At 39.9% G+C, this 288,358-nt stretch overlaps 1 protein-coding gene across 5 annotated transcripts; it reads right to left on the minus strand.

Moving 5' to 3' along the window:
- Positions 1-231: 231 nt before the first annotated feature.
- Positions 232-122,722, minus strand: ARHGEF26 (Rho guanine nucleotide exchange factor 26). Of its 5 annotated transcripts, none has more exons than XM_054504352.2 (15): positions 122,596-122,722; positions 121,040-122,171; positions 119,618-119,657; positions 116,028-116,173; positions 95,163-95,219; positions 91,771-91,931; positions 56,068-56,220; positions 52,577-52,706; positions 48,623-48,697; positions 40,062-40,151; positions 33,817-33,971; positions 16,411-16,620; positions 4,614-4,681; positions 3,006-3,134; positions 232-2,416 (listed from the first exon to the last, which is right to left on the minus strand). In XM_054504352.2, the coding sequence occupies exons 2-15, from the start codon at positions 122,117-122,119 to the stop codon at positions 2,274-2,276; spliced, it is 2,637 nt and encodes an 878-aa protein (XP_054360327.1). In that variant the 5' UTR covers positions 122,120-122,171; positions 122,596-122,722; the 3' UTR covers positions 232-2,273. The 5 variants fall into 5 exon arrangements, with proteins under 5 accessions (XP_054360327.1, XP_064442185.1, XP_045759469.1 ...); XM_064586115.1 differs by having other exon boundaries at positions 121,040-121,705; positions 121,922-122,706; XM_045903513.3 differs by having other exon boundaries at positions 3,006-3,110; positions 121,040-122,706.
- Between the last annotated feature and the right edge of the window lie 165,636 nt (positions 122,723-288,358).

Consider the following 288,358-nt stretch of genomic DNA (forward strand, 5'->3'; position numbering starts at 1 on the left):
CGTGCAGTTCTGTGGAAACTATAAGAAACATCAGGGCCCAGCTCTTAAAATTGCTCCAGCTCTCTAGGGCAGCTGATGCCAGCATGTACCCAACAAGGAAAGATCAGCGCCCTTTAACATTAGCTGTAGATCCCTTCTGAGGAGAACTCCGAGTTGACCAAAAATTCAGCAAATTATATACTTAAATGAATACACGCTATAGTGAATTAAATCACACAAATACAAAAGAGCAAGTATATACAAAAATCTTTATAAATTCACTTCACCAAAAGTATACAAGCAGTATCAATTTGTTGGGACAAAAAGGAGTATTTTTGTTCTCCACAGGTCACTGAAGTCATTACACAGTTCTGAGAAGCTATTCGTAGAAACTGTCCTATAAAAATGAAAATGCACGGTGGAAATGAAACTATGTTACACACCCGCTGTATAACAACATGACCCGCTAACAGTACTAACCTGCTTGCTAAACGAGGCTTTGATTTATAAAATGCATGTATTTCCCAGACTTTAACGTCTCTACTTATAAATTAATTCACAGGATTCATACAATTGCTTTTTAGCTTCAAATGGATATTAGCAAAAATAACACAAAATGATCCCTTTGCAAGCAACACATTTATGTTCCTTCCTAAATGCAAACATCACATGAGATTAGATTACAATTTCTTAACCTCTCCTCTAAAAGGCCTGTGACATGAAAGAGGAGATCAACGCCTTGTTTTACCAACCTGGAGAAATCTCCTGCTGCGTCCACTGCTATTACTTCATTGACTGGCCCAAAGCTCAAGGAATTCAGGGCCTGGCATGTCTTTGACACCCAGAAATGTCTGCCTAAGTCAAGGGGAGTGAGCCAGGGACGAGAAGGCCCCGGGTGTACCACAGTGGCTCACAGCTGAGTTGGCAGGATGCAGGGTGTGTGAGGTAAGCATACTTAGCTCCCACCCTGGGCTTCGGCTTTGCTCACTTCGCTCAGGATTTGGTACCTGGTTGGCAGGCAGTAGGTGGGACATGTCACACACAGATCTGAGTCCTTGAATAATGCACGCTTTGCCAGGTCTTACCCCTCTATCGAAGAAGACGGAATAGAGAGGAACCTAGCTGCCAGTACAAATCATTTCCCCCCCTCTGTCTTCCAAACCCACATTCCCTCTCTATGAAACGAACTACTTAAAATCCTTTCTCCTTGCCCCAGGGGAAGAAATGAAGTTCTGCAGGCACCCAGGGTTAAGAGATCCTCCAAATCCAGCAAGCAAGACCTTCAGTATATATCAAATGGATTCCCGCTAAGACCAAAATGTTATGTTTCGGTTAGGTGCCATGCTGGCATCTTGATACCAAGGCAGGGCCTAATTTTACCTTGAGAGTGTGTTTCAGCCAATTTCCTGTTTAGAAACAGGAGTAGGAATAGTCGAAAATCTTTATTAAAGAAATTATAAGAGGCGAGATTATTAAAGGCAAAGCAGCCTCATGTCAGTTTATCAGCTCATTTGGGAACATTAATCCTATGTTCAGGATGTTTTCACTTATGTGAACCACCTAAATTCCATCTTATTTGAGTAGCCTGAGTAGGGTTTTATTAGGCTCTACTTATCGGAGACCAATATCGGGTCAGTTGGGTTTAAAAAGAAAATCTCTGAAGTAAGTGTCTCTCCTACTAATGAGGAAAGAGGTGGCAAAAATTCAAGTGTCAATTTCCCTTTCCTGGGAAGAGGTTTAGAATAACTCAGCAGCTCCCCTTTTGAGCTCTACCAGTTCCTTGTGAAATGCTCAAAGCATTAGAATCAGACCTAAAATGTAAGAGGCAGAAAAAATATTTACAAAACCGGGCATTCCTTAAACACAGAGACTCTTGCCAAGACCGGGGGAACCATACAGAGGAGAGGTTAAAAGGAGGGACAGTAAGATTCTTGGCGAAGTAGGAAAGAGAAAACCAGGGTACAGGCCCCAACATCCATTTTCCGTGCCCGAAAAGGGTGAGCCTGGCCGGCGCTTCGGCAGACTCTCCGCGGGCCTCAAGAAGGCTGCAGGGGGACCGTGTGCTCACACTGAGCCTTTCGAACTCGCTGTACCCGGTAGCTGTTCTGCCGAGAGAGCAGAACCAGCTGGCAAGCGTAAGGGCAAAGCGCTGTCACTCTGCCGATGAATCAGGCTGTGTTAAAATGAACAACAAACCCGGCCCAGAACCAACCAGCCGGCCAGGATGTCGTGCAAATCTCGCGGTCGTGGAAGGCCATTGGGGCCGGGGGGGGGGGGGCGGGGCGGGGGGGCGGCTACACGTTGGTTTCCAGTCCTAGCAAGCGTCCCATTCTCTCCACGTTCTTGTCAATTGTAGCCTGACAGGTTATCTCCTTGGCACATTCCATAGGAAACCAGCCCCTCTCTCCGTCTCGCAGCCGTTCCCCCTCATACCAGCCTGCAAACGAGAGCAGAGTCCTCCTGAGGCAACAGGGGTGTGGAGGAACCGGGACCCTGCCTGGCTCCGGGGAGGATGTCAGCGAGCTTCAGAGGCAGCATCCCACCCCAGCTTGTGCGTGACGGATGAGGGAAGGCAAGGAGACACGGGAACAGCAGGAAGGGCCTCAAGAAGGAATGGATGACACAGAGGAGGTGGGACACCAACTGGGGCCCTGAAGGGAGAAGGCTCAAAAGAGCCCGGGCGTTGGGCCAGGCTGGGGGAGGGGATGCTGTGCACAGACAGAGGCATCAGGAAACTGATTTTTTTTTTTTTAAGTAAAGAAGGAAGAACCTCTGAAGATTAGCACTAAGTCACTGGGGCACTAGGAAGGAAGGGAAACTATTCAAGGTTGTTTTTGAATAATATACCATCTGATTGCATTCTTATTCAAAAACATTAAAAGCAATAGTGTTGACAGAGGAAAGGCAGGTGCATATGAAAAAACCAAAGGGATATGGAGGATGAGCACTAAAAACAAAATGAAGCTCCTCCGTTCTATGGCGCCCCGAAGGCTGCACCGGGCGCGCCCCTGAAAACCCCCACTCACCATCGCTGACCCGCTGATAGATGAGAACCACATCCGCCACCTGCAGGGACAGTTCATCTGGCTGCTTGGCAGTGAACGATCTAATGATTTCCACCTGGGTCAGTGCTGCGAGGGACAGGGGGGCACACACTGAGCTCCCGGTAGCAGAGGAGAACAGAACAGGTACAAATCAAATACATTTACTCGGTCTTTCTGTGCAATTCAAGGCCGGCATTGACAGAAACAAGTTAAGCGTCTATCAAGCAGAAACTCTGTTCCAGGAACTGTCTTATTTGGCTAAGAGCTTTAGAACTTTAGAAGCTCAGGATCCAGAGAGGCCTTTTGTGATGCACGAATCCCCTCAAAAACAGCCGTGACAAGCTATACACAATAGAGCAAACAACAGCCATTGTGCATTGGGGAAACTGAGGCCAGACAGAGCGGGTAACATCCTCAGTGCACCCATTCTCCCCACTCCCATCCAGGGGGCCTCCCCAGCCCGCTGGCACACGAAAGCTGCCAAAGACGTTCAGAAATAAAAGGAGCTCCAACCAAAAGTTAGACAACATTTTAGAGTTGCCCCAAAATGCTGAATCATAACAAAAGGATTATAACTTCAGTGACTTGGTACTGACTGACTTGAGTTCCTAATTTGTTTTTTAATAATATAGAACTTGATTCTAGGAAACTTTCAAACCAATCACTTTAGCTTTGGCTCCAAGCTTAAAGCTATGATTTTTGAGTACTCCAAGATAACCAATTTTGCTGCCCTGGTTCTTTCGATTTGACCTTCCAGCTAGAAATACCCAGAGAAGCCTAACATCAAAGTTAAGGGGCTAATAAGCACAGGACACCACCCTTTACTGCACCATTCCTAATGCCCTAGGAGAATAAAATACATTTTCTTCATATTATCATTTTAATAAATAAGGTCAAAAGGAATGGTAAAGTAATCTTCTTTAAGGTTAAAAAATAACATTTCAGGGGCGCCTGGGTGGCTCAGTCATTGGGCGTCTGTCTGCCTTAGGCTCAGGTCATGGTCCCGGGGTCCTGGGATCGAGCCCCACATCGGGCTCCCTGCTCCGCGGGAAGCCTGCTTCTCCCTCTCCCACTCCCCCTGCTTGTGTTCCCTCTCTCGCTGTGTCTCTCTCTGTCAAATCAATAAATGAAATCTTTTTAAAAAAAAATAACATTTCAGCTGAGATTCACACTGTCCGTATGGAAAAGGTTTAAACATGCAACTCTTGCCCATTAGCAACAGCTGAAAATCTAAGAGCTTTACAGGACAAGCAGGGCTTTCAACACAGGCTGTTTAAGTTAATCCTGACAATAACCCCATATTGTATATAATGATGCAGCTGACTTACAGATGATTAAACAGGCTCAGGAAGGCTTTGCAATGATTTGCCACGTTTACACGACAAAGAACTGCACCTTGGATTTGAATCCAGAGCCCCTGGCTTCCAAAGCAGGGATCACAGGGTTCTGTGATGCAGGGCGACGGGAACGAACGCTTGGACAAGAAACACACGGAGCAGGGATTGTGGTGGATAACCATTAACAACCTAGCATCCAGCAGGGGGCATAGCCCCTCCACGGTCCAGCGCCGGCCGCCCTCCAGGTACTTACAGGTTCGGTCCAGAGGTTGCTTCCCACTGCTGTGTCCCAGGGCGGTTATCCAGCGGGCCCGTTCACTCCTAAACACAGAGGGCAAATCCAACTGAGAGATTCAAGGTGCTGGGACAAAGCATGCAAAGCCGTTCCCAGAAAATGGACGAGATTCCCTGGAGAGTTAGGGGGCTGGCCTTTTAGAAGAGGGGGGTATGAGTTATTTGAAAAAGATAATCTGGGGAATCTACGCTGAACGCTAAATTATTCCCAGATGGGAATGAATTTGGCTAATTATTGATTAAATGGAATTTCTCACAGGACAGTTTAACCTTTAATAAAGAGCTGATTACACCAACACATAATCACATAAAGATATTTAGTATACTCAATCTGATTTAACATTTCAAAAAAGCAAATTTCATTTTAAAAAATTCGAGTACAGGGGCGCCTGGGTGGCTCAGTTGGTTAAGCGACTGCCTTCGGCTCAGGTCATGATCCTGGAGTCCCGGGATCGAGTCCCGCATCGGGCTCCCCGCTCAGCGGGGAGTCTGCTTCTCCCTCTGACCCTCCCCCATCTCATGCTCTCTCTCTCATTCTCTCTCTCAAATAAATAAAATCTTTGAAAAAAAAAAATTCGAGTACATCAGTCTCTCTACATTCTCTCTTCCTCCCCCTACACTCAAACCATTTCAGAAAAGATGAATCTAGACATATTTCAAGTTGTTTAGTTCCTCTTACAGCTGAGATTGCCAAACATGAGCCTTACTGAAATAAACAGAAATTCTTTGAACTTTCTCAGACTGTTCCCAAATGATTAAAAGGACTTAATGAACAGAGCCAAAAAATATTTTAAGGAAAAACACAACTGAGACTTTTTAAATAATATTAAGCTATAATTACATGAAACAGAATAATTATTTAACTAAAGGATCAGAAGTCTCAGATAAGCATTATTCCATAATACAGTTATCCCCAGTTTTTGATTTGGAAAGTCAAGTATCAGGATTGCAATTAATTAAATAAGGCACACACACACACACACACACACACTTTAAAATCTCCTAAGGAGCACTGATTAAGCCCAGACTACAGGGGCGCCTTCAGCTCAGGTCATGATCCCAGAGTCCTGGGATGGAGTCCCACATCGGGCTCTCTGCTCAGCAAGGAGTCTGTTTCACCCTCTCCCTCTGCCCTACCCTCGCTCATATTCTAATAAATAAAATCTTAAAAATAAATAAATAAATCCATACTACATGGCAGATACAAGCACTTGACATCCATTATTTCATGTCATTCTCCAAAAGCCCATTTAAAGGATGAGAAGGTTGCATGGAGGTCCTGAGGCAAGCTATCCAAACCAAGGTAAGTTTTGACTCTGCACTCCGCCTACTTAGGAAGGGACACCTTTATGCCCAGTGCTTGAAAAAAATTTTTCTTCTCCTGTAACAGCCTTTACCTAAAGGTGCTTCTCGCTGTTGCCCCATCTTCACCACCCCTCAGGTATCCTTCCATCTGGGCAAAGCAGACTGCTTGCCGGCCTGGGGCATGCCACGCTGTTCCACACCCTTCCCCGCCTGCTCTTCTCGCTCTCAAGTAGGACCTTCCCTCTGTTTCTACCCATTATGCTCGCTCACTCATCAACGAAGAACATACATAAAACACTGCGCTGATCTTAAGGGTATACAGAGGTGTGAGTGGTTTCATAGGTACACCCAACACCTTCCGTCCCTTTCCCGTCAATAACCGCCCACAAAGGGAACCACCACCACCTGTCTTATGCTTTATGAAAATGGAATCCTATGGTATGTCCACTTTTGTTCAGCACGTCCACTCAATTCTGAAAACACAAGCCTCACCTCCTCCAGGGGGCCTCCCCGGATGTGGGAGCCCACACCCCCATCCCCAACCAGTCTGACGGTCCTGCTCCCATGCACCCCTCTGCACAGCACTATCCCATTGCTGGCCGGCTGTAAGCCTGTGTTATCTCCAACACTGCCCGGCACGTAACGGAGGCCTGCAACCATGTGTCAACCTAAGGAATCGCACTGCCCCTCATGTCCTCACTCGTCTGTTTCTCCCACTAGGCCATAAACTTCAGGAGCGCGGGACCTGGGTCTTGTTCTAAATAGTTATGGAGCACTTACGCGCCAGCTACGGTGCTTTTTTGTATTTTTCAAGTGCCATCGAATTTAATCTTTACAACAATCTTGGAAATTAAATAGTAACATTATTATTTCCATTGTTTTGTTCAGGGAACGAAGCTGAAGTTTGGAGGGTTAATTAAGCAGCTGCTCCCGGTGGCAGGGCTAAGTGGTGGAGTCAGCAGATAAGCCAGGTAGTCTGCGGCCTAAAAGGCGGCGCTCCCTAGCAGGTGCTCACAAAATAACGAGGGAGGTCAGGGAGGGCGGAAACCGCAGTGTGCGGAAAGACAGACTTACTTCGGAAATCGAGGCTGGGCCCCAGGCACGCGGAGTGTCAAGGAGTAAGTCGTGTGCACAGCTGACGTACACACGGATGGCACTGCCTGCTTTTAAAAACTCGACTACAGGGGCGCCTGGGTGGCTCAGTCGTTAAGCGTCTGCCTTCAGCTCAGGTCATGGTCCCAGGGTCCTGGGATCGAGCCCCGCATCGGGCTCCCTGCTCCGCGGGAAGCCTGCTTCTCCCTCTCCCACTCCCCCTGCTTGTGTTCCCTCTCTCGCTGTATCTCTCTCTGTCAAAAAAAAAAAAAAAAAAAAAAACTCGACTACAGGACACAGGGCTGTAGGGCGGTTTATAAGGAGCGAGTACTTTATACAAAGCACAGCCTCCTTTAAATGATCCTAAGCGAACACTTAAATCTTTTTTTTTTTTTTTTTAGATTTTATTTATTTATTTGACAGAGAGAGACACAGCGAGAGAGGGAACACAAGCAGGGGGAGTGGGAGAGGGAGAAGCAGGCTCCCCGCGGAGCAGGGAGCCCGACTCGGGGCTCGATCCCAGGACCGTGGGATCATGACCTGAGCCGAAGGCAGACACTTAACAACGGAGCCACCCAGGCGCCCCACACTTAAATCTTTGACATCATCTCTTCATCGGATAAGATCTATTTTTTTCTCGGGCTCACGTGGCATTTCCAAAGCACGAAGGCAGCTGAGCACTAAGTAAGACCTGACAGATGGAAGCACCGCTCTGCAAGAGAAACCCACGAGGCCCGTGTGCGCCCCCATGCGCCACAGCCAACCACGGCGGACTCCCCCTCGCCTCCCCGCGCATCTCCGCGGGGCCCTCACCGCCATCCGCCGCCCTTCGCGTCACTTCTCAGGCACAGCCCGCCTCTGGCATCCGGTGGCCCGTTTCAGGGACGGCCTGACCCTGCAGCCAGCTTCCAGAAGTCCGGATGAAACCTCTCACCCCCGACGCCCGCTGCCTGGATGCTAATGGCGTCCCTTGGACACGGCGGCCCCTCACGGAGCCTCAAGAGGACAGAACAAGACACTCCTTGCTGCCCTCACGGAAAGGAGCCGCTTCTTGAAATGGCTCCACTGAGCCGGTCCCCCGCCCGCGTCAAAACCGCACAACTCCACCCACCACCACCCCGGGGGGCCTCCGAGAGCCCTGCCAAGGAGCTCCTTCCCACTATGAAGCAGAAGGCACTGCATCCATCCCCGAAGCAGGGAGGAGACTCCCTCAACAGAAGAGGGAATTCTAAGAACAAGAAAAACCCGGGCATAGACATACCCGTTATTAAACTGCGCTAGCAAGTGCGGGACTCCCTGGAAGACAGCGCTTTTCTCCGGGGACAGCAGGAAACAACCGACGTGAATTCACAGTCCGCCCCACCCCAGTTCATAGACTTTTCCCTTTGCCCAAATAAAGCGAGAGAATGAGGAACAGTGCCGCTTCCGTGGACCACCGTCCACCGAGCACCCCCTGCCTCTGCACGAGCCCTGTGTTAGGACGGGGTTGCAAAGTGAATAGAACAGGGTCTCTTGCTCTCTGCAGCCTCCAGCGTGAAGGAGCAGAGAGGGGAGAAAACAAACACAAAATCCAACACAGCATGCAACGGGCTACCTGCGGTAGAACATTCTACTTAAAACACCTGGCACCCGGGGAGAGCCAGAGGACTGAGACATTTAACATAAGTATCTGCACGTGAGCCCTCTCCTGAGCCCCACGTTCTCCACTCACGACATAAAATTACGCACCCCCAGTTCCCTCCTCAGGAGTCAACTGCGGTCGCACCAGGGCTTGCCTCTTATGCAATTAAGCACAGTAGGCTTAAGCTTAATTGCACAAAAAAGACACAAAGCTGGACTTCTCACTGAATACCAGGCATCTGCTAGAAAAGAAATGCGTACTGAGAGGGCGGAGAGTGGGCTCTGAAACGAAGATGCAGGGCCACAGACAGACTGGATACTGAAGAGCCTGGGGAGCATCCATGGAGGACTTCACCACCCAAGCGGTCTTCCTGAGCTTTCAACAGGAGCCAGCAGACGGCGACTCTTTTTTTTTTTATTTTCCCAAGATTTTATTTATTTATTTGAGAGAGAGCGAAAGCGATCACAGAGGGAGAGGGATGACAAAGGAAGAGGGTGAAGGGAGAAGCAGACTTGCTGCTGAGCAGGGAGCCCGATGAGGGACTCGATCCCAGGACCCCAGGATCATGACCTGAGCCGAAGGCAGACGCCCAACAACTGAGCCACCCAGGTGCCCCAGATGGTGGCTCTCTAACCTCCCTTGCAGCTCCCTTCCAGTGGCAGCCGGCCAACTACCTTCTGTGTTCCTTCCCACAGTCTACAAATTTACCTACGGTTCCTTTTTGAAACTTCTGTACCCATGGCCTTTGGGCAAAAGTCCTTCGAGCCTCTGTGAAGCCTGGGATTGTGAGCATGGTGGTGATTTGGGTTCGTTCCCTCACACATTCAGTTCAACCAGATGAGCTGAATGAACAGATCCATGAAAGAAAACCCAAAGGGTGAAAATGATGCTATGCAACAATATTTAACAAAGCTGGACACACACTCAACTCAACGAATTAAAAAAAAAAAAATCGAACCAAAGCAAAATAATTCCTGAGGCCCATGACAAGAGTTCTAAGATTAAGATTTTATGACGTGTTACATAATTAAAGCGACCATTTCTTGTGTGTCATATAAAATAGCTGACAAGACAGAGTCTGGCCTGGAATCTTGGAGTAACCGAAAGTGGGTCAATTCCCTTTTTCTTTGATGATAAAAGACCCACACCATCGCCTGCCCTCCTGTTTCATCGGAGTTGGTGATGAGCATCACAAAAGACCAAGTACCCTGACGGGCACTATACGATGTAAGAGATCATGCTTGGATGTGGATTCCAGATGCATCAAAGGGGACTACTACAGCCTATAATAAACACATTTCTTTTCCATATAAATTACCCTCGCTTGTGGATTTTTGCTAGAGGATGAAGGATAACAGTATGTCAGACATACGATTTACAATTTTATTCCATCCCATTTACTTCCTGTTGTTAATTAAATCATTAACAGAAGCAAGAAGGCCACAAAAGACTCCCTGCAAACAATGCCCCTTTATCAGGAGGCCCAGGAACTGGTTGTCTGGACGGCTGACAAGGACCAACCACATCCGTAGGGCTTCTAGTTCTTTCAGTGAGGGAGAAATTGTGTGAATGATCTCAATTTTGATTATGGTTTGAGGTGATTATATGCTATAGCTAAACATAAAGGGTAAAGAAAATGTGCGTTCATCCCTGTACACATCCGGATGTCTCCCCACCCGCACACACTGGGCCCAAATGCCACGCAAATTCCACCGCAGAACCCAGGAAGCCGGGCCCCCCACGCCCGTATCAGCGGCAGCTGCCCCTGCTTCGTCTTCATGAAGGCAGACCAAGGCGGCTCTCGGGCTCCCACATTCCTCTGGAAAGGCCCAGAGGGAGAAGAATGACAGGGGTAAAACATTCATCCTCTGTCCTTTTATAGAGGATACGCCTTGGTATTTTTCACAGACTACTGTCTCGTGAACAACGTGACTTAAGATCTTTCACGGGTGGGCGCCTGGGTGGCTCAGTTGGTTAAGCGACTGCCTTCGGCTCGGGTCATGATCCCGGAGTCCTGGGATCGAGTCCCGCATCGGGCTCCCTGCTTGGCGGGGAGTCTGCTTCTCCCTCTGACCCTATCCCCTCTCATGCTGTTTCTCTCTCTCTCTCTCTCTCTCAAATAAATAAATAAATAAATAAAATCTTTAAAAAAAAAAAATTAAAAAAAAAAAAAAAGGTCTTTCACGGGCACACGGAGAGAGCACAGTATACGTGGCTTAGATGTACATCCAACAGAAATGTTAACCATGATAGCAAATGTGGAAAAACAAGTGGAATTTAGAGAAAACTGGCTCGAGCAGCACAAAAGGGACAGTGAATATCCGGACAGAGAGCTTCAGGGAAGCAGGATTTTCCTCCATGTGGCCACTATTCTACCTTGCCTGAGATGTAGGAGAGCTCACTACATTCACTGGGGGTCCATTCCAGAAATATGTACGGGGAACCTGCTATGTGCAAAGTGAGAAAAAGACACAGCTGAGCGTAGGGATTAGTCATAAAACCATGCAAAACTGAGAGAAGGGGAATGGTTAGGAGGACACTACAGGGTGGCTCAAAAGGTAAGTGACACAGAGGCTCCTGGGTGGCTCAGTCGGTTACGCGTCTGACTCGATCTCGGCTCAGGTCATGATCTCAGGGTGGTGGGATCGAGCCTCGTGTCAGGCTCCACGCTCATCAGGGAGTCTGCCGGAGAGTCTCTCTCTCCCTCTCCCTCCACCCCTCCCCCTGCTAGCCTGCTCACTCTCTCCCTCATATAAATAAATCAGTCTTTAAAAAAAAAGGTAAGTGATACATGGGTTGTCCTCGGAAGGAGGTGGTGGCACGGAAATGAGGAGAGATGCAATGCACTTTTTGTACAAAAAGAACTGGCAGATGATAGATTTGTTCCGACCGGGAGCATCACAAATGACACCAAGTGGTGCCAGTGGTACCTACCAGTTACAGAAATGTGCATTTAGGGAAAGCACTGGGTAGCTGACTGGTTCGGGAAAGCGAAGAGAAATGGTTAGAAATAGAAGGAAAGCTCCCCCCGCTTGTGCGTGCTCTCTCTCTCAAATAAATAAATAAAATATTTTTTTTAAAAAAGAGATGGAAGGAAAGCTAAGAGAACACAGATAACAGGTTAAGAGAATTTCAAAAAGGGGGTCACAGTGAGAGAGCTGAACGGACAACAAAACAAAATGAGATGAAAGGTAAGGAAAGGATGACTGCCGGATGGGGTAACCAGGAAGCCACTGCTCATCTTTCGACCGAGCAGCCTTGTCAGGGCAGCAGAGGAAGAAGCCACACTGAAGACCGAGGAGGAGCAACTTAACATACGGTGTTAGCTGCTCAAGCCTAAAATCCAAAGCACCATCCTTTCCTCTCTTTCACGCATGGCCACGCCAACTCATCCAACCCGTAAGTCCATCGCGTTGTCTCTGCCTCCAAAATAGCACGTTTCTATCTCCTCTCTCAGACCACGGCCCAGGCTGCACTCAGGACTCCCCGTGACTACTGCAACAGGACCCTGTTTGCTCTCCCTGCTGAAACTTCTGCCTTCATCCCAGTCTTCCCGGGAACTCCCTGCTATAGCTTACGAAGCTCTAGATGGTGGCTTCTCAAATATGTGTGGTGAAGAACCAGTCCTCACCCCCCAGCCCCCCGCCCCATCCATTGTGGACCAAGTGTTCTTAGAAATACAACGAAAGTGAGTTGCTGTTAATCACATGCTTTGATGCTGCCGACATGTCAAAATGCTGTAAGTTCTCAACTGCTTCCCCTGGGCCCAGGCGGAGATGGCGTGAGGACTGACAGCCCACACACCGCACTGGAACCGCTCTGCTCTGAAATGCTCCGGCCTCCGCTGGCCTCTTGACCGCCCACTCTCTCTCTGCTGCATTCTGATCTAGCCATCTTCATCATGTTCAAGCCAAGTTTGACAACATCAGACTTGTTTCCCTAGAAGTTCTGCACCTGCTGTTGCCTTCGCCTGGAACATTCTGGCGCTGTGTTTTCCCATGGGTTGACTCCTTGTCGCTCAGGGTTCGGTCCAAATGTCACCTCAGAGGAGTCTTCCTGCACCATCTATTCAGGATCTTATTATAAAATATTTCAAACAATGGGATGCCCTAAATTAACCAGCTGGGTTTCCACAAATTTTTTTTTTTCCCCTTTTTAGAGTCTATGAACTGAAGAAAACAATCCACGTTTTAGTAGTTTTTCACATTTCATAGCAACTGGCTTCCTGGAGTTTTCCTTCCAGATAGATGTACAACAGGGCCAAATGGCAAGGGAGGGGTGAGCAGTCTTCTGAATGGCGGCTTAGTAAGATGATTAAAACTTGTGACCAGGAAGGACACTAGCTTCAGGAGGGTCAGGGTCTGGTCCTGGCTTTGGCAATAACTCACTTCCTGTGTGACTTTAAGCAAATCACGTCACCTTTGTCTCATTTTACATCTGGGAGAAAAAATGAGGCAAGTAGAGCACAGACTAATAATCAGAGTCATCACAGATTTTGCTGCCTAAGCAAGACACTTTTGAGAGTCAAAGAGGGTGCTATTCTTAATTCTGCCAGAACCAAAGACGTAATGCTGATCCTGGGGAAACCAAGACGGGAAACCAGGATGTCACCTTACTTCGGCTCACAAGTGTATCCTTCTCTAGGAACATCTATGGGTGTTCACCTTCCTCATGTTCTATGGCTGACTCCATCTGGCGCATCCTAGGTGCTCCTTAAATGCTCACCCCATTTCCTTTTTGGGGAGCTTTTCTGAATTCTTTATGTAATCAAAACTATTGAGCTGTTCTACCATTTCACCACCTTATAATGACTGAACTGTCCTCATGTCAAACAGCAATACCCCTCCTACTGACAACAGTTTTTCCAAGAAGGTAAAAATTTAGGTATGAACCTCCTCCTTTTTCAAACCAAAGAATAAGTAGCCAAAAGACCTATGTGACTAAAGTTCTGCCATGTTATTAAAAGGCCAGAATGGGGTGAAAACCTTGTTTGCCCAACCAGTTTGCTAACAGACCATCGCAACCACATATAACATAAAAGAGAGGAAAACTTAAAACACACACATTCACCTATACATTTTGCAAATCTTAGAAGCAAAGACAACAGTCTACCTAGACCAAAACTCTGATTGCCTGCCCAAAACCAGGTAAGCCCAAGGCTGACCTGCACTTACCCAAACATGGCATATAACAATTTGCTAGGTTTTTAAACAGTCAGTTGTTTTTTCCTAAGGAAAGCACATCTTGGCTGTAATAGATTTTCTTTCAGCACCAGTGCGATTCTATGCCTTAGGTGCTTAAAAGGGTCCATTTATTTACTTTTCAACTGTAACGGAGCTGGTGTTGGATGGGAGGGCAGTGGGGGAGTGAGTCCTGTACACAAGAAGACCTCTGCCCCTTACGGAATGTTCTTTTGCCATTCATTAAAGAACTATAAATCTGAGTCAGACCCATGGCTCATACCATTTATGGGTGACACAACTCAATATTCTGAGAACATTTCTGATTGAGGAAATGAATATCCATTCAGCCCATGGCAAGATCAAAAGGAAAGGCGGTGAACAAATGCTACAGAACATCCCAGGAAAGGATCTAGCCTTGGTATACAAAGAACTGGACATGTTCGTTTACTTCCTATTCTCCGGGAACAATCTCAGGAACAAGTGGTGGAGGTTACATAAATTACAAAAGAGACAGGAAAAGCTCTGCTGAGATGTTGGCAGGACCTGAATAAAGAACAAACAATCCTTATAAACAGAGAGAAAAGGAAAACACAAAGCAAAACCAGTAACACTTTCACCATTACGAACAAAAACTGATGAGTGAAAATCTGTTTTGGAGATTTCTCTAGAATGTCTGCACAAGCACTCATCCCCAAAGCCTTTAAGACTCTTTCATCCTTAAAGTCATATAAGGGGGCGCCTGGGTGGCTCAGTCGGGTCAGCGTCCGACTCTTGATCTCTGCTCAGGTTTTGATCTCGGGGTCCTGAGTTCAAGCCCTACATTGGACTCCATGCTGGGCATGAAGCCTACTTTAAAAAAAAAAAGGTCATATAAGATCCAAAGCTCAGACATGAAATTCTCTTTTTAAGAGAAGCTTCCCCAAACAGAGGAAGGCTAGATCTGCCTTCACTGGCCGAGGGGTTTAATCACTTTCAGAGTTGAAGAAATGCCTTCCTGAGTCGGGGTCTTGGATATGTCTCCTGCAGGTCACCTGCACAGACCAGCTAGTACCACACCCACCCAGAGGAGCAAACACAGAGGAGCATGCCTGGAATGTGGCTGGGCTCTTTAGCAATCTCATGGAAGAGCTCTGGGACCTTAGAAAAAAGCATTTCTTTGTTTTATAAACAAACACATAGGATGATGCTCCTTTTCTTATTCCCTCTGCTAACTTCTCAAGTTCATTTGGAATACTCCACTTTGGCTATTTTCAAATCTCAAATGGATTTTACATCAACCTGTCCCTCTTGGTCTTCTTTTTTTTTTTTTAATGAGAGAGAGAGAGAGAGAGAGTACATGAGAGTGGGGAGGGTTAGAAGGAGAAGCAGGCTCCTCGCCGAGCAGGGAGCCCGATGCGGGACTCGATCCCGGGACTCCAGGATCATGACCTGAGCCGAAGGCAGTCGCTTAACCAACTGAGCCACCCAGGCGCCCCTGGTCTTCTTTAAGAGCCTTTGAGAAGTTACTTCTTAGGCCAAAAGATAGGAAATGATCATTTAAAATGTTTTATGTGGACACTTGATCATTTTAATCTTTTTCTGATGTCTCTCTTTAATGACCCAGGAAGCACTGTTAAAATACTCTTAAGAAGGAGAGATACCTCCCTGGGTTTACTTTCGCTAAGCTTCTGATACAGTCTTAGGGCTGTTATTCACCAGCTGCCAGTCCATTTTAATCGCACCACGTGGGATCCCTGGCAGACTCCAGTGGAAGGGATGTGGAGGATCCCTGAGGACAAAGACTGAGGGGTTTCCCCTCTTCCTCTCCTGCTCCGCCCAACAGAACACCTGCCTGTGATGACTGTTTCAAGAGGATGCTTCCAGTTTCTGAACAAATAAATAGGTCAACGACCTCTAAATGGACCAAATCACGGGGGGTAGACTCGGAGGTGAAGCCCCCTTGTCGTCATCCACTGTGAGGCTGGCTGGCCCCTTAGCCATCGGGGCTCCAGCAGCCACAAACAGCAGGGCTGTTTATTTAATTTAGCCTCTGCGTCAACTCTGACGGGAAAGTAGATTCGTGAATGTTTCCCCAAACTGAGTATGTCTTTGGATAGAAATCATCAGGCTTTTTGCGGTCTCGTTGACGGTAAGTGATTGCAAAATGGCCTCAGCTCCCTCATCTAGGAAAACTTATGGCCTAGACTCAAACTACCAGGTGTCACCTACCCAGGGCTCATGGGTCATATCTTTATCAATGATTAAAATAAAGAGATTGTGAAACCACTCTCTAAATATAAAAGCACACCACCTAAAGCACAATGCATCCATTAGGAGTCATGAAAATGAAAATAATAATGTGCATCTCTCGAGACGTTGAGGGGATCACAGTGAAAAGATGAGCTTGAGCGAAGCACCTAGACCCAGTGCTTGGTGCATAGGAGGTCCTCAGCAAAAAATACAGTGTTTATTCTGTGTTCTACTGTTCACTGTTTTTAGGGAGTCTTAGATCAGGGCAATGACGTAGGGAAGACTGGGAGCAGACATTCTGAAACCCCGTCCCCGCACACACTTACTGCGTCTCAGCCCCGAGCAGCATCTCCACTTTCTCACTCGCGTGGTTACTGAGGACCGTCAGAGTAAAGAGGTGGCTGGCAGAGCTCTGTCTTGAATAAAGCATTGTGGCACTGTTCTTCCCTGGAGAAGAATTAAGCTCTTCGTTGTCACAAGATTCCACCAATAGCTGATCTCTTAAGGAATAATCATTGACGTTGTAACTTTCTTCACTAAAAGGAAAAGGGAAAAGAACATGTCAACAATTCAGTGGCTAGGACTGTGACACTGTCAGTTTTCACGTCACCTTTGGGGAGAAGATGATGGGGAGGAAGGAAGGAAAGGGAGAGGATGATTTATTTTAAAACATGAGCTGGAATCTGAATTACATATATACTGATTATGAATCAATATACACTTCCCAAATTAGACCTGTTAATGGTTATTTCTCTGTAATATGCTAAATTGTATCTCAGGTTTAAAAGCAGTATTAAGCATAATTGTAAACGCTCTAGCTTTCATCTTACATTATCCTGGAACTGTTATCACAAGTGAGACACACATACATAGCGGTAATGCTCAGATGGGTACGCTTCCCCGGTCTTCCCTCTGTCCACAGAATAAAGAGGGAGTCCCAAACCTACCCTGGCTCTGGGTAACAAGGGCTCACTCCCAGCCTCCAAACCACTAGGCACAGGACAGAAGAAGAGCCTCAGAGGTCTGCCTGAGCCGTCCTTCTCTCCCAACACACACAGCGTCACCACCTGCTTCAGAAACCACCAGCACTGATTTCTCTATCCCCACTTCTGCCCCAGATCCCCAGTATTCCTCATTCCCCTGACTCTCATCCCCGTAGCACTGTGAACACGCCTAATTTGGCTCTACCCTCTGAGCTCCTCAGCTGGTCTCTGAACCCCTTCTACTGGGTCCTCCGGAAATAGGCCTCATGTAGGGAATCCAGCAAGATCTTATAAATCCTCAGCCTTGTCCCTGAACCCTCCTTTTACCTTCTTGCCTTAACAGAAATTTGGCTCTCCCTAGAAAATGTGGTCTCCCCGAAGGCTCTCTGCCGCCTTGCTTCTCGTTGCTGCTGCTAGAAAGTGATCACTTCCACCTCCTAAAAAGTCTTTAGCTTTGAAGCTCATGCTGTCCAGCTCTATGTCATAATCAACGTCAGGGACAGACTCCTGGACGCGTTAGGAGTCATCTGCCCTTACGAGTTTAGTTGCTGGCTCACGGTCTCTCCCCAACATGACTTTCCTGAATTTCCATGGAGGGGAGCCTTCCATTACCCTGGCTTCTCAGTTCCTTGACTTCCCCTTCCTCAACCATCTTATTCTCTCTCCTTCAGCTACCCCAACCATCGTCAGACCCTAGACCTTGTCATTGCCATCAACTGTAACCTCTCTGTAATCCCAATGTCAATCACCCTCTCCAACCACCTATCTCTCCAACTCCCTTCTTCTTCTAATCCTCAACCCCAATGATTCTTTAGCCCACCGACTCTACCACCTTTCCCCTGTCCTTAAACCCTTCGTGTCCTCTCGTTCATGCTTATTAAATGACCCAGCTTGGGTTTCTTGGTATGTAGTTTTAATCACTCCGTGCATACATGCTCATCTCCTTGGCAAATCCCAACCCTGGTTAGATCCGGCTCTCCCTCTACTCTGCCTGCATCTATAACCCTTGCAGCTGAACATGGAAGAGCTCAAGAAAGAACTGCTGAATAAATGGATGATTATGCAATATATTCTAGGAACAAAATGGGCTATTTACCTAATTTAAAAATAAATGCAAATGTATGAACTCAGAGAAACTAAGAGAAAAGGAAACTCCTTGTGCCCAGTCAACTATACTAGGAATTTCAGGATAGGCCATTTTGCTTAAGATTTCTTAGAATTTCTTTCATTCAGTGGTGGACACATCTACCTATCAACCACTTCCTTGTAACTCTCCTTGGACAACTTTATAAAATCTTTTCCAAAATTTCATTTGATAGATACCCCCCTCAAAAAACAGCAAATACAATTATCTATAAAAGCAAAATACTTCCTTCTGATCAGGTCTAACTTGTTGCTAAGGCAATAATCTGTATTAACTGAAAGTTCACATGGCAAGATCGTTTCCAAAACTCTCCTGAAACTGCCTACAGACCAAGACAGCCATAGTCAGGATAAATAAAATATTTCTCACATCAAAATAAGGTTTATCAAAGTTCACACAACTTTTATAAAAAGAGAAAACAGGGTAATACACGGATAATACACTTTACAAATAAGGTTATTTAGATATATAATATATATATATATTTAATTTATATGAGGATGAGAGAGAAAGCAGGAGGTGAGGGGCAGAGGGAAAATCTCAGGCAGACTCTCCGCTGAGCACAGGGTCCGACGTGGACTTAATCCCACGACCCCGAGATCATGATCTGAGCTGAAATCAGGAGTTGGCCGCTTAATCGACTGAGCTACCCAGGCTCTCCAGGTTGTATTTTTTAAAGGCCAGATTTACCAGAAACAAAGCAGTCAATTTTTGGCAGAGCAGGAAAAGTTTATATTGTTGTCTAGATATCTTAAACATCGATTTAACAGCTCAGGACTCAGGATAAACACCAAACCACAAAACACAAAAGCAAAAAACCAAAAGCAAAACCTCGACAACATCAAAAACAAGAGAAGGAACAAGATGAATGAGGGCTTCTTTGTTACCATGCTCCTTCTGTTCCTCTGAATCTTTTGGTCCAACTCACAAGTTAAACAAGATGACCTGTCAGTCAAAGACACCCATTTCCAGTTAAAAATCATTCTGTTTGCTCAAACAGAGAAATCCAAGCATCCTAACGTAGTGTACATGGGTATTTAGGTAGTGCCCTAACCAATGACATTGCACACGTATTCTTCATAGTTCCAAAGAAATAAAAGGCAAAGGAATGTTTATGCCATAAAGCCATCATTCAAGATGACTCAAGTTCCAGCATAACATGGTTCTACCTATTTGGTAGTCCCCACTAGAATCCAAGACCAAGAGGCCACAGGAAGGCTACGTGAACTAGCAGGAATAAACTAGTTCAGGCTTTCTTTTCCTCTTGACTTTCTGAGTTCCTCTTTTCCCCAGTGTTTGTAAAACAATATCCGCCAGTGTGTTTCATTAATGCTCTGAATCTTTGTCTCCTGGGGGCAATTAAGGCCAGAAGAAGTAGAAAAATTAAGAGTGGTTTTTTTTTTTTTTCCATTGTTCTCTTAAGCAATGACAACCACAACACCATTAAGAGCTGGGGTGACTGTGGGTGACCCCATTTCTGCCTGTTGTCCTCTCAAATGTCCAGTGGGGAAGACGAACTGTAGCCACTTTATTTATAGCTCTGTGAGTTCACCTCAAGGTATCCGCTTCTATGCATCTGCACATCTGTGTCATTGACTATGGCCAAACAGGGAACTTGTCCCACTGTTTGGATTTCTGCATCCAAAACAGGACACAGGAAACATGTCTTTGTTGTTGTTTGTTTGTTTGTTTAACTGATTCAATAATAATCATCCAATACCATTATTTCATCTAGACCTGCAAACCTGTTCATTACACAATAACGTTTACAACTTCTTCACTTCTCTTTATTTTTTTAAAGATTTTATTTATTTATTTGAGAGAGAGAGAGTGAGAGACAGAGAACATGAGAGGGAGGAGGGTCAGAGGGAGAAGCAGACTCCCCGCCGAGCAGGGAGCCCGATGCGGGACTCGATCCCGGGACTCCAGGATCATGACCTGAGCCGAAGGCAGTCGCTTAACCAACTGAGCCACCCAGGCGCCCTTCACTTCTCTTTAAATAAACACCTTAATTTCATTTAACAGTAGTGAAATAAATTGATTATTTATCCTCACCCTCTACTGTTCAAACCCAACGGGACAAAAATGAAAAAGCAACTCCCTCTTTGCTAGCATGTTCGTCCTCTCCCACACACACACACTCACACACTCACCCTCATAAAGGTTCAAAATCATCCTATTTTCTCCTCTCCGAATCTGCGAAATACTGGATGAAATTCATTCTGCTGATGTCAGGCAGCACCTACTTGCTCATGTTAAAACCAAAGGATAACTCTGGGTTAAAATAGGTGCCTCAGCAGAAGGAAGAGGGGAGAATCCAGAGCCAGATGCAGCTACTTACAAACTATCCCCCTCCTCTGCCTTCTCAGCCACGTCCCATAAGGATAACGCAGCCTCAGCCGGGCTTGGGAAAGCAACCCCTTTCCCGAGGGAAGCTGATGCTAATCAGACTTCCCCGTGTTTGTCTCTAGCATTTAACAAACATATGGTTTACACAGTCTCTGGAACAATTTGGACCATGTAATTAGGAAGTTAAACTGCCCAGAAAAAGGCAAATGGAAAAACCACCTTTCCTTGCATGGAGAAGTTTATACGTAGACTTCCTCTGATTGTCTTACATGTGTTCCAAGTTTGGCAGCTGGGCGTCCAGGCCGCCTGCTTTGTGCAGGCCGCGGGCCCTGTCAGGTGCAGCAATCAAATCTATAGAAGCCTGTTGTTCTGTGGCGTAAACAGTGATGCTGCTGAAACCTACCTAAAGTCCTCGTAACCTCTGCTGAGATTCTTGTCTTCCTTTTTTTTTTTTAACTGAGCTCGAGAACTCTCTGTAGAGAACAGGATATGGTGGTAAACACATACCTCAACTATTCTTCCCTGAGGAAGGCAGTCTTTCGTTAGGCACTTCAGATAGCGTTCGATCCTACTCTAGGCCACCTCACGGCGTGGGTTAAAACATCATATACCTTACTGTGAATAGTGGCTTTCTTTTTTTTTTTTAAAGATTTATTTATTTATTTATTTATTTGACAGAGAAGGAGAGAGAGAGCAAACAAGCAGAGGCAGAAGGAGAGGGAGAAGCAGACTCCCCACCGAGCAGGGAGCCTGATGCGGGACTCGATCCCAGGACCCTGGGATCATGACCTGAGCCGAAGGCAGACGCTTAACGACTGAGCCACCCAGGTGCCCCGAATAGTGGCTTTCTTAAAAAGATTCTTATGGATCACTTTTAACTTTCTGTCCCATCGATTTCTCTAAAGGTTGGAATTTTTCATAATGGGCAGATATTTATTACTTTGCGATCAGGACAGCACGTTACAACTGCGGACAACATGCACACATTTTTAAAACACCACAACCACATACATCCACGTGCATTAGTGAGTGCAGGATGTCAGACTCCAGCCTCAGCGCGGGACTTACTCTGGGGAGGAGGAGGAGGAAGATGGGATGGAGACACCGTCGATGTGTCTGCAGTACCACAGCAGGCTTTTTTGTTTAAGGGGGAATGATCTGACAGTAACATGCAAAAAGTTAGTATCTGTTCAATCTGGATGATAGGTATCTTAGTGTTTGATAATTTTCTATATGTTTGAAGTACTTTACAAGCCAAGCCTGTAAAGAAAAACTTAAAGAATAATAAATGCATCGTGTGTGTGGATATGTGAGGGTACAGCTGAAGTGACTATTGCACAGTGGAATTTTTTTCACCCTACAAACAACTGGTTATTTGCAGATGACATCATTGTTTGAAAAGATATTACAAAGTGAGAGTGAATTCAACAAAGTGTTTGGGTTAAAAAAAAAAAAGCTTTCCTATATATGAATGACACTTGGTTAGAAAATGTAATAGACGAAGTCATCTTATTTATAATAGCCACAAGACCCATACAATATTTAGGATTAAACCTAACAGGTTTCTGCAATATGAAAACAGCCTCCAGGTACTTCAGAAGAAGGCCTGAATGGATAGGAAAGTTTGATACTATAGAGGTATCAATTCTTACTGAATCAAAATCTAATTTTATCACAATCCCAAAGAAGTACACACAGGGTTTTTTGGGATGTGGTGAAGAGGGGGAATAGTCAATTTGATTCTAAACCAGACAAAAAATAAACATGTAAGCACAGTCAGAAGGATTATGAAAAAGAACAGAGTGATCCAGCCTTAGGCCATATTAAAAGCATACTGTAAAACTACAGTAATTCCAAGACTGCGTCTGGGGCATGAGCTGACAGATGGATTAGTGAAACGAAACAGTGGGCTCACAGATTGGCCCAAACACATTTGGGAATTTAGGACATAGTATGGGTGACATTTCAAATCTGTGGGGAATGAACAGGTCAGTCACCAAATAATATTGGAACATCTGAAGAAGCATTTGAAAAATAAAGAAGTTTGGATCCCAATCTCATTCAGTAACCAGGATGTTTCCTTGGATCCAAGCTCTGGGTACATTAAGAGTCATAAAGAAGAGGTGGTGACAGAGCAGGTCTTTCTCCTGGGCACAGACCCATCAGGGCTTGCCTTGTGACTTGCGGGGGGGCGGGGGGTACTTTGAAACATGCAAATACCTTCGGGAGAGTCCACCCTAACCCTCATTAGCAAACATATTACTTTAAGTACATAATAAGGACGACGACCAGGAATGGGAAATAGGCTGGTTGACCAAGATGGAGCCAGACATGGGAAAGGAAAGATGTGATGGGGGAGGTGAGGGGAAGGCTTGGATTGTGAAGGCCGGTCTTCCCACAACCCATGGCTCCTCAGCCTTCACTGTGAGTCGTCTCACATTCGACCATGGCGTTGTTCTGGAATTTTCTTTTATGGCCCAAATCCGACAGGTGGAAACCCAACCAGCACCTCCAATTCTTCCTTTCATAAAGAGTTAAATTTAGAAGAAAAGATGCTATCAAGAATTATCCAGGGGGCGCCTGGGTGGCTCAGTTGGTTAAGCGACTGCCTTCGGCTCAGGTCATGATCCTGGAGTCCCGGGATCGAGTCCCGCATCGGGCTCCCTGCTCAGCAGGGAGTCTGCTTTTCCCTCTGATCCTCCCCCTCTCATGCTCTCTGTCTCCCATTCTCTCTCTCAGATAAATAAATAAAAAATCTTAAAAAAAAAAAAAGAATTATCCAAAACAACATGATTTTCTGAATATATCAAAATAGTGATGTTTATTTTTTTACCTGTGCAGTAACACCCTTTCCAGAGACTTTGTTTAAAACGTGAACTCAGGTTCCCGGTTCTGAAAAACATTTACTTGGCCGGTGCCAAGACAAATGTCTCTTGAGCTAGCAGCTGCCTGCATTTTTTGTTTTTTTCAGACCCTGTCCCTACATGCTGGTGAAACTCATCCCCAAGGCCATCACGGCCCAGCACCCCACCAAATCCAATGACCTGAATTTCAGCACTGTTCTCCTTAACATCTACAAAATTTGATGATGTTGAGCCCCTGTGACATCCTGAAACTCTATCTTCCTCTTCTAATGTCTCTGTGACATTTCCAAGTCATCCTTCTTTTGGATCACTCTCCAAGATCCTCTCCCAGCCCCTTGCTTTTCCCTGAGGGATTTTTAATGGCTCCGCCATTCTCCCAGTATGCTGATCCACAGGACCTGAGGAGGTTTTATAAGATCAAAGGAGATTCTTTCTACTTTCCTTCAAGACATGTGTAAGAATTCTTCCTGTGCAGATTTCAATTTCTCTTCCCCTTCTGAAAACATGATTTTTAAATCCCCACATTTGATCTTGTGCTTAACGAGAATAAAGATACTCTAGTTAACATTTCTGGGATAAAGACTATTGGTCTGTATTGAAATTGATTTTGAGTTAAGAGGTTGAAACACCGTGTCACACGACAGATGTTGATTTCAATTTCAAAGGTTGGTTTCAGAATAATACAAACAAGTTTTTATTGAAGTGCTGTACAATCTTAAAGTAATGAAGTACAGTATAATACGTAGGAGTAGAGACTTGATTTAGAATGTCTGGTAAGAATCCCAATTTTATCACTTACTCACTGTGATCTTGAGCAAGTTACTGACCCTGTCTGTGTTTTCTCATCTGTAAAATGGGAATAAAAATACCAATCTCCTTGGATTGTTGGGAGGGTTAAGTAAGATAACATATTTATTATTTTGTTGCACGGAAAGCTCTTATAATCATGCCTGGCTCACAACCAGTAAATGCTAGCTGTTATTTTTAATTTTCCTGACAGATCATGCATTCTGATTGCCTGACATGTTGTTAAAGGCTTGATAATTATAGGCACTTTGCAAATGGGCAAGTGGACTAAGCATGACTTAAACTAAATACCTAGGTCAAGAAATTCATAGTTTGGCAAGCACTCCAACAAAACAAAGCAAGATATTTATCCAGAAACTGATTTCAAACAGACTTACTTGTTCAGTTCCTCAAAATAATTCTGAAGCTAACACACACGCCGCAGGCTTCCTATTTCATTGTCAACAATATAACAAATAGTTATAAGGACCCCATTTGTTGGTAAGATAAGGATCTGATGTGATTCACTGTCACCAAAAAATACGGCTAGTGACCCATCACAGGACTAGAAAGGCCTCCTTCCTCTCATCAGATCTCCAGATTCTGCAACCCGGGACCCGGGCTGCGCGCAGGATGCCCTGAACCCGTGGCCCTTGAAAAGAGGAGATGGGCAAGGCCGAGAGGCTGTTAGCACCTTACTGAGGCTTTCTCTCTGGCATAACCAGAACTAAACAAGCTCTGAAGAACAGGTAGGCAGCTTCTTAGGTTGGTAACAGGATTACTACAAATTACTAAGTAAACCTCACATTCAGGTCTCCTTCCACTGACTTCCTTGAATGAAAGGGAAAAATATGCTGAATTCCCTTTTTTCAGCCACAAAGTCATACTGTCTCCTAATCAGTTGTAAGGGATGTTGCAAGAGAATCGCTACTACAAAAGCGTACACGTGATTCCCACCAACTTATAAAAGAACAAAAGTAGATCAATGGTTATCGCTCACTCACTTGCCATCTGATAATGGACGGAGAGGGAGAGGCATTGAGTTAAACACATTTATTCCTAAGGTCATATATCAGGGGCCATAAATCAGGTCTGACCCCAGAGTGCACCACAACCTTCAGATGTGTAGCGCTGACCAAAGGTTTCAAACCATTTTTTAAAACTATAAAATAAGCTAGAAGCAGAAGGGCAATAACTTGATTTGTGCCAAGATCTTTAAAGACAGAGAGATAATACCAGGAATAATACTGATACTCAGCATGTATCAGTCACTTAGCAGGGACCATTCATTGTCTTAAGAGGTTTATGTGCATTATTTCATTTAATTCTCACAGAAATTCCATGAGGAAGATGAACTGTTAAACCCACTTTACAGATGAGACTACCGACGCTCTAAAAGATTAACAGTAACTTGCCCAAGATGACATGGTCAGGATTTGAGCCCAGTTCTACCTGACCCCAGACACAATATTGTGCGTCTCAGCCACCACAGCTTTCGGCGTTGAAAAGCAAGGTCAACTCTTCCTACAGACTAGAGGAACGGATCCCCAAACTGCTCATGACATTAGAGGAATCAAGGGTATGTGCGGCAGCCAGAGAAAAAGAGGATGAGAAGAAAAGCAGTGGGGTTCTCATGGCTCTCCTACCCTATCTCACCATCTTGAATTTAGAAACCGATAACCACCAGTGGTCAGAAATAACCAAGGTTTATGTTCCAGGAATACAAGTGCTTTGAGTAAGAGAATCTTATGGCCTTTCCAAGATTCTCTTAAAGTTAATTTCCCAAGGAAGAAGTTTACCTTGCAGAGGAAGAGAGACAGTGTCAGGTGACTTCAGCTTTCTATAGTAGGAAAACCTTCAAAATGGAAAAACTCTAAATGGGATCAAGCCAGGCCATGACCCTTTCCAAAGAGCTTGTGCAGTTTTAAGCCACTGGGCATTCAAACTACTTGAGAAAACTCAAGTTCTAACTTAAGTTCCTGAACTTATGATAATGATCCGGCAGTAATCTATTATAGAAAATCCTTTTTTAAAACCCTGAGGATTTGTAATGTGTCTTAGAGTTCAAGTTATGTCAGTCTATATAACATTTATGGAACGAGGAATCAGGAAGTGGCAATCTACGGCCTTAAATGTCTTCAGGAAGGAACTGTTATGATAAGGAAACTCTTCCCTACCCTCTGACGCTAGATTATCCAAAGGCAGAGGAAAGCTCGCAAGTGCAATTTGGTACTGGTTCTAATTTTCTCCTACAATCAGTAAAGGTGTTTATCAAAACAAACAAAAAAGGTGCAAGTTTCTAGGCTATTTTTCCCAATGATATTACACGGTGGGGGAAAGTTGAAAACAGTCTAAAAAAATGAAGTTAAAAAAGAACGAGCTTAGGGGCGCCTGAGTGGCTCAGTCGTTAAGTGCCTGCCTTCGGCTCAGGTCACGATCTCAGGGTCCTGGGATCGAGTCCCACATGGGGCTCCCTGCTCTGCAGGAAGCCTGCTTCTCCCCCTCCCACTCCCCCTGCTTGTGTTCCCTCTCCCGCTGTGTCTCTCTCTGTCAAATAAATAAAATCTTAAAAAAAAAAAAGAACAAGCATAAAGATATTGTTTAGAGAGAGGGCTGTGGAGTCAGAAACTCAGATTAGAATCCTGGCTTTGCTGTGAGACCTCGAAAAAGAGACTCTCTCTGCCTCAGGGTCCTCAGCCATTAAATGGAAATACTACGAATCCTAGGTTGCTATGACAACTCGATGGTATGTTGCATATGCACTCTGAGCACTGTTAATGGCACACTGTACATGCTCCGTAATATGGGTTCTTATCATCACCATTACTATTCCTGCTCATCTGCAGGGAATACCTGAAAACATCACGGTTACATTGTTTGTGGGTGGAGAATTCAGCAGAAGGACGGAAAAAAACAAACCAGAACACGATACACTCACTGTTGCAGACAAGACTAGACCAGATTTCTGCATTCTTTCGGTATGATGCCCAACCCCCAGGCCAGGCCCATGAATCTGGGTGCTCCAAACGTGCGGAAGGACACGTCTCGGCCGGCGGGCACAACAAGGCGCTACCGACGAGACTCGCAGGTGAACCACAGCTGGGCGACTAGCGCCAGCCAAGCACAAGGAGGGTCTAAATCTCCAGTCACTTCCTGCTTCTTTGAAACGAAGGCCCCACCCCCTTCCCCGCGGTCATCCTAGAGGCAAGCACGAGCTCTTTTAGCGAGTTCTTTTGGTCTACAACTACTTGTATGTTAATTAGTGCTCTGTGGAAAAGATGATTTCCTGGTCGTGGCAGCAACTGTCTGCAATCTAATCAGCTGTCAGCCTCCCCTGCTTCTGGTCTACCACGTCCCATTGTGTCCAGCCTCAGGGGATGCATCCCGGCTCAACCCAAACAATCCCGGCTCTCCTGTTCCCCTTGGTCGCAAGCCAGCGCTCCCAGCCTCCCCTATAATGACAAGTCTTGGGACCCATGACTGACCTATGAGACATAAGAAGTCTTCAGGGGATTGTCTGGGAAAGGCTCTCCTCTGCTGATAAAAAAAAAAAACAAAAAAAAAAAGAAAGAAAGAAAAGCCGCTTGCAGGAAGAGCCCCTTTGTCAGCCTCTGTTTCTCAGCCTTGCCTCCCTATGTCTTTGAATGAAATCATGATGCTTGGATCTGCAGAAGCCATCTGCGACCATGAAGCTATCTGCATGGGGGCAAAAAGCCGACAGAGCACACTGCAGCTGAAGAATGGACAAGGGCTGGGCTACTTGTGACCACGGGGCCCAGACTGCCCCCGCATCGTCACATCTTTGCAGAGAGAAGTAACTATCTGGAGGATTTGAGTCACTGTTATTTGGGAACTGTTACATACAGCCAAAAGCTTTCCTAAGTGATCCAACAGTGAATCTACCAGAGAGAAATGGAGATGGAGAGTTTCCCAAGCTCACCTGACTTCTTGTTTTGTGTGTGTGTGATGATTCACCAGTTTTATTGCTTAAACCCTTTCGTATGATGAGACTTTTACTTGCAGCTCAAAACATTAGTTGACAACAATAGGACAAAATAAAAGCAGGCCTAAAAATACTTCCTCTGTAGAGCAGAGTTTTTGCAAATATGGTCCTAAATGTTTTTGAAATTGAGGTTATGTGGCACTTATGGATAACTTTATAGGTAAAAGTCCGGAGATATGATAAGCCACATGATGAACAAAGGTCCAGATTTGTTTTTGCCAAAATGAATCCAAAATTAATATATAATGGAGCAGAATACAAAAATCACATCCTTTAAAAATAAAGGAGAATTCTAAGAAATTTTAGCTTGGGAGTAGAAGGAGGGGGTCTGCCCTTTGAGTAATGCATTCACTCAAACTGTTTATATTTCCACAATTGGTTCAAATTCAACAGACATTTATAAATGATCATTATGGGCCAGATCGCTGGGCTATGCACTAAGGATACAAAGGTCAACAAGACAGACATGAACACATAGTAACACAAATGTTATGGCAGAGAAAGTACAGGGTTTTATGGGACCATAAAGCAACAGAAATGAACCCACTACCGAGGACTGGATTAAGAACTCCCAGTGGGTGTGCCAATTCATCTAAGACCTCAAGAATAAAAAGGACTTTCGCTAGAAAAGGCTTGGGTGGACTGGGTCAGTGGCGAAGTGAGAGAATTCAGGCAAAGAATGATGTGTCGGGTCCTGGTGGCTAGAAAGGTGGTTCAGTGAGGCTAAGTACAAGGTAGGACCACGGAAGGGCCATTTGCAAGAGATGGCCTGAGTAAATGTGTCTTTTATTTATTTATTTAGATTTTTAAATTTATTTTTCGACAGAGACAGAGACAGTGAGAGAGGGAACATAACCAGGGGGAGTGGGAGAGGGAGAAGCAGAATTCCCGCTGAGCTGGGAGCCTGTCACCAGGCTCGATCCCTGGACCCTGGGATCATGAACTGAGCCGAAGGCAGACGCTTAACAACTAAGCCACCGAGGCGCCCCTAAATGTGTCCTTTAAAAAGCATATTTTTACATTCTGCTGTGTAATGTCAAGTGGATGGAGGGATGGTGGTATGACTCCAGTTAGGTGTCTCACAGGTAAATTCAAGGTGGCTCCACAAGCGCCCTGGCAATGTAAGAGGAGAGAAGCAATTTCAGGGGCTGCCTAAGAGACCCGTGATTGGCTGGACAGGGGAGCGCAACGAGTACACAGAGCCAAAGTAGTCTTTCGGGTTTATTGGGGAACAACCGGATGCATGGAGGTGGCTTTAACAAAGGAGGGGAGAGACACTGGAGAAGGAACAGGTCTGAAGGAGAAGATACAGATGAAGGTAACCTATGAGCCCTCCAAATAGAGGTGTTCAAGTCACATGACCAAGATGACATTCCAAAATTAGGAAGAACGGCATCAGTCAATGTTGATTAAAAAATGGTGTGTTCTACAACTGGCTTAAGACATTTTTCTTAAACACATTTATTCATTATGTGATCATAATCATACTTCAACAGTGGTGATGGGTTGGGGGAGGGTAGTGAGTTGAACTGTGTCCTCCAAAAGTCTGCGAAAGTCCTAACCCCTGGTACCTGTACATGTGACCTTATTTAGAAATATGGTCTTTGCAGATGTAATCAAGTTAGGGTGAGATCATCCTGGGGTAGAGTAGGCCCTAAATCCAGTAACTGGTGTCCTTATAAGGAGAGAGAGATTTCGAGACACACTGAGACACGGAGAGAAGAATGCCATATGAAGACAGGCAGAGATTGGAGTTATGCTCCTTGAAGCCAAGGAATTCCAGGGGCCACAAGGAGCTGGAAGGAGTGAGGCAGGATTCTCTCCAGAGACTTCAGAGGGAGCATGGCCCTGCGAATACTTTTATTCTGGACCACTGCCTCCAGAACTGGGGCACAATCCGTTCCTATTGTCTTGAGCCACCCAGTTTGTGAGACTTTGCTATAGCAGCTGAAAAAAACTAACAGAGGGGGAACTGCTTTTTGCTTCAGAAGAAATTGGGAGGGAAGACTTAAGCCAGATCGAAGGCACTAAAGGAGAATAGGCGGTTGACTACCTTACAAAATAAGGCTTTTGAGAGTCTGAACCTATTTAGGTCTTGAATTCAGTTTTCACCTTTCAGAACTGGACACAACAGTACTTGGTCCCTAAGGTTGGACATGGGGTATGGTCTGTGCACTGTAATGGATAATTATAAATAAGTTATTACTAGGCATAAATAAGTTACTATTCATTAATCTAGGAGTATAACGTGGCAGTCTGTTCCCCTCTTACAATATTACTGTTAGTGCTGTGTCAGGTCTGATACATTTGCACATCCCCCCTATTCTGAAGGCAGTACTCATTAACAGTCTGACATCACTGTTGTGCAGTGGTTCTCAAATGGGGGCAATCTGCTCCTCCCCAAGGGACATACAACAATGTCTGGAGACATTGTTGTTTGTCCCAACTGAGAAGGAGAGCCTACTGGCAAATAGCAGGTAGAGACCAGGGATGCTGCTAAAACACCCTACAAAGCACAGGGCAGCCCCCACAACAAAGAACTGTCAGGCCTCAAGAGTGCCAAGGCGAGGGGGCCCTGGGTGGCTCAGTCGTTAAGCGTCTGCCTTCGGCTCAGGTCATGATCCCGGGGTCCTGGGATCGAGCCCCGAGTCGGGCTCCCTGTTCTGCGGGAAGCCTGCTTCTCCCTCTGCCTCTTCCCCTCCCTCCCCCTCCCCTGGCACTTGCTCTCTCTCTCTCAAATAAATAAATAAAATCTTAAAAAAAAAAAAGAGTGCCAAGGAGAGAACTCTGCTCTAGAAGTACCCACCCAACCTGCTGTCAAAGCTTCAACTACGAAAGAATTCACTTTCTCATCCAGAAGAGTCCTTCAGAAATTTGATAGAAGAGACTATTAATGCAGCGACCCGAAACCAGCTCAGAGCTAATGGAGACTTGAAACTTCTTCTAATATTCTAAAAAAAGGGGGGAAATCCCTGTCCTAGGAGACAGCCCCACGGTCCCCACCAGCTCCATAAGCACTTGCACTAACAGACGCAGTGCAGATCCGAGGTGGCCACACACCCAGCCATCTGTGGAACGTGCTCAGCATAAACCAGCTGCCAGACTGGGTCGGAGGAGGAAGAGTAACTGCCCTCCCGAGCAGTCTCCCCCAGTAGCCAGGAGCCTCCCTGAAGCTGAAACCCACCGCAGACCCAGGAGCTAAGCCCCTTGGCTGAACCCTGGAATTACAATTAGGCAGTGGGTGGCTGGATCGGCCCTCCAGAGTTGGCACAGGTAATTATCCTTTATCTGCACCTCGCAGCCAAGCCTAAATTACTGCCTTCTTCAAAGCTGGTGTATCTCCTTCGCTGCTGCCTCTGGCATGCGAAGCATTCGCAGTTGCCTCCTTGAAGCTACAGTGTAAATACGGCTGCGCATACTATACATTTTTAACCGAGCCTGTTTATCCAGTCTCTGTGGTCTGCTTGTCACCCTCACCATGTATTCAGGTCATAAACGACTTGAGCCTTCAAGGCTATTCTCCTAGTCAAGAGCACCTTAGAAATACGATGAGCTCATTGGTAAGGGCAAAAAAAAAAAAAAATCCCAGTTTTGGTAAAGGCAAAGATAGGTACCCAGGTTGCCGTCTTCGTTGGAGATGTATATTTTCTTTTCTTTCATTTACTAATAATACAAGTTCAAACACAGCCTGAGCAAATAAAAGTGGGAGAGCTAGGAAAGTAACACACATATAATGACAAAATCTGCTGTGGAGGGCAAAGTACACGGCTAAATAGAATAGCATATACCTTAATTCTCAAGTTGAAAAAGTCTGTAGTTACTGGGTAGTTCTATGCAAGTTCAAGGATAAAAGTTGTACTATACTGGTTTAAATACCCTTAATGTTTTCATGAACTCACTGAAGACATCCTAATCAAAGCTAGATTTATATTTAAAATTGGCTTCATCCTGTCAACATGTATTTTATCACGAAAATGAAAAGTTTAGTTACAGCCTTTGGTCCATTGAGACAGAACAAATATTTCAACAGCTGGAAGATGTTAAAAGTCCAGAGTAATGGCATTTGAAGAGTCATATATAATTACTTTCTCCTGAAACAAAACATCTCAAAGAAAGCCAAAGAAACATACTATCTCATAGGAAACCAAATAAATATAAAAATACAAAATTATAATCCCTCTCCAATTTTTATTTATCAAATTTACTTAGCTATTGGAACTACTGAAACTGTCTCAGGTAAGAGAAATAATTTCTTCTTGAAGTTATGACAACACTATTTTCCTAAGTATGAAAAACAGTAATCAGCATCTTTATGTATTTATCACAGTCGTATTATGGCTTTTCAGGGTAGACCATACATAATTTTCATTTCAGCTGGACAGCCAAGCAGCTGAAATAATTCATAATACAGTCTGATTAAAAGGAGCAAAAAGAAAAGTTCATACTCTGTTTCAATTTAGCTTGAATTGTCAAGCTAAAATGTCAGCAACTCAGAAGTAGAATTTAAACTATCTCATGATAAATTTGTACATTTATTTTATACATTCATGAAGTCCTGTTACCTTGATTCTCTTCACCTTGTCTATCTAAACTGTACCCCATGAACTACCCTTACACCTATTTTATGCCAGCAATTCAGCCCACCATCATTGCCTTCCTATGTGGAAAAAAAACCAGATTTATGTTGTTTCTCTAAGTTCATATTCTAGAAAAGATTTGGAATATTTATGAAGGGCCAGTAAAAAAAATACTCTGCAATCCTACAAGCCACTGAGTACACTTGATGAAGAATGTTCCCTAAGGAAAGACAGAGCTGGGGCGCCTGGGTGGCTCAGATGGTTAAGGGTCTGCCTTCGGCTCAGGTCATGATCTTGGGGTCCTGGGATCGAGCCCCACATCAGGCTCCCTGCTCAGTGGGGGGCCTGCTTCCCCCTCTCCCTCTGCCTGCCGATCCCCCCTCCTGTGCTCTCTCTCTCTGTCTCAAATGAATAAATAAAATCTTTAAAAAAAAAAAGAAAGAGCTGAGGGGAGCGTGTGTGTGGGCGCGCTCATGTGTGCACGCACGTCTGTGTATGAAACACTCTGCCAGATGATTGACTTTATCCTCTTCAGAAGGAAGTACTGGTATACCGCTCTCATTCTGCAGTCACAGGGAGACTTTCAAGACCAGCAACCATTAAGAGCAGTGGGTTTTAAATTAAGTTACAAACACTCGAGTTGCATCCCAGCTTGTTCTCAACTGGAGCAACTTTTATCTGTTTTATACAAAAATTCTTTGGCAGAAGTGTGAAAAATGCTGATGGGGAATAATACGAGCACTACCTCCCCAGGGACGTCATGAGAATCCAATGATATACATGTGTAAAATGCTCAGAAGGGTGGCTTGTGCACTTTTAAGCTTGACAGAGGTTGGCTGGAATGATTTGAGTCTCAACTGGCTATGTAATTTAAAGAAAGTGAAACATGGATGCTACTATGATTCCACATGTGGAAACTACACATCTAACATCACAAGCTTTTAGAGGATAATCAACCGTAAAAGACATCTGAATTACAGAGCTTTAAAACTGGATGTACAACCAGCATATCACAAAATGGCTTACCTCTTCTTCTTGGTGATAATGAGCACGTCGTTAAAGAGAAAGAAGTAGACCTGCTGTTTAGATGTCCTTCTTGAGAAAAGCACGGTGTCTTCCACATAGGCTGTCAACTCACCTCTTTTTACCAACCACCGGGAAGAGGAGACTAGAGGAAAAGGCTATCGAAGGAGAAAAACTCAGTGTACGAAGCCAAATGAAAGTCCTCTTAAGAGTATTGAAGGGAAAATTAAAACTCACATCTAAACGAACAACACATGTCATGGTATACATCATTATTTTATAAGTATATAACAGTGAAATATAGAGTACATTCTCCAAGAGAAAATGAAAAAAGAACAATTATTTTCCAATATAATAAACTATTAACTTGCCTATATGACAACGAAAACTCAGTGAGAAAATATTATCGGGTCAGCCCAAAATTATTATCCTTCTGTAACTCTCAAAAGATGGACAGGGAGTCACTTAAAAAAGAAAAGCCTCAAAAGGAAATCTATCGGTATCAATGGCTGCTATTTTAAATATCACAAGATAGAACCCGATAATTGTAGTTAACAAGAAACAGAAAAGTCTGCATCCACTTTATCAACTAAAAAGATTTTATTCAACAGGAAAAACTCCCCACAAACTATGTTTTGTCTACTGATTATTTACTTAGCCATATTCTGGAGAACACCTGTTCTTAAGTTTGAAGCAGATTTTCCTCATGGAAATTCATCCCTGAAAGCATCAGGCCACTTTCTGGCTGTGCAAACAACGCTCTTTCAAAATAATCCATCTTAACCTCATAGAAAAGGCTGTATCCAAGGAATTACATAGTGTTTTTTCTTTATTCAGTGCCCAGTTTCCAACTGAAAAACTCTCAAAACCACAGAATAATCCTTATCCTTAGGAGTTCTTTTTTTTTTTAAGTTATCAGAAATGCTATTGCCAAAAATCTGATTTTAAAAACTGTATCCACAGAAAAAGCAAAAGGTCTTGGGCACACAAAAAATAGCTGTAATAGTACCAAAGGCCATCCTTTTCAGGGAACAGTGATTTAAAAATAGCTAGAGGAAACTGAGAATACTAGAGAGGAAATAAGAAAGCTAAGAAAGGATTTCACACACATATATATATTTTTTTTAATTTTATAAAGTGACTTTTATTAGGAGGTTGCTCATCAGTTATAGACTATTTTCCTGAAGGTTTAAAAAGGAAGATGAAAGATTACGGCTGACCTCAAACTTTCAAAGCTGGCTATTAAGGGAGTTCATGGAGTTTCCAGCCCCCAAATCTCAAATCAAACGATTGTCCAACTGGGATGGCTGAGACTTAAAAGGCAGATGACAGAGAGAGAGATGCTGAGATAAGTCGGGAGGGCCCTACCATCCCACCCCGGAGGTCACCACAAGGGATTATGTGTCCGGTTTGGTTCTGTGGAAGGGCGACAATTAGAGAACACAGTGCTATCTTGCTAGTGCTTGTCAGCCTAGGATAAACCAAGGGCAGTCTTGTGGCTAAGGTCCAGTAGACATGCCTACAACTGTTCTTGGTTTAGGAGATGGGGGGAAGAAGTCTTTTAAGCTTTTTTTTTTTTTAACTAGATCAATTTTTATGGATTCCTCATATTCCACAAGGCAAAAATAAATTTCTAATAGAAGATCTAAAATCGACAGCAGTTTTCAAGATGTCAATGCTTTTTTGGAAAGCAAAAATCTGGTATTCTAAATGTTTGTTGTTTCCAAATTTAGTATTAGGTGATTAAACTCATTTCAATAGTGTTTGTTTGTTTGTTTTTTAAGAAGAAACTATTAAAATGACCAAAGAAAAGAATCCAAACAATCCACGGTGGAATAAATGAACTCCCCTAGTTATGAAACTCTGAATAGAACCAACACTAGAAAAGAAATACATAAATAAAAATATATCCTTAAAAGTCCTGAAATAAGTCCTATGGAGAAAAGACTTTTCGTTCTTTTTTGTGTTAAGTAGCATCCTAGAAAACTAGTTGCAGCATAAAACTTAACTAATATTATAGGCCAGTGAGACAAAGAAGAGCTGCTGGAGAATAATTTTTTTAGTCAAGATAAAATTAATCATTTAACCATTTTAAAGTGTACATGTAATTTGGTAACTTTTAGTACATTCACAGTGCAGTGCAATGATCATCTCCACCTAACTCCAGGACATTTTCATTACCTGAACAGGAAGTCATCAGAGAGGGAAACAAACCAAGAGAGACTGTTAACTCTAGGAAACAAAGTGAGAGTTGCTGGAGGGGAGGTGGGTGGGGGGAGGGGGTAACTGAGTGATAGGCATTAAGGAGGGCATGTGATGTGATGAGCACTGGGTGTTATAGGCAACTGATGAATTACTGAACTCTACATCTGAAACTAATGATGTACTATATGTTGGCTAATTGAATTTAAATAAATAAATAAATAAATAAATAAATAAATAAAAGAAACCCCATAAGCAGTAAGCAGTCACTCTCCATTCTGCCCTCCCCTCCCCCACCCAGGCCCTGGCAGCCAGTAATCTACCTTCTAACCCCATTAATCTGCCTATTCTGGACATTTCATATCAACAGAATTATATAATACAGGCCCCTCAAATGGTGGCATGTATCAGAACTTCAATCCTTTTTTATGGCTAAACACTACTTTACTGTATGAATGTAGCACGTTTTATTTATCAATTCACCTATTTTCTTGATGAACATTGGGGTCGTTTCCACTTTTTTGGCAATTATGAATAATGCTGCCATGAACACTCACATACAACTTTTATTTGAATGACCATCTTCAATTCTCTTGAGTATATACCTAGAAGTGGAGTTGCTGGGTCATATGGTAATCCTATTAATTTTCTGAGAAGCCATTAAATTGTGTTCTACAATGCACAGACTTTTTAATACCTCAGAGTTCTGCATTTTGTCTGCTATATCTTAGACTTCTACTTATTAGCAAGGTCCCCAAATAATGACCAGGAAACCCATCCACCCACCAATACACCACCCCACTCCATTACACTTAATTTATGGCTCATGGTATAGCCCGGCAATCCTCAATTTCCCCATGTGCTTATTCATAAGGCCAAACTTTCCATTATAAGACAAAAAAAAAATAATCCTCCCCAACTTTGTGCAGGCAACTTTTAGAGAAAGCTGGGGTCTAGTGGAAAAAACACTTGGATTTGAGGCACAAACTGGTGTCTGATCTTAGTTTGGTGACCAACTTTTTCTCCACAGCCCTCACTTCCTTCTTCCTGCCAAGGTTCTTGGATGAAAAGTCTAATCTGTTTAAACAGTTTCACATCCTATTAGCTCTTCATCCCTCTGCAACATGCCTAGCAGGCCTATGAAACTATTCTGACAAAGAATCTGAAAGATATTTACTACTTGCTTACTATCAATCAGATCTGTTCCAAGTCCCTTAGGTCTAGTAATTAATTTAATCCTCACAATAACTCCCTGAGGGAAAGTACTATTATCAGTCCCATTTTAAGATTCAGAAAACTAAGACATAAAGTAATGGCCAAGCTCATACAGCTAGTAGATGGTGGAGTTGATTTCTAATTTGCAATTTGGTAATGGTTTTTTTTCCTTAACTTTTTCTTATCTCTTTGAGCTTACACATTGAAGATATTAACCTCTTGTCTATATGTGAGGTGCAAATACTTTCCCAGTTTGCTATTTCTCTTTTTACTTTTTTATGTCTTATTTTTCCCTTCTATAGAGAAATTTTTAAAATTTTTCATATAAATGAACTTACACTATTTTTTTAATGACTTCTGGATTTGGAATAAGTTCAAAAGGCCTTTCCCATTGCTAAAGTGTTGCTTCCCTGCTTAGAACTTTTCAGTGGCTCCCAATTGACCTTGCTCAGCGGCTCCTCTAGGACACCAGGCCCCCCACGTGAGCTGTTGTTTACTGCTTGGCTCTGCCTTGCTCCCCCTGCACCTCATGCCCGTCCACACTGGACACATACAGTTGCTGGGCTACAGCAGCTGAAGCCATGCCCTGTGCATTTGTTCCTACCTTTTACTTCTAGAAGACCCTTCCTAACTCACCTTTCAAGATTCAACTCAAACATACCTCTGGTATGAAGCCTTACCTGACTGCTACGAGCTCCCCACCCCTGTATGCCTCACAGGTAGGGCTGACCACCCCTTCCCATGGAGAATGTTCTCAAAAAAAAAAAAAAAAAAAAAAAAAGAGGAGGGTAGGAGGCAAACCATAAAATGGACTCTTAACTATAGAGAACAAACTGAGGGTTCCTGGAGCGGATGTGGGTAGGGGATGGGGTAAATGGGGGACGGGCATTAAGGAGGGCACGTGTCGTGATGAGCACTGGGTGTTGTATATAAGTGATGATGAATCACTAAATTCTAAAAAAAAAATTGAAAAAAAAGGAGAGAGTGTTCTCAATTGTCTTCCATCTACAGCGACAGCTGCAGAGGCTGCCAACTCCTCTGTACTTCCTGGTCTCCTATTAGACTGTAAGTTCCCTGAGGGCAGGGATTAGGTTTTGGTTTTCTGGCTGCCTTCCACAGAGAAAGTGCTCACAAAATTAGTTGACACAACACATGTGCTAGGACAAAACATTTGACTTCTTCGGACATCTATCTTCTCGTCTTTAAAATGAACTGCATAAAAATGTCTACTGTTGTCCATAAAGTGTTATGGAAATGAGATCCTCAGATTTTATTAGTATTCCTAAGTAGTCTGAATTAAGTGCCTCATTGTAAATCTAAACATAAAATATCTTCCTTTAGGCTTGCAAATATTTTAATCATTGAACCAAAAGAAAACAAAGAACCCGAAATTCATGAACCCAATTGATGTTAATCGTTTCTTTTTAAGGACCCTTGGGGTAAGCATTTTTCAATTACAAATTAATTTGGGGTTCTAGAGAAATAGAGCTTAAAGATAGCTTAAGCCAACTGATTTTCAGTGAAGAAAAAAAAAGAAAAATGGTTAGGGAAGGGATTTATCATCTTTAAAAATCAAAGTGGTTAGGAATTTATAATCTTTAAAAAGGAGGAGATAAAAAACTTTTGATGTCTAGATATATTTTCTAAAATACTTAGAATCAAATTACAGACAAGGACAAGTTTCTTTTTGAGGGATGGAGGAAAGATGGGTTTGGAAATTGCAATAAATTTCTGTAGAAAGCCGTTATAACAAAGTGCATGTGTGTTTTTCACAAGTACACATCATCTTCTGTTCTAAGAATTATCTGTCACATTCCTGCATCTAAACTGTTGTAGTCAGGATGTTCTGGTGAAAGAGCTGACGCTGATCTGCAAGTCAGGACATACGGGCCCTCGGCTTGATTCTACCACCACTAGCCCAGTGACCCCGTTAACAATTAAGTATTCTCTGGGCTTTATTTTCCTCATTTATAAAATAAAAGCACACAGCTATACTATACCAGTGGTCTTCCAACTGCAACGGCAAGGCAAAGAATCTCCTCTCTGCATAAGACCATGAAATGCTGATCCACCACCGCACTGCATATCCACCACACAATTTAGGAGCACTTTTACTATGAAAAAAATACAACTAGTCCTTTAAGTTGCTTAATTAAATTTACAAGTTACAAAATAAAATACAAGCACAATCGTGAGCGCTCACTTCCATTAAGAACTCAGTTGTGAGCCAACGAAAGACTATGACCTAGATTTGCCATTCAGGGTCATTTTCTTCTTTATACATCCCGTCATCCACTCCTAAGCAGTATCATACAAGCAGTAAGAGGGAGCACATATCCAAAAGAGAATTATGGAAGAAAAACAAATTTGAAAAGAAAACTCCACTAACAATCTTTTTTTTTGCAAACTGGAAGAGGAGTGTCTTTACCTAATTTAGGAGAACATGTGCTACAATTCATGGGCTTTTGTTTCTGTTTTGCAGGACAATCTGAGAATAGTAAAGAAATCACCTTTCCATTCTAAAAGTTCTTTTTTTTTTTTTTATCCTTTTCTCTAAATTTGGGGGTGGGGTGGGGGAATGTGCTAGTTACATAAATCTAACCTTGTGGCCTGGAGAAAGGCAACTTTATCTGGTGACCATAAGCAAGAGCAGAGCTGCCTGGAACTTCTGCGACTGCCTCAGCAAGTCCAGTCCCCCTCCAATCAATTTATGGCCCTTCTCTGAAAAGCAAATTCCTATCTTCTTTGTTGCCCTCAACTATCTCTCTCTATTTACATAAGATTTAAGCACGAGCGGTAATAAATCTGTTCATGAAGAAATAAGAGAATACCTTAATTTTAAATTCCAACTGGGAATTAATGGTGTACATCATTTCAGTCCTTTCCATCTTCCGAGCTCCTTCATTGCATAGTCGAACCAGCTGAGAACACAGAATAATAAGGAGGGTTAAGAGGTCAAGGAGAGAAACCTCAATTTCAAATGCAGATCTCTCGCAGGAAATAATCTGCACTTGGGAAGCTCCAGAGACTCATTTCTGACAGCTAAAGAACTCACAGTTTTACACAGTTAAGACATTGTACCCAGCTGAAGATGGTGTCATTAAGATGTAAAGACAGAGGGGAAAAAAAGTCCTGAAAAGCCTCCGGGACACATGTCCTCTGAGGGCTCTCCCACAGTCTGGCCTCAGGCCTTTGGTTCTGTCCTCTGCCCCTCCTCCTCTGCTTCACCAGGGAAACCTCAGCCAGCCTCAGGGCAAGCTGCTCCTCTCTCCCCACCTCCAAATCCCCGTGGCTGGGGCCGACTACCAACTGCAAAGGCAAATTTTAAACCCTGTGCTACCTGTAGGCATATGACCAAAACACAGGATGCCAAAAGGGGGAAGCCTTTGGGTGGAACCTAATGGTCAATGATTTTTCAAGGATGGCCAAACTAAGGGAAACTCAGTTTAACTAGAACTACTGAATTATCTACGAACTGAATGGATTCAAAGTCCCTTGATGAGGGCCTGTGATTTATAATAAAAAAAGATCTATTTGGTCTTGGTCCATAGTTCCCAGCACATAGTCCCTTCAGCCCTTGTAATTTCCTATATAAGAGCCATGGGGGCATCTTTAGTTATAATATTTAGTTTTGTTCCCAGTTCCTAGAAGCTCCAGAGTGTTAACGCCGAAATGGGTGTCTTCTTATTCCTAACAAGCCCCTTTCAATCACATCTGAGTTTATGTTAGTGAGGTAGCTTTTAGAAAGTGCCTAAGGATAGGGCTGGTTGCCAGGGGAGCCAATCAAGTGATTAGAGAGAGGGTTGTAACTTTCAGCCCCATTAGACCCTCCCCCACCAGACTTTTGGGGAGAGGAGAGGGCTGGCGACTGACTTGACCACTTACGGCCAATCTCACCATGCCAATCAATATTGCCTACGGAATGAAGCCTCCGTAAAAATCCCCAGACTATGAAGTTCCGAGAGCTTCCAGGTTGGTGAACAAGAACACACCTATGTGCTGGGAGGGTGGTGAACCCCACACTCCATGCAGACAGAAGCTCCTGTGCTCGAGACCCTTTCAGACCACGTCTGGGCAGAGTGAACACCATGAGCAAAGGGCCTATGATAGCAAAGCGGCTGCAGTGCCTGAGAAAGCAAAAGATCCCGATACAAGGAAGATGGCACAAGATGAAGTGACAGAGGCCAGGGTCAAAGCACACAAGTTCTTAAAGCATATGAATTGTATTCCAAGTGCAAAGAGAAAGCCTTACTAGCAGGCTTTCAGGAGGGGAATGATAGGATGCAATTTATGCTATGATCAGATGCTTTCCCCAATGTATTTATTCAATCCCCTATTGATGGACGCTTAAATGATTTCTGACTGCTTAATAGATTTCTAGATTTGGAGGGTACCCCCATCTTCAGTTACAGCTTATCTTTCAGTCTGAACCTAAAGAGTTCACCGATGCAGGGACTGATGACTATACTTGATCACAACGAGGGGCAGAAAACACCCCGGCTAGGGTTAGGGGCAATCTGAAACTGCAATATCCTGAAAGGATTAAGACATCTCAGAGTGAAATCTAAGGAGGCAGCCATTGCTCCAGACATTTTTACAAAGTCTCTTGAGGAGTATATTCACAGCTCCCAAATCTATGTTCCCGGATGTGGTCTGTCCCGGACGTAGTCATCCCAGACCTGGGTCTACCTCCAACTACCTATATCGCCCACAGGCAGCTCAAACTCTAAAATGAGAATGACCAAACCTGAGCATCATCTTCATGACCCACTCCCTGCGGCTCCATGTCCTCTGCATCATCAGTGACTAGTTCCAGCATCATCCACCTTCTCAATCTGAAAACCTTGGCCCTCACTGCTCTCAGACGCCTCCCTCTCCTTTGTCCTCCATATCCAAGCAGTCATAACATTTCCTTAATGTTGCCAGTCCACGTCCCTCCCTTTGCCTTGTGCCCGGAACTCAGGCTCAAACCCCCTCTCTCCCCTGGACTGACGAACCAATTCTCTGCCATCCACTGCTTCTATCCTACCCTTACACATCCTGGAGATAATGCTGTCAATCTTTGTAAGTTCAAACCTGATCATGAAACACCTCGGCATAAAATCCTTAGAAGGCTCCCCTGAGCTTTCAGAATTAGGTCTTGGCAAGACCATGATCTGGCAACTGCTCTTATCCTGGGCCTCAGTCCTACAAAATTTCTGGCCAAAGCACCATGTTCCATCTTGCCTTTGCCCTTCTGCATGTGTGTTTCCCTCTGCCCGAACACCCTTCAGCCCACTCTGACTTCTTCAGATCATCTTCTTCTTCTAGATTTATAACCCCTTACCTGTCTTTCAGGACTTATCTGGGGCATTTCCTCTCTAAAGAGAATGGAAAGCAGAGATTGTGAAATTTTCATATTTGTCAGCCCAAATGCCCACAGCCCAGCACGTAAAAACACAAGAACACTCAGCGAATGTTTGTGTGTAAACTGCCTTCAGAGACTTTATAAGTCACTTAAAAAGAAAAGGCGGGGGGAGTGGGGGGGGGGCAGTTCCTTTATAGTTACCCTGTTTTAAAATAAGAGGGGAAAATGGCATTATTAAGTCTGGGTTATCATCTTCTTTCCTAAACTTCCAAATATTGACTCAATCAGCAAAAGTCCGCAGAGTCAGCCACCACATCAGAAGACAATGTTTCAGAGAGCACATTAAAAACAAAAAAGTTCTCCAGATGTCTTAAGCAATGGTCTCATCAGTGGAGCCCATTTTAAAGACTATTTCAAAGGGACAAGCACTAATTAGCATATGTGTGCTCTGGTGTTTTTATTAAAATCAGGCTCAGTATATTAAAATAATGCCTTCCTTCAGCAGGTGTCAAAGCTTTATTAAATTCAACTCGCTAACTTTTTCTAGGCCAAATTTATTTAAAAAAAAAAGCTCAAACCCTCTAACAAAGAAATATAAATTAAAAATAAAATATTTCTGGGGCACCTGGGTGGCTCAGTCATTAAGCGTCTGCCTTCGGCTCAGGTCGTGATGCCAGGGTCCTGGGATCGAGCCCCACATCGGGCTCCCTGCTCAGCGGGAAGCCTGCTTCTCCTTCTCCTTCTGCCCCTCCCCCCCACCCGCACTCTTGCTCTCTCACACTTTCTCTCTCTCAAATAAATAAGTAAAATCTTTAAAAAATAAAAAAATAAAATAAAATATTTTCAATCTACCAAATTCACAAAGGTTAAAAGAATATTTGAAGCTGGGAAGTGTGCAGTAAGACAGACATTTACATTTCTTCTGGTGGCCAAGGACTTGGGAACAACCTTTTTTGAAGGCACTTGGGCCTTTAAAAAATACCTACATTTTTGTTCCAATAAACCCACTTCTGGAAATTTATCTTTAGAAATAATCAGATGAGCACAATCATTTATGCAAGACAATGTTCCAGGCAGTACTAGTGGAATAGTAAGTGCAATGGGTACCATACGAATCCATTTTTCAGTGTATCTTTATACCATACATTGGTATTGGATTAGACATCCCACTGGAAGGATATGTAGTAGAATGACAACAGTCATTACTTTTTTCTTTAAAGATTTTACTTACTTGAGAAAGAAAGAGAGAGAGAGCACAAGCAGGGGGAGCTGCAGATAGAGGGAGAAGCAGGCTCCCCGCAGAGCAAGGAGCTGGATGTGGGGCTCCATCCCAGGACCCTGGGATCATGACCCGAGCCAAAGGCAGACGCTTAACTGACTGAGACACCTAGGTGCCCCAACAGTCATTACTTTTGATAAAATTACTGATACATTTTATTTTCTGTCTCTTACCTAAATTTTCCAAATTTTCTATAATGTACACTTATTAGTTTATTTTCAGAATATACCTTTGTAAACCTTAAATGCGTTCTTACAAAGCAGTACTTAGAGTGAAAACAGAAACCTTGTGAATCCTTCCCTTCCACACAGTTCCAAGTTTGATGTGCATGATTCTGGGACTATTTCTCTATACCGATAACATACATATGAGCATCAACACACTTTATTAGCTAGATGTCATTACACCATTTGTATTGCTCTGCAACTTAATGTTCCTCATGTAACAATATAGCTTAGGGGTCTTTCCAAGGTAATAGATATGTATGTCTACCTTTCTGCAAATGGCAGGAGCAATAAGTTATAGAAGAAGATTAAAGAGACTTGGCTATTTCGCTACCGGGAGAAAGACTTGTAACTTAACAGTATCTCCAAATAGGAGTAGCATTGTTATGAGGTGCGAGTGAAAGCAGTTATTCTCCTCAGGAGAGTAAATGCAAGAGAAGGGCAGGAAAGACTTCACTGGCATAAGAAACCACCTTCTGACCTCCACTCCTTGAACCCCAGACATCACTCTGCACCAGCTGAACTTTAAATTCCCTGGAAATTGCCCTCCCTGAAGCTCTAACCCACCATGCAAACAGAAAATCAGGAAGTAAACACATTTTTGTTTAAGAGAAGCATCTTTCTTGTTTTTGAGTTGTTCGATGAGGTCGATAAGTCTTTCCAAGGCCCCAAATTCAGTAAGCACTTACACTCATTTCAGCAACATGTATGAGGAATTTCAGTGACATATTATTCACACTATGCAAATAAATTTCATTAGCATTTTAATTACCAGAAAAGATATTACTCATTTTGTCCAAGAATGAATAACTATCTAGAGACACTTGCCCAAGGGCCTTAGGTAGAGTCTGCTTCTAAAAACTTGGACCATGATATACCAAGTTTCACTCTCTAGAATAAATATTGGAAACTCTACTTTCTTTTCTTTTCAGATAAAGCAAACAAGTGAAATTCTGCTTTTAATTTCGAACAATAAATGCTCTATTTACACACTGTTTTTGTTGAAAATACTGATACTGTCTCCCAGAATCTGTAAACCCCAACAGCAACCTTGACAAATGAAAAAGAAGTTAATTCCTGAGCTGGCTGTATTTAGTGGCCTTAGTTACCATATTACCACTAGGAGACTCGGGAAATAATTCTGACATTCATAACCTGTGCTCAAGGGAGAGAAGGAAATGCAGAGAAAACAAGTCACTAGAATGGCATTTCTTCACAGAGAGCCTTTTATATGCTTATAGTATCAGATTAAGGCAATTCACTGATCCATTACATTTTTGCCTGTCTTTCCTACAAGTACCAGTGTCAAATCCAGTGAACAAGAGATGTCTGAAGGAATGTAGTGGTTTACTGCAACTGGGGTGTGATTCTTGAAAAACACTAAATATCATTCCTAGCTCAATTCATCAATAACTACAGCCTTCCTCTTTCCTCTTCTGTGTGAATTCTTCAACTTCTCAGTAACAACCAAATAAAATTTGACAAAATTTCTTGCAAGTCCAATGCTAGACCTTCATTAGTAGCTTCTCCTAAAGGCCCTCCCCACCACTGTCTCCAGGAAGACAGCACAGGATGCGGGGTCCTGGAGGAGAGACCCACTGCTAGTGGGACCTTTGGTAACCTCACATTTCTCAGTCTGTTTCTTCACTTAGTGTTCCCCAAAGTGGGATGTGCAGACCACTGATGGGTCAAGTTGTGAATTTAAGTGGTTGACAGATTACTATGGTTTAATTTTTGTATCCTTCCAAATTCATATGATGAAATCCTAAACCCCAAAGATGATGGTATTGAGAAGTGGGGTTTTGGGGAGGTGCTTAAAAGTCATGAGGGTAGAGCCCTCACGAGGGGATTAGTGCTCTTACAAAAGAGGCTCTACCAACCCCTTAGCCCCTTTTACTGTGTAAGGCTACGAGGAGAAACCTGCCACCCAGAAGAGGACCCTCACCCGACCTGATCTTGGACTCTTCAACTCCAGGACTAGGAAAAATAAACTTCTGTTGTTTATAAGCCTCCCAGTCTGTGGTATTTTGTTACAGCAGCCTGAATGAACTAAGAAACAGCTAAACTTATTATTTTTTTTTTAAGATTTTATTTATTTATTTGACAGAGAGATAGCGAGAGCAGGAACATAAGCAGGGGGAGTGGGAGAGGGAGAAGCAGGCTTCCCGCCGAGCAGGGAGCCCGACGCGGGGCTCGATCCCAGGACCCCGGGATCATGACCTGAGCCGAAGGCAGACGCTTAAGGACTGAGCCACCCAGGTGCCCCTAAACTTACTTTTAATATAAAAATGTATATTAGAATAATAAACAACTAGCTCACAAAACCCATGATTTTGCAGGTACTATTGGCAAGGATGAGGATATGTAAAATAGAGTCAACTTAAAGTTGATTAAAAGAAACAGTACAGGGCGCCTTGTAGGGAGTCTGCTTCTCCCTCTGACCCTCCTCCCTCTCATGCTCTCTGTCTCTCACTCTCTCTCTCTCAAATAAATAAATAAAATCTTTAAAAAAAAAAAAAAAGAAACAGTACAGGGGCACCTGGGTGGCTCACTCGGTTAAGCAGCCAGCTCTTGATTTCAGCTCGTGTCATGATCTCAGGGTCCTAGGGTTGAGCCCCGTGTCGGGGCGCCATGCTCAGCAGGGAGTCTGCATGAGGATTCCCTCTCTCCCGCTACTCTGCCCCTCCCGCTCACTTTCTCTCTCTGTCTCTCTAAAATAAATAAATAAATCTTAAAAAAAAAAAAAAAAAAAGGAAAGAAACCACCTCACAGTAAAGTGATGCAAAAATGTACCGAACTCAAAGGCGGTGTGATAGCTGCACGTGGTTTGGGAAGCTTCTGGCGCTCCCATTGTCTCTGTCCCCCTCTGCCTCGCTCATCAGTATCTTGACTGACTCCCCACACCTTCTACTGCTTTCTCTCAGCTCGATATTCCTATCGGCATTTAAATGTACCCACGTTTTTCTAATCTTTAAACAAACAAAGAGATGTTCCCACACGTCCCTTTTAAGCTACAGCTCGCTCTCTCTCCATGGACCGCCCCAGAGTTGAAACAACCAGCTACACCTGCTGGCTCGCTGCAGCTCCACGCCTCCTGCTCACTCCTCAACACACTGCAATCCAGCTTCCCTGCCCACCACTGCGAGGACACAACCCACCTGTGATAAACCCCCGACTGCTTCACTCATTAGTCACTCTATCTTTCAGGAGCACTCAACCGGGCTCACTGACCTTCCACCAAATCATCTGACGTCTGCCAGGTCATTATGGTTTTCCTCCTTCTTTCGTATGTTTTGTTTTTTTAAAAAAGTCTTCTCTATGGGTACCTTTTCCCTAAACAAGATGAATGGTGGTGGTGTTCTTCACGGTCGTGTCCCAGACTCACTACTCTTCTTACTCTACACGCTCTTTCTGGGTCATCTCATCCACTCTCCCAGCTTCAGAAATCATCATATGTCCATGATCCCCCAGTCTCTCCAGTGAGTTCCTGACCTGTTTATTCAGCCAACTTGAATATTCTGTAAGAACATCTAGTATCACATATCCAAAATGCAGCTCATCAGCTTCTCCCTATGTTTCTATTGTAAAGGTAAATAAGAGCATCCATCTAGTTGCCAAACCCAGAGACCATATTCCTTGACTTTGATCTTAAACACACTCTCCCAATCAATCTCTGTGCCTACCTCTCCAATATTATATATTGCTTCTCTACATCTTACTATACATCCATAAAGGCCACTGTCACCTCTAGCCTAATCAACTACAAAACCCTTACAACTGGTCCCATCCTCATTGTCACCTTTACAACACATTTTTTTTAAAAGATTTTATTTATTTATTTGACAGAGAGAGAGACAGCGAGAGAGGGAACACAAGCAGCAGGAGTGGAAGAGGGAGAAGCAGGCTTCCCGCAGAGCAGGGAGCCTGATGTGGGGCTCGATCCCAGGACGCTGGGATCATGACCTGAGCCGAAGGCAGACGCTTAACGACTGAGCCACCCAGGCACCCCGCCTTTGGGTTTCTACACGTACCTGAGACACTCTTTTCCCCCCCGCCCCCAAGCTCTGGTTCAGAGCTCAGCTTGCTTTAGGTTTCAGCTTAAACATCACTATGTTCTTCACTCCCCAACCTTTATTGTAATTCTTGCCTAACACCTGCCTTCCCCTTTACACAGCATGTTGCATGATGGCATTAACCACAACTGTCTTATGTCTGCATCATCATATTTTCAGGGGTTGGCATCATGCCTGGCACAGTTGTTGATACTCAGTAAATAGCTATTTAATGAAAGAATGAATAAACAACTATCCAGACACCAAGAGAAAATGAGATCTCTATTGGCCCTTACAGCAAGACTGCATAAAACAATAAAAACACTAATTTCATTTTAGTGCAGCAAACATTATTTTGTTTCTCAGCTACCTAAAGAATGCTGTGCGAATGGCTTTGAGCACTCCCAGTGTTTAGCATCAAACCCAGATGTGTACTCTCCCAAGATGCTGAACAGTTTACTGTGTGATGAGCTAGCTATTCAACAGTTACCTTGCTCACTTCCTTTAGCGCTCTTTTGCAGACCTCATACTTCGGAGAGTCCTTCGGTGTTTTCTGACAGATAGTCTGCAGTGAAGTAAAAGAAAAACAAAAATCAATCAGTTTATTTATTTAGTAAAATAAAACCAAGGCCCAGCCCCATCCTCTTGCTCATAGCAAACTTAACAATGCTGAACACAACATTATGGATGAGTATGAAGATTACATTAAAATCCAATGACAAAACTAGGAAACAGTCTTTAAATGCACAGGATCCAAGTAAATCCAGGGAATGATTAAATAAGAGAATGGACTTCAGGGGTGAAGGAACCTGGTTTCAAATCCAAGTTCTGTCCCTTACTAGCTATTTGTCTGTGGGCAAGTCACCTACCCTGTCTCTATAAGCCTCAGTTTCCTCATCTGTAAAATGGGGATAAAGCCAACTATGTCACAAGGCTATTGTCAGGATTAAATGATAATACATGTACAGTTCTTTATGAGTGCCTGTCATACAGTACGCCCTCAATGAATGATAAAACTAATTATGACCATCATCATCATTACTCAAGGTAACTATGTTTGTAGATAATACCAGTGAATAAAAAGATCAAGAAAAACAGGGGCGCCTGGGTGGTTCAGTCGTTAAGCGTCTGCCTTCTGCTCAGGTCATGATCCCAGGGTCCTGGGATCGAGCCCCGCATCGGGCTCACTGCTCGGCGGGAAGCCCGCTTCTCCCCCTCCCACTCCCCCTGCTTGTGTTCCCTCTCTCACTGTGTCTCTGTCAAATAAATAAATAAAATCTTTAAAAAAAGAAAAACAGTCTGCCAGATTTTCTCTTGATATAGTTACACCGCAATTTTTGTGATGCTAAAATTGACTTCAAAGAGGGTCAATTCAAGGTAAATGGGGATACAAATAATTTTTAAACCATATCCATTCAAGGCCAATGGAATCATTTTAATTGTTAAAAATGTTCATCTCAATTGACAAATTTAACTAGCTCTCCAAATGAAGTAAAATTGAAGAGACTATGCTTTAAGTACATTTAGATTCTGCCCAGGCGGCCAGATTCTCACATTTGGGAAACTGATTATGGCAACAGGCATCAAACAGAAGTGGAAGGTAAGCTGGGAACTGGTATCCTGAATGTAAGTGAGTACTAGGCCTACAAATCTGAAAGTCAGGTGTCAAGATTGTTGTATGTGCTCTGTGAGAAGCAGAGTGTGTACCATCTGTGGGCTTTTGTTAATGGTTCTCAAATCTTTTACTATGGCCCACTGTAAGAAATCCATTTACGTTAGCAACCAGTACATGTGTATATAAAAATGAAAAAAGGATTTAAAAAATAATAACTAATCATATTATGAACTGTTTACATATCACATTCCACACATTCTATTTTATTTCACTTTTTTAAAAAAATATTTTATTTATTTATTTGAGAGAGAGAGACACAGATAGCAACAGAGATAGTGAGGGAGCTGAGCAGGGAGGAGAGGGAGAAGCAGGCTCCCTGCTGAGCCGAAGGCAGACGCTTAACCGACTGAGCCACCCGGGCACCCTTGTGTTTCACTTTTTTAATAAACACTGCTTAGGATTCAAAAATAATTTCATGACCCACTAATGTGTACAGAAGCAGTATGAAAAATACTGGTTTACGTCCCTGAAAGCAGACATCCTGAGTCCTGAGCTGTCTTTGCACACTTCAATTTTATGTAAAATTTTATGCATACCGCATTTTCTAGAGAGAATGACTCTAGCTTTACTCAGAATCTCAAAAGGGTCTCTGACCCAAAAAAGTTTTGAGTCCACTGGCCATTCATGGCATTAACTCTCCAACATGGTACAACACAGTATGTTAGATTCTTTGAGTCCCAATGCATTCAAGCAATTTTCCCAAAATTAAACAGAGAAAATATAGAAGGCTGAGAGATCACAGCATATACAGAATCTAAAGAAATATGCCTAAAATACATTTTCAAATGAAAAAGAACCCTGAAAATTCTTAACATTGCAAGAAATGTTGTATTTAGAAAGTACCCATTTCTTATTTTAAAAATATCAAAACTTGAAATATTTCTCTAGATCAAAGTTTCATATTTTTATGGAAGTGTTAGTAATCTTATAAACTTTTTTTAAATGACTTTTTACTATGGATAAAATCTTATGGAAGAAAGTACAGTAGCTGCTCCTCAGTATCTGTGAAAAATTCACAATGTTTACATAACTCAGGACAAGCCCGTATACTATATACACGAATTTAGTGAAAAAAACACTGAGTGCCTATTATTGTCAGGCTTAACATTTACTACTTCATTCGTTTTCATGCCAATCCTTCAAGTACATACTATACTTATGCTTCAGATGAAATTAGGCAATTTGTCCGGGATCATATTGTAAGTGGGAGAACCAGCATTTGTGCCCAGATCTTACTCCAAAAGGCACAAGGCTCCAAGGACACCAAGTTTACCTATCAGAGTCCCTTCTCTCAAAGTGCTGTGGGTGTTCAGATGGGGAGGAAGATGTATCTGTTCAGGAGGGCACTGAGTAAGGCTTCATGAACGAAGGAGCATTAGAGCTAGTGCCTGAAAGACGTGCTTGTTTTAGTTGTAAAGCTGAGAAGTGACAGCCAACGACAATGTGAACAAAGATGCAGAGTAGGAGAGTCAGGGAAGAAGTGTGGATGGAACCTACAAATAAACCTTTTTTAAGCCATAATTTGGTTTTGATAACCTGGCTGCATTCTATCCTTAGACATGAGAAATGTTGATCTCAAAAAAAAAAATCAGAGTGCTGAAGTTTCAAAATTCTGCAAGTTTTCCAATATTCACAAGGAGAGAATCACAAGGGAAGCATATGAAGGTAGTAAATTGAGGTGAAGCTGGAGAGCAGCAGGGTGTTAGGAATTCTGAAACAATGACCAACCCCCTACGCCCCCAAACCAGGCAGCAGAGCCAACAAAGTGACTATGATCACATGCTTTTACTCATTGCAAAATGTCAGTGCTTTTAGAAAATCTCTGTGAATTTATAATGGAATATGGAAAATGGGATTTGTTTTGTAACCTTACTCAATCATAATTTTTTGCTGTATTTTTATCCTGTGTTTTGACATGCAAAAATCAAGTATGTTGCAACTGACATTTACATTACGATCCAGTTTTAAAGTAAAACTACAGCAAAATATTTTAACTTGATCAAAAAGATACTATTTGGCCCACTAGCCGGTTGGGAGCTGTACTGGGCCACCTGGTTCTTCTCTCGTAGTTGCTGCTGTGGTTCCAGCCCAGCTGATGAGCAGGGTCCCCCCCCCCCCCCCCGGCCCCTGCCCACCCCCACCCACCTGCCTCACTGTCCTCCCAGCTGCACTTCAGACCAGACAGTCTCTGCTCACCACCCCCAGTCATGGCCACCGTTCAAAATCAAAATCCTTGTTTTCTTCGTGAATGTTCCCTGAAACAATAAGGACGCTGGCCTTTGTGCAATAGAAAATAAGGGCAAGCTCATGCCTTCTAATGCTGAAGAGTATCTCATCCCCATGTGCAGTAGAAGCACCACAGCCTCTTGGAACCCTCCAGGGAAGGGATCTTGGTGATTAGTCTGAGGAAACTGAGGCTGAAGACATTAAGTGACCTGCCCAAGGTCACATGCCTAGTGGCTCAGCTGGAAATGGAATCCAAGCCTCTTGTCTTCAATAAGCCAATATTTTTCCCATTTCAAAAAATGTTAAGCAAGTGATATAATCTGAAATCTTCGGAGTGCCCACACAAGCCTAAGTTGAAGGTAATTTCCAAAGATATTAAACACAGTGAGACTTCCCAACTGAATAGCACCTTTTCACTTAGTTGGAGGATTTTAAAGAAGAGATATAGCACATTGATTTAAGTGAAATAAGAATAATTTTCTTAACCAGATTGATAGCAACACAGCTACCCAAAGAGGAAAGAGCCATTAGATCATGTCTTACGTCCATTAGCAGGGGCAGGCGAGTCACCCTCTGCATGGGGAGAATGAGGAAAGAGATCATGGGTAAGTTCCTACAGTCTTCATGGGACTCAATTCGTGATAGTACTTCCTTAAAAGATGGGTTGGTGGCTCTGAGAAGAAATAAAGAAAGAAGAAATTCAAAATACGTCCTCCTCAAATTAAGAAGTAAAAACATATCACAGGCATACCTCAGAGATATTGTGGGTTTGGTTCCAGACCACTACACTAAAGCAAATATTGCAGTAAAGTGAATCAAAGGAATTTTTGGTTTCCCAGTGTGTATAAAAGTCACGTTTACATCACACTGTAGTCTACTAAGTGTGCGAGAGCATTATGTCTTAAAAAAAAAAAATGATGTACATACCTTAATTAAAACACACTTCGTGGCTAAAAAATGCTAACCATCATCTGAGCTCTCTGTGAGCCATAATCACTGACCACAGATCACCGTAACAAATAAAATAATAATGAAAATGTTTGAAATACTGTGAGAATTACTAAAATGTGACAGAGACACCAAGTGAGCAAACGCTGTTGGAAAAATGGCGACAGACTAGCTCAATGCAGCGTTGCCACCAACCTTCTGTTAAAAGTGCGATAAAGTAAAGCACAATAAAACTAGGTATGCCTGTATAAAATGTTCTTTAAAATTCATATGATTTTTAATTTATAAAATGACAAAAATTACATAGACACAGATGGCTTGTCTGCCTTTTATAGTAAAAACTGAATATAAGATAGGCGTTTAAGATAATATGAGCACTAAGAAATGTATGAGCTAGAAATTTATAGAAGTGGGAAGTAAACAAATGAAGAGACAATGGTACCAGAATGGTGAACGTTATCTGTGAACGGATCAATTATTAACTAGCGTACAGACTAGATCTCCTATCTGATAATCTATATGCATTCCATTAAAAAGATAACAAATGATGTTTTAAGTCACTTCTCTAGCCCCAGATGATAATCTAAGAAAGAAATATCAGACTGGATTTATTTACTAGGAGGCTTCTGGCCTTTTTCAAAGCTTCTGAGACAGAAAACTTTCTGACCATGCCAGCCAGAATATTTCTCCCCTCCCAGTGACATAAGAACAGTGGTAATATTGCCACAACATTTTTATGGAACTTAGCAAGATGCACCCACAGATATGACCTCACATGGAAACATCCATACAACTTTTAATGAGGGCCAAGAGGGGATTCCCATAAGAATGGAGTCTCAGAAGGATGTTCCACTTGCCAAGTAACAGACCTGGTATTTGGTGAAGACAGAGTCAAACCAAGGTCTTCTGACTTTCAGTGGGTGCCCTTACCCCCAGATCTCTTTCTCTCTCACCTCACTTCACCCACGAGGAGCTCTGAGGAGTTCCTTATAACTTACAATAGGGAGGGGACAGAGGGATGGGACTGGATACTGTCATCCCATGACAGGGGGGCTGGATACTGTAATCCCATGTTGGGGAGCAGGGCAAGGGGACTGGATACTGTAACCTCAAGCTGGAGAGCAGGGGGAGCCGGAGAAGCAGGGAAGTGGAAATTGGGACCTTTTTAAAAAAATGTATTTTGAAAATTAAATGTTTTGGTTCATAAATCAGTAAATACCTAGAATAGCAAATTAAAAGAAATGACACAGAAATGTTTTATTTTCATTTTCTCAAATTGAGGAACTTTAAGTTTCCTTACTTGCTAGCTTTCAAAGGATTTTTAGTAGGTTAAAAAAAAAAAATCAAACTCCAAACCAGTTGCATATTTAAATCACTCAGGTCCTGGGACCCTCACCCCCAAAGATTCTGATTAAATAGTCTGGGATGGACCCTGGGCATCTATGGCATGTTTGCTTGTGTTCAAAGATGCTCAAGCATTTCCAGTGTGCAGCCAGTCACTGCCCTAAATGTAAATTCACAATACTTGCAACAAAACCCCTGAAAACACAACTACCATTTTCCATATGAAAGCTCAAATGATGGTATCATTAAGCTAATTAAGATAGAATTTTTATTTCTTTTCTAAAGATTTTATTTTTAAGTAATCTCTACACCCAACATGGGGCTCAAACTACAACCCTGAGATCAAGAGTCCCATGCTCTACAGACTGAGCCAGCCAGGTGCCCCTAGAACCTTTATTTTTTGAGTTACAGGAGTACCTATTCACCTTTTATAAATCCTGCAAAATAAAATAAAACAAAATGAAATTTAGCTCTAATTCAAGGCTTTGCTTTCAAACATGTAACTTGCATCTTCTATCAGTTATCTGGGGTCCCAGGGCAGGTGGGGGATTAAGAAAAGCAAGGGGTGAGATTATGCCTCCAAGAACATTTGGCAGTGTCTAGAAACATTTTTGGTTGTCACAACTGGAGTGAGGGGCATCTAGTGCACAGAGGCCAGGGATGCTCTAAAAACATGCCACAATGCATAGGACAGCACCCGCAGCAAAGACTTATCTAGACCAAAATGTCAACAGTACCAACAAACCCGGCTCTGTACTTCAAAACCTCATCTGGGGTTGGTTTCCCACCCAGCCCACACAAGCGTTTCATGAGGGTGTGGAGGGAGAAGGGGCACAGTCAGCCCTTCCCAGCGACTTGGGAGCTTCAGTGGACTGTTCCTCTCAGCACCAACCCCAATTCCTCCACAGGGGCTCACATATTGCACAGCAGCTGACCAGAGCTCCACGCTGTGGTCATAAATGCCACAACCCATGGAGGGGGTATGAGTGATAATAGCCCTCAGCCCCCAAACGGAGTTCATGGCAATTCACACTGCGCTGGAAAACAGATAGCTGCGTGAGATAAACAGGGTCCCCCAACATAAAACAAGACATTACTGAACAATCGCTGACGTTTAAGGTTAAAGCCATACACATCGCATCAAAACTCTAAGTAACCTAAATAGGACAAAGGGAAAAAGGTGAGGAGGGAAATTTAAAGCTTCATTCTTTTTTGTTACACAATTAAAGCCTTTAAGAACATTTTTCTCTATTGCTTTCCTTCAGACTTGCCCTTCTCTCCTCACTTCTAACTACCCAGAAGGGAAAAATCAGCAATTCCTATAAAAAACTTAATAGAGTTGTCACCTGAAAGGAGGAAGATTAGAAGAGTAGAATCTGGATCCTAGGACTAGTTCAACTCAAATACTCGCGTGGCCTCAGGCAAACTACTCAATGGCCAGTTAATGGCTTAGAAAAATGGGAGTTTTAGAATGATGATCACTCCTCTGTGTCTTGCAGCAATTTAAAACAACAACAAGGAAAACAGTAACAGAAACCTGTAATTTCATAATTGCTTTAGAGAGAGAGTTGTCCACAGACTAGATTTTCTATTCAAACACCCTCACCCTGAAAGCAGTCCTGGGAAACAGCCCATAAGGAGGCATTTCTAAACATGATGTAAGAGATCAATTAATTTCAATCAGTGTAACCTAATTAAAGTGCGGTTAGGCTATTCACTTAACATTCAACAACATCTCTTACAACAATTTCTGTAGTGTGCGTTGTTGGTAGACTTCGTTTGTGCAGTATTTCACATACGGGTCAAATGTGGACGCTGTGTGCTTTTCCACAATGTCACTTATATCATCTATGAAGATATTATTCTGATGTCTTGCTTCCAACTCTGTAAAGAATCTGGAAAAACAAAGAAAAGCATTCACATTTTCTTACATACACTTGAAAAAAATCAAAGATTATTCTCATGTAATGTTACTATATACAGGATTTGGAAATATCAACAGTGCACAATACCAACTCAAAGAGATACAAGACAAAACTATAAAGATTGTCTAAATTCAAATCTATCATATTAACATCTTATTACTTCGAGTGTTCAACACTGATAACACAGGGCACTTCTGTGCATTCAGGTATATTGTAGAATGTACAGATTTCACTATTTTTCCACGAATTCCCTAGATATTGGAGGGGGTGCAGTCATGTTTCCATATTTTATTGTATTGAAAAGCCTATGAGCAAAACATCTAAATAAGTACTTAAAAAACAAGTCTGAGGGGTGCCTGGGGGGCTCAGTCATTTAAGCGTCCAGTTTCGGTTCAGATCATGATCTCAGGGTCGTTAGATAGAGCCCTGTGTTTTAGAAACACAGCAAGTGATGGTCTTAAAAACAGGACTGCTTTTATAAATTATAAAAAGCGAGGAGCCTGCTTAAGATTCTTTCCCTCCCTCTCCTGCTTCCCCTCCCCCACTTGCGCGCGCGCGCGCGCGCGCGCTCTCTCTCTCTCAAAAAAAGAAAGTCTGAAATAAACCTAATTCTGAGTCCTTTTTCTGAAAATAATCATATTATTTTCAATCTAATAATATGCATGACATTTAAATGTATTCAGAAATTATTAAAATTGCATTTTAGGGTTGTGATTTGGGGTGTGTTTGTATGTATCTATCTATATGGTGTCCAGTCCAGTGAAAATTAAATTTCAGATAAATGAGTTATTTTGTAGTATAGGTAATGTGCAAAAATAGTGAATGGGACGTCTTGAGCATCCTGTATTTTATCTGGCAAACCTAGAGGGCAGCCAGTATTAACAGCACATCAAAATCAGGTATTTGAAACAGGTTTCTACCCAGAGCACTGCTGCTCAAAATGCAGTCCATAGACCAGGCATCTAAGAGCTTACTAGAAATGCAGAATCTCATCATCCACGTCTGTCCCCCCAATCCGAACCTGCATTTTATCAAGATCTTCAGATGATTCGAATACACAGTAAAAGTTGAGACAAACCTCCCCGAGAGCACACTTACTGTCCGTGTTTGGAGGGATAGGAAAATCTGCTAGAAAGAACTGTCACTGTTTGGCCAAAGCATCTTCCAAAAAAAGTGTAATGAAGGTGAAATTAACAGTAATTTCTAATGTTGACCTCTGGAACAATCATACAAGAGAAATTTAGTTTTCTTTTAAAGATTTTTCTTTATTTATCTGAGAGAGAGAGAGAGACTGCGTGCACACAAGCAGGGGGAGGGGCAGAGGGAGAAGCAGACTCCGCTGAGCAGGGAGCCTAATGCAGGGCTCAATCCCAGGACCCCGGGATCATGACCTGAGCAGAAGGCAGACGCTTAACCAACAGAGCCACCCAGGCGCCCCATGAGAAATTTAGTTTTCTTTTTTTTAAAAAAGATTTTATTTATTTATTTGACAGAGAGAGACAGCGAGAGAGGGAACACAAGCAGGGGGAGTGGGAGAGGGAGAAGCAGGCTTCCCGCCGAGCAGGGAGCCCGATGTGGGGCTCGATCCCAGGACCCTGGGATCATGACCCGAGCCGAAGACAGGCGCTTAACGACTGAGCCACCCAGGCGCCCCAGAAATTTAGTTTTCAATAACCTCTTTAACATTCATCACATCATCACTCCTAACTAGTTTACTGGGTGGACTCCAAATACAAAATTCAAGGCTGACAGTGAATGAGACAACAGAAATCTACGCAAGATGATTATAAAGCTTAACATTTTCTCACATTTGCATCTCAGTTATTTTCAAAGAATACTCTGGCACTCAGCAATAAAACAATCCAGATTTTAAGAGGTTTTGGCTTTACACATTTACATGTACTTTAAGTGCATTGTACTATATACTGTATTCGTTTGTCATCATTTACCGATTTTATTTTAAACGTTTCCATAGGACCTTAAAAGATGAAGAAACATACCTTAACTCCTAGAAGACTAAAATTGCTTATGCTCAGAGAAAGCATAGAAAAATTTTTATTTCCTTTTAAGGAGGATTTAGGGAAAATAATCAGTAGGATTCCCATCCATAGATGTAACTGGCCTAGTTATCCAAGCCTTTTGTTTAAAACAGCAAAGAAAAAACTTAAAGCACACTTGGCTGGGCTATTTGCCTTTCCTTCCAAAAGTATCAGGGTTAATATGCACAATTTTTAAACAGTAGGTTAGAAATACCAAATTATGTTCCAAACTAGCTTCATATCACTTTGTCAAGACTGAGTCTATTAACATTTAAGTACAATATCAAACACCCTCCTAAAAGTTTCAGCAATTGCAAAAACAACCTACTCCAAACCCCTATGTTTGCTAAAGGATATTTAAAAGCCATTTCTTAAAAGATATTTTCTATATAGACTGGTCGCTGTATTCAAGAAATCCATGTTATATTGGGAAGGTAAGGCTGATAAACACAGATGATACAGAAAGAACATGTATGCATACAACCACATGTTGGAACATATGTGCCTAAGGGTGCGGTGTCAGTATCTTTTTTTAAAATTATATGAACTATGTATGTTTTTAATTGGGGTAAAATACATGTAACATAAAATTTGCCATTTTAATCATTTTTAAGTGTACAATTCAACAGCATTAATTACATTCACAATATTGTAAAATTTTCACCACTATTTCCAAAATATTTTCATCACCTCCAACAGAAATGTTATATGCATCACCTAATAATGCTCCATTCCCCTCTCCCCAGCCCCTAATCACTTCTTGGTGGGGGAGGGGGGTCTGAGGGGGAGGGAGAATGAGAATCTCAAGCAGGCTCCACACCCAGTGCAGAGCCCAACATGGGGCTCAATCTCACAACCCTGAAATCACGACCTGAGCTGAAATCAAGAGTCAGATGCTTAACCAACTGAGCTACCCAGGCATCCCCTTCTGATCACTCCTAATCTACTTTCAATCTCTATGAATTTGCCTATTTTTTTTTTAAGATTTTATTTATTTATTTGCGAGAGAGAATGAGAGACAGAGAGCACGAGAGGGAGGAGGGTCAGAGGGAGAAGCAGACTCCCTGCTGAGCAGGGAGCCCGATGCGGGACTCGATCCCGGGACTCCAGGATCATGACCTGAGCCGAAGGCAGTCGCTTAACCGACTGAGCCACCCAGGCGCCCATGAATTTGCCTATTTTTAATCTCATATAGGTGGAATCAAAATATTTGTGCTTTTTGTCTGGCTTATTACACTTAGTGTAATGTTTTCTAGGTTAATCTATGCTGACACATGTAATAGAACTTTATTCCTCTTTATGGCTAAATGATATTCTATTGCATATATATATATCATATTACGCTTATCCATTCATCTGTTGATGGACACTTAGGCTGTTTCTACCCTTTGGCTATTGTGAATAAACAATACTGCTATGAACATTTGTGCACAAGCATCTGTCTGAGTCCTTGTTTTCAAGTCTTTGGTGCTATATACCTAGGGATGGAACTTTAACCTCACTGACTCTGCCAAAAATAGTATATATCAAGAAGTCACAGTATAATACCAAGAACCAGTACAGAAGAAGCTGAGTTATATGCCAAGGAGAGATGACTTCATTAAATGAAAGCTGAACAGGAAATGATCCTTTCCTTCCCAACACCCACAGATGAGTAACCCATGGGAAGCATGGAACCCATGAATACAAGACCTCTAACAGAGGCATGCAGTGAAAAGTCCAGAGGGCCAGTGACTGATAAGTGAGGAAAGGCATGAGGAGAATGGCATTAGTGGGAGCAGGGGGGCAGGGGAAACAACACAGCTATAGGCACAAATCGGGAAACTGGCATTCAGTGGGGCTGAGGTGTTGACCACAGGAGGACCAATGGCAGAGAATGAGGGTTGAAAAGCAGGTCAGGGCCAGACTGCAAAGGCTTGACTGTATGCTGAGGAGCTTGAGCTTCATCTGTGGATGATGAGAACCACTGGAGGTGATGAAGACAACCAATCATCCGATCAGAGAAAACTGGGGTAGAGAAGGGGTGGAGTACAAGTGGGGAGAGGACAGACCGCAAGCAGGCCAGCGAAATGGCTAATGTGGGCATCAAGCCTGGCAGTGGGAAATCAAAAAGAGAGGACACAGAGTAGGGTAACAATTTGAAGGAAAAGTTCACAGAAAGAAAAAAAAAACTCATCAGATGGGAAGTCAAGGAAGATGCTGGGATGTCTATTCAAGATTTCCACCTGGGCGGCAAGGAGGGGGTCACTGACTTATTCACAAAGATAGGGATTTAGGAGAAGCAAGGGGAAGCAAGAAGGAGCAGTTTAATTTTGCCTTAGACATGTCAAAAGGACAGCTAAAAATACACGTCTGTGAGAATTCAGAGCCACAGGAGTTCTAGGTAGTATGTAGTCAGGACTAGTTCACTTTTAGCTGGTTTTCATATAAATGCAAAATATTTGTTCATTATTTTAACTCCACGTGTCTTTCAGGAAAATGTTCAAAGAAAACTGAAAAAATAAGAAACCATTCATAAGGTCATTATCATGTAAATCTAAGAAATAAATGTCTCAGAGGCACATAGTCCTTACCAGTTCTTGTCTTTAACTATTATAGTCTGAAGGAATGCAAGTACATAACCAAAAACAACAGTAACTTGGCTTTTCCCAATGAAAAGGAAAATTCATTTATTACAGTAAAAGCCTTGCCAAAGTACAAGATTAAAAACAAAGCACTAATGAAATACGTGTTTATGCTACTTACTTTAATATACTATAAACCAAGCCACCCATCTTTTATTTTGACATTAGCATAATTAAGACATAATTTAAAGCTTCCTATGTTAAGGGACGCCTGGGTGGCTCAGTCGGTTAAGCGTCTGCCTTCGGCTCAGGTCATGATCCCAGGGTCCTGGGATCAAGTCCCGCATCGGGCTCCCTGCTCCACGGGGAGCCTGCTTCTCCCTCTGCCTCTGTCTCTCTGTCTCTCATGAATAAATAAATAAAATCTTTAAAAAAAAAAAAAAGCTTCCTATGTTAAATTATCTATTGGTTATTTTGGTAAATTTGCGTATTTTACTAAGTGAGCTGAGCTACAGAAAAACAAGACAGTTAAAACTGAAGAATGAGATATTATTTCAATAACCAGAGATGTTGGAGATCCAAATCAAACCTGAAGCCAAACTAAAAGCATTCTGGTTCCCCCAATGAAATTTAAATGAGTTTGTGAAGTAATTGGGCTTATTTGAAGGACAACATTTTAATGGAAATGTATTTCAGCCCTGTGAATTTTTTCAAATCCGTAGTATTACCAAGATGATCATGTCTTATAAACAATCATGTTACACAACCTTTCTCTCTTTCTTTTTGCCACTAAAATTCTAATCTCATCGCTAAAGTCTAGATTTTGAGAAACCTCTGATGGACCAGAAAAGGATTCCTGGAAACAGTGCCTCCTACCAGAAACCCAAGTGAGCCCTGTTTGACTGTTGACTCACGGGCACTGGCACCATCACGGCCATGCTTCAAATGATTGTGACCTGCCCAGGTGAGCTCCCCAGTTGTGCAGAGAATGGTCAGACCCCCAAGGACATCACGGCGGCCTCTCAGGAGTTGGGACTTCAAGATGACTTAAAGACAAGTCTATGGTAGAAAAGCTTAATCATGGCCTGTATCCTTTTCCCTCTAATACTTCCTAGAACTGTAAGAACTACATATTCTCTAGGCTTTTAGTGGCTGCTTTAGCAAGTGACGGTCTTAAAAGCAGGACTGTATTGTGGGGTAAAAACAAAGTCAACAACGAGGTAGCTGTTTTTGATATACTCGGCACATGTCCTTTGTTAGCTTCCCCTTCTCCCTTCTGTGATGGGTAGAAAAGACACAAATGTGAGCTATAAATATACCCACACCATACTAACAGCCTTCTTAATAGTCAATTGGTAATGTGACTGGCGTGTCAGATAGGAGTGTTCCTCATAGCTCTTGAGGACTGTAGGGTAAATCGACCATCTATAGGGGAGATTAAAATGTATTTAATGTAGACAACAAAGGTGATTCAATCAGTCAACCAGCAAAATCTCCTCCCACGTGTCTAGCCCAAGGTGACAGGCTTTGGTAGATGTCAAGGAGCAAACAACTGACATGCATGACTACCAAGCCCAGTGCTACGTGCTTCCCATATACACTGCCTCATTTAATTTAATCTCCAAGCCTACTTCTTGAGATGGCTATTAGACCCATTTTAGAGATGACAAAACCAAGGCTAAGCGAGCTCAAGCCAAAACTCAAAAACAACTGAGCCTCAGTGTGAACCAGAGTCATGGCTTTTCTGAGTCCAGCATCCGTGCTCAAAGCACCCCTACTGCTTCTGCCCACAGATGCCCGCTCAGCTTGCCTGTGAACAACAGCCGTCCTTCAATCTAGACATCCAGCAAAAAGACTAACAGCTGGAGCTGAGAAAGAACCGTAGTATTTTCCAAGAAGACCAGCTGTCGAATCATCTCAGCACGTAAATCACACATATCAACATAGTAAAGCCTCTCACCGTGGATTTATGCTGTGGCAAGATCCGCAGGGCAGCGGAAAAGCTGTCAGCCACCCCAGGGGCCGCCTCCAGGGGAGTCAGTCAGGAAGGCCACAGCTAGTGATGTGTTCTGGTCCTGGCTGATGCACCAGAAGCAAATGCTGGTTTACAGGTGCCCTGCGAAACTCAGTCATTCATTTTTTGCCCTCCTTGTACCCTGCTGCCCTCCACTTTGCCTACCAAACCCTGGCTCATCTCGGATTAAATTTCATCTCCTTCAAGAAGCTTTCCCTGACCCTCTGGGCTGGGTCATTTCATGTCTTTATAAACCCCTTATACTTCTCCTTTGGTTTCCCTACTATGGTCGTAACTAATTATATTATTATTGTGTTTACGTTTGTCTTTTTTAGCAAGATCTAGAGGACAGGGACCATGTCTCCTTTGTTCAAGTACCTGATCCTAACCATAGTATGACCAAAAAACCTGGCCATAGTACCTGAAACAGATTAATCAAATATCTGATGTGAATAAATCAATTTGTGTTTGAAATAGAAAATTAAAGATGAAACATGTTCAAGTAATTTTTTTTTTTTACTGGTATTTTACCAAACATGTAATACCCACAAATTGGTCAGTCTCTACTTTGCTTTACTCACTGATAAATCAAGTGAACATGTATTACTTTTTTTTACCACAGACTGGGTTCCCAGAACTATGCTAGGCACAGTGAGGGTCACCAACCGATAAAGGCATAAAAGCCTTTTACAATCCTGTCAAGTAGGGTCACCAAAATGAGACCCAGTCCAGCCCAAGTCTCTTCAGTGCCAGCCACACTCTCTGAAAAACCTACCGGCCTGGCCCCTCCCCTACCCAATTTAGGGAGGATTCCAGCTGGGCTAAGAAGCATTCAGCGCTCTAGCTGGAGAAGCCCAGAAAGTAGGGCTCTGGTTATAATCACTGCTGTCCTGTGCCCTTCCTGGAATGGCATTCTTTCAAGGTACGTTTCCTTCATTAATATCCATCTGCCGAAAGCAAACTCAAATCATTCTTGGACTTCTTCCTCACTTGAATGAGCGGTCAATCGAAATAGCTGCAGCATCCCACCAGAGAGAGTCATATTCACTTAACGCTGGAGAAATGCAACATACCAGGCAGGTTTCACATGCCTAAGTTGCTGTTATATAATAAAATATCTTCACTAAACAAAGAAATATTCCAGATAAGTGGCAGCAAACTATTTGCTGCTAGAAATACTTTCCTAACAGAGCATCAACAGAACATTCTGTACCCTACCAGAAATGAATTTATATTCTGCTGTAGATAAGTGAGATCTAGGGCTTGTTTGTTTGGGGCTTTGTGTTGGTGGTCATGTCGACACTAAAGATCAGCATCGATTTCTTTTAAGACGACTCTGGATTGGGGAAAGCAGTGCAGGACAAGAGTACGCCCACTAACCCATGGCAGGCATCGCTAACCAACCGTGGCCCTCTGCCCAGATGCACAATCTGCTCTCCAAGCAGACATTCGAGATCAATCAAAATAGATGAATAAGATGAAGTTTCCCTATGAGTCCTTCAACAGACTTGCAATGATGGAAAATGTGTTAATCTGACAAAAATGGAGGGCTGTTGCTTCTCAGTCAGACTGCCCTACATCGTGACCGGGTAAAGGTCTCACAAGGTTTCCTCCTTAGCAGACTATATATCTTGTCATGCTCTATTTTAGCTTTTCCTTCTGAAATTTTATCTCTGAATGGAGAAGGGATAAGGGTTGAAATTAAGAGTGGTTGGGAATGTGAGATTAAAAAAAAAATTCTAACCAAAAAATTTTCTGGTAGCCCTAACTCCCATTCTGATATGATACCTCCTGCTTGATCCTTAAAATCTCTAGGATGGTTTTTGTGAAGAGATTCTTATCATCCTATGAAAATCTCAAAGATCAGCCTAGGCATAGGACAGAAGAGACTGGGGTGAAAGAGAGAAACTAAGGGTTTTCTTACCCTCAATGCCACACAACACAGAGCTTGCTTGGGTTTAAATCCTGCTCCCCCGGGTACCTTCAGTTCAAGTCGCCTAGCAAATCCCAAAAAAGGAGGGTGGAGCTGGGGGCCAGGTAAGAGAAAGGCAAAGAGAGACTAGAGAGCTAAGTGCCCCCAAGACCCCTCCATATCACTTAAGGCTCCCCTTTAATTAGTTCTTCCTCTCACTGATAATGTGCATGTTTGAAGGAACAGAAACTGGACCATATCAAGATAGGAAAACCGTATTTTAAAAGTTCTTGCAATTTTAATGCCATTAGACTATTTTCACTTAAAAATGAGAATTTAAAGTATTTACCATCTGAATCTGCTTCACAAAAATATATTGGAGGAAAAGGGGCTTGTTCCCATGGTAACTTACTGCGTGCTAGATTCTCTTGTTTCAGTGCTACTCTCGTGCATTCAAGCATATTGTAATTCTCCCAGAATGAGGGTCACATGCTAATGAATGACAGAAAGCATGAGCCAATCTTCTTATCAAAATGTCCTTAGAAGAGACGAATGCTGCTGTATGAATGAATGGGCCTGTGATGCCCTGGGTTATTATGGACAGTTTTACAGTTTTTAATTTTTGTTTTATTTGAGCACAACTATTAATTTCCACACAATGGAAAATCACTCCCCAATTTTATATATGACCATGGAGATGGAGACCAAGATGGAGACCAAGTATATATGACCATGGAGATGGAGACGGAGACCAAGATGGTTCATCACTTGATCTCCAGGACCTAGCAAAGAATAAGCACTCAATAAATGTGCTGAACGAATCAATACTAGATGCCTGTTCTTCCCCCTTGCCCCTCTGTTAAAGTGCCATCTTCCAAGGAGAGCAGCAGAGAGTGATAATACGGAGCAAGTATCCACCAGGTGTGATTTAATAACTACATTAGATTACCAGGGTCCTCATGGCATGAGTGGGCTGGGGCCAGGTGGCTCTGAATACCTCTGCTGGTTGGCAAATACCGCACATGCGTGTTTATGCTCTTTACGCGGCATCTGAGATACTGGGTTTGTAACCTCAAGAATAATTCCGCTAATCCATTGCCTGGCAGAAATCTTCTGAAAACTCAAAACCTAGGCAAGATTTATGACTTCAGAGGAACTGCTTCTTTTTATTAGATGATAGTTACATAACCAATTCTCTGACCCGTTTACCTTGGCTACCTAGAAGAATACTACTGTGCTTAACCCTCACTCCTAGTAACACGAGCAGGAGAGGTAGCTGAGCACATGGGCTTTCCTCATCACTACCCAGTTTTCTATTTCCCACTTAAATGGCCACACTCATTTCCCACTCAAACATGTCATTTACCGTAAGTTGCCTTGAGCCTTTTGTGGATGCAGTTGGGAATATAAATTATCAATTATAAACAAACCAGGAAAATGTGGATTCTTGGTGACTGCTGGGAAACAACACCAAGAATGAATTTATAGAATACTGGAACAAAGTCAAGTAAAACAAAACAAAAATGCTGAAGCCCCCTTTCCTATTGTGGGTTGGTCATTCTGGAATAAAATCAGTACACAAAAGAACACGCTTCTCTTCAGGCACTATTTCCAGATCCTTTTAGGTGGTGCCCACAGTATTTCAATCAGAATTCAATCCACAAAGAAGAATGACATTTAAAGTAAGCCCCAAATCTTTGCATCTCCATTTTTCTTTCTTAATCATGCCCCCAAAAGTTGTCTTCCTAAAGAAAGAAATGCTTCCTATGGCTCCCATCAATTTCATCAAAAAGAAAAAGGGACCAGGACACAATTTAGAAAAACTATAAAGGTCAGTTTCCTAAGGCATAACACTCTAGGAAAAATGATGCTTGTCTATGCAAGGGAAATAGAATTTCATACCCTCTCTGACATTTTTCAAACCCGCTCCAGTTTACGCAGCAGCTGGCTCCAGTCCCCACCCCACCCCACCCCACCCCCTTCGGACAGCCCTCTCCAGTTCTCGTCAAGGACTTCTAAAATGCTTTCCTTTTAGAAGGTTATTAGCACTGGTTAGCAAAGTATCCAAAGAATAGGATCTATGGGATAAACAAATTTCAGTGGATCTGAGATAATGATAAATTTCTGTTTCTTCATTTAGTAAAACAAAACGAACAACTGAATGGAGAAGAAGACTGGGTCAACCTTCGGTCCTGCCACACACAGTCATCAGCCCCAAAAAGACCACCAGCATCACAGCAAAGAAGGAAACACTCCGGGAAGAATGGAATAGAGCCCACAAGGCCAATGGGAGGGGAGCATGAAGGAACAAAAAGAGGGAAAGTGAGATCATTAGCCTCCAAATCACCTCCTCAATACCAAAGACCAGGGTTCCTGCTTCTTCTCTTTCTCTGTATTAGGGAAATGTAATCTTTTATCTCACAAGTAAATTCTATTATATAATAACAGCTGTAAGTGAATACACTTCCAGATATAGTCAATTTCACATATACCGTAGCAAGGCCAAGTGTGTACCGTTACAATGCACCTCTGGAAAATGTGTGCAGGCTCAGGAGCCAAATGGCCTAGGTTCAAATGCCGGTCCTCTCTTTTATTAGCGGTGTAACCTTAGGCAACTTGCCCAACATCAGCAAGACCTATTTCCTCATTTGTAAAATGGGAATACTAATGGTATGACCTCATGTGGTTCTCATGATGACTGAATGAATTAAAACGTTAAGTGGTACGAACCATGAGAGACGATGGACTCTGAAAAACAAACAGGGTTCTAGAGGGGAGGGGGGTGGGAGGATGGGTTAGCCTGGTGGTGGGTATTTAGGAGGGCACATTCTGCATGGAGCACTGGGTGTTGTGCACAAACAATGAATCATGGAACACTTCATCTAAAACTAATGTTGTAATGTAAGGGGATTAACATAAGAATAAAAAAATTAAAAAAAAAAAAAAAAAAAAAAAAAAAACGTTAAGTGGTTAGAACATGGTCTGGCACATGGTACACGTTCATTAACATTAATTATCATTTAAAGTCCAACAAAAGCCTTTCTCTCCTATAGGAATTCACAGAATTCACAGATCTTGTAAATAATGCCAGTAAGCAGTCTTGCTTTTCCAGTCCACTCTGTTCAAGGACAGCAAGCCTAGTTCCTATATTTCCGTCAGTTAAGTCTGGGTGGGCGGGTATAATATAATCCTGCCATCCACCAAAAAGGCTCAGAATCTCAGGGATGCACGTTCTCAACAACTTTTTAAATTTCTTAATAGGTACTTATCAATGACAAAATTAGAGGAGGATCTAATCGGACCTTTTGAGGTCCTAGGCTTTGGTACCTCTTCATTGAGTTGCAAAGGGGAAAGCAACAAACTAGGGCAAACTAACCATTTTCTGCCGAGAAGTGGTAGAACATTACTTTACACTGTAAGAACTCATGTCACAATGAAGAGGCTTTAAGCTAAGCAAGGCATAGACACACTTGGCAAAAACACAAAAGGCACCGTGTTTCTGTGTAGGGCTCCCTGTGGCAGGCTGAATGAATCATGGCCCCCAAAGATGTCCATGTGCTGTGAATATGTTCTGTTACATGGTAAAAGTGACTTTGCAGATGTAATTAAGGATCTTGAGATGGGGAGGTCATCCTGGATTTATCCAGGCCCAGTGCAATGATAAGGGTCCCTCTAAGCAGAAGGGTCAGAGAGAAGAGGTAAGGATGGAAGCAGAAATCAGAAAGAAAAGAAAAAACGATACAGTTGGCTTTAGAGATGGAAGAGAGGGTCATACGCCAAGGAATGGGAATGCAGGGGACCTCGAGGAGCTGGGAAAGGCTCAGAAGCAGGTCACCGTCTAGGGCCTCCAGAAGGAACTAGCCCTGGTGATACCTCGGGTTCAGCCCAATGAAACGGACTTCAGACTTCTGACCTTCAGAATTGTAAGAGAAAAAAATGAGCTGTTGTTTTAAACCACTAAGTTTGGGGCGCCTGGGTGGCTCAGTCATTAAGCGTCTGCTTTTGGCTCAGGTCATGATCCCAGAGTCCTGGGATCGAGCCCCACATCGGGCTCTCTGCTCGGCGGGAAGCCTGCTTCTCCCTCTCCCACTCCCCCTGCTTGTGTTCCCTTTCTCGCTGTCTCTCTGTCTCTGTCAAATAAGTAAATAAAATCTTAAAAAAAAAAATCTTTAAACCACTAAGTTTGCAGTAATTTGTTACAGCAGCAATCGGAAACTAGTAGATCCCCTTAATCCATTTTGGAATCTCTGTCTTCGAACCCCTGTTCCTTCTCCAATAGCTCATATCCAGTCTCTGCTTGGAGGCCCCTCCATTACTCATGGGCCTGACTTCAGAGCTTCATCAATTCCAGAAAGCGAAGGTCCGAGACTCAGCTCCCTCTCCTGCTCATTCACTCAGTGACTGTTCACTGAACACCTACTATGTACCAGGCTCTATTTTAGGCACATAGCACACACTGCCCAGGGCAATTCCCATAAAAATCCCCTAGCTCCTAGGGAGATGAGCTCTCCTTGCTCTACTCCTTCAGGGCCTACAGGAGGACTGTACAAAAAAGTGTTAGCACCACTGATGAAAAACTGATGAAGTGATGAACAAAACACTTTCTCTTTCAGGTCCCCCAAAAGACACTTCAAAAGGTAAGAGACTTTAGTATTAGGTAACTGCCGGAAAGGAGGAGGGAGATGGGAATGTGAGGGAATGGATGGTATGAGCAAAGATGGGAACCCACAGCTCGTGCCCAGGGAAGGGGGTGGTGGGCCCGAGGGTTTGCGAATGGTAGACTTTTAAAGGAGTCCATGACGCAGAAAAGTTTAGGACCACTGCCTTTGTATGATGCAGAAAGATCCTCAGAAACTGGAAAATTACTGGAAGATGAAATTATAAATGTAGCCCGGGCCTAGACTGGGAAGAACCTGGAGTTCCCATGGTAAGCAGTTTCAGTGCCTTCCTTAAGTAATAGAGGACGACAGAGATTTCTTCTATTTTAGGAAAGTAAGCAGGAGGTAGCCGGGGAAGGAAGAGGGTGTAGGGTTGAAGACTGAACTGTGGTGTAAAGAAGAAAGCAAGGAGGCCAGTCACAGTCTACACCCATAATCCACATAGGACAAGAGGAGTCTGGCAGTTCCTCAAAATGTCAGAGTTACCGTAAGACCCAGCAACCCCCCGCCTAGGTATATACCCAAGAGAAATGAAAACATGTTCACACAAAAACCTGCACGCAGATGTCCATGGCAGCATAATCTATAATGGCAAACAGAAGAAACAGTCCAACATCCACCAACAATGAATGGATCAATAAAATGTGGTCTCTCCATATGATGGAATATTACTCCGCAACAGAAAGTTCTGGCACGTGCTACAACACGGATGACCCCAGGATGACCCCAGGATGAACATGTTACATGAGGTGAAAGAAGCCAGTCACAGAAGACCATATATTATAGGATTCCCTTAATATGCAGTATCCAGAAGAGTCAGATCCATAGAAACAGAAAGTGGACTGATGGTTGTCTAAAGCTGGGAGGTTTGGGGGAAAAATGGGTGTTGGGAGCTAATGGATACAGCTTTCTTCCTGAGGCGATGAAAATGTAAAACTGATGGTGGTGATCTCTGTTCAGCCTGTGAATGTACTAAAACCCACCAAATTATACAACTTAAACAGATTATTTGTATGGTATGTGAATTATTCTCTCAATAAAGCTCTTTAATAAAGAGTGCAACAGCTGGGAAATGGACAGAAGGGGTAAGAGCTATATCCATTAATTTCCTTCATGTATAAAGCACTGCCTTTTCCTACTTTCCCAGAGAGGGCTTGTGTTATGTGTTTGGTCTCTTTTCAAGTGACTCTTCTGAAAAGTTCCGGGATTGAAACAATATAAGCGAGCTGTCCTGGTTGAGGCAGGTCAGGAGGCCCAGAGTCCAGTTGTTTGGCCTCCCTGACACCCCAACTGGCCAACCCTAACACGCCTTCAAGGAATTCCAGGCCCATGGAACACAATCTGAAACCACTCCACAGATCCAAAGGGCTGAGAGATGTGGGAATGTTAAGCTCTCTGTAGGGTCACTGAGAGGGAATCTAGCCAAAATCTCCCTAGCCACACCAGGCCATCGGGCACAGTATAGCCCCAGTATATCCACACCAAAGCAGCCCCGCCCCACTGCACAGGCCTTTGACCCAAGTAACAACTGTTAGCCTTCTGCTCCCTCACCAGACAGGATTCCTCAGTGAGAGGGGACAATGGTTTCATTTATGGAAAGCTAAGAAAGGTTTGCTTTTACACCCTCCCATAAGACTTTCAGAGAGGCCCAGTGATGGCAGTTTAGTCCAGAAGAGTCCAAATGTTCCAAAAATTTTACCTAGTATTTGACCACAACCAAGATGCTTACTCTCTTTAATAATGCTAAATTGAGGATCGTAAGGCACATTATCTATTCCTTTAGAGAAATTTCTATACTATATGTACTTCTTAAATCTACATGTGCTGCTGCCAGGCAATAATTTATAAACTGTGAGCAGTCACATTTCACCAGTGTTTGTGTTCTCTTTTATGCATGCATCCCCTCCTCTTATTTCCCTACCTTAACATTGGCCCCAAAACACACTTCTGCAATGGTATTTTCCTCTTCATGATACCTCCCTACCCCCCCCTCTTTTTTTCCCCCCTGCTTCAATCCACTTTTAAGAACCTACCAAAATTCCTTCTAAAAACTCTGGTCCCGTCCTCCCCTTCTTCTAAACCATTGACGGAACTCAGCCGTCCAAACCAAATTTCTAACTGTTGGCTTCTAACCACACAACTCCCTCTAAGAAAGGCCCATGGATGCATACCTCTTCTTGGTTCCTTCCCAACCAGCTCTCTGAGCCACTTCTACAAAGCCAGTCTACATGCCTGCACCCACCTACATACTGTGGAAGGACAAGGTCACTGCAAAATCTTGCATTGCTTGTGAAGGACGTTCACACAAGATCACCACAACTAGGTCATTTGCCAGCATACACAATGGCCGGACTATAGAGAGCTAACCCCTTACAGTTTGCAGGCAGTTTGTCATCCTCTAGCCTTCTTTCTTTTTTATTGACATCTTAATAGGTGTCGTGGAAACTCCTGCATAAAGCTTAATCTGGACTTTGGCCAATATACACGTACACTTGCATTTGGTCACTTGTCCATCAAAGAGGAGCCCCCAACCACGCTCTCCATCCCCCTTCCTGCCACAGAAGCAGAGCCCGCTCTCAGCTAGTTGTAGGAATTTGAGAAAGACTAAAGAAACTGCCTCTCTATAATTTACTCAAGGGAAAGCTGCACTGTGATCCCTTTGTAGGGGGATGGTCTCCACTTCAAAGGAATGCAAGAGGCTACCCCCGTGGGAGGGATGGGACGTGCTACTGCACAGTGGGATGGCAGGACCCAGGTCCTGCTGTGGCACGCGCGGACCCACCGCTCAAGTTGTCAGCAGCTTCTCTAGTTTCCGTAATGCAGCCGAAACTGACGATGCCTTGGCACCTGTGTTAACAACGTGAATTTCAACTACAGAATTATCATCTGAGAGCTTAACTAGACCTTGTAAGACCTTCCAAGTGGTCTTATTCTGTTAAGCAGTTGTCTTTTTTTTCTAGGGGCTTTCCTTAGAACTCCTTATAGTTATGCAAAATAAATACCCACCAGCTTCTTTCTAAAACAAAACTAAACAAAACATACGGTAGAAAAAAAAATTATTTTTGGCAAACTAAAAAACCATAATTCGCCTATAGAGCATTGCTCCATGAGAAGTGGTCTCTGAAACAAAAAATCATTTGGAGGCTTTATTATTATTATCAATGGGCAATATATTCAATAAACCACACCAATTTACTATGTTATCTCCAGGAATTTTAAAAGAACTCATGACTTTGGAAAAATATCATTTCATGAAGGCTTGCTTTTCTTTTACAAATGTTCAGGTTTCTGTATATTAATTCCTTCCATGTTTTTGTTCTTGTTGTTGTTTAAGGTCAGCTTGAAGATAAACAACAGAAAAAGAAGACGGAAGTATTTTCTTGCCCGGGACCATGAATGAATGCCTGTCCTCCCTCTCTAACAGGCGACATGGCCTTATGATCCACCGCTTTCCTACCCCAAGCTCTACATGCTGGGCCAAGTCAGACTGGAATGGTTTGATTTAAGTGTAGATGCAGGTGCAAGGACAGAGGTCAAAAATCTAGCCATCACCTTTTCTAGAAACCTTTAAACCAAGGTGAAAGGGATGCCATCATGGTTTCTTAGACTTTCAAAACCTGAACTTTACCCTCTACTCTGTGATACGGGTAGTAAAATTCAATTCTTGAAAAAGTAGAGGCTGAAAGCATTCTAGGTAGGAGACACTTCACTGGTAGGTCGTGACTTGCATGCCGTGGGTATCTGCACTACATCTAGGACCTCCAGGGATTCAACACAACAACAGTCCCCATTACCCTTCTTCTCTGGGCTCACACAAGGTCTATGTCTCTTATCTATGTATTTTCTAATTTTAAGCATTTCTCAGTTTTCTGTAGTTGCCTTACCTTCTTATCAGACTAACACCTGGGAATCAACTCAAGTTTAACTTTTTAAATCAGACAAACAAACAAGACTCAACTGTGTGTGTTTGTGTGTGTGCACATACACATTTCCCTGTTCTTTTAAAAAGATGGGCGATGGGCAAAAAGAAGTAAACGTGTTTACTTCTACGTTGATACCATAAAAAAGGCAAGTCTACCTGATCCGTTAGTCGTTCTGTTATCAAAAGTTTGACAAAGTTGTATTATTTAACCAAGCGTCCCTCTAATTTTAACAGATTGAAAAATAAAGATAAGCATGTGTGACTGAAAGTAATATAAGTGTATCTTCTTAATGCCTCAACTTACATACTATTAGACAGAAACGTACTTGAAATTCTTTATGCTTAATCTCCGTAAGTCCTGGTGACAGCATGTACCCTAACACAGTAAAACATATTTCCCTTTCCTCTGTCCTCCAATGCTGCTAAATTTATAGAGAAGGTCTCTGGGGAACTCCAGGAGTGTCACTTTGTGCACGGGCACAAGGCCAGTTGATTTTACCAGGCTAATTTAGACCAACAAAACGTGTATCAGAGCTCTCAGACGGGTGGCCGATGGGCTGAAACTGCCCCACGCATGTGCATTTAAAAAATCAGAATTAGCTCCCAACATTTAAAACTCAACAGACTGCACCCACACATCCAGATTTTGCACTCTTCTTGAAATACCAGGTCACAACACTGAGCTTAAATGCCCACAGCAGCCTCAGTGGCTGGGGCTGCACTCACACCCCTGTTTACGGACTCCACCACCGAGAACCATCTCACACCCATCCTGCTGTACTCAGCTCTGCGATCTGGCTGCCAAGGCAGGGATTTGAATTTCCCCCCTGTAGAGAGGGCTCTGGAATCAGATTTTGGTCTGAATTCTGGCTTACCACTTAGTATCTGAGTACTTACAACTCTAGCAATTTACGTAACCTCTTTGTCATCTGCTAAAAAGGCTATAATACTACCTGCCGCACAGAGGTAGTATACAGAAAGGACTTAGCACAGCACCTGGCATATGGGGTTGAATAAATGGTGGTTAGTGTTATCATCACCAAAGGACAAAGCATCCAAAGGATACTTGAGAAGATGCTAATTTCTATCCAGGTCAAAAAGGTTTCTGAAATCACTATTTCTATCTCCTCAAATTTATGTATGATTAGAAGTTGAGTTTTTAGGGACTTATTAAACTTCTCTTTCCATTTGTCAGGAACCTGCAGGTCCACATATGTAGAAAAAATAAAAACCTCTGCAACCTCTGGTTTTCATTCAATTCCTAAGAAAAGCAACATATTGTTCATCAGAAATAGTTTTATAGGGGGCACCTGGGTGGCTCAGTCAGTTCAGTGTCTGCCTTCTGCTCAGGTCATGATCCCGGCATCCTGGGATCAAGAGGCATCCTGGGATCGAGCCCTCGTGGGGCTCCCTGTTGGGCTCCCTGCTTCTCCCTCTGCCCCTCCCCGATTCATTCTCTCCTTCCCTCTCTCTCTCTCTTTTTCTCTCTCAAATAAATAAGTAAAATCTTGAAAAAATTAGTTTTATACATGTATGGATTATTCCCTATACCTGAAAAGTTTCTCCTGTGAACATGAAAAGAAAGAAAACAAGCTTTTATTAACCCATAAAATGTTATTTAAACTATGAGGAAGAATTAATTGTTGCAATTAGCATCAAATTTTAACAAATATGTGGTTGTAAAATGTTTGTCCCTCATTATCAAAGCTTTGGAGTTTGCAAATTGCAGTAACTGTTATCGCTATAAGAACTACAGTTAATTGGGAACTTTTACACTTCAATTACAGAAGGAAGAAAGGAAGAAAAATTATACTCAGCCATCTCTTCATAAGCTTAATGCAATCGTGGTGAGCAAAAATCAGTAGAAAAGTCTTGCCAACTTAGATTCATAATCTGAGCCAGAAGAATGTAGATGAGAAGCTAAATCCAATTATTTATAGCATGCTGGCAAAAGTCCAAGGCAGGACCATAATGAATTTTTAGAGGGTCTGGGGAAGGAGGGAAAAGGAATCCATGGAAACTTTACTAATAAATTCTCTTGCAGTGCCATATTTAGGTATTAATACCACCTGGCTGAACATATGACATTCTGAGGGTAAGTAAACTGTGTTGCAAAGCCTTAACAATTTCTCAAATGTTGATTTTGGCTACTGTGTATGTGAAAATTGGTACAAACAAGGGCTAAACTATGATCCTTATGAGCACTTTACTTCAAAGTCAATAGGAGTAAAGCAGAGGCTATCCCTTACACAACAACACCTGAAGTTATAAAAACAGGTACCTTATTTCTGCAATAGATGTTTTTATAAAGCTAAGATTTTTTTGTAAATCAAATCACTAACAAATGACCAAACACACAAAAAACCCTGGATGGCTTATTTTGTAAAAAGGCAATTTTGGGATAGAAATGCTCCCACTTAGAAGATCTCTGTTCTCTATGTCCAGATCTTAGCTCAGCCTGTCTTTAAACACCTGTCTTTGCATTTAGAAAACAAATGAAACCCAGGCAAAACACCTATGTCCGACTGTCCCAGTGAAACGTAGACGGCATCTTGCCATTTTGAATGAAGGGCTCAATTCCTCCTTTCTCCATTTGGCAGGAATGCCAATTACTTTGATAATCCTCCGAAGGCACAAAAGCCATGCTGAGACTAATGGGTTCTGAAGGTGCATCCTTTACACACTGCTCATACAGTGAAGTGACCTTATAGCAAGTGCTTCTGGTGCAGAACTTGGCAACTCACAGACACAGTACAAAATAGGGATCCTCAAAAGGATGCCACAGGATTGAAGTCATTCTTAAGGTATGTTGATTTGTTTCCTTTATAAATATAGAAAGAAAGAAAAAAAAAAAACAAGCTAGGTGCCACTTGGCTTCAGAGCACACCATTCCCCTGGATCTCCTTCTACCCCCACTGGCTGCTTCTTCTCGGTCTCCTTTGCTGGCTCCTCTCCCATCTTCCCAGACTCTTAGTTGGAAGGTCCCAGGGCTTGGTGCTCAGCATTCACCTGTCTATCTCTATCCTTTCCCCAGTAACGTCACCCAGCCACCCTCGCCTGAAATTCCATCTAAATGCCAACCACTCCCAAATATGTTTCCAAGCATCAAACTGCCAAATCCAGACTTACACACCTCACCGCCCATTCAGCAGTGCCTCTCCAGGTCTTACAGCCATTTCAAAAGGTACAGGGCATGTGGGACAAATAACCACTTAAAAACTCAACACTGGGGCGCCTGGGTGGCTCAGTTGGTTAAGCGACTGCCTTCGGCTCAGGTCATGATCCTGGAGTCCCGGGATCGAGTCCCGCGTCGGGCTCCCTGCTCGGCGGGGGGTCTGCTTCTCCCTCTGACCCTCCTCCCTCTCGTGCTCTCTGTCTCTCATTCTCTCTCTCTCAAATAAATAAATAAAATCTTTAAAAAAAAAAAAAACAAAACTCAACACTATGGTGAAAGGCAAACTATGGAGACAGTGAAAAGATCAGTGGTTGCCCGGGGCTTGGGGAGAGGGAGGGATGAACAGATAGAACACAGGGGATTTCTGGGGCAGTGAAACTAACCTGTATGATATTATAATGGTGGATGCGTGTCCTTACACATTTGTCAAAACACACAGATTGTGCAACACCAAGAATGAACCCGAACGTAAACTACAATTTGGGGTGAAATGATGGGTCAGCAAGGGTTGGATGGTCACAAGCGTACCACTCTAGAGGAAGGTGCTGACGGTGAGGGAGGCTGGGCTTGTGGGAGGTCAGGGAGTACCGGGGAAATCTCTGTCCTTTCCACTCAATTTTGCTGTAACCAAAAATTGTTCTAAAAAATAAAGTATATTAAAACAATAGCAGTGAATGAGCCAAGTGAAAAGGGATATCTAAAAGCTTACCACTCAATCTCTGTTCCTGTGTATTGGTGTGTATTTACAGCATCCTAGCTAGAAAGGTATATAATGCTTTTTCTAAAGATCTCCAGAGGAAGGAGGGCCCTTGTCATCCTTCAGGAGCAGTGACATCAGCCATCAGTTTATACTTACTTCCATCAGTGGAGTCCATAGGCACCCTAATTCTTCTCATGTGGTTAAAAGTTAAGACGAGTTTTACGGGAGCTTCTTAACCAACGCTGATCTCTTAGATCCCTTGACTGGTAGTGTTTCCCACATGTCCTTCCTGGCTACCGGGGAAATAGCTGACCAGTAGGAAAGACATCACTCTTTAACCAGAACTAGACTCCAGGCCACTCTTTTTCATAGAGCAGGAAGCAAAATGAGTAAAAGTCACACACGTTCCTGCCACACCTGAATACTCAACCTGTTCATCTTCAATTCCTCTCCCCCCAGCCGCCCTCCAAAACTAGGAGAAGGGAGTTTTCACCCTAGTTCTTGAAGAGAAAAAAAGAAAATCATCATCCCAGCTTGTATGTATAGAAGTAGCCGCTGATTAGGTATTATCTGATAATGTAGAATCACCCTCACAGCTGGCTGGCATCAATGCATAATTTATCCTCCAAATTGAGATACCTTTTGAGAGTGAAATGGGGCAATTGATAATTACACCTGAACAACTGAAATTATCCTGGGCAGATGAGAATGTGCAATTATCCTAATAATTTAAAGAGCACTTAACTGAATACCAGCGACTATTCTAACTGCTTTTCATGTACTGACTAATTTAATTTCCCTAACAACCCAAGGAAGCAAGTATCATTATCATCTCCATTTTATGTACGTGGTTCCTGAGGCACAATGATGTTAAAACGCTTGCACAAGGTCACACAGGACAAGAGGTAGAACAGGGATTGGAACCCCGGGCCAATGGATGACACTCTTGGTTAGTTACCATGCCATACTGTACAACAACTTTAGCGACGTTCTAGAAGTCTCAATCTTTACAGTGTTTTAGAACAAGCAATTAAATCTTAATCACAGGGTGCCTGGGTGGCTCAGTTGGTTAAGCGACTGCCTTCGGCTCAGGTCATGATCCTGGAGTCCCAGGATCGAGTCCCAGGATCGAGTCCCAGGATCGAGTCCCACATCGGGCTCCCTGCTCGGCAGGGAGCCTGCTTCTCCCTCTGACCCTCCCCCCTCTCATGTGTTCTCTCTCATTCTCTCTCTCTCAAATAAATAAATAAAATCTTAAAAAAAAAAAAAGAATCTGTTTCTTGGTTTGCCCGTTTAAAAAAAAAAAATCTTAATCACAGTTTTTCACAGTCCTGAATTACTTCATTACTGTGTAATTTCCTTTCTTTTACATCCAACTGAAATTACTCCTGATGTACCTTAGGGTAGAATGAGAAAAGATAAACTCAACTAGTGCTAGCAAGGAGCTGGACACTTGAGTTTCGCACTTACAGTCGATTCTCATTATTCATGGTAGTTATGTCCTATAGAGTTACTGTGAACACTGGATTAGTGGAAACGGAACCATTGCTCCTAGTGCAAATACAGGGTTAGCTTCCTCTAAGCCTCTGGTCACCACATTTTCATCAATTGATCAATACCTAACCTTGTTTTACGTATGTCTCTGTTTAAAGACATTTCATTTAGTATTATTAATTCCCTAGCATTGAACTTGTGGCCAACAGCACCATAACTCACGCCTGACGAAGCTTATCTACCCTACCACATGCATCTTCTCCATGAGGCGCAGGAAGGCTTCCTGAACCTAGAAACTCCAGATAGCAATTCCGCACTATATCTCTAGTGCTGGGGGCTGGGGGGGTGCTCTTAAACAGCAAGATCACCAATCAAAAGGCCCACAAAAATGTGGAAACTGTGACATTAAATAGACTGCATGTCTGAATGACTGCAGAAGCACAGCAAGTATTAACTCTGGGTTACAAATACATTTTAGTGAGTAGTAGGCCACTTGCCAATATGGAATCCACAAACAGTGAGTATCAACTGTACATGTCACTAACAAGGCTATCGAGCTCCTGTAGCAGCAAGAGTACAGAGATTTCGATACTAACAGGCAGATCTGAGTGCAAGTCCCCACTCCGACACCCACTGGTTGGGTGACTGCGGTAACCTACCTCCCTCTAAGCCTTCTTTTCTTATCTATAAAGTACTCATGCCCAAACTTTCTCTTCCTTGGGCCAGATAACAGTAATTTTAGTAACTTTTCATCTTGAGGTTTTTTTTTTTAAAGATTTTATTTATTTATTCATGGGAGACAGAGAGAGAGAGAGAGAGAGGCAGAGGGAGAAGCAGGCTCCCAAGGAGCAGGGAGCCCGATGCGGGACTCGATCCCGGGACTCCAGGATCATGACCTGAGCCGAAGGCAGTCGCCCAACCAACTGAGCCACCCAGGCGCCCTATTTTTATTTTTTTAAGATTTTATTTATTTATCTGAGAGAGAGAATGGAAGACAGAGAGCATGAGAGGGGAAGGGTCAGAGGGAGAAGCAGACCCCCCGCTGAGCAGGGAGCCCGATGCGGGACTCGATCCCGGGACTCCAGGATCATGACCTGAGCCGAAGGCAGTCGCCCAACCAACTGAGCCACCCAGGCGCCCCTCACCTCTGGGCTTCTTGTGTTGGCTAAAACCTTGCATGAAATAGAAGTGATAATACTGGAAAATCCTTGAGTTTTTCTTGATTGTGAGGAAATGCTTCTAATATTTCATTCTTTTTTTTTTTTTTTTTAAAGATTTATTTATTTATTCATGAGAGACAGAGAGAGAGAAGCAGAGGGAGAAGCAGGCTCCCAAGGAGCAGGGAGCCCGATGCGGGACTCGATCCCAGGATGCCGGGATCATGACCTGAGCCGAAGGCAGACGCTTAACCGTCTGAGCCACCCAGGCGCCCTTCATCTTGAGTTTTATTTTCCGTTTCTAATAATTTTTCACTACATGGTCTTTACAGAGCTAAGCCCCCATATTTCTCATATGCTACAGAGTCAGGCTAAATATAGGAACCTGGTTCTGATCTAACTGTAGCAAATGTAGTGGGATTGGTAGGTACACTGACTCTTCTCAGGGAGCCTAAATTTAAACCCCAATGAGAGAAAATAGGGTGCAGAACAGTATATACTGTCAATATGCTACCTCTTAGGAAAAGAGGGACAGCGAGAAACCATTTGTATTTGCCTATACTTGCATGAAGAAATGCTGGCAGGAGAAACAAGACATCTTTCACGGCAAAAGAGGGGGAGAGGTAACAGGACAGGGGATAGGAGGGTGTGGAGGGCATCTCAGTACATAAATCTAAACCACTGACATTGCACTTTTAAGCCATGTACATATAGAACTTATTAAAAACACAATGAAATATCCTCTCCTGTAAAAAAATGAGTCAAGCAAGGGTCAGAAGTCTGGGTTCTAGACTTAGCTCTGATTCTTATCAGCTGTGAGGCCTGGGAAACTGTAAGTTACAGACTGGGATAGATGGCCTCTAAGCTCTCCCTCAATCCTCAAAGACCATGGAAATCGTTTATGAATCACAAAATAAAGTAAAAGTGTTGATCGAGCTCAGTGGTACCACAGCATTTACTATGAGACATAGATTAATCGCAAGTGGGCTAGCTCTTAGTCAAGCTAATTATCTAACATGATTGGTAGGTTTTACAATTTCTATTTCCTATTTCAAATAAGTCATCTGGAAGCTTAAAAAACAAAACTCTAATCAGAATTAGAGAAATTTTAACAAAACTAAACGTTATCTAAGAACATGATATAAAAAGAGTTTCTAGTAAAGCATAAATCAGATGAATTTTCCTTAAGCTAGATAAACTCACAGTATCCAAATCCCCCAGATTTATAAATCACTCAGAAGTAAGGAAATTGAAGAATTATGTATTCAAACTAGGAGCATATTTAGTATTTTGAACTGTGACAGATACAACCCAGGCTCTGTTTTTCTTTAAATAAAAATCTTCATACTGTAGTTAAATGATCAGTTTATAACATTACAGAAATGTTGGTTTACTAAGACCCGTTCCATATATACCAGTTGCCCATTTAATGAAGTTACTTGCAAATACAAAATAATTAACAACATATAACTAGTATGGTATTTCTACATATAAAGACAAAATGGAATTATATGTGAATTAAAACATCTATTAAAGATTATTAATCTTATGAGATTAATCTAATAAGGGAACATGAGGAAGGAAGAGTAACTAAGGGTTAGAAAAGTCACTTCCCTGGTTCCTGGGCCATCCTAAGTCCTGCTTTGAGGGGTTCTCAGGTTTCTATTTCTCAAGTACCTGTTGCATGTGTGTTTACCCCATCAGATCACCAGGACAGGAATTGTGCCTATCCTATCCACTGTTACATTTCCAATGCCTAGCACAATGCCTGCTACATAGTAGGCGCTTTATAAATTATGCTGGGGGGGGGGAACCTCATCCTAAATACTTTTTTTTTTTAAAGATTTTTATTTATTTATTTGACGTCGAGAGAGGGAACACAAGCAAGGGGAGTGTGAGAGGGAGAAGCAGGCTTCCCGCGGAGCAGGGAGCCCGATGCGGGGCTCGATCCCAGGACCCTGGGATCATGACCTGAGCTGAAGGCAGACGCTTAATGACTGAGCCACCCAGGCGCCCCCATCCTAAATACTTTGATAGAATATTTTATTAAAGAGGAAGGTATAATGCCTAAAAATCTCATATTCACAGAAATGACTATTTCCCCAAGAAAATAAATTCCATAACTTATGGGGAACCATTCACTTAAAGTAGGAAAAAAAACAGAGGTAGCCCTGGCTTATTTGAGGAGTACAGGAAGAAAAAAAAAAAAAAAACATACCTAGTGCTAGTCTTCATTTAAGACTGGCTGTTTGACAAACTAAAAGAAAAGTAAATAGGTACTGGTGCATAATGGTGTGTGCAGTAAGCTATCATCCAATTAAAAAAATCATACTTGTACGTGCAAAGAACATTTCTGGAAGATACACAACAAACCCATTGGCAGAATTTGAATTTTTCACCATATATACATATTATTTTGGGTAGTGGTGGGTGGGACCTCTCACCCACTCTTTCTTGGATTATAACATCCTCCAAATGGATCCACATCTAGCCAGCCCTTCTCAAGGGCATACACAGCTCACAGGGAAAAAACAGTCATTTCAAATGGATCTAAGCAGTTCTAGACAAATTAAACTTTCACCTCATCACACTTTGCCTACAGTTGAATTCCAGACTTGCTAAAAAGAAATACATCCACTAAGATAATCAAAATGTTATGCACGTTTTCTTCAAATATGGTGTTCAACATTTTGCAGAGGAAAGGAAAGGCAGTTAGGCTTTGAGAGCCCTCTGCCCCATCTGTTTTTCATAGCTTGGATGTTGACTCTCAGAAAACCGTTTTCACACATTATCTTATTAGCAGGTTATTCACATCTTTACTTCTTCTAGCCAATCTTTCCCACATTAAAAAACAGAATACTGGCGATGTGTACAGCTACATTTTTTCATACCATCCCCAAAAGGCTTTTACCACATCCAGGCCCTAATGTAAGTCAGACTTCTGAGCCTAAGGGAATGTTTGCAAAGCCCACCCTCTTGAGACCAACTTTTCTGAATTCATACCATGAGGAAAATATACTGTCTAGCAAAAGCACTGTAGGAATAAATAATTCTCCAAGTGTGAGTTGGTGATAACAGACTCCCAAGCGGCCGAGGACCTCAGGGCCCCAGTTTTAGATTCCTTTGTTAGTCTGATAAACATGAGCTCCATGCTGATGGAAAACTCACTTAGCAGCTGACATGTGGAAGGATGAAGTGATCTGCCTACAGATGAGATTAGCATTCCTTGCTCCGGTCTCAGGAGAGAGAAGTGTGATCAATAAGAACTGGTCTTCAAAATTAGGTATCAGTTCATGCCAAGAAAGTCTGCAATAAAACAGACAAAGGCAAGCCAAAATTTCTCCAGTTTGAACATCTGAGCTTCCAAACATAGGGGTCTTCAAAGAGTCCAGAGGAATATGTTTTATTCAAAAACATGCAGGGGAAGAGTGTTTTGAGTTTAAATAATTATACTTCCTCAGTTGGAAAGGATACTTAATAAGCAAAAAAGCAGAACCACCCCAGTGTATACCACTCAGAAATGTTAATAAAATGACATCCTGATCTCTGAATTTATTAATAAATTGGTTAACTGATATTCTGATATTCTAAATTAATCAAACTATATTCTGATAACAAAAATAGTTTTGTGTTAGTAAACTGGATATTGGCCAGGAAGACTGAAAAAAGAAAAATAAAGGGATGGGCAAGGGTTCAACTAAAGGCATTTTAATACAGTGATCCCCACAGATGGCACAAACATAAACAAAGCAACCCAAACTCTTCACTGATATTTAATATGGTCTAAAACCTGCAAAACATGGGGTGCCTGGGTGGCTCAGTTGGTTAAGCGACTGCCTTCGGCTCAGGTCATGATCCTGGAGTCCCTGGATCGAGTCCCGCATCGGGCTCCCTGCTCAGCAGGGGGTCTGCTTCTCCCTCTGACCCTCCCCCCTCTCATGTACTCGCTCTCTCTCATTCTCTCTCAAATAAATAAATAAAATCTTTAAAAAAAAAAAAAAAGAAGTAGGAGCTCCAAAACAGGACAACTCCAGCAGATAAACACAAACACTGCTACACTGCTACTGTGCCCTGTTCTGGTCATTCGCATCACTCTTCTCTGCTAGAAAAGAAATTCCAATGCGCTCCTGATACAGAGACAGTTTTCTTGCTACAAAGGGACCTTTGTTTGAAACCCCCACAAGTGACGAGGTCGATCTTAGCCAATCTTGACATTTCCATGGAACCTTTCCACCAAATTTTTTCTAAACTCAAATCATTTCCTGAAACCTTTTTGAAATCCAAAGAAAACACTGTATAGATAAAGTTATCAGTTAGGTCTTTTAACAAATGCCATTCATGATACACATTTTCCTCAAGATATTTTTCTATAAATACACTTGTAAAATCTAAAATCGCAAGGGTTGTATGATTTAATCCACATCCTTCAAAAAAAACAGGCTAAGAGGATGGTAATAATATACTGAATTAATATTTAAAACACTATTCACCTGTCTTCTTAGTATATAGAAAGCGATTTCAGATTTTTTTAATAAAATCCTATTTTCACAGCTTTTACACAAAGTTGACATTTTAAAAATTAAAATATTTTCCTGCAAGGTTGCTCAGTATTTATATTACCACCTAAGGGACAAAGAATTCTTTCATTTAAGTGTTAAGAAGGACTTGCAAACTCATTTTCTATGAAAGTCTACTTTGAAAACATTAGACTTTTCACAAAGCAGCAACTAATCTGAATTTATTTAGTTCTTTTCTTTAATCTCAATTTAGACAACACTTTCCAAACATGCATTTCATTTTCTTCCCCAAATCATTGCGAAAGTAGTTTAATGATATAAAAAATTTGGATGTCTTTTTAATTTTATTGTATAGTTGCATGTTAGGGCTTCTGATAAGATATAAATTATAGGACACTTTCATAATCAATTAGCTTATACTGTCAACACTTCAACCATGGAGCCACATTCAGAGACTGTCTGTGGTAAAGATACTGGACAGTATCTTTACTGGAACGATGACCACAGGGAAATGACAAGATGATGTCTATGATGTGCCATGCACTGAGCAGTGTCAGAAAACGAGGTGTTCTTTGTTTTTAAAGTCTCTGCATTCTAAAAGGTCAAAGACATTCAAATATTAGATAAGAGTCTAATCACGTTCTATGACTAGCTCCAAAGGTGATATACACCAAAAAGAGTAAATCCTAATTATTTTCCAGAAAGGCAATCCCTAGCAGAGGCTAAACTGAAATTTAGTTCTTTAGGCTGAAACCTCAACTGCTCTTAAAGTATATGTGTAGTTTTGGAAAAGTGGTCTTGGGGAATGCATTCTGAAGAATCAAAAAAAAAAAAATCACTAGTTTCAATTCCATTTAAAAACGTGAATGACCTTAAACCAATTCACATAATTTGGGTCTCAATCTCCTTACCTGCTGCAGAGAAATGACAGTACTCCCCAGGACACTATAAAGGATTAAATCAGCTGAAATAAGAAAAGCCCTGGAAAAACATAAAATTGATGCCCAGGTGCTAATAATTAATATTGCATTTAGGAGAAACATCCCACAATAAATGAGCAATCAGCAAGCTTAAAGGAGCTTGCTTTTGAAATTTAATTCATCAACCATCTTCCTCATGCTTAAATCAAGTGCTAGATTTAACTTGGCTAGGTCACAAAGTTTACATTAAAATCTTTTCCATCGGCCAGGAAAACTGTGTGGTCCTGCTTGTTTAACTCACAACTGGCAGAGTCAAAAACCCATGTAATGGTTCAAAATCTCCAGCTGTAAATGCAATGCAGATGAAATACTGCAACTAAACCCCAGCCATTGTTTCTTTTTCCAAAGTTCTACCCTCATTTAAGATTGATAACAGCTAATGACTAAGCTTGGTAACACTTTCATCTGTCCCAACCAGGAGCATTGTCCAAGCTTAAATCTCCATGTGACAACTCAGAATCCACAGACTCTTGGAGCTTGCAAAAGCAATGCAAGAAGGCATAAAAGCATGTAGTAGCCCCAAACATCTGCAAAAACTAACTAGGAGAATGGCCTAATTGGCAGCTGGAGCATGTCAGGGCCTGTTTGGAAGTACTGGTCCAAGGAATCTACTGTTTGCCAGGCAAACACCAGGCTGAGAGGAAGCAAACAGCTCAGATTTTAGTCCTAACCTAAGTCAGGACTAACATGCTTTATGATTAGGAAAGAATCCGTTTATCTGGACTTCATTCAATGTCAAAATGAAGGTGATTGTTAGAATGTTGTAAGACATGCCACAACCACCTTTAAAAACAAACCCATGCAAAACACTGTGCTAGAGTCTATAAGACAAGACCTGTCCTTTAAACTCGTCCTAGAACAATGCCAGCAGAGACAAATATAGAGAGGACATCATTCAAAAGTCATTACAGGGCGCCTGGGTGGCTCAGTCGGTTAAGCAACTGCCTTCGGCTCAGGTCATGATCCCAGGGTCCTGGGATCGAGTCCCACGTCGGGCTCCCTGCTCTGCAGGGAGCCTGCTTCTCCCTCTCCCACTCCCCCTGCTTGTGTTCCCTCTCTCGCTGTGTCTCTCTGTCAAATAAATAATAAAAATAAAATCCTTAAAAAAAAAAAAGTCATTACATAAAAAATCCAGACACATTTCAGAGTACCAGGCAGAGGTGATCAAAATCGCAGGATATTATTATCAACAAAACCACTGCCGCTTGAAAGCTCACCTAGTGTGGTGCTAAGTATTATCTCCTTTAATTCTCATACCAACCCTATGAGGCTAGATAAGCTATGGTCCCTATTAGAGAGAGGGAGAACTAAGATTGAGAGATAGTATTTGCCTACCACGATGCTAAAACGATATGTTTTTCAAAGTTTGAGGCTTTACGTATTTGTGCTGTCATCTTCAACTTGTTGCTTCCTACAACACTTAATAATGGTAATTATAGTAATAATGTATTTAAACACAAATATTGTTGATAAAAATTGTAAAACATTACTTAGCTCGAACTAACGCCAATTGCCATTTGACAAAAACAAAGTGAAGGGTACACATGCACCTGGTGACCAGTGTCCCAAAAGAAGAGTGGGGTTTCAGGGTATCAGCTGTCACCGTACCTGGTTTCCTGCGCTACAGTGCCTCCCTTACTTGGGCCTGGCTCTCTCAGTCCGGAGTCCATCTATTTTGCCCTGCTGCTGGGTGAAGCAGGGTATCATCCAGCTGTGTAGAGCTGAAGGGGGTGTGGGAGGGAGGGTCTGGGCTCTACTTCTCAAACTGGCTTTCACAAAAATCCCATTTTTAGTCACGCCTTTACTCCAACTTCATCAATTCCTGCACCTTCCAGAGGTTCTAGAGTTTAAAACTAGTTCTTTCTTGACTTTCCTCACTACCGGCTTAGAGTTAACCTTCCCAGATTGCCTGAAATAGTTACTAAGAGTCCATCTGTTTTCAGGTTCCAAAATATGGCAGCTCTTGTCTCTTTTCTTGTTGTTGTTGTTGTTATTGTTGTTGTTGTTGTTTAATCCTTGGTTTGTGCTTTGACTATCCTATCATTTTTCATGGGATTTCAGAAGGGAATGAACTGAAGGGCATGTGTCTCAGCAGTCATCTTTAAATGGGTAGCATCAGTTACAAAGACTTTTTATAACAACTTCAGACCCACTGCTTTTCCACAGTCTTACCTGAAAGGACTGGGACTGTTATTCAGACACCTGTAGTCTTTCTTCCCCTACTTGAAAGGATACATAAATAATAACTACTTATTTCTTTTACTATTACTTCAGACACCGAATATTGATAAAAGCTGAACAATGTGGACTAAAATATATTCATGAATTTCAAATCAACTTCTTCACTTATTTATCTCAGGACAAAGAAAAAGCCAAAGCATGTCATAAAAAGTGGCTTCTGAGTGTCACTGACTTTCAACTATCAGCTGAAGAAGTTTGGTTTTAAAAAAGTTTTTCTGTTACAAGAAGAGAAATTGGGCAGTGAGGAAAAAGAATCTTCTGGGGGAACAAGTACTGGGTATTATTTTGCATGTTTATTATTTTTATAATTTACTCTTCCACACAAGGCAGAAACTGAAAAGTTTGGCATTAGCTGCTCATTATAGGTTGGGAATCAATTCAGTTCCTTAGGACACAAAACCACATTGATGGGTATTTTTATTTTACTCTGCAGAAACTGAAGCCAGCAGAGTTTTAGCTTTAAAATTACTTCCTAAAGAAATACCAATGTTTTAACTTTGCACTGGGAAAAAGAAAAGCAAGCATATTGCAAAGTTCTTTAGCACTGTCTACAGTCGACCAGGCAGACACCTGAGAGGCAAACAAAACTCCTCTTTCTCACCAAGTCCTCAAGACTCCATGTTCCAAATGTCCCTCAAGTCCTTGCTCTTAGGCTCTCTCCCGGCTTCCCAACATGTGTGGCTATGTTACTGTCATGGCGTCAAATCTTTCACCACCTTCACCTCCTCTCTAATGCGAACAGCATGCTGTCGTGTCCCCGACCACCATGGCCATCCGCTACTGGATTGCTCAAGGTTTCCACACAGCCTTCAGGAAACCGTGAAAACGCCTCAGCAGAGCACAGAAAGGCCAACGCCATCTGTTCTCACCCTCGCCTTCGATGATTCTCACCGGGCTCCAGTGCGACCCATATCTGTGCATTTCAGTGACCCATACCTGCTCTAGGATTCCTCCGAGCACACACTGTGGATGGTTCACCAGCCGCCACTGACCCCTGAAGACCAACAGCCACCAAATGCTCTAGAACCCAGGCATCTTGCAGAATAGGAGGCTCCACAAGTGTGGACTGAAGTGAGCAATTCTTTATAAAGAAAAGAACTTAGTAGGGACACACCACTGATAAGCACTCACACCCAGGATCAGAATGATCTCGTCCCTGCCTGCTTTCCTATAATGTCTTCTTAGTGTTATTCATCAGCCTGAGTCACTATAAAGGGGACCAGATGTTGCACTGTTCAATCCACAAAGCTGAATATTGAGCATGTTCTGACCTCACCCTACCCTAAATATCCCATCAACTCTGGCTACAGTTTTTCATTAGGGAAAAGTACAATGAAGGCAGTCTTCATTATGCCACACAGAGCAATGTCATGCTTCGTCAGTAATCACTGAGTTAAACACCAGTCATTTGCTTTATTCAACATTTAGCATTTTCTTACAACTGGAAACTCTTTCTGGGGGCAGCACATTAAGTAGTTATCACTTTAGAGTCACTTGGAGACCAAATGCTAGAAGCTCAGCAAAGGGGCATTACATAATGAAATGAGCTCTGCAAATCTGAGCACTCTGAATTTTTATAAAACGCTATATCTAAAATGAGTGTTTCAAACTAAATTGAATAAACTTTTGTAATATGTTTCTATGATACAGACATTGAATTATCATGGAGAAGCTGAACATTCCTAGTTGAAATACATTATAACAGAGATCAAGTATCCCATAGGTAGCTATCCAGATTACAACACTGCCTTTTAAGGCACCTGGGTGGCTCAGTCAGTCAAGCATCTGACTCTTGATTTCAGCTCAGGTCATGATCTCAGGATTGTGAGATTAAGCCCTGTGTTGGGCTCCCTTCCTCTCCCTCTGCTCCTCCAACCACCCGCTCTCTCTCTCTCTCTGAAATAAATAACATTTTGAAAAAGAAAAAGCACTGCCTTTTAAGTAAAAACAAAGTAAAAATATAAAAAATGTTTCTTTCTTTATCTTTTAATGGAGGTTAAGAATTTTGAGTTTTGTTTTAAAAATAAGAAATAAACAAAAATGTCCAGAATAGTGTCTTACTATAAGCCAGTATAGAAATGAAAACTTTTTAATAAAATCATAAAAGACTTAAATTTTGTAAAAGATCGAAATTAAAATCATAAAATTTTAATCTATAAATAAAATGAGTTATTCCAGGGTTAACCAGATACAGATTTTTTTCAATCCCCATTTAATAAATAAATAATTGAAGGGGTGAGTTTTAGCAACCTGCTCAAGGTTAACCAACTACCAAAAGGAGAATCATCTGTTCGAGCCCAGGCCCCTTGTGAACCACGCTGATACACAAGTCGTGCTGTCAGGGCTCAAAGACCATAAGGACCCAAAGCACATGCTTTGTGCATAAAAACACGCCACTGTGGTTTTCAGAAAACATATCCTCATTAAAATCATGGCTTACATTTTATAGTTATCAAAACAGTAATAATTCTTGATAGCTGTGTATCTAATACAGAGCTTTGTTTTTGTAGATCAACCCAAGTACAAGTTAAAATGAAAGAGACTCATTCTGAAATCTGAATACCTTTCAAAGAGGGACCCATCATTGAAGGCTCTTGTTCTGAGCTCTTCACCGAAGGAGAAAAGAGGTTTTCATTTATCTTACCGAAACTGGCAAGAGTGGTACCAAAAGGACCAGTAGGCTGAACACAAGCAACAACCCAGCTTCGAAACAAGGATTTCCGTGTGGTGGTGCATGCCACCACCCACACACCATGGGCCCAGTGTTCCCGAAGGCCCTGTGGGTCCTCTGAACATGTATTTTTAAGTATCCATTCCAGTCTCAAGATGGACAGGATCTCTTCCTGAGGCAGATTCTGGCTTCTGAAGTTGTGCCACTATCAAGGAAATTTGAAGATCTCATTGATCTGACCACAAACTCCAGCTCTCGGAAGTAGCCCCAACTCACATGCTAACCTGTTCAGCATGAATGTTCCATCTTGAGTTCAAAAGGAAGATCTACCTGCACACGGTGATGGAGCCAGCAGGCATGAACATGTTATCATTCCTGGCTGCCTGGCTCTGCCCTCATGTGACAAGTAAGCAAGGTCCAGATTTGCAAGATACATCCAGATACTCCCCCCTAGGACAGATCCAATTCTTGTGGGCCCTAGAGCTTGTACAGTATGCAGGCCCACCAAGAAAGAAATTAGGCACAAAAGCAAACATTTAAGAGGTACCTTTGCAAGTGAGAAGCCTTGAAGCTCAGGCTTCACTAATTATATGGTAAAGCCGCCTTTGACCCAACTGTATAAAATTGCCGAAATTCAACCATTTTGATCTAGCAAGACAGCAACTTAGGATGGCTCAATGTATCACACAGGGCTCCTGCACAGGCTCTGTAGCTGACTCAGAAGAATGTAACAGCTCACTACTGGTGTACGCTTATTAAAACTAATAAGGAAAATTCCCCTCTAATAGTGCTTATGAAATGTTAAGTAGGGAAAACCTAAGGAAACCGTTATGGTCACTATGACTACATTTTCAAAATAATATTTACGTAGATGAACAAAAAATATGAAAATGTAAACAAAAATAATTTTTGTATTTGAATAGTACCACCATGAGTTACTTTCCCTCGCAACTAAAGGTTGTTCTATTAACTGTATAATTTCTTTTTTTAAGATTTTATTTATTTGCGAGAGAGAGAATGAGAGACAGAGAGCATGAGAGGGAGGAGGGTCAGAGGGAGAAGCAGGCTCCCTGCCGAGCAGGGAGCCCGATGTGGGACTCGATCCCGGGACTCCAGGATCATGACCTGAGCCGAAGGCAGTCGCTTAACCAACTGAGCCACCCAGGCGACCCTAACCGTATAATTTAAAAGGAAGAAGAGGACAAGCGTGAGGAGAGGAAGAGGCAGTGACACACAAGGGAGTGACAGACCTCAGATGTGACTGTCTGTGGTGACAATTTATTACACACTTGCCATCCGTCTAATACATCAACAACCCGAAACGTATCTTAAAATTTATTTCAAGGGATCAAGATAAAAGCCAACTGAATCAATGAGAGACCTCATACTTCTAAAGGTCTTCCCTTTGAGATAACATAGATGTTTGTTAGTAAGGAAGGTCTTGGCATGACCAAAGGCCAACTAAGGTGAACTTACTTTTTGCTTGCCTCACAGACATCTGTAATGTTGGAGAAAAGATGGTGACTCTCTGTTTTGGTCATTGTATCACTCAGTTCTTTAGAATTTTTAAACATTCGTATCAAGATCTCCAAACTGAGCAAATAGGAATGTTCAGAGGATATGACTTCAAAGATAGCCTGGTATGAAGGAAAAAGAAATGTATTATTAATTATGGTAACTGAAGAACTAAATAAAGTTTTCATAATTCTCCTATAAAAACAACGTATCTTAAAAAGCACAGAAAGATAAGCATGAAGAAAAATGCATCACCAAACTACTGTCTTTTTTTTATAAGGCACATACACCCAAACCTCAGGAAGTAGAGTCAGTCACTGCCCACAGTGTAAAAATGAAAAAGTGAAAGCATTTAGATGACTTGAGATTCCATCCTGAGGTCATGCTTTGTTAAGGGGTAGAATCTACGGAAGGAAAGCTTAGGGCATGTCATAAAGTCTCAGTGTGACATTAATTAACCTTTGGGGTCATCTCCTCCAGGCCTGTTTTCAAAGTCGGCTGCTCTGGGACACTAAGGATTTATAGACACCACTTGGGATTCCAAGAAAATTTCTTACAAATACATTTCTTTGCTCTCCTCTTACGCAGGCTCCTTCTCTCCCCATATTTTAATCCAACAAATTTGCAGTCAATTACAGCAAAGAGTCAGGGTATACTAGAAGACCATGACTGTATCTACCCTCAAAAGGTTCTCATCAGCCACAGGAATTCTTTTATATTAAACTCATACAACTGAAAGTAATTCTGTTCATTCCACAAGACACCCTTTCTGCTCCCGTCAGTTTCTCAAGAAGGAGTGAATCAGGACCCTCTGCAGAAATGCTTGGTGTCAAGGCACACAGCCGTTGACCTGATAAGTGTTCATTAATGATAAAAAGCCAACCCACATATGTGGGTAGGCACCATTGCCCTGTGTAAAGAATTCATCTAGCTCCTTAACAAAATCACCTTCAGATCCTCCAAGAATGGCAACACAGGGATTCCTCCTCAGGTCGGGGTGGTAAATATCCTCGCAGGCCTGAGATTCAGATCCTTCCTAGGGATCTCCCTGGTAACACTGCCATCATCACCTTGGCCTCCAGGCACGTCTCCTTAAGCCCTTGGCCCAAAAGGCCCAGAAGATTCTTGCTGTAAGTCCCTGTGCTATGGCTGAAGCTGGTGAGAGCAGGCAGACACAGGCAAGTGGACGTCCAGTTGCTGGTAAGTGGACCATATTTTGTAGGTCAGGTTAATGGGGCTGGTCTCAATGTTCATCTCCCTTTTCAGCATCTATGAGCTTTAAAGGAAGTCTTACTTAAAGGTGCTGGTCTAGCCTCAGTTGTGTTCCAGGGACTTAAGTGATATAACCATCTAATGAGTATGCAGTAAGAACATGAAGAGTCTCACTTGACCTGTATCTTGTATAATTCTATTCAATCGATACAATTATCCCTGGGAAATGTAGTGTAAACTGAAGAAAACTGTCGCTTCCTGACCAAAAATAGTGGATGTCATGTTGTTAATAGATATGGTACCCTGAATGACAAAATATTTTCAAAAGCAAAGGCTTTTGTAATCACATGCAAAATACTAAGATTTAAACAAAAAGATCACATGAACTATACAGAATAGATCACAGGAAAAGATGATTAAGTGGTAGTTTAATATAATAGGTTTAATGTAATAACTGTTAAAACATCCTACAATAGAGCCGTCAACTACTTAAAAGCAAACTGGGTTAAACTTTCTAAAAATAGCTATATAGGAATCGAAAGGAACCATAAAGTTAGATTTGCTGCTGTCATTAGTTTTTTTTATATCACAAATCTGAATATTTTCAAAATATAAAGGAAATAAATAGGTTCAAACAGAAAAGGTTTAAAAGAACACATATGTTCAAATGGGGTTAGGACCCTGGAGTAGCTCTTGAATTTGTCCACAAACATTATTTATGCTGCAATGTTAATAATAAAGAAAAAAAACATAGCACTTACTGTCCAAAATTTGGACAACAGATTTTTTTAAGGTGGTATTTATACAGTGGAATACTATATAGTGGTTTGAATGAATAATCTAGATTAATATACATTAACATGGATAAATCCCAAAAATAGTGCTGAATATCAAAAGTAAACAAAAAATATGTTCAGAATCATCACACTCACATATGCACACAAATATATGTACATAAATATATGTAATACATGATTTAAAAACACAGATTGAGGGGCGCCTGGGTGGCTCAGTCAGTTAAGTGTCTGCCTTCGGCTCAGGTCATGATCCCAGGGTCCTGGGATCAAGTCCCGCATCATGGTCCCTGCTTAGCAGAGAGTCTGCTTCTCCCTCTGCTCCCCTCCCACCACTTGTGCATTCTTTCTCTGCGCACTATCTCTCTCTCTCTCTCGCTCTCAAATAAATAAATAAATAAATAAAATCTTAAGAAAAAAAACACAGATTGGATAGGTACACATCAATTCATAATTATAGCTGACTCTGGGGAGGAGAGGAAGGAAATGGCACCACGGAGAGTGTAGGGATTCTACTTTATTGAAAGTCTTGTTTTCTTTAAAAAATATAAGGAAAAAATTATAAATGTAATACATTTGTTAATTCTCAGTGATGGGTACACCAATGTTATATACTATTCTGGTTTTTTTAAACTTAAAAAAAATGACACTATAATGTCCCCTTGTATTTTTGTGTTAGTTCATGCCAATAAAATAAAAATACAGTGCATATCCTTTGTGCAGTTTATATGCATGTATATACATAAACATAGTAACATGCATATAACAGGAGAAAAGTGTTGAGAACTTCACTATATTATTACAATGAGTAATTTCCTTAAACTGCATTTATTTAAATTTCAAGTTGTAAAATCCTATTACTATCTGTTTTATTTTTTATTAAGTAAACCTTTATTTTGGTATAATTTTAGATTTATAGGAATCTTGCAAAGAGGGTTTGGAGCTCCTGTGTTTCCTTCATCCAGCTTCCCCTAACCAGGGCACACGACATAACCACGGTCCATTACATTTTATCTGCAGACACATGCACGTACTTTACTCAGATTACACCAGTTTTCCCACTAATATCCTGTTTCAATCCAGGATCTAATATCTCTTTCATTTTTCAACATATTTCTTCCAGTTTAAATACCTCGACTAGGTGTTGTTTAAGCTAAAATGACATTAAGGTATTTTAAGTTTTCTTTCCTGGGTTCTTATGTGTAGTTTTATTTGACAATGAACACATACCTCTTATGCAAAAAGAACAAAATGAATACGTTTTCAAAGGAAAACACTGAACACACAGTAGGTGAAAGCACACACTCTCTTCAGAGCTCTAAAGTATCTGCTCAGTAGAAAACATACCTCCTGTCTCTTTCTTTCCTCCTGGCTAACTGTCTGTGATAATCCATTTCTTTTCACCTAGAGGAAAAAGCAAAATAAAATTGAGCTCATTTACTTCAACAATTTATTATGTAAGGCATAACTCCATGCTCTTTGAGAAATGAATTTTAGGAAATTATGCAAAATGTGTGAATTCAGCACATATTAATTTTTGGGTCCCTCATAGAGTATTTACTCACATTATTAAATTAGCATCAACACAAAAGAACTGCAAAGTGTGTGAATTCAGCACATATTAATTTTTGGGTCCCTCATAGAATATTTACTCACATTAATAAATTAGCATCCACACAAAAGAACTGCAAAGTGTCTAGAACACTATCCCATCAGGTTGTGCTAATCTATTCTAGTCTTAGGTGTAGATATTCCTAAAATGCTTATCAAATTAATTTCCCAAATCATAAATGAAGAAATCTAACAATAAAGAAAGTGAAGCCACCCATCTGAGAGTTTACTGCCCAGGATCCCACACTGAAAAAATAACTTTAATACTATTTTTCACCAACATTCCATGGAATACCCATGCTCTTCATAGAAACCCAATCAAGAAACAAAGAAAACAAAGTCTCCCCTGCCCCAATTTCAGCATTATTTTCAGCACATTGAAATTTGACAAAGAAGGGAATGCCTGGGTGGCTCAGTCCATTGAGCACTGGAAGGACCCTTGATTTCTGCTCAGGTCACGATCTCAGGGTCCTGAGATAGAGCCCTGCACCAGACTCTGTGCTCAGCCAGGAGTCTACTTGAGATTCTCCCTCTCCCTTTCCCTCTGCCTCCCACCCTGGCTCACATGCTCTCTCTCGCTCTCTAAAAATTAATTAATTAATTAATTAATTAATTAATTAATTAGACAAAGAAGGCTATTAACCTGATATTCTTTGGAGAAGCAACAGTACCCACAAGAACCAAAGCACCAGTACTGTACTTGGAGTAATGCAGCTGCATTGTTAGCTAAATCACTGCGATCTCTACCTAAATTACCATGTACTTTTTATTTGATTACTGCAGTTTCTACCATGATTCAGCTTCTTTTTTTTTCTTAAGATTTTATTTATTTATTTGACAGAGAGAGAGAGACAGCGAGAGAGGGGACACAAGCAGGGGGAGTGGGAGAGGGAGAAGCAGGCTCCCCGCGGAGCAGGGAGCCCGATGCGGGGCTCGATCCCAGGACCCTGGGATGAGGACCTGAGCCAAGGCAGACGTCCAATCAACTGAGCCACCCAGGCGTCCCACAGGATTCAGCTTCTAACCCAGCTGAACCATGAACTCCGTGAACTCAGGGCCCCGTGGTGGCTTCTGGTATACCTGGCACTGAGTCTGGCACGTGAAAGATACTCATGTTTTTCAGCTAATTAAATTAGCAAAAGGTAAGGCATACATAAAATATTGACCAATTAAATTCTGTGCTTAACAGAAAGAACAGCAAGAAAGGAGAGTGTTCTCCCTTTTTGTGAGAAACTAACAGCAATAAAATATAACACAGGTCTTCAAACATTTATAAAAAGCACAACGATTTGATATCCACCATCCTCCATTTAAAAATAAATATGCTTCCCATAACAGCTGGAGATTATTCTTCTTTATCCTTAAAAATCACATTTCTATGTCAATTTTCCCCCAAAATTTCCTAACGTAATTCTGTGTGGTAGGGTATCTTATTAATCACCCTAGCACCCAAATCACCTAATGCAAAAATACATTTTTCAATTTAAGTTTCTAAAATTTCCTGTGACCATTGAGCTTTAAGTATAAAAGAGACTCTTCTGGATTATATAATCACCACAAATATCATTAATAACCTACGATCAAAATAACACAATAACTGCCAATTTTAATGCATTAGGCCCTAAAAGTAAATTTTACTGAGAATGCAATTCTTAGTAAGGTGGGAGGGTGGGGGGGGTTATAGTGGCTTCATTAAAAGAGGCTTCACTGAAACCAATATTTTAAATTGACCCTCCGTATCTTGTACCCCAGTGGAATGACACCTTGGAACAAGGCACCACACTAAGATTTGAGATGGGTAAGGGGAACACCTTTCTTTAGTAAAATTGCAAAAAGGGCAACTGTGAGAGAGAAGATTGGAAAAAACCCTGGGGTAACACTTAGCACACGTAGTCTCAATTTTAGAAAGGGGAGGATACCTGGAACATAAAGATCTAAAAAAATGGATCCTTAAAAGATCTAAAAAAAATGGATCCCTGTCCACTTTGCATGGTCTTCATGAATCCCCGGTGGTGTAAACCTTAGTGTGAAAACTGTGGGTGCACAGTGCCCTACATTGTGCTGTCACGGAAATGAAAACACATGTTATGGTCTCTAACCTGACTTTTGGAAAAGGACAGAAAGCAGTAGAGTAGTGTAGAAAGAGTCCTAAATCAGTGGTAAAATCAGCGATCACTTACGGAACATTCACTGTGTGCCTGGATGTGTCATAAGCATTTTATACCCCCTTTCCCATTGAATCCTCCTAAAAACTCAAGAAAGTCGATAATACTATCCTTATCTCCAATTCAGGTGGGGATAACAAGTGAGGCTTAACATCTAAGAGCACACAGCTAACAGGTAGCGAGGGCATAATCTGCATCCATGCCTGTCTAACTCCAGAGCTCATACTCTCTCTCTCTTTTTAAAGATTTATTTATTTATTTTAGAGAGAGAGAGCGGAGGCAGGGACAGAGGGAGAGGGAGAGAGAGTCCTAAGCAGACTCCACACTGAGCGCAGAACCCCATGCAGGGCCCAATCCCATGACCCCGAGACTATGACCTGAGCTGAAACCAGGAGTCGGACCCCCAACCAGCTGCACCACTCAGGCGCCCCAGGTGACTGAGGGACCCCTGCTTTCTGTGAGAGGCAGTCCATTTCTAGGGTTGGGCAATCATCACTAAACTCCTTCTAATGCCAGGCCCGTATCAAGTCTCCATATGTTCTTTTTCATCCACCCATATTGTGGAATGTTCTTAGCCTTACCCACCATCCTGACCCGGGGTCAGCCTGTCAGCAAGAATTCATGGCTAAAAGGGCTTCTTCATCCATTTTAATAAGGGGGGAGACCGGCCAGAAGAATGAAACTGTTCAGCACTACTCCCGTATGGTTAACCCTGAGCAGGAATTTCACAGGATTTCCTTCCTGACACATAGTCCTGGCAGATCGATATCCAGGCGCCATGCCCACAATCTCCACAGGTGAGATCACCAGCAAGAATTTCCACGCACTGGCCTTGTCATCCAGAATTACTAGTAAGTTCAGACCCAGAAATCTTCAGGGAAAGAGAATGAACCATTTGGACTTAGAGACCTACACATGTGACAGCTAGTTTACTGAGGGATTAAGATTACTTTATCCCATTAAGAAGGAAAAAAAAAAAATCCCCAGACAAAACAGTTTCTCTTTTGAGGGGGGAAAAAAATGTAGTTTTGAAAAAGGCAAAGTGCTAGCTCCCAGAATTATCATATTTCATTAATACTAGTACAAACAATGATAAAATACTCCTTTAACCAAAAAGTCATCAGTAAGAAACCAGCAACCCATACAAAACTACTGAGACAGAAAAGAAAAAGATTCCAGGGAACATTCTTGGGTCATAACTAAGAAACCTGAAGTGCAGCACACTGGAGGAGGCTGCAAGTTTGCTGCGGAGAGTTATGACAGATCAGCCCCTCCTGGCTGACTGCCAGGCCACGGCTCCAGGGCCTGTCCTTCTCTCTTGGCCCTTCTGTCCCCTGTACAGGGCAGGCTGGACAGCTTCTCCCTCCTGAGTCAAGAGGAATCATTATGTCCCCCTGAGACTTCTTTCCACATTCAGCTCGAAATTAAGTAGTACCTGAGAGCAGGTGCCTGGATGGAGAAGGTCATGAACAGGCCAGATGCTTTCAGAGACTGAGCAGTTTGGAGGAATGAAACCAGAGAAAGAGAGGGCGAGAAGGATATCAAAGGAGGCCCCCATGGAGACTGGTGACAAGGCAGAGAACAGACTATTAGGGTAGAATGAACACACTGGAGCAAAATATCAAGCAGAAAGAAACGAGGAAGGAAAGGAGGGATGGAGGATGGGAAAGGAAGGAAAAAAGGAGAATGTGCGCCAAGTTTTAAATAGCAAATACCTCTAAGGGCACCTGGGTGGCTTAGTTGGTTAAGCATCCGGCTCTTGATTTCGGCTCAGGTTGTGATCTCAGGGTCGTGAGATCCAGCTCCATGTTGGGCTACATGCTGAACTTGAAGCCTGCTTAAGATTCTCTCTCTGCCCCTCCTTCTCTCCCCCCGCCCACCCTCATCCCTGCTTGCAGGCTCACTCTCTCTCTCAAAAAAAATAAATAAATAAAGTAAATACCTCTAGAAATTTTCTAATTCAAAAACAGCAAACCTTATCAGTAAACTTAACTCATTGGAAGAATCAGGCTTCCCCCCCCGCCAAGAAAAAAAATGTGTGAAAAGCATATGTTTACACCTACAGTTTTAAAATTGACCTGCTTTTTGCAGTTTGCACATTTTTGCTAAGAGAATCTGAAAGATTATCAAGTTTATCATGCTTCTTCAAGTGTTCCTCTTGTTTCTATGTGTGAAAAAGAAAAAAAAATAGTACAGCAGCTTCTAACACCTGATTCCTATTGCTACCCTAAATGAAAAAAATTAAAATTGTGTAGGCTCCTTCTGTATTTTGATAACCTCTATTTCATATTGGAAGTTCTGGCTGAGTACAACTGGGAACAGACAGCCAAAGCAGCATGCCTCTAACGTTCTCTTCTGACTTCACTTGAGCTTTCTTATTCCTCACTGATTTAAATTTTTTATTTAACTATGTCATCAGTAAATAGAACTGCAAAAGAAGTTTAATGAAACACTAAGAGCTGGATTATATTTGGGGTTCTTGATTTTGTATAATCTAACCAGTTCACAAAAGTGTTCAAATCCTACCATGGCAGATTCTAGCCTCTAAGGAGAAAGTACGATGCATGTCATTATCTTCAACATTTTAAGTGGATAAAAATTAATTCAAATAAAACAACAAAACTGAGCCCATATCTATAGTTTTAACATAAGTTAAAAATATAAACATATGTGGCTTATCAAGACAGTGAATGCAGAGAACTCGCTAATGTTACAATAGTTTTACATTCATCATTATAGATTATGTGTGTGTGTATATATATATATATATATATACACATGTATATGTATACTGCTGTAATCAGTATTGAAACTCTTCACTCACGATCTTTGTAATGGATATATTTTGCATATTCAAATAGGATGGAAATTGACAACTGGCTAAAACTAATAAAGAACAGTACAAGATACTTCATCTATGGGTGTGATATTGTCTAGTTAGACCTAAAATTTTTTAAATTGCTAAAAGGGTAAACTCCCTAAAATATAAAGCCAAAAGTTAATTATTAGCTACTCCATCTACAATTCATGAGTGGCTCCTCCTTGATACCTTGCAAGGCTGAGCTTCTTAGATGACTACCCTATGAGGGAACAAGCAGGCTTTTGGCACTGAATTCCATTCCTGCATTCAGCGCAGTTACAGGATTTTTCACCTTGCAGAGAATTGTGTTAGGAGATCCATAAACTTTGCACAGTTATTCCTTGGCCTTTGACTTCACTGACTGGAATAGGTTATGAGCCAGTCGGATTCCCTAGGCCCAAACAGAGCCCCAGTACTGACATTTCTACAGAACCTATCTACAGAATAAAGCCAGTCCTATATCTGTGAAGGGAGGTGACATTAATAACACCGTCTCTTGGCCGACCAGATGATCATTTTCCATGGGATATATTCTCAGGCCCTCTGTGAGTTGATACTGTTTCTAGATCAGATGGGTGGCACATTCCTTCCATGTTTCTGAACCACCAGCCAGGGAAACCAAAAAGGGAGGGCCCCGAAAGACTGACCGTCCGAAAAGGCTCAGAAATATAGCTAGTTAAAAATTAGATCAGATATTTGTAACCCAAGATCACTCTGGCTCCATAAAGCACTAATGTACATGGAATACTCAATTTGAGCTAAGACCTTTAAACTTGCTGGAGTTTACCCACTTGCTGAAAATCAGCTGGTTATTCATGCTTTTTGGTGATTCCCTATTCACAGGCTTTTGTTCTCAAGAGTTCAAAAGTGGTAAAGGAATGAACTGCCAAGTAAAATTATACCATGGGACACAATCACTCCCAGGTCCTTTCTATAGACTTAACACAACTCACATAGCCCCTGAATTACAAATAAGCTAGAGTTCTTTCACTGTAAATAACATGGGAACAGCTGCTCTCCAAGAGTATGTTTGAAGTCCCTAAAATGAAAAATCTGCCAGGATCCAGAAACAGTGTCCTTGTAACCAGGCCTGTAGGCTCTCTCCGGGCCCACTCATCCACGGCGAAAGATCCTGAGAGATCACTCCATCTAAGCTATGAGCTGCCATAGGACAAGACTCTAAAGGATCAGAGATTTGTGTAACCAATGATCAGATGAATGAGATCAAGAGGACAGTGTCACACTTTCAGGAAGGGGTGGGTAAATAGATAAAATACTGTTAAAAAAATGGGAGAGGTAGAACACAATGGCCCCTTTAATAAAATCATTTAAAAATATGTCAACTAATGTGCCAGGGACCTCCTAATTTGTTCAAAAAACTGATCTCCTCTTTGATCTACAGTAATAATAATTCTGCAATCCTCGCCAAAGTTCTTGGATCTTAAGAAGCAGCCAGCCCTCTCGGCCTCCTGGAGGTAACCTCAGGTCTGCGAAATCAATGGCAACCTCAGATAAGGCAGGCAGGGGCTTGAGGTTTTTGCTCCTCACTGCCCTGCCATCACCTTCTACAGACAGAGCCAGGATTCCTGAATGAGCCCAAATTATTTCAATACAGATATGAGGCTGAAAGTACAAACCACAAGCAGATAGGTAATTAAAAGTACAAGAATAAACTGTTGTCCTTTGTACAATTTAGGAGATAAGCATGCATTACTTCATCGCAACCAGCTCTCACTAGCTAGCTATTCATATTACTAGCCGATTCCTGATTCAAAGTTCTTGTCGGTTCTTTAATTCTTTCTCAAACTACCGCTGTATCAAATGCTTACCATGCAGCAGAACCTTTTAACAACCCCACAAGGAAGATGGCACTATCCCTGTTTTACAAATAAAACACAGAACCACAGAAAAGTTAAATCACATTAGCCCTACTAAGTAGTAAAACTGGGATTCAAACCCAGGCCTGCCTTCTCACCCACACCCCCCCCCCTCCAGGCCAGAGGCTGTGAGCTCTTAACCATCCCAGCAGGACTGCCTTCTAACACTTTTGAATCCCTGGGAGTTGTGATCTGTAGCTATTCCCCCCCTAAACTGCAGTCCTCCTCCTGAATGCCCCAAACACTTCTCCCACTGGGTTCCCAGCTTCTGAGGCAGTGAAAGCTAAGCTATCAGCAGGGTGCCCTCGCAATTTAACCCGTTCATTAGCCCTGACATTACTCCTGCTAAACACATTCCTCCCTTTCACTTCTGGCTCTTACGGGCCTCGTTCCCCTGTAGGGCTACCGAGCCCAGACTCCAATGTACTCATCCTCTTGCTCCCAGATAAGCAAGAGAAACAGCTCTCTTTTATCTATCAACAATTAAGAGAAGAAAATGAAGTTAGCAAAGGCATGAAAAGCTAATGACACAGAGTAGAAAGGATGAAAAGGATGAAAAGGAAACTGGTTTTAGAAGAGACGGACAATCTCTACAAGTATTTAATAAAAGATGAGAAGTTTTAAAAAGTGAACACTTAATAAAATACTGAGGAGCAGTGGTTAATAGTGGTTAATAGGGGAAGGGATTGAGAATGGTGGTAAAATCAAAGCAGATTTCAGTCTTAACTGGTGTGTTTAGTGTTATAATAAGGAGAACCTATCTGTAATTCAAAAATATTGTTTTAAAGAACTTAATCACCTTTAAATTTTGAATTTTAAATTGGAAACTGAAGAACACACTAATGACTAACAATAGGGAGTTGGGTAAAAGAACCAAACATCCACTTATTTGATGAAATACAATTTGGGCTTTAGAAAGGTTCTTATGGAAGAAAGTTTAATGACATGAAAAGTCATTTCACAACATGGTAAGAGAAAAAAAAATGTACCACAAAACAGGTTTAATGACATGAAAAGATATTCACAACATTGTTAAGAGGAAAATATGGATAACAAGATAATATTATTGAATTTTTGCTTAAAAAAAAAACTCCATATGTACACACACTTGGAGAAAATGTCTGAAAAGTTCTACACCAAAATGTCAACAGTGATGGGGAGAGGGAGGGATTTCAACTTTTATTGTTTAAGGATGCCAGTAATACCAGCATTTCAAGGAAAGCTAGAGACATGGCAGGTGACCAGCAGCAGATAAAAGAAGTAAAGTAGCTAAGGAAAGGGAGGCAAGGAGAAAGCAAGATTTCAGTCAAGCCCAAACCACACAGTGGCTTCTGAGGCAGTGAGGAAAATGAGTGTGAGCCGGACAGGTGTGCAGATGTGACAGCGATGAGGACTGGGCTAGAGTTGGGGTGACTGAGCATGGCACCCCTGACTCATAGTGAAGGCCTGAGTCCACAAGGGCTGACAAGGGCAGAACAGGGCTGAGGTGCCCCTCTTGCAGGAGAGGAGAACTCTTGTTTGTGAAGCTGGTGCCAACACCTCAGTGGCTATTTCATCTTCATTTCTTGTTTTTGTCAAGTGGCAGATGGAAAGGAACGATCAACTCCAAACCAGTCAGTTACTTAAAACAACACTGACAATAAAGTTAATTTCCTAGATTTGCAATAAAGAGCTAACCTGAGGGCGCCTGGGTGGCTCAGTTGGTTAAGCGACTGCCTTTGGCTCAGGTCATGATCCTGGAGTCCCGGGATCGAGTCCCGCATCAGGCTCCCTGCTTGGCGGAGAGTCTGCTTCTCCCTCTGCCCTCTTCCCTCTCGTGCTCTCTGTCTCATTCTCTCTCTCTCTCAAATAAATAAATAAAAAATCTTTAAAAAAAAAAAAAAAGAGCTAACCTGAGCAAGACCTCTTCTGGAAAATTGGGTAAGAAAGCGAACTGATGTTTTCCACTAGATGTACAAAGCATGCAATGGTTTCATCGGACAGGGATTATCTTATCGTATGGAGGAGATCCGAGACACTGGCAAGACTTACCACGGTTGTTCTTCCATTGACCTATACATCAAACTTCACTCAAGCCATATTTCATACTTTCCCTGCTTTTATTTCCTACTCTTCTGCCCACCTAGTTTTAGTCATCCTCTCTAGAGAAAGCTTCCCTGACTTCACGGCTCTGTGATTTCTGTCTATGTCATTCATTTTGGCACCGTGCCCTACATTCTTGGAGAAACACCATTTAGCTGTTTCATTTCTATTGTCTTCTGAACCAGCTTCTAAGTTCCTGCAGTGCAGATACTGGGATTTAGACTTGCTTTGTTTGCCACACCCACTACGATGCATGTAATACCAATGAAGTTTCAAATCAGACACCAGCATTTTCCAAACTACAAGTGAATGACACAAAAAAGTCCATGGATTTCTGGCCAACACCTATTTAAATGTAACAAAACAGAAAAGACAGAAATACCACCGTGTAATGCAAGTATTAAGGGTAACTTCTAACTTTTGTTTGAGATACACACACACACACACACACAAAGATTACAAGGTAAAATGTATTTTTCATTTGCTAAGCTTCTGATCTACACCGTGTTTGCAACATTGACTCCACCATGTGTAATTTTTTTTTATTTTTTAAAGATTTTATTTATTTATTTATTTATTTGAGGGAAAGAGAGAGAGAGCATGAGTTCGGAGAACAGCAGAGGGAGAGGGAGAAGTAGGCTCCCCGCTGAGCAGGGAGCCCGATGCGGGGCTCGATCCCAGGACCCTGGGATCATGACCTGAGCCGAAGGCAGACGCTTAACCCACTGAGCCACACAGGTGCTCCAACCATCATGTGTAAATTTACATTAGATATGTCAGTCATGTTGCTAAACAGTCTCACAGACCCCTACAAGGAAAGTTGTTCTACTCAGGCCTCCACAAAATAAACAACCCAAGGTGGCCACATTTCGCACCATAATGCATCACGGAGGCCAAAACCGATTGGAATAGAGCTAGTCAGGCACCTGGCCAAACAACAAAAAATGGTTAAGTGGCCTATTAAGTGGGGGTAAAGTGCTGAGCTGCTCTGATTGGTTGGATTCTCTCTCAAGAAACTGAACTGGGTAGTTATATATGGAAGCTGACAGGAAAACAGGAGGTGGGGTAGGACCATGCTAGGTAACTGTCCCATAAGTCTAAGTTACAACTCAGAAACGGAGTGTGCAGGAGCTCTCCAGAGAAAAGACAGACACAGCAGAGAGGGAAAATAAGTTCATGACAAGAAAAGAGCCACCAGGACGCCTGGGTGGCTCAGTTGGTTAAGCAACTGCCTTCGGCTCAGGTCATGATCCTGGAGTCCCTGGATCGAGTCCCGCATCGGGCTCCCTGCTCGGCAGGGAGTCTGCTTCTCCCTCTGACCTTCCTCCCTCTCATGCTCTCTCTCATTCTCTCTCTCAAATAAATAAATAAAATCTTTAAAAAAAAAAGAAAAGAGCCACCAGGCAGATAGTTGCTGAGACACATTTTCAGTCAAGTACCAGAGAGAAATATCGTTCCTGCTTTTCCAGAGCCCAAGGCTCCGTTCTAGGTAATCTCAAAACCCTAACAGAAATAGTTGGAGAGTAGCCATATTTAACATCTCATCGTCTCAGCTGCCTTGATACAAGGTAGAAAAATAGTACTGCTGTCGTGCTATTGTCCTGAGGACTACGTAAATTGTGGTGAACTCACCTAGTACAACCCCTGTGCACAGTAAGTCCTCTGCAAATATTTGGTCAATACTTTAACTGCATGTCAACAAATTAATATCATAATGATCCAATGGCAGGTCCCTGAGCTACAGCTATCCTGCAAGTCAGCCACTGCACTGTCTGCTCCTACTGAGACCTTGAACCCATGAGGATACAGGGGCTCCCTGTTGCACAGTGGAGCGAACAACAATCCCACTCCTTTGCATACCACTACCCGAAGTAGTTTCCTGCCACTTCAAAATGGGAACCGCTCCATTTCTGTGTTATTTCAGTTGGATGGGTGGCAAACCCATCACACCAAAAGGGAAAATAATCTGCAATTTCCTTTCACTGGCAACACTACTTCTTCTACAAGAACCATCCGTTGGCTCTATAGTCTTTACCTCTTCAAATAATAGATATTCAGATAATGAATACCGTAATAATCTTAAGACATTAGAGCGCAGACTAAAGGAGAAAATTGAGGCTATCAGTACTCTGGATAAATCAACAAAATTTGAGAAACAAATTTTTAAACACAAGTCCAGCATTTAAAGATTCAATAATAATTTTTACAGTGACAACTTCTCAAATCATCATGGAGACAAATCAGTCTGTGGATGTGGCCTTGAGGAACAGTCCTATCATTGGACTAAAGGAGGAGATGCCACAAGGGCACATCTTAAGATCGAGAGAGTAAATACAAGAATCTGATAGATGATTTCCACAATCCAAAGCTCAGTATTATCATTCAGAACTCCTCAAAGTAACTGAGCCTTCCCTCCTTTTACCTAATTGCTCTGTATTCCTACAGAATGCTATCATTCTCAAATGCTGTCCCATTTACCTCCCCAAAAGAAATACCAAGTGAAAAATTAGGTTGCCATTGAATTTGATTTCATAGTAGCCAATACCTACCACAGGCTAACATAGTTTTAAACTATCACGATGCCAAGTTCTCCAATGTATCAAAGATGTGTATTAAATCCAGGAGGTAGCCAACCAATGATCAAAAAAAATTTTTTTTAATAAAAATTTAAAACAGCCTCCAAATGGTCCCTAAATAGGAAACTTCCTCGCTGTTTTCACTGCTGAGTAACTTCCTACTATTTTCACTTATGGGATTAGATTTCTGCATGTATTCATTTATTTATACATTCATTAATAAACTCATCCAATAGTTCCTGCAAGTCTACTATGAGCCAAGCACTATTTCATGTGCTAGGGAAACAGCAGGAAACAAAATGGACAAAAACCTCCGCCTTTATGCAGCTTTTATTTCAGCAGAGTAGATGGACAATTAACCAAAAAAGTAAATCACACAGTATGGGAGAGAGGTAAATGCCATGAAGAGGATAAGAAATGTTAAAGGCGGGGCACCTGGGTGGCTCAGTCATTAAACATCTGCCTTTGGCTCAGGTCATGATCCCAGGGTCCTGGGATCGAGCCCTACCTCAGGCTCCCTGCTCAGCGGGAAGCCTGCTTCTCCCTCTCCCACTCCCTCTGCTTGTGTTCCCTCTCTCGCTGTGTCTCTCTCTCTGTCAAATAAATAAATAAAATCTTTTAAAAAAATGCTAAAGGGGTGCTAGGGAGAAGGTGAGGGAGAAAACCATGTGGTTCTCTGGAGGAAGAGCTACTATAAGCTGGGCAGACCACAAATGCAAAGGCCCTGGGGCAGAGTACACCTTGTATTCTGGGAACATCAGTGTGACTGAGCAATGAGGAAGATGGAGGAGGAAGCAGGAGATGAGTCCAGAAAGGGAATCAGGCCAGATCACACAGCCTCACTGGCCACTGTAAGGCCTGGCCTTTAGTCTAAGTGGAGGTAAGAACACCAGAAGGACCAGAACAAAGAGTACCTCAGCATGTTTTAACAGCGTCACAGATAATATAATTATATGCTGCTACATAGAGAGGAGATGTAAAGGGAACCCAGGAGATACAGGAGTTGAGCTGGGAAGCAGTGGGGATAATCCACTTCTGGAGGTAAAGGAAACAAACAGGCTTTACACCAAACTGGAATAGGTTATGGGAGAAAGAGAAGAGTGAGGAATGACTCCAAGGTTTTTGACCTTGGCAACTAGAAAGATGGAGTTGTTATTTGCTTAGAAAAAATATATATATATTGTGGGAAAAGCAGGTCTGGGTGGGAGAGAAGAGAATTAGCAGAAGTAAACTTTTGGACAGGTTAACTTTGAGATGCCAATTATATCAGAAAAGAATCTGGATATCCTTGTCTGAAAACTCAGGGAAAGGTCTAGTCTAGAGGTAGAAACTTGGAAGTCATCAGAGTATATGATGCATTTAAATCCACAAGATTCGATGAGATCACCAAACGAGAACAGAGAAGAGGCCCAGAGTCGGAGCCTAGGGAGCCTCCAGCATTTAGAGATGGGAGGAGTGCGGAAGTGCCCACCAAACAGAGCAAGAAGCTTCAGCTGAACCAATTTTATTTTAACTCTTGTTACCCACCATTACCCCAGAGGGTCTACATACAGGACAGTTTCTCCGCCTGGGACTCCTCAATTCTGTCCCTGTCTCCCACCACCAATGTTGCCCGGACACCTGTCTTGACACGCCATTGACGGCGGCTCTTGTCTCTTCCTTTGCCACCATCTATCAGTTGACAGCACCTTGCCCAGACAGTTGCCCTCCCCCGTAGGATCTCAGAGCAGCACGAACATGTCCTTCATGGCATTCATACGGTTGTAATTCTGTCATCTATCTGTGGAATTATTTGATATTTGTCTCCCGATGCAAGGTGTCTGTAAGGAAATGAAAGCAAGGTGGAGTCTGTTTGGCTCTATCTCCGAGTGTCTAGCACAGAGCAGGCTGCCATAAGGACTAGATGAATGAAGGAATCATTCATCAATCTCTCTTGCTGGTTTTCTGCTCAATGAACTAATAAGACCCTCTTTGTATTGGGTCCCAAGTCTAGGTTTCTGATTGAAATATCTTTTTGTAGTCATGCCAATCAAAATTTAATGTCCCCGTGCTCATCTTCTCCCACTTTCTTGGAGCACCTGTCTCTTGTGCTCTGCCTCCCTAGGGGTATGGTGCACACATACCCACATTTCATACCCTATTGTTCTCTCGGGAGAATTAAGAACATAAACATTGGCATATCTATTATTCAGTTGCCCTTTCATTACTCAGCTCCAGCTGGAACAGTTTTTTCTTATATATGTATATATAAGAAATATATATATACATATATATGTATATGTAGATATATGTATATAAATTAAGAATATAAGAATAGGGGCGCCTGGGTGGCTCAGTTGGTTAAGCGACTGCCTTCGGCTCAGGTCATGATCCTGGAGTCCCGGGATCGAGTCCCACGTCGGGCTCCCTGCTCAGCAGGGAGTCTGCCTCTCTCTCTGACCCTCCCCCCTCTCATGCTCTCTATCTCATTCTGTCTCTCAAATAAATAAATAAAATCTTTAAAAAAAAAAAAAAGAATATAAGAATATATATATGTATATATATTCTTCAGAAAGGGTTATATAGCTCAAGTTCCAAGTCTGCTATAATTCAGAAAAAGGAAAACTTCTAAAGGTGATATGAACAACATGGAAACTATACTTAATACATAGATAGCTCCAAGGGCACCTGGGTGGCTCAGTCGGTTGAGCATCCGGCTCTTGATTTCAGCTCAGGTCAGGATCTCAGGATCATGGGATATAGCCCTGTGTCAGGCTCTGCGCTCAGCGAGGAGTCTGCTTGTCCTTCTCCCTCTGCTCCTCCCCCCACCCTCTCTTTCTCCCTAATAAGTAAATAAAATCTTAAAAAAAAAATACATAGAGAGCTCCAGTAAGGTATTCCCAGTATTTGGAGATAAAGTCAAGAAAAAAAAAAAAAAAATATCCTCAAACTGAAATTAAAAAAAAAAAAAACAGAAAAACTTATAAACAAATATTTACATATATACTCGTGTGTGCATTTTTCTAAAGATCCATGCCTCAAAGTTTTTATTATATTCTCAAAGCATGCATAACCTTTCAAAGGGAAAGAGGCAAAACAGATATCCATCCTACAGAATAATGCAGAAGCTAGAAAGAGCACTGAAGATCATCATGTATAGACATGAAATGATTTATAAGACACATGGTTCAGAAAAAAAGCCAACTGTAAAACCTGCAGAATATATATTTAAATAACACATGTAATCTTTATATTTCCCTTAAATGTATATATGTGGATTTTGAGAAGAACGTTACCAAATTGAGAACAGCATTTCTATAAAGAAGAGGAAAGAGATGGGATTGCAGATATGACAAAAGAGATTTTAGTCTTACCTGAAATGCTCATTTTTTTTTTTTACATGGAGAACGTATTAGGTGTTGCTTATATAAATCAAAATTAATTTTCAAAAATGTTAAAAGAACACCATAATCTAATTGTACTGAAATGGCAGGAACATACAGAGGCCAGTCTCTGGCTCAGTTCAGCAGGCTCCCAGTTCCAGCCCTCTTGGCTAGAATAGAATCTCTGGTGCATCTCAGGTGTAGGCACATGGATCTCTATTTCTGTTTATAAAGATACAAACATTCCAGGAGACCTACTGTCCAATTTAAAAGTGTAGACAAGTATATATCCAAAACCCTGACTGTTTCCACTATGAGTGCTAAAAGCAAACCAGGCAAAGGGGCGCCTGGGTGGCTCAGTTGGTTGAGAGTCTGCCTTCGGCTCAGGTCATGATCCCAGGGTCCTGGGATGGAGCCCCGCATTGGGCTCTCCGCTCCGCGGGAAGCCTGCTTCTCCCTCTCCCACTCCCCCTGCTTGTGTTCCCCCTCTCTCTGTGTCTCTCTCTGTCAAATAAATAAATCTTAAAAAAAAAAAAAAAAAAGCAAACCAGGCATGAAAAATGAGCATTTTTTTTTTCTATTTTTTAAACACAAAAGATAGATACGGTAAAAGGCATTAATCACCAACTAAGGTAAAAAATAATTTATGAGACTGCAATGTTGCAAAACATGAATGGAAAATTATATGACTGAAGAGATTATTTTAAGGAGCAAGTCACTGAACAACTGAAAATTAATTCAGACACGTGTGAAAATTTAAGGAAAGATAATGCATTTTTCTATGACCTCTAAATGCATTAGACATTTTTCTGCAAACAGGATAATATTCAGGTTTATTACATCTGTTGAGCTCTAGTTTTTAGTAGAAAACAGAAGATCTTTCACAATAACCACGGTGTAAATTCTAAAAGAATAAGTCCCGTCAGATCCAACTGCTAAGTCTCCAAAGTGTTTGTTATATAGTCAACTGGATGAAATTACATTTCTATAAAATCACCATTTTTCAAATCGCCCCTTCTCATTTGGCAGTTCCAGAAAGTCGTCCAGAGGCAAACGGTGTGAGCTTGAAGAGCGGAGCCAGGACTCAGAGACTGAGGTCCTAACATCGGATCTCCCGTTAAACCCTTAGCCCCACTCTGCACAGCTGAAGGAATGCTCTGATGGAAATAGAAAAACCCATTCCTAACTAGAGAGTTTAAACTTTTTGAACAAACCGAAGAGATACTCAAAATGATTTAAGATGACTGATAAAGCCCCCTGTCAGCGAGTGCAAAGGAAGAGCACAGCAGAGCAGAGGATGACTATATTAGGTGCTCAATTCCAGTGGGAAGTTTGCGGGCATGCTTGTTTTTGCCTCTGGAGCCTAAACACCCTTTTCAAAGGTACCTGGCATGTGAAGGTGGTGGAAATTACACAAACACACCCCATGGCAAATAAATGGGGTCAGGCCATGGCTGGTGAGTATGGCTTCGGTGCTGTCACTGATCTTGACAAAACAAACACTGGTTTCACAACCATCATTTTTCAGTACATGCTCAGTGCGTCAACACAGGACAGGCAGGCGTGGTTATGAGGAAAAACAAAACGACTCCAGTCAAGATTTATCTTTTATTTTCTGTAATACTGCAAATGCTTCCAGAATCCCACTAAAGGATCAACTTTAGGGAATCCTGAAGCTCCCTTTGCATCCCGCACTCAACTGGCCACACACCTGGCAGTCACTGTAACAAGGACTTGGATGTTCTATCCCCAACTAATAGTATCGATATTTTTCTTCAAATCCACAAGCTCGTCCCAGAGGTCCAAGAACTGTTGGCTTCGTCCTCACGCTGCCATTTTAGGTGAGTCACTGGGCAACTGACCTGTGTGTGGCAGGTTCTTCGTCTCTGGGCACAGATCTCTAGAAGTCAAAAATGACTTTCCAAGCTCAAAGCCTCAAATCCGGGAACCATAATAATTTTAAATTATTTCTCGTATATTAGGGTTCTCCCAGGACTGAAAAGCAGCACAAAGTTATATTCCTTGGAATGAAGCCATCCTACACCTACCTACCTACCTACTTTGTACTGACTCAAAGAGATCTACCTCCTTTGAAGTTCAAGGGAATGAAGAGTAAACCTGTCACTATCTTATGATATACTAAGGAGCCCAGGTTGTGTTTCTGACTATGGGAGAACAGCCACCGCTGCATGGAGAACCCGCTGGCAGAGTCACCAGTGCTAAGTACATCCCCCATTCCCTTACTTCAATCTGACTAGAGAAGTCTGTGGCAGCTAGATTCTCCCTGCTATTGAGGCCCAATTAAATGTCTCTCACACAGTTCTAATTCTCCCTTAATTGTTAGATAACCACAGCACTACAGTTAAACCTGTCCCCGACAATGTAAGTGGGGACGATTGTCACCCATGTGATTGTCCAATGGAACCAAAGGAGACATATAAACAAGCACGCTAACACATTCTATGTCAGACTGAAGCCTTAAAGACCCATGCAACCCCCATACATTACTGCAAACAGCCGCACTACTCAAGAGCCTTTTGCATACTGAATGTTTCCTACAGTCAACTGATAAGAAAAGTTTCATCATCACAGGAGGCAGGCAGGTGTTTGCAACAAGGAGATTTTAAGAAAATAAAACAACAGCTAATGCGCATGTGTGCTCACACAAACCCTCACACTCAGAAAACCTCCTGTCCTACTCTCTTTCTGGGATGAAGGCCATACCCAAAGAAGAGTTTTCTGTTAAAGTGATATATGCACGATTAGATGGGGGCTACCCTATTAATTTGGCACACTAAAGGCAAGCATGGAAAGAGCACATGTTTCTGAGACCCGCACTAACCACTGCAGCCCCTCGACAAGGAAGGATTGGGGCATGAGGTCAGACAGAGAAATGGAGGTGCTGATCCCTATGGAGACATCCTGACATTGTTCAAAATTCACAAAGTTTCCTCTCTTTAGCGTCCTAACTGAAACTTGGACCTAACAACTGCTAGGCTTCTAAAAAAGCAATGACCACTTTTTGCGTTGAAATATCTACTTTCTTAAAAGCCAGAGCTGCTTACATCGTTTTAGTGGATAGAAAACCCACGTGGGAAGTCCAGAAGAGAACTTCAGGACAGTGATTATTTTGGGAAAGCAGAAAGGAGAGAAGTACTAGAGAGGAGGGTTGTTCACTGGATCTGCCTAAAAAGAGAGATCGGCAGTAAAGATGTTAAAATGTTAACATTTGTTCAACGTGGGTGGCAGGTACCCAGAAATCTCTTACACATACTTATTTTTGAGTTTTTTGGCATATTTGCAGTACTTTATAAAAAAAAAGGGGGGGGGCGCCTGGGTAGCTCAGTCAGTTAAGCGGCTACCTTCGGCTCAGGTCATGATCCCAGGGTCCTGGGATGGAGCCCCGCGTCAGGCTCCCTGCTCAGTGGAGAGTCTGCTTCTCCCTCTCTCTCTGCCTACTTGTGCTCTCTCTCTATCTCTCTGTCAAATAAATAAATAAAATCTTTAAAAATTAAAAAAAAAGTATAAAAAAAAACTAAAGTAAACTGTCTTAAATGTGAAAAGGAGACACAAAATGCAAAAAAGAAAATGCAGGCTGGTGTCTAAAATTGGGAGGTAGCAAAGTCCAATGCTGCTTTGATTAAATGTAATTGCCAAGCAACACAATACATACACACAAGCCTCCTGGGAGCACTAAAACCCAAGATAACACACACTGAAGTTAGAACCCACTTTATAGTTTTACATTTTATCACCAGTCTTTTGATAGCAATCTTGTTAACAAAAGGCACATGGGTACATGTATCCTTTGCCAAATGAAATGCATGCCCATATTTGCAGTTGTACTGAAGGATGTGTAGTATTATCTTGATGTGCATTTGTTAATCTAGCTGAACGCCAAACTTTAGGAGGCCTAAGTATGGCAGCTTGCTTTTCAGCTCTCAAGCTAGGTAAGATCAGAGTGTAAGGGACACGGTAGTACACGTTGCTGTTTAGCGTGCAGAGAATAGCAGCACGATTCAGGCCGGGGCTAACAAATGCAGCTGTTGCCACGGAGGAAGAACTCAAAAAATCCACAGTTCTTTTCAAGGATCCTCTACCAAATGGTCCACACCAACAACGGAATGACAGCCATTTAGAGCCAACATGGCCTCCATGGGCCTTGTCACCAGTTTTTCCACATATGTGCTTAGGGATATACTATCATGAGATCATTAGATTAGGGTAGAAGGCTACCAATATGTCACTTCTTTGGGTAGGTATTACCACCTGACCACATGTACAAATCATAGAAATATCCCAGAAGTTCCAAACTGTCAGCACAGGAGACAAGACTGGCCCATAAATACTTTGTTGGCCTCACACATCATTTTCTAACACTTGAATTGGGATAATATTCATAAAAATCTGGACTGCTCCATTCTCTTTTCTAAATGTCAGAAGATCTGGCAACACTGGGCTGGTGTGAGCTAAGTGGCGGCTGCTGAGGTTATATCAGGCCTGTTCACCATAATCCCCACCAGGCCTCCACCTCCACACTCACCAGCATCCCCTTAACGCTGCTTGCCCTGCCCCTATAGGCATTTCAGCCTGTGGCATATACTAAGGATGCCACACCTTGGAGGCACTGGAAATGAATAAATCCTCCTTAGAATACAATTAAGGGCTGGGAGGGATACAGGGAGAAAGGGCTTGGTTTCTAGAATTCTGAATTCCAACACAGGGTAGAAGAAGGGAGGAAGAACCTGACCAGAAGTCATTCCCATCATCACCATACATCCATTCCCATGGCCTGTTTATGAGCTCCAACATACACAACTCCTTTTCTTATGCCGGCGTGTCCCCTGAATACATGAGATTCTAGACTCTGAACAATGCCCATTTCAGCTTAAGAAGGAATCGCTTCTGCTCCCATGTTGCCTAAGGGACTCACAGAGGTGCACTGGCTTGTTTTTGATGCAATGCTCCCACCACCCAAGCCATCCATGGGAATTCCTTTCTGCTTGGTAATGCATCGGATGCCCACAGATGCTGTCCCCAAACTCATATCAAGTAAACTAAGCAGCACACTGTGACATTTGTTAAGCCAGGAGGAAGAGAAATTACAGCTATAAACAAAAGATGTTTGATGCAGAGAGGAGAAATTACTCATCAATACAACGTAAGTGTCAGACACGCTCACACAAAAGATGCACAGAAGGAAATGGAACAGAATGTCACTCATTAATCAACTGCAAGAACATACAAATGTGTCTATATCAAATGAAATTTCCAAGGAAGAACTGTCATAAACTCCCTATTATGCACAGACACACACACACATTTGTATATATAGCCATAATCATGATAAAGTTCTGGATAGATTAGGTTACCTCTGCATATACACGATCTAAAAAATAAGAAAAGATACCGAGCAGGAAAAGCTTCCAGAGTATACTGTATAGTGTCAAGGTACCTTATTTTATCGAAACCTAATTTTCCTGATCAGAAGTATCAAAATCAACATTCTCACTGGTGTCTAAAGAGTTTCAAGAAACATTCCACAATCTAAAAAGAAGAGTCTTTCTCTTTCAGGTTACAGGATCATTGGCAGAAAAAATTAAAACCATATCTAAACCTAACTTCCACAACTTGGTTTTTTCATGCCCACAGATCGGAAAGAAAAAGGTAAACACTTACCGCAGAGAGCTGGCTCCATGTGGACCTCAGTGGCTTGTGGTGAATCACAATTTTTTCATCTGACTTCTGTTCTTTGGGCTCCGACTCTTCATCAGAGTCAATATCAAGAGCCTTTTCTTTGTAGTTCTGATACAGGACGGCATTTTCTGCAAGAAATACAAACCCTATATGTCACTAATTGCCCCCATCATTATGCTACTTGCTCCAAACAAACATCCAGATTTATACGATGTTTGGTCTCCAGTTTAATAAACAACAAAGAAGCAAATGGATTTTGTCACTGAAGAATAATTACCAAAAAGTGATTTTCTCACTCACACAGCTCTGTCCCAAATTCATGCAGGGGAAGGCGAGGGATCCATGCATGAAATACCCACTGAAGCAGTTTCCACATCTCTGTCCACCACTCATGCAGGATAGCCATGCCTGTTCAATCACTGGTTTTGTTTTTTTTGGGGGGGGGAGTTTAAACCGAATTCATATCCTTCTTTTCCTTCAAAGACCATCACCATTCATTTACCTATTTAACAAACATTTATTGTATATTTACAATATGCCAAGGGCTGGGAGTGAGCGGAAAATAAAAGATACTTCCTGTGTCCTCACGGTCTAAAAATAGGAAGAGAAAATAGTCCAAGTCACTCATTCATTTATTCATTCAACTTATATTTGGAAAATGCCTACTAGATGCCAACAACTGCTAGGCACTAGGATATAATGATGAACAAAAAGGATAAAAATCTGAATCTTCATAGAGTGGACATCAGAGTGAGCAGAGAATGGTAATAAATAAACAAGTAACTTTTAGGGTATGTCAGATGCTGGTAAGTGTCATGGAGAAAAATAAAACAGGGGAGCGTTACAAGGGGGGTATGTATATTTTTAAATAGGGTGGTTTGGGGAGGCCTCACCAAGATGACATTTAAGCAAAGACCTAAAAGCGGTGAGAAAGCAAGCCACCTTACAGCTGGGGAAAGAACATACCATCAGAAGGAAGAGCAAGTACAAAGGTCCTGGGACAGGAGTCTGTTTTGTACATCTACATGTAAAAAGATGAGCAAGAAGGCCTGTATGCCTGAAATGGGGTGAGGAAAGGGAGAAAGCTTAAGAGAGGGGGGTTGGGGATGAATAGAAGGCAGATTATGTAGGCCCTTGACTCAGTGCCATTGAAAGTACTCTGGTTTTCACTCCAAGTGAGAAGGCAAGTCATTAGTGGGTTGAGGACACAATAATCTTGTACATAAACATACCTATAAGCTGAACAATTTATATACAGGTGTTCTGAGAACAGACTCTCAGCAGGCGTGACCCAGTCTGGAGGTCAGATGGGCGTTACTAAGAAAAATCTAAGATCTGAAAGCTGAGAAGCTACAGAGATAAAGGAGAAAGCATATACAAAAGCCCCAAGGCAAGAAGAAACGTAATACCTTAGAAGAAGAAAGGAAAAGTCCACCTGTAGAGCACGGGTGTCTAGTGGACAAAGGTGCAAGGTGAGTTTAGGGAGATGAGCCAGACAGTCCCAATCAAGCAGAGGTTTGCAGGCAACGTTAAAGAACTAGATTTTTATCCCAAGTACAAAACGACTGAATTTCTTTCACACTGCGAAGACTGTATTTTATCCTGATTGTAGTGGGAATCCACGGAAAGGAAAGATTTGATTCTATTGTAGCAAATCACTGAGTGCGTAGGGGACTCAGTAGGATGCTATGGGAGAATGGACACTTGGGCTCCTGGGGACGGACTGAAGATGGGGGTCAGAGAAAGGGAGGCGGTAAGGATGTTTCCTGGGTCGGCAGGTCCCAACAACGGCACAGGACGAGATAGCAACACCCGAAGAGATTCAGCTTCAGAGGGAAAGACTTGGCATTTGGTATGGGACACACTGAGCTTGCCATGCCTTTCCCACCTACCGAAGGGGGCAAACATCTGCCTCCTCTCTCATCAACTGCTGCATGTTCTGTAGGCACCATGACTAAAATAATCCCAGACTCAGTGCAAGATTTTACTGCTCTCTCATATGCATACACTGTTGATAAGATTCCTCATTCATTCTCACAACAAACCCAGGCAATAATAGTATTATTAGCCTCCTTTCATACACGATGAAACTAAGGCTTGCTCAGTGTCACTCAAATGATGAACAGAAGCAGTAGGAGAAGAACAAGGTCCCTGACTCCACCATGAGAGGTTCTCACCACTCTACCGCATCTCATCCTGAGTTACAATTCTTGTTAGTCATTAACTGTAAGAATTCTGTACTCCCCATGTACATATATGTGAGAACAATTTCTAGGTCATCATATTTGAGAAGACACAAGAGAGTGCAAAGAAACAGCTCCATATAAGAGGAAACAACATAGAACTATAAAAAAGTTGTGTCCTCTGACTTGAAAAAAAAAGCTCAACAATTTCTAACCCTTTGAGACAGAGATCCCGGAATCAATGTCATATCTGAGAAGATACAAAACATCTCTAAATACATATCAGGTAGACGCTCTGTTCACTTCATGGTCATAAAGTGATACAAAGGAAGCAAACTGAACTAAGAACCAGTTATCTGTACTACTGCTGTGTGACAATGCAGTGGGCAAAGCACTAAACCTCTCCGAGCTCCCAGTTTCCTCAATTATAAAACCAGGGACATGAATTTATCCAAACCAGCTAAAATACTGTATCTGGGTTTCTTCTCCATACAGAGCAGTTTCCTAAGATTGGTGCAATGAAAACGTTTTTTTAAACTGGTCATGTTGAAATACTCCAAGGGAACTGATTTTTATAAGAAGTATATAGGGAAATAGTTTATAATCCCCTAAGATTATGTATTTTATAACTCTGGGTGATTTTACATTAGATTTACTTATAGAGAGGCATACCCTTCCTCATGACTCTTTAAAGGTCAGAAAATCTTAACAGTTCAAAGTATGACAGCAAGTAACTACCTCCACCATGCTCCCCAGACCTGCAAGGGCTGCAGGTGGGGCTGCTCACTCGCTCTGTGCCCTTCCAGTTGGTTGACACTTGACCCATCTGTTTACCAACGTCCACTAATCTGATTAGGGTTTGAACACCTGGCGGAAGCAGCTTTTCTATACGGGTTACAGATTCTTAGGAATATGTTTCTAGCAGCCAGGAGCGTTAGATTTCCCCAAAATTGAAACTTGATAAGCAAACAGGAAATCAGAAGTGACACTAAAATGTGGAAAAGTGGGGGAAAGAATATTAAGTCAAAGGAAATATGACTGCAGATCTAAATGCCAAACTCAGGATTTTTAACTAAAAAGCCAGACTAGCTCTTACTCTTTCTCCATTTTTTGAGGGAGGTGAGGCTAGAGCCAGAGTAGATAAGAATTAAAAATCCAGGACATTGGCTGACAAAGTTATCAGCTTACAAAGAATGCCATTAATTCCATTCACTGCTGGTATTACTGGATGAAAATTTAGCTTAGTGCAGAGCTTTGTACTGTACAATTTGGGAAGAAGTTGGACATTTTTCTCATCTTAAGTGTTTTTGTTACTGCAGTTGGATTTCAACTTATAATTGATATTCCACATTGAAACAGCAATAAAAGTCTGGAAAATCAAATGCTTACCTTCCCCATCAAATGTTCCTTGTCCTTTCAGCATTTTTTTCTAAGAAACAAGAAAAGCAAAAAAGGAAAAAGCAAAGCAAACTATGTATGAATGAGCCAAATACAAAATACAGCTATTTTAAGAAAAAGTACTACTTCTTGTTGTTACACTCATTACATTTCCAAAAGCATACAGCAGATGATCGATCCCCTGAGTAGTTCACTCATCTGACTACCACAATCCACTAAAATGGTGAAATAAAATGTACAATGTCCCACACACCCCAGCAAAACAGCTTGAGAATCCTCAAATGACCAGTAGTTCAGCTCATTTCACTACTCATTATTCACCATCACTGTTAAATTGAGCTTTGCTATACTTGTAGAGTTGGGGGGGGTACCTAAAATGTTAGGTAATTTCTTTAAGGCCATGAGATCAAAAATAAAATAACCTTCCTTGTATATTACATATTGACATTTATATAAACTGGTTCCAGTTCTCTGATTAATCAAGAAAAGTTGTGACTGCCGAAATGAATTTCTGCTGAGATCTGTCTTGTTCCCAGAGAAAGCAGCATTTGTACACTCCAAAATATCCTTCTTTAGTTTTCCCCTATCTCTTTATGTCACGTTTGGCAATATTTTAACACATGCAACTCCCAGGCCTTTATCAGGGAGCAATACACACAATTCACTTGAACCTGAAGTTCTGGGCTACTCATTTGTTAGATGCATTCAAGTTCAAGAATAAATGGGCACAACATGGGAATAAAATACAACCACAGACAGTGGTGACAGAAACAAGCAACAACAAAGATGACAAACTATTTGTATCTTCTGTAATTCTGACAATTATTTTTAAAATTCACATTTTACCTGAATGGTATTTAGTGTGTTATCACCACTCAAAAAAAAAAATTCTATAATTAATTAATGTAATTAAATTACTTCCAGTAACTAAAATAATCAATATGCTCAAAAGAAATCAGGAGTTTCCTGTATCAGCAGTGATGAATCAGCAACCCCTAACTGAGACCTCCAGACAAGCTCGAGACAGTTTGACCATATAGTCAAGAGTACCACGCCTGCTCTCCACCCCTCTGTTCAGCTTCCTGTATTAAAAGTGTTCAGGACCCAGCCAATATCCAGTTTGCTGCATTTCTTTTTCACATTAGGTCCCCACATTTTGCCTGAGATGAAAAAGTTAAAACCGTGGTAAGAGTTTTACTTCCTCCCACGAAGTTGCATTAACCTGGCTGTGACGGCCTGTGACGGCCAGCAACGGCATGGCCAAGAGATAGATGTGCACAGGTCTGATCAACAAGGGAATTAAAAGAGAGTAATTTCTGGTTTCCTCTGTGCCCCTCCTCCCCACCCCCAACACCTTCGCTTTTGGCTCGGTGAATGCCTGGTTTCGTGAGTGACACTCCTGCCCACTCTTACCTTCATCCTTCCCAGACTGGAAAACTTCTCCTTGTCTTCCATCACCGCTTTCAGGACGGGCTGGGACATTCTGTTCTTCTTCTTTGAAGCGGTAGGGCTGTCAAAATCAAAGCCACTGACCACCGCCCTGCGATAGGACGTGGATCGCAAGCCTCTCCGCAGAGACCCTGGGCTGTCCACGTCGTTCTCCGCCTCGCCCTCATCCTCTGCGGGGCCCAGAGACGCTCCGAGGCCCTCCACCATGCTGCGCACCTTGAGCAGTCTCCTGTGGGGCTCCACATTCTGACTGTTGGATTTACTTATTTTAATTTCCGAGGCCAGGCTCTTCGGAATGATTTGCTGCTTCCCCACTTTGAGGGCGGCGGGGCTGTTTGTGCTCAAAACCACTGAAGGATTCTCTGGGAGCTCGTTCTCCTGTGAGGGCAGCCTTTGGAGGGGGAGTTTGTGCTCCAAAGACCTTTTCTGGGGCGCAGGAGAGAGTTTCGAGGGTCCCGGCTCAGGGTCCTTAGTCGTCTGGCCAGATCGCGAACCAGAGCCTGGGGTGTCGATTTTAGGGAAAAGCCCATTTGCAGCGGGTGAAGACAGGGGGCTGGTGGTCAGTCCGGTCAGGTCTACCTCCCGGCTGCAGCAGGCGGGCGAGTTGGGAGTCCGCTGCGGGCGCAGAGGCTGCGGTAGGGGGGACATCACAGTGCCATTCGCTGGGGATTTCGGGGAGCCCCCTAACACCGCTTTGGGAGCCTGGGGAGACTTGGGCCGTCGGAGCCGAGGAGAGACAGCTCTATATTCCGGGGAGATCGTCCTCCCATTGGTCACCACCCTCCTATGGGCACACAGAAGCAGGGGGTTCCCCTGGACGGTCCTGCCCTCAGAAGCGGTGGGTACCTGGGTGGGAGTCTGCACAGTGGGGAGCGTCCCTCGGTCTTCCACTGGGAAATCCGTGATCAGCAACCCGCTGGGGCTCTGGTAGGACTGGGGCCTCGGCTTGCTCCGGCCCAGCAACTGAGGCTGAGGAGTTGACCGCCTCCGCCACAAAGGGGTTAAGCTGTTGCTAGAAAAATCCACTTCACTCTCGCTGTCCATAGCGGAGACTCGGAGGTCAGCCCGGGAGGGAAGAGCACCCAGTTAGTCTTGCCTAAAGAGGAAAGAAATCATGGAACTTTGCCTCCGGACAAACAGGCACGCCTTGCAGACGCGCGCTCCGAGTGTGGCGGTCACCCGACTGCTGTGCGCGACACAACTGCGTGTCGACTACCCACCCCTTCTAGGGCAAAATCTGCGCCCACCGCAACGCGTGGTCCGGGACAGAAATCTGGGCTGTGCCCAGGCGGAATAATCCAATTACCTCCGTGTCCCTGCAGCGCCCAAAGACCACCCGCACGGAAAAAGCCCGCCACCAGTACGCAGGGTGCAAGCTGATGCACAGGAAACTTTGCGACGAGTTCAGCTTTCTGGAGAAACAACTTGCCGCGCGACGCTCCCCTCCGCCGCCATCCAGCTGCCCGGCCCCGTCGTTGGTCCCCTCTCGCTCAAGCCGCCCGGCTCCTAGGCGGATTTACCTTCGGGGCTTTACAGAGCCCAGGGTCAGCAAGCGCCCACCGCCCCTTGGGTGGCCCGGGTCTCAGACGGAATCGCAGCAGCCGGGGAGCTCTGGAGAGCACGGCGGCCGACCCGAGCCGTCGGCTCCGCCCTCAAGCTTGGGACGGCCCTCAGCCCTGGCCCCGCCCCAGTCTTAGCCACTCTCTGACCCGCCTGTGTCGCAGCGAGAGCTGAGCCTCCCTTCCCGCCTTGGCGTGCGTTCGATCCGCTCCCGTCTCGCTCGAAAACACTGGAGCACACGTGGGCTGGGTGCGGAACTCCAGGGTTCCGTGCCGGGAGCTGTGGGCGCGCTAGGTGGTTGCCAGGAACCAGCGTGAGAACGAGCGTGGGAGCCATGCAGAGCTGCAATTTAGAAAGCCCTGGGGCAGGGTTGGGGGCGGGGGGATGGCGTGGTTTGGGGGGGTAGTCGGGGCGAGGAGGGTTTGTGAAATGCGTGAGCCGGGATGCGTAGCTCTAAACGCTGAGAGCCAGTGCCTTCTCAGCGCTCGGGTGGAATTAAAACACAAATCTGATGGCCTCGCTCCCCTGTTTAAAATATCTTATACATACAGAGACTGTTAGATACGCTTGCTTGTGCTTAGAGTATTTCCGGAGGGTTGCGTGCAGGCAGCTGGTCGGGGGGAGGGTGGGGAGGAGTTTTCTTTAAAAGATCTTGGATCTTTCGTGCTTTGTGTTTTTTTGGGTTTTGTTGTTGTTGTTGTTGTTAGAGAGGGGGAGGGGCAGAGAGAGAGAAAGAAAATCTTAAGCGGACTCCGCCCCCAGCGCCAGCCGCTGTGGGGCTGGATCTCAGGACCCTGAGGCCGTGACCTCTGAGGAAATCCTGAGTCCCAACCAACTGAACCACACAGGTGCCCAGAACGTTTTATGCTTTGAATCCTGAATTTTACCAATTAAAAAAATAAATGTAATTTAAATTACAAATATATATATATATAGGTTTCTAAGCATACATAAAATAAAATTCAAATTCCGTAATTTACGAGGCCTTGCAGGACCTGCTTACCTCTGCAGCGGTCTTTTCTCCCAACATTTTTTCCGTCATTATTCTTAGGCCACAGCCACTTCAAGTTTGACCACCCCAGAACCTGCCCTTTTGTTCCTCCTGGACCTTCTGACTTGTTACTCCATCAGAAAAGACTTCCCTGACCCTTCCTGAATCAGACCATGCCTCTGCTTATTTTCCCAGCCACCTGTTCTCTTCCTTTTCTACATTTAATGACAGTTTACATATATACATTTATTTTTGTGTTTATGTTTATCATCTGTTTTGTCGTGTTTAGACTGTAAACTTCAAGAGGGCCGGAGCCATGTTGATGTATTGCCCCTCTGTATTCCAGGCACACAGTGGGCACTTAATGAGTATTTGTTGAATGAATTTGTGAGAGGAATGAAGTAACGACAGTGACCATCCTTCCAGAGTGCTCCTTTGCCAAATAGTAGAAAGTCCGCAGCACCCTGGCCAAGTTCCTGCTATGTGAGACGAATAAGGCAAACTTGAGAGGACAAATGACCGTAAGATCTATGTAATTAATTCTGTCAGCAAGACACGTGGGCTGTTCTCCAAGTTCTCGTTCAGCAGTCAGGCATTCATTCAGCAGAGATACAGTGCATATCCACTGTGTGCAAGTTAAGCTACTCGTTTTTGCCCTACATACATTGAATGTAATGGCCAAAAATATTGAGAGGCAAGCTCTGGGTTGTGAGATGAAGCATGAGGTTTTTCATGTTTTATACTTTTCTGTATTACCAAATGCTATACATTGAATATATATTACTTTGATTGGAGATACTTCTGTAAGGAAGAAATGGCATCAAGAAATTTTTTTTTTAAATTTTCAGAAATTTAAAGAAAAAATACAGCCGATTACATACTCATACATACCGACTTTTTAACACAGAACCTTTTCCATACTAACATATATTACTTGTATATTGGAAAATATAATTTAAATATATTTTTATAATTTAAAAATGCTTAACTAATGATAAATTTAAAAATGCTGAACTAATGATAAATTATATGCTTGATTCAGAATGCAACCTGTGACTTATGTTAAGAAGTTAAAATGGGGGCACCTGGGTGGCTCAGTTGGTTAAGGGACTGCCTTCGGCTCAGGTCATGATCCTGGAGTCCCGGGATCGAGTCCCGCATCGGGCTCCCGGCTCAGCGGGGAGCCTGCTTCTCCCTCTGAGCCTCTCCCCTCTCATGCTATTTCTCTCTCTCTCTCTCTTTCTCTCTCAAATAAATAAATAAATAAAATCTTTTTAAAAAAAGTTATAAATGGTGATAAGCGAAGCTAGCTTCTCTTCAACCTCTGTTGGGTCTGCAAACAAGTGTAGCAGAGGACTGTCAAAGAAATCACAGGATCTTCCTACCTCATTCCTAGGCAACTGCATCAGATCCACCAAAACAACAACAGCAAGACACCAAGCTCTGTTCCTTCACTAGGGGAGGTCTGGAAATTCACAGACTTCCTGCTGAGTTTAGCCTCCATTCAATTTATCATATCCAAATTGCAGCCGTCTTCAACTGAATGTGCCACCAAGATAGGAAAGAGTTGCCAATTAAACTACGACACAACATGTTGTCATACAGGATTTTTGTTTTCTACTTAATTAAAGAGCACTTTTAGACTTAGATTTTTTACAGTGATGTGCACTTAGGGCAAAGGGAAATATAAGCAAAATAAATTGAGTAAAGAATTTCTAAAAATTCTGTACACTAAATCTAACTCTTCTGAATCCCTTTTCATACAAAGCATCACTACGTGTGTTTTTCTGCACAATATCGTTGATAGGGCAGCATTTCTTAAAAGAATATGCTAGTCTTATCTCTGGAATTTGCTTCCTAGCCACTAACAGTCATGGTGCAAGTTTGATGCTGGTGCTGTCCTATCTGATCAAAAGCATAAATTTCTTGTTCAGCTGAATCATCTGCCACTATAAGCCCTGCACTTCTCTGTTAATGACCACAAAGAAGTTTCTGACAAATTAAATTCCATGCCTTGACTATAGTTATACATAACTATAACTATACATAACTACAGTTATGACCATGTTCACAAATACAGAGGCAATGCCAACAATATCATGATTTCATTTGGCCAATGTCTATTTCTTAAGTAAGACATATCCCAGTTTCAGGTACATTAAAATGTGGGGCCAAAATACTTCTTAGAATTGGAGAAATGTGTATATTGAGTTAGTGAGGAATGACATATTCCAATAGTACATACATATTTTTTTCTAATTTTTAAAAATTAATATCTTTCCAGTTCTATTGAGTTATAATTGACATCCACTGTACTAGTTTAAGGTGTATAGCATAATGATTTGATATATGTATATGTATACATAAATATATGTATATATTTCAAAATGATTACAAGTAAGTTAACACACGTTACCTCAGTTATAATTTTTGTGTGTGATGAGAACTTTCTCGATTTGCTCTTAGCAACTTTCAAATATACAATAAAGTATTAACTATAATCACCATGCTATACTTTAGATCCTCAGAATAACTCCCAAATTTGCACCTTTGGCCACCTTCACTCCTTTCCCCCAATGCTATTAAAATATTCAATGGTATAAGATACCAGAGGCTGAGATAACAATTATTGCTATATTTATTAAACCAATTTTCATTGATCCCTAATTATATGCTTGGCATAATAATTAGGCTATTTTTGGGCACCTGGGTGGCTCAGTCGTTGAGTGTCTGCCTTCAGCTCAGGTGACGATCCCAGGGTCCTGGGATCGAGCCCCACGTCGGGCTCCCTGCTCCGCGGGAAGCCTGCTGCTCCCTCTCCCACTCCCCCTGCTTGTGTTCCCCCTCTTGCTGTGTCTCTCTCTGTCAAATAAATAAATAAAATCATAAAAAAAAAAAAAAGAAGTCTGGATAAAACTAGGCCAGAAGACTAGGGAAAATATTGTGCGGTGGAGAATAAGAGAAGTGTATCCCAGAAACATATTTTGCATGCATGAGCAAAAACATGGGGGGATGACTGGAAAATACATTTATTTAGTGCCAACTATATGTCAAACATTGTCATTCATTACATATAATTCAAACTCTCATTAATCCTGTCTCCACTTAAATATGAAGTGCTGAGGTTCAAAAAGCTCTTCTCATACTGTTGGTGAGTGGTTGAGTCAGAATCCTAACTCAGGTCTGTCAGACTCAGACTTCAGAGCCCCCAAGCACCACACACCACAAACTAAACTCACAAGAACTGAGAGTTTGTAGTTAGAAGTTGTGGGAGATTCATGTGGCTAAATATGGTGAGAACAGAATGTGGTGTGTGACATAAACTGAGGGACCTACGGGGCGTCTGGGTGGCTCAGTTGGTTAAGCCGCTGCCTTCAGCTCAGGTCATGATCCCAGGATCCTGGGATCAAGCCCCGCATCAGGCTCCCTGCTCAGCAGGGAGTCTGCTTCTCCCTCTCCCTCTCCCTCTGCCTGCCGCTCTCCTTGCTTGTGCTCTCTCTGTGTCAAATACACAAATAAAATCTTAAAAAAAAAAAAACTGAGGGACCTGGATTTTACCTGGATAGTATCTGACATTTTCTGAAAGTATGTAAGCTTCACTATTGTTTAAAACAATAAATCTGTCAACACCATTCTCAGAAATAAAAATAAAAAGATTTGTTTGTGGATTTTTAAAAAATCCACCTAAGCCCATAAAATCTGAGAGAAATCTTAGACAAAAATTAGAGAAAAATATTGATATATATGTACAGAATAGACAAAGCATTAATATCTGTATCACTCACAAATCAATAAGAAAAAGGTAACAATGGAAAAATTAGCAGAGCGAGAATGCAGGATTTAGAGAAGACACAAATGCCCACTACACATGAAAATACACTCAGCCTCAACAGTAAAAATACAATTAAAACACTAATGAGATCAGAGGTCAACAAAGATTTTTTTTTTTTAAACCCACTGTTGGTAAACGTGCAGGCAAAAGAGAAAGTTCTGACTCATTGATGGTAAGAATGTAAACTGGTACAACCTTTCTGGAGGGCAGTCAGATGATACATACTCAAAACCTTGAAAACAGACAAATGTTTGATATGTTAATTCCATTATGCAGGATAAAATCCTGAGGAGATAATCCTCGAGGTGTGCAAAGAAGTATGTTCAAAGATGTTCATCAAAGCATTTCTTACCATGGCAAAAAATTAGAAGTATACTAAGTGTTAATCGATAGGAGACTCATTAATAAATCATGATGTACAATGCAACCACCAAAAATAATGGTGCAGATATAGAATTATTCATAAAAAATTCAAAATATGTAGGAAAAAATGCTTTTAAACACATCATATGGAATGTCCTACTTTGCGTTTTTAGAAATGCAAATAGCTATTTATATAGACCACATCTGGATTTGGAATATTTAAAATATTGGCATGTCCACCTCTGGACAGCAAAATTTCTGTTATGCTTTGCTGTGAAACAAACCATCTTAGTAGCTTAAAAAGCAACTGTTATTATTTATGGTTTCTCACCATCCTGTGGGCTGGTTCTTGGTTCTTCTGCTGGTCTCCCTGGGCTCTTGCATATTCCTGCAGCCAGCTGTGGGATGAGCTGGATCAGAAGGACACAGACAGCCTCACTCACATGCCTTCTGGTTGGTGCAGGCTGTTATCTGGGGCTCCTCAAGTCTCCCTTTCTTGGACCTTAAAACATCCTGGCTTGGCTTAGTGGCTGGTACAATGAAAAAATAAAGTCAAAATGACAAAGAAAAGTCTGGGAAGGATATGTGAAAAGGAAGTTTTGAGAAGTAATTAGTTCTCACTGGGAAAAAAGTTCTTAAAAGGAGACTTTCTACAGCACTTACTACAATGATTTATATATTACCCTATGTGTTTTTTAAAACATTTTTTGAGCACTTAGGATACACCAGACCCTCTTTGAAGTGCTTCAAATTATTAAATAACTTAATCCTCACAATAACTTTATGAATTAGAAAGTGTCACCATCTCCATTTTATAAATGAGGTAACTAGAGCACAGAGAGGCTAAGCACCCCTGGAGTCTGGCTCAAATCCGGTTCATAACTATTACACCATTGTCGTACTGTTTGTGACTCCATTATTCATTTATATCCACATTTTTCACAAGTGTAAGCACTCCCAACATCAGACTGGTTCTCTCTCTATCTCCTATTGTTCTTCAGTAATGGACAGATTGATCAAGTGATGATAACATCCAGAGAAAGAGGAGGTAGAGCAAGAGGGCTGTTAGAAGGTGGAGGAGGATCAGAAAAGTATTCTCCAGACTGAGAAATGAAGTTTGGGGCTGAAAAACGAAGCAAGCCACTCCATACCATGTACAGAGTACTCAGGGTAACTTACCGACAGAAGGATCAAACAGACGGGGAATCCACGGCGCTACGCCCCCATTCTCCACCCCCATTCAGACTTTAATCTACAGGTTTTATAGAGCAAGGGGCATGGTGGTGAGGTCAAAGCATAGTTACCTAAAGTGGCACCATCCGTGCACCAGCGAGTCTCTACCAGTTAGCTAAAGGGGAGCTTTCTGTGTACCAGTCCTGTCTGCTCATCATCTAAAGTGGTACCTTTAGTGCGCCCCTTTAGGGAAGATCAGAACAAGCCTTCCTGCATTCCAATCAGGACACACATCAATCTCCACGGAGCCTGGAACACATAGCCCTGAGGGAGGTCATTGCGCACTCATGGACAAGATGGAGGGCCCAAGATGGAGTCAGTGTGGTCAGCACACCGTCAAGGGATCGTCCAATTAGGAAGACAAACACAAAAGCTTTAGAAAGGGAGAGTTTCAGCAACGGAAGTCAGATCAGCAGTCCTGGTCATTAACTAATATTTACTTGGCTCCTTGTTGATGCCAAGCCCTGGGCTGGCTATAGATACATACTATAAAGAAAGTCCCTGCCGTAGTCCTGCTAACAGCCTACCAGGAAAGACCACAGGCACATAACTGCAAGTGTGGGAATTTTGACAGTAAAAGGGAGGAGGAAAAAAAGGGCAGTCACGTGGGGGAAAAGGAGAAATAAGGTTTTATTTCACGACTGGGGACACTGGGTCGGGAAGCTGGGTTTCAGTTTGTGCCTGCCACTTTCTTATTGTGGGAATAAGTACAAGTCACTTAATCTCTAAGCTCACAGTTTCTTCAACTATAAATTGAAGTTGTTCTTCCTCCTCAGTACAGTTTGGAAAACACTGGTACAGATAGAATAATTTGGATGTGGCCAGTCTAATGGTTGAGGGAAAGGGAGACACAGAGGTGCAGTGGGGATTGTAGGGGGACCTGGGCAGATAATTGTATAAAAACTAACTCCCAATTAACTTGCCCCTTATCTTGAACAGCAACTCATTAGAATAAAATTCTGTTATTCTAACTCTAGGGTTTAAAAAAAAAAAAAGATCATAATGAGAAAAGGGTTTCAACAAGTTTAGAACTTAGAGGACTCTTTTTGACAGGACCCAAGGAAATGGTAGGAAGACTTGCTCAAGAGAGAAAGAGCTTCTCTCCTGCTCCTAGGCCTTGCAGGAAGCATCCAATCCGCTAATCCATGATTACAGTGAGAATGATTCAGATGTAATATATTGACCTTCCAGTGAGGGTCTTCATTTAACTAGAGAGATTGAGATTCCAGGTAAACCACAAGGTCAGTGTGGAGAGTGATTCTCAGAACTGGTCAGGCCCCAGGAGCTTTTGCTTTATTCCTTGAATTGTAAGAATGAGATAAGTGACTGGGCAGCCACTTTCTTCAATGGGTTCTGTTCTGAGGTTACTGTATGGCTTGAACAGACCCTTCACTTCTTTATACAGTACTTTTCTTTGTGGTTTGGCTTTTTTTTTTTTCCCCTTCATCTTTAAAATTTGAACGTTTATGGGGTAAAAATTGCACAAAGTAAAAAGTTTCCCACTTGGCCTTCTAGAGGCATCCACTGTGACAAGTTTGTTGTATTTTATAAATTTTCATATTTATGGTGGGATGTAAACAAGCATATATACCCCCACATACAGTAGACACATACACACGAATATTCTGTAACAGCATTCTGTACTTTATAATTTACCTTTGATACCATTCCATACCATATCATTCCAGTCCTTAGAGAACTACCATGTATTTCTTATGTCTGCATAGCCTTAGGTAGAATCAAACGGAATTGTCATTTTTGTAAGTCAAAAGCAGTCATATACCAGTGATTTCATATGGTTCCACCTAATATTATATAATTGTTAAGCAAATTTTCTGTTGATAAATCTTTAAATCATTTCTTTGCAAAATCTGAGCACCAATAAGAAAAAAAAAAGGTTCTTTCTAGCTCTAAATTTCCATAATTCTTTGCTTTGTTCCCATTCTTCAATGCCTGGAATAGGTAGGGTAGTATAAGAGAACACTTTATTGAACAACGATGCAGGTATGGTTGAATTCTATTATGTGTAATTTGGAGTCTGCTCTTAGCACAATCTTAATGGCGAAATACGATGAACTTGCTCTAAGCAGAGTCCTGTTCCTTTTTGGGGAAATTGGATGAAGGGCGCCATCATCACTATCACTGATTTCCTTAGGTGATAAGTTCCCAGTGTCTGTTTCCCTTTTCTGTCCTTTCCTGGATCCTGCTTTTTCTCTGGATCATCAAGACAGAATGTAGAATCTCAACTCTTGTTTCTTAAAGTTTGTTAAGTAATTTGGACGAAGAGATATCTGAATAGGCCACACTGTTCCTTTTGTGTGAAGAAGCTGGTGTTTGCAAAAGAACTTGAGATTAAAAAAGAAAAATCTGTTGGGTACACTCCATTTTTCAGGTAAAACTGTATCAGGAATCATATGGGGACACTTAAAACTGGCTGATACTTTCAAGTTTTCTTCTGCCCAGATTTGTTTGGAAGAAATCCAGTCTTACCTATCTCAAAAATTCAGCAGGAAAAAATAGCTGAAATAAATTAAGCCCATGATTACTAAATTCTGTGTTTACCTAGACATTCTGGCATTTGGTTCAAAAGGCAAAGCTTTTTAGAAATGTTATTTAAACTCAGTTTTGCCATAGATTTTAAATTGGAAGAAAAATGGTAAACCAAATACATCTGGGCTCATTACCAAGCTCCTCTCACCAAGCAGTACTAATAGAATTTGAAAAATGCTTTCCAGAATTGAGATCTGCTGCCTAGCAACCACTTTGAAATGCTTCCTGCGCTGGCTCAAGACTACTCAAAATGCCCAATTTTGAAATTGGTGGGGTGTTTTGTTGTGCATAGGCCACAATAATTGAAGGGAGGATTAGAACTTTGTTTTTAGGGCAAAGACATGCAGATTAGAAAGACTATTTAATTTAACTGCTCAACTGGGTTTTGGAATAGGGTTGGCGGATTAAATACAGATTAAAGATCTCGTCAGGCATACTGATACTAAAAAATTATTTGTTAATTATCTGAAGTTCAAATTTAACTGGGCATCCTGTATACTTACTTGTTAAATCTGGTAACCCAATTTTGGGGACACTTTTGTAGTGCAGAGCAGAGAAATGTCTAAAAAATATACATCAGATATATTGACCTGATCCCTCAAGGCTGCCAACTTTATGGATCTAAAACATCTTTTCCAGGTCACTGGCTATTGGGCCTCCAAAGAAGCCTGAAGCACAGGTGTGGGCAGGGCAGGAGCTAACAGAAGGGAACCAGAAAATCACCCTAAAGTTGCACTCGGGAAAACTAAAAATAAGGGGAGGACAGGCAAAAGAAAGGGTTGATAGTGCAGGAGCAGGGATGTCCTGCAGAGTGTAGTAGTGTGTGGTGAAGAGAGGGATCTGTCTAGAAATCTGGGAGAAAGTAGAAGTGGTATATCAGCATGCATTTTATTTTATTTTAATTTAATTTAATTTAATTTTATATTTTAATTGAAGTACAGTTGGTGTACAATATTACATTAGTTTCAAGTGTACAACCTTGTGATTCAACAAGTATATACACTATGAAATCCTGACCATGATAAGTGTAGTTATTGTCCGTCACCATAAAACGTTATTACAATATTATTGATTATATCCCTATGCTGTACTTTTCATCTCCGTGACTTATTTATTTTATAACCGGAAGTTTGTACCTCTTAATCCCCTTTATCTATTTCACCCATCCCCCTCCCCTCTGGCCACCACCAGTTTGCATTCATTTTGTTTCTAAGCCAAGGAAGGAGAGGAAGCGAAGCCATCTAAGTAAACGTGCACTCTGAAGCTTGGGCTGTGGTGGGAGGGGTGCAACCTGGGGATCCCACAGAGGGCACTTCCACCTCCAGGCAGGCTGCTTGCAATAGCATGGAGAGCCAGCCTGGGACTGCGGAGGCTTCGTCCTGACCCTGCCCTTCCAACTTCACCTGGCCCAGTTTTGTTACTTGGATCATAGCCCCTCATGCCCACCCCAGAAATCTGCAGCCCCTGATTAACCTACCCCAGCAGTACAAAATAGTTAAAACAGAATGCATACATCATCCCTATGTGTTTGCACATGACTGAACATCTCCTGAAGGACACACAAGAGGCTGCTAACTGGGGAGGGGGGTTGTTGAAGAGGCTTGGAGTGGGCGGGTCCTGAATGGAGTAAGGTATACTTGCTCACATATCTTATGTACTCACTGGTTTATTTTTCAATGTATTACTAATCATTATATTTAAATAAATATTTAATAAAATAAAATAAAAATAAAAAATAAATAAAAATGTAAATGACTATGACAAATTCAGTCCAGAATGTGACTTATGTTTAAATTTCTTGTATCTCTGATTTAAAATGTCTCATTATGGGTGCCTGGGTGTCAGTCAGTTAAGCATCTGACTCTTGATTTCAGCTCACAACATGATCTCAGGGTCCTGAGATTGAACCCAGTGTGGAACCTGCTTGAGATTCTCAATCTCTCTCTCTCCCTCTAAAAAAATAATAAAATAAAATGGCTCATTACAATAAGGTGTTTGAAAATAAATTTCTTTATATTATGTTGTATAATTTGTATCTGTTAGAGAGGACTGGGATCTGACATTTCGGCATGACTTCTGAAAAATTAGCTGCTGAAATCAATGACAAATCAATGGCAACCCTTGACAAAAAGGTTTTGCCTGTATTTTTAAATGTCTCCTCTGAGTTCTGTGCCATGTTGTTTTTATGTACAGGCATTTAAAAGCTCAAAATGAAAGTCTGGGAGAAACTAAATAAAAGTTTTATATATTTTTTAAATAAAAAAATTTCCCTGTAAATTTACCTTGTAAGTTCCATTAGGCCAAGGGTCTTTGTCTCTTTTGTTCAGTAATGGATTTCTAGGACCTAAATTAGTTCTTGGCACATAGTATGTGCTGAATAAATTGAATGAAGGTGTACATGATCACCAGAAAAATCCAAACAATACAGAAAAATACAATACAGAATGTGTAATCTTCTCTAATCTCTTTCCTCTCAATAATCACTTATTTTAGTCTCTTAAAAGAAAAATTGTTTATTTCTTCAAGAGTGAAACTTTCATTATAAATATGTTTTAGAAAAATAATTAGTTAAATGATACCATAAAGAATGAAAAGAACACAACAGAATGCAAGAAAATGTCTATTACCTGCACAACTAGCAAGGACTAATATCTATGCTATGTAAAGAACTCATTCCAATCAATTAGAAAAACTGGCAAAATACTTGAACACACATTTTATATAAGGGTAACTCCTAATGATCAGAGTCATGTGAAAAGTACTCTCATTTTGCCATGAGAGAAATGAAAATGAAAACTACACAGTCACCAGGTTGGAAAAAATGTTGAGGTGTCACAGTACTAAATGTTGGTTAGGATCCTGAGCAACAAGAACTCTCATATATTGTCTGTGAGTGAGAAAGCTGGTTAATCCAGTAGAGATCACTCCTTAGCATTATCTTTTAAAGCTAGAATACACAGCAATTCCACTCCTAGGTATCGAAGAGAAATTCATTAACATAGCAGCAGTATTTGTAACATGCCCAAATTGGAAACTATCCAATTATCTACCAACAGAGGAATGGATTTAAAAATGTGGTATAGCCCCACTAACAGAATTCTACACAGCGATGAAAATGAAAAACAAAAAAACAAAAAAACCCCAGAATCTTCAGAATAAAACCCACCAACATATAGCTGCTGTAGAGTTTTGTTAGGATTTCCTTAGGGGATCACCAGGTCATTTCAGTGGACAGATTCTCCCAGCAATTCAGAGCTGTCCCAGCACTGGGATATTCCCATCTAGACAGCATGCTTCACCTGAGGTCTGCAGTGTCATGGGGGTTGAGGGAAGAGGCACATATAGAGTCACTAAAGGGGTTTGTGGGTGAAAGGTAGACTGTGAATCCAGGGAAACATTCAGACAACGGCATAAAGTAGATATTAGAGATCAGAAAGCAAGTCTTGGGCTGAGGCTACCAGAACCTCTGCTGGGATCTGTGTACTGAGGTTCCCAGGCTGGGCCATGGATCAAGACAGCTAGTTCTGCTATGGTGGGGATTCTCCAGCATCTAGGTAGAAAGGGGTGGCAGAAACCTGTGGCCCCTCAGACTGAGAAATCCATAGAGGCAGAGGTTCTGGGTGACATGCTTGGCTCCTAGCCTCTAGCCTGGGGTCCTTGTTGCTGTTCTTACGAGGGCTGTTGCTTCTACTGCTGCATGTCTTCGGCCCAGCTGTTCTTGAACCCCATCTGAACTTGAGCTCAACTCAGGCTGAGTGTTTCAGCCAGCACCTCCCTTTCTTTATAAGTTGGCTATCGTCTTCTCAAAGTGCCTCTAACTCCTGTTGCCTTCTCTTGTTTTGAACCACCACGAGTTTGCTGTATAAACATGAAGAGGGGCGCCTGGGGGGCTCAGTCAGTTGAGCGTCTGCTTTCGGCTTAGGTCATGATCCCGGGGTCCTGAGATCAAACCCCGAATGGGGCTCCCCTTCTCCCTCTCCCTCTGCCTGCCACTGCCCCTGCTTGTGCTCTCTCTCTCTCTCTGTGTCAAATAAATAAAAAAAATATATTTTTAAAAAGTTTATAAACATGAAGAAACGTGAATTTTAGGGGGGTTATGTAAGTGGGGGTGGAGCTGGAGTTTGCAGTTGTGAAAAGATAATCAAATCAGAGCTCGACCATTTTCTAGGTGAGTCTTGAAGCAAGTGCGTACATCTCCCTGAACTTTATTTCCTTATTTTTAAGTGGAGCTGATGGCTCTGACAAGCACCCAGATTGGGTATGAGCATGGAATTAGAAAGTGCTTAATGAAAAATACTCTAAACTCTACAAAACAAAGGTGGACATTTTATTATTGATTCACAGGGGCAAGGTTCTCAAAGCCAAGTGAACATAGGAATCACCTGAGAAGAATTTTCAACGCACTCAAGGTCAGCTTCTGCCTGGGCCACCTGGGTCCTCTGGAGATTCTCATTCTGCAGTCTGCAGGAGGACCCATGAATTTGCGTTTTATAAAGTGTCCAGGTGATTCTGATGCAGGTAACCCTTTGACCTCACTTTGAGAAAATATTGGTTTCACTTTGGGTAATATTAACTGTTTCGTATGCATATATTATTTATTCAAAGAAATTCTTAGTATTTCCAGATGAATGGGGGGGTGTTTAATTTTGAGAAAAAAGGGATGCCAAAGGAGTTCTTTTAGAAGACTGGAGAACTTTCTTGAGGGCATGATAAATAGAGTTTGGATAAGCAAAAAAAGATTTCCTGGCTCAAACTCTAACATGTGTATGTGTACATATACACATACATACATATTTCATCATTTTTATGTTGGGTGGTTGATCCTTTTCTTATTGAATTTGAACTCCTGGCATATCTAGAAAAATAGCCCTTTGCTGATTATATGTTTGCCAGTTTGTTGTCTTTTGACTATGTGTCCATTGCTATAAAAATCTAAATAAAATATTTCAGTATTTTCTTTTTTGTCAAACTTGGAAAGGCCTATCCCATTCTATGATTATAAAAAAACATAAAGCACGATTACTCATGTTTTCTTCTGGGACACTTACACGGCCAGAGTGGTGGTGATGCTGAGATCCAGATCTGGTTGAAAAGGATACTGCCCTGGCTCACTGGATGGCAGAGAAGACATTGCACTACTGTGCTGGTGAATCTTGCTGGAAATCTGCCCTCCAGTGTGTCAGAAAAACTTTTCATAGGGAGGTGCCTTACTGGAGGCACTTTGCTACAAAACTACCCAAGGGAGGTGCTAGGGCAAGCTTCTGGCCATGGGGTGCTGCTATTAATTGTATATTGCAGGAGCTGAGCATTGGAGAAGCTGAGAGTAATGCCGGAGCCTAGTGCCGGAGAAGGTAACAGCACTGCCTGAGGCAGAAAAACTTGTAGGCACAAAACTTAGAAGGGAGAGTGCATGAGGGATGGGGTGGGGAGCTGCTGACCTCTGGGTGCTGCTGTTGTCACAATACTAAATTAGATCTGGGTGCTGTTGGCCTCCATGCAATGCAGAAGCTGAACCCTCAAGAAGCTGTAAGTGCTGCAAGGAGTCTGGTGCTGAAGAAAACCACCCACTACACGGAAGGAGCCTGCCTAACAAGAACCAGGAAGCAAATCCTTTCTTTCTGCAATGTCTCTCCAGTCCTCCACCGATAGATACAGTTGCAATGCCAGCTAGCAAAGGATATTTAAAGGGCTCGGGTCCATTTTCACAGAGCAGTCAAAAAGGATAAATTTGGAGGTGAGGCAATCAATGGGTAACCAGCTCACAGAGATTCATTAATTCTTACTGAACAATAAGAGCATTTAAATATACATGTTTTGTTCTGAACGCAGTTGTATGGGATTCTCATTAAATTTTGTGTTGCCATGTTTACATGTTGCTGTTGTTTTCTAATTAGAATGTTACTGATACTTTCATTTTCCGTGACTCAGTAGTTACATACATTCTATTCTTAGTTACTAAGTGGATTTTTATTTATTATTTATGTTCTCCTGCTGTACAAATATTTACTTATCACACTGCAATAAAAAATGTGCCTTTACTAGTTGTACTATTTAAGATTTATTAAGGTTTGCTTTACAACATTTTGTAAATGCTCCATGGGTTTTTGAAAAGAATATATGTCTATGTGTTAAAAAGCTCAATACATATACTAATTAAGCTTTAAAATTATATAATATATATTATTGTTAACTTGGTCTGTAGAAAACTGAGACTAATGTCTCTGGTTTTTCTTTTTTTTTTTTAAAGATTTTATTTATTTATTTGAGAGAGAGAGAATGAGAGAGAGCAAGCACATGAGAGGGGGAAGGGTCAGAGGGAGAAGCAGACTCCCTGCCGAGCAGGGAGCCCGATGCGGGACTCGATCCAGGGACTCCAGGATCATGACCTGAGCCCAAGGCAGTCGCTTAACCAACTGAGCCACCCAGGCGCCCAATGTCTCTGATTTTTCAATTTGTTACTCTAATTTCTCATAAATTTTATTTTGTCTATTTTTTTAAAGATTTATTTATTTATTTATTTGAGATATGTGCACACAAGTTAAGGGGGGGGCAGGGGCAGAGGGAGAGGGAGAGAAGCAGACTCCCCGCTGAGCAGGGAGCCAGACACAGGTATCAATCTCAGGAATCCGAGATCATGACTTGAGCCAAAATCAAGAGTCACATATTTAACTGACTGAGCCACCCAGGCGCCACTTGTATATTTTTATGCTATGTTGTTTGGCACATAGACACTCATTAATGTAGATGAGAAGAGCATATCCAATTTTTGTCATGGTATATTTGCCTAGAAACCTGGCACATAGCAGATAGTCAATAAACACTTATCTAATGATGGCCTTAAATTTAAAAGAAAAATCATTTTTGAATGCTACTTGTTTATTAGCATCAATATCATATCATTTATATTGCTTAGAATAAGCTTTAAAATATGTAAGCCAGCAAAAAGTATATGCAAGAGATGACAAGATTAGCAAAAAATGTTGACAATTACTGAAGTTGGATGATGACACATGAGAATAAATAGTATTATTTTCTTTTTGTTGTTGCTTGAAATTTTTCATAGTAAAATGAGAGTTTCATAAGTAACCTTCTATATCACTGTTTTTTGCAATATCTAATAGATTTTTCATTACTGACACTGTATTTTAAAACTGGATGCCTGTTTTTGAATTATACAAGCTTTTTCTGCCATCAGATTGCATCCATACATATTTGCAAAACACATATCTGATAAAGGACTTGTATCTAGAATATATAAATTACTAATGTGTAAAGACATGAGCAAATGATATGAACAGATGCTTAACCAGAAAAAAAATGTACAGATGGCAAATATGTACATAAAAAGATGTTCTACACCATTAGCTATTAGGGAAATGCAAGTTAAAACCATGGCAAGATACTACTGTGCATCTACTGGAATGGCTAAAATTAAAAAGAATGACAATACCAAGTGCTGACAAGGTTGCAAGCAACTGAAATCCTCATAAATTGCTGATGGAATCAGTTTGGCAGTTTCTCATAAAGTTAAGTACATACTTGCCATACGACCTAGCAATATTAGTCCTAAGTATTTAACTAAGAGAAATGAAAACATATGTTCCTGCAAAGACCTGTATATGAACATTTATAATAGCTTTACTCATAATAGCTGCAAATTGGAAACAATCCAAATTTCCATCAACCAGTGAATGAATAAACAAATTGTAGTGCATTCATACAATGAGGTAGAACAAACTACTTATACATGCAACAACATGGATGACTCTCAAAATCATTATATTCAGTGAAAGAAGCCAATTACAAAGGTCTATATACTGTGGAAAGGCAAATCTAGAGACAGAAAAAAGATCAGTTGTTTAACTAGAGGTATCGGTGTGAGGGCAAGAAGTAGACTACCAAGTGCTGGAAGGAACTCTTCGGGGTGATGGAAATTTTCAATATCTTGATTGTGGTGGCAGTTACGTGACTGTATACATTTGTCAAAATTCATGAAGACTATACACTTTTGAAAAGGGTGAATTTTATTGTGTAAATTATACTTATTATACTAATAAGCCTGACTTTGAAAACAGATACAGAAAATGTTTTTCCATCTGTTAAAACTTTTCCTGATCTCAAAATGTACTCAGACAATGTCTTTTTTGCCATTAAGGAGCTTATGAATTAGATTTTCTTTTAAATTTTGGATCCTTAGAGTATATATGCTTCCTAAAGAATATTTGTTATGATGCCTCAGGATAATCTCTTTCCTTTGAATGTTTGGCCCCTTTATTATTGTTTTTTTTTTTTTCTACTCACACTTAAGAGTCTCAGATTAGAATTTGCCAATGAAAAAAAAAGTTGTCTTATTAAATATCTTAGTTCATAATAGAGGGGAAGGTGGAATTTTCCATTTTTCTGTGCTAGATTGAGGATTCAGTTGACTCTGCAGATGGGGATTCTGGGAAGTAGCTCTTGACGAAGTAGTTACTTCTTAGCCACAATTTAGAGCATTTTTGCCATATGGAGTCCAGGGTCAGTACCAGGGTAAGCTCGATTATTACCATATTGAGAGCACCAGCATAGTGGGTGGGCAAGTTCATGGCTTTAACACAATGATAACAGATTAACAAGTCTACAGAGGCCAAAGAGTAACCTACCTGTACAAAATAGTCCACAGAGATCTGTGGAAACCTGGAAAATGCTTGCTTTGTCTAAAAGAACAGCTGCTACTCAGCCCCAGTCTATTATTGCCACGTGGGAATGTGGGCTCAGCACTGCCAAAGAGAGCTTCTGATTCAAGAGAAGCCAGAAATCCAGATTTCTTATGCAAATCTCCCAATTTTTTAAATGTTGGCAATTAATTCTAAATTTTAAAAATACTATGTGGACAGATATTGTGTGGTCCTAACAAAACCCATCTGTGGTCTACCAGTTTGTAACCTCTGCCCTAAGAGTTGTTCTAGAGGAGGCCAGACAATCAGAGAGGGTGGTGGTAAATTGAGGTTTACTCACCCACAGCCTAGAAAAATTTAATGAAATGCTGAACAGCTTCATTGTCCATCACAGTGGTTATTTTGGGACACAACAGAGATGGCTCTTAAAGGCACTGCATGGTCATAGTGATTGTGTCCTCAGTATCCATCTTGCCCCTCCCCTAACTCATAAAAACCAGGTGCTTTGGGTGGGCCAGACCCCACTCTCCCCTTCCAGCATAATATCCTCCTTGCCCACATCAACAGACATTAGCTCAGGCTGGGGCCAAACAGCAAACAGCATCTCCTAGACACAGGAACCAGACCACAGTGACTTTCCTGGAGGAGGTTTACAGATTTTAGAGTAGAAGAGCTTAGAGCTCAACCAGTTCAGTCCACTTATTTCCAAACAAGTAAATGAAACCCTGACAGATGTGATTTGGTCAGGATGTATAACAGGTAGAGGTAGAATGGAGACTATAACCAGTCTCCTCATTCTACCCCCTTCTATTTAAATTCATTATGTTGTTACCTTTATAAACAACTTTCTTTGAGACATTTTGCATTGACCATTCTCTTGCAACTATCCCTATCTATATACTTTTATTACTCTACCTAATGTCTGCAATATCACCACCGTATGTCATTGCTGTATGATTCCCTTCTCTGAACTCAAGATACATGTTATCCCACTCATTTTACAACTGTGTCAATCAAGACTCTTTTAGTTACTAGAGTCAAAAACCAAAAAACAAAACAAAACAAAACAAAAAAACAACAAAAAAAACTAATCAAACTTGCCTTAGCCAAAACATTTTTCTTTTAAACCCAGAAGCCTACTGGTGGCACTGACTTTAGGCACTGTTGAATGCGGAGGCTCAGGTCTCTTGGTCTCTTGGTGTGCTGGCCTCTTTGTCTCCTGAACCTGACAAATTCCTCTTGCTACTTGGGAAGCTGGCTGCCGGCAGCACCAGGCTTATCTAATCATAATTTAGTGAACACACGGAGAGAAGTACCTTCTCTTCAACTTTGGATAGCAGTCTTAGAGAGAGACTGTGATTGGCCCTTTGTGTCCTGTGTCTGTCCCTTGGACTTACTGTCCACAAAAGTGTGCTACTGTTATCCAGGTCCAGATTGGATCTTGTTTCCACCCCTGCCAGGGGGAAGGATGAGTTACTGTGTTAAAAGCCCTCACTGGGACATGGAGTTGGGGAGGGGTTCCTTAAAAGAAACAAGTGGGAAAGGAGTAGGATGCTTTTAAAAGAAGAATAGGGATGGGCAAGAGTAGTATTATTTGTTATTTTCAGATAGCAGTTATAAGAGTCCACTAAGGTAATTAAGCAACCAATATTGTACCCCAGTATGATTGTGTTTGGGAAATAAAATAGGATCCTGCTCAGCTCCTGCGCATTCAGGAGATAAGCTGAGGTCCAGGTTGAGGAGGTACGCAGTGATGGCAGGAATGGTTATTGATGTAAAGAAACAGTACTCTAAGGAGGGACATAAGACTGTGTCAGGGACAGGTACTACACAAGGGTGACGGGTGCTGGAGGTAAGGCATGGATGCTTTGATGGGCTTTCCACAAAACCAGGTTGGTTGGTCTTACCATGACAGCAGTGACTTGTCCCACAAATGAGTTTTTAAGTTATTAGAAAGCTTCTGACAAATAACACCCCATTTTTACAGATGCCAGATTAGAGCAATTGCTAGGAGAAAGTGTAAATTGCTTTAAACTTTCTGAAGTTTACAATGTGTATGACCTTTGACTTAGCCATTCCTCTTCTCAAGATTTGTCCCAAGGCAATATTTATACATGGAGATTGTGCTTTAAGCTGTTAACTGCTGTTATAAACAGCAAGAACATGTAAACAACCTCAATGTCTCACAATGTAAGACTGGGGAAGCGAAGACATCATTACAATTAAAAACAAAGGAATGCAGTGCAGACATCTATAATGCTGTTGTAAAAGAGTATTTAAAGAAATGGAAATCTGTTCATAATATAATGTTACGTGAAAAAACAACTCCCCAAATGGCTGAATGTTAGCTAACTTTTATTATGCTCTACTATATACCAGCCAGGTGTATTATCTGATTTAATCCTTACAGTTCTATATGGGAGGCATTATCATTTTTCTCATATTACTTAACTTCTCTGAACTTCCTTCCCTTACCTACAAGTGCCATATGCTTGAGACAGTCAGCGGCCAGCCACATGTCTGGATTCAGACCTGGCTCTGCTACTATCCATGCGACTTTGGACCAGTTATTTTTCTCCTCACAACCCACACCAAAAATATATGCTTTGTAATATTGCAAATCAGTACTCACACGCACACACAGACACAATATGATGGAGAGAAAAATTTGCAAACGAATATTTATTCTTACAAACTTGTATGCATCCTGAATATTTATTTTCTGTACAATTCCATTCCATTCTATTCTGATCTACTTTATTCTATTCCATTTTTTTTTCTTTTTTAGTGATGGCTATAGCCCACCAAACATAACCCACTAATGGTATCATGCCTGGTAGTCAGTAGGTGCTCAATAAATGGCAGCTATTCTTGCAGCTGTTATTATTGTTATTATTATTAATGGTAGTAGCATCGAGATTGTGAGAGGAGCTGGTTGGAGGCAGTGTCCTTTAAAAGCAGGAGGGTAGAGGGAGGTGCAACTTATTTGGATCTTACCATATGCTTCAGAGTGTGGAAGTAGTCCACAAGCACAAGGCAAATTGCTACAGTTACCATAAATATAACAGATCTAAGAAAGCAGTGGGGTTTATTCTGTACTTCATAATAAGCTCAACTCTCGATGATGGCAGTGAAGCTGGAAACTTGGTCTAGGGAGGCAAGCAATAGTACAAGAAGTGAGTCAGAAGACTGGATTGGCTGACAAATTTCAGAGATATTAGAACTCTTTCAGTGACAGGTGACACAAAATCAAAACCAGGCTAAAGGAACAGAGAATTTATTGGCTCACACAGGAAAAGATTCAATAGTAGATCTACCGGCTTCAGGTACTTTTGGATCCAAGTGCTCAGAAAACTGTTTTTTTTTTTCTTCCTATCTTTTGGTTATACTTTATTACACTGGCTTCATTCTCAGGCAGGTATTTCTTTAATAGTGGCCTCTGGCAAGTGAAGCTCCATGTTTGGAAGAAAGAGAAAGTCTCTCCTGTCAGGTTCCAATAAAAGCCTTGGACCTGGCTCTCTTTGACTCACATTATGTTCCATGTTGAACCCAACTGCTCTAGCCAGGGGGATAAGTTGTTGAGACTGACTAGAACCCCAGAACCATATGGACTAAAAGAAATAGGTGGGTTGCTAAAGGATACAGGGCGCTGCTACCAGTAGAAGGGAGAAAACATGTGGGTGGGCACCAAATAAGAAATGTCCACTATGGTGAGTTACAGTTCAAAGCCAGACAGAGGGTCAGAAGTTCACGTGGAAAGAGCAGGCCCCAGAAACCCACACAAAGTGAGTAGTCATAAGGGGCTAAAATGCAGGCACGAGGGGCATGTGGGTGACTCAGTCGGTTAAGCGTCTGCCTTCAGCTCAGGTCATGATCCCCGGGTCCTGGGATCGAGTCCCGCATCGGGCTCCCTGCTGAGCAGGGAGCCTCCTTCTCCCTCTCCCTCGGCCTGCTGCTCCCCCCTGCTTGTACTCTCTTTCTCTGTCAAATAAATAAAATCTTAAAAAAAATTAATAAATAAAATGCAGGCACGAACCACAGACAAATGGTTGAACTGCAATAACAAAAAATTCAGAACGCCAGTAAAGCTTAGGTACTTCACCTGCCTGGTGTGTGCGGAGAAATCCAGTCAGGAGTACCCTCCTGAGACAAGGAAGAGACCTCGAGGGAGGGAGCTGCATTAAACTCATTAGTATTATTTCATTTAATTAAAAAACGATTGGTCCTCAGGCACCCCTGGGGTAGGTGGTAGTATGTCCATACCCACACTGAGGAAACGAAGTTCACACAGCTGGAAAGGATGGAGTCAGTGTTTCAACACAGCTTTGCTTGCTCAAAGTCCACAAGCATTACCTCTGCCTGAAATTTCCTCCCCATATTTTTCTGACTGGTGAATTCCCACTCACACTTAAGACTATTGAGACTTCTCATGCATCTCTGGGCTCTTATTACACTTAATTCACACCACCACTGCAGAGTCTTTTAACTCATGACTGTAATTAGTTGTTAATGGACCTGTAAGTGGTGCCTAAACTTTGTTGATCATGCACCCCTATTGCTCAAAACTCTGGGGGCAGCCTCCTCTATGCGTATTTTTATTTATTTATACTTCTATATGTATAAGCATATACATATGTATATGCATATGTATATATGTGTACTTATAAGCATACTTATTACATGTTTTTTTAATTATATCAGTCACCATACAGTACGTCATTAGTTTTTGATGTAGTGTTCCATGATTCATTGTTTGCGTATAACACCCAGTGCTCCATGCAATACGTGCCCTCCTTAATACCCATCACCAGGCTAACCCATCCCCCCACCCCCTCCCCTCTGAAACCCTCAGTTTGATTCCCAGAGTCCATAGTCCCTCATGGTTCGTCTCTCCCTCCGATTTCCCCCCCTTCATTTTTCCCTTCCTTCACCTAATGTCCTCCATGCTATTCCTTATATTCCACAAATAAGTGAAACCATATGATAATTGACTTTCTCTGCTTGACTTATTTCACTTAGCATAATCTCCTCCAGTCCCATCCATGTTGATGTAAAAGTTGGGTATTCATCCTTTCTGATGGCTGAGTAATATTCCATGGTATGTATGGACCACATCTTCTTTATCCATTCATCTGTTGAAGGGCATCTCGGCTGTTTCCACAGTTTGGCTATTGTGGACACTGCTGCTATGAACATTGGGGTGCATATGGCCCTTCTTTTCACTACATCTGTGTCTTTGGGGTAAATACCCAGTAGTGCAAATTCTGAGTCATAGGGTAGCTCTATTTTTAACATTTTGAGGAACCTCCACACTGTTTTCCTAAAGTTAGTATTAACATCAGGCACGAGCCCCTTGAAGGCAGTGGCTGTGTGTCATCTTTATCCAGCTCTCTGCGCAGTACCTGATACATGCTATGGCAACAGGATTCTTGAATGAAAAATTCTGAACATACACTTTCACACATGATGATATAATTGTCCTTTGTAGCTAGATACTTGCTACATGTTATTCCAGAAAATGTAATCCTCATATTATTCTAGAAGGTTTACCTCTACTTTTCGCATTTTACAGATGAAGAATTTGAAGTTCAGAGAAATTAAGAGTGCCTAAAGTCTCACAATAGGTGGCAAAGCTCCCATTCTAATCCAGGTCTTCGGATCCCTCGATGTTGGTATAGCTGAATAGTATGCTGAGATCTATTTTAGCACATGAAATGACAATGCATCAGAATATTGTAGGTCAATGCAGTCCTGGAAAATTTAGAATTAAACGATTAATATTAGATAGCCTTGTACTGCTGACATTTTTCCTAGCTTTATGCTTTGTCTTTCTAGCTAGATTGTAAGGTTTGGGTCCATGATTACTTTTTTCTATCCTTCCTTACCTCGCTCAGATGCTTAGCAAATGTTTTTGGCTGGGTTATGTTTGAGATGGAACAGGAAAAGGTGTGTGGGGGTGGTGGGGCTTTGGGGTGTATGAGCAGGGTACATAGCATTAACAGGGAGCCTGTCCTCAGTCGGCTCTCCACACACCCCACAGCATAGGCTGCTGAGCCTGGTACTAAGTAGCCATGGAGAAAACTCTTGTTCCCAATTGCTTGATTAACATACAGGAGTATCTAACTGAAAATAGAAGCTTCCACAGATTATTAGAGACTAGGATTTCAAAACTCTGTTACTCAGTAGTGAGAATGGTACAGAAGTGATCACTCTGAGTTACTGAGGAAGTCTTTACAAAAACTTCTTCAAGATGAATTCCCAGTACAAAGTTGAAAGGTAAAATAAATGGAAAGATGTCAGCAAGGAGATGGTGTCTGCAGTGCTGACTAGAAGTTATGAAAAGCAAAGCGGCTTTCACAATGAAATAGAAATCACAGGTGAGTAGATATATTTCTTGTTTTAAATGCTACACATAACAGATATGAGAACCAGAAAAAAAAAAAACCTTAAATGATGTTAAAATCCAGAAATGAGAGAGTGTTTTAATTTGCTCAAAGCATGTTTTCCCCCTGCCACTAAATCATCTGTATTAGACAAGCCACCTACTTGGAAATGAACTCATTTATCTACTGTTTCAAAGGTGAAGTGATAGTATAAACTCCTTTTAGATATAAAATTGAAGAAATTCCTTTGTATTCACATGCCTGAGAACAACCCAGCTGTGCCCTCTAGTGATCACGGGGTCCTGTTGCTTTATCAGGAGACTTGAAAAACACTGAAACAAATTTACTCTGGGAGCCTCTTCTATCTTAGAAATTAGCTTTCTGTAGGGGATGATTGCAACTCTGGAGATAAATGCTACTAGGAAACAGGTATAGTGAATATAAACCAAAAAGTTCTTTATTTTTGTCTCTGAAGCTCCATTTTTCTTCACTTGTAACTTCCTTTATAAATTTGGGTCATTAGTGAAAGTGCTTTCTTCAATCCCAGACCAGTCAGTTACCTACCGGAGGATTGGATTTAAGCATAAAGAATTCCTCACAGATACAGTATTGCAAATAAGTTGGATCAAGATAGGGCAATCATTTTTTAAAAGGGGTATTAACCTTCCTTAATACATGTTGTGATACATGATTTGGAAAGCACTCTGTCAGGGTGGAGGAATTTTCAGTCAAATTTGACTCTAGGCTCAATTTAATTTTACCAGGAATATATGTGCAGGTGTCTCAACTTCTTTGCTCGGTTGTAAATTCCTTGTATATAGGTCTCATATCTTCTAGAACTTGGTATTTTGCACCATATCTCAAAGTATCCTTAAATGCAGAAGGTTTAAGACTGTTTCAGGAACAATCATAAACTTAGAGAAAAGTAGCAAGCAGGGTTTTTGTTTTGTTTTGTTTTGTTTTGCTTTTTTTCCCCTGGACCACTTAAGGGTAAGTTGCCGATATAATGCCTACTCTTCACTGAATATTTTAATGTGTATTCCCTACGAATAAAGACATTCTCCTACGTAACGCCAATGCCATCAAAATAAAAAAAAAATTAACATTGATATATTACTAAACCAAACCTTAGAGCTCATTTAGGTTTTGCCAATTGTCCCAAGAAAGTCCTGTACAGCAAAAAGATCAATTTCAGGATCATGTGTTGCATTTAGATCATGTTGTTTCTCTTTGGTCTTCTTCATTCTGAAACAGTTTTTCAGCCTTTTTTCACTTTCATGACTTTGATAACTTTTGAAGATTAGCCAGCCAGTTATTCGGTAGAATGTCCCTCAGTTTGGGTTTGTCTGATGGTTCCTTAGGATTAGATTTGTTATAAATCACTGATGGGAATATCACAGAAGTGACGCTGTATTCTCACTGCATCCTGTCAGGTGATATGATTTCAGTTTGCCCTATTATTAATGATGTTCATTTTCATCCCTTGATTAAAGTGATACCTACCATGTTTCTCTGCCACAAAGTTGCTTTTTTCACTTTGTAATTTATACGTACTATATTGGGAGTTCTTTTAGACTATGGAAATATTCCATTTTTCATCAAACTTCCAACTTATTCATTTACATTTATGTTTTTAGATTCATCGTTTAGATTTAATTCAGTTGAACTCATTTTATTTGGTGGTCCTTTAATACCATTATTTATTTTGTTCAAAGTTTCCCTAATTTGGCCAATGGAAGCACCTCCAAATTGACTTCTGTGGCCTTTTGACATGTTTCTGTTGAGTTTTTGATTATTTGTTTGTGTGTTTGTATTGATTATCTCATACTTACCCCCAAAACCAGCCCTGGAATCAATCATTTTCCAAGGAATTCTTGGAGCTTTTTAGTAGAGAATGGTATTCAGAAACCCATCTGGGCACTGGGCATTCTTGTTGCCCTCCCAGAAAACTGAGCTAAGGACTAAATGTATATACATGTAACACACACGCACACCCATATTTATTTCCATATTTATTCAAAACCATGATTTCATACTAATACCTCCAATTCCAGGCTGTCACAGTTCGATTTCTCTTTTTTCTTTGTTGTAATTCCCCTGAGAGTGAGAAACTTAGTTCTTGTCTTCCTCGATATATTTACTTAATCAATTTACCTGAAAGTTGCCAAGTTACATTTCCCCTGCCATCCCACTCAGGCTCTGACACTCTGTGTCTGCCTGCGCCTATATGTTTGCTTTCCTAACCCCAGATCTGATACCCCATGTGGAACTGCCCCCATGTATGGATACCCTCTTTACCCAGTGACACTCTGATTTCCCATTTGGAGCTGTTCCCTCGAGTACAAGCACTGCTCACCTTGATCAGGCTCGGACACCTGTTCCAAACTCCCCCTCTCCCCCTATGCCGGGATGTCCTCCTCACACCAGCTGGGTTTCTATACCCTGTAGTTGTTAGGGGGATCAGTAATGGTCCCTAGAGCTTTAGGACTGAAATTTCAGGAAAGGAAAGGAAGGAAGAAGGGAAAGAGCTTTTCCCCCTTTTCTTTAAATGTGTTTGAGTAAATGAATGGTGTATTTGTTTCCTAGGACTGCAGTAACAAATTACCACAAGCAGGCTGGCTTAAAACTGCAGAAATTTATTGTCTCGCAGTTCTGGATGCTAAGGTGTTGGCAGGGCTGTGCTTTATCTGAAGGCTCTAGAGCTTGCCTCTTCCTAGCTTCTGATAGATGCTAGCAATCCTTGGTGCTGCTTGGCTCTCAGCTGCATAATTCTAACCTCTGCCTCTGTCCTCACATGGTGTTCCTCCTGTGTGTGTGCATCTCTTCTCTTCTAAGGACACTGGTTGTATTGAATTAAGGGCCCACCCTACTTATTAACTTAAGAAATGAATGAATGAATGGTATTTAGAAACCAAGATCTTGGGTGCTAGGCATTCCTGTTGTTTGACCACTTTTAAGAAATGTCTCCTCTGCCCAACTTACAGATAGATGTTTTAATTCCCTAGAGCTCTGTCCTAAGTCCCCTTGCCTCTTCACCTTCAAGTCTCTCAACTGTTCCCATGGTTTCATAGACCATCTCTGTAACAATTTCCAACGCTAGGTTTCTATTGAGGTTTTTTTTTTTGGGGGGGGGTTCAAACTAGACCTCCCTTCTCGGGTTCAGATTTTATATCACATCCTACCTATAAACCTCCACTTGTTGTTTCACCTATTCAAAACCAATTTTTAATCCTCCCACTTATCTATTTCCACCCCAAACTCACCTTCTTCCATCTCTTCCATCATAGGTAGGTAGCCCAACCCAAACCAGGCAGTCATACTTAATCTTCTTTTAAATATTTTTTCCAAACCATCACCACAAATTCTCCTATCTTCTGCTTACTGTTTCTGTCATCTTTCTACCTCATTTACTTTTCATCATCCTAGTCAAAACCTCCATTATCTCTCTCCTGGTTGTGTTGGCCCCTAAATTCTAGCCCCAATTCTTATATTGCCCCCTCTAACCTATTCTCTACAATATGATTCTTTACATAGACAACTTTTTATTATAGATGATTTTAGCCATACATCAAAGGCTAGAAAAAACAGAATAATGACCCCCATGTACTCATCAGACAGGTTCAACAATTACCAGCATATTGCCACACTTGTTTACTTGCTTAATCTTCCTTTCCTTCTTTCCATCCTCCCTCATTACTTTCCTCCCTCCCTCCTTCCTCTTTCTTTCTTTCCTTCCTCCTTAACTCCCTTGCTCCTCTCTCTATTTTTGTGAACATATTTTTATTGGGAAATTCCTGATATTGTATAATTTCAACTAAATATTTCAGAAAACATCTAAAGAAATAAAGAATGTTTTCTTATATAGCCATAATTCCATTATCACAGCAAGCCAAATTAAACCAAATTAAAAATAATTTCTCAATATCATCTAATCCTCAGTCGATGTACAAATTTGTCTCAAAAATGTCTTTTTACATTTTGTTTGCTTGTTATACTAATCATTTAAAAATATGGACCATGTTCAAGATGAGATAGCCCCATTCTTTCCAAGTCCTCCCTTTTACAACTAAAAAAACCCTGGAGATAACGAACCAAACAAGCATAGGAAGACTCCGAAAGGTGGAAAGAAGAAGGCAGATGGTCTAGGGACCTTGGGACTTGAGGAAGGACATGGTGATGAGTTCCCTGAGTTTCTTTCTTGCCTCTCATATGTTCCAGACAGGTTGTCACCTCCAACCTGGATCTGTCAATGGGCATAGACAGAAAAGCTCCAAGAAAAATCTGTTGCCGTAACCAAAGGATCAGGAAAAGGATGGCCTCACAACAGAAAATCCTTCTGGTAATCCCTGCCCTATTCCAATCAAACACCGACAGAAAAACTGCCTGTCTTCCTATAGTTTCAGTGGGGCCCAACAGGAAGCTGATCTTCCAACTCTCCTTTGTCCCTGCCATCCCCCTAGCCCCCCAAAACAGGTGGGGGTGCTCTGATTCTTCTACGGGGCTAAAGTCAAGCTAAAGTTGGTGAAACTGAGTGGGGAGATGATCTTCCATCTCCCACTCAGCAGAAGCAGTTGGTGCTCTGATTCCCCTGTCTGGGTAGTGTTGGCGGGACTCAACGAGGAGCTGATCTTTTCACCAGAAGCAGGCGTTGCTCCAACTCTCCTGCCAAGGTAGTATCGGGGAGGTCCAGGGGCAAGCTGAACTTCCACGCCCATTTGGCAAGAGACTGAATGAGTCAGTGCTTCATTATCCCCCACCCCTGAGTATCAGCAAGGCTTAGTGGGGGGCCAAGCTTCTGCTCAGATGCTGCAGCACAAAGCAGTGTGACTCAGTCCTCTGCTTTTCCCCTCCCTGCTATCAGCAGCAGCTCCTTAATAGGAGCTAAGCTTACATTCTCGCTCAGATGCAATGAGACAGAGCTCGTTGGCACCTTGCTTTCAATGCAAGGATGTCAGTGAGGCTGATGGGGGAGCTGAATTTCCTCCTCCCCATCTGCAACAAGGCAGTGTAAGTGGGTGCTCCACCTTTGTTGGGGTGCTGTTGGCAGGGCCCAGGAGAAAGCTAAGCATGCATAACCTCTGGATCATTACACGACATCTCAACAGGGTGACTGCTGACTATAAAAGAGGATTAAATAGGATCATGAGTCTCATAATACCCAAAATATCCAGGATATAATTGAAAATGAAAATCACTTGTCATACCAACAAATCACAACTTGAATGAGCAAAGAAAATTAACAGACATGTACACCGAGATGAGTTAGATGTTGGGATGATCTGACACAGATTTTAAAGCAGCCATCATAAAAATGTCTTGACAAACAATACCAAATTCTCTTGAAACAAATGAAAAATGGAAAATATCAACAAAGAAATATGTCCTAAAAAAAAAAAAGAACCAGATGGAAATTATTGATGGGAAAATACAATAACTGAAAAGAAAAACTCTGTGGATGGGCTCGATAGTAAATTGGAGATGGCAGAGGATAAAATCAGCGAGATTGAGGACAGTTAATAGAACTTACCCAATTTGAACATGAGAAAGAAAACAGACTGAAAAAAAATTAATGAACAGAGTATCAGAGACCTGTAGGATAATAACAAAAGAGCTAATATTTATATTACTGGAGTCCCAAAATGAGAGGAGAGAGAGAGAGTGGGACTGAAAGTATCTAAAGAAATAATGGCTGAAAACTTTCCACAGTTGGCAAAAGATGTAAAAATGACTCAAGAAGGTGAGTCAAACGTAAATAGGATAAATGCAAAGAAACCTACTCCAAGACACATCATAATTAAACTTCCGAAAACTAAAGACAATGAAACAGTCTTCAGATATGGATCAGATGATGGCATGCTTCTGTTTCAAACCTCCAATGGCTTCCCAGTGCCCATGATCCAGAGCTAGGTTTTATGATGGTGATGTGGGACTCCTCCTCTTCAGTGCTCCGACGAATACCAGAGGTCCAGCCACAGAAATAGCCAGTGGCTTGGTTCAGTTCCCAGCCATGAGGCTGTGCCTTTGTTCTCTCAGCTCCCTGATCCCAGCTAAGCTATGATCTTAGGCAGCAGGACAACTTTCTTAAGCCTCCTTTTAAGAGTAAAGGGACCCCATGGGCGCCTGGGTGGCTCAGTTGGTTAAGCGACTGCCTTCGGCTCAGGTCATGATCCTGGAGTCTCGGGATCGAGTCCAATATCAGGCTCCCTGCTCAGCAGGGAATCTGCTTCTCCCTCTGACCCTCCTCCCTCTCATGCTCTCTGTCTCTCATTCTCTCTCTCGCAAATAAATAAAATCTTAAAAAAAAAGAAAAAAAGAGTAAAGGGACCTCATCCATGGCCCTCATTCAAGCAGTGAGCCTGGCTCTGGCTGGCTGCTGCATCCCCAACTCATCACTCATGTGAAACTTTTTAAGTCACCCTTATGTGGCAGAACAAAAAGCAGGCAGTCACTGCCTGCTTCTGCCCCTGGCGTCCGACGGACCTTGAATCCACTCACTGCTGTTCATTTCTGCTTCGTTTCTGGTAGATGGTACAAATTCTTCATTTACTTCTGTATTCATTCACTCCGTGAGTAAATACTTAATGGGTACATAGAATGTGCTTACTTTTTGGGTGGGAAGAACACATAAGACCTAGATTCTGCTTCATATTTGGGTGGGAAGAACCAGTTAGACATAGATTCTGCTCTGGAGACACTTAGAATCTGGTAGCAGAAATAACAAAGGTATATGCATAAATAACCAGCATTTTAGAGAGCTTGCTCTATGTGAAGCACTTTACGGGGGCTAGCTCATTTAATATCTGTAACAACGTTGTGAGGCTAGTGCTATCATTATACTCTGCCATTATTTTCGAGAATTATTTAGTTAGAGAAATCCTGAAGTAAAGTTGACTAACTCATCCAACGCAAACAGCTTGTTCAAGGAGGAACCAGGAAGCAGGCCAGCAAAAGGCAATCAGTCTGAGGCTGGATGAGTGAATTACAGGCCGGTGCACTTGGGCTCTAATGCAGTGGGTGACAAGAATTTAGAGCAGGAGTGTGAGCAAATAGTAAGAAGGTCAGTGTGATTTTAGCAAATAGGCAGGGTGGATCGGATTAGGGGACACTTTAGTGAGGAGATTTTGCGGGGCCCAGAAAGCATGGCAGCCATGAAAATGGACCAGAAAGTACAGAATAACAGCATTTAGTGACAGATTAGAAATAGATGTAAAAGTTTTCTGGATATGAGCTTTGTTAGAGTTTTGCTATTCAACTCGTTGTGTGTACCTTTGACGTGACATTTTTCTTCTTAATCCCGCTTTTTCCATTTTCAAATGAGATGTAATTAGATTGGATTAGAGGCTCTACAGTAGAAGCTAGCATCTTTTATTGTATTTTTTAAAAAAGAAACCAATAAAGCATTTTCTAAAAATGTGAATTAACTGTCAACATCTGAACATTGGGATTATCTGTATTTCTGGCTTTTCTTGAAAAACTTCTGTCCCTCCAGTGAGGTCAGCCGGATCTTGCCTCCCCAACCCTCCCATCATGGACATTCGCTTCAATCGTATCAATCATATTACCTATCTGGGCCCTGTACGCATTTGGATATTTTTAGCATTTGGATATTGGACTGTATGATTGTCCAGTTTCTTCCATTTGTAAATCTTGTGAATCTGTAACTCTCATACAGAGTTTGTAACAAGAATACATAGGTTTAGCAGCTTATTTTGTATACTATGTTCTAAATGCTTTATGTATATGATCTCACTTAGTCTTCAAAACAACTGTTTGACATAAAATTGTTTTTATCATTATCCCCATGTGACAAGTGAGAAACAAAAGCCTAAAGAGACTAATTTGCCCAAGGTCATAGGTGACTAAGCGATAAGTCAGGACTTGAACCCAACAGTCTGACCCTAGATCTATGCTTCTAATCATTAAGTTCGGCAATGAGAAGTTCAGTGAATTTTGGAAAAGGCCTTGTTTTTTCTTGGTGCGCAGGAGAATGATTATCAGTGTATCATGGTCTTAAGGGGGATGAAGATGATCAATATACTTCCTACTCTGGGTAGAAAATGCTCAGCCAGGGCGCCTGGGTGGCTCAGTCGTTAAGTGTCTGCCTTCGGCTCAGGTCATGGTCCCAGAGTCCTGGGATTGAGCCCCACATCGGGCTCCCTGCTCGGTGGGAAGCCTGCTCTCCCTTTCCCACTCCCCCTGCTTTTGTCCCCCCCCCTCCCGCCATGTCTCTCTCTGTCAAATAAATAAATAAAATCTTAAAAAAGAAAAGAAAAGAAAAGAAAATGTTCAGCCATTGTAATTCCCCGTGCCAACTGTTAAACCAGCAGGAGGGACCCAATGTAGTCCTAAGTGGTAATGAAGAATTAAGAGATGGGATGAGAAAGTCTTAGAAAAAGATTTAAGAATTAAGAGGGGAAGAGAAGCCAGAGTGACACCTTGAGGTGGGGGAAGAGTAGCATAGTAAAACTAGACAAGTGTTAGCACTTTTCTTCTAGAAGAAAGTTATGAGTACAAACTTAGGTTCTGTACTAGAGGTTGGGCAGGTGAGATATTGCTGTAAACCCATCACATCAAGTTTACAACAAACAAGTTGTTTGTACAGAGTGCTACTGGGCAATGGAATTCTAGGGAGGGCTTAATGACTATTTTAAATTGCTGGATATCTAAAATATAATGCATTTTAATAAAATATGGAAAAATATACATTAAGTCTTAAGGAACTTATGACCTGTGAAAAAGCTTAAAAATAAAACCACAAGTGGCCTATTTTTCCTAAAACATGTATGTAAGCATTTTCCTTCTTTATCAAAATTTTCCTTTTTTCTTTCATTTTTTATTCCTTTTGTGAAAAAAAATAGTACAGAAAATTATCTCAAAACTAATCATGAGGCAAATGGAGCATATATTTAAATGGAAAGTATAGTCTTTTATAATACCTGGGCCAAGTGGAATATGGTTTAGAGAAGTGGCTTATCTGCTATATGTTTTTGGAAAAGTTGATAATAAACTAAGTTCAGAACTCTATTTAATTTTTCCACTTAGGGAACATTTATTAAACAACTGCTGGGATTTGGGTGGGAGGCAGAGAGAAAAAGATGATGTGATTAAGATTCAGTGAAGGCTTCAAGGAATTTATAATTTTCTCCAGGTATCTGAGGCCTGATGACAGCAACTAACATTTAGTTTGGCTGTTCTGAGGTGGATAACACCTACTCCAAAGTATGGATTGATCTACTGCCCCACAATATCTTCCCTTATTTACCTGAAACTATAGGCCATATGTCAGGATGAAATTGGGCAGAATCCTGAGCTGGCATCAGATCTCCAGTCTGATACATTAAGCAGTATCTTTCACTCCCTTCTTTCAAAGTGTGCAAAATATGTGGAAGTTATAATATTAAATTTCTGTTTTTCTAATCAATTTATAAAATGGAAAATGGTTGAGCCAACTCTTCATTAACTGGCCATATTCACTACTTCTGTTAAAACTGCTTTTAAAAATAGAGCGTTTTTAGGGCAGTACTCATGGCTTCTGCTGACTGTTTTTTACTTCAGGAAAGGTTAAGACAACTGTGACCAGCATGGGGAAGGCAGGAATTTGTGAGAAAGTGAGACAAGATTTTAGATCATCTCCTATTGACCAAATACTACCAGTTTTGAAAAGTGCTATAATCAGTTGATGTATTCAAGGGGTGGCTTGGCCTGATTTCCATCATTGTCCCCAAAGCCACTGTAAATAAATTTTCTGGAGATCTATGTAAAAACAGTGGGTTTGCTAGGCAAATACAGGTTTACAAAAAGCCCTACAATACTTCCTTCCGAGCAGAATGACTCCTCCAAGTGCCTCTTACATAAAAATTCTGGAGCAGCCACCACCTAAATTCATTTCACAGAAGTTTTAAAGCTGCTGCCCAGCCCTGACCCTGAACTGGTCCTGGTGCTATCATTAGAGTTGTTCTTCGGGGCTAACAAAACTCTTTTAACAAGCAAGCCCTCTAGAAGGGATCAAATCTATGATCTACAGTGAAGGATGGATTGGTTTAACCAATATGGTTAGGGAGGCTAGAAAAGAAAGGTGTTCTGATGGTGGAAAAGAAAGAATGTGAATCTTTGTGCACCTGGAAAAGCAGGCCTGCTTGGGTGTGGGGCTGCATGAAAACACTCAGGGAAGAGTGGAATCAAGCCCCCAAGACACAGTTTTTTTTTCATTCCAGAATTTTGCCTTGGGTAAAGAGTAACAGGGAATCAAAGAGAGCTGGCTCTTAGAGGTTAGTTGGTCCTTCTCCTAAAACAGGTATGTGGTCCTTCATCCAGGCTCCTTCACTAATTTATATGTACACTTGGGCAAGTCACTCAATTCATACAAACGTTTATCTCACCAGAGTTTTGTTTTTTTTAAAACCTTTTTTAAAAAAAGATTTTATTTATTTATTTTGACAGAGAGGGAACACAAGCAGGGGGAGTGGGAGAGGGAGAAGCAGGCTTCCAGCTGAGCAGAGAGCCCGGTGTGGGGCTTGATCCCAGGACCCTGGGATCATGACCTGAACCGAAGGTAGATGCTTAACGACTGAGCCACCCAGGTGCCCCTATCTCACCAGACTTTTGTCCTCATTTGCAAACAAAGGGCCTGCATTTCTTGATCTCTATTGCTTCTTCCAGCTCTACAGGTATGTGTTTCTAGGTGGGAACCTTTGCAGTTGACTGAGGCCCAGGGGAGGCCAGTGATGTCCAGACCAGATGTTTGGGATGGTTCTGTTCACTACAAATGACAAAGGGTCATGCTGATATAAGAAAGGAGAGAAAAAAGAAAATGGCTTGGTGTTCCTAGCTTTGAGCAGACTACATTTTGGTGAACAAAGTGAGGTTCATCTGGTTTCGGGTGTTCAGAGTGGGTATGGTTCTTTATTTTATCCAGTGCCTTCAACTACACAAAACTGGCTAAATTACAGTGGATTCACTGCAATAGTCGGAGAAAACATGGTTTAAGCCTTAAAGAGTTAAATAGGCTATAACAGAATAATCTGTTTCTTTTAGTTTGAGAGGAAAGCTAAACTTTGTCATTCTTAGAATATGTGTTCTTTAAAGTGTTCATATAAAAAACCTTTTTTAAAAAAATTTTGAGAAATAAGACGTTTCGTACATAAAACCCTGAAGATTAATGTGACTAAAGCCCCATATTTATACATATCAAATATGTCTGTGCTATGTTAAATCAAGGATGTGTAACTAATATTGTGAGAATATGGCAAATGGGATGGAGAAGGAAATAGTTTATAAATTTTAGAGTCACTATAATTAATAGAAGGAAATACATAAGCTATTTTCATGTAATCAAATACACATGAACAGTTTCCACTTGCATCATAGGCATGGATTCGAAGGCAACATGGAATAGGGAAGAAGCCAACTTTAAAGATGTTTATTTTTTTTTTTGCCATATGAGGAACATGTGGAATTAACTATATAGAAATACACATCTGAAAGTTAAATAACTACATCAACAAGTTAATATTCAACTCCTTGAGGGCAGAGATGGTTTTATTCATTTTTCAATTCTTAGTTCTTCCAACAGTCCTTGCTACACAAAAGGCATTTGGTGCATTTTGAGAGAAGAAGGAAAAGTTTTTCCTCATAAAACAGTTGGGAAAAGGCTTAACTGCCTGAATCTGTGGAAGAACTAATCATTTTTAAAAAGTGGTAAAAATCCACAAATAAAAACCAGATCGTTTTATTGAGCACAGTTGAAGTTACTCTTTTAACAAATGTTTATTCTTTGACTGGAAAGTGCTGGAGTGTACCAGGGCTAACACAGTGAAGAAGAGGAATAAGGCACTCTTCGCTCTTAGGGAATATTTGGTCAAACAAGGGAGATAAAATAGAAAATGGTGACAAAGATATAGAGTGTTGTGTAAATATATTAAAGGGAGATATTTTGGCTCATGGCATTTATTGAATACTTATTACGTGCTACACATTAAAAAAAATCATTTCTCTCACAAAGATGGGCATTATTATACCTACCTTACAGGTGGTGGAACTGAGGCTCAGAAGGGTTTGCATGTGTAGAACTCAGAGCTGTCACTCTGGGCTGGATACGTGGGGCTGGCTCTCTCTCTTTTTGCTGCAAAAAGCTTCGTCGTTTCCATTGGGTCCCCACGGCTTGGGAGAGGGCTCCAGGCTGGTGAGAAAGAGTGGCTGCAGGAGAGGCTCGGGCAGAAGCGCTGGCACCAGGGGGATGCCCGAGGGCCCCTCAAAGGCTGCTGGGCTGCGGAGGCTCCTAGTGGTGCTTGAAGGTGAGCCTTTCGAAGAGACACTGAAGAGACACTGGGTCCGCCGGCCAGGCGGCAGCCTGCGCACCTAGTCAGGCGGTCGCCATCTCCTTGAGAGTTTCGCCTCCTCCTCCAGGAAGCGGCTCTGCAGGAAATCACAGAGCTGGCGTCTGCGCGGGCGGACCGCAGGGCGTGCGGCGCCAGACCGGCCACGGCGGCTCCCGGGCATCCAGGGCTCTGCCCCGCGACCTTGGGATGACTTCTGCGCGTCCTGGAAGAGGGCTCCGCGCTGCGCTCGTTCTGCGCCTTCGTCTTCCAGAGCCGCTCAGCTCTCGCGCTGCTCCTCAGGCCACCGGTGGAGGAAGTGGCCCTCGATCTCCACCCGCTGCCCGGCCACCGCGAGCTCCATCCTCGCAGAGAAACGGCGGCCCACGGAGAGGTAGGGGTGGAGGCCGCAGATGCGTGTTGACCAGGCGGTTGTCGGGACTCACCTCGGTGGAGTAGTTCTGGTGAATCTGGGAAGCCACGCTTGGTCGCCAATGAGGAGCTAAGCTCAAAATCCGGGTTGGCTGGTCCCAGAGGCGGAGGATGGTCGAGAAGGGGTTTCCAAAGGCTGTGACTGGGAACGAGGTCGGAGGGTGGTGGGAGGCTGGAAAAAGGGGCGTCCCTGGGTCTGCTCCACCCGAATACTGTTGAAGCTAGAGAGGGGACCTCCTGCATACTTTTGTGGGGCTCTTTTAATAACCACGTGGTGCCTTTCAGGATCAGAGGAGGCTCATGCAGGTAGTAATATTGGGGCTGAGCCTTACAGACTTTGTTCATAATACAGCCCTGCCCCATGAAGTTTCCTCTTGGTATCAGTCCTCTATGACCTTCCTTCCCTTCCCTTCTTCTGACCCACCCTAAGGTCAACTGGAGTCCTCTTTTGAGAATTCTCAAAAGGAATTTTAAGGAACAGGAGCAATCACATTGGGTGTGTAGGAACCGTGGGAAATGTGTATTGGGAATTCTCAAACCCCATGGTCTTCTCCACGTGGAGGAAGCTGGATCATAGAGAAAATTAAGCTGATACTGATATGCCAATTAGAGCCTAGATGAGAAAGAGAGAGGAAGAGGGGGAGGGGAAACAAAATGTTGGGGTGGATTTTGAAGGCCATATAAATTGAAGGTTTTTTTAAATTTAAATTCAATTAATTAACATATAATGTATTACTGGTTTCAGAGATACAGGTCTGTGATTCATCAGTCTTATATAATACCTAGTGCTCATTACAACACATACCCTCCCCAATGTCCATCATCCAGTTACCCCAGCCCGCTCCCCTCCAGCAATCCTCAGTTTGTTTCCTGAGATTAAGAGTCTCTTATGGTTTGTCTCCCTCTCTGGTTTCATCTTGTTTCATTTTTTCCTCTCTTACCCTATGATCCTCTGCCTTGTTTCTTAAAATTCCACATTATCAGTGAGATCATATGATAATTGACATGGATGGAACTAGAGCGTATTATGCTAAGCGAAGTAAGTCAATCAGAGAAAGACAATTATCATAAATTTAAGTTTAAAAAAAAAGGAAGAAGGAAGTATGAAAGAATCTCTCAGTCTGGGTTTCTAAGAAAGCAGAACCTGGGGCAGATGCCAACAGTATTACTATTTATTAGTGAAGTCCTAGGCGCAAGCATGAGAGAGGGAAGAGAGATAGGAGAGGAGAAGGACACAACAAGGATATGGTATTGAGCTGGCCACCACTTAATATTCAGTAACAATTATTTTTCTAACTTCCAAGAGGAATTTATCCACTGATTCCTATTTCCTTAATGTCAAAGGTATGCCTGATGGGGCATTGATGCTCTGCTCCTTTGAGTTGCACCACATATTTGCTTAGAGAGTCCACAGTACCAGTAACCACAAGGAAGCCTTGGGTGGAAGAGAGGTGCATGGTCCAGGCACGAAGTGAGCCACTATTGAGTTGTGTCTATGTGGAACTGGTCAGAGTCTCTGCAGAGCAGGTAATAGTACCACCTACTTATCATGGTTGACATAAGAATTAAATGTTAATGTAAGTCAAGTACAGAGAACGGGGCAGGATAGCTAGTTAGCATTAGCATTAGTACATATTAACTATCGTTGTTGTTACTACTTCTACCACTACTACTAGAGGTTGTAGAAAGGAGTAATAGCATGCTAAGAGTATACAGGATGGGTTAGAATGAGAGAGAAAGGGGGGGTGGGGAGACCAGTTAGATCCAGGATCACACATTTGAATGTATTGAATTAATTAATCAAAAGGCTATTGAAATATTTCAGGTGAGCAGATAAATAAAGAAGATTGGTATATTTTTAAAAATAAGCTAGCCCTCTAGATCTGTCTTTGGTTTTCTTTTTTTGGTTAAATGACAACAATAACAACAACAAAAACAAACCACATAGGCATAGAAAAATCTTTCAATACCAAAAGAGTATCAATGCAAGTATAAATGGTAACTGATTCTCAATCTTGGCATCAGAGAATAATAAGGAGCAGTAGGGATTGAGGGAAACTGGAGACTATACGCCCTGTAAAAGAATAAGTATTGCTCAGCAGCGGTTGATTAATGCCCTATGAGAATCAGGCCAAATGCTGCCAGGTTTTCTGATATTTGAAGAGTAGCTGAAATTCTGAGATTTGTACGAAATGATCCACATTTTAAAGTTGCCTCAAATTTTTCTATTATGTGAGTCAAAGAAAACATATCTAAAGGCCTCTTGAAAGCCATGGTTGTTAATTTTCTATCTTTTGAGGATTGGGAGGGCACAGACGCTAGATTATAAAGCTGTGATTTCCCAGAGCACAGAAACCATATCTTATTGATATCTGTATACTCAGTATTAATAGTACCTTACTGGCTCAGATACCAGTAAAATGGTCCTTCCCTTACAACCTGGATGAGAGACAGACACATGATCATATAATTATAACACAGTGCAATAAATTCAATGATGGAGATATGTCCAAGATATGAGAGAACAGAAGTAAGGTAACTAATCAAGGGAGCCTATATCCGATAAGCCTTGGAGAAGGTGACACAGCTCTAAGCTAAGCAGTAATTAAAACAAAACAAAACAAAACCTAAGAAGGTCAGACACATAGTTTTCTTTTCAATATTTGCTGTCATTTCAAGTGGTTAAAGTAAATACTGAAATTTATAGAAACATACAGTAATTCTATACCTTATTCAGCTTCATGCTATGAAAAACAATAAATGCATTAATATTTCCACTTAGTAGTAAAAATGGGCAACCAGAAAAAGATGGTCAAACAGTGAAATATTTTATTTCCTTAGAAAATAACTGCATTATCTGACAGGAAAAATTATTTCAAAATAATAAGTACTTATTCACCAACGTTAAAGGGGATTGACATATTTATTTATTTTTTAAAATTTTATTTTATTATGTTATGCTAGTCACCACAAAATACATCATTAGTTTTTGATGTGGTGATCCATGATTCATTGTTTTCATATAACACCCAGTGCTCCATGCAATACGTGCCTTCTTTAATACCCATCACCAGGCTAACCCATCCCCCCATCCTTCTCCCCTCTAGAACCCTCAGTTTGTTTCTCATGGTCCGTAGTCTCTCATGGCTCATCTCTCCCTCCAATTCCACCCCCCCCATTTTTCCCTTCCTTCTTCTTATGTCCTCCATGCTATTCCCTATGTTCCACAAATAAGTGAAACCATATGATAATTGACTTTCTCTGCTTGACTTATTTCACTTAGCATAGTCTCCACCAGTTCCATCCATGTTGATGTAAAAGTTGGGTATTCATCCTTTCTGATGGCTGAGTAATATTCCATGGTATATATGGACCACATCTTCTTTATCCATTCATCTGTTGAAGGGCATCTCGGCTCTTTCCACAGTTTGGCTATTGCAGACATTGCTGCTATGAACACTGGGGTGCATATGGCCCTTCTTTTCACTACATCTGTGTCTTTGGGGTAAATATCCAGGAGTGCAATTGCTGGGTCATAGGGTAGCTCTATTTTTAAATTTTTGAGGAACCTCCACACTGTTTTCCAAAGTGGCTGTACCAACTTGCATTCCCACCAACAGTGTAAGAGGGTTCCCCTTTCTCCACAACCTCTCCAACATTTGTTGTTTCTTTCCCTGTCAATTTTTGCCATTCTAACTGGTATCTCAGTGTGGTTTTAATTTGAATTTCCCTGATGGCTAAAGATGATGAACATTTTTTCATGTGTCTGTTAGCCATTTGAATGTCTTCTTCAGAGAAGTGTCTGCTCATATCTTCTGCCCATTTTTTGACTTGATTATTTGTTTTTTGGGTGTTGAGTTTGAGTTCTTTATAGATCTTGGATACCAGCCGTTTATCTGTAGTGTCATTTGCAAATATCTTCTCCCATTCTGTGGGTTGCCTCTTTGTTTTGTTGACTGTTTCCTTTGCTGTGCAGAAGCTTTTTATCTTGATGAAGTCCCAAAAGTTCATTTTTGCTTTTGTTTCACTAGGTTTTGGAGATGTATCTTGAAAGAAGTTGCTGTGGGCGATGTCAAAGAGGTTACTGCCTATGTTTTCCTCTAGGATTTTGATGGATTCCTATCTCACATTGAGGTCTTTCATCCACTTTGAGTTTATCTTTGTGAATGGTATTAGAGAATGGTCGAGTTTCATTCTTCTGCATGTGTCTGTTCAATGTTCCCGGCACCATTTATTGAAGAGACTGTCTTTTCTCCATTGCATATTTTTTCCTGCTTTGTTGAAGATTATTTGACCATAGAGTTGAGGGTCCATATCTGGGCTCTCTGTTCTGTCCCATTGGTCTATTATGTCTGTTTTTGTGCCAGTACCATGCTGTCTTGGTGATCACTGCTTTGTAACATAGCTTGAAATAAGGCAACATGATGCCCCCAGCTTTGTTTTTCTTTTTCAACATTTCCTTGGAGATTTGGGGTCTTTTCTGATTCCATACAAATTTTAGGATTGTTTGTTCCAGCGCTTTGAAAAATGTCATTGGAATTTTGATCGGGATGGTGTTGAAGGTATAGATTGCTCTGGAAAGCATAGACATTTTAACAATGTTTATTCTTCTGATCCATGAACATGGAATGTTTTTCCATCTTTTTGTGTCTTCTTCAATTTCTTGCATGAGTGTTCTGTAGTTCCTAGAGTATAGATCCTTTACCTCTTTGGTTAGGTTTATTCTGAGGTATCTTATGGTTTTTGTGCTATTGTAAATGGAATCGTTTCTCTAATTTCTCTTTCTACAGTTGCATTGTTAGTATATAAGAAAGCAACTGATTCTGTGCATTTGATTTTGTATCCTGCCACGTTACTGAATTGCTGTATGAGTTCTAGTAATTTGGGGGTGGAGTCTTTTGGGTTTTCCACATAAAGTATCATATCATCTGCGAAAAGAGAGAGTTTGACTTATTCTTTGCCAATTTGAGTACCTTTTAGTTCTTTTTGTTGTCTGATTGCTGTTGCTAGGACTTCTAGTACTATGTTGAATAATAGTGGTGAGAGTGGGCATCCTTGACGTGTTCCTGATCTTAAGGGAAAGGCTCTCAGCTTTTCCCCACTGAAGATGATATTCGCTGTGGGTTTTTCATAGATGGATTTTATGAACTTGAGGAATGTTCCCTCTATCCCTGTACTCTGAAAAGTTTTAATCAGGAAAGGATGCTGTATTTGGTCAAATGCTTTTTCTGCTTCAATTGAGAGGACCATATGGTTCTTCTCTCTCCTCTTATTAATGTGTTCTATCACGTGGATTGATTTGCAAATGTTGAACCACCCTTGCATCCCGGGGATAAATCCTATTTGGTTGTGGTAGATGATCCTTTTAATGTACTGTTGGATCCTATCAGCTAGGATATTATTGAGGATTTTGGAATCCATATTCATCAGGGATATTGGTCTGAAATTCTCCTTTTTGATGGGGTCTTTGCCTGGTTTTGGGATTAAGGTAATGCTGGTCTCATAGAATGAGTCTGGAAGCTTTCCTTCTGTTTCTATGTTTTGAAACAGCTTCAGGAGAATAGGTGTTATTTCTTCTTTGAATGTTTGGTAGAATTCCCCAGGGAATCCATTGGGCCCTGGAGTTTTTTTTTTTTTTAATCTTTTTAATTTTTTTAAAAGATTTTATTTATTTATTTGACAGAGGGAGAGACAGCGAGAGAGGGAACACAAGGAGGGGGAGTGGGAGAGGGAGAAGCAGGCTTCCCGCTGAGCAGAGTCCGATGTGGGGCTCGATCCCAGGACCCTGGGATCATGACCTGAGCCGAAGGCAGATGCTTAACGACTGAGCCACCCAGGCGCCCCCAGGCCCTGGACTCTTGTTTTTTGGGAGGTTTTTGATCACTGCTTCAATATCATCAGTGGTTATTGGCCTATTCAGGTTGTCAGTTTCTTCCTGTTTCAGTCTTGGGAGTTTATAGGTTTCCAGGAAGGCATCTATTTCATCCAGATTGCTCAGTTTATTGGCATATAGTTGTTGATAATAATTTCTAATAATTGTTTCTATTTCCTTGGTGTTAGTCGTGATCTCTTCCCTTCATTCATAATTTTATTAATTTGGGTCCTTTTTCTTTTCTTTTGGATAAGTCTGGCCAGTGGTTTATCAATCTTATTAATTCTTTCAAAGAACCAGCTTCTAGTTTCGTTGATCTGATCTACTGTGTTTCTGGTTTCTAATTCATTGATCTCAGCTCTAATCTTAATTATTTCTCTTCTAATGCGTGGCTTCGGCATCGTCTGTTGCTTTTTCTCTAGTTCTTTAAGGTGTAGAGTTAGTTGGTGAATTCGGGATTTTTCTGTTTTTTTTTTTTTTTAAGAGTAGCAATACTTATTTCTGACACCTTTATTAAGATAAAATTCACATATAATAAAATTTACCTATTTACAATATACATAGTAGGGGCACCTGGGTGGCTCAGTTAGTTAAGGGTCTGTCTTCGGCTCAGGTCCTGATCCCGGGGTCCTGGGATCAAGTTCCACATCTGGCTCCTTGCTCAGCAGGGACCCTTCTTTCCCTCCCCTCTGCCTCCCCCCAACTTGTATTCTCTCTCTTTCTCTGTCAAATAAATGAATAAAACATTTCTTTAAAAATAAAATAAAATACACACAGCAGTTTATAGTTTTAGTACATAAACAGAGTTGCTCAAATGTCATCATGACTAAGTAGAGAATATTTTCTTCACCCCAGAAAGAAGGCTGCAGCCATTAGCAGTCAACCCCCTTCACACCATTGCCCAAATTCCCTGTCTTAGGCACACACTAATCTATTGCCTTTCTCTGTATATTTGCCTATTCTGGATATTTCATTTAAATGGAATCATACAATATGCAGCCTTTTTTAACTAAATTTTTTCACTTAACATAATGTTTTTTAAGGTACATCCATGTTGTAGTATGTATCAATACTTCATTTCATTTTATTGATCTCCATCAGATGGAGATACCATATTTCGTTTATCCATTCTGTGGTTGATGACCAGTTGGGTTGTTTCTACTTTTTGGCTATAAACATTTATGTATAAGCTTTTGTGTAGACATATGTTTTCCATTTGGGGGGATACATATCTAGGAGTACAACTATAAGATCATGTTGGCAACATTGTGTTTAATCTTTTTAGGGAAGTAGCAAACTATTTTTCAAGTGGCTGCCCCATTTTACATTCCTACCGGCAATGTGTAAGAGTTCCAATTTATCCACATCCTCATCAGCAGTTTTTTTTTTTATTTGTTTGTTTTTTGCTGTTGTTTTTTTTATAGTCATCTTTGGTGTGAAGTGGTATCTCTTTATTTATTTATTTATTTTTATTCTTATGTTAATCCCCATACATTACATCATTAGTTTTAGATGAAGTGTTCCATGATTCATTGTTTGTGCATAACACCCAGTGCTCCATGCAGAATGTGCCCTCCTCAATACCCACCACCAGGCTAACCCATCCTCCCACCCCCCTCCCCTCTAGAACCCTGTTTGTTTTTCAGAGTCCATCGTCTCTCATGGTTCGTCTACCCCTCCGATTTTTTTTTCTGTTTTTTTGAGTGAGGCTTGGATGGCTATGTATTTCCCCCTTAGGACCGCCTTTGCAGTATCCCATAGGTTTTGGACTGATGTGTTTTCATTCTCATTGGTTTCCATGAATTGTTTAACTTCTTCTTTGATTTCCTGGTTGACCCAAACATTCTTGAGCAGAGTGGTCTTTAGCTTCCAAGTGTTTGAATTTCTTCCAAATTTTTTCTTGTGAGTGAGTTCCAGTTTTAAAGCATTATGGTCTGAGAATATGCAAGGCATAATCTCAATCTTTTGGTATTGGTTGAGACCTGATTTGTGACCCAGTATGTGGTCTATTCTGGAGAAAGTTCCATGTGCACTTGAGAAGAATGAGTATTCTGTTGTTTTAGGGTGGAATGTTCTGTAAATATCTATGAGATCCATCTGGTCCAGTGTGTCATTCAAAGCTCTTGTTTCCTTGTTGATTTTCCGCTTAGATGATCTGTCCATTGCTGAGAGTGGAGTATTGAGGTCTCCTACAATTAACGTATTGTTATCAATATGACTCTTTATTTTGGTTAACAGTTGGCTTATGTAGATGGCTGCTCCCCTGTTGGGGGCGTAGATATTTATAATTGTTAGATCTTCTTGTTGGAGAGACCCTTTAAGAATGATATAGTATCCTTCTGTGTCTCTAACTACAGTCTTTAGTTTAAAATCTAATTTGTCTGATGTAAGAATTGCTACCCCAGCTTTCTTTTGAGGTCCATTGGCATGGAAGATGGATCTCCATCCCTTCACTTTCAGTCTGGATGTATCTTTGGGTTCAAGATGAGTCTCTTGTAAACAGCATATGGATGGGTCCTGTAATTTTATCCAATCTGAAACCCTGTGCCGACACCGGCAGTGTTGGATCCCCACGGCCAGGCTCCCTCTCGCTGCCATTTATCCCTCCGATATCTGCCTGCGGAATCACGGCTCCCCGCTTTGTACCTCGAAACCAACCACCTGCGATATTCTGTTTGTAGGGATCCAGTTCTTCTTATATCTCAGGCTGATTTTGTGTGTGTTCAGAGTGGTCTGGTAGATATCCAGCTCAATTCTGGGGACTGGTTGGAACAGGGTCCCCTACTCCTCTGCCATCTTTTCCTCTCCCTCACATTAGTCCTTAAAAGCAGAGAAACTTCCCTGGCACTGGATAGCTGAGAAAGGAGAAGACTGGCGGGGGGAGGAGATTCAATTCCTACTGACATATTTATTTTCTTATGTGCTCTCAGACTTGGAAAATATGGTGGACCTTTATCTGATCATCAGGTAATATTGCCTTTTCTTTAGTAAGAGACACAGATTTTATCCCCTGGAGACAATAGAGAACTTTTATATGCATATTTCAGCAGTGAAACAATTAAGTATTTTGGAAATACCCTTGAAAGTAGTTCAGATGGATGGTTGCATTTGAAGATTTTCAAGATCTTCTTGAAATCTGAAATTCTGTTTTCTTTTTTGTTTTTATGAAAAAGAGGCAATATTTTATTCTAGATACAGATATATCCCATTAAAATGAAACCTGAGTAAATGTGTAATCACAAACTTGCTAAATTTATTTAGTTATTATTTTATCAATCACTAATGTGAACAGCGCGGAGGATCTGAAATGGAAGGATCACATTGTTTTAAGTCAGTTACTATAGTATATTATTTTAAATTCTGTTTATTTTTCTTTCCTTTGATAAAAGATCTAAGAGAGTGGCATTTTAGAAGGGAATATTTACCTTGAAGGGGAGAAACCATCTTTGGGACTGGTAAACCACCTTATTTGCTTTAGCCACTTACAGAATTAGTTCCTGGTACCATAAAATGTTAGTAATTCTGGCTTTGGCTAATTAGCAGTTTATAATAAGCCAGATGTGACAGAGGGTAAAATTTGTTTTTGAACCATTTAAAAGACGGTGAAATGGTTTTAAAGCAGCTTACTATTAGAAATGAGTCTACAGATGAGATGCTTAAGATGATGAAGAAAGAACAAGCTGCTCTCAAACACTTTAGGAGTGTGGACTTAAACAGATGAGCCATGTGCAAATTATTTAAACCTATTTTAAATCCTGTCTTATTTGGAAGGAACATGAAAGATTATTTAGTGGCATTCTAGTTTCATTGACACAGTGCCCAGCTTCCACTCTCTTTTTTCCTACACAGTTTTCCTTTGGGAAGCCAGCCAGATGGTGAGCATGGAATTGACCCCACCCTGGTCCTGGGATGAGCCCTGAATAGTTTAAGCCAAGAGGCATATTATCCATGACATGAGCTGGATCAATCATAGTGAACTTCTACTAAGACTGCTGGAACTCAGATCTACTCTACTCTCTTCGGCACTGTTGCGGCCGGTTCTAGTATCATGAAGGGAGCCATATTGAAGAAAAAGCTGATACAAGGCAGATGGGCAGAACTGGAAGTTGGCAGGGAAATGAAGACAAAACCCTCAGGATACAGTAAACCTTGAATCATTTGATGCCTAAAGACAGCATTATCCTGGTACCTTTTAGTTGCTTAGACCAAGGCATTCCTTTATTGTTGCAGTTATCTGGGTTCTTTCACTTGTGATTGATATCTGATACATTAGATGCTGACCAGGAGTAAAGAAGCCCAGTTGTTAGGAGGTGATTCATGGTGGGCACCAAATCTCAGGAAGAAGACCAAAGTCTTCTTATGATTTGGGTGACTTGAAGTTAGAGGTGACCTGCTGTTGAATCCCAAAGTACTGGGCAAAAGCTATTTAAATGTCTTTTATTGAAGATTAGGATTGGTTCTAGAATTTAAAGTGAAAATTGAAGCTGCAGATGGCAACAGGTTTGATAGGACAGAGATGGGCTAAGAAGTAGTCTGGGCCTGAGTCCATTTATAGCACTTCTAAATTTGATTTTTTCCTGGAATTGGGGACAGAATTTTTGAGTAGGACCTAAACTTTAATTTTATAATGTGTAGGGCAAAGGAAAACATAAGTGCAAATAAATATATTAATTAATTGAATGCTTAAAAATAAATTTCTTTTATAGCCAATATCTATACCAGTAAGTGAGACAAAGTTATTTAATTATTCTCTTTATTTTAATTGGCACCAAGAATGCACATGAGAATACTATGATGACAATTACAGTTAGAGTATAAATTTCTTTGCTATCTTCTCCCAGAAAGACAATCCTTATCTTATTTATGGTTATATTCCCAGGATCCAGTACGGTTATTGTTTGGCAAATTGAATAGATAACCTGGTTGTCTACCTGTGGATTCCCTGAAAGCTGACCTTGATAGAAGGACTTAGGGGGAGGTGGTGTATTTGGGATGTGAACTTAGGCAGCCAAGCAAAGGAATAGGAAAGTGAGCCAGGGAGAGGAGAACCAAGAAAAGGTGTACTAATAAGCCAGCTATTATTGTAAGCAGCAGGAGTTCAGTCCCAGTAGGGACATTTCTGGGAAACCATGTGGAACATGCCTCAGAATTGTCTTCTGGGACAATGGGAAAGCTAGGACTTTACCTTCCATACCCCATTCGCCACTAGGTAAAGGTTGACTGCATGCTTAGAGGTTAACTTGCCAGTACTTCTTTGTGTTGTGCTAGTCTGCAGTGGTACAAGTTCCCACAGTACGGAGAAAGCCCTTAGACAGAAGAATGGGGAGAGCCAGGAACTTGAGATGGGGCGCTGCCAGTGTGTGCCGGATACCATCTATCATAGCTAGAGGTGAACACAGAGGCGTGCCAAGAGGATATGGGGTAGACACCAACAGCATTTGCCACACTGATATTCAGGATATCTGTTTTTATCTGGCCAATATTTCTTACCCACTTCAAGTCATGGCATTTCCCCTTCATTTGGCAAACGAAGGCTCCGCCACTCCACACCTATCTGATGTCTGCCAATCGACAGCTGCTGGATTCCATCTTACTGCCCTATAATTTTATATGTGGACTCTGAGAGGAACAGAAGATCTCTCTTTCCTCTGGGTTCATTGAGTGAATTATATAAACCTAGAATTGTCTATAGCCATGCTTCTCTTTTCCCTCGCTTCAAGGAGGAGACTTTCTATAGTAGGAGAGAATGAAGCCAATACATACAGAGAGAAGCAAAACTAAGGAATGGAGAGAACCATTACAGACAAGGCTGATTTTTTTAGATGAAGTCATTCTATAAGGCTGATCTGCCTCTGTCAGGAACATACTCCTGACCTACCCAGGCTAGTGAGGAAATCAGTTTTCTACTCCACTCCCCTCCCCACTCAGTTTTTTTTCCTTGTATCTGCTAGATTGAATTCGTTTTCTCTCACAACCAAAATAGTATTAACCAATATACTTTATACTTTATAAATATTATACGTATTTCTCTTTATACATTTTATTCTACAATGTGCTGAATAGTTGGTTGAAGTAGGGCAACCATTAGATTCTAGGAAGCCGAAAATCCTAAAATGAACCATACGTACCTCATCTACACTAACGGAAAAGTAACAGCTGGGGAGAAAATAATCTTATCTCTGCTCTAGAAATAGAAGAAAAATGACATGAATATTGTGGTCTACAGAAGAGCAAATCCCTTTAGAAGATTCTGGGTCTAGCACATAGAAAGGTGGGTTTTATACACAAGTTTTATTTAGGATGTCAAAGCACTCAGGGTTGGTGGCAGGAGTCCATTACAAAATGCTTTGTATCAGCAACGTGTCCTTGGTTTTGTGTGTTCTAAAGATTTTTTAAACAGTTGTTTTACTATGTATTTATCATCTTAAAATTATGATGTAATACTTCACAATGACATCTTAAGATAAACACTCCTGCTTTTTCCTCTTCTTTTTGCTTTAATTGATTATTGGGAACAAGTTTAAAAAGTAAATAGCTTAAGGATATTTATACCTACATTATGAGGCTTTCTTATTTTATTTTTTCTTGTGTTAAATAGAAAAATCCTGTACTTCTCTCAGTATGCTCCTATAAAACCCTCTTTATTTTCTGCTTAATTTTCTATTTGACATTTTCATGATACTTATTCAAATTGAAAAACAGCTTCAAACTAATTTGTATTTATATATACAATCCAGGATATTTCATGTAAAAACAGCAAATCATTTTTGAGAAAGCATAAGAAACTGACTTTATGTTAGATTCTGAAAGTATGGTGTTTAATGTAGTTTTACACACTTTTGAGTAATTTGTGTTGACCAGAGATTGTGCTAGACCCAAAATAACAGGCTGCATATCCAGCTCTCATGTAGAGCATGGCAGATGATTCTTGTTATTGGAGAAGTAATACCAAGAAATTACCGTGAGACTCAGCTGTCTTTCCTGCAATGGAGTTTTGAGAAGGCAAATCTGAAACCTCAGGATTGACGACCTGATACTTCAGTCCCACTGCCAGGGACACATTTATCTCAGGTAAACCTTGCCCACGTATGGGTTGTGCCAAAGTAGGGAGAATAGGAGGAGTGTTAACGAGGAACAATGGAAGCACAAGTAATAGTTAAGGAGGAAAGGGAAGTCACAGTGGGGCTGAGCACCAGGTCTGAAGGAGCTTAGGGCAGTAAACAGGAAGTTGGATCAAGAGAGTGAGTGTTAACTGTGTAAATAGTAGGAGGATTAAAAGCCCACTTTTCTGGGATGCCAGCAGGAGTGAATCTGAGAGCTCAAAATTGCCATTCAGAGCCACACCTTATCTACAAATCCAGTAAATGAAAACCAAAACAAGAAAGGCCGTCTAGGAGTTACTTACAACATGCCAAGTAATTTACTAGATTAAATTGTTTTTCCTAAAGTAGTTGTACCAATTTACATTCCTACCTGCAGTGTATGGGGATTCCAGTTTCTCCACATCCTCACCAACAGCTGGTATCATGTCTTTTTTGTTTCAGGATTATCAATATTAAAAAAAATTCATGTATCTCATCAGGAGTAGGATTGAGAACCAATTCCCTATAATCTGAGAGGATCATACTAGATAGCTAAGAATAAGGACTGACGTTTGGAATAATCTTGTGGAGAAAATTACTTAACCTCTTTCTGTTATATAATCATTCATGAAATTATATAATACTTCATAAGGTTGTTGTAAGGATTTAAATGCGTTAAGACTTGCAAAGCACATTATGTTTGCAATGCTAACTATTATTATTATATCTTTGTCATAGAGTCTTCGAAATAGTGAACGAACATTCTTGGGTACATTCTTCCATGGGGCTGTGCTAGCCCTCCCTAGATACTCCTGTATCATTCACCCATTCATCAGGCAGGAGGATCATAAAAAGCACTTTTTTAGTCATTATCTGACAATGCCAGACAAACAAATCCATGAGGAAAAAAAAATATGGTTGGCTAGGAGGCAAGAGAAAATAAGGATGGGTTATCTTCTTCGTAATTTCCATTGTTATAAATAGCTTCTAAAAAATTATGAACAGCCAAAGATACTGATTTTCCTGCAAATTCAAAACGCTGGCTTAAGAAACATTTCTCTTAATTTTCTAAGAAATAAAATGGAGGAAATAAAATTTAAAAATCAATTAGGGTGCCTGGGTGGCTCAGTCAGTTAAGCATCTTACCTTCAAGCCCTGTATTGGGCTCCCTGCTCAGTGGGGAGTCTGCTTCTCCCTCTGTGTCTCTCTCTCACATGAAGAAATATAATCTTAAACAAAAAATCGATTATTGTACACACACACATAAAATAATTTTTCTACCAATTTATGCAGTTTCAGATATAATTTCAGAAGTAAAAAGACATGGCAGATGCTGTCAGTGGAATCAGTGTAGGCTGAATTTTTAGCCTTATGAAAGCAAATTACTTTTATATCAAATCAACACAAATCATCTGGAATATGAAATGTGAATATTTTAATTAGAAGCAATATCTAAGAATCCACACAAAGTATGGCATTAAAGCAATTGTACTTTTTAAAAAAGGTTTATTTATTTATTTTTAGTAATCTCTACACCCAATGTTGGGCTTGACCTCAGGATCCCAAGATCAAGAGTCATATGCTTTTCCAACTGAGCCAGCCAGGTGCCCCTATCAATTATTGTACTTTAAAGCAAAAAATAGTATATTTTGCTTGTGGTTATTCAGTACTCAGGAGCAAATAGATCGAGTTTACTTTACAGGCAACGCTGTGAATAAGCCAACAATTTTTATTTGCCACTGACTGCATAGCCAAAGTACATTTGGATAGACTAGAGTCGGACATGCATTGTCATGTTATTTCATTTTAATTATTTAAATATTACTTTATAAATAATTCACACAATATAGAATATTGTAATATAGACATAACCCGAAACCTTACCACCATTAATATTTGCACATCCTCACCTGAATGTTTGTTAAGCTCTAAAAGTTTATCTCTCATTAGTATTCTCATTAGCTTATTGGGCTACCCAGTTTGATTCAGATACAATACCTTGGAATAGCCAGGATAGTGTGTTTATTTGTTGGTAGCTTCCTTCCATTCATTCCTCCCTTTTTTCGAAAAATACTCCAAATTTCCCATACCTCTGTGGGTTTTAGTGGCTCTAGGTCACCATAAACCAATCAGCCTATGAGCTCAGTTGGGTACTGGTGAGTGAGGCCAATTGGACCAAAACAAAACAAAACAACACAAAACTATATTCTGGGATACTAGTTGTAGAAAGCAGACTTGCTCTTTTCTGCTGAAAACATGGAGCCTGGAGACCTTCTTGAAACTTCAAGGGGAGTGCCTGCTGGGAATGGAACAACCACAAAGGAAACAGTGCTGAGGAATGAGAGGCAGAAACTACATTCCAGTCACGTTGTTTTAATCAATGGATTAAACTTCTTCTGAGACAAGACCTACCCTGGACTTTTCAGTTATGTGAGCCAATACATTCCCTGTATTGTTTAATCCAATTTGAGTTGGAACTTTAGTTACTTGCAACCAAAGTCATCCTGACAAATATTGTATTGAGCTACAGGCAATTCCACTTTTTAAAAAGATTTTATTATTTTTTTATTTAATTGAGAGAGAGCATGAGCAGGGGGAGGGGCAGATGGAGAAGCAGGCTCCGCGCTGAGCATAGGGCCCAACAGGGGCTTGATTCCACGACCCTGGGATCATGACCTGAGCTGAAGGCAGATGCTTAAGAGGCAGACACTTAACCAACTGAGCCACCCAGGTGCCCCAGGTAATTCCGTTTTTACATAACAGCTCCATGAGGTAACTGAAAGTGCTGTAGGAGATCTATTCTTTTGTGTAATCTCAGCTCTTGCATGGAACTGCTACTTCTAGAATGTAGAATGCTAGATGGATAGATCATTGGATTTTCTGTTAGGGAAGGTAAGTTTTAGTATTTGTTCTGATAATTTTTGATTAAGTTGATTGTGTAATTCACTTGACCTTGGTGTCCTTATCTACAAATGAGGAAGTGGGTTTTCACGTTTCTTTACCTATTTGTCTATCAAAGTAGAACCTTTTTTCTCAAAAGAAATTCTTTGTGGAACCCCAACAAATAAAATATACAATTGTGAGTTGCAAGAAAGTTAATTATTTTTCTCGTTTTTGTATCTGTAGCACTGCCATACATTTGGCAGAATGTATGTGTCCAGCAAATAGTTGCTGGTTAAATGAATAGAAGAACTTTTGTGTTGGAGGGATGCCATGGAGTCTGCACCCCCCACTTGATTAGCCTTTCCCTCATCCTCCAGAGCTGCCCTTGAGGACCCACCAAGGAACTTAAGGGCTTGGCAGAGCACAGCCTGACAACAATGACTAAATGATCTATAAGGCCCTTCCAGTTCTAACATTGTGTAGTCCAACCTAGTAATTCTCAGCTGTACCAGTCTGGTAGTGCATGTTGATAATAATGTCATCAGGACTATATTCTGAGATGTTTCAAATTATTTTTCCTACTCTACTGAGGTTTTTTTCTGTTGCATTAATCAATTAAGTACTATTAATTAGTCATGTACTAATTTAATTAATCACCACTTGATTGATACTACTTTTTAAAGAGCCTACCATGCCCAGGCATTGTGCCTGCTGGTAGAGCAGTGAACAAGATGGAATGGCAGATATGGTCCCGTTGTCTTAGAGCCTCCTTGGATGTACATTAGAATATTCCAGAGGGTTTTCAAAATTTGATGCTCCTGGGTCTCACTCCTAGAGAATCTGATTTAATTGGTTTAGAGCCATGGCTCAAAATAGAGGTGGGGTGATTTTGTTTCCTGGGGGTAAAATGTCTGGAGACATTTCTGATTCTCACAGCTGGGGAGAGGGGTGCTTCTGGCATCTAGTGGACAGAGGTCAGGGGTGCTGTTAAACAATCCACAGCACAGCTCCCCAGCAAATAATTATCCAGTGAAAAACGGCCGCATTGCCAAAGCTGAGAAACCCTGCTCTAGGGTTTGGCCTGGCGATTCTAGTGTGCGGTTAAGGTTGCAAATCACTGTTCTAGAATCTCCCAGGAAAGAGTGTTATGGTGGAAGAGGGATCTGTAGCAGTCTGTGTGATTTGGAAAGAGCTTTGCGTGTGATCCTCTATACCTTTCCTCCAGCCAGGTTGAAATTCATGTTTTAAATATTTATGAACTCCCACCTATGTGCAATAAATTTGAAGGCTAAAAAGATAAATAGGATATGTTCTTAGGACTCAGGGGAATTATAATCTAGAAGATAAAAAGGCATTCACAAACTATTTTACAATGGAGAAAGATGGCTGGATTGCAGGAGATTTCTATTCTTTTTGCTTAGTTGTAGCTTCTAAAATGTCAATATATTTGTACTAAAGAAGTAAAGTGGTAAAAGTAAAAAAATATATAAATAAATAAAAATGATACAGATATATAAAATAAAAGAGTATATAAACTATTGTTTTAAAATGAAAAGTATGATCTCACAATGGATATTGTTATTTGTTGAATGACAGCTAATTGGATAAATGAGCCTTTGCAAAAAGGCTTATTTGCAATGCATTGACATCTCCATTCTGAGGTAGTCAGAGAGAGACAGGGCAACTATCTAGCCTCTCTCTCTCTTTCTCCCACCCTTCCTCCCAGCCCCCCACCTCTGTCTGTATGTCTATCCATATATATATGTATATATACATATATATATATACACACATATATATATACATATATACATATATATATGGATATCGACTGCATGTGTATGTATGTATTTCAGAGCCAGTCATGAGGAGCTGGTTTTATAAGCGAGCTTAGCCTAAGTATGTGAAGTTAACACACACTCCCTCTTCATAATGCATTTTTCTTTGGGCTTTCAGGAGATAGTTTCATGACAATGAGGAGGTATAAGGGGACAGAATTTTATTCTTCCTCCCATGATGCCTCTGAGTATGTGTGTGTAGGAATGGCTACATATGTAGGAAACACAGATCTGAAGAGAGTAAGGGCCTCAGTTTCTTGGCAGAAATGGATCTGGTAGGAGGTCAGTGCACTTGAAGTACGTGGAAGAGGAAACGTTTGAGGTGTTGGGATAATGGAAATAGATGAAAGTCTGACAAGTGAAGCTTTTAAAACTAAAGCATTTTTGAGCCTAATCTAAGCCTGACCTGGGGTTGCAAATATGTCTATGTGATTGTGAAATTAAAAACACAACCAAACCAAACTCAATCTTTCTCCTTGTCTTGAAGGATGGGAATCCAGAGTGCTTTCCAGAGTGCTTTCTGTTAGAACCAATTCTGATATTTAAATTTATTTTGGGAAAAAAAAAGAATGACTGAATGAATGAATGAGAGAGAGAGAGAGACAGCATGTCTGGCAGTCCTTGGAGATAAACATGAGAGTTTAAAGCTGCTTGCTATTTTCAAAATGCGTACTTTGATCATTGTTTCAGTGGAATTTTAGGCTGGGGGAGGGATTGTATGGTATTATGTGCATCTTGCTTCCATGCATTTACTCATTTAAGGCTCAGCTCAACCGACATTTTCTCCTAAGAAGTCTTCTTTGTTCATGTCAACACAGAGGACTTTGACAATTTTAAGACATGCAAAATAGTCACTGTTACATTATTTATTATTTTTAACAGTGAAGTTCTCCTTAATTGGCTGCGAACTCATGGAGGCAGGACTTTGTTCATATCTTCCCCAGCAGGCCAAACCCGATGCCTTGGCATCATAGGTCCTTGAAAAAGGTTTGTTGAAAGGGATAATTTTGTTTTCTTTCCCTAACCCAATAATAGGAGATATGATGCAATCCTTCTTCATTCTGGCTCTGATTGTAAGAAGCAACCACAACAAATTTTTCTGTAAACCTCCTCATTTAGATGTAGAGTTCCAGTGTGCAACCTCCGCCACCAAACCAGGAAAGGACACTATATATTAATGTTAGAAATCCACAAATGCTTCGGTTTCAAATACTTTCCACTGTTTTTTTTTTTTTCCTTCTTTCTTTCACCAGATGAAATCTTTCCATGTTTTAGCTCTAAGAGAGATTAAGCACATTCAATGTAATTATGCAACCTACTGACAAAAGCAATCTAAATGTGAAACACTCTGCTGGTTGTATTTCACAGTTGCCATTGGAAACAGAGACAAGTTTGGAAAACTGTAAAGTCAAGTCTGAGCCTTGGCATTAGCATGCCTCTAAGGGAAGGCATTTCCTGGGTCTGTTCTTTCTTTCCTTCGTTCTTTGTATGCATGCTGTGTGTGTCCAGTCAGGTTCTACAAATAACTGAAAAGACTGTATCAAAGTGGGAATACTGCATGTATTAAAAAATGGAGAAATGCTCTCAAAGTTAGACAAACACCAAACAAACAAAACCCAACCTGCCAGGGAAGGGAGTCTGAGACTTGATATTTTCTGAAGCTGGATAAAAACACTGTTTTTCTGATGTTGAAGAATACCAGTTGTCCTGGTATTTACAAATTCCTAATTCCATACCTCCTTGGTAACTCCTCAGGCTAACAATTCAGCCTTATGTATTACAGTTGTTAGCTGCAGATTTTATTTCTCACCATGGTAGTATGTTATATTCAGGCACAAAGATATGCTCTTTCCAAAACAGGTTTCTTAAGTATTTTCATTCACTTTAGGTTAAACAATGAACAGTGTATTTCTTTCCAAAAATAATTTTGCTGATTATTTTGAAGTATAGGCTGGGTGTACATGACAGCTAGAAAACATTTTGGAAGTGGAAAAAAAAGAGTGCTGGCATCAATGTGGGGAGCATCCAGATGCACAAAATGGTTTCCTTGAAATGAGAGTACTCAGCCATGTAAAGACAGCCGGTTTGACCAGACAGCCAGTCTGACCAGTTTCTTTTTCCCCTCAACTTCCCAGGCTCTCATGTGTGTTATCTGATTGGAAAGTGCCACTGTCTGACAGGTATGGCAAACCCCTGCAGGACAGCTCTTTGTAGCAGAAACTGAGCTCCGTGTTCACCTCTCTGTCATATCTGAGCACCCGAGTGTTAATCCAAGAAGCTTAAACTGTGTTCCTGAGCTTCTCACCTCACAGCAGGCCCTCCACTAATGTGTGCTGGAGGGAGGAGATTCTCTCAGGTCCTGGGTACCTCCCCTTGTCTTCTGGCCTGCAGTGCTGAGATCCCAGAATGCCTTGAGGCAGGGCCCACCCAAGGGATTGCTAAATAGACTTTCTAATTTCCACAGATCTTGAAATCATTAAAAATCCGGTTTCTACATTCTGTTTCATGTCTCAGACTTGTACTATTAGCCTCCACCCAAGACCTCCCAGCTGGAATCATAGTGCTTCCCAGCTGTAGGATTAGCATCTATTCATTTATGCATTCACCCATCCAGTTATCTATCCATATCTTCATTTAACCAATGTTATCTGTTATCATTGCTACACACTCAATGTTTATATCACCCTAAAATTCATGTGTTGAAACCTAATTCCCAGTGTCATGGTATTTGGGGATGGGCCTTTTGGGATTAGGTCATGAGGGCAGAACCCTCATAAATGGGATTAGTGTCCTTATAAAGAGACCCCAAAGAGCTCCTTAGCACTTTGTGCTGTGCATGGACACAACAAAAAGTCTATGAAACAGGAAGAAGGCTTTCTTAGATATCAAATCTGCCAACACCTTAATCTTAGACTTCTCACCTCCAGAACTATAAGAATTAAATATTTGTTGTTTATAAGCTACTCGGTCCGTGGTATCCTGTTACAGCAGTTCAAACTGACTAAGGGGGTCTTGTCCCATATACTGGGCACAGTGCTGTGAATACAGTGGTAAGCAAAAGGAGAGACACAGTCCTGTTCACACAGATTTTATAGTCTACTGAGGGTAAGGGATAATCACTGCCAATCAATTAAAAATGAGCTAAGTTCTATGGAGAAAAGGTAGAGGGTGCTATGATAGAGGATACCAGGTTGGGGAGTGGGGAGGATGGGCTGCAAGGCTTTCTCCCATAAAAATTCTGGCTTATCTAAGATGAGTTGGAGTTGTGTTGCCAAAGGAGTGAGGTGGGGGGTAAGGAGAGCGTTTCATACAGAGGGGGGCATGCACAAAGCTCCTCTGGCAGGAGGAGGGTCAACATTATCCAGGAACTGAGTTAAGGGCAGTATGACAAGAGCATGGAGAATGAGAAGGAACAGAGTGGGGAAGGATCTAAAGGAAGCCTTGTAGATCACGATTAAGAGAAATGAATGAAGGCTTTAAAGCCTGACAGTGGAAGGGCACCTGGCTGGCGCAGTCGGTGGAGCATGTGACTCTTGATCTTGGGGTCTTGATCTTTGAGCCCCATGTTGGGGGTAGAGATTGCTTAAAAAATTAAAGCTTGACAGTGGAATGACCACAATTATGAATATTTTAAAAGATCCCTAGGTTATACTCTATTGAAAATGGATTAAAGTAGAGGCAAGAGTGAGATGGATGATAGTAGTCTTGGTGTAGATGACAATCTCTGGGTCTTGGTGATGGTGGATACAAATGGTAATGGATAGACTTGAGAGACTTTCCAAGGCAAATCCTTTGGGCTTAGTAATATATTGCATATGGAATGTGAAGGAGAGGATTCTGGGGTTGTAGAACTTTCTCATTAGTGTAGTTACTCACAGAAAGGCAAAAAGAGAATATTAAAGCATTGGTGAGTCTTTTTTTTTTTTTAAACTAATATTACACTGTATGTTAACTAACTGGAATTTTATTATTTTTTTTAAGATTTATTTATTTATTTATTTGACAGAGAGATAGAAGAGCACAAGCAGAGGGAATGGCAGAGGCAGACTTCCTGCTGAGCAGAGAGCCCAATGCGGAACTCGATCCCAGGACCCTGGGATCATGACCTGAGCCGAAGGCAGACGCTTAACCATCTGAGCCACCCAGGCGCCCAGCATTGGTGAGTCTTAAGGCCACTTATTGTGTGGCCTCCAAAGAAGAGTGGAGCCACTGTCAAATCACAGCATAGGAGATTGGCTTTAATGCTTCCATACATGGAAAATGTCTTGTGTGTACTCTCTCTGCATTTCCTGTTTATTCTTCAGTCTACTCTAATCTAGCAATTTACCAACATTCTGCGTAAAGGAGAATAGTCATAGGAAAGTAGCTGGAGGTGAATATGGGCTCAAAGGAGAGTTAAAAAACAAAACACAAAAATCCCTAATCAGGTCAAGAAGTATATTCATAGCTTCAGGATCAGCATTTGGTGGAGATTTGAATTAGTTTAGTTGCTGTAGTTCTGGTGTCTGGTGTGGAATGGGAGAGGTTTACACACGTATCAGAATTACCTGAAATGTGTTGTGTTCTCCATTGCCCACCATGCTAGCCCAACATGTATGATTAGGTGACTGCTTGCTTACCTTGTCTGGCTCTCTGGGCAGCAGTGTCTCCACCGAAACAAAGAAGTGGGTCCATTTAGTCCTAATAATTATCTACACCAATGCTTAGAGGGTTCTTAACTGGCAACACTGTTGCAACAGAAAGCAGCATTTGAAAATGACCAAGCCTATATTTTGGAATGAGAACTCTATAAAGTGTTCTGTAAAGTTAATGATAAAGCATGAATAATGAACTAATCCTGAAAATAATATTCCTATTTTTTAAAAAGTTCCTGCTGAAACTTTTAACAAATGAAGTTACACATTTATCCTTGATCTTGTTTTATTTTCTTGAGTTGTCTGTGTTGTTCTGACACACATCTCTTGTCTTGTGCCTGACTGTGCTGGGGAAGTTATGTTCCTGGGTCTGTGCCTTAATTACGGAGTACAGAAGGTTTTTTTTTTTTTTTTTAAGTATTATTATTTTGAATTTACTTTAAGTATAGAAATCCTATTAACTATTTTTAAAGAGGGTGGCTTCTATTCAGGAATTTCTGCTAAATGCCTTCTGCTAATTCTACTTATTCTCCTGAAAATGGCTTATTTTTTCATTTCCTGGATTGAAACTTTGGCTTTTTGAATACTCTCTATTGCCTTTGTGTTCCACCTGCATGTTGCAGTATGAGATTTATTTCACTTATTTTGTGAGGGAAAAGTAATTTACAGTTTGAGTCTGAGCTGAAAAAGATCCCCATTGGGCAAGAACCATAATGTCATGGTAATTCCAGTCTTAGTCTGTTAAATATCCTTCCTGGATGCAGAAGCTCAGGAGTTTAACTTAGAACCAGTTTCGTGTGGGTTGTATAGATGCCAAAATTTAGATACATACAAAGGAGTTTTAACAAGTAAGAATGCAGAAGTGGAATTTAGAGCTGGATTAAAATTCAAACCTGGAAGATTTTAATTCCAAATTCTTCAGTTTCCTAGAAATTTTATACTTGGGGATAAAATAATCTTTTTATGCTGTCGGGGCGTTTTCTGATGGTGAAAACCTGTAGGCCTAAGGCCACCTATACAGCTTGGAAACAAAATAGTCTATAGATTTGGATCAGAAATTACCATCCTGGTTAACAGTCCTATTGTTGTTTACCCCATGGCCTGAACTCTAGACTCTGCCCAGGTGTCTTGCTTCCTGACTGTTCTGGATTAGCTGAAACTCACTGGATTCTAGCGCTTGCCTACTCCAAATTCTGTCATGTCTCTGATTTATCAAACTTCCCAGTCTGGGCCTTTCATTGCAAATCCTGACCTTTGCCACATCCTGTGTGGCACCAGCAAGACCATATGACATCATGGAAAGTGACAGAGTTGGGATGAAATTCAGGGCACATTAGCACATTCAAACAAATAAAATTATTATTATTCATAATAGTCGACATATCCTACTATTCTCACCTATGTGCATAATGCCTATGAGCAGCTCGTAGGCAAATTTAACATAAGCCATTGTGTAAAATGTTCAGCCATGCCTGAAAAAATACCAAGTACAAGACTTAAGATACACTTTCAGCTTGTGAAAATGACCTCATTCTAAACATCATGAGCTACAAACATGTTTGTTAAAATTCAGAAAAAGAGAGTAGATAGGCCTTGGAAGATGTTATTATAACTAAGCAAGTAACATTTTTGCAGCCATTTGGAGATTCTGGCAAATTGAAAATTTCTTTTCTTTAAATTTGAAGGTTTGGGAACTAGTATAGGATATATGTGTGTATTTTAGTATATTGTTTTAGCAGCAGGTTTTTTTTAAAGGAAATTCTATTTGGAAACCTAACATGGATGGGGCAGTTACTTTGGTCAACAGAGTGGGAGTGAGGTTGAGCTCTACCCACTTTCCTTTCCCTCTTCCCCTTGAGGGGTTCCCAGGAGCATGGTTTGGAAGCCACTGGACTAGATGATCCCAAGATCCCTTCTACTTTTAATGTTCTATAATTCGTGTAACAAGCTTATTTGGACACTGTCTGAGGCTCAATTTGCTTCAGAAGTTTACACAACTGGTAAGTGACAAAGGTGGGCTTTAATCCCAGATAGTCTAATTCCAAAGCCCACAATCTTAACCACATACTCTTCTGACTCCAACAGTAGTACTGATATTTTTTTCCTGTCTGTAAAATGCAGATATACTGAAGAACAAATGAGCTTCATCTATTTATGCTTGCGTGGTATTCCTTTGGGTGTGCCCATATAGACCTTGTTTATTTATTACCACATAACAAATTACCCCCAAATTCTGTGGCTTCAGACAATAATAATTTTTATATATTCATGTCTTTGCGGTTTGGGATTTAGGCAAGGTTTGGCTGGGTGATTCTTATGCTCCACATGGTGTTGACTGGGGTTACTCAGTGTTACACAGGGGGTTTGTGGTCTGGCCCAGAGGCTCTACTAACATGTCTGGGGCCTTAGTAATGGCCAGAAGGTGATGCCAGTGGAGTCCTTCTCCTTTTCAGTGTGGCCTCAGGTCTTTCCATTTGGTCACTTCATCAAGGCAATCAACTTTTTCACACAAAGTGCTCAGGGTGCCATATGTGAGTGTTCTAAGAGAGAAGTAGAAGCTGTCAGTCTCTTAGGACCTGGTCCCAGAAATGGTCTCAGCAATATTCCTACCATATTTTATTTAATCAAAGCAATCACAGAACCTACCCACATTCAAGGGATGGGTACGTAGATGCAATCTTTTGACAAAAAAATGTATCAGAATTTGAGGCCATCTTTAATATTCCGCAGACTCAGCTGAGAAGTAGCCTCTCAGGGCACAGACAAGCAAGCACAAATGGGTTGCAGGCTAGATGTGTACTTTTCCCCTCTGGTTTCAGGAGTTTGGGAATTACAGTATGCTAGAGGCTTTATGAGGCAATTCACTTCATCAACCAAGGGTGAACGTTGTTCTTTATCTTTGAGAAGGAAAGTCTAATTATAGGAGATGCTAGAACCTACTTAAAGAAATCACTACTCCCGAGAAAAGTGGGATACCAGTTTGAATAAAATAACTATGGCAAGGTCAGAGGAGCAAGATAGATATCATTTTAGGGCAGAAAAAGTTGCGGGTTAAAATACTCCTTTACTGTGGCTCAAGAAATCACTTAACTGTCAAGTAGTGAGCTCTTGGGATGGAGGAAGGCATATTTCAGTGTCTTCTTTAAAAGAAGGGCCTGTGGTAACCTCTAAGAAAAGAGAACTAGTTATGGAAATGCTCAGGATTTTCTAAGTAGGAAGAACTGGCCTGTCTTTAGGAATGTAAAGTGGAAGGTACCTTGAAACAACCAAGATGTTGACAGCTACCAAATGAATGAGAGGTGCTACTTGGGGCTTGAAAGGAAAGGGGGAAAAACAGTAGATTTAGCTCTAGGAATTAATACAAGTAAGTTCTAGATTTTGGAATGGATGTGGGGAAAAGTGAAGGTGGAATTGAATGTGAGATGTAGCAAGCATGTAAGGAGGCATCTCTTGCAGACAAAAGGAAACAGTGAAACTTAGCTTTGTGAATACAAAAGAAAAGCAAGAGGACAAAGACTTCAGAGGAACAGGTGGGCAGAAAGACCAGAATGAAGGAGGCCAACAGGACTGGGGCAGACAGAACGAAGTCCCTAGAAGCAGGAACACAACTGAAGGAAGTGAAAGGATAGGACAGAAGCTGAGGTTAACTGGAGGGGCAAAAGAGAAGACTAACGGTTATTATATTACAGTGTCATTCCTGTTTTTATTGTTATGTTTATTGTTGTTGTTGTTACTTTGTACTTTCCCATAGCAGTTACTTCAAACCTTTTCCACTCTCTAAGCTTCAGAATTCTTCTCAGCCAGTGAGAGCATCTCCTGTTCTATTGTGAAGAGTGAGATAGTGAGATAACACCATTTACTTCCTTCAAGTTTATATCAGACTGTGGATCTAGCAATTGTCTCCCTTCTTTATTCTCATTACAAGATGTCCCCTCTTTTTCAGGGAACCCTTGATGCCACTCTCTCTCTCTTTTTTTAAAGATGTATTTATTTATTTGAGAGAGAGAGAGAGCAGAGCAAGGAGAGAACAAGAGCAGAGGGGAGGGGCAAAGGGAGAGGGAGAGGCAGACTCCCTGCCGAGCAGGGAGCCCCATGTGGGGCTCGATCCCAGAACCCTGGGATCATGACCTGAGCCGAAGGCAGACGCTTAACTGACTGAGCCACCCAGGCACCCTGATGCCACTCTCTCTTGCCTCTTGTAACAATTGGTTCTTTATCCATTTCTTTTTCACATATTCAGGGCCTCCTACTCTTCTGACTTTTTTCCTTCTGAGGAGAAGCACTTTTGTGCCTGTCTTGTGCTGAAAATATCTTATCCCTCTCTTTGCTATTACAATTAACTATACATTTTTATTCTTTCATTTCTCTACTTAGCTTCTTGGAAAAGAAGTCTGAGTCTATTCCTTCCACAGGGTAAATACTTGAAGTTTTAAAGCAGGGAAGAAGAAAAAATATAACACTTCAAAAGTAGAGGAAATGATGCAGGAGCAAGTCTTTTTTTAAAATTAATTAATTAGGGGTGCCTGGGTGGCATAATTGGTTGAGTGTCCAACTCTTGGTTTCAGCTCAGGTCATGATCTCATAGCAGTTGTGGGATCGAGCCCTGCATGGGGCTCCACGCCCAGTGCCAAGTCTGCCTCATATTCTCCCTCCCTTTCTCCCCCTCCCACTCACTCTCTTTCTCTCTCTCAAAGAAATAAATCTTAAAAAAAAAAATAAAATTAATTAATTAAAATTTTAAAGACAGAGCAATTCTTATTGTGCCTTAGCCAAAGATGAAGACAGTGGAGCCAGTTATTGATGGTTCTTGGTAGGTGAAGGAGGTGGAGATAAAGGGTAGATAAAATGCATCTGCAAAGAGTTTGTAAAGATTTGATTCCAAATAAAGAGATAAAGGTAGATAGGAGAATTACAATTACGCTAAATCTGATACTGTGGAAAATGAAAAATATATAAAAAAGTAATACATGGGGCGCCTGGGTGGCTCAGTCAGTTAAGTGTCTGCCTTTGGCTCAGGTCATGATCCCAGGGTCCTAGGATTGAGCCCCGCATGGGGCTCCCTGCTCAGCAGGGAAATCTGCTTCTCCACCTGCTCATGTTCTTTCTCACTCTCTCTCTCTCTCTCTCTCAAAAAAAAAAAGTAATATACACACATGTATGAAAGCAGAATAAGGGGAATGTGTGCATGTGTGTATGCATGTGTGTATATGCCTTTGGGTGGGTGTGCATATGTATTTTATAACAGTGTTAGATAATATTTTTTGAAATTTTGTCAGTTTGGAAGATAAGTTGTAAATATATACCATATATAGTAGGTATTAATCTTAAGTCACATAGTCAGAAATAATGCATTACTTTATTTCCTTTAAATAAACTTAGACCCTAACCTGGTTTCTCCATTCTGAGAAGCTGCTGAGGAATGCGGTATCAATCCTGATGGCGATTCTCTCCCCTTTCCAGGACTACCCAGAAGCCCAGAGGCTCATACAGAGCTTAGAAACAAAGGCAGGGTCTTGACCCTCTAATCCATTGTTGTTGCTGCTGATATCCTCATGACCCAAGCACCTGAGGACCCTTGAAATTCAGCAGTTCATTTCCATGCCTTGTGTTAAACAAAACTCATCTATGGGCTTGTCACTTGCCCTAGGGAGCAGGATGTAGATCTTCTAGACTCTCTCTCTTTCCACACTACCCCTCCAAAATCCATGCCCCACCCTCCCCCCAACACAGAAACAGACTCACACTTCAAAGGGACTTCAGAAGAATTAGCCTAATATACCTGATGAGTGTAGACTTTCACAAAAGATTGCCTTCAAGTAGCTTTTTCTTCTACAAATACCCCATGGAGTTGGCTTCAGGTTTAAGAAGAGGTAACTACAATATAGACTCCGTTTACTTCTGAAGCAGAATAAAAGCAGAGTATAAACACATAAATACAAAGATATAAATGTATAAGTGTAGCTCTTCCCTGTCTCCCTTGTATCTAACAGTCATGCACAAAATCTCTGGGGTCTTGGCAATCGCTAAAAAGGGAAGTGGAAAAAGGGAAATGTCCACCAGGTGGGAGGTAGACTCACTGCCCTTTATATTTCCAGCCACATCAGCACCCTGAAATAACCTATTACCATAAAAGGCCATACTTCAGCTTCTCCAAGAAGCCATGTGAACCAGATAAAAAAATCTGGGTTCCAGGCTTCAAAATTGCTGCTTTACCAGCATGGGGACTCTTTTTCCTTATCTGAATTTCTCATTTAGGTCTGCATAAGGACTTTCTGTGGGCAGGCCTGGCAGTGGCCGCCACACTGAGGGAAGAATATTAAAAAAGAGATTGTCTACCTTCTTGGAAAGGGGGAAGGGAAAATACAGAAGAAAAACACACATTCATGCAGCAATAACTTCTGCCAAACACTTATAAGTATTTTTTACTATGTAGGAGAGCAAATTAAAGTATGTATATGGAAATATTCTGATAAATGCACAGTTGCCTTCGGACATATTTGATTTCTGTTTTTCAAATTATAGTTTCCAAATATCCTGAGTAAGTTTTATGACAAAGACATAACTTCCATTTAGACGGTTGGATTTGTAGTAGTTTATTTTAATCTATTTTAGGAATTCATTTCTGGCATAATGAATAAGATAATGTCTTACTTGGAGCCTGAGTTTTGCTCACTGAAAGGAAAGTATTGTCAAAAACTGTAATTAACTGGAATTATGTACTAGGATATTGGCTACAATCATTGCTCAATTGGTATTGTATGTTTTCTTTGAAAACAGCAGAGTCTGATTGATTAGATTTCTGTATCACCTTTACTCTGGAATATTTAAGGAAATAATAGAGATCAGTTTCCAAGCTTAAATGTTTATCTGCAAACTAGGCAATTATTTCTACTCGTCTTTTATAGTTAACATGCTTCTCTTCATTTATGATATAGCAATATAGTCCTTAATATGAAATGATTCTTAATGTACTTAACCATTCTCAGTAAGGCATGGGCTTTGAGTTTTTCCTCAGATGGTATGGAAATGGCTTTATATTGGGAAATACATGTTTCCCTTCAGTATCTAACGAAGTGTTAGATAATGTGTGACTAACCTTACATATCTATGAGTTGGCCGTTGGCCACAATGCTGTCCCTGAAAGCCTCTACTAAAAAAGGGACCAGAACCCAGCAGTCTTTTGAACTAACTGGAAGTTAATGTTTCCCTCTGATGTAAGTCTCCTGAACGGCAGAGTATAAAGAACGAAAAAGAAGCACTATGTAAAAAGATGATGGTTGATAATCTCTTAGAGGTGATGAAATACACAAACCTACAGATTTAATAATTACAACAAATTCCAATCATAGTTGGATACATCACGGTGGAACTGCAGAAGTCTAAAAATAATGAGAAGATTTTTAAAACAGAACCACAAATGGCACAAAGAAATGACAATTATTCTGATAGTCTTCTCAGCAATACTAACAGATTCAGAAAACGGTGGAATAATTTATTTAAACTTGAGAGAAAATAAATGTTCATCTAGAATTTTAACCTTTGCTAAATTTTAAAGAATGAATACAAATTAAAGACTCTTTCAGACATAAAAAAAAAAAAATGAAACAATTGCAAACATTAGGTATTAAAGGAAGATTTAGAAGATGTGTTTGGGAATATAGTATTCCTTTTGGCCTGGGGATTGATGGAAATGTTCTAAAGTTGATTGTGGTGGTGATTGCCCAACTTTATTCTAAAAACCATTGTCTTATATTGTGTACAAATGGGTAAATTGTATTGTGTGTGTAGAGGATTGTTTAGTGTCTCCCCCAAATTCATGTCTACCTGGCACCTCAGAAGATGGCTATTTGGGAATAGGGTCTTTGCCAATGTAATTGAAGAGTTCAAGCTGAAATCATTCTGGATTTAAGGGAAGCCCCAAATTCAAAGACTGATGTCTTAATAAAAAGAGGAGAAGACAATAGAGACACAGAGAGAAGACCAGGAGGCAGATTATGAGTTACGTTGCCACAAGCCAAGGAATGCTGGAAGCCATCAGAAGCTGGAAGAGAAGTGAGCAAGCATTCTCCCCTTCTGCATTTGAAGGGAGTGCAGCCCTACCATTTTGACTTCAGACTTCTGGCCTCTGCAGTTGTGAGAGAATAAATTTCTATTGTTTTAAGTCACTAAATTTGTGGTAATTTGTTATAGCAGCCCCTAGGAAACTAATCACATCTGTGAATTAGAGCTCATTAAAGCTGATATATATGATGTTCTTGAAGAAGAAAGTAAATTGTCCTTGAAGGAATTCTGAGATATAAGAAGGACGGGTGGGCAAGGAACTTGGGAAATATATAGTAAATTAGAAAACATAACTTTAGGGGTGCCTGGTGGCTCAATCATTAAGCATCTGCCTTCGGCTCAGGTCATGATCCCGGGGTCCTGGGATCGAGCTCCGCATTGGGCTCCCTGCTCAGCGGGAAGCCTGCTTCTCCCTCTCCCACTCCCCCTGCTTGTGTTCCTGCTCTCGCTATCTCTCTCTCTGTCAAATAAATAAATATTAAAAAAAAACACATAACTTTATGGTATAAATATTAATACTTGATTTGGGTAGTTAAATTAAGGTAGAATATAAATATTCAGCAAAATTAACATGTAAGGTGAGAGGGATGTGATAGTTAAATGTAAAATATTTGTGTTTGGGAGGTTTTCAATATTGAAAAAAATTTAGTTGTTAAAATAAGTTTTCATGTTAAAATCTTAAGGTTAACAATTAAATTAATAGAAATAACATATTATGGCGCCTGGGTGGCTCATTTGGTTAAGCGACTGCCTTCGGCTCAGGTCATGATCCTGGAGTCCTGGGATCGAGTCCCACATTGGGCTCCCTGCTCAGCGGGGAGTCTGCTTCTCCCCCCCACCCTCCCCACTCCCTATCTCATTCTCTCTCTCAAATAAATAAATAAAATCTTAAAAAAAAATAGAAATAACATATATACTTTTCAAAACTGTGTAAAAATAGAATTAAAAAATTAAACTTACAAAAGAAGAGGTTAAATTTTCCATTAGAAGGCAGATTTGTCAAGTTGAGTTAACAAAAGAAAAAGTCTAATATATGCTGTCTCCAGGGGGAATCTCAAAAGCCAAAAGTCACAAAGAAGTTCAAAATGAAAATATAGAAATGGCTATAAGGTGACAATTTTGGTTTGTACCAATCTTTATGGTTTTGTGTATGTTTGAAAATGTTCACAATAAAAAGGATAAATAAAAGAAAAAAAGGATATCATTGGAAGAATGACAGATATTTAAAATATAGTAAAGAAGATTTCCGTGAATGAATCTATGCCAATGAATATAAAAAATTACAGACAAAATAATTTTCTAGAAAACAAAATATAACTCAGCAAAACTCAATCAATAATAATAATAATAATAATAAAACCTTAGTACATAACTATTCAAATATTGAAACAGTAGTTAAAAATATCCCCACAAAGAAAATACTAGACACCAACACTTTTACTAGTGAATTCTACCAAGCCTTCATGGAGGAGTTAATTACAATGCAATTTAAAACCTTTTTTTTAATGTAATTTAAATGCAATTTCAAACTTTTCTAGAGAATATGAAAAGAGTGAACACTTCTCAACTCATTTTATGAGCCTAGTAAACTCTAAAACTAAAACCAGACTAGGATGTTATATTGAAAGAAAATTATAGGACAATCTCATTCAAGAACACATGTTCAAAAACTCTTAAACTCCAGCAAACAGAATCCAGCAAAGTGAAAAACAGTATAAAAATACAAGAACATGTTCAAGTTGGATATATCTTAAAAAATGTCATGTGCTAAAAATTGGACTCCTGTAGTTTTTAATCTGTTGCAAGAGCTCCTGAGACCTTCGGACCTTTCCTGGTTTCCCTCTCAGCATCTTTGCTAGTAGAGTCTCTCTGCTTGAATCAGGCTTTGTTCTCAGCTTCTACCAGGTTTTGGCAAAAGCCCCCAGAGCAGAAAACCAATGACCATGATCAACATCTCACCTAGGAAGGATTCTTCTGTTTTTGGAATTTTAGTTCATTCAATCCTAATTGTTATGCAATTCTCCATTTTCATTGTTTTTTTGGCATTCAGCTGAATGAGTACATTACAACTTATTCATCCATTTACTGTTTATGGACTCGAGTTATTTTCAGTATTTGGCTGTTATGAACAATGTTTCTATGAATGCTTGGCCCATGTCTCTTGAAGTACATGTAGGGGACATACCTAAGAGTGGAATTGCTAAGTGACAAGATTTATGTATGCTCAACTTAGATAATGTCAAGTGGTTTTTCAAATTGTTGATTGACTTATATTTCCATTGATGGAGTGTAAGAATTTTCATTGTTTTTATTCTAAACATTCTGATAAATATGTAGTGAGAACTTACTGTGTTTTTAATTTCCCTTTCTCTGATTACTTATGAGGTTGAGAACCTTTCTTCTTCTTACTGGCCACTTGGTTGTCCTTTTTTAAACATTTAGTTTAATTTACTTTTTGTTTATTTATTTATTTTTAAATTTTTGTTCAAGTCTCCTGTCAATTTTTTTCAATTGTGGTCATCTCTCTTTCATATTGATTTGCAGAAGTTTTTAATGTATTCTGGATCTGAGTCCTTGGTTACAATCATGCATTTTCTATCATTCATAACTTGCATTTTCATTCTTTAATGGTGTTTTTTTAATTAACAGAAGTTCTTCATCTAATTTATCAATTTTATTCTTTTTATTCATTTCTCTTTTCTTATTTAACTTTCACTAGGTCAACCGAAATAATGTTAAATAGAAGCAGTGATGGCAGGTATCTTTTTCTTGTTCTCAATTTCAATAAGAAATTGTAAATTCCACATGTAAGGAGCTTAAAGGTCACCACTCTGTCCTAACAAGTAAAAAGCTGAACAAACTGAAAAATTGACAACTGTTCTTAGATCTGTAAGAAAAGTAAAGCCACAAGGCAAATGACTCTCCCCCAAATTGGAGAGACAGACAGAAGGATACAAAGAATCACAACATACCAGAACAGAAATCTCTATGGGAACCAGGGCTGTGGAAGGAAAACCTAAACTGTAACTGGTGAGTTGCTGGTGGCTAGGTGTGGACAAATCTGAGAGTTAAAAACTCCAGGGGGACTCAGTCATAGTTGAGGGGTATACTTTTGTGGTTTTATCTCCAGGAGCTCACACAGGTTTTCACAGTAAATATCAGAGAAAAATCTCCTCATGTTTCCAGCAGAGGGAAGGAGAAAGAACCATTTTGGAATATGACAGAGTACTGTTCTTGACATGGCCTCCTCTCCATTATGTAGTGTTTTCTGTATGTGATGAAAGTCATCTCCTATTTTTACTTTGCAAAGATTTTTTAAAAATTATGATTGGATAGTGAAGTTAATAAAAGAGTTTCTATCTTTTTTTTTTTTTTTTGGCAATGATTGAGATATTTGTATGGTTTTTAGCCTGCAGTTTTAAAGAAAAGCTTCACTAAACTTAAAATTATTGGTTAATAGCATTTTTCTTCAGCCCTTTGAATAGGTCATCCCAATGTCTTCTGGCTTTCATGGTTTCTGAGAAGTCAGCTCTTAATCTTACTATTATTATTATCCTATTTAAGGGGTTGATTGTCTATGGTTGCTTTCAAGATTTCCTCTTTGTCTTTGACTTTCAGCTATTTGACTATGATGTATCTGGGAGTGGATTTCTTTGTGTTTTCTTGTTGAGTTTCTTAGATATGTAAATTAAAGCTTTTCATCAAATTTTCAAAGTTTTCAACCATTATTTCTTAAAATATGTATTTTTTTTCTGCCTGTTTCTCTTTTCCTATGATTCCAACTACTCATGTGTAATCTTGCTTTTTATTGCTCCACAAGTTCTTGTGGTTCTGTTTACTTTAGTTCAGTCTTGTGTTTTCTATTTTTCAGATAGGGTAATTTCAATTGCTGTCTTTAGGTTCTCCTTGTTTTCCTGCCATCTCCAGTCTATTGTAGTGTCTAGTTAAGGATCTTATAACTTTTAATATTTATATTCAGATTTAGAATTATCATTTAAAAAATAATATTTTGGGTTGAGATTGCCTGTTTATTCATTGATACCATATTTTTCTTCAATTCTTTGAACATATTTATAGACATGATAAACCTCACTGTGATGAGTCTCATATATGCTTAAGTACTTGGCTCACTGCCAAGATTTTTTTACATATGGGGGAAACCCACAGAGGAGCAGGTTTAAAAAAGCAGAACAAAGACATAAACACAGGGCAAAAAAGCAAGGGAGGCTTCTAAGGATACAAGTAATTACCTGCTGGTTTGTTTACTTTGGGCTCTGTATTCTGACCTTTAGGTTTTCTGATACTTGATTTCCCCCCAGTTTGGAATGTACTCCTTTAAGAAGAGTATCAAATTCACATATCCAGCTCAGCATTACTCCTTTTTTCAAGAATAGATTTCTGTTTGCTTCCTACCTGCTTCTCTGTAGTGTCCCCTGAGGTCCAATAATATATAGTTTAGCTATCCGGCAGGACCTGGAGCAGTTTAGGTTCTGAATTGGGCTCTGTTGTTTTCATGCTGTGAATTCAAAATTCTTAGCCTTTCCAATATAAGTTTTTGAGTTTACTTGTATTTTTAGATATTTCTTAGGGAATTTAAATAGTTTTATTAATTTTTTTCCATATTTTATCATTGTTATCTGCTGTGGGTTTATGGGACCACTCTTTCTTCCACCATTATTGGAAGTTGATCTTGAATTAACTTTGAATACTGTCAGTTTTTTTATTACCTGAAAATGCATTTATTTTACTTTGTTTTTAAAGAGCAATATTGCTGTGTATAAAATTCTACATTGGCGGTTATTTTTCTCTCAGTGTGTTAAAGATACTTTACTCTTTAAGCTTTCATTGTTTCTCTTGGGGAGTCAGTTGTTACTTTAAATTTTAAGTTTTAAACATGGTTTCCCTCACATTTGATATACTGCCTATTACTGTAGTCTGTTTCATCTCTTTTCTTATCAAGTATCATTATCTAAACCATATATTTCATTTTAAAAAAGTCTTAATAGATGGCTCTCTTTCACCTAAAATGTAAGGTCCATGGAAGCAGGAATTTTTCTTTTTTTCTTTTCTCTTTCTTTATTTTTTTAAAAAGATTTTATTTATTCATTTGACAGAGAGAGAGAGAGTGCACAAGCAGGGGGAACAGCAGAGGGAGAGGGAGAAGCAGGCCTCCTGCGGAGCAGGGAGCCCGATGTGGGGCTCGATCCCAGAACCCTGGGATCATGACCTGAGCTGAAGGCAGACGCTTAACGACTGAGCCACCCAGGCACCCCAAGCAGGAATTTTTCTATTGTGTTCATTGTTCTACCCTCAACACAGAAAGTAGAGGTTGGCACATAATAAATACTCAGTAAATATTTGTTGAGGGAATGATAGGGGAACTTCATCCATGTTCCTGAGAGAGGCTAGTCATAAGTTCAACTCTGTTTAAGGAATGCTTTTTTAATTTCCTTAAGAAACACAAGTCAAGGGGTGCCTGGGTGGCTCAGTCGTTAAGCGTCTGCCTTCGGCTCGGCTCAGTCGTTAAGCGTCTGCCTTCGGCTCGGGTCATGATCCCAGGGTCCTGGGATTGAGCCCCATATCGGGCTCCCTGCTCAGCGGGAAGCCTGCTTCTCCCTCTCCCACTCCCCCCTGCTTGTGTTCCCTCTCTCGCTGTGTCTCTCTCTGTCAAATAAATAAAATCTTAAAAAAAAAAAAAAAACAACACAAGTCAAGACTGATTATGTGTTGTTTTTATTAAGATTCAAGTATAAATGGAAAAAAGTGATCTATTGCAGCTGGTGGATATTATACTAGTAATTAATAAACAGTAAAGCAGAAGTTTTAAAAGTTTAGCTCTTTAAGAATTACCTGAGGATACTTAATAAAATAAAGGTTCCTGGTCAATCCCTTTCTTCATAGATTCTAAGTCACCAAGGATGAAGTGATACCCAGTAATATGCATTTTTCACTAACACCTCAAACTTGGAGAAACCTTGGTCTAAAGAATAACAATTTAGCTCCCTGAAGCATAGCACTGAGTAGTTAGTAGCTGAATATGGAAAACATTTTCCTCTCTGACCATTGTGATTATGCACTGACTAGTGCATATTCTTTAGCATCCAGTTTCTAACCTCTGTAATAATTTACTAGAATTTCCAGAAAAAGCCCAACTCTTCATGCTTTAACTTTCTTCTCTGTGAATTAATTATGGACTCATATTTACTATTTCATGTTTACAAAGTGCAGAAAGTGTATTCCTGGAGCAGAATTGAATACATTAAAACATCTGATAATAAATAGATATTACACTGGAGGGGAGCTCATGGGATCATGCTTCATTCTCTTGGACTTGCAGTATTAACATGCTCACCATCTGTGTTCAATCAATATTTATTTCTTTTCACATTTGAATGTAGTCCCAACTTGGAGACAGAGGGCTAAGAAATACATTCTAAAACTGATCAGAGAGAAAATTAACCACCTAACCTCATGACTATTTTCTATTGACCTCTTTTCTTCAGTCTCCCTTTCAGTAATGCACAAATTCTTGCTACCACCTGATACTTGAATATAAAGCATTAAAGTGTTGATTGCAAATATTTTGTTTTGAGGGGTCAGAGAAGGATTAAGACATCCTGGGTCTGGAGTTCATTCTTTTCTAGACTTCCTGTGTATTTTTATACTTCTCCAACTGCATTCAGGGTCCTATTAGAATAAAGGAGATTTTTCAGTCACTCTCTTTAATTGGTATGTAACTATGTTTTTAACAGCAACTTCCCAGTAGAGGTGCAGGTGCTTTTGTGAAGAAAGATTATTCTACTGCATCGTGAATTTGGAATAATACATTTAGAAGAATAAGGTTTACACTTTCCACTCAGCAAACCCTCTTATTTTAATTTTAAAAGGTGCAGGTCTTTTCCCAAAGCTGTTGTAAGATTTTCTCTACTGATCTACTGAATTGAGGGTTTATAAGGATGGTTGTTATAGTTTTTAGTTATATGGCAGTTTTCTCATGTGCCCCTTGCAATTTTATATAATAGACCCCTTCTTTAATGACTGTGATATTAGTAGGTAGGAATGAGACAGTCTTGTTTAATTGGAGCACCCATTCCCTTGGCTAATAGATTTGTTCAGAAAGTAACTTAATGACGTCAGACAACCAGTCAGACTCCTTGGTATATTTCTACTGGGACAAGGGTAGAAAATTGCCTCTTGCCTCTGTGGTCCCCTCGCTTGAAGGATATGAAGTTTAGACCACTATCCTGCTTATAATGTTGATGGAGTCTGCGAACAATAGGAGAGAATGAGGCTCCTGTCTCTTCAGGTGGAAGCAGAGTTAAGACATGTGAGAAGATATCTTGAAGACCCTGTCCTGGATATATTTATGCTTGCTGGAGCCACTCCTTCCCTCTCCAGGTATATGAGTCAATAATTCTTGTTTTTTTGTTTCTTTACCTGAAGCTAGTGTTTCTCCTATAACTGGAAATGTCCAGGCTAAAATAAGCAACAATAAACAGAAATGGGGATTTTTTAAAAAATGCAGCAATTTAGTAATCCCTTGAATTATATAAATGAGTTTTTTGGATATGTTGCAGGCCTAGGCATTTTCTTTAATAAGTTGGTTTTCTGTCAGGACTCCATTAACTTCTCATGTATCTGACATTAATAAATTACTATATCTTGATTAGAGATATAGGGAACTCTTATAATACTAAGTTTAGGAAGATCCCAGAAAAATGGCCTTCCCAAAGTCTTTCATAACCTGGCTACACTGTCACTGTAAGCTTATGAAGCCAAAAATCATTATGGTAGCAAGAATTTCTCTTAAGGGGTAAATTCCAGAGTGGCTGAACAGGTTTATTCTCTTGGGGCAGCCCAATGATTCCTAGCTCTACTTTTTAATACTTTAGGGGGAATTTTGCATTTGCTATTGGAGATATTATTTCAGTGCTTACAAGTCAGATGAATTAAAGATAAGGTTAGCTTGTCATACATTCTGGGACACTTATTTTTTTTAAGATTTTATTTATTTATTAAAAGATTTTATTTATTTATCTGACAGAGACACAGTGAGAGAGGGAACACAAGCAGGCGGAGTGGGAGAGGGAGAAGCAGACTTCCTGCTAAGCAGGGAGCCTGACACGGGGCTTGATCCCAGGACCCTGGGATCACGACCTGAACCGAAGGCAGATGCCCAACGACTGAGCCACCCAGGTGCCCCAAGATTTTATCTATTTATATGAGAGAGAGCAGGAGCAGGGGGAGGAACAGAGGGAGAGGCAGAGGGAGAAGCAGGCTCCCTGCTGTGTAGGGAGCCTGACTCAGGGCTAGATCCCAGGACCCTGAGATCATGACCTAAGACAAAGGCATACGCTTAACTGACTGAGCCACCCAGGTGCCCCTCTGGGACACTTTTAAAAGTGAAAGGAGCTTCTCTTAATAAGTAGATCTGGAACAACTGATACACACCAAGAACATTTTGGGAAAAGAGGGGTATGTGATCATTCTAGTTCAAGATGATTGACTCTTTCTCTAGACTAGTAGTTTTCAAACTAGTTCCACATTGGATTTGTCTGGGAAAATTCAAACAAACAAATAAAAAATAGAAGCCATGTCTTTCTACCCAGAGATTTTGATTGACTCAAAAGGCCAGGACCTGATCTCTCCTTTTCTATTAGCTAGGTGTGTGATCTTAGACAAGTAATTTTCTGGTGTTCAGTGGCTTCATCTATAGAAAGTGGGGCTTAGACTAGAAAAACTCTAAGATCTATTGAGGTCTAATAGTCTACAATCCTGATTCTGTTGAAGAATTCTTCTTTCAAGGGATTAAAAACTCTTGAAATCAGAACCTACTTTTCTCAGTCTTGGATCATGACAGAACATTACTCAGAGGAAGGATAAATCAAGTTCATGTTTTAAAAGCCAAGGATTTGTGGTATAAATGAAGTGATAGAACATACCCACATATTTCTTCCAGTGCTGTTTGACAGTGCTGAGCTGTTTTCATGCCAGCTAAAAGGATGAAAGCCCGGCAGCCCTCAGAGAGCTTATGTAATCTTCGCAATCTAATCCAGTATAACATCCAGCAACCAAAATGTCGAAGGACAGGGTTACTTTTCCCAGAAAGAATTTTCATGGTTTTATGTAATGAGGAGGCACTGCATTGGGTGTGTCTTGTTAATGACCTAATTCAGTATGCTCTTCTATCTATAAATGGAAACAAACTGAGGGATATACAACTTGTCTAAAATAGAAGGCCTGGTTCAAGGTGTGAGATGTATTTTGTTAAGTCATATTTCAACTCAGCTTCTCATGCCCTTTAAGAGCAAGATCCTTTAAGGTCTTAATACCAGCACTGAATTACTTAAGAAATATAACCCTGTAAAAACCCTCTCACCTCTGTCTGCTCCTTTTACCCTGTCTGGGTTAATGCATCAGGCAGGACATACTATACCTGTCCTTTTCCACAACGCTCTGTTGCACCTTTTCCTCAAACTTGCCAACTTGACAATCCTCCTTTCCCTTAAATGTTCTTTCCCTTCTTGTATAAAATATTTCTTAATAAATATAAAAGAGAGGGACCATCTCAGCACTTAACATTTAACTCCTGAGTTACTCATATACAGGCTATTTGTCTAAAACGTGATTGATGGGGTGCCTGGGTGGCTCAGTCGGTTAAGCATCTGCCCTTGGTTCAGGTCATGATCTCAGGGTCCTGGGATCAAGCCCCACATCAGGCTCCCTGCTCAGCGGGGAGCCCGCTTCTCCCTCTCCCTCTGCCTTTCCTCCGGCTCATGCTCTCTCTCTCTCATATAAATAAATACATCTTAAAAAAAATAAATAAAACGTGATCGAATTCCTACTGGGTCTTTAGCAGACCCTTAAGATTTATATGGATCCAAGCTTTTTTCCTGCATCTCTATCTCGGCCTCTAAGACCCTCAAAAGTAATACATGTTGCAAAGTAGTGTTGTCCTTTATCTACATTTCATCCCCAAAGAAGAATTCTCCTTCCTGGCAGTGGCATCACCTAAGAATCAAGAGGAAAACAGATTTAATTAATTTACATTACTGTATAAATGACTCATTGATTATGTTGTTTCAATAGGACAATCACATTATGCATTCTATTTAGCTACTTATAATGCTTTTTCTCTTCATATTCTTTATAAAGAGTCTTAAGTATTTTTCCTATATTTATTAAAACAAGTTGAATTCGAATCTTGGGGTACTTGGTGCGCATTTCCCCACGAATTGGGGCTATAAAATAATAGCTGATCAACCAGTCCAAAAAAACCCCATTTAACTCTTCTTGTGCTGTATAAACAGGACTATGAATAAATATTGCATAAATGAATAACTGAATAGATACCAGGCAGAAAGGAGGGCTAGTCCACAGAGAGGATCTGAGGGTGATATTCAGTGCTGGAAGGCATTTTCTCTTCTTATCCTGGGCAAAACACTGACCCTAGGCAAAACTGTAATGCTCATAAAATGTCTTTTGTATCATACCTCACTATTTATACTACCTTTCAACCTCTTCAGGACCTCTCTACAGTACCTTCCTAGGTTCTTAGCCCTAGTTTTTTTTTAATCTTATCTTTCTCATGGAAAGCCTCTTTGCTGCACTATTGACTATTTCTTCCCTACTCGGATTCTTTAAACCTCTCCAATAAAATCCATCTTTTCGGGGCGCCTGGGTGGCTCAGTCGGTTAAGCGTCTGCCTTCAGCTCGGGTCATGATCCCAGGGTCCTGGGATCGAGTCCCGCATCGGGCTCCTTGCTCAGTTCGCTAATGATCTCTGTGACTATCTCTGTCTCTCTCTGTCAAATAAATAAAATCTTTAAAAAAAAAAAAATCCATCTTTTCTGAAACTCTTCCTAAGCACATTTTAGTAGAACAGTAATCTGATTTAAATACAATACTCCAAGATTGTGCGTACTTTGAGGGAAGATATGTATTAACCTGACAGTATTTCCAGTAGTGGAATTTAGGCAGACTGATGGACTATGTTTTGGTCAAGGGGACAATCTACAGAATGCCTTGCCTGTGCAGTTCTGTCCAGAACTACCTCCCCTGTCATATATTCTCTTCATTCCTTTAAAAATAAGTCATGGATTTTATATATGCAGATCATTTATCTGGAAGATAAAAATTGCTTTAAAAGTATTTCAAAATTTATTTGTTACTGTGAATTTTTTTAAATCAGTGTAAGTTGGTTTGCTGTTTGCTCCTGTGCAGCGGTAGGATGTGTCATCCAGGAGGCTGAGAACCATGCAGCAGGTGCTGTTGCCTTCAAGACATGGGTATGATCAAGCGGATCGCCATGCATAGATCAGAGGTACTCTAAGAAGCCATTTTATGAAATAAACGTGATTGATCATGAGCAGGAGGTATCCCAGTTGCAGAAGCTGAAAGAGAAATTTGCTAAGCAAAGGTGAGGAAGAGCAAATGGCTGGTGCTGCTGCATCTTTCCAAACACTGCATCATCATTTTCATAGGCTTCTGCACGCGCTCTATTTGTATTCCTGTAGTAAGTGATTCTGACACATTGCATGTGCGCATCAACACACACTCCTCCCAAAGTACACGTTTTATGGAGCTTCAGTGACTGTGGGATTTTTTTTTTTTTTTTAATGAGTGCCATTTTTTAGGAAGTGAGTGTTCTCTGCAAATTTTGATTTTTGTTGCAAAAATGATGAGTAAAATGCATCTGTTATGGTTTAGCGAGTAAACATTTAGTGTTTTTCTTTTTTAATGGTAAACTTGAATGATTTCAATTGAGGCAAAACTATTCAAGAATCCTGTAACTCCCAACCCACTTTCACTCTTCTACCCCACTTACATCCATCACTACCATGAGAAAGGTGGGGGAACCCAGCAAAAGGGTTTGAATCTCTGCTTTCCAAAGAGTAGGGGCAGACAAAGAAATAGTTGTGGTCCAGAAGTTGAAGAGAAAAATATTTCTTTTTTCTTTTTGTTTGTTTGTTGTTGTTTTGATTTCCCCTTCCTTGGGTTCTGGCAAATGAAAGGCTCTTGCAGGTACAGAATTTGAGAGAACTGGCGAGGAGAGGGAGATGTGATGTTTTCCTGAGTGCTTAGAAATGGATCCCCTTTACTGTCTTTACAGAGGTTTAACTAAGCAATAGAATTCCATTTAAGTCTCTTTTTGCAAGTTTGAACTGTGAATCTTGACAGATGCTGCTCTGGGGCTCACCCTCATGCATTACAACCCAACAGAGTTAGACTTCATCTCTTCTTCAATTGATGGCATGAAATAATGGCATTAAGTAAAAAAGATGAAGACTGAAGACATAAATGCATTTAGTACTCATTTATTTCTTGCCATGCCTTATATCCCTTAGTGCAAGTCTGTTTAAAACTCTAAAATCTGTCCTCTTCCTCCCGATATTGATCTTTTATCTAAACTCCAAAAGGTTGTGAACCTGGAGCAGTGTATATTCTCTGAGCATTCTTGAAAACAGAATTCCATTGTAAAAGCAATAATACCACATTGTTGAAAATTCAGAAAAAAAAAGGGAAAAGGAAATCCTACCTACAATAGTATTATCCTGATATAAATTGCTATAGACAAATATGATACTGTTTTGGCTATTTTGTCTCCATGTTTATGCTTAATAAAAACCTATTAATTTTTATATTGAACACTTTACCTCAGATAAAACACTCAAATTCTCCTTTCACACTAACACAGTGGCTCTCAGGGCATTTGAGATCTAAGGTGAATGATTATTTAGTAGCTATTTTTTATGCTTGAAGAGTTTATATGTCAGGTTGTCAAATAAATTCATGCTAATATCTGTTAAATTCTGAGAATTCAGAGTAAAAGTCTAAATTTATCCTTAGAAAAAAGGATAATCTTGAAAGTACTGAGTAAATATAATTTCTTAATGAGATACCATCATAATGTTCATGTTTTTTGTATATTTAACATTATATTTGCTTCTACTTTCTCATCTGAATAGCAAGATTGATGTGCCAAATTGCTTTGTCAAGACATCTCTACATAATGTAGTCAAAGATACTGGAGTAGGTGGAGAGACCCTCTTATTACCTTTTTTTGGACTCAGTTTTTTCATTTGTAATAATGGAACTGAATTATTGGAACCTTAGATCTCTAAGGTTCAGTCCTATTTTAGCAATAGATTATGTAGAGTTGAGAACTTGGAAGTTTTCTTGATTTAGTATAGTTCTTTTTACTTTTACTTATTTACTTATTTTTTTTTTCACATATAAGTAAAAACTTTACTTGTTCCCACCAGGATTAAATCACTTAACAGAAACACTAACGACAGTGGGAAGTTGGTATACACAGCACCTCATTTACGTCATGGTCTTTAGGAGGCAGAGCATTAATCCCACCACTGTATCACCACCTCTGCAAGCAACGTCACTCTCTCTTCGTCGTCCTTCTTTCAATGTCTCTTGCACCGTCAGCAGGTTGTGGGACCTGGCACACGGCAGCACTAATGTGCCCCAGGGTCATCTTCTCCGTTACTGTCACAACACAGTGCCTGCCGTGTCTGAAAGCGTTTTTACATTCATCTGTTCATTTGGCCCTCACAACTCACCTGTGAGGTAGGTAGGGGAGTTACTCGCTTCTCCCTCTGTAAGTGAGGAACCTGAGTCACAGAATGGTAAAATGACCTGCCAAAGGACAGGCAGGTACAGATGGCTGGGCCTAGAGCTTAGGCAGGATTTCTGAGCTTGTTCTCATTCATATGACCTCCTCTTAACAGTATTTCACCTCTTTTTCTGTTTATTTCATTAAGAACTTCCCCTTTAATTTTATTCTCGTGTTAAGGTTATTTTACCCAAAAGATTTTCACAATACTACCTCCCGAGTTTAACTCCACTTTTGTCCTTTAGCACGTCTCTTATCTCAAATAAATTCCTGCCTATGTACTTTGCTACCATTAAGAGATTAATATAGTACAGGCCTAACTCTCCTTCAAGTACTTCCCTGTTTTTCCAGAAAGTCTATGTATCTACATTAGTGTTATCCAATTATAAATGACACACATCCCTCCATATAAAGGCCTAAAACAATTGAGAAAATACACATGTATAAATATATATCCATTTCACTGCCTTAATATATGTTTCTTTAAAACAAGGAACCTATGTATGGTGTGGTGCTTATTTAAGCTGAGTATATTAATAAATATTAATACCACAGAATGCTGCATTAAAATACAATTGTTACCAGTAGTTCAAACACAACATGTGGCTGTGACTGAAAACATTGCAATTAAAATTTCACTTTGCCTTTTTTTGTTATGCCACTTATCACAGAGTTTTTTTTAGAACTGGGAGGTACTAGGGGCACCTGGGTGGCTCAGTCATTAAGCATCTGCCTTCGGCTTAGGTCATGATCCCAGGGCCCTGGGATCTAGCCCCGCATCGGGCTCCCTGCTCAACGGGAAGCCTGCTTCTCCCTCTCCCACTCTCCCTGCTTGTGTTCCTTCTCTTGCTGTCTCTCTCTCTGTCAAATAAATAAATAAAATCTTAAAAAAAAAAAAAAAAAGAACTGGAAGGTACTAGAAAAGTCATCTAGTATAAATCTCTCATTTTAAAGAAATTGAGGCACAAAAAGGTCAAGTCATCTGCCCGATGTAACAATAGTACAGTTATTTTTGGACAGAAATGCCTTTTGTGTTCTCAAGACATAACACTAGTCTTCTAATATTTTTTCTCTTAAATATTTGCTGAAAAAATTTTTGAAAAACTACATATCCTCTTGCCCATCTAAATGTATATTTAAAATTTCTCATCATAATTATAAATAGTCACAAAAAGGGTATAATTTCCAGTATAATGTAAATATTGACCTTTAAAAACTCTTTAGAAAGCACTCAGTATTACTTAAAAGCCACAACAGTGTGTTATTAACTATAATCCATTAAAAAATTGGTGAATAGGAGCACCTGGCTGGCTTTGTCAGTTAAGTGTCTGACTCTTGATTTCAGCTTAGGTCATAATCTCAGGGTTGTGAGATCAAGCCCCACACTGGGCTCTGTGCTGCGTGTGGAGCCTGCTTAAGATTCTCTGTCCCCTTCTCCCTCTGCCCCTCCCCCACAAAGAACTGGTGAATAAACTTTTCAAACCAAAAACTTCACTTTTATTTTGCTTTGTACTTGTATTTCTATTCTATTCCTCAACAGAATTTTATCCTAAATTATATTTTTATGCTTCAAAATCTTGTATTAATCACTAGATTACCTTTTAATAAAAGTATGTGTGCTATTTGGAAATATTTTTTTAAAAGATTTGTGTCCATAAGGGTCTATGAGAAACTTTTTTGAAGTGAGTTTTTATTACAGTTATCATTATATAATCAAAACACAAATATATTATGAATTTCGACAAATAATTATTAAGGAAATACATTTCTTAGGGAGATGGATAGAAGTTTTTACAAATGACCATACATAGACATGGATGGTTATTACTTACTTCTAGAATGAGATAGGATTGAGTATTAATTCTTTTCTAATTTTTATATTTACAGATAGAAAGATTATGTCTATTTAAATAGATAGGAATGGAAATTTTGTTATGGCAGTTCACTCAGTTTGATTCCATTAATTCTGGAGGACCCTGACTAATACAATCTCTTATTGAAAATATTTTTAATCATCTATCATTTGGCCGTTGGTTTAGTTTCTTCTTAAATTTTTTCAAGGCAAAGAACTGAATACTCATTGATTGCAAAAAAAAAAAAAAAGATTTTTTTTATCCAGTTCTTAGCTTTCTCAATACCTACACCAGTATTTCAAATAGTGTCTTTGGTGCTCCAGAGGTTTTTACATCCTTAAGGCATGTTATTGTGAAGGAGAAGGGGAAAATCATGAGAGAAAACCATTTAATTTAATTTTTTTTGAGTATAGTTGACACACAATGTTATATTAGTTTCAGATGTACAACATAGTCATTCAACAGCTCTTTATGTTCTGCTATGCTCACAAGGGTAGCCACCATCTGTCACCATACAATGCTCTTATAATACCACTGACTAAATTCCCTACATTGTACCTTTTATTTCTCTCACTTATTGATTCCCTAACTTGAAGTCTGTATCTCTCACTCCCCTTTACCCATTTTGCCCATCCCCCCACCCCTCTCCCCTCTGGCAACCATCAGTTTGTTCTCTGTATTTATAGGTCTGATTCTGCTTTTTGTTTGTTTATTCATTTGTTTTGTTTTTTAGATTCCACATATGACTGAAATCATATGGTGTTGGTCTTTCTCTGTCTGACTTACTTCACTTAACATAATACTCTGTAGGTCTATCCATGTTATTGCAAATGGCAAGATCTTATCCTTTTTTATGGCTGAATAATATTCTATTATGTGTGTATATGTGTGGGTGTGTATAACATCTTATTTATCCATTCATCTATCAGTGGATACTTGGGTTGCTTCCAAATCTTGTAACTGTAAATAATGTTGCAGTAAACATAGGGGTGCATTTATCTTTTCAAATTAGTGTTTTTGGGTTTTGTTTTGGGGGGGATAAATACCTAGTAGTGGAATTATTAGATCATATGGTATTTCTTTTTTTTTTTTTTTAAAGATTTTATTCATTTATTTGACAGAGAGAGAGAGAGCAAGAGCAGGAACACAAGCAAGGGGAGTAGGAGAGGGAGAAGCAGGCTTCCCACCGAGCAGGGAGCCCAATGCGGGATTCAATCCCAGGACTCTGGGATCATGACCTGAGCTGAAGGCAGACGCTTAACCGACTGAACCACCCACGCATTCCTCATTTGGTATTTCTATTTTTAACTTTTTGAGGAACCTCATAGTGTTTTCCACAGGCCTGTACCAATTTACATTACCTCCAACAGTACATGAGGGTTCCTTTTTCTCCACATCCTTGCCAACACTGGTTATTTCTTGTCTTTTATTTTAGCCATTCTGATTTTAGCCATTCTTACACCTTTAGGTGTAAGGTGATAACTTATTGTGGTTTTGATTGCATTTCCCTGATGATTAGTGAGGTTGAACATTTTTTCATGTGTCTGTCAGCTATCTGTATGTCTTTGGAAAAATGTGTATTCAGGTCCTCTGCCCATTTTTAAATTAGATTATTCATTTTTTTGGTGTTGGAGACCCGTTTTAAATGGATTTCTATAAAACTATTTTTTGTTCTAATACTTCATAGGAAGGTATTGCCTCAGAGCTTCTATATCCTAGTCTGAAAACAGCTGATGTAAATCATCTTGCTATATATATATTCTTAAACATTTTTTCTACTGTTATTTATTTATGGATAGCATTTTGACTATAGTAGAAATAAAGTATACTAAAAATAATTAAGCTCAGAAGTAAGGAAAAAATCAATCAGCTGATCATTTGTTTGGAAACTGATATTTTAAAGATATCAATGATGTTATTGATACTAAGTTGAACATATACAAGCAAACCAGAGCTCTTTGATCAAATTCCTTATGGTTCGTTTGCAACTTCATTGTACATCTTTACATATTTATAGTTAATATATCAGGTAATTGATAATTGAGTAATTGACTCATCTATTTTATTACTAAGGGAACACAGTAAGTTATGCTTTGGAATTACTATTTAGTGCAATATTGAACCAAAAACTCCCTTTCAGGTCATATATCACAAAAAAGGGATATAAACAATGTTTCATGACACCCAACCCAAGTTTTTTTGGTGCTATAGCTATAGCCTAAGATTTCTCCCAGACTTAGCATAACATTTGATACCTGGTAGGAGCTTATAAACATTTGATGAATTGATTAAAAGTACAAAATAGATTCTCAAGTATTAAGTACTCAAAATTATGGTTGTGGGTATTTGAAAAAAATCACTTTCATGAAAATAACTCTTTTTATAGATTGACATGAAAGGTGTTAGAACATGATGACAAACAAATTGAATAAAAGGGGCTACTGGTAGCAAAAGCTTGATACCTGTTACCTATAAGCTGTTTTATTTCATTTGGATAGTTAATAATGCCAGTACTGTGGAGTATTCTTATTGGTGAAACATAACCTTAATTAACTTTATAATCTAAAAACCCTTAAGTGAGTCAATATGTAAAAGTGTTTAGTGTTAGTTATCATTTATTGTGGTTATTACCCCCTAGGTTGTTTTGTTCTTTTCATTATTGTCCTAATGACCGAATTTCCACGGCTCTGTCAGTTGAATTGGCAATGCTGATTAATGTTTGAAGCATCATGTGAATTCCTTTCATTCTTAAAATTGTTCACTGTGATTTCTTTGGAGAGTTAATGTGAATAGAAAGAATTCTAAATTTGTGTGTGTGTGTGTATTTTTTGTTATAATGCATAAAATTAAATAGAGCAAAATTTACTGATGTTTGTAAAGTGATGTCTTATTTCAAAAATTTGAGTAACAATTAGGTGATAAAATAACTTAGGGAAAAAATGAGGCTTCATGCTCTCTAGTTTTCCAATTAAAAGGAGCCCATTTCAAGGTTGGGAGAAAATGTCAGTAAGATCATTTCTCCTATGTGAAAATCATACAAAGCTTTTCAGAGTCACATAGGCCAGGAGTCAGGAATGCAGCTGAATGACTTCTCACATCTATAAAAGCTGTTGTCTGCTTTAAAAGGAAAAGCTCTCAGCATGACTTTAATGTTGCATTTCTGCAATACAACTTGAAAAGCTCTTCTCAGGGCTGAAGAGAGCAGGAAGGTAATGGTTATTATCTCCCTCACATTTTAAAAAATGAAACAAACCAGTATAAAGACCTATTTATTGTCTTTAGGCTGTGCTTTAAAGAGCCCTTAAAATATTTCTTTAAAATCTGCTTTTATTCTGCAGTGTTACCTACTATGAGTTAATTTTTTTCTTGTGCTATTATATTCAACCATCTCTCTAATTGTTTAAAAGGAGTGATATTTGTGCTGCAGAATTTTTGCGTAAGTAAAAATATAATTGAGTAAAATATCAAAGATAACATATACCCTAAACTACATACTCAGAATAGCAAGATACAGATACTGCCACCAATTGTTTCGATGGTTCAAAAGCATTTCCGTCTCCCTAGTGTGCTGGAACTGGCTTGCTCTGGCTTGTGAGACCTAATTGTTACATTTTCAGGAATCTGTGTAGCTTGACATTGGTCATGAGGGAGTATTTATACCATGGAAACCAGCAAACATTACAAACCGAGACTTTTTTTTTTTTTCCAGATAGGCCAGTTCTTAAACATTAACCAGCATACCATTACCTATATGTGTACTACACCCACACACGCCCACGCACACACACACACACAGAATTTGTATGGTAGGGGTAAAAAATTCAATGATTAATATTCAACTGGCCATTACAATTCTCTGACAAATTGTGGATCGGATATACTATATTCTTCGGAGAAGAAGATGAAGACTGGACAAAAGATGAATGTCTCATAGAAAATTTATAAGTTAGTATTAGAACATACAGTTCTAGCTTTTCTCTCCAATTAAAAACATGTTCAGTGAAAATGAGTAACTGGTTTATTATGTTAAACAAGGGCTCCATTTACAACCGAGCAGCTGTCTTTTTTTTCGGGGAAATTTCTTATAAGATTCTTCCTCTTGCCTCAAAAAGGAACCCAGACTAGACTCAATTCCCATTTAATGTGAGGCAATGTTTCTTGGCAAAGCAAGATAATTGTGGTGCTATTCTGCCAGTGTAGAATTAGCCTCGAGGCACTCTGTTCCAAATACTGTTGCTTACATTGTTCCCAGTTATAAGGACCTTTATTGTAGTAATGTACTACACACACAAGGAAAGTAAAGAGTCAATATTGGTCGTGATACTCCGAGCTGAACCCATTTGCTGCCTGGACAGTTAGGTGCAACAAGACTGTGTGAATGAACTGACATTAGCATCTATTCTCCCTAAATAACCTTCAAAAATGTACTACGGAGATTCCTCTCTTCTGACCCAGAGTTCCCACGTTAAAAGCTTCTGATTTTAGAGACTTCTAGTTTGATATGCAGACCAGTGCCGTCCAAGATTCTATCACAAGACTACTTATTAAGAAAACTTGTAAGACTTAGGTCATTTTTCTATTCATTCAACATTATTTGTTTTTTCACACAGACTGCCTTGAGCAACAATAACTAGAGCTTGATCATGGTCTTGTATAATTTTATTCTTTAATAAACCAGATTGTAGTTATAGTAGAAAAAAACCATGTAATTATTATGGTAATAAATTTTTCACTCATGATTGATACAGCCACCTATAATTATATGATAATTTGTCTTCTTATCTTTAGTAAAGGGTTTTTAAATTTCATTTTACAGGATTTGAAATAAAATTATATAGTGTATAATTACATTTTGTAAATGTTCCATTTATTTTTGAATAGAATGCATATTTTCTATTTGACAGAGCTCATGTTAGGGTTTCCTCATATGATTATGGTCTCGTCATTTTCTCTATTGACTTCTATATTTTGAAGATATACTTGACTGTTTTTACTTCCTGGTGAATTATTTCCTTTAAAAAGTTTGAAATATCAATGTCCTTTTTAATGTCTTAAAATCTCTTTCACTATTAAATATTAATATACCAGATTTCATTAACGTAAGAAACCTGTTACAGACTTTTTTTTCATCTACTATCTTAAATCTTTTATGTCATTTTGCTTAAATGGGTCTTTTGTAAATCATATAAACTAGATTTAAAACTGAATTATAGGGACGCCTGGGTGGCTCAGTCAGTTAAGCGTCTGCTTTTGGCTCGGGTCATGATCCCAGAGTCCTGGGATCGAGTACCACATCGGGCTCCTTGCTCAACGGGGAGCCTGCTTCTCCCTCTGCCTGCCACTTCCCCTGCTTGTGCTCTCTCTGTCTCTCTGTCAAATAAAATCTTTTTAAAAAATTTAAAAAATAAAACAATTATATCTGAGAATTTCTGTCTTTTTTTAGAGGTAAATTTAAACTACTCACATTTTTTTTTATTATTGTTAACTTTGGACTTATTTTTGACACATCATGTTTTGCACTCAATTTCCATGCTTTTTATTCCTTGGTGTTTCCTTTTCAACTTATTTTTGGGTTGATCAATTATTCTGTTCTCACTGCTATCCATAATTTGGAAGTTTTACATTTTAAAAAATAAGTTCTGTTTTTTAGGGGCTCCCTAAAAATTCCTAAATTTTTGAAAATTTTATTGATTTTTTTAAAAGATTTTATTTATTTGACAGAGCGAGAGAGAGAGAGATAGCAAGAAAGAGCATGAGTGGGGAGGAGAAGGAGAAGCAGGTTCCCTGCTGAGCAGGGAGCCTGACATGGGACTCCATCCCAGGACCCTGGGATCATGACCTGAGCTGAAGGCAGACGCTTAACCAACTGAGCCACACAGATGCCCTGAAAATTTTATTGATTTTAAGGCAAGAAGTCCTAAACATACAACTTGGTGATTTTTTTGAAAGATAATTTTTTTAGACCAGTTTTAGGTTTACAACAAAATTGAATAGAAGGTATAGAGATTTTCCATATGGCTCCCATCTCACACATGGCCTTCTCCATTATTCACATCACTTACCAGAATGGGACATTTATTGCCAAGGATGAACCTACACTGCCACATCATAATCACCTAAAGCCTATATTTTACTTTAGGCTTCACTCTTAGTGTTTTGCATTCTGTGGGTTTGGACAATAGTATAATGACATATATCCATCCTTATAATATCATACAGAGTATTTTTACTGCCCTAAAACTCCTGTGCTCTGCCTATTGATACCCCCCACCTTTCAGCAACCACTGATTTTTTTATGGCTTCCATAGTTTTGCATTTCCCAGAATGTCATATACTTGGAATCGTATAGTATGTAGCCTTTTCAAATTGACTTATTTTACATAGAATATGCAGTTAAGTTTCCTCCATGTCTTTTCATGGCTTGATAATTCATTGCTTTTTAGCACTGAATATTCCATTATCTGAATATAGAACAGTTTATGTATCCATTCACTTACTGAAGGATATCTTGATTGCTTCCAAGTTCTGCTAATTATGAATAAAGCTGCTATAAACATGCATGTGAAGGTTTTTGTGTGGGCATAAGTTTTCAACTTTTTAAAAAAAGATTTTACTTATTTGAGAGAGAGAGAGTGCACCTGCATGCATGCATGAGTTAGGGGAGGGGTAGAGGGACAAGCAGACTCCACGCTGAGCACAGGGCCTGATGCGGAACTCGATCCCAGGACCCTGAAATTATGCCCTGAGCCAAAGTCAGATGCTTAACAGACTGAACCACTCAGGTGCCCCAGTTTTCAACTTCTTTGGGTAAATACCAAGAGATGTGATTGCTTAATCATATTTAAGAATGTGTTTAGTTTTGTAAGAAACCAACCTCCCAACTGGCTTCCAAAGTGCCTGTGGTGCATTGTCTGGTTTTGGCCATTCTAATATGTGTGTTGTGGTATCTTGTTGTTTTGATTTGCAATTCACTAATGTCATATTATGTAGAGCATACTATGTTTCAAATGATTATTTGCCATCTGTGTGAGGTATCTTAAGGTATTTGGCCCATTTTTTCAATCGGATTGTTTCTTATTGTTGAGTTTTAAGAGTTCTTCCAACTTGATTTTTCACAGGCAGGGAAAGACGGAGCACAGCCAGCATCCCAGTTTCCCTGAGTTTCTCTTGCATTTCCAATCCCCTTCCCAAGAATAACTACTATATTGACTTCTAACATATAGCTTTTTTTTTTTAAGATTTTATTTATTTATTTGAGAGAGAGAGAATGAGAGAGAGAGAGCACATGAGAGGGGGCAGGGTCAGAGGGAGAAGCAGACTCCCCGCCGAGCATGGAGTCCGATGCGGGACTCCATCCAGAGACTACAGGATCATGACCTGAGCTGAAGGCAGTTGTTTAACCAACTGAGCCACCCAGGTGCCCCTAACATGTAGTTTTGCCTCTTTTTGAACTCCGTATAAATGGTATCATGCACTATCTTTTTTTTGCTAACATTAATGTTTTTGAGATTCATCCATATTATTGCATGTAGTTTTAGTTTGTACTTTATTGTATAGTACTTTGTTGTAGCATTATACCAAAATTTATTTTTCTATTCTACTGTTGATAGGCATTTGGGTAATTTCCAGTATTTGGTAATTAGATGCAATGCAGCCATGAATATTTTAGGACAAATCTTTTGATTTACGTTATTGCTCATTTCTGTTGGTTGTATTTCTATAAATGAAATTATTGGGTTGTACACTGTATGTATATTCAACTTTGGTAGACATGGCCAGTTTCCCAAAGTGACTACCAATTTGAACTGTTCTAATTGTTCCATCTCCTTGTCAACACTTGATATTGCATATCTTTTTTATTTAGTACTTATATTTTAAATCTTAAAATTTTAACACTTATTTAAACAGAGTTTTATAAATAATGTTGCATTATCCATAGCATCCAGATTTCTTTCCCTTTTTGTCTAAATGGAGATCATCAGGGATTTTAGTTACATATTTTTATTAATATTACTCCTTGTAAACAATACTTAACAATTACTCTTTCTGCCTTTGTTTCATTATTTTTTTCTTAAATTCCCTAGTTAATCTTTCAAGGTTTGTGAATATTACATTTTAATAACTGAAACTACTTTATTTTGCCTTTTCATGTAAATCATATGAAATTCTAGATTCAACATTATTTCTCTTTTTTTTATTTCTCTTATTAAGAAGAGTTTGGTAAAAGGGTACACAGTTTCAGTAATAAGGTGAGTAAGGATGAGGACCTAAATGTATCACAGAGTGTGACTGTAGTTGATAATTCTGTATTCTATAATTGAAATTTGCTAAGAGAGTAGAACTTAAATGTTCTCACACACAAGAGGGGCATAGGATAAATATGTGAGATGATAGGTGTGTTAATTAACTCGATGGAGCAATCATTTCACAATAGATATGGTTATCAAATCATCATTTTGTATACCTTAAATATCTTAAAATGCTATTTGTCAATTGAATCTCAATAATGCTGAAATAAAGTATTTCTCTTGTAAATTATTGGAGATATTTTTACATTGCTGCGTATTCATTTTTACCAATGAGAAGTTATATGTCATTCTAGTTCTTACTCCTTAATAGGTATCCTTTTTCCTCTCTGAAGGTTTTTCAGATTTTTTTGATGTCCTGAAATTTCACCTTTATGTGTCTAGAGAATGGATCTTTTTCATTTATTCTACTATGCACTTAAAAAATTCCTGCCTTTTTAAAATTCTGAATTAAAACAAAAATTGCAAACCTTTTTCCTTTTGGTCCTCCTGTTTGCATTTCCAGTGAGATTTTTGAAACTTCAGTCTTTCTTCTTTATGGCCCTTTTATGCTGCATTCTAAGTAAAATACTAAAGTTGTGTGTGTGTTTGTGTATATGTGTGTTTTTGCATGTGTATAGTGAAGCCTTAAATATCCATCATTAATCTCAATAACTATCCACATTTTCCAGTTTGATCTATTCCTATGAATATTCCATATATACATATATATTTTTATAATATATATGTATATATATAAAATATGTATTTTTTCTGAAGTATTTTAAAGCAAATTCAAGGCATCATATTATTTCATCAGTAAGTACTTAAATATTTCTTTTCTTCTCTTTTTCTTTTTAGAGAGAGAGCACGAGCATGGGGATGGGCAAAGGGAGAGAGAGAGAGAGGGAATCTTAAGTAAGCTCTATGCCCAGCAAGGAACCCAACTCAGGGCTTGATCTCATGACCCTGAGATCATGACCTGAGCCAAAATCAGGAGTTGGATGTTTAAATGACTGAATCACCAGGTGTCCCAGTAAGTACTTAAATATTTCTAATACATTAGGACTTTTCTTTCCATTTAACTACAATGCCATTATCACTCTTAAGAGAATTACCAATAATTCCTTAATACCACTTAACACCTAGTTCATGAACAGTTTTCTCTGAGTATCTGTATCAATTAGTTTACTCAAATGAGTCTACATACAGCATTTGGTTGATTTGTCTTCTAAGTCTCTTTATTTTTTAAAATTTTATTAAGTGTTTAATTTTAATTCCAGTATAGTTAACATACAGTGTTATATTAGTTTCAGGTGTATAAACCAGTGATTCAACAATTCTATATATTACTCAGTGCTTATCATGATAAGTCTATTCTTTATCCCCTTCACATATTTCATTCATCCCTCCACCTACCTACTCTCTGGTAACCATTTGTTCTCTGTAGATAAGAGCCTGTTTTTGTTTGTTTGTTTTTGCTTTCTCTCTCTCTCTCTTTTTTCCTTATTTGTTTTGTTTCTTAAATTCCACATGAGTGAAATCATATAGTATTTGTCTTTCTCTGTCTGACTTATTTCACTTTGCATTGTACTCTCTAGCTCCATCCATGTTGTTCCAAATGGAAAGATTTCATTCTTTTTTATGGCTGAATAATGTTCTATTATAAATATTATATATAATACATTTACATCATCATATACATGGTATATGCATATATATATATATATATATGCACACACACACACCACATTCTCTTTATCTATTCATCTATCAATGGACTCTTGGACTGCTTCCATAATTTGGCTATTATAAATAATGCTTTGATAAACATAGGGGTACATATATCCTTTCAAATTAGTGCTTTTTGTATTCTTTGGGTAAATGCCCAGTAGTGTGATTACTAAATTGTAGGGTAGTTCATTTTTAATTTTTTGAGGACCCTCCTATAATGGCATATATAGTTTGCATTCCCACCAACAGTTCAAGGGGGTTATTTTTTTCTTCACATCCTCACCAGCACTTGTTTCCTATGTTTTTTATTTTAGCTATTCTGACAGGTGTGAGGTGATATCTTATTGTGGTTTTGACCTGCATCTCCCTAATGATGAGCTATGTTGAACATCTCTTCATCTGTCTGTTGGTCATCTGTATGTCTTCCCTGGAGAAATATCTCTTCATGACTTCTGCCCATTTTTAATTGGATTATTTGTTTTTTGGGTGTTGAGTTGTATCAGTTCTTTATATACTTTGGGTAATAACCCTTTATTGGATATGTCATTTGCAAATATCTTCTCCCATTTGATAGGTTGCCTTTTAGTTTTGTTGATTGTTTCCTTTGCTGTGCAGAAACTTTTTATCTTTGATTCAGGCCCAGTAGTTTATTCTTGCTTTTATTTCCTTTGCCTCTGAAGACATATCTAGAAAAATGTTACTGTGGCTGATGTTAGAGAGATTATTGCCTGTCCTCTCTTCAGGGATGTTTATGGTTTCAAGTCTCACATTTAGGTCTTTAATCCATTTTGGGTTTATTTTTGTGTGTGGTAAAAGAAAATGGTCCAGTTTCATTCTTTTGCATGTTGCTGTCCAGTTTTCCCAACACCAATTTTTGAAGAGACTCTCTTTTTCCCATTGCATATTCTTTTCTGTTTTATAAAAAATTAATTGACCCTGTATTGTGGGTTTATTTCTGGGTTTTCTGTTCTATTCTATTGACCTTTATTCTATTTTTATGCCTGTACCATATACTATTTTAATTACTAACACTTTGTAATATAACTTGAAGTCTGGAATTATGATACCGCTAGTTTTATTTTTCTTTTTCAAGATGACTTTGGATATTCAAGGTCTTTTTTTGTTTCCATAAAAATTTTAGGATTGTTTGTTCTAGTTCTGTGAAAAATGGTGTTGGTATTTTGACAGGGACTGCATTAAATGTGTAGATTGCTTTGGGTAGTATAGACATTTAATTTAATTTTTTAAAAAGATTTTGTTTATTTGAGAGAGTGAGAGCACAAGCAGGGGGAAGGGCAGAGGGAGAAGCAGACTCCCTGCTGAGCAGGGAGCCCAATGCAGGACTTGATCTCACGACCTGAGATCAAGACCTGAGCCAAAGGCAGACGCTTAACTGACTGAGCCACCCAGGTACCCCAATCCTGGACTTTTGTTTGTTCTTTTTTTTTTTTTGGATTACTGATTTCAGTTTCATTGCTAGTAATTGTACTGTTCAAATTTTCTGTTTCTTCCTGGTTTAGTTTTGATAGGTTATACGTTTCTAAGAATTGTATCCATTTCTTCCAGGTTGTCTGATTTATTGGCATGTAGGTTTTCATAATACTGTGTTGCAGTTGCTTGTATTTCTGTGGTGTTGGTTGTATTTCTCCTTTTGCATTAGTGATTTTATTTATTTGGGTTCTCTCTCTCTCTGTCTCTTTTTATGAATCTGGCTAGAGGTTTATCAGTTTTGTTGATCTTTTTGAAGCACCAGCTCTTGGTTTCATTGATCTGTATTTATGTGTTATTTTTTTAGTGTCAGTATCATTTATTTCTGCTCTAATCTTTATTATTTTCTTCCTTTTGCTGTTTGTTCCTTTGCTGTTAGCCCTTTAGGTGAGAGTTTAAGTTGTTTATTTGGGATTTTTCTTGCTTCTTGAGGTAGGCTTTTATTACTATAGACTTCCTTCGTAGAACCATTTTTTCTGCATCCCAAAGATTTTGGACTGTTGTGCTTTCATTTGTTTCCATGTAATCTTTGATTTCTTTTCATTTCTTGGTTGATCCATTCATTGTTTAGTAGCATGTTATTTAACCTCCATGTGTTTGTGGTCTTTCCAGGTTTTTTCTTGTGGTTGAGTTCTAATTTCATAGTGTTGTGGTTAGAAAAGATACATGATACTACTTTGATTTTTTTTGAATTTGTTGAGACTTGTTTTGCGGCCCAATATGTGACCTATTCTGGAGAATATTCCATGTGCACTTGAAAAGAATATATGTACTACTATTGTAGGATGGACTGTTCCAAATATGTCTGCTAATCCATCTGGTCCAGTTTGTTATTCAAAGCCTTGTTGATTTTCTATCTGGATGATCTGCCCCTTGATGCAAGTGGGGTGTTAAAGTCCCCTACTATTATATTACTATTGATCATTTCTCTTATGTTTGTTGTTAACTGTTTTATGTATTTGGGTCTCCCGTGTTGGGTGCATAAATATTTATAATTGTTATATCCCCTTGGTGGATTGTCCCCTTTATTATTATATAGTGTCATTCTTTGTCTCTTGTTACAGTCTTTGTTTTAAAGTCTGTTTTCTCTGATAGAAGTATTCCTATCCCAACTTTCTTTTCACACCCATTTATATGATAAATGCTTCTTCATCCCTTCACTTTTAATCTGCATGTCATTAGGTCTGAAATGAGTCTCTTGTAGGCAGCATATAGATGGCTCTTGCTTTTTTTATCCATTCCATTGCCCTGTGTCTTAATTGGGGCATTTAGTCCATTTACATTCAAAGTAATTATTGATAAATCTATATTTATTGCCGTTTTGTTCCTTATTTTATGGTTGTTTTTGTAGTTTTCCTCCATTCCTTTCTTTTCTTGCTCTCTCCTCTCACCATGAGTTGGCTTTTCTTAGAGATATACTTGGACTTTTTCTCTTTATTTTTTGCGTATCTATGACTGGTTTTTGATTTGTGGCTAACACTTGGTTTATGTATAATATCTTCTGTATATAGCAGTCTATGTTAAGTTGATGATCACTTAATTTTGAGCCCATTTTTTACTCTTCCCCTAATGTTTTAGGGACATAGTGTCATAGTTTACATTTTTTAAATTTTGTGAATCCCTTGATTGATTTTTACAGAAATACTTATTTTTACTGCCTTTGGCTTCTTACTTTCCGTACTCCTGCTTATGGTCTTTTCTTTCCAGTCAGAAAGTCCCCTTTAACATTTCTTATAGGACTGGTTTAATGGTCATGAATTCCTTTAACTTTTTTTTTTTTTTGGTATGGGAAACTCTTTATCTCTCTTTCTATTCTTAATGATAGCCTTGATGGATAGAGTATTCTTGGTTGCAGATTTTTTTCCTTTCAGCACTTTGAATATATTATGCTACTCTCTTCTGGTCTGCAGCATTTCTATTGAAAGGTCAGCTCATGGCCTTATGGGGTTTCACTTGTATGTAACTGCTTTTTTTTCTCTTGCTGCTTTTAAAAAATTCTCTCTTTATCACTAGCTTTTACATCTTAATTACTATGTGTCTTGGTGTGGACTGCCTGGTTGATTTTTTGAGGGGGTTTTCTGTGCTTCCTGGATCTGGATTCCTGTTTCCTTCCCCAGATTTGGGAAGTTTTCAGTTATTACTGCTTCAGATAAATTTTCTTCCACCTTTTCTTTCTCTTCTCCTTCTGGGATGCCAATAATGCAAATGTTATTGTGCTTGATGGTGTTGCTGAGTTCCCTAAGTCTATTCTCATTCTGCATATATCTATTTTTTTCTCTCACTAGCTCAGCTTGATTAATTTTCCAGTAGTCTGTTCTCTGGGTGGCTGATTCATTCTTCTGCTTCATCTGGTTTATTATTTATTCCATCTATTGTATTTTAATTTCATTTATTGCATTCTTTATCTCTGATTTGTTCTCTTTTATTTCATTGTTTAGGGTCTCACAGATATCCTTCACTCTTATCTCAAGTCCAGTGAGTATAGTTATGATCATTACTTTAAATTCTCTATCAGGTATATTACTTATCTCTGTTTCACTAGGGGTCTTGGCTGTGATTTTGTCCTGTTTTTCTTTTGGGACATAGTCCTCTGTCTTTTAATTTTGTCTCTCTGTGTCTATATCTGTGTGTTGGGAAAGACCGCTATGTCTCCTGTGTTTGAAAGTCATGACCTTATAAAGAAGAGATCCAGTAAAGTCCTGTTGTGCGGTGTCCCCTCTTCACCAGAACCTGGCACTTCAGGGATGTCTCCTATGTGTAATGTGTGTGCCCTGCCCTTGTGGCTGAGCTGCATTTTCCTTTAGTCTAGTCATCTGCAGTGGCTCTCTTTGCCTGGTGTGGACAGGGTTAGGTCCCTGTGATGTTAGTGGGCCAGTCTGGGGTGCCTTGGGCTTGAGTTGAGTCAGGCCAGTAATTTGCCAGAGATGCAGTAGTGCCAAGCTGCAGGGCACTTTTCCTGTGTCGTGCTCGGAGAGGCTTTCGTTGGGGTGGGTGGAGCCTGCAGTCAGACCAGGGGTCTGTGCCTAGTGCGATGCTAGGGCCTCTGTCTCTCTGGTGTGTGTGGTTATCTTTCCCTCTCTCTGGGGTAGGAGTCACTTTGGAGTGGTGCTGGCCACCGTAGGGTCTACTTGCACGCTGCCAGGCCTGTGGCACGGCCCTCCATGGACCGTGGCCCGAGCCTCGTGGAGAGGTTGGATCTGCAGAAGCACAGTGGTGGGGCTGTTTGGTGGAGCAGGGGTGCTAGCAGGCTTTGCCTGCCACTGGTCCTGTGCTGGAGATGCTCTGCAGTGCCAGGATTGAGGCAGGCCATCTGCAGGGGTGGTGCCCTGGAAGCACAGTGCAGGGGGCAGTGCAGTGGGCTGGTAGTACTAGCAAGCTTTTCGTGCCACCAGTCTTCTGTGGGAGGGGCCCTGCAGCTCCTGGACTGAGGTGGGCTCTCCGGAAGGGTGGATTGGAGGAAACATAGGTGGATGGGGTGGGAGGGCAGCTGGGGGTGTGTGGGTGGAGGGTGAGTGGAGGTGGCAGTGCTAGGTAGGTAGGAGTCCTGCAGGTTGCCACACTAAAGCTGGGGACTGGGAGAGAGGAATGGTGTCTGTCAATTCCTTTGTACCTGGAGGAGTTCCCCAGAGATTTCTGTCCCTCCAGGACATGCTCTGAGATTAATAAATAACTCTACCTCCAATATGGCCCAGGCACCTTTCAGCCCCTGCTTCTATGCTGTATCTCCCTGGGCTGTTTGTTGTGCTGGGTGAGTGTTATATAGTTGTATCCATGGGAGGAGGGGAGCCTGGTGTTCTACTCCACCATATTTGGAAGTATCTTAGACTCTTTATTCTATAACAGTCCCCACTCATTTTAAAAATACTATTTTTTTTATTGAAGAAATGAAGTTGTCCTGTAGAACTTCCTATATTTTGGGTTTTGTGGATTGTATCTTTGTGGTGTTAATATGTTTTTCTTTCACCTGAATTTTCTATAAACTAACATTTTGATATAGCTACTTGGTGAGATTTAGATTCAATTTTTGGCAAGATTAATACATAAGCCGTATTAGATATGTAATACAAAGATAGTGTGCTCTCTCTTAGTGATGTTAACAGATCAGTCAGTGGGTTCAGGAATTGTCTGCCTGATCCATCCATTATAAAGATCCTTAACAACATTTTACCTAATATTTTTAGCTGCCATTAATGAATACCATTAACCATTATTAGGGGCAGAAAAATGTTGATTTTTCTAATAATAGAAATGATTATTCTACAAAGGAGAACTTTCCATCATCAACTTTTAGTTACCCTGAAATAGTTTGTTCAGAAAAGATAAGATAAATGCTAAAATTATTTCATTTTATTTTTCAGCTTTAGAATTTAAAAAATGCTGTCCTAACAAAGTTCGAAGTTTGTTAGGCATAGAATTTTGGAGTTTTATTATGAACGTATGGATTTTTATGTATTTGATGTGTTTCTATCCATTGTAGTCATGATACTTTTTTTTTTTAAAGATTTTATTTGACAGAGATAGAGAGCACAAGTAGGCAGAGCAGCAGGGAGAGGGATTGAGTAGAAGCAGGCTCCTTGCTGAGCAGAGAGCCTGATGCAGGGCTGGATCCCAGGACTCTGGGATCATCACCTGAGCTGAAGGCCTAGCCACACAGGAGCCCATCATGATTCATCTTTGATATTCAAATTTCTATTCTTTAGCCAATGGCATTCAAAACTGGCTTTGTGTCTTTTTAAATGACAGGGAATCATCCTCGATAGCAGCCTTTCTTTCTAACACAGCAGGATGTCCCAGGCTTATGTAGTATATTTTCTGCCAAGGCTTATACTGGGCATTATTCAAGTAACCTTGGTTTCTTTTGGTGGGCAAAGGTCTAGTTCAGAGACCACAATCTGGTATTAGCAGTAGTCATTGTTACTGGTTTATTATTGCTTCCATGCCCATAAGTAGACAGAGCTAAAAAATATGTACCTACTGATATTTCCAGTTTAAAAGGGATTTTTACTGGATTTTTTTTTTAGCAGAATATTACAGAGGTTTTACTTAATTATTTGATTTAATTTCCTATTCTACTAAAATCTCAATTATTAATTCTATTACCATAATTTCTTATTTGCTTTTCCTATCATGCATAATTCTGTATCCCCAAAATAGAAATATCATTAAATATGTATATTTTTATGTTATTTTGGAATAATTATGTTTTTATAATGAATGTTATTTTCTCATGGAAGTGGTATCATCTCATATTCATTTCAGAATGTTATACTTCATTTAAATTTTTTCTTTTGTTTTATTAACTTTACTGCATCAGATACTATTTCTTCTACTTTTTTTTGGATGCCTCACTTTAATAGTTGATTTTCTTAAAAAAAAAAAAGCTTATCTTTGTACTTGAGATTCCCTTTTACCCTGTGAGTGTAAGTGCCATACTGCTTACAAAGTATCAGCCAAACTGGGCTCTTACCTGGAAGCTGGTAATGAGGAATCTGCTTCCAGATCATCCAAGTTATTGGCAGTATTTAGTTGCTTGTGACTATAGCACTGAGGTCCATATTGGCTTGGTGGCTGTCAGCTGGGGGCCACTCTCACTCCTGGTGGCCTCTCTCTGGACCTCGAATATGATCCTTTCCATATTCACAGCTAGCAGTGTTGCTTAAAATCCTTCTTGTGCTTTGAATCTCTCTGAATTCCACTTCTACCACTACCAGACAAACTTCTCTACCTTTAAAGGTTTATAGGAGTAGATTAATAGGCCCATGTAGATCACCTCAGTTTTGATGAACTCAAAGTCAACTGACTAGTAACTTCAACTACTGCAAAATTCCTTTGCACATAAGATAACATGACAGCAGATATGATAGCTCATCGTATTGATAGGTGTGAAGATTAGGGCCAGCCGTCCTCAGGAGCCATCCTAGAATCATGCCTATCATAGTCCTGCTCATTTTTACTTCACTTTTGCCACCTTTAGGATGAGTTAGCTTTCAAAATCTCCTGAAACATAGGCACTCTCCCCCTCTGGCTTGAAAATTTGTCCATATGTATCAAGATTTCAAATTCTGCTGCAGTTGGGACATACACTTCATATATATGAAGATAGGTACATATTTCAAAAGAGCTTTTGAGTGTTAATATGATTCTCTCATGTAGAAAAACACATAAATCTTCCTCCATAACAACTTTTAGGTCTTTTTATAATATTGCATTTAAGGAGAAGACTGTCACTGAAAGAAATAAGCTCAAATGGTTACTGAGAGCCTTGAAGTATGCACAAAAATGTATTTCTAAATCTTTTCAAAATGCTAACAATTCTTGATAAATAAAAGTTCATGTTAATTCTTTTGGCATTTAAATCAGCACTTTTAACATGATTAATTGACTTGCCATTTAATACATGATTGTACTTGTGTTCTATTATTATATGGAAATACTGATTTGGCTCCAGAAGAATATTAAACAATTATTAATTGATTCTGATTGTGCTAATCTCTGCTTTTAATTCCCTCCCATTTGTTTAATGAAATGAAATAACTTTGCTTTTATAAAATGTAAACCACTTTGCATTTTAACTTACACTCATGAAATATAAAGCTTCAGAAATAGTTTCATGATATAGATGTATTAGTGATACATTTCACATTTCCAATGTGAAAGTTATATGACCATTTGTGTCCAAAGGACAAAATTAAAGAAAAAATAGTATTTTACTTTTCAAGGAAGAACAATTGCAGAAACTTAACTTGTTACCCTTTGCTCTCTAGAGATGGTTTATGCTAATTTAGAAAGTAGAAATTCTCTTATCTATTTTACTTCCTATCCATATTAGGAGGAATAAGGTAGATGGATTTGTTGAATAGACTGCAAGCTCTGTTTTGGCCCTGAATCTCTTTGTAATATTTATTTCCCCTTATTGGTGCCTTTTTCTTCGCAGGGAAATGGAAACTAGGACTTTGTAATTTCATCATTATGGTGAACATTTCTTGACTTTCCCCAACATGTATGGCCTGTTCCTCTCACAACAATTTCCCTTGGGGAACTCTCTCACACCTTTTGCTAGTGCTTTAGTCTTCCTCTAGGCATTAGATGCTCTCTTCCTGGACAAAAACCAGTTGAGACTGATTTATTCCTGGTCCTGATACTCTTAAGAAACAGCCTTATAATTACTACTGCTAAGATCCCTGGAGGCTCCCAGGTTCCTGCCTGAAGCCTTGTTTTTCAGCTTTTCCTTCAATTTGAGCTAACCCTATGGGCTTTCAGTATATTTCTTTCTTCACCCTTCAAGTTAGCAAGAGTTCCTTTCCTTTGCCTGCAAAGAGTCCTAATTGATTAACTCATTTAACTGTATAAAAACTAAATTCAATTCCATATCCACTAAAGTTATCCTATATTTATCATGTTGCTATCCTCAAAGGCCCCAATGTCCCAAGGCAGTAGGAATTCAGCTGGACTTTGCCAAGTTTTTTTCCCCCCTAGTACTTGTTTTGCTATAACTGAGCAGTGCACAAATGCTAACACATTGGGAATACTCAATAAATTTTATTTTTTGTGTTAATGAAATCCTAGACAGTAGGTTTGACCATCAACAACAAAAAGACATGGAGGTCAACTCCGTGTTTTTTGTATGTTAACTGTGTTTGGAAGGGGATTACTAAATTATCTGACATTTTGAAAAACTAGTATTGCATTTGAAAGTCCGAACTATTTGTCCAGTAGCTCAGGGCAAGCTAGTTCCAGGAAAGGATGTTTGCAAAGGGGACAGGCAAGGATTTCATTATATTGTGGCATTTCTCAGATATTTCTCCATATTTGACTTGTATTTTCAGACATTCACACCACATTGGTGATTTCTTAAGATTGCTTTTAAGATACTCATTGTTCATTTGTGCTATAAATTTTACAAAAATTATGTGAAATTTCAGCTGGTTTTCAAAAGAACGTGTCTTTTCTTTAGTTACCATAAGTTAGTGTGCCCTTTTTCTAACTTACCAAAGAAATAAGTTGTGCTATTTCGGTTTTACTTAAAAAAAAAAAATTAAATCCCACTGGATAAAGTATATATTTCAAGGCACAAACGGATATTTTTGTTGGAGGTTAACAGGACCAATGGCTACAAAAGGTGTGTTATGAAAGGAACGCCGATTCAAAGGGGTATAGATATAAAAAAAAAAAAATAAAAAGGGAAAGGAAGGCTATTAGAAAAGAAAGAGTAATGAAATGTTTTTGAAAAAGAAAGTGGAAAAGGTTGACACCCCCAAATAGCCTAGGGACCTAAAACATGTGGCCAGTGGGTCAAATTAAACCTCAGAATGTCATTGCCACTATTTGTTTGGATCCCTATCTCTGCAGGATTCTAAACATTTTCACTCAACCCCTTTCTCTGGCTTTCTTCCCATTATTGTAAACTGGAAGTAATGAATTCTAGGACAGTAGCAATGGTCTGGTATCAGGTCAGTCCTGCTTCTTACTCTGTCCTGACTTGGTCTTTATTTCCACTAGCTGGACTCTTAACTATTTGTTTCTTCCATATGTCCAATTCTAGAAACTGGGTCATTCTTTGGTTCCAGTATCGAGAATAATTTTGACTATGTATAACAGAAATTCTGAGTACCGTGGCTTAAAAATTAGGAGTTTGTATTAGATCTCACGCGCCTCCCCTAACAAGAAATCCAGAGTAAGACAGTCTGGGACTGGCATGTTTGCTTAACAATGCCATTAGACATTTAGGCCTTTTCAGTCCTTTTGTTTGAGCACCTTTTGCATCTTTATGTATATACACTTGGTTGCAAGATGGCTGTCACACTTTCATATATTCAGTTTAAGCTTAGGGCAGGGAGGAAAGTAATGAGGTATTGCTGTTTTAGAAAAGCAAAAGCTCTCTCAGTACCTCTCCTTCCCCTGCCTTCAGATATCAACGTGTATGTCTCCCTGGTTAATGTATTGGTTTTTGGTACATAACAGATACAGAACCTTAATGGCATACAACAATGAATATATACACTTATATATCATGCTATGGGATTCAGTGAATCAGGACTTCTGGGCTCATTTGGGTGATTCTGCTGAGTTTTGCTGGGCGCAGTATGCATCTGCAGGTTAGGTGGAGGCTGTGCTCTAGGCTTGACTAGACTGGGCTTGTATGAAGCACATTAGCTGAGGCAGCTCAACATCACTGCTTTATTTTCCTCCTTTTGGAACTAGTGAACTATCACAGGGAGGACAGAAGTGTAAGAGTAAGAGTAAGCAAGCAAAAATGTTCAAGGGACTTTTGAGACCAAGGCTTAGAGTTGGCAAGGATCGTTTTATTGGCCAAAGTAAATCACGGGGTTGGAGGCTTTAATGAAATTTTCCACTGATAGAAAGATGCCACACGATTCCTAGCCAGAAGGGAAGCTGCTGGACAATAAAAGCATTTAGCTGGATACATTGACGTTGACACTTATTTCTTTCCTTCCTTTCTTTTTTCTTCTCTCTTTTTTCCCCTTCTCACTCTTCTTCTTCTTTCCCCTCCTCTTCCTTCACTTTCCTCTTCTCTTTTCCCCCATTCTTCTTTTTGTAAGGAAAGTGGTACAAATGGATATTGAGTAGGTAGCCAACATTGACAATCATCATTCGTTATATTGTACTCTTACATCTTTGGTGTAATAGCTGGTGGATCTCTCTGACGTCCTGTCTTTCTTGATTCCTGCCCATTCTGTTTCCTGCTACCAAAACTCTAATAGTGAAATCTATCTCCTTTCCAGATTTCCCACTTGTTGCCTCCTGCCATGCTCCCTGGTTCATCTCTTGCTCTCTGTTGGGAGTTTTCTGATTGCCTGGCCCTGGAGCAAACAGTTTATTCATTCTAGTCATTTCTAATATCCCCATTTAATTTTGACCAATATTGAGTAAAAAAAATGTAATGGTATTTTTGTGGATGTTAAATACAGATTATCAAAATTATAATCTCATCTGGCTAAATGTGATAATCAAGAAATAAGATAGACGATAAAAGAGTAGATGAATTAAGACTGAAGATGTAAAGCTAAGGCAGAAATAATAATCTCAAATCAATAGCTATTACCAAGAGCCTAATGTGGGCAGTTTCTTGAATGTGATAGTTATTGACTGAAATTGGCAGAGGAAGTGGAGTGGAAAGTACAGTGGGAAAGTGTGAAGGTTGATGTGGTTCAGGAAGGGTAAGTCAGGAAAAAAATGGTACAAAATCCCAGCTGGAATGAAGACTTGGTAAGCCAGGCTTGTTTCTGTCATTTTAGAGACAATTTTCGAAGCAACTTGGAAAAATTTTTAGTGCACTAGACTTTGACATTGCTGCTTATGTTTTTCTTATAAAATCAAAGCTGCCTATCAAATCTTAAATAATATGTTCTTGTAATATTGGCTCCATGCTGTTCCCATTATTTTGGAGTATTTATAGAATTCAGATATCAGTATGATTATTAAAATCAAGGCAGATTTTTGGCTGTCAAAGGGAGCATTATGAAAATATACCTTAAAAGCTGTTTATCAAACTTATCAACCGAGTAATTTCTTCCACTAATTCTCAAAAATTTAAGATAAAGTTTCTTGGAATTCTGGCTACATCCTGTTAAGTAAGTATGTGTAAGTATATATCCTGATCAGAAAGTGTAGCATAAAACACAACAAAAACACTTACTGAAACATGGGAGACCTAAATTCAGCCACTGGCTCCAGTACTATTTGGACATGTGAATTTGTATAAGTCACTTAATGCCTCTGAGCCTCAGTTTACACATCTGTAAAGCTGATTGTAGAATAGTCATTCTATTACTTTATTTTAAGAAATGATATGATTATAGATTATTAAAATAAGCTCATAATAAACTCAAGGCGTACTAAAATTGCAAAGGTAAGATACTTGATTCTTATTCCCCAATTCTTACTTTTTAATCTCATACCAATTACTTGTAGACTTTCAGTAATATTACATGTATATACAAGTATGGGAATTCTTTGGCCCGGATGGAAATGAGAGCCGGCCCTTGTGCCTAGCTCCCAGCACAGAGCCTCACACATAGTGGGCCCTCAGTCAAGGGCTGTGAGATGACTGGTGCCTGAATGCCTTGAAACCTGGGCCCCTGGATCTGCCTTACAAACTGCCTGGTGTTCAATTTTTTCTTCTCCTGTGTCCCAGCTTTTTCTTGTCTCCCTTACTAGGGCTTTGAGCTGTGCCCTTGGATCTCAATCTGTGGCGAAGTGTCTGCTAACTCCTGATAGATTTTTTTCTGAAGTCAAGCACAGCTCCCCATCTGGTAACAGCCTGGTACCACTGGACACACCCAGCTCCTGTCTCAAACCAAGCAGTCTCCTCTTTGTAATATGGTCGACTTGTCAAGTGTGGTGACTGTGTCATCAGAAAACACATAACAGTATGGGTATTTTTAGGTCTGCAGTGATTTCTTTTGTGTCTGTTGTGCAGTTGGACTGTAAATGGCGCCGGAGACCAGGGCAGTCATCTGGAGGCTGACATAAGTACAGTGGGGCTGCAATTTATTGGCTCTCAGTTTTCCCAGCATGACCTCAAACTAGTACTTAGGTCTTTGTAAAAGCAAACACTGTTGGCTTCCTGCAGGTTCTAGCACAGATGCCTAAAGAAATGACATAAAACATGTTGCCAATTAACGGTCTAGAGGGAATACATGTGGAATTGAAACCGTCAGAATATCCATGAGCTTTCTCAAATAACTTTTCTGAAAGTGATGTATCTGTGTCAGCCAATCTACTTTTCTGACAGACTATTGTAATAAACACTCAGGGCCATGAAAACGCTCTTGGCATATTTGGTTAGAATTTAAAATTTCATTCAATATAAATGGTATTTTACTAAATACTATTCTTATGTAGCTTGCTTCTTTCTCTCCACATTGTGTGGTAAACATTTATTTATATTGATACATGTAGCTTTAGTTCATTCATTTAAACTGTCACATACTAGGCTGTTCTATGAATATACTGACAGTTATCCCTTCTCTCATTGAGCTGTGAGCATGAGAATAATTATTGTTTTATACCACTGGCTATTGGAGTGGTTTGTTATACAGCCTTAGGACACAATAGCTAACTAAGACAAAAGGTACGTACACTAACTTTATTGCCAAATTGTTTCTCAAGGTGTTAGTACCAGTTTTACATCCTCTGATTGGTTCTCAACATACTTGCCAAACCTTGTTATTGGTAGATTGTTACATTTTTGTTAATTTAATTTGATGGATGGTTAACAAGCTTAGTTAATCTCACTGTTTTATTATTTTATTTTATTTTAGTGTTTTAAAGATTTTATTTATTTTTTGACAGAGAGAGAAACAGCGAGAGAGGGAACACAAGCAGGGGGAATGGGAGAAGGAGAAGCAGGACTCCGCACTGGGCAGGGAGCCCGATGCGGGGCTTGATGCCAGGACCCTGGGATCATGACCTGAGCCTAAGGCAGATGCTTAATGACTGAGCCACCCAGACACCCCTAATCTTATTGTTTTAATTTGCATTCTCCGATTGTCTTTTCACATGTTTGTTGGCCATTTAGATTTCCTATTCCGTGACTAGTATCTGTTCTAATATTTTACCTGTTTTTTTTTTTTTTTAAAGATTTTATTTATTTATTTGAGAGAGAGAGAATGAGAGACAGAGAGCATGAGAGGGAGGAGGGTCAGAGGGAGAAGCAGACTCCCTGCAGAGCAGGGAGCCCGATGCGGGACTCGATCCCGGGACTCAAGGATCATGACCTGAGCCGAAGGCAGTCGCTTAACCAACTGAGCCACCCAGGAGCCCTATTTTACCTGTTTTTAGGCTTGATTATTAATGTTATTTTTATTAATTTTTAGGAATTCTTGTATTTATTCTGGATACCAGTCTTTTTTCAGCTATATGTGTTGCAAATATCTTCTAGTTTTTAACCTTTGCTGTGTTGAAGTTTCTCTTAATGTCAAATTTATTCATAACTTCCTTTATGATTTGTGCAATTTATTTATTTATTAAAGATTTTATTTATTTATTTGAGAGAGAGAGAGCATGAGTGGGGGGGTGGAAAGGTAGAGGGAGAAGGAGAAGCAGACTCCCCACTGAGCAGGGAGCCCAATGTGGGGTTCTGATCCCAGGACGCTGGGATCATGACCTGAGCTGAAGGCAGATGCTTAACTGACTGAGCCACACAGGTACCCTTGATTTGTGCAATTTATGTCTTATTTAAGGAATACTTTCTTATAATACAGTCAGATAAATATTCTATAGTCTCTTTCAAATGTTTAGAAATTTTGTTTTTAATTTTTTGGTTTTTAATCTTTTGGAGTTTATTTTTGTATATGGTGTAGGGCAGTCATATGGTTTCATTTTTTCCCTTTGGATAACCAGTTGTTTTAGTCCCATTTATTGAATTATTTGCAATGCCACCTCTATTTCTATATCTGTTTCTAGATTATATTCTGTTCCTGGTCTGTTAGCTTTTCCCCATGTTAATGCTCTTCTAACTTAAAGGATAAGACTTTAAAATAAATATCTTGGGGCACCTGGGTAGCTCAGTCATTATCTGCCTTTGGCTCAGGTCATGATCCCAGCGTCCTGGGATCAAGCCCCACATTGGGCTCGCTGCTCGGTGGGAAACCTGCTTCTCCCTCTCCCACTCCCCCTGCTTGTGTTCCCTCTTTCACTGTGTCTCCCTCTGTCAAATAAAATCTATAAAATAAAATAAAATAAATATCTTAATATTAGCCCTTTACTCCTTATTCTTTAAAATTTTCTTTGTTATTCATCCTCCTTTGATTTTTTATATGATTTCAGGATCAGCTTGTTAAATAAAACCCTGTTGGGATTTAGATCGGAATTAGATTACATTTAAATGCTAATTTGGGGACACTTAACACTTTTTAGGTCTTCAGCCTTGGCACCCATAAATACAGTATTGCTATTCTTTTACTGAGATATTTAATAATATCTTCCAACTTTCTTCATAAAGATCTTGCACAGTTTTTGTTAGTTTTATTTTTGGATACCTTTTAGATTTTCTTGCTGTATTTCTGACTATACCCTGACTAATACATCAGGTTAGTAGAGTTCCAGCCTATTCTTATTTTTCTAATGGTTTTGTTTGCTCATTTTGTTTTGTCTTAATAACAAAGTGAGTTCAACTGACTGAGCCACCCAGGCACTCCTTCTCTTGGATTTTCTTTTCTTTCTTTCTTTTTTTTAAAAAATAATTTATTTATTAGAGAGAGAGAGAAAGTGAGAGAGAATGAGAGAGCATGAGCACAAGCTGGGGGAGGTAGAGGGAGAAGCAGACTGCGCAGGGAGCCCGACGAGGGGTTTGATCCCAGGACCCTGGGATCATGACCTGAGCCGAAGGCAGACGCTTAACCTACTGAGCCACCCAGGTGCCCCTCTCTTGGATTTTCTATATAAATAATCATATTGTCAGCGGATAAGAACTGTTTTGTATACTACTTTCCTATTATTACCTTCTCAATTCTTTTTCTAGGTGTTTCAATAGGATGTTGAATAGAAGTGTTGGTGAGTGATTTTTTGTCTTGTTTCTGACAGTAAGGGTTTTGACCTTGTTTAGGTTGTTGATACACATCTGGTATGTTGGTCATTTGTGTCTGTTTTCAGATCTCTACTGCGTTCCTGTAAACTACATCTCCCAGATATTCCCAACTAGCATGTGGCTATTTTGGGCCAATAGAATGTACTGCCAGGAGACTGGAGTGGAAGGAAGAGAGAAGTCAGAGAATTTCTCCCCATTTCTTGGTGCCCTGGAGCTCCATCTACTCCATGTTATAATCTCCTACAAATAGTCTCTTCTTTTGTGGGGGCTAGTTTAGTTTCCATGTAGATGCAGCTGCTTGCTGACCTTAGGTCTTGGACTCACACCACCTCTTCCTTTTGTTCCTCATCTAGGTATGTAATAACTTCCCGCTTCATGAATTTCTGTCACCTTTTTGGCTTTCAGATCTCCCCACATCTTTGTAACTAGTTCTTTAGATTCCTTAAATAGGACTATATTTCTGACTGTACCCTGACTAATACATCAGGTTAGTAAAGTTCCAGTCCATTCTTGTTTTTCTAATGGTTTTGTTTGCTTGTTTTGTTTTGTCTTAATAACAAAGTGAGCATTATGTTTACCAAATGCTTTTTGGTATTGAGTTGCTGTATGTGAGCAACTATTGAGAGGTATATATGTTACTTGTTTTTTGTTCTGTTAATGTGGTGTATTAAATTTAATAGGCTTCTTGAAGGTAAACTGTCTTTTCATGCCCTTGGGTAAACTCTATTTGTTCTTGTTTTTTTTTTTTTTTTTATAAAAACACTGATGAATTCAATTGTTTGCTACATTTTATTTATTTATTTATTTTTTAAGATTTTATTTATTTATTCATGAGAGACAGAGAGAGAGAGAGAGAGAAGCAGAGGGAGAAGCAGGCTCCCAAGGAGCAGGGAGCCCGATGCGGGACTCGATCCCAGGATCCTGGGATCATGACCTGAGCCGAAGGCAGACGCTTAACCGTCTGAGCCACCCAGGCGCCCTGTTTGCTACATTTTAAAGTGATTTTTGCATCTGTATTCATGAATATAATTGGTCTATAATTTTCTCTTTTTTTATATTGCTCTTATCTAGTATAGCAACGAAGTTTCTATACTCACTGTTAGTTTAATTCTTGTCCCATTTAAAAGAAATTTATTATTTGTTTTAGCTTTTAGGATTAATGCTTCATTAGTTAGTTGTATAATGAAAATAATTATTCATTAGTTAGAATAGTTTGATGCTCTAATTATTTTAATTGGGACTTAAATTTTCCCCATGTAGATTATCTTTCTTTTTTAGAAAGTACAATAACCTTTAACAAAACATAGATTGGGTTTTATCTTTTTTACATAGAATTAAGATATTCTTCTGCTAGTCTCTTAGCTGTGTCCAGGCATCATACCCTCTATTTAATCATCATTTAGAAAAATAGGAGACATTTCCTCAGATAGATCAAAGCGTTTTATTGATGTGGAAATTGTTTTTACTTTTATTTTTTTTTATTTTTTATTTTTTAGATTTTATTTATTTATTTGAGACAGAGAGAATGAGATACAGAGAGCATGAGAGGGAGGAGGGTCAGAGGGAGAAGCAGACTCCCTGCCGAGCAGGGAGCCCGATGCGGGACTCGATCCCGGGACTCCAGGATCATGACCTGAGCCGAAGGCAGTCGCTTAACCAACTGAGCCACCCAGGCGCCCTTTTTTTTACTTTTAAAATGGTGATTTCATAAAGTATTTAAAAGTCTCTCATAATGATTATTACAGGGAGGCTGTTGGAAAGTGATAGTGTTACTTATTTTCACTTCTTTTCATCTCCAAAAATCTCTGAATACACATGTGTTAAAATATGGAAGGGGAGTTCCTCTTTTCACAGAACTGTTGCTAAACTATCAAGGCTGAAAATAATCGGCTGATTTTTACCACTCCCTATGGGCACATCCTAAGTGCCCATGTAGGAATGGAACTGTTTGAGGACCCTCTTTATCTGTTTTACTGCTCTATTTGTCTGTCTTTATACCAGCTGTGTTCAGGTGTGGATTTACTGTTATTTATGCTATGCTACTCAAGAGTCATTGTGTACATTATATGTAAGAATTACATTTTTCTGCAATTCAGAAAATTATCAGTATTGTATTTTCAGCTGTTGCTTCTTACTCATTCTCACCATTCTTCATGTCTGTAACTCTAATTAATCTCATGTTAGAGCATTTTAGTCTATCCTCCAGTACTCTTTAATCCTTTTCATATTAAAAAAGCTCTTCTATAAGAATCTATCAAAATCCTAGAGGAGAACACAGGCAGCAACCTCTTTGACCTTGGCCACAGCAACTTCCTGCTAGACACGTCTCCAAAGGGAAGGGAAACAAAAGCAAAAATGACCTATTGGGACTTTATCAGGATAAAAAACTTTTGCACAGCAAAGGAACAGTCAACAAAACGAAAAGGCGACTTATGGAATGGGAGAAGATATTCACAAATGACATATCACATAAAGAGCTAGTATCCAAAATCTATAAAGAACTTATCAAACTCAACACCCAAAAAACAAAAAAATCCAGTCAAGAAATGGACAGAAGACATGAACAGACATTTCTTCAAAGAAGACATGCGGATGGCCCATAGACACATCAAAAAATGCTCAACATCACTCAGCATCAGGGAAATACAAATAAAAACCACAATGAGATACTATGTCAGACCAGTCAGAATGGCTAAAATGAACAATTCAGGAAACAATGGATGTTGGCAAGGATGTGGAGAAAGGAGAACCCTCTTATGCTGTTGGTGGGAATGGAAGCTGGTAGAGCCCCTCTGGAAAACAGTATGGAGGTCCCTCAGAAAGTTAAAAATAGAGCTGCCTTATGACCCAGCAGTTGCACTACTAGGTATTTATCCAAAGGATACCAAAATAGTGATTCAAAGGGGCACATATGCCCTGATGTTTATAGCAGCAATGTCGACAATAGCCAAAATATGGAGAGCAGAGAGCACAGATGTCCATCAACAGAGGAATGGATAAAGAAGAAGTTACACACACACACACACACACACACAGGAATATTACTCAGCCATCAAAAAGAGTGAAATCTTGCCATTAATGCCAATAATGTGGATGGAACTAGACAGTATTATGCTAAGCGAAATAAGTCAGTCAGAGAAAGACAAATGCCATATGACTTCACTCCTGTGAAATTTAAGAAACAAAACAGATGAATATAGGGGAAGGGAGGGAAAAATAAAAAGAGAGGGGGGCAAACCATAAATGACTCTTAAATATAGGAAACAAACTGAAGGTTGCTAGAGGGGAGGCGGGTGGGGGGATGGGCTAAATGGGTGATGGGTATTAAGGAGGACACTTGATATAATGAACACTAGGTGTTATATGCAACTGACAAATCACTAAATTCTACCCCTGAGACTAATGATACACTATATGTTAGCTAAATTGAATTTAAATTAAAAAAAAGCTTTTCACATCTTTGTACAACTTCTGGTTCATTTTTTCTTTACTGTCTTCCAATTTATTAGTACTGTCTTTGGCTAGGATTTATGTAATCTATTGATTTTAAGGATTTATGTAATCATTAAAAATAATGATTAAAATTTTAAGTTCTAGGATTTCTAAGTGCTGTTTCTCCTCTTTCATATTCTCTCTTCCCTTTCTTACTCCCTCCTGCTTTTTCAGAATCTCTATTGTCCTCAGTGCATAGCCTCTTGTTTTGTTGCATAGTTTTTATTTTAGCTTTTTCCAGGGGGGTGTTATTCCTTTAAAATTTTTTGAGGACTTAATTTTTCTAGAAGACTTTTCTGTTTTTGCATTTACTTAAATTTGAGTTTTCCCATTTATTGGATGATTTTAAATTATTTTGGTTACCCTTCAATTTATTATCTTTATGTGCTCTAGAATTTTAGTTTGCAAGTTCCTCTTATGTAGACATTTGTTGTGTCTCCTTCTCCACCTAACCCCCTTCCTGCCATTTTCCTGCTTCTTGGTATCTGGTAGATTCACAGTTGCTTCCACTGGTCTCAGCAAGATCCTCCAATGGTCTTACATTAGTGGATCAGGACTTTTGTGTGAATAGATATTACAAATCAACCCTCTGGGAAATAAGAAATTTGGTCCAGGTCTTATTGCTCCTTCTTGACTACTCTAGGCAAAGACTCCCTAATAGCCCCTACAGAGGAGATAACCTTGACTTTGGTCAGTGAATGGCAGGACAATCAGGATTGATGCAGTAGGTCTGTTTGCTCTGTTTCCCCACAATTACTGGGGACTTAAAGCCCAGCTACCACAGTAGAAGTAAAAATTTTCTGCCTATTTCGGGTCTCACAGCCACTGCTTACATCCTTGTATTTTTGTTCTATTGTTTTTTCCCCTCCCTATGGAGCTATTTGTCTGTGAGGATGACTATATGTTTGTATATTTTCTTGTATTATGTCTTTGCTATTTTGGGGTGGAGGTGGGAGGTGGAAGATTGGTTTTCCCTCTGAAATCACAGACCATCTTGACCAGAAGTCCAGATTTATATTTTAGAAAATTAAGTCTGGAATGAGTGTGTAGTGGATTAGAGGGCATTGAGGCTTGACACACGAGTTTCATTCTGAGGGATTCCAGGAAAAAAAAGATAAAGAATGGTTTGTGACAGGAATAATAGGAGAGAGAGGGATAAATTACAGATATTTAGAAAACGGTGTCCAAGTAGAGATGGAACAGCCTTCTCAACAGAGCTATACTGCCGCCTAGGGGATATTTTGGAAATTGACGGTAGTATTTTTGGCGGTCACAGAAAATGAGGAAGAGCTTCTGATATTTAGTAGGTGGGAGACAGCTATGGTTAATATCCTGGAATATACAGAACAGTCTTGTACATTGAAGGACTATCATATGTCCTGAATGATTTTCAAATATCCCAGACATTCATGTGAGTGAAACACTTACTTAAAATTCTGTAAGTGAGGACCTTGTTTTATATGTTATTACTAAGTTTTTTCCACAAAATTTTATTATACACTGAATTTTCCAAGATACAATGGTCATGTTAATTTACAGAAACATACTTTATTTTGTTTGGAACTTAATCAAGAATTATTCACCATTTCAGAAAATCAAACTATTGACAACAACAGTGCTTATGCTACATAAATGTCCAAAATCAGAAATCTCGACCATTTTGTCATCTCCAACTTTCATGTGTAATAGAGAAAACAAGAAATTATTTTGAAGGGACTCAGAACTAAATATCATTTATCTAATGGAATCACATGAAATATGAGGATCTCACTAAATTTTACCAATGAACTGTTTCTTTAAAGAATTTCATAGCATTCCATATACTTTTATTTTTATGTGTGTGTAAAAATGATAAATATATATTTTGAAAATTACATAATAGAATTAGGTATTATTTTTGGACTGCCGTTGCTTTTTAACGTTACTCTGATACTCTCTCCAGAGGTCCTGCATACTAATTCTCTTTAGTCTTTTGTATGAAGTTCCTTTTTTAAAACCACAGTCTATTCTCCATCACCTTTCAAAGGTTATGACTTCTAGATAGCCTAGAAAATTGTAAATTCTGTACATTTCTGAATTCTGAGATTAAATGTATTCTTCAACATTGGAGAGATTTCAGAAGAGGTTTTTGTGCTGTGTCATGCCATGTCATAACAAAATGATTATTTTAACATTACGCTTATAAATATGGTCTCGCTCATTTGTGAGAATATCTTACTCATTTTTTTCCACTTTGACAGTGTAATATTCATCTTGGCATTTATCCCTACTTCATCCAAGGTGCTATTTTCCTCTTTGCCTTATCTTGGACAAAAAAAATTCTGGTCCATTATTACATATCTTAATAGGTTTTACTCCAGTGTTAATCATGCCACTGCTCTTTTTTTCCCCCATCTACTTGGTAGAATTGGCTTCTGATCATCTTACTTTTCTTAAATCTAAATGTTTTCATTACAAGTGGATGCAAGCGTCTGACTACTTCATTATATCTTCTATTACAATGATGCTCAAGAATTTACACTTTGAAATACACATGATTTCATCATAAATTTATTTCCTTGTATTTTCCTTTCATATTATAGTTAAGATATGATACTGCTTATTTTTGATATTGTTATGTACTGAGATTGTGTCCCTTAAAATTTATATGTCGAAGTCCCAACCCCTGAGTACAACCTCACATGTGACTTTTTTTGGAGATAGGCGTTCAGAGAGCTTCCAGGTCGGTGCACATGTGGAGATGTGGGGAGAATGGTGCACCTGGAGAGGGCACTGAAGTTCTGCAACCTTTCTGCGTACTTTGCGCTTTGTATCTCTTCTACCTAACTGTTTCTGAGTTATGTCCTTTTATAACAAACTGGTGATCTAGTAAATAAAATGTTTCTGTGAGTTCTGTGAGCCTCTCTGGAAAATTAATCAAACCCATAGAGGGGATCCGTGGAACCTCCCATCTATAGCCAGTTGGTTAGAAGCACAAGGTGGACTTGTGACCAATATCTGAAATGTGTGTAGGGGGAACAGTCTTGTAGGACTGAGCCCTTAACCTGTGGGGTCTGAGGCTAGCTCCAGGTAGATAGGGTCAGAATTGAGTTGCTTGGGAGTGTGGAGATCTCCCCATTCCCTGCCATTGGGATTGATTCCGACATCATTAGTTCCTGATCAGAAGTGGGATCAGACTCAGAATGTTACCATATTAACCCAGCACCTTCAAGGAAGCAGTCACTACATTAGAAACAAACAAACAAAAACCACCTCATGGGAATGAGAGAAAATAAATAAATATTGATGAAATCTCAAAAAGAACTGAAGTTGAGCATATCTTTTACATTTATTGGCCATTTGAATATCCTCTTCTGTATATTAGCTATTTATGTTTTTGCTCATTTTTCTTTTGGGGGTTTCATTCTTTTTCACTGATTTGTATATTGTAGATATTAATTTTTTGTTTCAATACGGGCTCAAAATATATCCCTCTGTCTCTCATTTGTTTTCAAACTTTGCTTATGTTGTCATTTTTTTAAACATAAGAGTTTTAATTTTTTCATGTGGTTTAAATCTGTCAGTCTTTCACTTTATGGATCTTAAAATATCTTCTAAGTGTTCTTTTTTTATATATAAAAAACTTTTTTTTTCTGGTTTTATTGGGTTGGCTAGCCCTATAGAACAATGTCAGAATGACAATGATAACAGGCATCATTGTCTGGTTCCTGACTTTAATTGGAATATTTCTAAAGTTTCACCAAAAAATAGTATATTTACTCTAGAACAGATTTGCTTTGAGTATTGAATGAAGTCTTCAGTACATAAACTATAAATAATAGCTATTATTTATTATTTGTCAAACTACTTCTCTGCCAAATTCTCTGTTCCAAATCTCTTTATGTGTAAATAAGGGATTGGGGCTGGATAATCTCTGAGGTTCTTTCCACCACAGTTCATCTTGAAATTCCAAGATATATTTTCAGAAAGTCTCATGTTATCTTGGCAGCCTAGATAAAGAACAGTTTTCCATGTGAAATAGAACACAAAAGCATGAATACAAGGGAGCCCTTCAGCCATCTCAGTAATTCATGTTTAGGTATGTAAAGTAGTCTGAGGCAAAAACCGATCTTAATTTTGGTACATTTCCAGTTGGTTTTATAAAGCTGTTTGGCAACTTTCATTAAAGGGAGAAAAATAGGAAGTGGAGAGGAAATGAAAATGGAGCAATGATGGGGCACCTGGGTGGTTCATCTGCCTTTGGCTCAGGTCGTGATCCCAGGGTCCTGGGATCGAGCCCCGCATCCGGCACCCTGCTCAGCGGGAAGCCTGCTTCTCCCTCTCCCACTCCCCCTGCTTATGTTCCCTCTCTCGCTTTGTCTCTGTCAAATAAAGAAATAAAATCTTAAAAAAAAAAAAAGAAAGAAAATGGAGCAATGACTAGAAAATCATTGGTGAATATAGCAATACCTTACTTCCTTTTTTTTTTTTTAAAGATTTTATTTCTTTATTTGTCAGAGAGAGAGAGAGCAAAAGCAGGGGGAGGGGCAGAGAGAGAGAAGCAGTCTCCCCACTGAGCAGAGAGCCCGACATGCGGCTTGATCCCAGGACCCTGAGGTCATGACCTGAGCCGAAGGCAAATGCTTAACCGACTAAGCCACCCAGGTGCCCCAATACCCTGCTTTCAAAGCCAGTTATGATCCAGTCAGTCTTGGACTAAAAGCAAATTTTAACATTATAATTTTTCCCCTTCAGTGGGGTGGAGACTCAGTATCTGGGGGGGGGTAGAAGAAGGGAGAATACCCAAAGTGGGAATAGAATGATTAATTCCCTATTTCCTATAAAGACACATGAAGCAGAAGGAGGAGGGAAGCCCTCCCTGGAAAAGCTATTGAAATTGCTAAAGAATGAGAAGGAAGAAGCAGCCAGAAAGTATGCTGAGCAGAGGAGCAGACAAAGATTGCAAGAAATTGGCAGGGAGTCACAATCGATGAAGCCAGAAAGGAACACAAAGGGCCTGGAGTGAGTCAGACATTGTGAAAAGAGTTGTAAGGGAGGAACATGCAAGCGTGCGTGTGGGCCCTGGGACAGGGGAGGGTGAGGAGAGGAAGGAAAGAGTCAGAACACAGCAGCTTCAAAAATACAAGTTCAAAGCTAGTTGGAGAAGCTGCCTAGAGACAAAGAACTGCTCAGCAGATTTCCAAGGAGCAGACTGTGGATGAAAAATGCCAGCAAATTAGACTATATGCCATCATCTAAACTCTAAGAGGCAGGGGAAACAGTCAGGTGAGATACAGTGGAGTTAACAGCAAAACCACGTTCACTGAACAAAACAAGACAAAGGCTATGATGGGAGGTGGGACGGGGTGAGGAGCAGGGTGAAAACACCTGGGGACTAGGGCAAGAGATCAAATGGAAGCCCACATACCGCATGCGTAAATATTTTAAAACTTACAAATCAAGCTACTAAACTGTCAAATAAAATGTTCTATTCACCTACCTTGACAAATATACCTTCTCAAAGACTTTGAAGGCCACTTCACATTTAGAATTCTTGGACTTGGAGTCAGCCAGCATGTGTCAGTATTTGGAGAGCTGACCCATGTACCCGGGGCTTTGGCCTATACTCCCACCCAGCCACCCAGCCCTTCCATCCCTCACTCTGTCCCGGACCATAAGGGCCTGACATGCTAAGTTTGTGGACTCTCTAGCTCATATGCCCAAGCTCCATTCCCTACCACCTTTCAGAAGGGAGCACTGTTTGCTAGGTGCTCGTTGGGAAGAAAGAACAGATCTGAGGAAAGGCTTTTGTAGCTCTTGGAAGTGTGTTTGAGGCTCTTTGGAAAAGGAACTCCAGGTCCTGTGTACCCAGAGCATGGTCTATGGGCAGATGATTCCTTACCCCTCAGAGTAGGGATGACCAGAAGAGGGGTAAGTGGATGTCTTTATAGCATGGGGATCAGGACAGGGTGCCCTCTTGCCCAAGTCTAAAGGTAGTTGTTTCTAAATCCTGTAAAGTGAAACTAGGAATTCTTATAGTAAGAGGAAAAAAATAGTTTCTATCAGAGCAAAGTTCTTCTGTGGAAAGCACAGGTATTTCATTTGTTGACTCACAAATTTTCTGGCCATGTTTGGCTTACATTGGGTTCCAAAGCCTTTTTTTCCCTTGGTTTCCACCTGCTGACCATCAGGTTGAATGATTGCTGTGTCCAGAAATGAGAAGGAGCCAAATATAAACAAATTGATCAGGCTTTATTTATTTTTTTAAAGATTTTATTTATTTATTAGAGAGAGAGAGAGAGAGTGAGAGAGGGAACACAAGCAGGGGGAGTGGGAGAGGGAGAAGCAGGCTTCCCGCTGAGCAGGGAGCCCGATGCAGGGCTCAATCCCAGGACCCTGTGATCATTACCTGAGCTGAAAGGCAGACACTTAATGACTGAGCCACCCAGGCGTCCCTAATCACGCTTTAAAGGAAACCTGTACTCAGACACATATGAAGCCTGGGTTGCAGTATTCCTTAGTATGTTCAGATATAATTTGTGTAGCTGGATACACATTTTGTCATTCTCATCAGGTAAATGTGTATTTATATAATTTCCATTAAGACTTGTCTCATTCATTAGTTTTCACATCTCTTTCCCCCTTGAGAATACCATCATTTTTGAAATGCTCCTCAGCTCAGGCCTGATTGATGCTTCTGGACACCTCACAGCAGGGGGATTATGAAAATAAGCTGAACTCAAGTGCCAGATTGAGAAATTAGGGTAATGGAGATGGCAGATACATGCAGAAGTTTATTCTTCAGCAACCATATCATAAAGTATCACATCCTACTACATGTCTTAGGGCGATGGCATTTTTATTTAATTTAATTAATTAATTAATTTTTTGTTATATTAGTCACCATATAGTGCTTCATTAGTTTTTGATGTAGTGTTCCATGATTCACTGTTTGCATATAACACCCAGTGCGATGAGCATTTTTTAAATTTACTTAAGAGTCTACGGGTGTGTGTATTTTTCTGAATCAAGAATTGGTATCAAACAATGTTTTGATCTTTCACACTTTGCAGAAAATTTAGGTTAGAATACCTGGTGCCCTTAGAACATAAATGGAATAGTTTATAGGTTTTTCAGTACTCGGCAGAGGAATATGAATACATGATGAAGAAATTATACCTCTATTTGGCAGAGTTCTATTTTGAATTTCTTGGATACGTGAGCTTTTCATTTCTGAACAAAATCAGAATCTAGTAAAGACTCTGAACCCATTTTCAACGGCTCAAGTTTAAATTTAGGTGCCCTGAAAAATGGGAGTGTCTACAGCCTGGCAAAGCATAAAACACTCCCACATAGATCAGTTAGCCTGGATCTCGGCTGCTGATGGTTACAGTGGGGCCAGTTACCTGGAGCTCTGTGTTCCTCAACCTCAGCCCTAGGGACATTTTAGGCCAAATAGTTCTTTGTGGTGGGAGCTGTCTTGTGCATTGTAGGATATTTGGCAGCATCCCTGGCCTCTACCATTAGATCTCATTATCTCATGCCCCCTGTCCCCAGCTGTGACAATGAGAAATGCCTCTAGACATTGCCACATGTCCCCCAGTGGTCAAAATCACTCCCAATTGAGAACTACCCAATAGCTGGTTCATTTTCTACTCTCATCTCTGCATTTTAGGCAGGAAGAGGGAGAGAGAAACCTGTCGAAGGTAGAAGATAGTTGCTCTTGGCTTCTGAGACAAGAAGAGAGGGGAAGGTGGGGGAAGAGTATTTGTTGTGCACTAGATGCACTCTATTTGGGCTTCCCAAGCCAGAGTGTGGGCCAGAGCTATGCTAAATCAGAAGTTAAACATTATAGTATCAACTTTCTTTGATGTAAATATTTAAAACCTTTATTTTTATATTAAACAACATGCATAAAGAGTAGAATATAAAGTATGTATAAAAAGTGAAATTAAAGTATGAAACCTCAAATAATTTTGCAGTCAGGTTGGTCCCTCAGGACTGCTCTGTACCCAGGATGTCCACAGGCATGAATGCACTCTCAACTGCTATTGGGTTCTATGGATTATTCAATCTGAATTTGTGTCTCCTCAAATTTCCTATGTTGAAGACTAATCCTCAATGTGATGGTAGGTAGGGCCGTTGGGAGATGATTAGGTCATGAAGTTGGAGTCCTCATGAATGAGATTAGCGCCCTTATAAGAGACATGAGAGAGCTTGCTTTTTTCCTTTCTGTTTTCTCCCATGTGAGGACATCCACAAACCAGGAAGGGGGCTCTCACCAGACACCAAATATGCCAGCACCCTGATCTTGGACTTTCTATTCTCTAGAACCAGGAGAAATAAATGTTTGTTTTTTAAGCCACCCAGGCTATGGTATTCTGATATAGCAGTCCAGACTAAGGTAAGTTCTTTGGTGAAAGCATGTGAGAAGCATGATGTATGCCAACTACTTTAGTCTTTTGAATTTTGCTGTGAATCAGGTAGGTACACCTTTCTTACTTACTTTTTTCAGATAAACAGACCAAGGCTCGGAGAAGTTAAGTAATTTTTCCAAGCTCACTCTGCTGTTGTACAACCATGATCTCAACTTTTTAAAGTCTAACTTCAAATTTTATGTTCCTTTTTGGGTGCCTGGGTGGCTCAGTTGGTTAAGTGTCTGCCTTCGGTTCAGGTTATGATCCTAGGGTCCTGGGATCGAGTCCCACATCAGGCTCCCTACTCAGTGGGGAGTCTGCTTCTCCCTCTCCCTCTGACCCTACCTCTGCTCGTGCTCGCACTCTCTCTCTCAAAAAAATAAATAAAATCTTTAAAAAATTTTTATGTTCTTTTTATTATTTTCTGATGCTTTAATAGGCAGAATTAGCTCTGGGAAAAATTTTGAGGAAGGTTAAACTTTGTCTTTTCTTTCTCCCTCTCATTTCTGTGCCGTCTTTATTTTTCCCTCTTATAATTCCCTTTCCAGCAACCCAAATATCCAGTGCTCCTGCTCTAAGCATGAACACCTAACAGTACACTCATTAACCATGCCAAGGCTGTTTATTAATAGCTGGGAGAAATGGCTGGCATTTCAGGCTAAATCGGGGCTCTGCTTGGTGGTGATGATGAGGGTGACAGTAGCAGTAAGTGCAGAAATTAGCTTCGAGGACTTTTTTTGTTTTTAAGTCCAGAAGTCTGGAGGTTGGAGGGTGCTACCATTGATGTGTCAGGGAAGTTCAAACTGTCTTGCGTTTTCTAGGAACCCCCAGATGAGGCTAAACAAGAGAAAGTAGCTAGCAGCCACAAACTGTTCTTCCTTGATTCCTTGGTGGGACCCTCCCTACCTTATTTCTTTTTTCCCCTCAACCCTGTGCTACCACCAGAGAATGAGGGAGGCTCAGCTGCCTGGTCTTCTTTGGCAGGGTCTTAAAGCAGTTTTTTAGTCTGTCTTGTTATCCCTCTCTCCAGCCAACTCCAGAAATGCTTCATTTGGCTGTGTGAAAGTCATGCTAATTTCAGTCATTTACGTAATACTTTGCCATTTATGCGAAATTGCTGTGTAATGCTACAGTGATTATGCATATCATTACATATGTGTCATATTAGCCCTGTGATGGGTTTTATTCAATTATAACACTAAATTATGGGCAGGATTCTTAGACTTCATGGCTTTGTGCTTATATGATATGGTCATCATTTCATAACTTAAAAACTTAAGAGTATTGCCATTGAGGGGAAGTTTGATAGAATATATGTATCTTCTCCTTTTAGCCTAAGTATGTAAAAATTGAAAACATGAGTATCATTGCCATTTTTGGGGTCTCTAAATTTACCTTTTTTGACTTCACAATGTGGACTGTCTACACAAGTTCATCCTTTTGATACATTTAAAAAATAATCTGTTTTAGAAGGGAGGTGGGTGGGGATGGTTAAATGGGTGAAGTGGATTAGCCAATGTTTATAAGAAAAAGATCACCATTTTCTGAATGCCTTATGATGGAACCAGGAGCAAATAGCTGCTGTTCTTCCTTTTTTTTTTTTTTTTTCCCATGTGATGCTCTATTCACATTCTGGAGGGCTTTGTGGAAACAGTTGTCAAAGTCAGGACACTTCCAACTGCCACGGGGCAGCTCAGATCTGGCATATGAAGGATGACAGGTTTTGAGTTACAGTTCAATTCCAGATTTCCATTAAAGGAGAAAGTGGGGAAAAAGGAGAGTGAAGATAAGAACAGGCTAAGGTGTAAACTTATGTTTTGGACAAAGTTATCTAAAAAGCACAATTTCACAAACAGGACTATTTTCCTTTTAAATTAAATTACTGAGCTGGGTTTTGCACCTGTATCTCTTAACTACTGAGAGAATCCCAAATGGAGATGACATGACTGATGGCTTTAAGCGTTTATCCATTGTGTCTCCTGAGCAGAGATAAAACAACCACCTCCTGTCAAGGTTGCTTGCCAAGTTTTAGACAGATTTTTAAAGAGTCTTGACTTGAGTACTGTTCTTGACTTTGGCTGCAATGATCAAATCTGCCACTAGACAGAGCTGTTTGTCTTATTTTTGACCTTGCAGAGTTCAGGATTTGCAAGAGAATTAGAGTCAAGGAAAAGAGAAAACTATAAATGATAATATCTTTTATGAGATAGACACTCAAAGTATATACTTTGTGCCCTTTTTCTGCTAGTAGTACATCATTTCCAGATTGTTCAGTGTTATTATCACTCAGGAGGCTGCAACTCTCAGGTCTCACACTTCCACTTACCAGGAAGATTCAATAGCTAATAAAGAATAATCAGGATGTATTATTCAATTTACTCATTCTTTTGTTTTACAGTAGCTAAAGTCAGAGTGACATCCTAAATCCTGAACTTTTCCTGGAAATTTCTTGTTAATTTATTCTCTGTTCTTTTCTATGAAAACTCTATTTTACAAGCATAAATTTTGAAATTACAATAATGTGATATTGTTGTGTATTTGTATGTTTTATTTGCCCAGCAGTTTTCTACCAATATGTGAAATATGTTGAAAATTTTAGGTCACTACCATCCAGAGTCAATTCTGAGCCCAGTCTACAAAGCACTGAATTCTGGGGTTTGGTTCAAGTCATGGCCTCAAGGGTTCTGAGAAAGAGTCTGGACAGAATACCCAGATCAAGTCATTCATCTTTATACACATGAGTCATCTTTACTCTTCAAGGTATACAACCCCAGTCACCCTGAAACAAAAATTTGGTTTCTGGACAAGTAGCATCGGTAGCCCCTGGGGACGCATTAGAAGTGCAAATTCTTTGGCCCTACCCCAGACGTACTGAGTCAGAAACCCTGGGGATGGGACCCTGCAATCTGTGTTTTAATAAGCTTTTCAGATGATTCTGTGTAGGTTAATGTTTGAGATCTGCTGACATAGAGAAATAGCTTCTGAATGAAAGAGAGAAATCAAATTGTGAAAAAAAAAAGCTGGATGAAAAAGAAAGAATACAGGAAGCAGCAGGGAAAATCCAAGAAGCTATACTTAATGATCCCAAAGATGAAAGAGTATTCTGAAACAGATTAAGAAAGAGCTCCTGGAAATTCAATATATAGCAAATGTTCGATTAGAATAATTAAATTAATTAAAACAAAATTGAATGTAAAATAGAAGAAAATCTAATTTTAAAAATTTTATAGGATTAAAGATAAAGTTGAAAAAAGCAACTCCATTTTTTTTTAAAGATTTTATTTATTTATTCATTTGACAGAGAGAAGGAGCACAAACAGGAGGGAGCAGCAGGCAGAGGGAGAGGGAGAAGCAGGCTCCCTGCTGAGCAAAGAGCCTGATGCGGGACTTGATGTGGGGCTCAATCCCAGGACTCCAGGATTACAACCTGAGCCTAAGGCAGATGTTTAACCGACTGAGCCACCCAGGTGCCCTGAAAAAGCAACTTAAAAAAAAAAAGACAAAGAGTTGGGAAATTGGAAAGAATAAGCAAGAAATTGAAAGGATTCATGCAAGACCTCTAAGATCTACTTAATAGGAGTTCCTTGGACACTTAGAGGAAATTATCAAGTAAACAGTGTAAGAAAATGTCTCAGAGTTGAAAGGTGTGAATCCCTCAAAAGAAATAGTCCACTCACGGCCCAGCCCATGAAAAAAGACTCATAAGACACATTAGTGTGAAAGTTCAGAACACCTGATGAAAGAGAAGATTCTAAGAGTTCAACAGAGAAAAGTCAAAAGTCACATAAAAAGGAAGGAGAAAATTACAGTATCATCTGAATTCTCATTAGCAACAATGGAAGTTAGAAAGCAATAAAGCACAGCCTTCAAAAATTAAAATGAAAAAATTTAGTCTAAGATACTCTACCAGCTAATCAAAAATATAGAAATTTTCAGGTATGCAACAACACAAAATTTACCTCACCTATCTCCTTCCTTTTGATGCAGCTGGAGTATATGTTTCAACAATGTAAGCAAGTAAATCGAGAAATAGGAAGGCATGGGATTAGGAAATAGTGGATCCAACACAGGAAAATGATAAAGGAACTTCTAGGATAATGATTGTGCAGCAAGCCCAGTAAACTACCTGTCAGATTAGAACAGGAAGATGGAGTGGGGTCTCTAGGGAAAAAAAAATTGTACTCTTTGGTTACCCAATGCATTTGATCATTTGGAAAATATTATCACTAAGTATTTGAAAGATCTATCACATTAGTGATAGGTCATAGAAAACTGAGCAAATTAAAAATGAGGCAATTACTAACTTTAAGAGAAAACAAAAGTCATATAAAGAGGAAACAATGCACACAATGCTTTGCTCAGCAATGAACAACATTTATCCAATCATGTAATTGTAAATGCTCACTTATCCTTTAAGCAAAAATTAAAAGAAAAGAATGGCTGACAGACTATATTGTGAAAAATATCAGAATTAAGTAAAAGGTTAAGTTTTAAAAATAACTCGAATTGTTTTTATAACATTTAGTGATTCTGTATTCAGATATTTAATTCAACCAACTTCAGTTGGGAGTCATAGAGATCCCAGTTGAAATGGTCAACCTGGTCACAAACGGCTCAGGAAAGTCTTGTTGACCTATAATGGTTCTTAAAGTGTGGTCCCTAGACCAGCAGCATTTACATTACCTAGAAATTTGTTAGGAATGTAAATCCTTGGGGCCCACCCACGACCTACTGAATCAGAAATTTTGGCTTTGGTCACCAGCAATAACAAGCCTTATTAACAAAGTGATTCTTATGCATGCTATAGTTTGAGAAAACTTGTTCTCAGTTGGGCTGCAAAACACTAGCGTTGATTGGGGTTTCTAAATTGTTAAAGTTACAAAGGAAGGGGTGCCTGGGTGGCTCAGTCATTAAGCGTCTGCCTTTGGCTCAGGTCATGATCCCAGGGGCCTGGGATTGAGCCTCACATCGGGCTCCCCGCTCGGCAGGAAGCCTGCTTCTCCCTCTGCCACTCCCCCTGTAGTGTTCCCTCTCTCGCTGTGTCTCTCTCTGTCATAAAAATAAATAAAATCTTAAAAAAAAAAAAAGTTACAAAGGAAAACAGATTTAGGTACCAAGAATTTAATTGCATCTTACTAGCATTTTCTTGTTATAAAACCCATATTATTCTCCATTCTCTCTCTATCTCTTATTTGATAACTGACTTGCAATTTGGGGAAAAAGTGTTAACCCTTGCTAGATGAAAAGTTGAGTGAATTACAACTGTATGTATGTCTATGATTATTTGCCAATCCTTTGTCTATTTATACAAGACCTTAGATAGAATCCCTAAAACATATTTGTCTTTATTTTGAGTATCCACATCACTATATGCCTTGTGCCATACTGAACAGTGCAGGGATGCTGGCATCTTATTGATATATACTTGTCTTACTTGTGCCTGTAACATTGGTTGACTTTTAGGAGGTAGAGCAAGCTTGTAGGAGGGCAGTTGGAGGTGAAATCAGTGAGGCAATCGTGCTCTAGTAGAGGTGTGTGTTGTATAGATTTTGTCAACCTTATAGCCTATAGTAGAGATGTTAGCTCTCATTTTGACCTGAGGAGTGACATCACCTGACTCATCTGTTGAGGAAGATTGCATTCTATCTCTTTCACCCCTATAGTCAATCACCATGGCTATCAATTCTATTTCCTCCCTATTTCTTAGATTTGTCCCCTCCCCCCATCATCATTGCTACCACACTAGTTCAGGAGACCTTAATTTTTGTTTGAGTCTTTTCTATAGCTTTTTATTTTTTATTTTTTTTTTTTTTTGAGAGAGAGAGAGGGACAGCTAGAGAGGGAACACAAGCAGGGGGAGTGGGAGAGGGAGAAGCAGGCTTCCCGCCGAGCAGGGAGCCCCATGAGGGGCTCGATCTCAGGACCCTGGGATCACAACCCGAGCCGAAGGCAAATGCCTAACGACTGAGCCACCCAGGTGCCCCTTCTATAGCTTTTTAATTGGTCCTCCTGCCTCCTGTTTGCTTCCTTCTAATTCACTGTCTACAGTGTTACTAATCACTCTGAAAAATCTGATAGATTTACACCTCTGGTTCAAGTCATCAATAACCTTTTTTTCCCCCTGAGAATAAATCCCAGACTCCTCAGCATGACTTTCATGGTCTGTTTCCCAGTATGCAGCCTCATGTATCCCCTCTCCTCCTAATTCACATGATACGCTCTGCCCATACTGAATATTTGTTCCTTGAATACATAATATTCTTTTTTGTTTCTGAGCCTTCACAGATCATTTAATCCAGGAATCCTTCCCTGATTTTAAAATCTGGATTTATTTACCTTGTTCCTGCTCCTTTTTAAAAATTAATTTAAGTTTTACTATTTTTTATTTGAGTCCAGTTGACAGACAATGTTACATTAGTTTCAGGTGTACAAATTAGTGATTTGACAAGTTTATTCATTATGCTCTGTTCACCACAAGTCTAGCTACCATCTGACTTATTACATCACTATTACAATATGATTGGCCATATTCCTTATGCTCTGCTTTTTATTCCTGTGACTTAATCATTCCATAACCGGAGGCCTGTATCTCCCTCTCCCCTTTCTCCTATTTGCCCAGCCCCTTATACCCCTCCCTTCTGCAGCCATCAATTTGTTCTCTGTGTTTATAGTTCTAATTCTGCTGTTTCTTTATTCATTTTTTTAAGATTCCATTTATGAGTGGAGTCTTATGGTGTTTGTCTTTCTCCATCTGACTTATTTTACTTAGCATAGTATTGTCTAGGTCCATCCATGTTTTCTCAAATGGCACAGTAATATCCTTTTTTATGGCTGGCTAATATTGCATTATGTATGAGTTTGTGTGTGTGTGTGTGTGTATACCACATCTTCCTTATCCATTTCTGTATTGATGGACCTTTAGGTTGCTGTCATATCTTGGCTATTGTAAATAATGCTGCAATAAACATAGGGGTGCATATATCTTTCTGAGTTAGTGTTTTCATTATCCTTCGGTAAATACTCAATTGTGGAATTATTGGATCATATGGCATTTCTATTTTTAATTTTTTGAGGAACTTCTATACTATTTCCCACTGTGCTGTACCAATTTACATTCCCACCAACAGTGCATGAGGGTTCATTTTTCTTCACATCCTCACCAATACTTGTTATTTCTTGTCTTCTTGATTTTGGTGAACTTAACAAGTGTGAGGTTATATTTCATTGTGGTTTTGATTTGCATTTCCCTGATGATTAGTGATGTTGAGCATCTTTTCATGTGTCTGTTGGCCATTGTATGTCTTCTTTGGAAAAAATGTCTATTCAGGTCCTCTGCCCAGTTGTTAATTGGATTGTTTGGGGGGTTTTTTGGTGTTGAGTTATGTATGTTCTTTATATATTTTGGATATATATTTTTAAAGATTTTATTTATTTATTGAGAGAGAGCGCGAGTGAGCAAGCATGAGTGGGGGGAGGGGCAGAGGGACAGGGAGAGGGAGAGACAGAATCTCAAGCAGACTCCCCCTGCTGAGCACAGAGCCCTTGTGGGGCTCAATCTCAGGACCCTGAGATCACAACCTGAGTTGAAATCAAGAGTCGGACACTTAACCGACTGAGCCACCCAGGTACCTCTATTTTGGATAGTAACCCCTTATCAGATATATCATTTACAAATATCTTCTCCCCTTCAGTAGATTGTCTTTTTGTTTTCTTGATGGTTTCCTTTGCTGTGAAGATGCTTTTTATTTTGCTGTGATGTGGTCCCAATAGTTTATTTTTGCTTTTTCTCCCCCTTGCCTTAGTTGTTGTATCTAGAAAAATATCCCAATAGTTTATTTTTGCTTTTTCTCCCCCTTGCCTTAGTTGTTGTATCTAGAAAAATATTGCTACGACTAATGTCAGAGAAAATACTGCCTGTGTCATCTTCTAGGATTTTTATGATTTCTGGTTTCACATTTAGGCCCTTAATCCATTTGAGTTTATTTTTGTGTATGGTGTTAGAAAGTAGTCTACTTTCATTTGTTTACATGTACCTGTCCAGTTTTCTCAGCAGCATTTATTGAAAAGACTGTCTTTCCCCATTGTATATTTTTGCCTCTTTTGTTATAATTTAATTGACCACATAAATGTGGGTTTGTTTCTGGGGTCTCTGTGATGATCTGTGTGTCTTTTTTTGTGCTAGACCATACTGATTTGATTACTACAGCTTTGTAGTATATCTTGAAATCTGGAATTGTGATACCACCAGCTTTGTTCTTCTTTCTCAGGATTGCTTTGGCTATTCAGAGTTTTCTGTGGGTCCATACAAATTTTAGTATTATTTGTTCTATCTCTGTGAAAAATGCTATTGGTATTTTGATAGAGATTGCATTGAATCTATAGATTGCTTTAGATAATATGGACATTTTGACAATATTATTTCTTCTGATCCATGAGCATGGACTGTCTTTCCATTTGTTTGTGTCCTCTTCAATTTCTTTCATCAGTGTTTTGTGGTTTTCAGAGTAGAAGTTTTTCACCTCTTTGGTTAAGTTTACTCCTAGGTATTTTATTCTTTTTGGTACAGTTGTAAACGGTACTATCTTCTTAAATTTATCTTTCTGTGACTTCATTGTCAGTATAAAGAAATGCTACTGATTTCTGGGTATTAATTTTGTGTCCTGCCACTTTACTGAATTCATTTATTACTTCTAGTAGTTTTTTGGTAGAATCTTTAAAATTTTCTGTGTATAGTATCACATTGTTTGCAAATAGTGGCAGTTTAATTTCTTCTTTATCAATATGGATGTCTCTTATTTCTTTTTCTTGTCTGATTGCTGTGACTAGGACTTCCAATACTATGTTGAATAAAAGTGGTGAAAGTGGACATCCTTGTGTTGTTCCTGGCCTTAGAGGGAAAGCTCTCATTTTTTTCACCATTGAGTATGGTGTTAGCTGTGGGTTTTTCATATATGGCTTTGATTATGTTGAAGTATGCTCCCTCTAGCCCCATTTTTATTGAGAGTTTTTATCATGAATGGATATTGAATCTTGTCAAATACTCTATCTGCTTTGATTGGGATAATCATATGATTTTGATACTTTGTTTTGTTGATATGGTGTATGACATTGATTGATTTGTGCATCTTGAACCACCCTTGCATACCAGGAATAAATCCCACCTGATCGTGGTGAACAATCTTTTTAATATACTGTTGTATGTGGTTTGCTAATATTTTGTTGAGGATTTTTGCATCTATATTCATCAGGGATATTGGCCTGTAGTTCTCTTTTTTTGTGGTGTCTTTGACTAATTTTGGTATCAAGGTAATGTTGGGCTCATAGGATATATTTGGAGGCTTTTCTTCCTCTTCTATTTTTTGGAATAGTTTGAGGATAGTAGGTACTAACTCTTCTTTAGATGTCTGGTAGGATTCACTTGTGAAACCATCTGATCTAGGATTTTTATTTTTTGGTAGTTTTTGCTTATTAATTCAATTTTGTTACTTGTAATCCATCTATTCAGATTTTCTGTATCTTTCTGGTTCAGTTTTGGAAGATTGTATGTTTCTAGGAGTTTATTCATTTCTTCTAGATTGTTAAGTTTGTTGGCATGTAATTTTTCATAGTATTGTCTTATAATTCTTTGTATTTCTGTGGTGTCAGTTGTTATTTATCTTCTCTTGTTTCTGATTTTATTTGGGTCCTTTCTCTTTTTCTTGATGAGTCTGGCTGTTTATCAATTTTGTTTATATTCTCAAAGAATCAGCTCTTGGTTTCACTGATTTTTCTTCTTTCTTTCTTTCTCTTTCTTTCTTTCTTTCTTTCTTTCTTTCTTTCTTTCTTTCTTTCTTTCTCTTTCTTTCTTTATCTTTATGTTACTTATTTCTGCTCTGATCTTTATTATTTCCTTTTTTCTACACCCCTTGGGCTTTATGTTCTTCTTTTTCTAGTTCCTTTAGGTCTAAGGTTAGACTGAGTTTTTTTCCTTGTTTCTCGAGGCAGGCCTGTATTGCTGTATACTTCTCTCTTAGAACTGCTTTCACTGTGTCCCAGAGATTTTGGATCATTGTGTTTTCATTTTTATTTGTCTCCATTTATTTTTTGGGTTCTTCTCTGATTGCTTCATTAACCCATTGGTTAGTATCATGTTGTTTAGTCTCCACGTGTTTGTGTTTTTTCCAGTTTTTTTCTTGTGATTTATTTCTAATTTCATATCATTGTGATCAGAAAAGATGCATGGTATGATTTTAACTTTTTAAAATTTATTGAGACTTGTTTTATGGCTTAATATGTGATCTGTTGTGGAGAATGTCCTATGTATGCTTGAGAAGAATATGTATTCCGTCATTTTGGATGGAATGTTTTGTATATACTATTATGCTTAGCTGGTGCAATGTGTCATTCAAAGATACTGTTTCCTTATTGATTTTCTGTCTGGATGATCTATCCACTGATATAAGTGGAATGTTAAAGTCCCCTACTATTATTGTATTACCATCAATTTCTTTCTTTATGCTCGTTAATATTTGCTTTTTATGTATTTAGATGCTCCAGTGTTGGCTGAATGTAACAATTGTTATATCCTCTTGTTGGATTGATCTCTTTATCATTATGTAATGCCCTTCTTTATCTCTTGTTACAGTCTTAGTTTTAAAGTCTATTTTTCTGATATAAGTATTGCTACCCTGGCTCTTTTTTTTTTTTTTTAACTTTTATTTGTATGGTGAATGTTTTTCCACCCCTTCATTTTCAGTCTTTGTGCATCTTTAGGTGTGAAGTCCTCATTTTCTGCTGTTGCACTACCATCTACTCCTACATTGAATTTGTCATTCTATATTTCAGTTGTTTCATTATCTCTTTCCCCATTCTGCTTTTAGGCTTGGTGAGGACTATCTAGTTTTTTGTTTTTGTTTTTTTTTTTTCCATTTTATCTTCAGTGCTGCACTGCCTGTGACACATAGAAGGTGTTCAGTAAATTTGGGGTTAATGGAGAATGGATGCCAAAACTACTGGATGGATACCAACACTTTAAGACCCTCCATGAATTCCTTTTTGTCGCAAGACACTCAAATATTTGTTGTATGCATGAAAAATGAAATCAGTGAATAAAAATATCACTTTGATTCTTTGCATTCTGTTTATTTCCCTGATTGTCGAAATGCTCATCAATAATCCTTATTATTGATGTGTGGCCTCCCATTGGTCATATACATATGTGGAGCAGGTAATGGCTTACACAGTGTAACCTTGTAGTTTTTGAGGCATCTCTCACTGTGAATACTCCCTAACTTCAGCCCTGGAAGTAATGATATGAGCAGCACTGATTTTGGTCAGCTTTCAACACATGATCAGCTACAGAAGGCTAAAACAGTGGTGACCTAAGTGGTGGGCAGCAAGACTAGTGACTTTAGGGGAGGCCAATAGTTTCTACAGCTAAAGAAGAAGCTTGGCTCCAGTAACAGTGCCATTTCCTTCACTTAACGTTTAGCACAGCAAAAGCCTCAGAAGTGAGTGGATACTGAGAAAACTTTTCAAAATTAAATTCGAGACACACATGGTATCTTCTAGAAACGGGTACATAGTTTTGGAGAATTTGAAGTCCCTCAACTCAGACTAGATGGGCATATTTGGTTCCTGACTTAGCCACTAAGTATTTGTCAGAGAAATATTATTTCTTGAAAGTTTTATTCCCAGGTTGCTGTGACCTAGAGAAACATGGGTTATATCATCTTACATATAGTGCTGTTGGACTCCTCCCCAAATCACCAGTCGAACTATTAATAAAGCAAAGCTAAATTTGTTAGAACTCACTGCAGCAAGGTAGTCCACCATATCCCCAGTCCTAACAGTGTCTCAGAAGGACAAAGTCAGAAGTGGTATAATTTTAGGGCTTTTATGTCAGAGCTCAAATGATTTGAGGTAGGTCTTTCAAGATGATGAATTGATTTGAATTGAGCAAGTTTGTGATATTATAGTTTGTGATTAATGGACCTTGTGATTGAGGGTCTTAAAATAAGCCCTGATAAATAAACTTGGTATGATAAGCAAGTGTTTGCCAAGGTGAGCAGATTCTTGTCTCTGACAATTGATCTGTGGGAATTTCCTGAAGCAAACAGCAAAGATTTTTTCTTCTTTTTCCCCCCTTATTGGTTTACAGCTTTATCTTTCCCAGGCAAAGTTTCCTGGAACAAACAACTAGTTTCTGTTGACATAGCTAGTCTATATTCTTAATTAAGCCATGTTAACCGCCAGATGGTCTCAGCCCTCGTATCTTTTAATTGTTTTCATTCTTGAATACCTTGAGATGTTTATGTGTCTCAATGGTTTTCAAGAATAGGTTTTGAAAAAGAGAAAGGACAAAGGTATAAAGCCTGAAAAGGGAGAAGAAGCACTGAATGAGGGAACTATGGGCAGTATTGAGAAAATGAGAGCGACAATATTTTTTTTTACAATTTTGTTTGAAGTAAGGCTCCTGCTTTAGCCTAAAAAACAATAAAACACAGATTTCATCTTCCCTTCTAGAGAGATATTGCCTATAAAAACCTACCACTACTTTAAAAAAATAATTTTATTTTATTTTTTCATCATGGTAAGTGTACTCTTTAATCTCCATCTCTATTTTCCCCATCCACCCCAACCCCCAGCTCCACTCTGGTAGCCATCTGTTTGTTCCCTATAAAGTTTGTTTCTTGGTTTCCCTCTCTCTCTCTTTTTCCTTTGCTCATTTGTTTTATTTCTTAAATTCCACATATGAATGAGATCATATGGTATTTGTCTTTCATGGACTGATTTATTTCACTTAGTATTATACTCTCTAGCTCTATCCATATTGTTGCAAATGTCAAGATTTCATTTTTTTATGGCTGAATAATATACCATTATATGTGTATATGGTATATATACACACCACATCTTTGGTATCTGTTTATCAATTGATGGACACTTGGGCTGCTTTCATATCTTGGCTATTGTGAATAATTCTGTAATAAATACAGGGGTGCATGCATCCCTTTGAATTAGTGTTTTTATATTTTTTGGGTAAATACCAGTAGTGCAATTCCTGGATGTAGGGTAGTTCCATTTTTAATTTTTTAGGAGCTTCCATACTGTTTTCCACAATGGCTATACCAGTTTGCATTCCCACCAACAGTCCATGAGGATTCCTTTTTCTCCACATTCTGGTCAACACTTGTTGTTTCTTATGTTTTTGATTTTAGCCATTCTGACAGGTATGAGGTGATATATCATTGAGGTTTTGATTTGCATTTCCCTGATGATGAGTAATGTTGAGCATCTTTTCATGTGTCTGTTGACCGTCTGTATGTCTTCTTTGGAGAAATGTCCGTTCATATCTTCTGCCTATTTTTTAATTGGATTATTTGGGTTTTGGGGTATTGAGTTGTATCAATTCTTTATATATTTTGAATAGTAATCCTTTATCAGCTATCTTGTTTGCAAATATCTCTCCCATTTGGTAGGTTGTCTTTTAGTTTTGTTGATGGTTTCCTTTGCTGTGCAAAAGCTTTTTATTTTGATGATGTCCCAACAGTTTATTTTTGCTTTTGTTTTCCTTGTCTTGGGAGACATATCTAGAAAAATATTGCTATGGCTGATGTCAGAGATTACCACCTTGCTCTCTCCAAGGACTTTTATGGTTTCAGGTGTCATATTTAAGTCTTTAATCCCTTTTGATTTTATTTTTGTATATGGTGAAAGAGAATGCTTCAGTTTCATGGGTTGTGCATGTGGCTATCCAATTTTCCCAACACCATTTGTTGAAGAGATTCTAATTTTTCCCATTGTATATTCATTCCTCTTTGTTGAAGATTAATTGTAAGTTTATTTCTGGGTTTTCTATTGATCCATGTGTCTACTTTTATGCCAGCACTATACTGTTTTAATTACTACCATTGTGTAACATAACTTGAAATCTGGAATTGTGACACCTCCAGTTTCATTTTTCTTCTTCAAGATTGCTTTGGCTATTTGGGGTCTTTTTTTTTTTCATACGAATTTTAGGATTATTTGTTCTAGTTCTGTGAAAAATGCTGTTGGTATTTTGATAGGGATTGCATTTAATGTGTAGATTTCTTTGGGTAGTATAGACATTTTAACAATATTTGTTTTTCCAACCCATGAATGTGGAATGCCTTTCCATTTCTTTGCATTGTCTTGAATTTCTTTCATCAGTTTTATAGTTTTTAGAGTACAGGTCTTTCACCTCTTTGGTTACATTTATTCCTAGATATTTATTGTTTTTGGTGGAATTATAAATGGGATTGTTTTCTTAATTTCACTTTCTGCTGCTTCATTATTAGTGTATAGGAATGCAACAGATTTCTGTACATTGATTTTGTATCTTGTGACTTTACTGAATTCATTTATAAGTTCCAGTAGTTTGTCTTTTTTTTTTTTTTTTTGTAAAGTCTTTAGGGTTTAAAAGCTCTCAGTTTTTCACCATTGAGTATGATGTTGGTTGTGAGTTTTTCCTATAAGGCCTTTATTATATTGAGATTATGTTCCCAACCACTGCTTTCAAGTAATTGAGATTGAAGTCTCCTGCCTCACTTCAGATGGATACAACCCATGGAAATAAACATTCCATGCATGATGGTGGTCTTTGTGATACTTTCTCACCTACTTGTCTTTCACAGTGTGGACATTTGAGTGTTGTGTTGCTGAGTGAAGGGGTTAGCATGGAGAAATGATAATGTACTACTATGGTAAAAATAAAGATTTGTGTTCTGGTATTAAAATACTTGTGAATATTTGACTGATCTATGCTCAGTGCTCTGAAACTATGCCTCTCATTAATAGTTTAGGTTGATACTGTCTTGTCTACTTATTTAACATGGCTTAATGTATGGTGACAGTGGATATTTGCAAGGCTGTAGATTGTGGCAATTACTAATAGCTGAAGCTCTGGAGAGAGATGAAATTGGATATGAATCCTGACCCTAAAACTTTTTCATTTTGTGATCTTAGGTTAGTTGCTACTTTATTGCAGCCTTAGTTTTTTTCATATATAAAATGGATATAATTAATAGCTACCTGTGAAGATTGTGGTAAATGACAGTAACAGCTATGTAAAACTTTCAGGCTAGTTCATAGTGTGAACTCAATAAATGTTAGTCATTGTCATTATTATTAAGTGTAAGGTATGATTTTGGGCTCATTTGAAGATGAAAGGCCTAGAAACAGATACAGAGAACAGTAGAGTCAGGTCAGATGTCCTAATCTAGCATCTTTGCTTTACAGGAGAGGAAGCTCAAGACGAAAGGGAGAAAATAATACCCAGGATGAAATAACTAGTTAGCGGAAAGGGAGGCATCACATTTCCATCACAGGCCAGTGTTTGTCTACACAGGACAGCTGTAGGAAATATGCCACTGGGGTTCTGTTTGATAACCACTTGTTTAGAGCCTTTTGTTCACTATACATGGTTAGAATTCTGTCTTATTGGCAGGTTTTCTGTGGAGAAGGGAAAGTGGTCAGAGAGAATTTGACTCTTGGAGCCCAGATCCTGTAGTATGTTGGACACAGTTTCATTGCTTGGCAATGACTGATATCTTTAGAGTGTGAAGTAAATATTTAAGATTTAAATAAGCCCTGTGTGAAGGCTAAGCTCCTCATTTGTTGACATGTTCTTCTCGTACTCAGCAACTATTCCAGCAGCTTCTTTTGCCAACGAAATACCAAATATTTTTGAAAGAAAAAACAGCTGCAGATATTAAGAACCTGGCTTTTTAAGAGGATTCCAAAATAAATGGTTGAAAAACCTCAAAAGTGATTTTATTGTGATATAAAACAAACCTTTAAGAAATTATATCTTCTTGTCTTAAATTAATAAACTATTATTAACCACTTACTTTGTATAAGGCACTGTGGGTGGTTTAAACACATGTTATTTTTGCCTTTGAGGTGCTAACAATTTAGTAGGAAAGATGAAATATAAACAAATCCATCCAACGTTCCATAATGAAATGCAACTTAAATAACATTTGAGTATGAAAACCAGAGGCATTAGTAAGCAGAGCCTGATGAATTGTCAAATGAATGGTGCAGTAGACATTTGCCTATTATGCATTCCCCCTTCTTTCAGGACAGTGCTTGATTCTGGTTTTGGAATTATCATTTCCTTGCAGTTTTGGGGGGGTATAAATCAAGGGGCTGTGCATTTCTTTAGCCAGGGAGTGATCTTGGGAACCAGGGCATGCCCACTGGCCTGTCTTCCAGAGTGTAACTCAAGAATTGAAATTGCTGATGAAGTTGTTGACCCCTTTGGCTGAGTTGGTTGCTTTGTTTGACTTTGCTGGGTCATGAATCTCTAGACTTCTAGTCAATTCCTATGCTGTCAGCTTGGAATAAACTCCTTTTCTTCGTGATTTTATTAGACTTGGTATATCTGGTAATGGCATATAGAAGGAAAGGAGAGGGTACTTTGAACGTGGGTGTCAGGGAAGAGATGACATGACATTGAGGTGGGACTTGGAGAGGGGATGGAGGTAAATTGAGTGAAAAGACTTTCAATTTGTTGACATTGATTAATGTTAATTCTAGATTACTATTAGAACCATTTCTTAGTTTGTAAACTAATAAGAAAGCTTGTTCACAAATCCTGAGGATTTAGTGCTTTGCCAAATACAAACCCAGGGCAGTAGAGTTGGAAAATATTTCAGGTTCTTAGTTAGGTTAAAAAATATAATAGGCTGTGAAAAGACAGGGCTATAGATGCAACTGCAGCTGAGATGAGGCTTAGGTACACCCTGAAAGTAGCTGTGGTGGTCTCTTCCCACTGTTTGAAGTCTTTTTTTATCTTAGCTCTGTGATAATCCATGTTTAATTGTAGGATAAACTCAATATTTAGTCTATCAGAACTCAGTAAAATCTAACCTACATTTTCGTCACTCAACAAGATAGAGTATTTGGCATATTATCCCCATTCAGCAGTTCTTGTTAATATTTAAAACCACATATGGTGCTTGTAAAGAGCTCCCAGACACTAGTGAATATAATTCCCCAAATTCACCTTGCATGAGAAACAGTTGTATTCCTTGATTAAATGATATGTGTTAAATTCTGTCTGGAGATACACATCCACTTCCTAAGCCAGTAAGAGATAAATACCAATATTCTGGGCTAGCATTTGGTCCAATCTGCACTCTAAAGAACGAATTTTACTATTGGCAAAAGGGAAATGTGCTGAAGAACTGGGAAAAGGAAAATGGGGAGATTAGCAAGGTCCATCCTCCCCCTTTTCTTTCTGTTTTATTTTTCTAAACCGTGTTCTCCTTAAATTCCAGAAGAGGAAAATATTTTTTTCTTAATGTGATTTTTGAGGGGAAATAAGTGCCTTTCTGCTTTTGCTTGTGGCATTAAAACATTCCTTACCTTGATTTTTATAACAAACTGGTAATGCTCACATTTGAATTTCTGGCAAGCCTTAAAACATAACACTATACTTGTTTTGCATTTATTCCTCACTGGCTGGAAAATTTTTAAAACATGAGGTAAATCAAGTGGGAAGATTAAAATCAGATGGTTTTGCATAGACTGTCAGTAATGAGGATAAAACTGGCATTTTTCCATCTGCTTATTTGATTATACATTTTGTACTTATTTTTAAGACCAAACTGGAAGAGTTGGAAAGCGCTGTGGAAGTCCAAAATGGAAAGCATTTTTTAGTCATTCTTGTAACGAATTGTGAATTTTTAAAATGCTTATGTCCAGACTATGCTGGGACATGATCAAGGAGGTTTTTCTTTCCTCAAAGAGTTTATCCAAAAATATATTTGTGGCAGAGACTTCTCATTTAACCTATCTAAGGGAGATCTTTGGGAATTTTACCCTTGTCTGCTTGTGTTGCTATGGGAATGTCCATATTTGTATCTTCGGAGAGATACAGAATTGTGGAGAGGAGAGAACATGGGCCTCATAGGGAAGAAATAATGTATCTAGCTCTGATTCTCCAAGCCTAATTTTTATTTTTCAAATGACATTGAAGTACTTTTATTTCTGAAGGGTTACTAGGACCATTAGAAGTGATGAGTGTATCAGAAGACATTTAGTAAATGATAGTAATTTTTATATTGATGTGATTGTGAAAGGACATCTTAACACGTAAATATTTCCTGCCTGACTCCCTGCTTGCATTTCTCTTAGAGAGCTTTCTGTTAGCTCTGTCTCTGCATCTCTTTGTGATATAAAATTAGAAAAATATAGTAGGAAAGGAGGTGAACTAAAGTGGAAGAAAAGAAAAAAAAGGTTGAAAGAGAGTGTTTGCCATTTCATTTCAAAGAGCTGAGGAAGTTTGGGGGTGCAGATGGCTATTTGGGTGGGTATCTGGAAGAGGCTGGTGGTTTATTGAGGTGAGGCAGTGTTTTCCAGTAGGACTTTCTGCGATTATGGGATTGTTCTGTTTCTGAAATGTTTGGGACTATTGAATATTTGAATATGGCTAGTGTGACTGCAGAATGCTAAATTTCACTGCATTTTAATTAATTTAAATTTAAAATAGCTAGATATGGCTAGTAGCTACTTTATTGGACAGCACTGTTCCCAAGAATCTAGGGTATATGAGAATCTGAGGGAAGGAAGAATAGAAGAGGAAGTTTTAACAGGTATTGTCATGGATTGTGAATTAGATCCTCCCTGATATTTCTTGAGAGTTGCAACTAAAAAAATTGAAATTCATTTGAAATTAGTTTTGAGAGCTGGATTTTATACATATATATAAAAATATATATGTATATATACATATATACAGTTCACAGCTAAGGACTCAAAGCTGACAGGACACAAGGGGCCCTGATTAATATGGTTACATCGATAATAATAAAAATTTACTTTCATTAGCATGATGATAATTGAGGAATTTTATGAACATAACACTCATAAGGGAAGAGGTAATTTATAACATTTTAAACATGCAGCCATACCCACACTCCTCATCTAGAACTCGATGTGTAAATAAGTCTAAATATTTTATTTAGAAAATTAGAACTCATTCTCTGTAGGTTTTATATTGTGTAGCAGGATTCATTTTCTCAAACAATGATGGCAGCCACCACCAACAGGACCCATTTTTTTCTCTAGCAGTCAAACAGATGGGTCTTAAAGGCTCAAGAACCTTCAGAAATGAATAAAAAATGTTGCGTGTGTATATTTTTTTTTCTGGGAAGAATCTACATTCATTAGAGATTTTGTATTGGATATTTATCCTTTAAATTTTGCTTTATCTGTCTTGGAACTCATAGCCTTGCTTACCTTCCATTACTGAACCCCAAAATATCAGACAAATGCTTTCCCACCCTCCCCTGCAGCTGGGGTGTGAACACTTTTCCCCTTTCCCGCTGTTTCTGAATTGGAATTGGAACTAGAGACACAGCATGGGGGGCAGGTGGGGAATTCTGATGGTTGTGGCTGTAACAAGAGTGAGTCCTGAGGCCATGGAAGGTGTCAGAGAGGACAGCAGTGCTGTCCTCACTGATCCCAATTCTGCAGAAAGATTTGGACTTAGTTGCTGCTTGCCTACCCCCAAAGCTAATTCTTCCACCATGACCAGCAATTCTGGAAACCACCAATATCCCTTCAGTGAGTCAATATTCCTCTTAAACTTGGCAGAATTGGCTTTTATTGCTTACAGATAGAACCCTGACTGATATACTCAAAGGGATCTGTAACCGCCAAATGGTTAAGGACTATCCTATAAAATGTCATTTATTATGACAATGAGACCATCACAAATGGTGTAATTAAGATAGAAACACAAAAATCCAGAGCTGCAGAAAAGGGTGTATGCTTCAAGTGACAACTAGTTTTTGGTCAGTAGTATAAGCTGCACTAAAATGTAGACAGAAAGAGAGAGCGGTGGTAAGGCTTACTTATGCATCCTTCCTTGGTTTGTAAAGGAGAATATCAGGATTCTGAGTTATCTCCATTATAGTGAGCACCTTAATAATGAAAGAACCTATTCCATCTAAAGGCTCATGATGCCAGGAGTCTGACACTTTCCTCTGCCCAAACACTTGAATCCAATCACACCCAGTATTCTCCATCTTTCACCCTGTCCCCCAAATTTGATATCAGTGATATTTCTAGTCAATACTATGACACCCTGTCTAAAAATTCCAAGTGTTCAAACACATATTAACTTCAGTCTCCAGTTTGACCATGCCTCTAGATTTGTAGAAATTAGTATAAATATATAGTTAGAGGATTCATCCTTGGAAATTGATATGTAATAAGTAGGTTATGAAAGTGCAATTTCCCCCTGCATATTTTAATGGGAGTTTCAGTTAAAAAAGCAGATGGGGCTAGAATTTTAATGATATTAAATAGTTTCATCTTGGGGCTAGAAGTCTCAGATATAATCTCTTTTTCACAAATAGAATAATGGTGTTTTATTAAGGGAAATATGTTCTTCCATCATTTGCTCTGTATTTATGCAACATTAGCATCACTGAATAGTTGACATATATATCAAGGAAGGAATAATGAGCGTTCCTTTCTTGTCACACAATGAAAGTTCTAATTTGCCACATACTTCTTATTTAATTATGAATAAATTCAGAGGTGTGTATTGTATTTATAATTGACCCATTCTGTACACATGTTCTCAAACACATTAGAAACTAAACTCTCCAACATTCCCATTCTTTCCCAAAATGGGAAAGAAAAACATCAGGAAATTTGGAAAATAATTTTTTCTTTAAACATTTATAATGAAAATTTTCAAATGTACAAAAAAGTAAAGCCAGTAGTCTTGTGAACCCCATACTGATTACACAGATTTAGTGTCTGTCAGCATTCAGCTATATTTATTTCATCTCTTTTTTTCATTCCTGCCACTTCACCCCACCTTTTCTTCTCTTTGGCTGCGCTAGTTTAAAATAAATATGAACCATCATGTCATTTCATTCTTAAATACTTTAACACGAATTTCCAAAAAATAAGGATATTTCCTAAAATTGCCACAATGGCAACATTACACTTAATAAAATTAATAAATAATTCTCCAATATTATTTAATACCCAATCTACATTTAAATTTCATTGATTTTTCTTAAAGATGTCTTTTATAGTTAATTTAAATTAGGATCTAACGGCGCCTGGGTGGCTCAGTCGGTTAGGGGGTTAAGTGTCTGACTCTTATTTCAGCTCAGGTCATGATCTCAGGGTTCTGGGATCCAGCTAGCCTCCCCCGCTATGGGGCTCTGTGCTCAGTACAGAGTCTGCTTGTCCCTCTCCTTCCCTCTCTACCTCTTTGTGCTTGCTCTCTCTCTCAAATAAATAAATAAATAAATAAATAAATAAATAAATAAATCTTCTAAAAAATAAATTAGGATAAATTAGGATCCAAAGAAAAATAGTTCACACGTTGTTTATTGTTGTTATTTATCTTAAGTCCACTGCCCACCTTTCTCCCCACCACCTTATTTTTTCAAGCCTTGGCGTATTAAAAAATCAGGTCCATTGATCTATACAGGGTCCCACTTCCTGGATTTGACTATTGCTTCTTTGTGGTGGAGTTTAACTTGCTTCTCTTATTGTGTAGACTTAGAGTTAGATCTAAAGTCAGATTCCAATTTTTTTGGACAAAAATAATTCATAAATGGCATGTGTACTTCATTTTGTCCAATTGAGGCAGATAATGTCCCGCTTTTTGATACTAAGATTTATTCATGAGTTCAAGAGATAATACTCTGATCCTTCCACTATAAATTATTCTTTGGTGCCTAATAATTTTGGCATCTATTGATACTGTTGTCTGAATCAGATTTTTAGTTAGGGGTTATAAATTGTTGATTTTCCAACTCTCTTGTTTCTTTTGCCTTTGCTAGTTTTGGGATTCTTTACAGAGAACTTCCCTCATCCATTAATTCTATGTGGTTGTTCTGCTAATTCATTCCAAAAGGGCAGGATAGGTACCTAATTCTTTTTTTAAAGTTTATTTTAATTCCAGTATAATTAACGTACAGTGTTATATTAGTTTCAGGTTATAGTGATTCAACAATTCTATACATTACTCAGTGCTTATCACAATAAGTGCACTCCCAATTCCTTTCACCTATTTCATTCATTTCCACTACCTGCCCCCCAACCATCAGTTTGTTCTCTATAGTTAAGAACCATCTGTTTTTTGGTTTGTCTCCATTTTCATTTGTTCATTTGTTTGTTCCTTTGTCTTTCTCTGACTGACCTATTTCACTATTTCAACCCTCTAGAGCCATCCATGTTTGTTGCAAATGGCAAGATTTCATTCTTTTTTATGACTGAATAATATTCCATTATATATGTGTGTGTGTGTGTGTGTGTGTGTGTGTGTATACATATGCCACTTTATCCATTCATCTGTCAGTGGACACTTGAGCTGCTTCCACAATTTGACTATTCTGAATAATGCTACAGTAAACATTGGGGTGCATATCTTTTCAAATTAGTGTTTTCATATTCTTTGGGTAAATACCCAGTAGTGTGATTACTGGATCATATGGTAATTCTATTTTTAATTTTTTGAGGAAACTCCACATTGTTTTCTACAATGGCTGCACCAGTTTACATTCCCATCAACAGTGCATGAAGTTTCCTTTTTCTCCACATCCTCACCAGCACTTGTTATTTCTTGTGTTTTTATTTTAGCCATTTTGACAGGGGTGAGGTGATATCTCATTTTTGATTTGATTTGCATTTCCCTGATGATGAATGATGTTGAACATCTTTTCATATGTCTGTTGGCCATCTGGCTGTCTTCTTTGGAGAAATGTCTGTTCATGCCTTCTGCCCATTTTGTAATTGAATTATTATTATTATTATTATTATTATTATTATTATTATTTCTTGATGTTGAGTTTTTTAAGTTCTTTATATATTTTGGATACTAGCCCCTTATTGGATATACTGTTTGCAAATATCTTCTCCCATTCTGTAGGTTGCCTTTTAGTTTTGTTGATTGTTTCCTTTGCTGTGCAGAAGTTTTTTATTTTGATGTAGTCCCAATAGTTTATTTTTGCTTTTGTTTCCCTTGCCTCAGGAGGCACATCTAGAAAAGTATTGCCATGGCTGATGTCAGAGAAATTACTGCCTGTGGTCTTTTCTAGGATTTTTAATTTTTCTCTTTAATGATCAACTTTCAGAAGAAAGAACTGGAGTCAGAGTTGATTTGGGGTGGTACATCACCATTCTCCCTTCAGGATCAAGACATTCATTACCTGAGCTGTGGAGAAAGTTGGCTGCTGCCAGCTCACAGCTGAACCCTCCCTAGGAATATCCTCAACAGAAATAGCTATTTTACTCAAGGTTATGTACCACCCTTCTCCCTGAGGACACCCAGACCCAGTGACTGGTCACTAGGATTGGGGGGTGTGTGTGTGTGTATGGATAAATCTTGACCTGCTCTCCTTAAATTGTGACAAATCTGAAAAGCCATCCCAACTCCTACACACACAATACTTAAATATAAGAATAAACTAAACCCTTTTCATGTTGAAGAAAAGTTATGGTGATTCCAACAAATGTCTTATTTGGAATTTCTTACAGTGCCAACCACACAATGGCATGTGTACTTATAATGCATTAAATTCTCCTGTATTGATTTGGTAATAGCAAGCATGTGAGCAAAATCATAATTAAACTAGAAGGAAATTGATCTGCAGTACATAACTGATAAGATGAAGTAGTAAGAAAATAACCTCACATACAAAAAATATATATAATGTTGCGTTTGCAAAATAATCGTTGTTTTTCAACATGAAGTTTATTTGTGTTTCATTATCATATGCTCTAACATGGACATTTTTACTCTATTTGTTCACAGTATAGTATCCCCTTGGTAATTGTATGATGTTCTATTAAATGGAGTTCTCTACCGTCTAGCATTTCTACATCTTTAATAATAAATGTAAAATTCATGTTAGGAAAGATGTGAATCTGAATCTTCATAGAAAAATTAGCATTATTGCCATGTCATTTTAATTCCAAAAGCCCTCTACTTCTTGGTCCTTCCATGATCTTTGGCAATAATATATGTCAATTGTTTTTGAACTGCTTCACGGCAGCCACCCCCACCCCTGCTGATATCCACGATGGTGAAAGGTGGTGACGGAAACAAGAGGCAAAGTAGGTAGAACTGCTGCTTCAATCAGAGTAATTCCACTTTTGCTTGTCTTTTATACTGGCATTCCTTGCAAGCTTTCATTTGCAAAAGATGTTCCTATGCTAGTATCATTTTGAAAACCACCAATAACGGGTAGAGGTGCTACAGAAAATATTGAAATGAATAAATTATACCACTGAGTGACTCACAAAGTAGCCACTGATTATTTTATTTATTTATTTATTTTTAAAGATTTTATTTATTTATTTGACAGAGAGAGAGAGACAGGAGAGAGGGAACACAAGCAGGGGGAGTGGGAGAAGCAGGCTCTCCCCTGAGCAGGGATCCCGATGTGGGGCTCGATCCCGGGACCCTGGGATCATGACCTGAGCCGAAGGCAGACGCTTAACGACTGAGCCACCCAGGTGCCCCAGTCACTAATTATTTTTAAAGAATTTATTTATTTATTTATTTGGGGGTGGGGAGAGATCACTCACTCGTGCACAAGTCAGGGAGGAGCAGAGGGACAAGCAGTGTTCTGGGCTCTACTCAGGCCTTGAACCCAGGATCCCAGGATCATGACCTGAGCTGAAGTCAGATACTTAACCAACTGAGCCACTCAGGCACCCCTGAAAATAGTAACTATTTTAAAGAGTTTCTATCTCTCTACTTTTCATAATGCAGAAGCGCATGTGTATCTCATATTATTTGCTTGCTGGATCTCTGTTAGATTATACATTTTCCCCTTAGAAAATTCGTAGCACTTTTTTTCTGATCAAAAAATGGCTCTAAAATGTAATGCAATCATATTCAACTCTATTTTAAATGAAAATCAGTATTTTCATAAAATATATTCAAATAAACTAAGGTATTTTAAGATATAATAAGTTTTATATAGCAATAAACTTATAGAATATACTAGGTTGGAAAATCATGGCAAATGTGTGCCTATTATTGCTACCTCAGATTTTCTGATTGTATGTAAAGGACCTGTTAGCTTCAATTTTCCCCTTTCCCCTTTTTTCAAACAAAACTCTCTTTTTTTCATGTATCTTTCCCATCTGAAACCCTAGGGCTGGATCTTGATTAGTCTGAGTGAGGATGAGTACATAGAATATACCCAGTGGCTTTTATTGTGTCTTATTAGGTTTGCCCAATTTGACAGAATGAGCATTTTACAATCTCCAACTGGGGGGAGATGTTTTCTTCACCCCCTGGTGTAATGTGATTAAGGAAACTTCCTGTTCTAGTTCCTGCTGGCTGTAGCCACAGCCTTGAGGTGGACTGGCCTCAGAAAGTAGGGAAAAACAAGGTCAGCAGACTAAAAAAATGGAAAGAGCTTGTATTCTTTTTTTATTTTTTAAAGATTCATTTATTTATGAGAGAGAGAGAGAGAGTACCAGTGGGGGGAAAAGGGAGAGGGAGAGGGAGAAGCAGACTCCCTGATGAGCGTTGAGCCAGAGGCGGGGCTCGATCCCAGGATCCTGGGATCATGCGGCCAGCAGAAGGCAGACGCTTAACGACTGTGCCACCCAGGCGCCCAAGAGCTTGTATTCTGGTTAACATCACCAGGCTGCTGAATCAATCCTTTATGTAATTATAAAGGATTTCCCTTTATGTAACATAAAAAAATTTTCTTATTGCTTAACCCAGTCTTAATTAGCATTTCTGTTATTTTCAGCAAAAACCCCTAAAAGCACACCCCACTCCAAACAACAACAACAATCACCCAACAGACAAAATGGCATTATGGGTATAGATAGAGAAGGTAGTCTGTTATTTATTTATTTATTTATTTATTTATCCAATTTTAGATTTGACAGTAGAATTCTTTTAACCCCATTCTGTGGTTAAACTTAGTTCTGAACAAACATGTTTTCTGGGAATTCCAGGGAGGCCATGGTTGTGGAATTTAGTGTTGACAGGGAGAAGCAGAAATTGACACAGGGCACTGAAGCCCAGGTTCTGCCAGCTTACTCTGTCATCATGCCTGGGTTTCCTTTTATCTTGACTCACCTTGATTTCCCAGGCCCTGGCATCTGGCTTGCAGCTTGCATTGGTCGCTCTCGTTAAAATTGGTTCCATCAGTGAGCCTGCAACTCTATTGAATGCCAACTTTTTTTTTTTTTCATGTTTTACCTTATTTTGATGAGTCAGTGGTTTTAAGAATTGGTTATCTGTGTCAGAAGGAATACTAAAGACACTGGGGGAAATTTTAGATAATGCAGTAGGAAATAAAGCAATAGGTAAGTACATTTGCTGTAGATTAAGTAAAACCAACAGTGGGAAAAACAATAAGGATCACTGAAGGGAAGAATAAAGTAATAGAGTGTACCTGTGGAGCTGAGAAAAAATTTCTTTTCCAGACAATTTATTCTTGTTCAGGCTAGAATAGTTTAAAGATACATACAACTTTTCTTGAGAAAAATCTATTAAGAAAATGTATTGGCATGGAATTATCCTCCCTGTTTCCTAGGTATATTGTTTAGCCATATCCCCAGTACTGGGGGAAAATATGATGTGCCCCCATTCCTCACCTTTTTTGCTTACTTTACATGTCCTCTCTGTGTGCTCTCAACCACTCTCATGATGTCAAGGGTCTTATTAAATGGAATTCTCTATTGACTAGTATTTCAAAATCTTTAATAATGAGATGTAAAATTAATGTTAGATAGCGTGAACAAAATCATCATTAAACTAGAATTCGTGACTGCAAATCTTAGCTTTAGCCAAGATGTTTTCCCAGCTAACGATGTTTATTCAACTGTCTGTAAGATATTGCCCCCAGAATTTCTGTAGGCAACTCACTTTTGTCATATCCCCCAAACAGAATCCATTGTTTTCTCAGAAACCAGCTCCTTCATTCCTTTTCTAAGCAAACATTTACTGAATGTCTCATGTGTTCAGGCTTTGTCTTAAGAGAGCCAACCCTCCAGAAGTACAGAATAGTGAGGAAACAGATACATAAAACAAAAACTATAATGTGGTTAGCGCAAGGCTTGTTATAGGAGGAGGATATGGGACATTTTGTATGACTTCTCTATGCCTTAGTTCCTTTATCTGTAAAATGGAGACAATAGGATCTCCTCATAGAATTAACGTGAGGATTAATTCAATTAGTATATATGAAGGGCACAGAATACACTAAGCATTCAATAATTATTAGCTGTTATCATTATTATTATTAGTGACATTATGCAGAAATTGAAAATGATTTGGGTTAATTTTATCTTCACTCCCTTGACCTCTGATTTGTGCAGAATAGTTTGTCAGAGCTAGATTTCCATTCCAGCTCCACTGATTTCTGTTGAATGATCTTAGGAAAGTTATATAACCTCTCTGTGTCTGCTTTTCTCATTTGTAAAATGTCAATAATAATTGTACCTATGTCATAGGACTATTGGAGATAAAATAGATGAGATGCTAAGCAGAATACCTGGCGCCCATCCCTGTCAACAGTTATTGTAATTACTTAATCTTATTTTTATTTTTTTTAAGATTTTTATTTATTTATTTGAGAGAGAATAAGAGAGAGCATGAGAGGGGGAGGGTCAGAGGGAGAAACAGACTCCCCACTGAGCAGGGAGCCCGATGCGGGACTTGATCCCGGGACTCGATCCCGGCACTCCAGGATCATGACCTGAGCCGAAGGCAGTCGCTTAACCAACTGAGCCACCCAGGTGCCCTGTAATTACTTAATCTTAAAAATCAAACCTGGAAGGGAACTTTACAATGCGTTGGTCTAAACCTTTAGTTCTACAGAGTATAGTTACTGAGATAGTAAGATATATTTCAAAGATCATAGAACCATCCAGAGTAGAATTCAAACTTGGGGCTATTGGTATTTGGAAGAGAATGAATCAAGTTTTTTTAATAAGTAGTTCTGAAAGTTATTTATTTATTTATATTTTTTCTGAAAGTATTTTAGACTGTCATTACTGTGAATAGTTTAGATAAGGCTTTGTAACCATAGGACTGTTTCTGTCTGTGGGAAAAAAAAGGAGCAAAAGGGAAGATAGTATATAATAATTTCAATGCAAATTGTATGGTCACTCATAAAATAAGGCTGTATATGTCTGAAAAGTTGAGAATCGTGATTTTACAAAAAATTTTTTGCAGAGACCCAAAAGAAAAGTAAGGACTGAGTGGTTCACTTATATGAGCATCGAGTCAGACCTCCATTATAAGTGATATGCCAGTATTTCCCATTTTGAGAGCTAGATCATTACAGACTCATTGCCGCTGAGTTATGGCTTCAGCCATGTTTGTTTTTACTAGCATCAATGGGATTCCATGATGTTAGATTGCTCCCCATCATTGTCACTGAGGTTGCCTCTAGGTCATGCTCTCTTCTGGGCAGCTATGTAATGGCCAGAAAGGAGCCTAGTGAAGGTGGGAAGAATTATGTTTTACAGTCTGCTTTGAGCATCTAACTTTGAGACCTTAGAGATGACTAGTTTTTGCATGAATCCATTCCCACAGAAATACAAACATTACTCTTCTACAGTCAGGTCATTGAAAAAATGCACAATAAAAAACCAGACTGATGCACATTTAGGAAGAGGTCTTGTGCTGTGTCACCAGGGTGTCAAATGCCCAAGGATCTGTGTGATTGCTGTTCATGGCAGATACCACAAAAGAAAATGTGTAGGCCCTGTGCCTGCCTCAGCAGCCTCCTTTTCCTGCAGTCTCCCTCTCAGAGATCTACCAGTCCCAAGTACAAAATAATTATGCCACACAGCAGATATGGCTTAGATTTATTCATATAGTATGGATGTGTCTTAATGGTGGGCACTGTGCTAAATGTTAAGATGGGCAGAATAGTGGTAACATGCCTCAGAAATTCTATAGAGGGGGGAGAGAAAATAATTTTACTGAATTTTATGTATAAATTGTAAAAGTTAAGACAGGGTGGTCTGTTTGTGTCTAAAAACAGAGTCAAGACTGTTGACTTCTCTCTCTTGGTAGGAGATAGATTCACCTCAGCACCTCTGTTCTATTGTTTCTTCAGTATGTTTGTCTATCCATCGCTACGCTTATTCAGTCATTAACCAACATCTGTTGAAGACCTGCTACCAAGGCAGGCACTAGGCTGAACTCTAAGGAGATGGTGGAAGACAGCCATTAATCCCGTATTCATAATACAAAATCAACTGTGATGTGTACTATATGGAAATAGAGTGTATTATAGGGACACTCAACTCCATCGAGGCCAAGTCGGGGAAAGCTTCTCTAAGGAAGTGATGTTTGAGTTGAGATCTGAGAGGTGACTAGAAATTAATCAGAGTTGGGTGATTAGAGGCAGTTGGGGGGAAGAGATGCAAAGTGATAGGAATGTTTCAGTTTGGGCAAACCTTAGGCTCTGTATCACTTAACAGAACAACCGTGGTGCATACGACACAATGCTAACCATGACCCCATGCCCTAGCACAGCAAAATATCCTCACGTGACACCATCAGCTTACCCATGCATATCATTTCCTATGGGCATTGCAGTATTTTTCCTCGGGTTCCTTTCAGGTATTTTAGGACTGTCTTGAAAATTTAATATACTATTCTTGCTGTGCCATCACTTTGTCTCCTGTCTCTTACCTCGACTCAAAATTCTTTTTCCTTTTTTAAACCACGGTTACAAGAGAGAGGGCAACAGAGGTTTAACTGAGCTACACAATCAAGGATTATTGGTATTTGGCAAGGATTCCATACCATTCAGCATATTGGCATTTTGTAAGATGTAGAATTAAACCTTCTTCGATCATTGAGTCCTTTGCACCAGAGATGCATATATTGTGACTCTCAAAACACTTGGTTTAGAAAACTGAACACTAAAATTGTTCCCATCCTCTATTTTTTTTTTGTCAAGCAGCTCTTAAAAGCATGACCTAGAATTTCCTTCCCTGCTGTTTTTTTTCTCCTCATTTATTTTGTACATTTCAACAATTTCTAAGCTGGCTACAGACCTTGAACCAACAACTGGGAACACTTTTATAAGTCTCAGCTGAGAGCTTATAAACCATTATGTAGCTCAGCAAGAAAACGTGTGACAGAGATGTACAGTTACCTTTCCAGTGGAGCTCCATTTCTTTACTCCCTGTGTCCAGCTGAAGGTAAAAAGGCTCTTGAGGCCACCGAATAAAGAAATGTTCTGTTCTCAAAAGAAGAGGTACACATGTTCTAAGTAGACCAGTGTGTTCCCAATGAAAACATTTCCTGGTAAAAATGGCATGAAAATGTTGAAACCATGTTTCATTATTTTTGGTTCAGGTTCTGCCAAGACAGCATTCTTTTTCACAAGGCTGGGGAGGCGAGCATGTTGGAGCTAGAAAGGTGAGAACTCCTGCTGGAGTCACATGGAAAACCTGCCAGGTAATGATGCTGTTTCCCTCTTATTTCTGTTAGAGCTGCAAGAAAGCTGGTACTTTTGAAACACAAAGGCCAGGTTCCTGCTGTGACGTCCCAGGCTGCTTCTTAAAATACTCATGTAGCAGCTGACCGTGCAGAAATGTACAAGAATGTCTGGATAGCTTTTCAGAACCTTTCTGAAAGCATGCACCCGTTTTCAGGTAGGTTCAGTGTATGATGTTTTGCAGTCTGTTTCCCAAGAGTCATGATGTTCCCAAGTAGCTTGAAGTTGTGTTCTAGCCTGACTGGGTCCACAGGAAAATCCAGTGCTGACTTGGCCAGGTTTGCTTTCCTATCCTGGAGTTAATCAGGGAAGGCAGGTCGAGTCTGCAGAAACCATCATGAGTCCAGTGTTCTATCAATGCTCTGCTACTAGGCTGATGTTTAATGTAGGTCTTTTATTAGATATAAGTTTCTTTCTTTTCCTTTTTTTTAAAAAGATTTTATTTATTTATTTATTTAACAGAGATAGAGAGCGTAAGTAGGCAGAGCGGCAGACAGAGGCAGAGGGAGAAGCAGGCTCTCCGCCGAGCAGGGAGCCCGATGCAGGGCTTGATCCCAGGACCCTGGGATCATGACCCAAGCTGAAGGCAGCCGCTGAACTGACTGAGCCACCCAGGTGCCCCTAGATGTAAGTTTCTTTATCATAAAGGGAACACATGGAAGAAGACCAAGTATAGAAGAGTAATGAAATCACAGTATAGTCCGCTGGAAACCCACCTGGTTGATGCCAGAGCCTTCTGGGCACCAGGAAGTCTTTATTCAGGCCAAGTTTCCATCAATGCCAATAACCTGAAGGAATCTTTCAATCAAAACTTTAAGAACACATCATAAGGATTCACTGAGAATGAATGAGAACTCTGTGCTTGTTACAATTCTATTATTAACATATAATTTTAGGTTTCTGACATCTTGATGGTTTGAATAACCATTTTCAGTTTTTTCTCTATAAAGAATTGATCTAAACGAAAATGTACTCCACTTTTTCCTGCTTTTCTCAAACTTAAGCCATTTTTGAGTTGCTAACATAAGCGTTATTCAAAACTATTCTGAAATGGGATAGCACATCTGGAGGTTGGCTTTCTTTTTAAAAAAATTCTAACTGCTAATTATGAATAAAATTGTCAGATCCTATATTATTGCTCAAAAAAAAGAGAATTTATTTTTTAAAATATTTTATTTATTTATTTGAGAGAGAGAATGTGTGTGCATGCACACGAGGTGAGGAGGGGCAGAGGGAGAGGGAGAAGCAGACTCCCCACTGAGTGGGGAGCCTGATGACACTGGGCTCAGTCCCAGGACCCTGTGTTGGCTCCATCCTAGGACTCTGGGGTCATAACCTGAGCTGAAGGCAGACACTTAACTGACTGAGCCACCCAGGCACCTCAACTATTTAACCTTTTAACACTGATTAACATGCAAGCAAAAAAGCACTTTAACGAAAGTCACTACAAATGTATATTACAGTAATTTTCAAAGTGGGGATGGACCCCACTCCATAGTTTCCATTCATGTGCTTCTCTTCAATTTGCTAATAACCAACCACTCAGAAGTTTTTGATAAACCCCTGAGTTAGAAATAGCCCCTGGGTTGAATCCCTGTAGCTAATGGGAGTGTGGGGCAGAAGGAGGTGGAGCACCCTTGTATGCAGCAAATCTTCCCATAACCCACCCTCAGCATGAAACACAGACCTTTACATAGCCTACAAGGACAGTCTGCTTATTCATTGGCATCTATGAACACAGTGTCCAGGCTCTAGGCTCTCTTTCAGAGCCTACAAAAATGTCTGTGACTAGAAAAAGCAATAGTGGCCCCCAAATACAAAAGGGAAACTGCAAAATGGAAAAGAATAAGTTTAAGTGTCTACACTGTAACAGGTCAGCCTTATTAATTTTTAAGTTTAGTATTCATAAACATTTTATTACATGTAGAGAACAAACTTGTGGTCACCAGAGGAGAGGGAGATGGGGGGAGAGGCAAAATAGGTGAAGGGGATTAACAGGTATAAACTTCCAGTTATAAATATGTCACAGGGATGAAAAGTTCATCATGGGGAATATAGTCAATAATATTGTAATAACTTCGTATGGTGACAGATGACTACACTTATCATGGCAAACATCTTGTAATGTATCAACATTGTTGAATCACTATGTTGGATATCTGAAATTAATATGGTATTATACGTCAACTCTACTTAAATTAAAATTTTTTAAAAAATTTAAATAATTTCATCACATATAAAAATAATTTATGGGTTAGATTTTTTTCTTGGTATGTAAAATGATTGCTTAGAAATCATAGCTCATTATAAATTAAATGACTTGATTATAGTCTCTAAGATCATCTTGCTTATTTTTTTCTCTTGCTTATCTATCTCCTTCTACTAGGATATAAGCTCTATGGGAGCAGGAGCCTTGTCTTTCTTTTTTATTCTTGTATCTCCATTGCTTAAAATAGGTCTAACATATTTATAATACTCAGTAAATATTTGTTGATGAATGAAACCAACACACACACACACACACACACGATCAGTTACTCTAAGGGATTTTATACTTAGGAGGTTGTGTATGTCTTCCTAAAGGAGGTGGTGAGTAGGGTCTGAGGGAAGGAAGACCCTGAAGAGAATAAGGATGAGATGGGTCCATTCCTCATCCATTCCATTCCTATTCTCTATTTCAAGTTTGTTACTAAAAATACAATATAAAAATTTGATTTTGAATATCCTAGGGCAATCAGTTTGAAAAACTTTAGACAAGTTAGAATTTGACAGATTTTGACATAAATTAAAAACTGAACTCAAGATTTGGGAGAATTTAGTTCAAGTAATTACTAACTTAAATCTTTGAGGGGTAAAACTAACTTAGAATTTAAGTAAAATGCAAAGAAATGTTCATTAGTTTAGATTTATCTGATTTTTTTTATCCTAAAAGATTTTATTTAGGTTTTTTTTTTTTTTCCTATGCCAGATTATGTTTTTTGCTATGAGCTTTAATCAGATTTTTAGCTGAGAATAATTGTTATCCTTATTTAAGAACTAAATTTCTTGCTGGGAAAAAAATAGATGCCACTGAGATTAATTGTTCCATATGAATATAATTCTTTTTAAAATAGGAAATAGTAATGGGAAAATTACTTCTGGGAAAAAGAAATTTAAGTGGTTTGTGGCTTAGAGGAATATTTTATGTAAATTAACTGAAGTTACCTCTGGTCAGGAAATAAAATTGGACAGTTGAAATTTTCCCAGAGGATTGGTGTGGAAAATTTTTTATAATGTCATTTCTAAAACCTAACAACTATGTGGATGGCTAATCACAAAACACATGTCTTGGTAACCACTTTAAAAATGATTCCAACTTTTAGTGGGGGAGATTAAGGGTTTGTTGGGATTTGGAGCTTTTAGCCTCTTAAAAGGCTTGCATGATTATTTGGTTATAATACTTCATGCCCTATCGCTTTGTATAAAATTATGCATTTTCTGTGTTCAAACCGCATCTTGGTCCATCAGATCTTAAAATGGCAAGTGTCCTTTCCAACTTGATGAGCACACAGAATCTAATGATCTTTAAAAGAGAATCACATATGAAAAGGAGAGAAAATAATTTATTACTTCTAAGACTGTTGGAAAGGAAGGTGGAATGAGCTAAGTGAGGCAAGATTGCTGATTTTAACCTTGGCCTTGTCATTGTCAGCAATGCTGGGAAACATGGGAAGGGACCTCACCTCTCTGGGCTTCATCATAAAATGGGCATACTCCTTTTAACCTACCATATAGTGAAAACTAGGCACTATACATGGTGAAGGAAACCTAATATATGCCACTTTGACATATTGATTATTTTGAATTAAAGGCACTTAAGAAATAGCAGGTGCAAAAAAGACACTCTGACCCTCCATTTTTTTCCTGAAAGTAGGAGATAAAACTCTCCAGTGAAAGGTTCCCTCCCTGCACTGGGAGGAAGAAAAACACTCTTATCAGTGGAGATGGGGAATTTGGGGCCGAGAAATCTGTACAAATCAACCTTGTTAAGCTCTTACCTTCCCAGTCACTTCTTCATTTACTACCCCAACCCAAATGCCTTTGTATTGTCAAATGTTCACAAATTTATTATTTATTTGTCTAAAAGGTATGAAAGCCTCCTACTCTGGTTACTTCTTTGGGTCTCATTCTCTTGTGAAAGTCCCCATGTATGTGTAAACATTTAATGAAATTTTATGCTTTTCTCCTGTTAATCTGTTTTATGTCAGTCTAAATCTTAGGCCCAGCTGGAGACCTGAAGAGGGTAGAGAAGAATTTTTTCCTCTCCTAGAAGGAACATGTCTTGAAAAATAGAAATGCTATAAAACTAAATTAAGTTCTGAAGATGAATTACATGGGATTGCCACTTTTACATGTGACATAGGTCAAATAGAGGCAATTCTATAAATAAGGTTTTGAGTCTATCAGAATGAGATACTATATTTTTGCTAGACTACATATGCATTAATATCTTAGAAAAAAATTGGAAAGCAGTATTGGGTAAAATATCATATTTAGGAATATGGTAAAATGTCTTCAAATGATGATGATGGAGCACTGATTTTGTGCTGGATACTGAGAATGCAAAATGAATGAGACACAGTTTCTGCCCTTAAGGAATCTGAATAAGTGTTACTATTAAAATATATCAGAAACTTCTTTTAGCCAAGTGAGAGATCATTCTTTGAAAGATCTGAAGTTTTGGTATGAATTAGACTGATTTGATGTTTCACATTTAGCCTTTGTAGTAGCTCCCAGGAGACTCCTTCCACAGGACCGAGTGCAGAGGGAGCCAACAGGCAGTGGATTTGGACAGCTGAAGGGGCATTTTCCCAGAACAGGGCCCTCTACTGCTGAGCTATATCCAACTAGGGTGGCCCAGGCATTTCTCTCTGCATTATCACTCCTGGGGACTCCTGGCGCTACTCCTGGTTCTCTTTCCACAGCCCCTGGAAATAAACCCTGAATTCTGGTGTGGAACTAACCCAGGCATCGTGAATGACCCCAGGTTGCCTCATGCAACTGGTATAACTGCCAACTCAAAGACGGCCAATTTATTTCCCTGAGTTTTTCCTGCCTACATCAACAATGACTTGGATCAGGGTAGGCAGATCCTCCCAATCGCTTCATCAGTTTTCAAGGGTGGGGGAAACTTGATATTGAATATTATGTTACTGAAATGACTAATAGGAGAAATTTGCTGATCAATTGTGTCAAAAAGTCAAAGAGCTAAATGTTCTCTCTTATATCCATCAGTGCCCATCAGTAAAGCCTCTATGAGGTTTAGGTGTCTGCTTGATGATGTAATTCTTATGTAGTTTTAAAAAGTAGTACTTGAGCATTTGCAAAAAGACTAACATATTTAATCATTTTGATTTATATCCACAAGTATATGTTAAGTGTCAGAAATCTGATGATCTGACAAAAGAGATCTTTTTTATTTGCTTGTTTATACTAAGAGGCAGAGGTTTATAGCATTTGTTTTTGAATTCACCACAACGAGGCACTCTAGTAATTTCTATATCCATGGATGTTTCTGGTTGATGGAGATGCCTTCAAAATATTGGATTTCTGGCAGGAAATCTCTGCCTGAACATGTGAGTCATTCTCGAAGATCTCTACTTATGAAGTCATGGAAGATCCAGTTAATTATGTATGTGGACTCCACTTCCGAGGGTGTTTTTCTCTACTTTGCTTAAAACAGAAAAATGAAAGCAAAATACATTTGCTTGATTTCTTAATCCTTATCTTCTCAGTTTCTTTCTTGAAGGCAATCAGGATTAAGAAAAATCAAAATCTTACTGTAACGACCACGGAAACAAACATAAACACACTAAGTGTGTGAATGTAGAGGTGTGGTATGGAGCAACCCTTTTTGTTCTGGAAGATATTAAAGTACACAGAGAAAAGAAAATTCATTTAAGTGGAGAAAAATACAGCACTTTTACTCCAGGAATTTTGAAGGATTCTCACCAGATAACTTGGTTTTCTGACATAGCCTTCAGGCTCAAAGTCCTGGCCTTTTCATCATCTGCAGGCTTGAGATCATGCATCACACCTTCTAGGGAGAAATTATAAGAGGCTAGGAAATGTCAACCTGCTTCTCCACCAAGACAGTATATGAAAGGGCTGCTTATTGGTACTTTGATTAAACCTAAAATGAAACCAATTGTGCATGTGTTGTGTTTCGATTCTAACTTAGAAAGAGAGAAACCTAAAATTAAGACTAACCAACAGGAGCAAGTAGCCAACATGTCCCTTCCCTGACACAGTTACCTTCATTGCAAGGGGATTTCCCACCTTCCGTTTTACTTTTCTCCATCATATTTGTATGTATATAGAAAGGAAAGAGTAGGAAGAGAGAGAAATGGAGGAAGGAACTGAGAGAGGAAAATGTAGAATAAGTTTTTCTTAGCTTCTAGAATTTGGGCTTCATCTCCATTTGTAGTTAAACAGAATGAAACAGCTGGGATTTGCCAAACCAAGGACAATTACCAGGCATTTCACACACACAGCAGTTGTAGGAGGTGCCCATAATGCAAGAACTAAAACAAAACAAAACACAGAAATCAAATAGGTATTTGCTTTTACAAATTGAAATGTAAAGGAATTGAATTTGAAAGACAGACCTTCCTGTCCACACCATTAGTAAGTCACCCTTCACATTTCACACTGTCTTCTTATACAGGATCCACAGATTCACTGAACCAGGCCTATTCCTTATTGCCATGAAACTGTGAGATATTCAGTAATATCCGGCATAGTCCTCTTGATTTATTGCCAAAGAGCTGTGACTAAGGGGAGGCCTGTGCTGTATTTCCAACATCTGGTTTTAAAAGCTTGTAAAATTCCATGTATTTTGAGTATCCATATATGCAACTGTTCTCCACCATGTGAACATTGTCATTACTCGTGCTTTTTCCATCTTCAAGATTCTAAACTTTCACCCTAACTTCTCTCCTCTCATACTGCATCTGGTCTTCATAATGGGTATGGCCTTGGCTCCTTTATTTTCTAATTTATTTCCTGATGACATTTTCACTTCTATCCAGACTGGATCCAGTAAAGAGTTTGCTCTTAGACTGCTAGGCTCCTTTGACCTCCCACCATGCTGGTTTTCCAGTCTCAGAAAAATGGCTTAACTTTTCTGAACCTATAATGTACTCTAAAACTTGAAGATAGTGTGATACTTTCCCCACAGTGATTGTATGGTTTAAATGCGAAGGCCCATAAAAAAACACCCTCTTAATGATTCGTGCTGTAGGCACTCAATGCTAGTCCTCCTCCTCTAACTTTACTCCAGATCTGATAGATGTTGCTGGAGAAAGTATAGATTTAAGCCCACTATAAATTCTTGCCATCTAATCATACATTGGACTGTTATTTATTTCTTATTTACTCTTGTTTTAGTCAGGGTTTCTGATTGCCAGCAACAGAATTCACTATAGCTAGTCTGCCTGCCTGCCTTCTCTCCTTCTTTCTTTCCTTCCCTTCTTTTGTTCTTTCCTCCCTTCCTTCCTCCCTCCCTTTCCTCTCCCACCCTCCCTCACTCTCTTCCTTTTTTTTCCTTTCTAAATTGAAGTATTCCATAAATATAGCTCAGTTAAATTCTACATATGTATACAGTCTGTATTCAGCACCCCTGTGAAGACATAGAACAATTTCAGGAACTCAGAAGCCTTTTCTTGTGCCCCTTTCCCTTACATACCTCTGCTGAGGTAACCACTATTCTGACTTCTATCACCAGAGATTAGTTTTAGTTTTGCCTGTTCTTAAACTTCATATGCATGGAATCATATAGTAAGTATTCTGGTTCCTTTTGCTCAGCAGTATTAGTGAGATTCTTCCATATTGCTATGTGTGACAGTAGTTTTTCTTTTTTTGGGGCAGGGGATGTGGTATTCTACTATATGAATATATTGCAATTTATCCATTCTATTTTTTTTAACTTTTTTTAAAAGATTTTATCCATTTATTTGAGAGAGAGAGTGAGAGAGAGAGAGCACGACAGCGGGTAGGGTCAGGGGGAGAAGCAGACTCCCCACTGAGCAGAGAGCCCAATGTGGGACTCAATCCTGGGACTCCAGGATCATGACCTGAGCTGAAGGCAGTTGCTTAACCAACTGAGCCACCCAGGCGCCCCAATCCATTCTATTTTTGATGGACATTTTGGTTTTTAGTTATTATGAATAGAGCTGCTATAAATATTTTTATGTCTTTTGATATGTATGTATAAATGTATATGTATATATGTGTATATGTATATATATTCATACCTATTGTGTATATACTTAAGAGTGTATATACTTAAGAGTGAAATTGCTGGATCATAAGATAGGTACAGTATAAGCTTTAGCAGATGCTCACCTTGAGCTAATATAACCAGAAAGGAATTTATTAAGGGATATCCGATAGTTCACGGATTCAATGGACAGCTTCTAAGTCTGAATTTTTAGGAAAGTCTTCCAGGGCCACACTGTAGAGTTGGCCTGCAAAGGGCGTTGCTGACCCAGAATTATGTTGCCTCTGAGGCAATTGGAAGCTTCCTTCATTGCCACCAACCTTAGAAACCCCCAGCTAAGTTGAAAAGGAGGATCACTTTGCTGCACTGTGTGGTAGAGGGGACCTGAGTGGGTAACTTCTTAAAAAAAAAAAGACTTTCAGCAAATCTTCCCTTTTTAGCCTCACCTCACATCTCATGCCTCTGAAGTACCTGGTATTTCATATTCCTGAGATTTTCTGTGATGAAACAATATGGTGCCTCTCATTTTGACCACTACAAGCTTATGCTTCAGTTTTCTCAATATTTCTGTCAGTTACCATCCACCCATCTGCTTACTAGCTTTCAAATTTTTCTAAAACCTCCGATCTCTTTATCCTCTACTTAGCTCTACTCTTGTAGGTTATTGCCTTCTTTTAATTTCTTTATTGTCATTTGGAGGGGATTTAGGATGGGAATTTCCTGTGTATAGTTCACTATTTTTAGGCAGAAATCTTCTGAATTCCTCAACAGCTGCTCCAAACTTTTTCTATTCTTTCCAATCTCTGCCTCATCTTCCCCCTACCCCAAGTCTAACAGATGCTCTCAACTTCTACTATCTCAGTTTACCTCTTCTTTGTGTCAAAACTTCTCTGCGTTGTTATAAATTTTACAGATATGGGAAATTAGGAGGAATAATTTATCCTTTCCAATGCTAATTCTTTTTTTTTTTTAAAGATTTTATTTATTTATTTGAGACAGAGAGAATGAGAGACAGAGAGCATGAGAGGGAGGAGGGTCAGAGGGAGAAGCAGACTCCCTGCCGAGCAGGGAGCCCGATGCGGGACTCGATCCCGGGACTCCAGGATCATGACCTGAGCCGAAGGCAGTCGCTTAACCGACTGAGCCACCCAGGCGCCCCCAATGCTAATTCTTTTGTTTGTACCCATTTCTTCCTTGGGCTCTTGTTCAGTCCCACACATGCATCTGTTACCTTGTAATATACATTTTTAGAAATGGGGGTACAACTAAATCCGTGCTATATGGAGTGTGTATGGTATAATCTATTTGAAAGTTGTTTCTAGAATTGTCCTTTGGCAGAATATCTTCTGTTTCCTTCAGATTCTTTGAAGTCATAACTGGCCTTCAGCCACATTTTCTTCCAGCTACAATTCATGTAATTGGTGCTCAGTCCCCTTAGGCTGCAATGAACTTTATGAAACCCTTCTTATAGGTCAGTGGCCTGCTCCAATGCTGTCTTGTCTGCTACTCATCACTTTCTGTTAACTTGACCATTTCCTTCATGGCATCTGGAACTGTTGCAGAACTTTTATGTTCACATCCTGCATGCTTTTCTTTGTTTTGTTGTGGTGGATCTAGCCTCAGCACACTTTTGTCAGATATTATCAGTTAAAACTGGGGGCTAGACATTTTGGTAACCTCTGTAATAGAATATAAATGTCAGAGAGGGAGGTTGTAGTAACCATAACTCAGAATGCTGTGCTAGCTGAGAAAACTTTATTTTTTTTAAAATTTTGATTCCAGTATAGTTATAGTTTTAGTTATAATTATAGTTTTTTAAAAAAAATTTTGATTCCAGTATAGTTAACATACAGTGTTATATTAGGTGTACAATATAGTGATCCAACAATTCCATACATCACCCAGTGCTCATCAGGACAAGTGCCCTCCTTAATCCCCTTTACCTATTTCACTAATCCCCCTACTCCCCTCCCCTCCGGTAACCATCAGTTTGTTCTCTCTAGTTAAGAGTCTGCTTTTTGGTTTCCCTCTCACTTTGTTTTTCTTTGCTCATTTGTTTTATTTCTTAAATGCTACCTATGAGTGAAATCATATGGTATTTGTCTTTCTCTGACTGATTTATTTTGCTTAGCATTTTACTCTCAACAAAATTAAAAGACAACCTACTGAATGGGAGAAGATATTTGTAAATGATGTATCCTATAAAGGGTTAGTATCCAAAATATATAAAGAACTGATATGACTCAACACCCAAAAAACAAATAATCCAATTAAAAACAGGCAGAAGATGGGGTGCCTGGGTGGCTCAGTTGGTTAAGTGACTGCCTTCGGCTCAGGTCATGATCCTGGAGTCCCTGGATCGAGTCCCGCATTGGGCTCCCTGCTCGGCGGGGAGTCTGCTTCTCCCTCTGACCCTCCCAACCCTCCCCCCTCTCATGTGCTCTCTCTCTCAGTCTCTCTCTCTCAAATAAATAAATAAAATCTTTAAAAAAAATAAAAACAGGCAGAAGAAATGAACAGACATCTCTCCAAAGAAGACATACATATGGCTGATAGACACATAAAAAGATGCTCGACATCATTCATCATCAAGGAAATGCTAATTGAAACCACAATGAGATATCACCTCACACCTGTCAGAATGGCTAAAATCAAAAATGTTGGTGAGGATACGGAGAAAAAGGAACCCTCTTGCAATGTTGGTGGGAGACAACTTGAGTTTTGAAGCACTAAAACTCACTGGCTAAGAATCCACAATAGCTCTTAGAGCTGGAAAGATCTGAGTTTACTTCAGTTCTGTAATTGTGTGTGTGTGTGTGTGTGTGTTATAAGTATACATGCATATTCTGTAATTTTTAAGTAAATTATTTCAGAGACACATCACAGTATAACCTTGAACCCTTTGGAATAAAGTATTCAGGAATTATCTTTCATCTTTTTCACTCCACTGGCTACTTTCTTTTTGCCCTCAAAAATGGTTAGATTCTCTTTATATATAAACAAATTTCTCATCTGCTTTGATTCTTATCTTTCCCCTTTTTAAAATTCAAACATCTTAAAATAGAAGTTTGTTTTCAATTTGTATACCCCTTGCTTCTCCATTCCCTGGAATCTACTTTTCATCTCTTAGCACTTCACTTAAACCACCCTCACTAATGAACTGATGGCCCCCTAATCCTGGAATCCAATGCCATCTTTATAGTGTTGATTTCCTTTACCTTCCAGGAAACTTTGTCCTTTTATCCTTCCTCTCCTGCACAAAAAATCTCTCTTCCCCCATCATCATTATACTTCTGTATCCTAGTTTCCCCCTTTTTCTGAATCTTTAACAGTTTTATCTTTGTTTTTCTTCCCCCTTAAATATGTGTTTCTTAAATCCTCTACCTCCTCTTATATCCATTTCTTCCGTGTCCTCACCCCCTAGTCTCTCTTCATATATTTAGTCATGCTTCACTCTTTTGTCTTCAGCTATTACTACTGTGTGAACATCAGCATCAGTTCTGACCCCTCTTGGAATCTGCATTTTGTCATGTCCAGCTGCCAGGTGAATTTTCCCACACAAATGTCATGCCTTATCTATGTCTGAAACAAATCTCCTTTGACCCTGAAAATGTTTCTCTTTTGACCTCTTTTTTTTTAATTTATTATTTATTTTTTAAAAGATTTTATTTATTTATTTGAGAGAGAGAGAGAAACAGCATGAGAGGGGATAGGGTCAGAGGGAGAAGCAGGCTCTCCGACGAGCCGGGAGCCTGATGCGGGACTCGATCCCAGGACTCCGGGATCATGACCTGAGCCGAAGGCAGTTGCCTAACCAAGTGAGCCACCCAGGCGCCCCTCTTTTGACCTCTTTATTTGAGCACCCCATTCTCAGAAATTCTAACTTATCCCTGTCTCCTCTTTCTGGCTTTTTTTTTTTTTTTTCCATTTACAAAAGGTAGGCTATATTTATTTAGAGTCACAAGCAGTTGACTGACTCGATGTGACTCAAACCACAAGAAAACCATTCTACTTCACTCCATTCTGAGTCCTAGGGTGGCCCAGACTGGCAGGAGTGCTGCGTGGGGCCCATTCACAGGTTTACAAGTTTCTCATTGAGGGCAATCTGTGACTGCATGAGATTGGCCAGGTAGGTCACCATCAGCAGGTCATTGATGTTGCTGTTGAGCATAGTCTCAAAGTCATCGGGAACTATCTTGGGTACTTGGTTAACCAGACTCATCAAGAAGTGGCCCACGGTATTGTCAGCTGACACCTTTCCAGACAGCACATCCTGCAACACTGTGCTTAGGGCATCCCGGATACGAGCTGATGCCCCTCCTACTTGCTGCAAGTCGCTTGAGAGCCCAATCACCCGGTTGGGGCTAAAATAGGTCTTCATGATCAGATCAACTCCAATGCGTTCGGTGTCATAATATGCATATTTCACTGTCAGAGGTGTGAACATCACCCCCATGGTGGTTAGTGGTCAAGGCGCCATGGATTTTACTTTTTCAATGCCGCTTGCCATCATTTTTTCCACCCCCACTGAAACCTCATATTCACCCTCATTGGCTTTACTTTAACAAATGGATATGTTTCTTTCTTTTTTTTTTTTTTTTAAGATTTTATTTATTTATTTGACAAAGAGCGATACAGCGAGAGAGGGAACACAAGCAGGGGGAGTGGGAGAGGGAGAAGCAGGCTTCTCGTGGAGCAGGGAGCCGGATGCGCCGGGCTCGATCCCAGGACCCTGGGATCATGACCTGAGCTGAAGGCAGACGCTTAACGACTGAGCCACCCAGGCGCCCCCAAATGGATATGTTTCTTAGCTGGTCTTCTTACCTCCTACAATAGACGAGTTCTAGATAGCTCAGCTTCACTGCATTAAAACACAGATATGAAGTTAACTTTGCCTTGCTTAAGACTCCTATGTCTCAGTTAACATTACTTTAGCAATAGCAACCTTGATACAACTGCCATAAATAATGATGTTTGTCTCAAATAATCAGGTTAGGAGATAGAGTAATTTAAAGGCTGATGAATTTGGTTGTTCAGTGATGGACTCGAGAACCTATTTCCTTTTCATCTTTCACTCTAATGTCCTCAAGTTGGGGTCCATTCTGGTCACAGAATAGATGGCTATCCCAGTCCAGTCATGTTGTATAAATACAACAACATCTAGCAGAGGAACTAAACACTCCTTTGCATTTGTCTTTTTTTTTTTTTTTAATGTGATGGAACTTTCAAAGATTCACCCCTGGTGTAGTTCTCACATTTTGCTGGCTAGAATGGCATCACATATGTCTGCCTAAATAGTTAATTGGCGAGGGCCATGAAATTACAACAACTGCCTTATCCCCAGATTCCTATGAGATGCCTCACTGTACAAACTTAGATTTTTGTTGAAAAGGAAGAACAGTGTGGTGGGTGTTGGATAGGAAACTACCAGGTTTGAGCTGCCACCTCCATGTTATTCCTTTTCTTCCCCTGCTCCTCCTTGCTCTTGTCCTTTTCTCCACCATCTCCATTATTTTCTTTTTTTTATTCTATTCTTAATAGTGCACATGTGGTCAAGTCCAGGTTTGATGAAATTTCTGATCTATGAAGCGTTCTAGGGAGACGAAGAATTCTTTTTCTATGATTCTATAACATATTTTGGTATTATGTATTAGCCAGTGCTACACCTTGTTGTCATCTATAATCTGCAAAGCTTTACTCTATTTACTGTTGGAGTATGGCTCTCATAAGGAGTATGACAAGGCTCTTTTTCTCCAAGAGTTTAAGATTGAAGTGGGGATATATGATCTTGACAGGTGAATGTATGAATTGTCAGTACACTTAGATGTCTACTTAATGGTGATATTCAATAGGAAAACATTGGCATATGAAATCTAAATGGACTGTAGCAACTTCTCCCCTTTTGTAGTGGCATTAAGTGATGGCAAAATTTGTATCAGTGAGATAATACATCTATGTCTCTAAATCTCTTAGGGATAAATGGACAGAAATTTTAAGGAATCTTCCAGAGAAAAAGAAATATTAATAGAGTTTTGAGGGAAAGAAAAGGAGTCAAGCCACGTGGCAGGATTTTGAGCTGTGGAGAGAAAATGGGAATGTGAGATTCCCAGTGGCAGGAAGGCTAAAGGTGTTTTGAAACCAAGGATATAGAACATTCACTGTTAAGTTGTTTGTGTTGCTGTAATTTAAACACCCTCCACCTCTTCAATCTGAGGTACAGTCTTTTTATGTACGTGTTTTAGAGGAAAGCCAAGGAGTCCCATGTGAGGGTAGATATGGAGCAAAAACTACAGGTGAGGATGGAGAAACAAGAATGCATTGAAAGTTTTAGCAAAACCCACAAGTTTTGAGGGTCAAGACATGGCATTGGAACTCCAAACCAGAACTATGCAGAAAAAAATACTGTCTTGGGACCATACTGTTCTTTCTG

The sequence above is a fragment of the Mirounga angustirostris genome, unplaced genomic scaffold, assembly GCF_029215605.1.
Source record: "Mirounga angustirostris isolate CCGP_5_RB_7025 unplaced genomic scaffold, mMirAng1.0.hap1 SCAF_1, whole genome shotgun sequence".
NCBI classification, from domain to species: domain Eukaryota; kingdom Metazoa; phylum Chordata; class Mammalia; order Carnivora; family Phocidae; genus Mirounga; species Mirounga angustirostris.

What these genes read in the sequence shown, in the direction of transcription:
- ARHGEF26 (XM_054504352.2), bottom strand. Translation starts at nt 122,119, where the DNA reads ATGGACAGCGAGAGTGAAGTGGATTTTTCTAGCAACAGCTTAACCCCT. An exon ending in AGGAAAGAAAGAGACAGGAG is followed by an intron (nt 91,932 to 95,162) that starts GTATGTTTTCTA and finishes CCTTCATACCAG; the next exon opens with GCTATCTTTGAAGTCATATC. An exon ending in CGCACACTACAGAAATTGTT is followed by an intron (nt 52,707 to 56,067) that starts GTAAGAGATGTT and finishes ATTTCTTCTCAG; the next exon opens with AGCCACCAACCCATCTTTTA.